This window comes from Miniopterus schreibersii (genome assembly GCF_964146895.1).
Source record: "Miniopterus schreibersii genome assembly, chromosome: 16".
Lineage (NCBI taxonomy): Eukaryota > Metazoa > Chordata > Mammalia > Chiroptera > Miniopteridae > Miniopterus > Miniopterus schreibersii.
Window position 1 is genome coordinate 3,880,080 of NC_138116.1, and position 271,638 is coordinate 4,151,717.

The window sequence follows — 271,638 nt, forward strand, 5'->3', positions numbered from 1 at the left end:
TAGCCATGGAGATGGAGCGAGATGAAAAATATTTTTGGTGTAGAACCAAGATGTGCTGATGAATTAACTGAAGCATTGGAGCAAGGATTTAACACTTCTGGCTCCAGTAACAGGATGGTGGTGATGCCACTTACTGAGATGGGGACAGAAGGAGTCTAAGGGACAACCAGTTTGCAGGGCTGAGTTCCAGAGGGATCTGGTCAGGACCCCAAGCTCACCAAGTTCCTCTCCCCATTTATTCATTTCTTCATTCTGCAGCTCTGTGTAAGTAAGTGTAACTATAGGAGCCAGGGCTGCCTCCAGGGAGTGTTGGAAGCCCCAAAAGAAAAGCAGGAGCAACGGGCTGAGGGCCAGGGCCTTGGCAGTGATGATGCTAGCAGGCCCCTCCTCTTGCCCAGCCAATGAAAAGTAGCCCCTAACCTGAAGATTCACCTCCACCCTAAGGATGTTTTCACCGATGACTTAGCCCCATGTTTGAAAACACCCAGCTCTTCGGTCATCTCTCAGCCTCTCTTTACCACACTGGCCACAACCTCAGCATTGGCTCTACCCAAATACCCTCCTTCCCTGTAGCCCCCCTCCCTGTGCCCCAGCCCCAGGAGCGCTGCCTGATAGGGACGAGCATGTTACCAAGGCTGGACTCTCACTGCTGCCCAAGCATTAGGCAGGGTGATTCAGGCTGGACTCCCCTAGGTCCCCTGAGGCTGTGGTGGGGTGGGGGTGGGCTGAAGCTGGGCAACCACCTCAGCCAGGTTGGTGGAGCCTCCCTGACCATTTCCACCTCCTCAGGGGATGGAGGATGGAGGCCCAGGTGGCTCACAGAGCTGTGGACACTGAGGGATGGGGTTCCCGCTGCATACCGGGCCCTTTGCCCGATTCATCGGAACTCAGGCTCCTTGCCCAGTGGGATCATTCTTGGTGCCTTCAGGGCAGACTTAGTATTTTCCTTCCTCCCTCCCTCCCTCCCTCCCTCCCTCCCTCCCTCCCTCCCTCCCTCCCTCCCTCCCTCCCTCCTTCCTTCCTTCCTTCCTTCTTAATCTTCAACCAAGGATATTTTTTTTAGTGGGAGGGATGGAGGGGGCAGAGAGAGAGAGAGAGAGAGAAACGTTGATGTGAGAGCGATGCATGGGCTGGTTGCCTCCCACATCACCCCTACAGGGGCTGGAGATCGAACCTGCAACCCTTGGGTGCGAGGCCTGATGCTCTAACCATAGAGCCACACCCGCCAGACTTAGTACTTTCTAAACAACTGCACGAGGAGGAAAGTCAGATCTGCCTTTGAAGAAGGAGAGTCCTCTGCCTCCCTGAGCCAGCAGCCAAGGAGCCCTGGGACCCGGTTCAGGCCCTCTCCCCTAAGCAGAGAACGAGCCGCGCCCCGGCTGGGACCTGTCAGCGCCCTGACCCTGGGAGCCCCGCGCCTGGCCTCACCTGTGCCAGGCTGACCCGTCTCCCCGCGCCCCGAGTCAGGAGCGCCAGGACGCCGCGTTGACGGGCTCAGCGACCCGCAGCCTTGGGCTTCGGGACTCCCCTGCGGTGGGTTTCACACTCCGGGGACCAGGAGCACCCCCCAGTCCCTACCCGAGGAGCTCCGGATCCTAGAGGGGGGACCAGAGCGCAGAAACGCACCCAGGGGGAGCTCGAAGCCCGACGCAACGCTGCGAACGCCCTCCCCGGCGGTGGGCTGGGGACTCGGACGGGACAGCCGCGGGCACACTGCCCACCCCCAGCCCAGCCGTGCCCAGCCCACCGGAAATGACGGCGCCCGCGGTGCTGACGTTAGAGGGTCTCGGTCCCTCCCAGTCGCGCGAGTCGCGCTGGGGGAGGGCCAGGGTGCCCGGCCGGAGCCTCTGGACCCTCGCCCCCCCCCCCCACTGCTAATCTTGGGTTGAGGTCAAGGGATCGGGCGGCACAGGACACCTTCCTCGGTGCCCTTCCCCTGCAGGCCCAGCTGCCGCCCAGCCTGTCCTCAGACATCCCAGCGCTGGGCACCGCTGCACTGAATGCTCTTGCCCCATGGGTCCTGTCCACCAGTCTGAGGTCAGTGCCTGGCGGGGTAAGGCACTTAAACATTTGAATGGGTGAGGTCATCTGGTGTCCCTCCCTTCCCCCAACAGGCCATCTGAGCCTGTCCCAGACACGATTCTCACAGTTCCTGTGGTCAGGAAGTGCTTCCATATGTCTACCTCAAATCCTGCGGTTAAACCCTCCAGGCCTGCCATTTAGGATGCGTATGCTGAGTGTCCTCCCGCGGCCTCACCCTACTCCTCCAGTACCAGCTCACAGGGTTGCTGGGAGGCTCCGGCGAGTTAACACAGGCCCAGTGCTTAGGGCAGGGCCTGGGCCATGCCGGCATCAGTCTGTTTGCCTCGAGGGTCATTATTATTATAACTATTTTTACCTGGAGGATCTATTCCTCTCTCATCACTACCTCTCTTCTGGCAAGGCTCCTGGGATGGCCTGTCCAGGGACCTTGCATTCCCAGTAGAGAGTGGGGGCCCGGGGTGGGGGGCAGGTGAGGCTTTCGGTTAAGGCCAGAGCCGTGGGCCTAAGAGACCTGTGGGGAAGCTCCGGGCACTGCCGGCTGCCTGGGCTCCCACGGTGCCTTGCATGCCCACTGCACGCCCGGATCCATCTGTCAGACGAGAGCTCCTTAAGGGCAGGCGCATGGCAGGTGCCCAATGAATGGAGAAATGAGCGCCCCAAAACCAGCGGCACAATCATGCCCCTCGGCCCTTCCTCATGCAGCTCAGATCCACCTGCCCTACCTGAAACGCTCCTAAAAGCACTAAAAAACGAATCTGAGAAACAGTTGGTGAATGTATCATTCCTACCGACTGAAGTGGACAACCAAAGGGGCTCCATCTTCCACGGTCGCCCAGGAGTCATCTCCACCCCCTTATCCAATAGGTCGTTTCCGTGCGGGAGGCCAGTGCGAGGCGCCGGGGTTGCAGGGGGCAGGACAGGCCCAGGCTCTGCTCACACGAAGCTTGCATTTCACGAGGAGAGAAGTGTTTAAAACGGTGGTAAAGTTTTAGGAAACACCAGGGGCTGAAACAACAACAGCTGGGGATGGGAAAACTGTCAGGAAAAGAGGCTTTAAAGATAAGACCCCAGGATGAGAAGGGGACAGGCACACGGAGAGTGGGAGGAGCATGTCCCAGGCAGAAGGAACAACCTGTGCAGAGATTCTGGGCAGACAGCTGGGGGGGGGGGTGTGAGGAAATGTGGGAGGACCAGTGTGTCGAGCCCGGGGCTCCAGGGGAGGGGAGCAGCTGGGCAAGGCCGTGGAGGGCAGGGAGGGCGCCGTGCAGCCTGAAGAAATTGTTCCTAAAAAAGGACTGAGGTGTTTTTAATGGGGAGTGTCGTGAGCTGCATTTTACAACTGCTCGGCTGTCCTGCAGGGAAGAGATTAGAGGGGGCAGGAGGCATGGAGGCTGCTGTAGATGGGAGATGATGGGGTCCCTGGCTAGGGGGACAGTGGAGATGATACATGTTTGGGGAATAACATCAAGACGTGGTGATGACTTGGACTTGGGGTGACAAGAAGAGAGGTGTTCTAAGCCAGAACACCTGGGAGGTGCGATTTACTGAGATGAGAACACTTACAGACAAAGGTCGGGAGAGAGGATGGGACTTAGGGGGCAAAATGTGGAGAAGAGAATCACCCACAATGTGGCAGTTTATTTTTTTTAATAAACATATCCTGAGGATATGTTTATTGATTTTAGAGAGGGAGGAAAGGAGAGAGAGAGAGGGAAAAATATCAGTGTGAGAAACATAGGCACCCAGATGGGGGTGTCAAACCCACAGCCTGGGTATGTGCCCTGACCAGGAACTGAACACAGGATGATGCCCAACCAACTAAGCCACACTGGCCAGGGCTCAGACACTTTTCTTTTTTGCACCCTTTGGGACACTCCCTCTCAGAGCCCAGGGCCTGGCTATGAGAGGCCCAGGCCATGCAGGAATCCCATGTAGATGATTCCAGATTCAGCCCCAGCTGAGCCCAGCCTTTAAGTCTTCCCAAGATGCCACATGCCAGGTATGTGAGTGGAGAAGCTTCCAGATGATTCCAGCACCCAGCTGTGCCGAGTTAACCCCGCCCCTAGCCATGCTAGTCTTCCCAGCTGAGACCCTAGACATTGTGGAGCAGACACAAGCCCCCTCAGCTGGGTCCTGCCTGAATTACTGACCACTGAATTTATAATACATGTTGTTTTACACCAAGATTGGTGAGGAGGCAGCAAGAGTCCCTAAAACATGCGTCAAATTGACAATCAAGGTTCCACATGGCCAACATCACCTGCATCTTTAGTCACCATACACCTGTGACCACCCAGGTCCAACCCTCATCTCTCACCTCCCAGCTGCATTCCCTGTGTTTGGGTCACTGTCTTTCCTGCAGCAGCCAGAATGACTTTGCTAAGACATAATGACATTATCCTCCTGCTTCCAAGGCTCCTGTTGCTCATAGAATGAGGTAAAAGCTCCTTAACAGGATACATCAGCCCTTTATGCTCTGGTCCTGGCCTGCCTCTCAAGCTTTATCTCCTGTCACTCTCTCTACTTCACCCTACCTACGTGTTTCCATTCTCTGGTTGTCCCAGGCTCTCTACCCATCTGAGCCTTCCTTCTGCTCTCTCTACCTGCCTGGATGTGGGACATGTTCCATTTGCCCTTTCCAATCTCTTTCCATTGTCTTCACCTGCTCCATGCCCGGGAGGCTCAAGCTTTTGAGGGCCACATCTGTGGGTCCTTTGCTCTCTTGCTGTCTGAGGGTCCACCGATGCAAAGCACCAGCAGGAAATGGAGGGGAGAGGAGTGAAGGTGGGGTATCTATCCAACAGCGCCACCCTTCCAGACCCTGGGAGGCCACTGCTCCTGTGGGCCCTCTCCTACAGCTGGGCTTCCTTTAGGCTTAAGGATGGCCCAGGCTCCCCACTGCTTCTAGCCCTTACTAAGTGTCAATATTTGGTATGTCAGGCTTTTTTATAACCCATCCTAATAGGCATATAATGGTTATCATATTGTGGTTTCAATTTGCATTTCTCCAATGACTTAGATTCAGAGTTTTAATGCTACTCTGGGCTGGACTGGAGTTGGGTGGTTTGTAGAGTGGACTTGTGTGTTTTTTTTTTGGTGTTTTTTTAAATGTCAAATAAAGGTACCATTCATTCATTCATTATCTCAGAGCGATCAGAAAAGCCATGGAGCCTACTCAGGATTTCATCCAGGGCAGGGAAAACACACCTCTGGAGCAAGGACTGGCCTATTCTGTCCAGTCTGCTCACTCAGCGACATATGGACACCCTGTCCCTCTCTTTCTTGCCTCCACACCTGTCCTACTCTGCCTTTGTGCCACCCCTTTGCTGCCTAGGTAGTGCATCCCTCATTTTTCACCTGTGGGATTTCTATCTAAGCTAAATGTCACCTCCTGTTGAAGCATCTAGGATTTCCAGAAGCTTCCAGACATAGCATGCAAGATGATGTTGTGGAAAAAGTGCAACAACCTCTTTTGGGGTGAGTTGGATTTGCTTTTTTTTTGGCTTTGTTCCTTACAAGTTGTGAGACTTTCGGCAAGTGACTTAAATTTTTTTTTGAGCCTCAGTTTTCCCAAGTGTACAGTGCAGATGATACGTACCTCAGAGGTAGGGTTCTGTTGTCAGCGATATTGTCATCACATTATTATTATTGTTTATTATTATTATTATTACGACTGCTGTGCCTCTATCAAAGGCTCACTGGCTGAATCATGGCTAATTCTTTTCTTGACTCTCTGCCTAGATAATTGCTCGTAAAGGATAGGCCCTGTGTGTGCTCGGGTCCCTGACACAGTGTTGCTAAATACCAGTCCCTCGACACATTTGTTGAAATGGATGGACTTAAAAGGGTTTTCAGGGAAGGCAGGTGGCCAGGAAGGAGTTGTGGGACCCACAGGGACCCCAGCTCTGATCAGGGCCCCGGGAGCTGCTTTCCTGGAGCCGGGGAAGGGAGTCAGTCTCCCTTCCACAGAGCGCAAGGCTGAGCTGGGGGCTGCCTGGACCCCTGGGTTTGACAGGTCAGAAAAAAAGGAACCAAGAGAGGAGATGCTAAAAAAAAAAGAAAAGAAAGGGGAGGACAGGGATTGACAAGGAAGAAGCTCAGTGGAGAGGAGAGCGGGCTGAGAAAGTGTGGGCCCAGAGATGGCGCGGGGACCAGTGCTGAGGATGGGCGGGGGGCTGGGAGGATTGCGCGCCCTGGGGCTGGGTGGAGATGGGGGGTGGAGCGGGGACCGGGCTCGGACGCGGGAGGAAGGGCGCGGAGGCAGCGGGTCCAGCTGAGGAGAACGCGGGGCCTGCGGCTGCTCGGCTGCTTAGGGTCGGAGGGTAGACGCCCGGGGCCCGGAGTGGACACCGCTGCGCCGGGCAGGTGTTGGGGGCGGGGCGACGGGGGCGGAGCCTGCCGGGGGCGGGGCCAAGCGGGGGCGGGGCCGACGCCGGGCGGGGAGGCGGGCGGGGCGCAGCGCTCCTCCCGGCTCTGCGAGAGCGGCGCGGGCCGCGGAGCTGGAGCCGGCGCTGGATCCCGAGCCGGGGCTGGGGCGGGAGTCGGGGTCGGGGTCTGGGCCGGGGCCGGGGCCGGGCCGGAGCGGGCTCCAGCGACATGGGGGCGGCCGACTCCAAGCTGAATTTCCGAAAGGCGGTGATCCAGCTCACCACCAAGACGCAGGTGCGCCGGGGGCCCCGGCCTCCCCTCCCACCTGCCGGGCTGGGGGCTGGGCAGGGCCGCGGGGAGGGGTGCTGTGAGGACTGGGCTTGCCCCGAGACGGGGGAACCAGCGGGGCCGGCGGGTGATACAGAGGCCAGGGCCGGAGCCGAACCCCTTGGCCTGTGCCCCGAGGCTCCATCCCCTAGCCCTACCCCTCCACCCCCAGCCTTCCTCCCGGGAACGTCCCTCTCCCCGCAGCCGCGGCTGCTACCTTAGGCTGACGTGTGCCTGCTCCCCGAGCCGGCGTCGCAGCTGTCGGTCCCCCGCGCGTCCCCCGCCCCCTCCGCTCCTCCAGCCCAGCATCTTTAGCCTCTCCCCGCCTCCACCCACCCATCCACCTCCCTGCTCCCCTCCCTGCCCCTCGGTGCCCGCGGGTCCCTGACACACAGGCCGGGCTGACTCAATGCAAACAAAGCCGGGCCGGCGTCCGCCCTGGTCGGGGAAACAGCTGGTGCGCGGCGGCAGCAGCCTGGCTGGGCCCAGGTCGATGCCCAGGGCAGGGAAGGCCCAGCAACCTGGCAAGGGGACTTGTTCCCAGGCCCGTGGAGTCCGGTTTCCCAGCTGGGATCACTCCTGAACGGGGGCTCCTCCTCTGAGGCCCAGCTGTGGGGATGGCTGTGTTTGCCGTACCCGCTCTTCCCTGGGTGAGGGCTGATGAACCTCCAGATTGCCCTTGACCTGCCGGTGTCGGGCCTGGGGGCGTCTTGCAGCCTAGTCCATGCATGCACACTCCCCCGGGGCCACAGGTGGCACAGAAGCCACCTCCTTGCCTCCCAGAAAATGGGTCCTGGCCCCAGCAAGGCAGCTTCCTTGCTCACCCCGTCTCACCCTTGAATTCGGCCATTCTGGCCACAGGTGCCGGCCCTGACTCCCCAGATCCCTCACTTTCAAGAGAGTCAGGACCTGCTGCCATTGGGACTTTCCTCTTACCCCCAATCCCACCCCCACCCCGCTGCTCCCCAGGGCTCTCTCTTGCTCTTGGCAGTTAGAATGGGATGGAGGGAACCATTTCCCCACAGCCAGCTGGTCACAGCTCCAGAGGCCAGACCACTGGTCCCACCCTCTCTCGTTGCCATGAGAGAAAGGTCAGGTGCTGGCAAATGCCCAGGGCCTCTGGAGAGTCCAGCTCCGCTGAGAGGTGTTTGATAGAAACCAGACCTTTCTCCTTGCCACTTTCCCCATGGCTCCTGGTTAGTTCTGGCCCTTGGCTCTCTAGGGATGGTGCTTCTAGGCCTGTGGGTGGAAGATGGGCCAGCCCCTCAGTGTGGGGCCACAGAGAGAAGAGGGAAGGAGGCTCCTGTGTTTACCTACCTGCCAAGGGAAACACCCTGTTGGAGAAATGAACTATGGGCTGTTGGCTCAGCTGCCAGAGTCCTTTGCTGGGCTAGCAGGACTAGCTCAGCCAGGTTCTAAGGGATCTGAGTGGACTGCTCCAGCCCCTTCCCCAAAATATAGTGATGGAGCTGACTGAGGCATTGCTGTCCCATTTCCCAGCTGAGGATAATGCCTTGGCTTGGGACAGGACCAAAGCCAGAGACCAGCCCCGGTCTCCCTCATGGGGAGCTTTGGGGACCTGTAGGTGGGAAGTGGCCTGGGCCACCTGGAGGGAGAGACCGTCCCTGAAAACTCAGGTCCTGTTTAGTGACCTAGCTTGGGCAGCTTGGGAGTGAGGACCAGATCCCAGATGATCATTTTAGACCTTGCCACTCCATGTCTCTAAGGAGATTCAGGCCAGTTGTCCACAGGGTACCCTACAGCCCTGGGACCTCAGAGGCTGTGCTGTGGACACAGTTTTGCTCTGGGCAGCGGACAAGCCGGCCCAGCGCCTTTTCCCAGGGCCTGAGCCCAAGCCACCACTGCTGGGCCTTCCTGCACTGCATCCTGTTTTCTTCCTGCCCTGGGCTAGGCCTGACCCTGGTCCTGAGGGCCAGTGGCTTTGGCTGTGTTCCCTGAGACTTTCCCAGGTGGGTGGAGCCCTGGAGGGGGACATTCCTGGACCTGGACCATCTCCTAGATCCTGCCTGTTCGGAGGTTCTCTGCTGTTGGGCAGATGAGATCTGATGTGCGTGTGAATGCCATGGTGACACAGTCCTCCAGGCAGGTCACCCTTAGCAGGCTGGAGCACTGTTGGTCCTTCCCTCCCCCCAGAGGGGTTTCAAAAGATACAGCTGGTCCCTCAGGCGGTGGGAGCTCTGCCCTGGCAGAGCTCAGGTAAGAACAGTTTGTTTCCCACCAAGGTAGCTCAGTCCTTGGCCACCCACATTGGGGTGTGATACACCTGGGCCCCAGTGAGTGTCAGAGAGCTGTCCTGGCTGAGGGCTCAAGGTGCCAGCAATCCCCAGCCCCAGGGCCCCTACTTTGGCCTCTGTTCCTCTCCCCCAGCTAACTCGCTCTACCAGTTCTGGGACTGAGGAGGCCCTGGTGCCAGGTTTGTCCAGAGGGCCAAGGCCACACATTGCCCTGGGGTGTGGCTTGGGCAGTGGGCCTGGTTACACCTGGACCTCAGTGAGGCCTGCAACCCCAGCCCTGACTTCGGACAGCCCCACTGGCCCGCAGCCCTGCTTATTGACTGGGCTGAAGGGATCTCTAGGAGTAGTTACAGCCTTTAGCTGAACAAATATTGCCTGAGCATCTGCCATATGCCTCAACTGCAAGGTCAGGGAGGGAGGGCTGGTGGACTAAAGGGGCCTCAGACCCATGGAGTCAGGGACTGTGGTGAGCGACAGCAGGGAGGGAGCAGGGTTCCAAGGTGGGAGGAGGCTTGGGGGAATGGAAATGAACACATGCCCCTTGTCTTCTTCCTGGGGGAGGGGTCTGGTCCCTGGGCGCTTGAGAAAGTCTCCAGGTGGGGAGGCCCCACCAGAGAGGTGGAAGGTCACACAGTCCCTCAGGGACTGGATTAGGCTTTGGGTGCTGAACTCAATGCCCAGCCGACCCCTGACCATCTGTGCCATGTGTCCCCAGCCTGCCTGTGCTGGCCAGGGCTCATGGTAGCTGAAGGATGTCCTTCACCTGGGAAGGCTCCTGGGTACCAGAAGGGATGGAGTAGGGGCCATGGCTTCCCTCTTGGGGGCTTCCTTGGCTACATGTTGGGCAAACTGTGGGCCCTTTGGCAAGGGATTGTGCAACTCTGGACCCTGGGTCCCCCACAGCCCGTGGAAGCCACTGATGACGCCTTTTGGGACCAGTTCTGGGCGGACACGGCCACCTCAGTGCAGGATGTCTTTGCGCTGGTGCCCGCGGCGGAGATCCGGGCCGTGCGGGAGGAGTCACCCTCCAACCTGGCCACTCTGTGCTACAAGGTGAGGGGTGCCTGGTCCCTCACTGCCACTCCCAGCTGAGCCATTTACCACCCTTGTGGGGAAACTGAAGCTGGCCCAGCCCTGGTCCGAGAGGGTGGGCACCCAGCACATCCCGCCACACAGGGCTGGCTGGGCTCTGGGTGCTGGGGAGGTGATCATGGCACCCACCATCTGTGAGGGCTTCCTCCGGGCTAGACCTTGCTGAGCACTTCCCATGGGTCAACTCAGTTAGCTTTCCATGGGCTGCTACGATTAGTGTTGCCATTTTACAGACAAGGAAACTGAGGCTCAGGTGGGTGGTCACTTAGCAAGATCTCCACCGGTGAGTGGTGGACGGGACATGGGCTGGCTGACCCTGTCTGGAGGAGTGGCCCTGTGGGTAGGGCCTCCACTTGTGGCCCCAATGCCTCTCCCCCTCTGGAGCCTGGGGTGCCCACCCTGAGCCACGTGCCAGGCCCCACTCCCCGCCCTTCCAGCGTGCCCCTCTGCCTGTCCCATAGGCTGTGGAGAAGCTGGTGCAGGGAGCCGAGAGCGGCTGCCACTCGGAGAAGGAGAAGCAGATTGTTCTGAACTGCAGCCGGCTTCTCACCCGCGTGCTGCCCTACATCTTTGAGGACCCGGACTGGAGGGGCTTCTTCTGGTCCACAGTGCCCGGGGCAGGGCGAGGAGGGGTTCGTGGGCTTGATCGGGTGGGGCTGGGTGCTCAGCAAGAACCTGGTCCAGGGCAAGAACCAAGTTCAGGGACGGCCACGTTCCCACAGACCTCTCCCGGGCTTTGGGAAGTGCAGGGAAGGGGGAGTGGGTGTTAACTCCTCCCTGAGCCCTGGTTCCTCTCCTATAGGGGTTCTCTGCCCCTGCAGCTGGGCAGAGATGGGCACAGAGCAGCTGGGCCCTCTCCCTCAGTCTCCCACCTGTCCCCACCCTGGGTTTATCTCCAGGCACCTGGCCAGGGGGCGGCCCAGTGGTTCCCTGCAGGATGGAGACTCCAGAGTTTAGGGGACACGTGTGGCCTGGCCCCTCCCAGTCAGTGGGAGGTTTCCTCACTGCTCCCAGTCCACTCCAGGTTCTTTCCCAGTGGGCCCAGACCCCAGCCTTCTCCCCCCAAGTCCCAGGGCCACCTCTCTGTGGCCAGCTACCACTGAGGTGGCCCCTGGGTGCTGTGTCCTGAGCAGGGAGAGGACGATGACGAGAATGCCAGGCCCCTGGCGGAGTCCCTGCTCCTGGCCATTGCTGACTTGCTCTTCTGCCCAGATTTTACTGTCCAGAGCCACCGGAGGAGCACTGTGGTGAGAGCCCCCACCCCCGCCCCGGGCTGGGGAGGGCTCTAGTTCTGGGTTTGGCTGATTGAAGTTGTCTCGTGCGGGATGTTTTGGCTGCTCAGGGAAAGCTGGGCTGCCTGGCATGCATGGTCCCAGGGAGGGGGTGGTGGCTGGCACAGCTGGAGTGGAGCCACCTGGTGCCTGGCCATGCCCCCTGCATCCGGGAGGCTGAGCACAGGCTCCCATTGTCCTCGCCTGGGCGGTGGGTAGGGTGTGGGGCTGGGCATAGGAGGCCTGACCCTTTCACTTCCCGTGGGCCCATGGACTTGACCTTGAGTGCTTTCTGCCTCCCACCTCCACACCCCTCCACACACCCAATTCCATTCCCCTCCCTCACTATCTCTCTCTCCCTGTCTCACTCTGGACTGAGCAAGTAAAAGAACCAGACTGAAGAAAAGTGAGCTTTCAAGAGGCTGAGAACATTCGTTTCTCCCCTGTGCATTAGCACCTGGCAGCTTTGAGAATCTGTCTTTGGGATAACATGAGGCTCTCTGTCCCAGGGACAGTAGGGGACTTAGGCTGGCCACCCGCAGCCTGATCTCTCCCTGACCTTGTCCCCAGGACTTGGCGGAGGACATGCACTCCCTGGACAGTTGTGAATACATCTGGGAGGCTGGTGTGGGCTTCGCTCATTCCCCCCAACCCAACTATATCCACGACATGAACCGGTGAGCTTCTTGGACCCAGAGCTCGCGGCATGCTGGACCCCAGGCCTGGCCCCTGCACAGCCAGGGAGGGAACCATCCGTGGGGCCTTACAAAGAGATGCTGCCCAACATCATGACCCACCAGCCTCACAGGGATAAAACGGGGCCATTTCTTTTCATGGACCGGAGCCGGGGCTGGGCAGGGTGGGCCCGCCCTCCCAGAGAACTGGGATCCTCAGGCACTGAACTCCCTCCCCAAGGACGGAGCTGCTGAAGCTGCTGCTGACGTGCTTCTCAGAGGCCATGTACCTGCCCCCAGCTCCGGACAGTGGCAGCACCAACCCGTGGGTGCAGTTCTTTTGTTCCACGGAGAACAGGTGAGGGGCCCTGGCCTTTCTTTCCCTCTTCCCCTTGTTCCAGGCAGCAGAGCCCTGGAGCTGAGGCCACCTCCAGCTCTAGGATAGGAGTCTTCTTGGATGAGAGGTGCTGCCGTCTGGTGGTCATGACCTATAACTTAATAGCCGCACCTTGTTGCCAGAGCCGTCCAGTGTCCCATTGGGGGGCCCTTGGTACTGGTGCCTGGATCCTCCATCTAGTAGAAATATAATGTGAAACATACATGCAGTTTAAACACTTCCAGGAGTGACATTAAAAAGTAAAAGTGAAACAGGTGAAATTAATTTTAATAATATGCTTGATTTAACCCAACATATCCAAAATATTAGCATTTAACATGTAATCAATATACAAAATTACTGAGATGTTTTGCATTCTCTTTTCATGCTAAGTTTTCAGAATCAGGTGTATGGTTTACGCTTACAGCACATCTCAGTTTGTACCAGCCACATTTTAAGCTCTCGGGAGCTACACCTGGCTTGTATGGGGCAGTGCAGTTTAGACAGCGGATGAGGAGGGGGCACAATGAATACCCTGAAGGGTGGGGAAGCCCGGCTCGCATGGGGGCGCTCATGAGCCATGGGGGCCCATATGAGTGCAAGGAGGTGTCACATGGCGGGATCGAGGCACTTCAGCTGGGCAGCTCCCGCTGTGCCCAGGCTGTGCTGGAGGCACAGGAGTTAGTGTCCCAGAGCCCTGGTTCACCTGCTTACTTCCAGACTCGATGCCCACATGATATGCCTCATTTTTCAGGTTTTCCTGGCCTCCTGCCCAACCTTCCCCACGCCCCTGCCCGGAAGGGAACCCAGGTGACTCCCGCCACCAGCCACAGTCCAGAGCTGGCCAGTTTTCTTTCTCACCAGCCTTATCAGGCAAACGGCCATGTCGTGCCACTCTTTTGACCTCTCTGGGTCTCAGTTTCCTCATCTGTAAGATGAGGAGCTTGAACCCTGACATCTTACAAATCTCTGAATGGAGTCATTCTGTGGCCTGGGAACTGGGTGACTGAGCATGTGTTCTGCTTCTTGTGGGGAAGCCTCCCTCCCTGTGGGCCACCAGCCCCTTCTCAGGAGCCCAGGGAGGGTACCTGTCCCGCAAAACCGGGGCGGGGGGCACATCATTAAACCTTTGCCCGAGTCTGTAGATGGTGCAGCACCAAGACTGAACCCCGATGGAAACTGGCCTTTGGGTGGTTATTGCGTCGACATAGGCCCATCGGTTGTGCGATAGTGGGGGGGCCGTGCCCATGTGGGGCGGGGTATGTGGCATATCTCTGTACCTTCTTCAGTTTTGCTGTGAACCTCTAAAATATAAAGTGTTTTTTAAAAAAATAGAAGAATAGGCTTCACCCCTGGTGGGAGGAATCTAAGGCGTGTGGACAGGACTTCCTACCGAGACCCCTCCTGACAGGCCACCCCTCTTGGTGATAAATTCTTCCTGCCCTCGGCCCCGCCCGGTGTGGGTCCCGGAGGCAGACCAGGCCGCGGAGGTGCCCTTCTACTCAGGAAGGGACAAGCCCCTGGTTCTGCTGTCCGGCCTCCAGCCCAGGCTGGCACTGAAACTCGTGCTGAATGAGCGGGTGGCTGGCTGGGGGCACGGAGGGCCGGGCCTGGCGGGGTCCCTGCAGTCGCCCCTTCTCTCCCGCAGACACGCCCTGCCCCTCTTCACCTCCCTGCTCAACACCGTGTGTGCCTATGACCCTGTGGGCTATGGGATCCCCTACAACCACCTGCTCTTCTCCGACTACCGGGAACCCCTGGTGGAGGAGGCTGCCCAGGTGCTGATCGTCACCTTGGACCATGACAGCGCCACCAGTGCCAACCCCACCGTGGATGGCACCACCACAGGCACCGCCATGGACGATGTTGATGTAAGGATGGGAGGGAGAGGGCAGGGCCTCTGGCCAGGTGGCACCCCCTCTGGCAGAGCTGGGTAAGGGATACCCAGTGGGTACCTCATGGTGAGCCTGGGGGTCAAGGGGCACAGCTGCCAACACCTAGGCCTGGGGTAGGGGCATAGGGTGGGGGCTCCTCCTCACTCCGGCTCCACCCTTGGCAGCCTCCAGGGCCCGAGAACCTGTTTGTGAACTATCTGTCCCGAATCCACCGTGAGGAGGTGAGTTTAGCACTGCTCTTGCTCAGGGGGGTTCTCAGTGCCCATCCCACAGTAGCTATGGCCTTGCAGGGGGTGAGGGGATGCAGGTGAGACAGGAGTGGGAGAGTTCTGACCCTAACATAAAGGAACCACAGTCCCCATGGACTCAGGCCACCCCAGTAAAATAGAGTAGGTCTGTGAGGGTTTCAAAATGCAGAAAAGGGGTGATGGCTTCAACTGGGTGAGGGTAGCTGGGAAGGCTTCCAGGAGGAGGTGGCTCTGATGTCAAATTTCTCAAAGGTCGAGGGAGGGGATGTAGTGGACCTAAAGGCCAGGCAGACCCAAGTTCATGTGTCTTGTGACCTTGGGGGCTCGGTTATGTGATCCCAAAGCTCTAACTTCTGCAGCTGTAACATGGGGACAGCAGCTATTCACTTGCCTTGTTGTGAGGATTAATTGAGAGCACAGCCCAATGTGTAGTAGGTGCTCAGTGAGTGGCCCTTCTTGGCGGAAGGGGCCTTCCAGGCCAGCCTTGGACTCATCTTCCTGAGGGGCTCACCCCAAGACAGCTATTGATGATGTCAGAATCTGGGCCTCTCAGGCTCTCAGGGTGGAGTCAGGTTTGGGGAAGTGAGGAGGCATTTGTAGGGAGCTGGACTGGACAGGCCCCTGCTCTCCCTCCCAGGACTTCCAGTTTATCCTCAAGGGCATAGCCCGGCTGCTGTCCAACCCCCTGCTCCAGACCTACCTGCCCAACTCCACCAAGAAGATCCAGTTCCACCAGGAGCTGCTGGTCCTCTTCTGGAAGCTCTGTGACTTCAACAAGGTGGGCCAGCTGCAGGGCACAGCCTGGCGGGCAGTGGTCCGCCCTTGTGAGGAGTGGCCACTCAGCCTAGGCCAGGGATGGGGACAGTGTCTGGGGAGACTCCCAGGAAGGGGAAAGGGTGGGGCGGAGCTGCCCCCCTGACCCTGCCCGCCTGTTCCCTCCCCCTCCCCCAGAAATTCCTCTTCTTTGTGCTAAAGAGCAGCGATGTGCTGGACATCCTGGTCCCCATCCTCTACTTCCTCAACGATGCCCGCGCAGATCAGTGTAAGGAGGGGTGGGCTCAGGATGGGCGGGGTCCCTGAGAGGGGTGGTCCCGCCGGTCTCTCCGTCTCCCAGGAGCTCAGGCCTGGTGCCCTGAGGGGGGCTTTTTCCAGTTCCCCCAGGATGGGCCCCTGCCCATTGGCTCCCTTCCTCCCCTCCCCACCCTGGGTGGTGACGCCCCCCCATGCCACCTGTCGCAGCTCGGGTGGGCCTGATGCACATTGGTGTCTTCATCTTGCTGCTTCTGAGTGGGGAGCGGAACTTCGGGGTGCGGCTGAACAAGCCCTACTCAGTGCGCGTGCCCATGGACATTCCGGTCTTCACGGGTACCCATGCTGACCTGCTCATTGTGGTAAGGGGACACCTGGGTGCATGGGGTGATGTCCTCTTGGCTGAGTTTGGAGGCAGAGGGGACCCCATGGCTGCCCCTCTGCTCCCCCCGGCAGGTGTTCCACAAGATCATCACCAGTGGGCACCAGCGGCTGCAGCCCCTCTTCGACTGCCTGCTCACCATCGTGGTGAACGGTAGGGCCCAGAGCACGCCTTCGCCCTGCTCACCGACAGGTGGCGCTAGGCCACAGGCGAACCTTCCAGCGGCTCCCTGGTTCAAGCCCACCTTGTCCCGTAGAAATATAAGGGCAGCCACCTATATACTGGTCAGTTTTCTAGTAGCCACATTAAAAAAGAAAGAAAGAGGTGACAATAATTTTTTTTAAAAAAATATATCTTTATTGATTTCAGAGAGAGGAAAGGAGACGGAGAGAGAGAGATAGAAACATCAATGATGAGAGAGTCATTGACTGGCGGCAGCCTGCAATCCGGGCATGTGCCCTGACCGGGAATCGAACCCTGATCGCCTGGATCCTAGGTCGACGCTTTAACCACTGAGCCACGCCTGGCCGGGCAACAATAATTTTATAGTATATTTTATTTAACCCACTATCCAGGGTACCATCATCTCAAAAAATTATTGGCTTGGACCAGCTCAGTCCTGGGTGCAGTGATGTGGCCCACCCACCATGGAGGGCTGCAGACAGCTGCCTGGGAGGGGAGGGGGCTCAGGTTGGCTGGAGAGCTGGGCCCAGCAAGGTGGTAGTGGTGGGCTGGGGCACGATGACTCTAATGTGGCCACCTTTTGGAGACCGTGGTCCTGGGTGGGAGGGACTGATTTTCCTGTGGTCTGGTTTCGACTCCAGGAGGAGGGGTGGTGCAGGGCCTCTAGCTCCACTGGAGTTCAGGGACCTTCCCTTAATTGTTCACCCCCTGGCTCTATTGCTCAAACCTGAACCAAGCACCAGCTAAGTGTGGCCGGCTCGGAGAATGCATTTGTGAACCAGACAGCCGCTGTCCCTGCCCCAGCTTGGTGAGGCAGAGGGACATGAGACAAAGAAGCACGCAGGGCGATCAATATGTGCCTTTGAGATGTGTGCAGCACTTCGTCTCTGATCCCCCCTCACAGGCTGTGTAAAAGCTGTGTGCCTAATTATGTGGAGAATGTCAAGTGGCTATTCTAGCAAGACCTAAAGCTCATGAGTTTGTATTCCTGCCCAATAGTATTATAACTGGGGAACTCTGGGCAAGTTTCATACCTCTCCGAGCTTCAGTGTCCTCATCTGTAAAATGGGGATGGTTTCGTCTGTGTCTCACCCCCCTCTCAGAGGTGGGGAGGAGTGGGGAGATGGTGTGCGTGAGTGGTTTTGTAAACAGTACAGCTGTCCACTTGGTGGAGGGACAAGTGTGGGGCCTAAACTGCTCCCTGGGGCTCTGCAGAAGTCATGGCCAGGGTGGCCTTGGCCTCTCGGGGTGCGCTCTCCCTGGCTTTTCAGGGACTTCGCAGGCAGGGGGTGGGGAGGGCTTGGGAGCAGGAGCATCTCGTCCTGCTCAGGCCCAGGACGTGCAGGGATGGCTGATGGGGGCCCAGGAGTAAGCTGAGCCCTCCCCTTCAGTGTCCCCCTACCTCAAGAGCCTGTCCATGGTGGCTGCCAACAAGCTGCTGCACCTGCTGGAGGCCTTCTCCACCACCTGGTTCCTCTTCTCTGCTGCTCAGAACCACCACCTGGTCTTCTTCCTCCTTGAGGTCTTCAACAACATCATCCAGTACCAGTTTGACGGTGAGGCACCGTCCAAGCCCCGGGCCTGGCCTCGGGGGCGAGGAGACCTTGTTAACTCTGTGGCTCTTGACACATAACCTCACTGGGCCTCAGTTTCCCATCTGTGGGATGGTCATAGTGATAGTACGAAGAGGCCCTATCTCAGAGGGTGTTGGGAGGATTATGTAAAATAACTTACAAAAACAGTTAGCACAGGGCCTGGTGACTTAAATATGAGCAGTTATTATTATTTCCAAAATAAGTAAAATTTGCAGGGAAAAGCATTTTGGAGACGGGCACAGGGGGAGCTCAGCCCAGAAGCTCTTTTCCAAAAAGGTCCATCTTGGTGTAGCCACAGTTGGCACACACCACTGGGTGCTAGGGCCACTGGGTGCTGGCCTTGCCCAGGCTCCTTCTCTTGGGCGTGTCTCCTCCCCCTGGGTCGACACCCTCCCGTCCTCCAAATTCCCTGTCCCAGGAAGCCCCCAGGTGGAGCGGGAGGCAAGGGGCCTCCCTGAAGCGAGACACTCCCTCCCCACAGGCAACTCCAACCTGGTCTATGCCATCATCCGGAAGCGCAGCGTCTTCCACCAGCTGGCCAACCTGCCCACCGACCCGCCCGCCATCCACAAGGCCCTGCAGCGGCGCCGAAAGGCCCCAGAGCCCTTGTCCCGCACCAGCTCACAGGAGGGCGCCTCCATGGAGGGCTCCCGCCCCGCCGCCCCCGCCGAGCCCGGCACCCTCAAGACCAGCCTGGCGGCCACCCCAGGTCTGGCTCTGGCAGGTGGCAGAGGGTGTGGAGACCGGTATGGTTGGGGGGTGGACAGGGTCTTTGGGGTGTGTCACCCCATCTCTGGCAACAGAAACAGCTTGAGTTGGGATGGCAACTGGGGTGGGGGCAGAGACACTGGAGTACAGAGGGGAAGCTTATTGGGGCTCTGGGCCTCAAGCCTGGGTGTGGGCTCTGGGAGGGGTGGGCACAGGGGTGGGGGCATTGGGCCATCAGGCAGAGGGTCTCTAAAGTGGGTGGAGGAAAGAGGGAGCCTCGAGGGAGCGGCCCAGTGGAGATGCTGTCTAGGAGGGGCACTGGGCAGGTGTCCTCACGCCCCTCTGGGCCCCCCAGGCATTGACAAGCTGACGGAGAAGTCTCAGGTGTCAGAGGATGGCACCTTGCGATCCGTGGAGCCCACACGCCAACAGAGCTCCGCAGACGGCAGTCCAGCTGAGGAGGTGGGCGACAGGGCTCCTGGAGTTGGGTGAGGCTGGGCGCTCCCTTTCTCCCTTGGCCAGCCAAGGCACTTTGGGGCCGCTTGCAGCAGAGGGCAGGCGCCTGGCTGGCTCTCTGGGGAGGGGGCTTTCACCGATTCCTCCCTTTTTTATTGATCATGGGGTTGAGCCCTTGACCTTCAGCCTCTCATCCATCAGCCTTATCTGAGGCTGGGCTGGCCTTTACCCTAAACCTGTCACTGAGCTGGGCAGGGCCGGGCAGGGCCTGGGGCGCAGGGCAAAGGGTGCCAGGCTGAGCTGTCCCCTCAGTTGGGAGTGAGCCCCCCATGCACACAGGCCAGTGGAGAGACCTCATTGCCCTCATGGGTTCTGGACTGTGGGATGGGCTGGAAGAGGGGCTACTTCTCTGCCCTCTGCCCCAACCCTGTACCTGTGCCTTCCACCCCTTACCCCCATTCCCTTCTCGGGACCAGGAGCCCAGCCAGGCCTGGTGGGAGCAGCAGCGACTGTCCAGTGCATCGGCCAGTGGGCAGTGGAGCCCGACATCGGAGTGGGTGAGGGTTTGGGCAGGTGGCACCCACGTGGGGGCTGGGTCAGGAGCTCCTGGGACTGGGAACAGCTCAGTAAAGGCTCGATGGGAATGTGTCCAAGTCCAAGGACTGGCCTGGGAACCAGACTGAGGATCAGTCCTCCCGGCTGGGTGGCCTTGGTCTCCCTCTGACTCAGTTGCTTCCTCTGTAGCGGGTGGAGCTTCAGTTGCCCACAGCACGAACTTTCTCAATAAATCACCCTTTTCGCTTCCTTCCCTGAATCACTTGCCCATCCCTTGTGTGTTTCCTGAGGTCACCACTACTAATGGCACTTGCATGGGGTGATGAACATACCCACCTGATCATGCTGTTGTGAGGCTCCAAGGGGACAGTGTCTGGCATGTTGTATGTGCTCAGTGCGAGGCCACAGCTCTTACCATGAGAAGTAGCCACCGTTCATGGGTGCTTCCCCGTGCCAGGCCCTTGCTGTTTGCCTTGGGAAGCCTGTAGTTCTGGGTCAGGGGTCAGGCCTGTCCCATAGCCTCTGGCGGCTGCTTCCCCAGCCCGAGGAATCCTGGTGCCCCCCCAGGTCCTCTCCTGGAAGTCGAAGCTGCCGCTGCAGACCATCATGAGGCTGCTGCAGGTGCTGGTGCCCCAGGTGGAGAAGATCTGCATTGACAAGTGAGGCTGTGGTGGGTCACAGCGGGGGTGGGGGCGGGAGGGATAGGTGGGCTTTGAGGAGGGGCCAGTTCAGGCCTGGATGGGGTGTGCCTGGGGCACAGACCTCGGGGGTCCAGGGTGAGCCCCGTGCTCCCCTTGGCCTTCAAGGTGGGCTTTCTACACGAGCATGTTGCAGACCCCCTCACCCTCCCCGGCAGGGGCCTGACGGACGAGTCGGAGATCCTGCGGTTCTTGCAGCATGGCACCCTGGTGGGGCTGCTGCCCGTGCCCCACCCCATCCTCATTCGGAAGTACCAGGCCAACTCGGGCACGGCCATGTGGTTCCGCACCTACATGTGGGGTGTCATCTATCTGAGGTGGGCCACGTGGGGGCGGGGCAGCTACCGGCCTGGGTGGGTCTGGTGTCCGCCTGAGAGCCTGCCCAGTGGGGCTCAGCGGGGGGCTCGGCACCGGGTCCCACCATCCTAGTGGGGTTAATGTCAAGGCAGTCAACCAGGGTGGCCCTGTCTGGTTGTGGGCACCCACAGTCGGGGTGGGACATCGGGGTGGGACGTCAGGGTGGGAGGGGTTTGGGCTGTATCTCTGCGAGGCCTCCCAGGACCCAGGACAACCTACTCCCTCCGCAGGAATGTGGACCCGCCCGTCTGGTATGACACCGACGTGAAGCTGTTTGAGATCCAGCGGGTGTGAGGATGGAAGCCTACAGGGACAGGGGCCGGGGAGGGTGGGGCCCTGGGCCCCCTCAACCATCCCCCCTGCCCCGACCCACCGACCGTTCTGAGCTTTAACTCACTCTGATCAGGGCTGGGGGCTAGCACAGTGACCGAGTCCTAGGTGGCAGGCCCCAGAGGCCCCTTGTGGCTGGGATGCTGGGGATCAGCTCTGACCTTCCCCGAACTCCCCTCCTCGCCCTGGAGCACCCCGTCTCTGCGGCTGTAGGCCCCAGCCGGAGCCCCACCTCCCTTTTTCCCCCTTCAAGACCTGTTTCTATGCTGACCCTCAGTGCCTGCCCAGCTCCTGCGCTGCTCACCCCAGAGGCCATCAGGGCACTGGGCCCTAATGGGTTGCCCAAAAGGGAGCTGAGGGCTGTCTTTTGAGGGACCTGGGCAGGGTGAGGGGCCTGGCCAAGTTTCCTAACCTGAAACCACCTGGTCCAGGCCTGGCTCACTGTCAGGGCCTGTGGGAGGAGGGCGGGTGGCCAGGCTGCTTGAGGAGGGGGCTGGGGACTGGCCGGCTGCAAAAGCCAGATTGGGGTCCCATGCATTTCAGGGTTTTGGAGTAGGGTGTGGAGGGTGTCCTGCTATATTCTTCCAGGGCGGTGGATGCAGCGTGACTCCCTCTAATATCCAGAAGTGGGGCAAAAGGAATGAGGAGGGGTAGCTGTTCAGTCCTCCTGCCCCCACCCACTGCCTGGAGGACTGGGGGGCAGGGTGCCACCGTCTGCCCTCCCCTCCGTCCTCTGGGCTCTGGCCTCTGGCCTCTGGCTCTCCCTCACCCCACCTGTGTCAGTACAATCTTTGCTCTGTACAATCGGCCTCTCCACAATAAACACCCCTCTCCACACCCCGGCTCTTCGTACTTGGAGGGGAGGGTCCAGCTGTGGCCCTTGTCACCAGGGGAGCTGGGGATTCTGCCTCCCAGAGTCAGTCCCCAGAGGGCCTTAGTGCCGGCTGGGAACCTGTGTTTATCATTTTCTTGGGGGTGGGGATGGGGATAGAGAATTGGACCTCTGGGCTGTGGCCGCCCAGAGAAAGAACCTACACAGGAGAGGTGAGGGGCCTACCTCTCAGCTGTCTGTTTCACCCCCAGGGGCCCTGCTGGCCCGGGCAGCCACTGAGAGTACTGGGGGTTCCTGGGGCCTAGGCCTGTGCTTTCCAGTGTCCAGCGTCATGGGGAGGGGCCCAGAGGCATGTGAGAGCTGCCCGCAGGCCTGGGGCTGCCCTCCCCCGGCCTCACCCAGCCTCACCCTGGGCCTGGCCTGGTGTTTGCACTGGGCTCTGGGAGATGGATGGCCTGTCATATCTGCCCTTTCTGCCTGATGGCTGAGGATCCAGCAGGCCTAGGGACCCAGCAGCCAAAGGCCACAGCCCCTGTGCTGAGCCAGCTTGGGAAAGTCACCTGCGGCTCTCTGTCGGAGAGAGGGTGTGCTGATGAGGGGTGGGGGGACTTGAGAGCCCTGGCCCCTCTCTTTCCCCCTCCCATGGATCAGACAAGAACTGGTTTCGACCTCTCCTGGCCCAGAAACAAGACTGTCTCAGCCCACAGCCCTGCCCAGAAGGACAGTCCCTTCCCACCATACCCAAGTGGCAGTTCTGTCCCTGGGAACAAATGCCATGAAGCCCAAATGTAATCAATCAAACAAACAGAGTTTATGGCAGTGGGAGAGAGCTGTTGAACCCTGCCTGGCAGCTAATTAATGAGCTCATTAGGCTGTGTGGGGAAAGCAGGGCAGGGCTGCCTGCCGAGCTGTCTGCTTCCAGGGTGCCCTGGGCCTGGCTTGGACCATGGGCCCTTCTTCAGGCAGGAGGCAGACCCCAGAGATCTGGCTGGGGTGTCCCTCTCCAAGCTCCCCAGACTCAGTCATTTAGGGCTGGCCCTGCCAGAGTAGCTGTGGGGCTTCCTGGGTATATCCTGGGCTGTACTAATGTGGGGGTGAGCTGGGGCAGGCACATGCCCAGTGATCCACTCCCCCCTCCCCACCCCCCTTAGTGAGGCTCTGGGGAAGGGGAGGCTTTGGGGAACCCAGGCTGCCCTAAGCACCCCTGGAATGGGGCGTCTGCTCAGAGGCACTGGGCTACACTTTCCCAGCCTTGGCACTTTGGGGCTCTGTCAGGGGTGGGTTCCTTGGGCAGCCTCAGGCCCCCAAGTAGACCTCCACCAGCCCCCCCACAGAGTGCATGCGGTAGAAGACGCCCAGAGGCAGGCCGAAGTTGACGATGGTGAACCATGTCTGGTAGCCATAGAAATCCTTCTCCAGTCCATTCTCAAACTCGGGGTGGATGCCAAACGCAGGCATCATCCACAGCTGGGGAGGAAAGGCGGGTGCTGAGTGGTGCAGGGGCGCTCCCAGGCACTCAGCGCAGGGGAGGCAGGTTCCTGAAGCTACAGCTCCTCCACTCATCCCTCACCCTCGGGCCTGCAGAGCCAGCCCTTCGGGCCCACATCCCTCTCAGCCAGACCACAGCACCTCCTCGGCTTGCCAGCCTGAACTCGGATGGGTCGTGAGACCCCAGTTGCCACCACCCACGGTGCAGTCTGCTCTGTCAAGCTGGGCGCCTTGGGCTCTGCCCCTCCACCCCGGGCCCGCCTCTGTCCAAACTCGACCTGTTTCTCGAGGCCCAGATCAAACTCTCATGAAGCCTTCCTTGGCCACTCAGGCCCACACTCCCTTCCCTGAGGTCCTACTGCGCTCTAGGGCCGAGTCATTGCTTGTTCTCTGCCTGGACCTGGGCTTTGGGCACCTGCGGTGTGTTCCCAGCAGTCATTAGCAACATGAGCGCAAGCAACCCCGAGCTGTCCAGAGCCGCCGCTTAGGCTGTGGGACTGCGGCAGGTCGAATGGCCTGAGCCTAGTTCCCTCATGGGTGAACTGGGGACGGCGGTAATGCTGCTGTGTGGAGTCGCTGAGGACTCACCAGGTGCAGAGCCATCGCCTGGAGCTGAGGACCTGGGGCTGAGCAACCATGGTCCACGCCTCCCGCCAGGAGATCTTTAAGAAACCAGGCACTTTTTGATCCCTTCCTTTGACTGAATTCAGTGGGAAACTAATTGTTTGATAATTCCTTAGTTATTCCCTCAGTGTCTCCCCAGCTAGACGGGAAGCTCCCTGAGGGTAGAGCCCTTACACGTTTGGTTATGGAGTGCATTTGGCTACGGGATTGGCACACTCATTCACGCCAGGTACCCTGCTCTCAAAGGTCATAGAGCTGGCTGGAAAGAGGCGTGTGTCCTCGACAATCGAAGGGACAAGCCGATCGCCCTTGGTCAGGCAGTGTGCAGTGGGTGCACCTCGAACCATGCCTTCCCCAGCGCGGTTCCCGCGGCCCGCCCGCCCCCGGGCCACTCACGGTGATGTTGCAGAGTATGAGGAAGAGCGCGATCTCCCGGAGCGCCTGCCGCTTCCAGTTGAGGCGGCTGTAGGAGTGGATGTAGGCGAGCGAGGCGCGCCGCAGGCCCTGGCCCAGCTCCCGCAGGGAGCCGCTGCGGCGCGGCTCCGCCTCCCCCCTGCCGTCGGGGCCTGCGGGCGCTGCCTCCCAGACGGGGCGCCGGTGCAGGCCCTCGATGATGAAGAGGTTCTGGGCGATGTGCTGCAGGATGAGCAGGACGGAGTAGGCCAGGATCAGGTGGTTGAGCAGCTCTCCCGAGCGCATGGCCACGATGGCCACGATGGAGAAGTAGGCGATGCCCGTCTGGCCCAGCGCCGCCCCCATGAGCAGCACCACGTCCATGCTGCGCGTGGGGTTCTTGAGCGTGTCCAGCTCGCGCTGCTCCAGCCCGTGGACGGCCATGCCCGCCAGGCAGGCCAGGCTCATGGCGGGCAGCAGGGCCGCGTAGAAGGCGTAGTAGAGGAGGAAGTACTGGCGCCCGATGGCAGGGCCGCTCGCCTCAATCTGGAAGATCACGAAGACGCACACGCCCGCCACCAGCGCCAGCAGGCCCAGCAGCAGCCCGAAGATGGACCCGTGCAGGCGGAAGGGCCGCAAGCCCGGGTGGGCGCTGGCGTGGGGGGCCGGGCGGCGGCCCACGTTCTTCCACAGGACGAAGAGCACCGTGGAGCAGAGGAGGCAGTACTCGGTGCCGAAGGGGTAGAGCATCAGGTAGCCCTTCTGGAAGACCTCGCACACCTCGGCGTTGAGGCACAGGCAGGTGTTGGTGCCGTTGCCTGGAAGAGGGGAGGGAGGAAGGGGACGAGGCCTTGCTCTGGAGAAACCAGCCGCACAGGTCAGTCCCATTCGCCCCCTGGAGTATGCCGGAGGCCAAAGGCACCCAGCCACCCATTTCACAGGTATGGAAACCGAGGCCCAGAGAGCGAAATCAGAAATCACAGGATGGTCATTCCTTTACAGAGGGATCCCAGACTTCAGGTGTCAAGCTTAGGTAAAACATTTAATGCATGATGTCTTTGGTGCCAAAGGTCACCACTACAGATCACTTGTTGGGCACAATCGGAAACCCGTAGCGTCATAATGGGAGGATCTGACTGCTACACCTGCACCCTCGGCAGCACGCACTGTGGGGTGATCGGGCATCTAGCCTCACCATGAGGTGCCCTGCAAGGCGCCCAGCCTCACTTGGGGGAACCTGGTGCCAAAAGCGCTTAGTCTGAATCTAATAAATACTTGGCCCAAACCTCCAGTTTCTAGGAAAAGCAGGCAGAACAGGTCTAATGCTACCCCTAGGAAGCAACTCGACAAATCTCAGTGTCATTAGGGAAAAAGAAGCTGCACAACCAACTGCGCTGCGTATTTGAACAGACCACCGTGAAAGACATTGCATGGGCTGGTCAGAAAAGTTCATGTAATTTGACGTAGCGGGTAGGAACGATGTTAAGGAACTCTGTTAGAAATTGTAATAGCCTTGTTGTCGAGCAGCGAAATATGCTTATTTCAAAGAGGTGCACACTAAAATGTTTGAGATAAAATGCCATGGTCTCAGTAATGTAAGTAATTCAACAAAAAAATAAATATAGCGAAATGCTCATCCTCATCGCGTGATGGATAGGTCTTGCTCTGCTACCCACCTCTGTGTTTGAATTTATTAATAATTTAGCAATCTATGTTGCTACTTGCAAAAAGTTCCCTTTGCACAGCCCCTCTGAGCAACGCATGCAGGGTGTAGAGACCGAGCGCAGTGCGCAGGCGTGCAGGGACTGACGTGGTGGGTGTAACATGCGTGAGTGCGCTGGGAAGGCCTCGCTGTACACAGGCCAGGATGGTGATGCCACCCGGGGGGGGGGGTGCTGTGTACACACAGGTGTGGCTGAATCCCACAGACGGCCATGTACCTGTGCAGGTATGGGACACAAGGGGCAGATTGTACAGGTGGGGATTAGGCACCTGCAACAATGTGGGGAATTCTTTTTCCCCAGAAATCTCCCATCCCTCCTGGTATGTCCAGGCACCCACAGTTGTATTAGGAAGACATTCCTTTTTAGTTGGTTGCAAGTAAAATGCAAATACTAGGGGTGGGGTGCGTAGCTGAACTTATCAGTGAGTGGCTCAGCCAGGATTAGTGGCTAGCTTTCTGACAGCTAGATGGATGCCTGGAGCAGGGTGGCAGGGTGCGGGCACCTGATGGGGCAGGCACAGAACGGGGACAGGATGGGTGCTCTTGGCAAACGTCTGTTTTCTGTTTAGTCATGATCCAGCCTCTGGAGTTTGCTCGCAACTCTATAGACTCACTGAGCCTCACCCGATCGAGGGAGTGTGTGTGCATGTTCAGAGGTGGGGGCATGGTCTCTTCTGTACCTGAGAACTTTTCCAAGAGGGCATTGAGCTCCGCCTCGATCTCATGGTGCATGGAGTCATTGGTGACAGCCAAAACCCACATCAGCAGGTTTGTGGCCAGGGTCAGCATCAAGCCACACCTGGAAGAGATGCCACACTCTGCCCACACACCCTGGCTGGCTCCTCGGGTGCCCAGCCCTCCCCATCACTGCATTTTGGGTCACCACTCTCTCCTAAAGCCAGGTCCCATCTGGCATTAGGACTTCAGGAGAGGCAGCCTTAGGGGCCACCTGGGAACATTTCCAGACTCACCTGCAGCCCCAGGGCCACCGTGTCCAGGGAAGCTATTAGGGGCAGGCACTAGCTGGGGATGGGGAGGCCCAGGAGTTGTTGGAGGGAGGAAGGCACTCCCATCTTACCTAGTGAAGTTGGTCTGGACCTGGATACAGTCCTTACAGTGTTTCCAGAGCACCCAGGTCTAAAAGAGACAGGGCCTTGAGCCTGGAGGTTGGGGGAGGTGGGGGTGGGACCAGGGGGTGTGCGCCCAGGCTGCTAGTGTGTATTTTCAATGAAGACACAGTGAGGAAACCTGGGTTGGAATCCTGGCTCCACCGCTTCCTTGCTGTGTGTTTTCGGGCCAATGGCAAGGTGTCTCTGAGCTTCAGTCGCCTCAGTCTCCTCACCTCTAAAAGGGAACTAAGCCTACCTCCCAGGGGCATGCCAACTTGCTGGGAAAATATGAGAGGTGATGGGAACGAAACCCCGTGCCTGGTGCAGAACAGGAAGTCAGGAGGGAGCTGGGGATTCATGGCGAGGGTGGCATCGTGATTTAGGCACATACGAGTAGGTGCAGGGGATGTATCTGCAGGTGTCTGTGCACCAGTGACGCGGCTCTTCAGTGCAGTACATGCAGGTGTGCGTGGAGGGGGTACACGCAGGCAGGCATGCGTGGGGGGCTGTGGTGTGTGTGCACATACTCTGGGCCACGTAGGTATTTGCCTATGAGGCTGTTTCCAGGCATAGGCTGGGGTGCGCACGCGGCTTGGATAGGGAGGCTGTGCCTGGTGGCCCAGGGACGCGAGAGGCCTGTTACCTGGACGCCGATGAAGATGATGTCTATGGAGGGGAAGATGACCTCTAGCTTCGACTTGCAGTGGGTGTGCATCACGTCGTAGCCCACGCGGAAGATGTTGAGGCCTACAGTGCAGCCGCCAAAGAGCAGCAGGGAGCCTGGCCGGGCCAGGAGGCCGTTGGCACCTTCCTGGAATGGGCCTTCCCTCCCCACCCTCTCCGTCTACCCAGCGCCCCGATACTCACCCCGCACCCAGATGGGTCCCGCGTGAGGGTCTTGGTGAAGCACGGCGTGCAGCTGGCGTGCGGTGCCCACCGCGTAGTAGAGGAGCCAGAGGAGGGCGAGGGCCTTCAGCACGGCCAGCAGGATCCACACGTCACCCAGCGTGATGGCCACGTTGTTGAAGATCATGCTGCAGATGAAGGCGCCTCCCAGGAACACCACGTTGAGGGCCAGGAGCCCTGAGAAGAGCTGCGCCGCCTTCTGGGCCTGCCTGTCCCGCCGCAGCAACAGCGAGAGGTGCCGCACCAGCCAGGACTTCTGGTGGGGGGAGGCAGGGGCCTGTGCCTCCTCGGCCCCCATGTCCGCTAGGTTCTCCTTGGCCGGGGCCGCTCCAGTCTCCTGTGCTGCTGCGGAGGCCGCCGGTGGAGCCTCAGCAGGGGCTGGAGAGGGAGAGAGGGTCCTGGTTGGCCCGCAGGCTGCCCTGGTTTCAATTCCATCCCTGCCCCTAACCACTGTGTGACCTAGGGCAAATGAAGCAACTTCTCTGGTCAGAACAATGGAAATAACAGCAGCTGCCCATCTACCTTACAGTACCCTGGAGGTTCAACATGCCCGGGGGATATGGAAACCCTTCATACTCCACATTAACACAGATTATTTCCACTGGGCTGAGGACCCACCCCCCTTCCCAACTCAGTGCCCGATCCTGAGATGGAGTAACGTCTGTCTAGGGAGCCAGGGGCACCCGCATGGTGCCTGGCCACTGGGCAGCTTCCGGGGCTGTGACGTTTTGCCATCAGATGGCAGCTCGTGCTCTGCTGACTTTTGGGAGGAAGTTAACTCCTAGTAAAGAGCAAGCGGGTGTCCGCTCTTGTTTCGACTCTGGGTAGGTCCTGGCTGACCTGGAGTGTTGTGAGAGGGCTCCTGAGGCCGAGTGTGGGCCTGGTGGGAGAGACGCTGCCCTGGGAAATAATGCTCTAGTTCATACAGGCGAGTGTGACATTACTCCAGAAAGGCCTAGAGAATTCCCACCAGACTGACAGCAGGAGTTTCCCCTGGGGAATGGAAGAGCGGCAGCGGTTTCATGTTCTAGGTTTAAAAACACATTCCTTATGCCATTAAAGTGAATTTTAAAGGCTTCGGGGAAAACTTCTGGGGGTGATTTGCAATGTCTGCCGTGAGCATGGGGCAGGCTGGGATCGGCAAGAACGCCTCGCCCTTGACTTTGACAGGACTGACTTCTGACTTCCATCCGTACCACCTCCCCCCAACTCCGCAAATGCCCAGAGCAACATGGACAACATCGTCCTTGACCGTCTCTCTCCCTGAATGTCTCCTGCGACGTCCTCCTTGTCCCCGAGCTTTCACTCAAACCGGCCCCTTTGTCACCCATCTCTTGGACTCAGATCTAGGTCACCCCTTACCTGCAGCTCGGGGCCTTGGCCTGGAGTCCAGCGCACGGCCCCTGGGCACCTCTGGGTACTCGTCCCCTGTGGACTGAGCTGCGCTAGAGGGGGGGTTGCCCCGCTGGTGCCTGGCGCAGCCCTGACGGGAACCGAAAGGCTCCCTCACTGCTCCCTGCCGCCCCAGGTGCTCTCCCTTGGTCCTGCGGCTGTCCTTACATCCCTGCTGCTCTGGACTCAGGGTTCTAAGTGCTCGCTGTCCCCGTTCTCCAGGCCGCAGGGGGCCTGCTTCCCAAGTTCACTATCTCATTGAGTGGCATCTTCACCCCCACGTATTTTAGCAGAGAAATGGGCATCCTCCTTGCCTCTCCCCTCACCAGTGCTCTTCTCAGGGGCCAAGCCTGTCCATTCCAGCCCACAAATTGCTCTTAGATCTTTCTTTCTTTTTTAAAAAAATCCTCACCTGAAGATATTGTTTCCATTGCTTTTGAAAGAGAGTGGGGGGGGGGTAGAGAGAGAGAGAGAAACATTGATGTGAGAGACACATTAATTGGCTGCCTCTTGCACAACCCCCGACTGGGGCCAGGGACCGAGCCTGCAACCGAGGCCTATACCCTTGGCCAGTCCACAGGCTGATGCTCTAACAACTGACCCAAACTGTCCAGGGCCCTTAGATCTTCCTTGACCTCAACCACTAGCCCAGGGCCCCCTCCTCTCTCTCCTGGACTGGCCTTCCCGCCCACTATGCCTCTCCCCTACTGTAAGCCCTGCAAAAGCACCTAATTGCCCTCAGTAGAAAGTCCAAACGGCCTAGCATGCCCTCGCCAGGTGAAACAAGGCGGCACGCGTGCCGTATGAGCTTGTACGCACAGAGTGCTCAGGGCAGGGCAGCTGCTGCCACTTCCTGGTCTGGCCTCGACTTAGGTCTCCAGGACCGTGTTCAGACTCCCATGCCATCCTGCTACAGCTCCCACAATGCCCCTGCCTTTGCTCGCCTCCCGGTCAGCCCACACCCCACCCTTTGCTCATAGTGCCCAGCCCTTGCTTTTTAGCTGACTGCCCTGCCTCCTGTAAGCAGCCTCCCAAAACTGGATTAGGTGCCCACTCTTGGTGCCCCCATGGAGCCCCATGCTTCTTCCTGAAGCATCGCCTCTCACACTCTATTTTAACTGGCTGTGCTTCGCTCTGTCTGTCCCTTCGAACTCTGGTCAAATATCAAACTTGGTTCTCTTTTAAAGATTCTACGGGGTTCCCCCCCCTTCCTAGTCCTTCCAGTCATCCTCACTCCACGTCTGCCCTCTCCCTGTCCAGCCCCCTCCTTACACTCCAAGCACCTGTCCCCCCCCCATTCTTCCAGGCCCAACCAGAGGGCTCCCAGTTTCTCATGTGGTCCCCTGCCTCTCACCATCACTCCTGAAGCCCGCTGTGCTTTCTGCCTCCCCCACTTCCCTCCACCGTGGCTCTCGCCCGGCCTCACCACCCGCCTTCAGGGCCTCTCCTGGGAAACCTTCTCTCTCTGCCCAAGCCTCTGTGGAGGGCGGGGTGCACTGCCTGCTGAGGTGCTGTGGGTGTGGCTGGCTCCCCTCAGGCCAGGAGCTCCTCCAGGGCAGAGACCAGGTCCTGCTTAAGTTGGACACCCCCAAACTTGGCACAGCATGACGCTCACCAGTGTTTGCTGACTACTCAGGCATTTTCTGGGGAACTTTCAGCACTAGAGCCATGGACAGAGACCCTTCCCATCAAACCTTCTCCAACTTGGCCCGGTGGGAGACTTTTCAGACGATCTTTATCTTTCCTCTCGAGTTTCCCTGCCCAGGTTGAGCAAGCCTGACGCTCATGGGGACACACCTCCCTGCTCCTTTCTCCCAACCCTGGCTGCTCCATCTGGCCCTTCCCAGAATCGCCCCCTTCTTTCCAAGGCCTAATGATTAAGAGCCCAGATTCTGACACCTACTACCTGTGTGATCTTGGAGGAGCTACTTAGCCTCTCTGTGCCTCACTTTTCCCATCTGTAAAGCAGATACACAACTATGGAATATACCTGGTATAGGGTAAATATTCAGTAACGATTTCTTGAACAAATGAAGGAATTATGCATAATGCCTATGTCACAGGGGTTTTAATCAAAATTGAGTGATTTAATTTATGTAAATGAGTTCAGATCAGTGTCTGGCACAAAGAAAGCTCTCAATGTTAGCGATCTGAGCTTTTCTTCCAGTTCTTTCGAAGTCCTGGCGAGGCTGGGAGGGTCGGGATTACTGGTGAATTTCGGCGGCGGCTTTTGCTTGGACTGCAAGCCTAGAGGGGACCCTGGAGGAGAAGGTTCCGGGTCCTCTCCCTCCAGGGTGCCCAACTCACGGCCCCGCCCTCCCCCCGCGGGGTTCAACCCTCCAGCAGCCGCTAGAGGGAGCCCTAAAAGCGGCGGATTCGGTCCGCCCGGGGAGAGGGTGACCTGTGGGCACTTAGGGGTCGTGGGAAGAGGGCTCCGGCGCCCGGAACTGCCAAGGAAGAGCCCGCCACCCCCTGGCACGCCCTTCGGCGCGACGCCAGTCCAAGGGAGGGCCCGCGCAACTGGTTTGTGGGTCACGGTTAGAGGCAGGTGATGAAAACCGGGAGCCGCGGAGCCGTCGGGGCGAGGGCGCCGGGCCAGGAGCGCAGCGCCGGCTCCGGAGGGGGCCGTTGAGCGCGGGCCGGGAGTTTCGGGATTTCTTCCCGACCCAGTCGGGGGTGGGGGACTGCGGGGCTGGGGCAGCCGCTACACGTATGCCCCAGCCCAGGCGCCCCAGCCCGGCACCCCTTTTTTTTCCTGGCCGTCCTTCGGGTCTTTCTCTTCTTACTGGCCTCCGCCCCCTTTTGGCTGTGCGCCCCCGTCCGCGGAAAGGAGGTGGGGAGCCGAGCGGGGCTGGGGCGGGGGCCGGCGTTCGGGTCGCCGGTGGTTGGCCTCCCCGCAGTCATCCCGCCCTCCCGCCTCAATCCCTGCAGCCCCTAGTTCCCGAGCCCCGGGGCGGGGCGAGGGGGAGCATTAGGGTTGAGCGTCAGGGTGCGCTCGCCCCGAACGCCCCGCGCGAGGTCCGAGGGCGCTCCCCAAAGCCCTAAGGCGCCGCCGCGGAGCCTTACCTGAGGCCCGGGCGGGCATCGCGGCCGGCTGGCCACCGACTGCGGGCGCGGGATCGTACGTCCAGGTGAGGCGCCCGGACCGATGCCCCCGACGGCCCCCCCCAGCGGGACTGCGCAGCCGCTGCTCTGGCTCCGCTGCCCATCGATTTTTCTATTGACTTTGGGGATGTCATTAATCCTTCGTTAATTACCCCGCCGGGGGCCAGGGCCCCGACGGAGCAGCCAATAGCGAGGCGGCAGGCCGGGGGGCGGGGCCGGAGGCGGGGCCGGCGCGGGGCTGGGCGTCCCCGGACCCTCCCGGGCGGGGCGGGGTGCGACGAACCTAGGCCGCAGCAGTGGACTTGCTAGGGGTGGGGGTGGGGTGGGGGGGTGGTGGGTGGGGTGGGTGGGGGGGTGAGGGGGGTAGGGGGGTGAGGGGGGTGGGGGGGTGAGGGGGGTGGGGGGTGAGGGGGGGTGGGGGGTGAGGGGGGGTGGGGGGATGGGGTGGGGGGTGAGGGTGGGGGGTGGGGTGTGAGGGTGGGGGGGTGGGGGGATGGGGGGTGGGGGGTGGGGTGGGGGGGTGAGGGTGGGGGGTGGGGGGGTTCAGGCCACACTCTCCTCCGGCTTCCCAGCAGGGAATGGGTCGCCTTGTCCCGTGCGCCCACCCAGCACCAGGCAGCTACCTTGTCACCCGCCTGTTCCAGCGCCCTCTGTCTCCCTAAGTCAGGGGTGAACTTGGGGGGGGGCAGAGACCCCGGTCAGACAGAACTAGGGTGCGGAGTTGCCCCTCTGGCCCCCTCAGCTTCTCCTGTGGCTTCTGCTCCGCCGGCAGGCAGTTCCCTCTGAAGTCTCCCGGGCCCCAGTCCGCTGCCCCCACGCCCTCCTCCCACCCGGCCCGCCCCGATCCCCACTCTTGCCTGCCCCCCTTCACCTGACTCAGCTGGCCACCAGTTCTTCCCTCTTTTAGCTGTTGGGCCTCTTTCTCAATCTCTCTCCCTGCCCAGCCCATCTCTCTCCCTGTCCTAGAGGAGTCGCAGGGACCCCCAGGGAGTGGGGCTGCTGGGGCAGAGGCGGCCCAGGGGGTGAAGGTATGTACCCCAACTCCTCTCAAACTAGGACAGCCCTGTTTATGTCTGTGTTATACATTTGGGTTCCTGAGGTATTTTATTTATGGGGGAAAGACATTCTGCTGTTGGAAAATTATTTTTGCTGTTGGCCCTCCAGCTGTGTGGCTTGGGCAAGTCACGTCACCCCTCTGGGCCTCAGATTCGTTCTTTGTAAAATGGTGCTTGGACTAGGTCGCTACTTCCTAACCTTTCCCATGTCGTGGAACAAATAAAAAATGTGTGTCACTTGAGGATAAAGGGGAGTGGAAGGTGGCAGCCCTGTTCTCTGCCCAGCAGCCCAGGCACTAGTCTGTAGCTGGTTTGTAACTCAGACTTGGTTCACCCACTGAAAAGCTTAAGGCCTGAAGATCTCTAGGGACCCTTCCAGCTCTGATCCCCAAGAGCCTCTGCTGTGGCTGAGACAAGAAGCGGGGGACAGGGGGCAAATAGCAGATTTATTGGTTCCCAGGTCCAGGCAGCAGCACTGGCCAAGCCACAGGGCTGGGATTAGGGGTGGAGCTGGAGCCACTGACAATTCCAGATCTTACCTGGTTCTAGAAATACTTCAGGGAGAGATCTCCCTGCCCGGTAGCCCCATGCACCAGGGTCATGCTGGGGTGGATGGGCATGTCCTGATTGCAATTTAAAAACATCCTGAAAAAATAACTTCTGTGAAAATTCCACTCTGGGGCCAGTGGGGAATGGGTGGTAACGTGGCACAGTGACTGCCAGCCGGGGGCTCATTTCCAAGGGTCTCTGGGTGGGTGCATGAGCTGAGCTCCCCCTCCATGTGTCTGTCAGGGGCTTCAGGACAGCACGTAGACCTCCAGCAGGCTAGAGACAGCATGCATGCGGTAGAAGATGCAGAAAGGCAGGCAGATGTTGACGATGGCTGCCCAGAGGGAGTAGCCATAGAAGCCCACCTCCACCTTGTTGCTGAAGTGAGGGCGGCCCCCGAAGGCAGGCATAATCCACAGCTGTGGGGGAGAGGGTGTGTCAGGACCTGGCTTGGACTGGTTCACATCGGTCAGCTTTGCTGGGGGTCCCTGCCCTCTAGTTTGGTGGACAGCAAAGGCTGGGTGTTGCTTCATGGGCACCTCCCAAGTCTCGGGCAGGGACTGGCACTCACTAAGGAGTTCAGGAAATGTGCCCCATTCCGCCTGTCCACCCCACAGGGTTCCCGCTGTGATCACACCTCCCACCCTCGGTTGTGGGATAGAAAGAGGGAGAAGAGGTTTCAATAGACCACACGAGAATTTGATAGACATTTAGAAATGGCTAAATCAGGAGCCCTCTCCTGGAGAGCTGTGTGGCAAAGCAGACAGGCCCAGGGCAGGGGCGTCAGGATCCAGCCAGAAGGTTCTGGTGTGGGGTATGAGGCAAAGAACAAATGCTTCTAGGCTAACCCCGCCCTCCCCATCCCCAGTTAACTGCGTCCTTGGGCATATCACAACTCCTCTCTCAACCTGTCCCTGTCCTAGAAAGTGAAGGAGTTGGAGGTGATGCTCTGGGAGTCAGATACCTGGAGCAAAACTAGCCAACCCAAAGGCGGCGCCCAGCCTGTGGGCGGGGCCGGGGCTGGGGGCCAGCTCAGGATATGATTCTGCTGGTAGGCCAGAGATGGCTGATCACTCCTTTTCTTTTTTTGGGGGTGGGGGGTGGGCGAAAGCTTCCTGTAGTATGGGCAATATTTGTAGTTGTGACTCCACTAAGAATGCACTTCAGTTAGTATGAACTGTTGGTGTATTTCAAGTAGACGACACTGGGGTGGAATTCTCTCTGGAGATGTTTTATATTGATATACCCACATTAAGGCTGCTTCTATATTACGAGTAGTTTTTTTTCTGATGGAAGTTATAGCTAAAAGGACTATTTTCATATTGAGTGAAATTTCTCTAGAGGTGTATTCTCTCTGGGATGATCTCACATGGCTACATGTTTCAGTACCAGAGATTTCCCCGGGGGGTTATACCTACACGGTTGGGTGGAGGCTACATTAGGACTGTTCCTCTGTTGGGGTGCACATTTGTCTGCTGCTATACAGAGGACTTTCCCTTAGTTGCTGAATCACTGGGGAGGGGCTGGTTGTTGTGGGCGCCCCCCTTCCCGGTCAGCCCTCCGCTGGGCTCTGCTAACAGACCGCTCACACTTGCCCCGGCCTCCACTGCTTCCTGACGCTGCTCCAGTTATTCTAAGAAGCAAGCTGGTCACAAGTTCCCAGGAGCAGTCACACCTCTCACATGAGGGTAAGGGCCCCACCCTCCACCCTCCACGTCATTCCTCAGCTCCCTCTCATCTCTGCCCAGCCCCCCTGTGGGCATTCCCTCGACCCCGCCAGCTGCGGCTGCTGCCTGGATGTCAGAGCACCAGGACCTCATTCTCTGTGTGCCCTGGGATGCTGCTTGCCAGGGCTGCACCTCACCCTCTCTGCACCTACTCCTTTCCTAGACAGACGTAAGACTCTCGAATAGGCTCGGGGCAAGACAGAGAAGGCCAAGTACATAAACCTGGAAGAACCTCCTTCCTGGCTTTCTCCCCCCCCCCAGCCCTCCCCCATCTCCCCCAGGTACTCACCATAATGTTGCAGAGCAGGAGAAACAGAGAAATGTCCTTCAGGCACCGGCGCCTCCAGTGGGCCCTGGGGGCCAAGATGATGGCCACGGCTTCCTGTGGGCCCACCAGGCTGGGGCCAACCAACCTGGGAGTGGGCGGACAGGTGGGCAAGGAGTGGAGGGCGCCTGGATTAGCAAAGGTAAGGCAGGGCTCCTTAGGAAGGGCACTGAGCGGCTGAGCCTCGGGCGGGCCCCGGTGGAGGCTCTCAATGATGAACACGTTCTGGAAGGTATGCTGGGCAATCATGAGCACAGCATGGGTCAGGTTGAGCCCCCCCACTATGTCCCTGGGTGTGCTCACCACCACGGCCACGATCGAGTAATAAGAGATGGCGTACTGGCCCAGGGCGGCACCCATCAACAGGGCCACGTCCAGGGTGCGCGCGGGGTTCTTATGCTGGTCCATGGCCCGGCGGTCAAAACGGTAGATGACCGAGCCGCTCAGGCTGACCAAGGTCATGAGCCCCAGGCAGATGATTTTGAAGCTGTAGTAGGTGACCAGGGCCTGCTGGGCGTGGCCCCTGGCCCCGCTCACTTGCACTTCATAGATGATGAAGATGGCCAGCCCCACCACGAAGAACATCAGGCCCAGGACGGGGCCAACAAAGAATGTCTCCCGGAAGAGGCGGACCGGGGAAGGGGCGTGGCCGTGGCCCAAGTCTCCGGAGGAGGCCAGCAGCCTGCCCACGTTCTTCCACATGACGTACAGCATGGTGCAAGCGAAGAGGCTGTACTCGATGTTGAAAGGGTACAGGTAGAAGTAGCCCTGCTGGAAGGCCTTGCAGATGGCCGTGCTGCAGGGGCAGTCTCCCCCCGCCACCGGGCCGTCCAGGCGCTCCGCTGTGGAGAGAGGGGCACAGAGCTGTACTGCCCCCCTCCCCTGGGAGGTGCCCCAGACTGGGACCTTCGTAAGGGCAGGATCTCTGTCTGCCCCATTCACCACTGCATCCCAAAAGCCCACGCCGGGCTTGGCATGTTCATTCGTGCCACAGGTTTTTATTGAACATGCACTGTGTGCCAGAGATTGCAGGACACATCTGTAAACAATAGCCAGGGCTCGATAAAAAAAAAATCCGAGCTGAAAAGCTGCCCACTTCACTCCATTCCATTCCTTCAGGAAAACACTGCCAATGTGTCCCCACCAGTAATGACCCGGCTCCCCGAAATCGGCGAGGTTCTGGTCCTGACAGAAGTTCCAGCTCCCTCTAAGCTCTCCCCAGCGTCTGACCCAGCCCAGAAAGTGAGCTGCTGGGCCTGGGTCTGGACGGTGACCCCCCCCCTCCCCGTCACCTCGGTTGTCTCACACGAAAAGAAACCCGCTCTTGCACCCAGACCGTGCTTTGTAGGATGCCTTGGGCCTTGGCAAACATCTCTTTTGATCCCCAGAACTATCCCAGCTGGTTTTGTAGATGGAGAAACTGAGGCTCACGGAGGTAAAGTGACTTGTGATGGCAAAACTAACGCAAATGACCTGCCTCTGAAGCCTGGGGCGGGCGCCTCTCCAGCGTGCCTCTGCCCCGCGGCCCTAGCACAGGCCATTGGCCACCTCCCAGGCTGGCTCTAGCCATGCTCAGGAGCCCTCTGTGTGTAAAAGGTGGCGCTTTGTCAGTCCTGCTGGGTTGGGGTCTGCCGGGGGCTGGGCCCGTGCTTTCCCTTCCTGGACTCTCCCATATTGGGTGTGTGTGTCTGTCTTCAGGCCAAGTCCAGATGGATTTAGTCATGTAGTCTGGCCCTGGCTAGTGGGGGGCCCTAGAAAAGTCCAGAGAAGTAGGACCAGGGGGACTGTGGACCCCCTTCTTCTTCGGTATAGCATTTTGGCTAAAAGCAAAGATGGATCTGGACACTAGTCCAATTTCAAGCTCTGTGACCTTGGGCAAGCTGCATAACCTTGCTATGCCTTAGTTTCTTCATCTGTAGAATGGGAATATTAATATTACCCACCTCACAGGGAAGTTGTGACGTTAAGTAACATAGAGTGTTTAAGACACTTAGCACTGTGCTTGCCATGTAGGGCTCAGAAGATGGTCACTATTATCATTGTGATTACTGTCCTAGCTTCTGCTCACCAGGCCCTCCATCTGACCCCATGCTCCCACCATCCAGCCACTCTGCCTCCCTCTGCTTCGATCACCCTTGCCCTTTCTTCTTGGAGCCCAAGCCCCTTCTTTAGTGGAATGGAGACTTGGACAGCGGGGCCAAGGCTGGGTTCTCCAGGATGTGAAGGTGCCCCGATACTCCCTGTCATGTGTCATCTACACCCAGACGTTAGAGCCTGGAGCAGGAGGAGGGTCTCCTGGGAGGGCACGGAGATGGATTCTACAAGTGAACAAAGCCCCCAGCCCAAGGCCCGGGAGTCACTGGGCGGGGGTCACCTGGAGTGGTCACTCACGGTCAGAAGCAATGCGGGAGTAGCTGGTGTTCCTGTGGGAGCGGGCCTGGTGCACGGATTCATCCACCACGGCTGCCATCCAGATGGCCAGGTTGGTGCTGAGTGTGAACATGAGGCCACACCTGTTTGGAGAGGGACAGCAATAAGGCCAGTGAGACTCTTTGGCTCATCTTGGGTCCCTGGCAAGGCAGAGAGAGGGTTGGGGAGCTACAGTGGGAGAGAAACGAAAGCAGCCAGGCCGCTGTGCGAACAGGAAGCTGAGTTTGAAAGAAACAACCTGGTGGGGATGCGGGGATGCCTGGGGATATCCAGGGGCTCCGGCACCGCTGCTCCCTCTCCGGGGATAAAGGACATATAGTGCGATACCCAGCCCATCCCATGGAGGCGCATGCAGGTGCACATCCACGCACGTGTGTGCATGAGCAAGTGCGGGCACACACACACGCACACGTCGCTACACAGGCTGATGGAAATCAGGCTGGCAGAGCAAGGGGGCTTTGGCTGGAGCCCCACCTAAGGGGCAGAAAGAGCACCCACGCCCCAGGCACTCACCGGGTCAGATCCAGGTGGATGTGAACACAGTCTTTAGCAGACACCCAGAGAAAGTAAGTCTGTGTAGAGAGAGTGGCGAGGTCATGTACTCCGCACAGCAAATACAGCAGAGCTCCAGTGCCCATGTCCGCGCCCAGCGTTAAGTTCTCTCTCCCTCGAAACCCTCGTAGGAAATTACTAAGTTTATTTTAGCTCTACGAGATGAGGCCAGGGACAGTTCATGTGGAACAGTGTTCTGTTCTTTGACAATCTGTAAAGTGTCACCTGTAAAACTTTCTGGTCCTGGTGTTTGTTTTTTGCAGGGTGGAGGTCTGGGAGAGTCGAGTGTCTGGCTATTTATTCCTGGGGGCAAGGCCAGCCTCGGGCTAGGTCTTGTCCAAGGTAGAAAAAATCCCTGGTGACTTCTCACTCGTCCCGGCAGCATCCCTGTCCCACAGTCACCCTTTGCTGCCCTGCAAGGCCTCGCTCAGCCGGCTGCCAACAAACCCTTGCTGTGCGGGAGTGTCTGTGTTTTCCTTTTACCCGAGGATTCTTCAAACTCATAAAACGTAAGAGACCAAAACTATACAGATCCCCAAGTCATGAATGTGTTGAATTGCGGAAAACTGGCCACAGGAATGTTTCAGCGGGGGCATACAGGTGGCATACAAGACTGGGGTCTGTCTTGGTCCCATGTAAGACTAGTCCTGCCTCAGCTCAGTAGGAAGGTCTTTCAAAGTGTTGTATATGCAATAAATAAAATATATGTATTTGAACTTATTTGAAAAACCCCAGGTATAACACACCCTATTTCCTGAACAAATACACAGTATAAGGGCCATGGCTGAGGCTAAACTGGCCATGCCCACAGCAGGACCCTGGACCAAGACTGAAGCCCTCTACGGGCACCCAGGGAGGGCAGGCCAGGTTCTAAGAGACAGGGTGGCTGCCACAAGTCACACCTCTTAGGAGTTAACTAGCGGCGCTGCTCAGGTTGAAATGAAATCACAGGTCCCCTAAGCAGGCAATCACACTTGGATATTACTTCATTACCAAGTGCTTCCGTTTGCGTGGACTCATGATCTCCTGTACAGTCCTGTCCCCACGTCATCTGATTGTTCAGGGTGCAATAAGAGTGGAGCCCAGATCTCCTGCCCCCATTCCCGGTGTTGGTTCCCTTGCACCACGTGGATTCAAGGACACTCCTCCCACCCACCCACCTGGACCATGACAAACACAGCCTGGGTGAGAGGATACAGAATCTTGATGGCCGACTGGCATTCAAAGAAACTGGAGTAGTAGCCCGTCTTGAAGATATCCATGACCAGAGAGCAGACCCCAAACAGCACCAGCCCGCCTGGGAATGGGAGGGGAGGGTCAGAGAGGCGGGAGAGGCTTATGGACCTGAGGCTAGGCGGCTGGACGAAGGGTTGGTTGGGTGGTTGGGCAGATGGATGGAGGGTGGGGCGCGCGGGCTGGACAGGTGGATGGATGGAGGGGTGGACGGGTGTAGGGGTGAATGGATGGCTTGAAAGATGGATGGGTGGGTGGAGGGGGGAGCCTATGATTGAGTGTGCGGACGGAGGTCCCACTGGCCCCCCTCCCCCCGCACCTCGGAGCCAGATGGGGCCGGCGTGCGGGTCGCGGAAGGGAACGGCGCGGGCGCAGCGCGCGGTGCCCAGCAGGTAAAAGAGAATCCAGAGCGCGGATAGCAGCATCATGGCGGTGAGCAGGGCGAACACGTCGGTGTCGTACACCTCCACCTTGTTGAAGGCGCCGCCGCTCACGAGCGTGCAGGCCAGCAGCAGCACGTTCATGGCCAGCAGCACCGACAGCAGGCGGCCCCCCTTCTTCCACACCTCGGGGGGCCCCGCCGGCGCCGCGGGCGGGCTCTCCTTGGGGCCGGCGGCCAGCTCCTCGGACATGGCAGGGGCGACCGGGGAGGCTGGAGGCGTCACTGCGGGGGGGGGGGCGAACAGGACCCGGGTCGGTCCTTCATCTTATCCCTAGATTTGGGGGCCGGGGAATTGCTAACCCGGGGAGGGGAGGGGAGGGGGGCTGCGGGGGATGGAGGAAGCGCTGGCAACGGGGAAGAGAAAGGCTGAGACGGGACGCAGCCCCGTCGGACCCCGTCCGAGGTCCCCAGCTCCCCAGATCCGAGGGCCCCTGGCCCCGCGCACCCACCTGGCTGGGCCGGGAGCCCGCGCTGCGCTGGGGGTCAGAGGGCGGCGAGCGTCTCCTCGCTCCCACGCCGGGCGCGACGGGCGCTTTATACCGCGGAGGGCAGGGTGATTTACAGCCGAGGGAGCTCAGCTCCGGAAACCTCTCAGTCCCGCTCACATGACCCATCTTTCCTCCGAGCTGAATTTAGGGAAGGGCGAGAGGGAGCCAGATAAGGCGAGATTTATATTCACCTGTTAGGAGGCGCCCCCTCTCCCGCCGCCCCGTCCCCTCCGCGGGGCCCCGCACTGCCGCACCCAGAGGGCACCCCGCCCACGGCGCCCACCGCGCCCTGGCACCCCGCGGTCTCGGCTGCCAGAAGCCCCGAGAGCTTATGCTCAGTAGATGCCCCAAGGACCCGCAGGCACCGCAAGGCCCTCGGTGCGCCCTATACCTTGGTGCTCGTCTGTTGCTGCCCCAAGATCTGGCCCCTCGCGCCCCTTTCCCCGCCACCCTCTCCGTGGTCGAAGTTCCCTCCCGCTCGGTCCCTCCCGCTTCTGCTGCGCTGGAGGCCGAGCGGTCCCGCCCCGACGCCAGGGTCCCGGGCTGCGCGCGGAGTCCCGCCCGGCCGTCTAGCGCCCCCTGCTGGAGAGCGCCCGCCGAGCCCGCGGAGCGGGGCCGCACTGGGCCGCAGGGTTCTACTCGCCCACTGTCCGGCGGTTGGTGCTAAGAACCCCCCTAGGCCCACTGCCCTGGGGCTCAGGACCGCCCTCGGGCACCCCTCCCCAGCCCTCGGTCCGTTCCTTTGACGGGTGGAGACATCGGGAGCCGCGCACCGGGGCTCTAGTTGAGGACAGACCTCGGACAGTCCCCAGACTGGTCCTCACGGGGCAGGGCGCTGGGGTCGGCATTTTTTGGAGCGAGGGCAGGGCCTCGTCCGGTCACCCCTGTGCTCCCGGCAGCAGGGTGTTTAGGACCCAGGGGCAGCCCGGGGGCGGCTCCCCGGGCGGCTGGAGATCCTCCCCCCTCCCGCGGGTGCGCGGCTCAGATGTCGGAGTAGCGGCGGCTCTGGCGCTCCGCACCCACCATCTGCGGCAGCGGGGGCTGGCGGCCCCAGCCCCTGCCCGGCCCCCTCCCCCAGCCCCATGCCTCAGTCCTAACCCCCCAAACCTCCCCCGCGGGGGGCCTTTCCCTGTGCCCCTGGCCCGCCCCGTCCAAGTCGGGAGCCATGAACGACCAGTACCACCGGGCGGCCCGGGACGGCTACCTGGAGCTCCTCAAGGAGGCCACGCGGAAGGAGCTGAACGCCCCCGACGAGGATGGCATGACCCCCACCCTCTGGGCTGCTTACCATGGCAACCTGGAGTCGCTGCGCCTCATCGTGAGCCGGGGGTGAGTATCCAGCCCCAGCCCCGCAGGGGAGGGGGAAGGGATCGCGGCGCTCTCCCGCCCCCGGAGACCCTCCCCCAGATTCCAGACCCTCTCCCCTGAGCCACTCCCTGCCCTGGCGGCGGGCCCTAAGGTGGGAACTCGGGCCCGGCCGTCCTGGGAGGGAGGGGGCGCAAGCTGCGGGGTGTGACACTTGTGACCTGGATATGGGGCTAGCAGAGGAGGACTGGGATTTGGGGGCTCATGATTGTGGGAGGAGCTGCAGAGAGAAGGGGAGGTGGGAGGGTGGGAGAGGTCTCCTGCGTGGGTGGCACCTTGAAGCAAGGGTGAGAGGCACAGTGGGAACGGAGAGAAGGTGCAGAAGCCTCAGAGGGGTCAGAGCCCGGCTAGGAAAGGAGGGGCTCCTCACTGCCCACCCCCAGGCTGGGATCCAAAGGGCTCTCCCAGCATTGCCCCCCACCCCCCAGGCTGGGGCTCACACTCTCTCTCCCTGCTCATTGCTGGGATCTATGGGCATTGTCTACAGTGCCAAATGTCACTGGGTTCAGCAACCCCACAACTCCCTCTGTGCCCCTCCCCCACCAAAGGCTCCCTCACCCCCCCCTTTGGAGTTGTCTAGGGGGAGGGGTGGGCATAGAACCCAGGTGTCATAGCCAGGGATAGAGGTAGCATTTGAGGAATGCAGGGTCCAGGGACACTGAAGGGGGCTCCTGGGTCTGAATGACATTGTGGACAACTCCCCTGCCCCCAGCAGATTTATAAAGAGAAGTCAGGTTGACCTGGACACCAGGGCAGCCTGGACAGAGAAAAAGAGAAGAGATGCCTCAGGAGGGTCAACGTTGTACACCTCAGGCCCTGGGCAATCCTGGTGGAGGGCCAGGGGCCCAGCTGGCCCTGGTGCCAGGTCCTGGCCTGTGGCCTGTGGTGGGTGGGGAAACCCCCCTTGCCCTCCCTTGGTAGCTGTTCCTGGGGCCCAGCAGGTGGGGGCAGCCCTAAGACCAGGCAGCTGAACCATGTTCCAAGAGGCCAAGACTGGCCCCTCTCCACACCAAGAGGGCACACAGTGATTCTGCCCTCCTGTCCCCTCCCTCAGAGAGAGACTCAACCTCCCTAACCCCCCCAACTCCCGCAGAGGGCAAGGGTTGGCGTTCAGGTGTGGACACCAGATGCCAAGCAGCCCCTCCCACATTGCCCTCCAGGACTTGGCAACTTGTAGGGGAAGTGAGGAGGGGGTTGTTCAGGGAGCGGTAATGACAAAGGGGTGATTCTTTCTCTGTCCCTGAGGGGTGGCCTTGTGGCCTCATTAGCATGAGGCAGAGACTCTGAGCTAGGCCCCCCCGAGGGAGGGGAGAGCTTGGAGGACCCCAGTGGGGAACCTGCCCTAGGAGAACACAGCCTGATGTGGAGGGGGCTGTGTGGGTCCCCTGGACAGGTCCAAGCCAGCCTGCCTCACAGGGCTCCTAAAGATGGGGCAGCAGGGGCGGAGAGGGTGGCTGGGCCCAGGCTGCAAACTTCCCTCCTCCTCCCCTCTAGTCCTGGCTGCCCCCACGCTCCCCTTCTGGCCCAGGCCAAGACCCGACACCTGCTCTCACACTCGGGCTTGCCAGGCCTGGCCCTGCTCCCTGCAGACATGGCCGTGCCCGCGGCCACGCAGGCACACACCCTCCCGCACTCACCCAGGGCTCAGGCCCAGCACCCCCCCCCCCTGGGCCTCCTTTACGTCACTCCTGCACATGCGGCCGCGCTGGCCGCCACGCCTGCCTAGAGACCCAGACTCGCCCTGGCCCACCACCTCTCTGGGCCAGCTCCCCACCGGGCCCCATGAATAATTCACCCCTTTCTCTCTGGGCATCAATTATTTATGCCCTGAGATTCCCAGCCCTCGGTCCTCTTGGGGAAGGCCCCGCCCTGTCCCCGCCTTCTCTGTCGCCCCACCCCCTGCGCACCTGGGGCCATTCTAAGTACGTCTAGTGGCTCAGGGCTGCGTGTCTCCTGGAGTCAGAGCAGAGATCTCAGGCCCTCGGGTCCCCCTGGCGAGTCTGCGGGGAGCCACCCGCAGCCACCGCGGACTGCCTGCCTGAGCTGCGACGGCTCATCGGGTCTCTCCACGCGTTCTCCCCGCAGGGGCGACCCGGACAAGTGTGACATCTGGGGCAACACGCCCCTGCACCTGGCAGCTTCCAATGGCCACCTGCACTGCCTCTCCTTCCTGGTGTCCTTCGGGGCCAACATCTGGTGCCTGGACAACGACTACCACACCCCGCTGGACATGGCCGCCATGAAGGGCCACATGGAGTGCGTGCGCTACCTGGACTCCATCGCGGCCAAGCAGAGCGGCCTCAACCCCAAGCTGGTGGGCAAGCTGAAGGACAAGGCGTTCCGCGAGGCGGAGCGGCGCATCCGCGAGTGCGCCAAGATGCAGCGCAGGCACCACGAGCGCATGGAGCGGCGCTACCGGCGCGAGCTGGCCGAGCGCTCCGACACGCTCAGCTTCTCCAGCCTCACGTCCAGCACCCTGAGCCGCCGGCTGCAGCACCTGGCGCTGGGCAGCCAGCTGCCCTACTCGCAGGCCACCCTGCACGGCACCAACCGGGGCAAGACCAAGATCCAGCGCAAGCTGGAGCGGCGCAAGCAGGGCGGCGAGGGCACCTTCAAGATCTCGGAGGACGGCCGCAAGAGCGTGCGCTCGCTCTCGGGCCTGCAGCTGGGCAGCGACGTGATGTTCGTGCGCCAGGGCACCTACGCCAACCCCAAGGAGTGGGGTCGCTCCCCGCTCCGGGACATGTTCCTCTCCGACGAGGACAGCGTCTCCCGTGCCACACTGGCGGCCGAGCCTGCCCACTCGGAGGTCAGCACCGACTCCGGCCACGACTCTCTGTTTACCCGCCCGGGCCTGGGCACCATGGTGTTCCGCAGGAACTACCTGAGCAGCGGGCTGCATGGGCTGGGCCGGGAAGACGCGGCGCCGGAGGGCGCGGGCACGCCCCGGGGCCGGCTGCAGAGCTCCCCCAGCCTGGACGATGACAGCCTGGGCAGTGCCAACAGCCTGCAGGACCGCAGCTGCGCCGAGGAGCTGCCCTGGGACGAGCTGGACCTGGGCCTCGATGAGGACCTGGAGCCCGAGACAAGCCCTCTGGAGACCTTCCTGGCCTCCCTGCACATGGAGGACTTCGCCCCGCTCCTGCGGCAGGAGAAGATCGACCTGGAAGCATTGACGCTGTGCTCGGACCTCGACCTCCGCAGCATCAGCGTCCCCCTGGGGTCCCGCAAGAAGATCCTGGGCGCCGTGCGCAGGCGGAGGCAGGCGCTGGAGCGCCCACCCGCGCTGGAGGACACCGAGCTGTGAGTGCCTCGGCCCTGGGGGGTGGGGGGAAGCGGGCTGCGCCGGGAGGGGTCTGCCTTTCCGGGGAGTGAGGGATTATAACCACATTTCCTAAGAACCGAAGTCGCCATCAGTGACAAGAGGCCCCACTTATTTTCCTTACCCTCAGTTGGGAAAAGGAAGCTGCCACTCTGGTGAAGACACAAGGCTTTCTTATCAGAGCGAGAGTACAGTGCACCTCGATTTTGGATACACCGAAGTGTGGGGACGTGGGTGTCTTACTCTGGATGAGACACAGTGGTCACAGTGGTCACAGCTGGGATTTTTGTTTTTTGGTTTTTTTTTTGTTAATCCTCACTGGAGGATATATTTTTCCGTTGATTTTTAGAGAGAGTGGAAGGGAGGGAGGGAGAGAAAGCGGGAGAGAGAAACACCGAAGCGAGACACACTGACTGAGCCGCCACAGGTGCCCCAGGATGTACCTGGGCAGGTGCAGGCCCTTAACCGGGAATCACACCCGAGGCCCGGCAGTGCGCGGTCCCACCCTAACCGCTGGGCCTCGCGCACCAGGGCCAGCCAGGATGCTTTGAGCCCTCCCGACTCCCAGCTGCTGCAGACGCCCTTGCGCACGTGCTTTCACTTAATCGTCTCCAACTCCCAACTGCAGGGCCGCATCGATCACCCCCATTCTCCAGGCGAGCAAGTGGAGGCTCAGAGGGTTAGAGTAGCTCACCCCACGAGCCTGCTGCTGCTCAGTGCCGAGCTGGGCTTGACCCCTTGACTATGCGACTCTGAAGCCTGGGGACTAGTGACTCCCACGAAGGGCCAAGCTGTCACGCACTTTCCAAAAGCCATGGTGGGGAGCTCGGGGCTGCTGGCACACTGGCAGTGCTGTGGCCCATCGCTGCCCCACCCCTCCCTCATGGCGTTCCACAAGCCCTTTTGGTATCTGTGGCCCTTACCCTACATGTCTGGGCAGAGGTGGATGTGGGGAGGCATCTGGTTTAGAGTTTGGGGTATGGGGTGGGCACCCCTAGGCAAGGGTCCCCATTCCTGACCATCAGCCTGCCCAGAGATGGTAAGTTGTCAAAACGGCTAGTCTTGGTTTAGAATGTCTCAAAGGCTCTTATCTGAGGCCTATTTCTGTCTCTTTCTCTACAGATAACGGGGGGACTTCTCTCCCCAGACCAAAATGAATTGCAAGTTGCCACAACCCACAGTGGGGCCACGAAGTCCTCACAGCTGCCAGCCCTGCAGCCCCCGGGGCCCCTCCCCAGGGGCAAGGACCATGTGGGTCGTCTCCCTTGAAATCCTGCCCACACTCTGAAGCTGAGCGTGTGGCCTGGAGGTGCCCAGAAGGGTCCTGGAGCCCTTGAGCCACCCCCACTTGAGTGGCCCTAAAGGACATGTGGATTTGCAGGAGGCCCCAGGGACTAGATGACGTACGTGCCCGTTAGAGCGGTAGGAGTGGGTGGGTGAGGGGTGGGCACAGCCTGTCCCTGGCTGCTGTCTCCCCCATCCCTCCTCTGAGGATCCTGTTGCCCAGGCTGGACACTTGCTCGAGTCCTACATTTTTGTGAAGGGAAGAGTTTGGGCTCCCTCCCCTCCCCCAACCCCCAGAGAAGAGGTCCTGGCTGGACTCTTCAGCCAAATGCCCTGACTTCTGCCCCCACCCTGCTCCGGCACAGCCAGTCCCCTTCTCCTCCACTGGCCACGCTGGGGAGCTGGAGTGCCAGGCTGGAGTGTGGGGGTGACTGGTGCCCTTCCCAGCTCACCCTGAGGCGGAGCCCAGCCTGACTCTGCCTCCCTCCCTGTCCTCCACCTTCCTCCCCTTGGTTGTGTAGCCTGGCCCCCCAGGGACCCCAGAGGGTCAGGGCAGTAGGCGCAAGGTGCTAGAGTAACCGGCTGCAGTATTATGGCCCCCAGGCCTGAGACGGTGGAGGGAGACTGGGCGAGGCAGGGTGTCCAGCCGGGCGTGGGCAGTCCTGTCGTGTGGACACTGGAGCAGCCTGGGGGTGCGGATGACCTAAGCTGCTGATTTCCTCCAGGTCCCTGGGGCTCTGTGTGCCTGTGTTGGGGGTTGGTTGGTGGATTTCCCTCAAGGTCTGGAAGTGGCTGGGAGGCTGCATGTTCTACATGAATAGCAGGTGGGCGAGGGCTCAGCGGGTGCCCTGCTCTGTGATGGTGGTGAGATCAGGAGAAGGGCCAGCCCCAGAGGGTCCTGAGACAGGTGTCCTCCGAGCTCTTCAGCCAGACCAAGATCACAGATGTGGGAGAGCCACGCAGGAGCCCACACAATGTGTGCACATACACCCCCCCCATGCAATGGACCCCATCCCTGACCTTCAGCTTCTGCTGGGAGCACTGCCACAGCCCCCCCCCCACTCCTTTCTGGGGCCCCCTGGCTGGGGCAGGGAAAGAACCCCAAAGAATGCCACAGGCCTCCCTTTGGGTGTCTGTGCCTGTGTGTGGGCCCCGTCCACACATGCCCAGAGCTGGGGCGCGATGGAAGTGGTCCATGGCCCCGGCCCACACGGAGGGCTTGGCTGCCTGCCACTGCCACCCTGAGCCCACCTCAGTCTTCCTCCCTGTTCTCTGGGCCTGAGCCTGGGGCCACCCCCAAGTGCCGACTCGACTTCCTCGGAGCCCCAGGTTCTGCCCTTCTCTCCTGCTCCTGGTTGTGCACTGCCTCAGCCCCTCCCTGCTCTCCCTGTGCTGGGGTGGGTGGGCTCTGTGACTCCCACCCCTGTGCACAGCACCCCTCCTGCAGGCTCATTATAACTTTTGTAGAGTATGTTTCGCATCATTGTCGCGCCTGTGTCTTGTCCTTTAATCACCCGGGGGTGGGAGAGGGGTGGGGTGAAGAGAGCAAGGGGGTGGGGTGTGAGAGAGGGAGAGGGTCTTTTTGTGCCTTTGAGGACTTGATCCTGTTCCTTGGAGGGGGTCTTGGGATGGATGGTTGGGCATGTCTGTAGGGCCTCCCATTATCCCTGGGCCTTTACCTCTCTCTGGGCCCAGAATTTGGAGCTGATGGAGAGGGAAGGCTCAGAAAACTGGGACAGGACAGCCCCCAGCAGCTGAGTGAGAAGGATGGCCCAGGCTCCAGCCCTGTTCCCAGGGCCGGCGGATGCTGAGGGTAGGACAATGCTTTCTCCCTTCTCCCCGGGGTCTGCCTGGGCTTCTCCAGACACGGGCAGAAGCCGTATCCCGGCAGGCTCCATCCATCACCCGGCCCCATGAACCCTGATCTCGAGGGCCCTGGCGGTTTGTTTCATTTCTCAAGGGTGCTGGGCCAAGTGCTTCTGCCAAGGGGAGTTCAAGACAGGCCCCTCCCTCCAACATCAATCGGAAAGGTTCACTGGACATCAGCACCGGAAAGTTGCCTAGCAACCATCTAGGGGTTCTAGGCCACCTCCCTCCCACTTTACAGATGAAGAAACTGAGGCCCACCAAAGGGAAGGTCCAGACCCAGAACCCAGGCCTCCTTTCCTCGCCCTGGGGCTGCCAAGGGGGCCAAGATCTGAGATTCTGCTCCCATGCCCCGCGGGGTTCGTCCGCGCAGCGACCCCTACTGGCCATTTTGGTCACTGCACCTACCTCGGGAAAGAGGCCAGTCCTGGCGCCGCAGGTCCAGGGAAGGACATGGGGTTGAGTTCCCGCAACGACGAGAGCGAGCGGGCAGAGCTTCGGCTCCGAGGCCGCGACTAACCCGAAGCAGCGGGACGGGGTCTCCAGAGGTCACTGTGGCCGAGGGTGGAAGCCTGGGGCGCGGGAGCTGGTGCGGCTCCAGGAAGCCTGAGGGGCCTTTAAACACACAGCGAAGGGGACAATTTTACAAGGTAGAGACTCAACTTTCTCCACTCCCCTAAAAACTTGGATCGAGTTAGGGAAATTCTTTCTAAAAGGTTAGAATAACCAGTGATTCTTAGCCTTTGGGGATTAGTATCTGGTAATAATATGGGCACTTTCCCTGGAAAAATGCACACTCAGTGCAGTTTCAATTTCAGGCAGCTCATGGAGCCCCAAGAGGTCCAGGGACCCCAGGCTAAGAAGCCTTGGTTACAATGCTGTGAAGTATCATAGGTGGGATTACTGATACGATGGAGATGAGGGTGGTGGGATGAATCAGAAGCAGGCAGGGCCTCCCGGTAGCTGGCACAAGCTTCCCATTTTACAGATGAGGTTAACTGAGGCCAGAGGGCAAGGGACTGGATGAAGGTCACAGACCAGCCAAGCAGGCAAAGTAGTCCCAGGTTTCCTGATGCCTTCCATGGTGCCAGCTGCCTCCTGTCCCCATGTTAGCCAGTCCTGGACAGTTGTAACTCTCCTGTTCTCCTAGCGCATGCCTGTGTCACCTCCTCTGAGATAAGTCTGGGTTGTAGGGGAGGTGGCAGGACTCAGGAGACAGCCAGATCTGGGCAGCAAAACCATCCCCGCCCCTTTCTAGCTGTACTGCCTTGGATAAGTTACCCCGCCTCTCCAAGTCTGTTTTCTCAGCAGTAAACTAGGTGTTATAATTTATTGTAATAACAGTGTTCATTGCATAGGTCATTAGGAGGGTGAAATGATAATACAGGCAAAGCACTCAACACACTGCCCACTGTTTAGTGCACATCAGTTAATAATGCTCATGCTTATTGGTGGCCCGAGGCAGACCCACTGCATCTGTGGGCCCAGCCACCCGTCGGTGAGCCCTAGGCAGTCCCAGGGAGCAGTCTCCTGAGACTGAGCCGCATGTGAGAGTGAGCCCGACCCCACTAAACACACTAGCTCCTGGAGGGGGCACTGGAGGCATCCTCATCTGACCAGCAGGGGGCGTTGACAACCAGCCTGCCCTGGTGGACAGGAATCTGGAGATGGGGAGGGCTCGTGGGCATCAGCCAGGCCTGGGCATCCCTGAGCCCGTGGTAGACAGAACTCACACGCTGGGTTGTCCCCAGGCTCCTCTTTCCATGCTCACCACACCTTCTGCACAGCCTGGTCATACTTCAGAGCAGAAGTGGGAGAAGTCACCATGGCCCTGAACCCCAACCCTCCACACACGCTCACACACGGAAAACAGGGGCAAAGAGGAGAGGGAAATAGAGGGAGTGAGCAGGTTCAGGCTCTTTTCTTGCTGGAAACAGAAACCACTTTTTATTATCACTATTGATACTGAGGTATGTGAGATTTAAGCCACATCAATATTCAAAATAAAGATAAGTACAGCTGTACACGAACTGGCATCAGTGAGTGACAACCACACCTGCCACGAGCACGCGCCCTGTGTGGCCCATTGATATCCACACTGCAGAAATTATCTTACTACTCTCCCAGAGAGCTGTTAGGGCAAGTAGTGTCACCTTCGTCCACTCTGAATCACCCTCTCAGAAAACTGAGGCTCAGAGAGGCCAAGTGACTTACCTATAGTCACACAGCAAGGACTGGAACCTGGGTGTGTCTGAGTCCGGAGCCTCGCTCTAGACAGGGTTCTGGGCTTCCATACTGTGCAAGGGTCACCGCGCTCACTCCCCGCCAGGCCCAACACACACCCTCAAGGCTAATCCTATCCAGGGTCACTTGCACACGCTGGACTGTGGTGCTGACCTGGCTCAGAGGGAACAGCCAGGTGACCCTTGGGAACCTCACCCGTCGGGAGTCGGGATTACTAACAGCTCCAGCCTCGGGTTTTCAAGGACCTAACTTGCTGTGTACTTTGGAAAGGTGGCCTGGGCCTCAGTTTCCCTTCCTGTAAGATGTGGTCAGACTGACAGCCCTCAGAGCCTCAGCAGTGTCACCATCAGCACAAGGCTGGCCCCCTCTTCCTCACCCCCTCCCTCCCTGACCTGCCTCTGGGCGTCACCAACCTGACTTGGTCCTTGCAGGAGGGCTGGTAGCCTGGGGAGCCGGGATGGAGGCTGCAGGCAGCTGGGGCAGGCTGGGGGTCCAGTCCTCGGAGATGGGGCTGACGCTGAGACACCCCGTCGATGTGGGCCTGCCCTGCTGGAGCCAGGGGAGCTTGGGGTGCCAGTCCCACTCTCAGGTGATCAAGATCTGAGCCAGAGGCCAGGCTGCTTCTCCCCCAGCTCACTTGGCCACACCCCTGTGAATAACGCCACTTGCCTCATGGAGCCAGGCCTCACCGGGCTTTGATGACTTGGTGGGTGGCACGAATGGGTGGAAGACAAGAAAGGTTAGAGACCCCGCCACCTAGGCTTAGAGCACAGAAATGGTTATGTTGCTGGAGGAGGTACCTTTATAAATTCACTTTGTGCCCCCCAGCCTCTCAGGTCTCCAAATCCATCCATGACTCTCAAGACCCCCCTCCAGGCCCTGGCGCCAGCGCAGGGCTCCTTCCCACCCCTACCTCAACCACAACAATAATTAACCCCAGTGAACCCCAGCAAATAAAGATCTGAATCACAGAAGGGAGGAGTCATTGTTGCCCCAGGACGGGGAACTCCGGAGGTCCCAGGAAGGCCAAACCTAGCATCGTCTAACACCCCACTCCCCGCATCATTGTTGCCTGAGTAGGTCCATGGGTACCCAGCCCACTGGGGCCTGGGAGGAGGGCTCACCTTTCTCGGGTTTGGGCCAGAGTCTTCTCCACCATCCAATTAAAAACAATATTTTAATCTCTTTTTTCCATTCTCTTGAGCCTGTTTCCTAATCTTTGTATGAATCCATCTCTTTATTTACTTAACAAAAGTTTACTGAGCAGCTACTATGTACCACACCCCAGGGAAGCAGAGTGGTCCAAGGAATAGGAAGGAACTGTCTCTGCCAATCCCCACCCCCTTCTCCTTTGGACAGCCTGTTCTGACTGGCACTCATCTGTCCCTCGGCGGGTAAATACTGAGCAACGACTGGGTACAAGCCACTGTGCTGGGTGTGATGTGTGTGTGAGTTTGTGTTGAAGGCAGGCAGGTTGGAAGTTACGGAGGAGGCTCGGGGAAACATAAAGAGGTTTGTGCAGGGTCAGTGCCTTCGGGAAGCTCACAGTGCAGCTGGCTATGGGGCCGAGACAGCTATGTGGTCATTTATACTTCCCCCTCTTCTGGGGCACACAGGAAGGCCACAATTCCAAGTCACCCCGCGGTAGCTGGGGCCAGATGCCTGTGTTCTGGCCAACGGGGGTGAGGGTGCAAGTAACATGCACCACTCCCAGACCTGGAGCTAAAGCTACCTTTCCATGTTGTCTCTTCCATTCCCATGGCAATCATGGTGGCCTGTGTTGGAGGTGGAGGCATCACAAGATGGAAGGAGCCTGAATCCCCAAGTCACCACTTGGAGGAGGGCCGTATGATCCATATTGGATTGTGATGTGAGCAAGAAATATATCTGTATTGTGTTTAGCCACTGACTGAGACGTTTGGGGTTGTTTGTTACAATAGCTAGTGTTACTTACCCTGACTAATACAGGCAGATGACACAGACACGGGGAGCACACTGAATCTTGTTGTTACATCACAGTGTGCAGGAGGGACCATTGCTGGGCAGTGCATGACAACTGCTGTCTAATGCCAGCTGGTAGATGAGGTCAGAGGAAAGGCAAGACACAGGAGGTGCTGGCATATAGTAGGTGCTCAATAAAATTGATTGAATAAGTGTAATGCATGAAAAACTGCTGTGAGAAGCCAAACAGGGAGCCAGGATGGGTGCAGGCCTGCCTGGCCAACCACCCAGAGCCTTTCATCCCAGGACTCAGTCTCAGAATTCATTCTCACCTTTGTGAGCAGGATCCTGGGAGCAGGGAAGGGGAGCACCAGGGGCTGGATGGATGTCAGGATGCGCTGACAGAGAGGAATGGGGAAGAGACTGATAAACCAGGTGTCCTGCCACCCCACATGTTCCGCTGCCAATTTCATGGCCAAGGGAACCCAGATGCCAGCCCCACTCTGCTCTCCTACACTTCCCTGCACTGGGTCGATGGGCGACATCTACCTTCTGATTTATACCACAAAACACTGTTTCCAACTTAAAGCAAATGTTTTAATTAAAATTTCACACACAGAAAAACGCACATATTACAGTGTAGCAGGGTGCGTTTTTACAAACTGAACACACTCGAGGGTCAGTAACACCCAGATCAAAGCCAAAGCATTTCCATCCTTCCAGAAAGTTTCCTTGTGGCCCTTTGCAACGAGTGTGCGCCCCCCCCCCGCCCCCTCAAGCAGCTGCTGGCTGATCTCCGCCACTCTGTCAGTCCTGCCTGCTCTTGAACTTTCTGTAAGGGGACTCGCAGCAAGTCCCGTTTGTGTCTGGCCCCTTCCCCAGCACGTGGCCGGTGAGATGGCAGTTCACCTCCACTGTCACCTGCATGGCTGCCAGCTGCTCCTCTTATTCCGCAGGTTGCACGGCTGTAGCCGTTTGTCTGTCCGCTCTCCTGTTGGTGGACACTGAGGCGGCTTCCACTTTGGCTGCGGGGAAGGACGCTGCTATGGTCACTCAGGCACGTGTCCCAGGCGGAGGCCTCCTCAGCGCTGCTGGGCGAACACTGGGCCGAGGGGCCGGGTTATGGGCAGGTGGATATTTACCCTCCCCCGAAAGGCCGGGCTGTTTCCCAAAGGGGCTGCGCCACTTGTCCCCCCATCGGCAGTGAGGGCTCAGCTGCTCCACGACCCACTGCCCGCGCATATAGTAGGTGCTCAATAAAATTGGTTGAATAAGTGTAATGCATGAAAAACTGCTGTGAGAAGCCAAGCAGGGAGCCCGAGCCATTCCGGCGGCTGAGGGCGGGCTCGCCGGGGTTATAATTGGCATTTCCCCGAAGGCCAGTGATGTTGGCATCCTTCCACGTGCGTATTGGCTGTGTGTGCATTTCCTCTGGTGAACCGTCTGTTCAAGTCTTCCTTAGTTTGTTACTCCCCCATCTCCCATCCCAAAGTCCCCACCCCCCTCAGCATCCTCTCCTCCGAGGGGACCCAAGCAGTCCTCAAACTGGCCTCCTGCACCTCCGGTGGGCTGATACCGTCCTTGAGCGCTGTGGGGAAATCACACAACCCAGCAAGTATGTGAAAGGCAATGGCCGCTTTAAGCAGCCAGACGCGTCGGTGGTGAGCGCTGGCCTGTTAGGTTGTAAGCCTAAAAGAAATCTTGCCCTTGTATAAAGAACTGGAGGGACAAGCTCATAAGAGTTCACGAAGGAAAACGCCAAGGAAGACGGAAGGAATCTGTCATTAGTGCTCCTGACAGGCCTCTGTCCGTCCCTGTCCCCGTCCCAAAGGGCTCCTGCCCTCACCATAGGAGACTTCATTTTTGGAGGGACTTCCATGTGAGACCAGGGGAAAGTAAAACAGAAGAGAGAAAAGGCGAAATCGGAGAGGGGGGTTTGCAGGGAGCCAAGTGGCCTGTGCCTCTAGAGCAGTGCTGGGGGGGGGGCTGGGCTGGCGGGAAGGGGCCAGGACCCAAGTCTTGGGGGCTGTCTGCCGTGGCCTCGTTCCTGGGTTCAGGCCTGGGCACCCCTGGGTGAGGGAGGGACCCCACCCGGAATGGTGAAGCCTGGATGTGTTTTCTCTGCAGCTGTCCCTCTCACCCCCCAAACCACCGGGCTAGAGGGCTCCCCTCCACGGGACACGCGTCTGCCAAGTGCTGCCGAGAAAAACACTCAGGCTGTGGGATAAAATTGCTGCAACCGGAGCAGGGCGAGGGGACCGGAGTTGCTTGAGGTCAGGCGGTCAGAGTCCCAGCGCGCCCCCGCCGCGCCCGCCGCGCCCCGCGCCAGCGCTCCTCCCACCCTCGCGCATCTACCGGTTCCTCCTGCGGCGGTTCTGGTTCTGGTCCGGGTCCAGAGGCGCCCGGCGCCCAGCGCGAACCACAGCACGCGGGGCGGGTGCCGGGCGCGTGACTCCGCCCCGCGCGCCGCGCCCCCGCCCGTGCTCCGCGCCGCGCGCGCCCCGCGGACACTCGGTGTCTCCCGGCGGCCGGGCCCATGGAAACGGCGCAGGGCGCGCCGCGGGCGGGCGGCGGGGCTGAGGCCCTGCTGGGCGAGCTGGAGGCGCGGGTCCAGGCCGTGGTGCGGGCGAGCTCGTGGTGGGAGCGCCACGGGGCGGACGGCGCTGTCCTCGCGCTCAGCCTGCTCGCCGTGCTGCCGGGTGAGGGCCCCGGGGACGGGGACAGGGGACAGGGGACAGGGGCCGGGGTGGGAGCGGGCACAGGGTAGGGAAAGAAGAGGGCTGGGGGGCGCAGTTGGGGAGACGCCGAGTGCCGGGGACCCCAGGATGCAGAGCCACACCCCAAATCTGAAAGTTTGTTTGGGGTGCCCTGCCCTGTGTCCCCAGAGGACCTGGGTGCTGGAGGAGAGAGGGCAGAGGAGGGGAGAGCGGAGAGGGGTCACGGAGAGGCTGGTGGTCGGGGGGAGGGGAGGATGTTCTGTGGGGGGAACACCAGGGGTGGGGGGAGGGGGCGTTTCCCTGGACCTCGCCTGGTCTGGACCCCCCGGGGTGCCCAGGCCCATCCCTGCTCTGGCTGGGGCCCAGAATCAAGACTCCTGGAATCTCCTTGAGGAGTCAATGGGGCTCTGTTTTGTCCCCAAGTCCTGTAGAGAGAGCCAACCCATCCCCCTCAGGCCATAGTGGGACTTTGGTCTGGGCTTCCACCAGTGGGGACCTGGGGTGCTTGGGCCCAGATCTCCAAAAGCTGAGAAAGACCCTGCCCTCTCCCCCTGGCAGGGTTCCTGTGCCTGAGTTCTGAGAACGTCCTGGTCTTTGTCCTGGGCATCACCATCCTGGGTGTGAGCCACTCCACGCTCACTGTGAAAGGCAGCCACCTGGCCACTCATGGTGCTCTCACCGAGTCCAAACGCTGGAGCAAGATCTGGGCACATTTCTTTGTGGAGGTGAGCCTGGGAGTGGAGGCCGCTGCCGGCACTGGGCGGGCAACCTCGTGGTTCCGTGCCAGCGTGCAGATGTGGACAGCAGCGTGTGCCCACGTGGGCAGCGGCTGCAGCTGTTGGGATGTGGACCCAGAGTGTGTGGCGGGCACTACAGTGTGTGCGTCTGTGTGTGCCCTTGAGGGTGGTGGCACCTGTGGGCAGAGAACCGCATGAGGGATGCATGAGTATCTACCTATGGCAGTGGACTTGGCCTCGGCGCCCGTTTCTCCTGAGGGTGCCCTGTCACCTCTCTGCAACACTGGCCCACATGGTGACAGTGTCCTCCTCGCAGTGTCCCACCTCTGGGACACGTGCCCCCTGATGCCTGGCGATGGCTGAGCCATCCTGAGAAGTCCCCTCCTTGCTCCCCCAAGTCTGCTCCAGGAAGGACCCTCCTCTCTCCTTACCCTGTGCCCCTCCTCCCCCCCTCCCCACCCGGCCTTAGCCTTCCCCCCACAGGTAAGGCCAGGGAGGCAAAGGTTGCTGGCCAGGCTGCCCTTCTCTCTGGACTGGTCTCAGGCCCTCTGGTTTCTTTTCAGAACTTGCTCCCTCTGTTCCCTCCTCGCTCCTTTCCAGGTGGACCTGCACCTGGCCTGCCGGGCAGAGGACAGTGTAGGGCACAGCCTTTGGCGCCCCACTCCTCAGTGGGGTTCCCATCCCCACTGGCCACCTGACCTTGGGCATGTTATGGAATTCAGCATCTGAGTGTCAGCTTGCTCATCTAATAAACAGAAATAGCCTCATTACCCCCCTCGTGAAGCCAGCGTGAGGAGGACTCACTGGGATCTTGACTTAGGGCCTGGACCTGGCTCCTCCATGCTCCCCAAATGTTAGCTTTGCTTTTGTTCCCTGCAGGGGACATGAATCAGTGGTGAGGAAAGGACCAGCAGTGTTGGCTGCTTGTTTGGTGGTGGTGTTTGTTTTTAACTGGAAGGTTGATGCGGTTACACAAAGCAGACAGAACTGTGTGTGTGCGTGAACGTTCAGGGGGCTGTTGGCTGTGGCTCTGGCTGCCCAGGACCTTCTTGGACCTTGACTCTCCTCTTCTCCCATGTCCCGCTGTCCCCTCTTTTTGTTGGGTATCTGTGCTCTTCCCACGCCCTGGCCCTCAGAAGACCCCGTCACTATAGACCAGTCTAATCCTTGGGTGTTAGCCGAGCATCGCTGGCTTTCCTGGGGCACCCAGCTTTCGCCGGGCTTGTCTCAGGGTCTGCTGGCTCCAGTAGGGGTGGACAGGACCTCACCCTCTCTGACCCCTTGGATCTGGGGGGAGGGGCAAGCAGGATGGAGGGGGCGGTGACACTTCGGGCTGTTGTCGTTTCTCTGCTGAAATATCCCAAACCATACACACCTCCCCACACCAGCATGAGCCTCCCTCTGAAGTTCCACTTCTGTCTACACGAGAATGTTCCAGGCCTCCTAGCGTACCTCTGACCCTCTCTCCAGCCCACTGATAACCCTGGCCTCCCCTGCAAGAGTGCCCGCCCCTCCCTGTCCTCGCTGATATTCTTGGGGACTGCCAGTGAAGGGCCACAGGAAGGGGGGACAAGGTGGGTGGGCAGGGTCACGTGGCTTAAGTACTGAAGCTTGGGAAGGATCAGCTCCTGAAATCAGAGGGCCTTAGGGGACTCTCCTGCGTGTCACTCACCATCCTCCTCAGAGTAGGTGAGGACAGGCTGTACAGGTTACTAAGCTCTATTGTGTCTCAACTTCCTGAGTCACAGCTGGTCCAAAGGGAGCGCAGGCCAGCTCTACCCCGGGAGAGAGTGTCACCCGGGGGAATGCCCCCACCTTCATCCAAGTCCTTTGTGGTGGTGGAAACAGGGCCAAGAACCCCCAGCCTGGCCATAATGCTCGAATGTTCTCTTCCCAAAAGTTCAGTGTGGCCTTGATGCTCAGGGCTGTCTCTCTCTCTGACCTTCTGTCTACATTTCTCCACCCGAGCTCCCAGGTGTGTTAGACTGCGTAGGCTCAGCTATGACTTTTTTTTTTTTAATTAATTTAGAGAGCAAACTCAGATCTGCAGTCCAAAATATATTTTTGTTAAAAAAACCCACAACTTTTATTTTTGAAATAATTACAGATTCACAGGATGTTGCAAAAATAGTATAGAGAGGTCGGTGAACCCTTTACCCCGTTCTCCCCAATAATTACATTTATGTAAGTGCTGGTCAGTAGGAAAACCGGGAAACTGACATTAGTGCAGTTGTGGGCCTGAGTTGTTCTCTGTGTTCTAAGCCGTTTCATCACGGGCAGGTTCCCCAAATACTTTCAAGCAGCCCCTAACCCCCCACTCCCAGCTTTGGTGTGGCTTCCTCGGGGATGAGCCCGACTCTGGGAAGGGGGTCTCGTGGTGGCTCCTACTCTTGTGGGTCTGTAAAGCCTGGCTCCTGGTGGCGGGACCCGGGTGGGCTTGCACGGCTGAGGCGTGTGCATGTGTGTGCGTTACTGGCATCTAGTGGGCCTGCCCCTGAGCAAGGCCAAGGCCAGGCAGTGGGCTATGAAGGACTGTATTGAGTCCAATGATCCCTTGAGGGAGGGGCTTGTAGAGAAAAGCGGGGCTGTTTCGAGGGCGGCAGGGGCTGCCTGGAAGATTGGGTGGCAAGCTTTGGGGGCCGAGCAGTGCACTCAGCATTAGTGAGCTTCTGCTCCCTGCCAAGCCCTCCGCTGGGTGCTGGGGACACAACCTGAAGGACACGCTTCCAGTTCCCCAGGGGCTCGGAATCCAGGGGGGGAACAGACACACAAATGGCCTCAAAATAAGAAAAATCCCGATTGTACCAGCTGACACTTAGTGGCTGCTTCCTGTGTACTTTACACCAATTACCTCGTTTAATAGCCACGCCTCCTCATGTGGTCTAAGCTGTTATTACCTGTTACTCACTTTGAGATGAGGAAACACTGGTCAGGGGGGAGTTTAAGTCACTTGCCCGAGGCTGCTCAGCTGGCATGTGGTGGGGCTGGCAGCCGGGCAGGCAGAACCTGATGGCGCCATCAACCAGGTGGTGTGAGGCCATGGGCACAGAGAGGTGGGAGCGGGGCAGGGACACTGGCAATGTCCGCAGACATTTTTGGCTCTCACGACTGACGTGTGTGTATGTGTGTGTGACTGGCATCTAGTGGGTAGAGACCAGGGATACTGCTGAACACCCTACAATGCACAGGACAGGTCCCCAGAACATAGAATGACTCAGCCCAAATGTCCAGAGTGCCGCAGCTGCCCTGGCCTGTGTGGCTCAGTGCCAGCCGGTTCAATTCCCCATCAGGGTACATGCCCAGGTTGTGGGTTGAGTGTTCAATCCCTGATAGGGGGCGTGCAGGAGGCAGCTGATCAGTGTTCCACTCTCACATCGATGTTTCTCTCTCTCCCCCTCTCTTTCCCTCTAAAAATCAATTAAAAAAAAAAAAAGTGTGGAGGCTGAGAAGCCCTGGGGAGAGTGTCTGAAGCAGATGCTTCCAGGACAGGGTTGGCCCAGAGCAGGAAGGTGGTTTTGGATGCAACAGATGTCAAAGGCACAGACATGGGAAACAGCACAGTGCACGAGGGACCCACAGAAATATGGGGTCACTAGAATCTAATGGGGACCCTGGAGAAAGGGAGGCATGTGTGCCAAGAAGAGGAGCTAAGAGATTACTGGGGACACAGCCTGAAAGGGTAGAGAATGTTCTTGGAGCTGCTGATGGGCTCAGCGCTGACCACATTCAGCCCGCTTGCTCCCATCAGGACGGGGTGCAGGGGTCCTCTGGCTTCGGCCCTCACCACTGTCCTTCCCTTGTCCAAAGGGGGAGGAAGAAGACCGGTTACTGCACACTCTCAAATTCTGAATTATGTAAACACATTACCTATTCAAAAAATAAATTAGACAACTACCTTTGGCCAGCGGCGCAGGTCCGAGGGCACATTAGCGGACAAATTAGCTGCTGACATCCCTGAATTCTCACAGAGCCTGCGCTGTGCCTGAGGACTCCCATCAGGAACTTGTACTCTCACTGTGGGGGCAGCAAATCAAATAGAGACGCCCAGGTAAACTTGAACTGCAGATAAACGACAAGAGCAGGCAGGCAGTGTTGGGGGTGTGTGGCTACAAAAACTGACTGGTTCTTTATCTGACATTCAGATGTATCTGGCCGTCCTATACTTTGTCTGACGAGCCTGTCGCCACAGCCCGTGGAGCCCCAGAGGCCCCCCAACAATGAAGCCAGCATGACGGGGCTGCCCAGCCGCTGGGCATCAGTGAGAGGAGCTGGGGGGAGGAATGGGAGCTGGGCGCACTCCAGCCTGGGGTCCGTCCTGCCTGAGGGAGGCTGCCCTGGGGATGACCCCAGCCCCTTTTTCTCATCCTGTCCATGCCTGCTGCCCCCCTACCGAGTGGCCCCACCATGCCCCTGGCCCTGAGCTGGAAGCCTGGCCTTGTCCTCCCCCCCCCCCCCAGTTCTTGCCTTTCTCCTGTACTCTGCCTGGTGCCTGCCCTTCCCGCCCTCACGCCCCAGCCGCCCCAGCCCGACGGCCTCTGGCCCGGCAACTGCCTCATCCTGTTCCTCCCCTTCCAGCCTAGCAGAGCGACCTATTTGACACCCATCTTCGGTTGGGTCATAATTTTATCGTGATGTTTTTTAATCCTGCAAAGTATTGTTTGTTTAAGAAATGAAAGGAAAATGCTAGAGGACTGTGCAGAGATGGAGAGCCTCCCTTACCCCCAGGGCAGTTGGGCGGAAGACGGAGGCCGCCCGCCTGAGCTGTGCGTTCTGATTTAGGTAAACACATTACCCATTCAAAGAAGAAATTAGACTATGGCCTTTGGCCAGTGGCAGAGATTTGAGGACACTTTAGTGGACAAACAACTGAATGAATGAATGAATGAATGAATGAATGAACGAACGAACGAACGAATGAATCCGAGATTTGGGGCCCCCGTATTTAGCTGAGAGAAGATGTTAAGAGGCACTACACCGACGCCCGCCCTTCGCATAGTGTGGCCACTTGAGCACAGAGGGTGGTGATCATCAAGAAGCAGCACCAACCTTGAGGCTTCCAGAAGTTTCTCTGGGTCTGGATGTGGAGTCCTCTTGGGCGAGACCTTTAAATAACGCTTCACAGCGGGCCGGTCCATTCTCCAGCTACCTCCGCAGCACGAGGCCATGTCCCACTGCCCTCCGATCGATGGGTGCGGGCGCGCCTGGACACGCTGTAACCTGTGTGCGCCTCCCCTTCTCGCCTAAATCCACTCCTTCCCCCTCTTCTCCTGAAAGAACATCTAGACGGGGGTGAGAATCCGGTGTTCTAGAAACAGCCTCAAATCTGTTCTCATTCACATAAAAAGGCAAGTCGTACACAGACTCAGTGTGTCCTGAGTCACAGATCACACGCCACATACCCAATAGGCAGCCTGTCTCCCTGCGTCCCTGGGTCTGGACCCATGGCTGAGAGCCTGACTGGGAGCCTCTGCCGGCCCCTGCGGGCCTGGCTCAGGCTGCAGGTGGCTCCTGGCATTGCTGTCCAGAGTGGTCAGCTCCGGGTCTGGGAGGAGAGGCAGAGCTTGCACCAGGAGGAAAATCAACTTTGTCACGAAGCAGACAGCTAATATTTCTGTTTTTAAAGAGCTCTCACCTCTAACCCCCTCCCTCTGGCAACCGTTAGTTTGTTCTCAGTATTTTGGAGTCTGTTTGGCTTTGTTTTTTCATGTTCTTTAGATTCCACATGTAATGAGATCATGCAGTATTTGCCCTTCTGTCGGACATACTTCACTTAGCATAATGCCCTCTAGGTCCATCCATGTTCTTGCAGCAGGCAAGATTTCATTCCTTTTCATGGCTGAGTCCTGCTCCATTGTATGTATGCACCCTTCTTTACCCACTCACCTACTGACGGGCACTCAGGTTGCTTCCAGATCTTGGCTATTGTAAATAATGCTGCAGTGAACATAGGGGTGCTTATATTTTTTCAGATTAGTGGAATCGCTGGGTCATATGGCGGCTCTATTTGTAATATTCTGAGGCACCTCCATACTGCTTTCCACAGTGGCTGCACCAGTCTGCACTCCCACCAAGAGTGCACGAGGGCTCCTTTTTCTCCACAGCCTCGCCAGCACTTGTTATTTGTTGATTTATTGACAATCCAGCTGACATTTCTTGAAGTAAGAAGCAAAGTGGAGAGGACTGACCCTTAGAGCAGAAGGGCATGGAAGGAGCAGTGAAAAACAGTTGCTTCTTCCACATGGGCCAGAACCGTGAGGCTCAAAACAGACCCTGGCTGCAGAGCCCTTGTGCCCGAGCCAGATTTCTGCCACCAACTTGAACCAACCAAGGGGCCCCAATGCTGTGCCCTCTTGAGCGGGCAGGTCCTCGGGGATGGCAAGCTTGGAAGAGATGTTGCTTTAAACCACAGGTTACCTGCCCACCCTCCTGAGCCTCCCCCAGGTTCCATCCCTCTGTAGAGGTTACAAAAACAGACAGCAAATCCCGCCCCCGGGGGTTACATCATCCAAGAGCAAAGCAGCTGGGCTTGTTTTCCCGGACTCCACAGCAACGCTGCCCCTGAATTAGCATTTACTTTCTGCCCCCTGCCTTCCCAGGACCCTGTACAGCACTGGCTTGTGACACCTTTTGTAAAACTGCAGTTGTGACATCATTACCTGTGCTCCTCAGTGTCCTTTAGATAGAGCTTCTGGCTACATTTCTGCTTCACTTCATCCCAAAGGAGAAGTCTCTGCACAGAGCGTTAAGACAGTGTCCTTTGGTGTCTCCTGGTTTTGCCTCTGCTGCCTGGTCCCAGAGCCTGGGTCCTGCTCTGTGGCGGCCAGTGGCTGGTCTCAGGGGCCTTATGGCTGGTCTTGGATGAGAGCTGGGTTCCAATCCGCCCCTGCTGCCTACATAGCTGAGTGACCTGGGTGGTCACGTGGCCTCTGTCAGTTTCCGTGTGTTTACAGTGGGTGATAACACCACCCAGGCCCGGGCTGGAAGGTTAACGAGTCACCCACGCAAAGTGCCGAATGCAAAGTACTCACCCAGGGGTCTCCTGCTCTTGAAGAGGCTCACGGATTGGCACTGGGAAACCCTTCATGTTCTGCCGGAAACAGGCAGCACCATCTCCAGTGCAATTAGCAGCATCTTGTGTGTGGCCTGGATCAAATATTGGAGGAGGCTGCTATCTGCGTGTTCATTTGCATATATCTGCATAAGAAACACCTTAGCCCCTCTTTTGCATCCAGAAAGACTATGTTTGGAGTCAGAGGGCTGCTGCTCTTGACCAGCTTTGGAGAAACCCACAAATGCCATAGAAGAGCCACCCCTAGGGAGAAGTTAGCTCTTGGCGGCACCCTCCCCAGTTGCCACCCTCCTGGACAGTTTAGGACATGGCCCCCCTTCTCCTCCAGACCCCACCCACTCCCCTCCCCTCCTTGCAGTAGGCTCAGGATGCAAAGTACGGCAGTGAAGGTACAGATGTTTCCAAGATAAACACAAACAAAACAATTGCAATCCGATGCCCGGAACGTGACTTGTCCAATCCTCTCGGGCTTGCAGGCTTGCCTGGATGGTCAGGGGCAGAGTGGCAATCCGAGGGGCTGGCCTTATGCTCCCTGACACTTTGCAGTGCCACACCAAGTGGACACAGTTGGTTTGACTGGCTGCCACTCTGTGGTCACAGATACCTGAGAGTTGATGGTCAAGGTTGATTAGCTAGGGGTGTAAGTGAGGCAGGAAGGCCCTGGAGGGTGGGGTGTTCCCGAGGCGCCCAAAGGCCCTGCTTTGCTTGGCTGCACTGCCATGGGCCCTGGTGCCCTTTCCGGCTCCCTCCTCTAGGTGTGCACGGCCTTCCCTGCCGAGGAGGCCAAGTATGGACATGTCAAAATGCACCATGGCTACACCAACGTGCTGGGCCTGGGGGACTCGAGCACGTGGAGGCTGCCTTACCTCAACGCCTATGTCTACATGTTCCTCGCTCCTCTCTCGATCCCCATCATCACCCCACTGGTGGCTGTCGGTGAGTATGTGGCCGAGGTCCGAGTCCGCTGCGGAGACCCAGCCTTCCCTTCTCTGCCTTCCTCCTCCCCTCGGGCAGGCTGCCTGTGAGGAGGGGAGCTCCGAGTTATGGCTGGACAGAAACTTTCCGAGACAGCCAGGCAGGGTGGAAAGAGCCTCAGACCCGGGCCAAGTCTGGCTTAGCCACTACTGGCTGGTGACCTCAGGCAGGTAACTTAACCTCTCTGAGCCTCAGGTTCTTACCCGCTCCTCAAGGGTGGTGTGAAAGCACAGTGAGGTCAGAGATGGAAAAACGCTGCATATTAGAATTTTTAATATCATGGGAGCAATGTCCTCTGTTGGAAGGAGCAGGGCTGGGGGCAGGCAGACCTGGATCCAGGCCCCAGGCCACCAGTGACTATCAGAGTGACCTTGGCCAAGTTGCTTGATGTTCCATCTCATCCGTAACGTGGGTGAGTCTACTTCCAGGGCTGTGTGTGGCTGACCTAGGTCACCTAGTTAGCACCAGTGGGCCCCCAGGGAGCCAGCTGGGACCTGAGCCCTGCCCGCCCCCTCACTGTTTCTCCCCTTCTGGCAGAGAGGCTGAGAAAGGCGAAGCTCGGGGCAGCTCTGCGGGCGCTGGGCCTGATCTCCCTGGGCCTTTATTCTCACTACTGGCTGCTCCGGAACGTGTCTGGCTTCCAGAGCCCGGGCTCGGCCCTGGTCTGCATGCTCAGCACCAGATCCCTGCTGGCCCACCCCTATCTCCATGTTAACATCTTCCAGGTGAGCGCCCCCGCCCAGGGCGCTGCGGGGCTGCGGCGGGAGCGTCCCGCCACCTCCTGCCCAGCCCTCTGCTCCTCTCTGCGGGTCGGGAGGAGAGCTGTGGGCTTGGGTAAGGAATCTGCTTCTCCTCAATGCCGGCTGCCACTCATGTGGGGACCGAAGATTTGTTAAGAGCGGTCTGTGCCCTGGGGCACTTGGTTAAGCCCCGTGGGGACACAAGTGATTAGCCCCCAGCCCCTGCCCTCGGGGGGCTTACTGTGACGACCCCAAGGCCCCAGCATAGCCACGAGGCAGCGGACGGAGGAGCTGGAGATGGAGGTCTCCCTGGGAGGGAGGGGCTCAGCGCACTGTCCCAGGCCATTTCCACAGGGACAAACACCTCCCTGCTCCCTGAACCAGTGAAGACCCTGGGTTAGAGCATCCTGCCCATCACCATCTCTGCACTGACCACGCTGCCATGAAGACTTTAATCCATAGTGTGTCCTGTCTGCCTGACTTGCTAGAATGGGAGCTCCTGTTCCCTTCCTGTCCCTTAGACTTAGGACAATGCCTGGCAGAGGAGGCATTTACTTTTATTTTTTAAAAATCCTCACCCAACTGGGTATCGAACCTACAACCTGGGTATGTGCCCTGACCACGAATCGAACCCTGCAACCTTCCTGGTGCACGGACAATGCTCCAAAAGACAGAGCCACCGGACCAGGACCAGAGAAGGCATTTATACAAACCCGTCAAGTGAAAAAATACTTGCAGGTGCAAACTTGACCTTGAATGATGAACAGGATTTTGATTGGTGAAAGCGGCACAGAGGTCCAGACATAGTGACATGAGAGCAAACAGGTGGTCGAGAGCTGTAGAGGACCACAGGATCTGAGGGGTACCCAGGCCAAGCCCCTCACTGTAGAGTCGGGGCAAGAGGCCCAGAGATGGAAGAGACTGAGCTCAGGGCACAGCCTCCTCGCGCCTCTACCAGGTCCCGCCGGAGCGGGAGTGGGGGGCAGAAGGCCCCACTGATCCCTGAGTGCTAGGTGAGGACACTGGGGCAGGGTGGGGAGGTACGGGGACGGCCCAGGCCATGACCCGCGTTGTATGTCACAGCACATCGGGCTGCCCATGTTCTCCCGGGACAAGAAGCCCCGACGGATTCACATGATGAGCCTGGGTGTGCTCAACCTGCCCCGCCTGCCCGTGCTGGACTGGGCGTTCGGCCACTCCATCATCAGCTGCCACGTGGAGCACCACCTGTTCCCCAAGCTCTCCGACAACATGTGCCTCAAGGTAGATGAGGGTCGAGCTGGAGGGGCTGGCACAAAGGGACTGTTTGAGAGCAGGGGGTGGGTAACCTTCAGCGTTTGCCTGCAGAGAGTCCCCCACCTGGCCCGGTCAGAGGTCCCCAGGAAGGGCAGTCCACTGTGTAAGCAGCAGTGTGGGCTTCTGGTCAGAGACACATGGGTTTCTTACTAGCAGTGGGACTTAACAAGCTCCCTGGCTGTCCCTGAACCTCAGTGTTCTCATCTGTTCCGGGCAGATGAAGAGTGAGCAGTGCTTACGCTCACAGGCCTTGAGCATGAAGTGGAGAAATGGATCTGAGATGTTGGGCACACAGTAGGTGCTGCTAAAAGGGAGCCATGGTTGGCGGCCACCATAGCAAGGAGGATGGGGGATGCTGTGGAGAAGTATGTCCCTCTTTCTCCTGTCTTCTAGGAGGGGGAGAGGCAGGGATTCTCCAACTCCCCCCCCCCCCCCAAGCATTATGGAGCAAAGCAGAAACTGGGGGCTGGGAAGAGAAGGGCCCCAATGGGGATGGGCCTGCCGCAGTCCAGTCTGGGCTCAGTGGCCCCTCCTCCCACCCACCTTCTGGCAGGTGAAGCCCGTGGTATCCCAGTTCCTCCGGGAGAAGCAGCTGCCTTACAACCAGGACACCTACCTCGCTCGCTTCCGGCTGTTTCTCAGTCGCTACGAGGAGTTCATGGTGCAGACCCCTCCCATCACTGAGCTGGTGGGGCTGCAATGAGGGGTGGGCGGGCACAGTACCCTGCTCCCCTTCCCAGGCCCAACCCTGGCTCTTCCTTTTTTGCTTGCCATTCCTGGGGCCAGGAGGGCGCAGGCCCTTCCCCAGAGGGCGTGGCTGGGCTACTGGTGGCGGACCTAGAGTGTGGAGGCCCTGGGTGGGCAGGGAGGCAGGGAGCTCGTGCTGGGGGACCTGGGGGGTCACCTGCCCCGCTTGCTTTGCTGAGTTTTGAGGGGTGTCTGGAGGAAAGGAATAAAGGTGGCTGGGTATTCTGGCCAACTTCATCTCAGGACTAAACTGCTGGATCCCTCCCCACTCCGCCTGAGCCTGGGTAGGACTAAGGGAGGGTGACCGGGTGAGGAGAGGCCTGTGCAGGGGGCAGGCTAGGAGGGGGCATGGAGAGAGCAGGGTCAGCCTTCAGCTAGGGCCTCCCTGGCACTGGGAGAGTCACATACTTAGTTGGCCACTGCTTCTTCCTGTGCCCTTGGAGCCTCTGTCTCCTAAGGAGCTCTCTCCCCAGGGATCACAGGGGAAGTCACTTTTGGCAGAACTTCCTAGTTTCCCAGCCAGAGAAGCCTGTGCAAGACACTGGCTCAGCAGCTCCCAAGAGCCGCAGCATCAGCGAGATCAAAGTGTGTTTTATAAAGAACATTCCAGGTTCTGGAAGTAGGGGAGAAAGTATAAATAGCTTTGAGCATGATCTTGGCCAGCTCTGGAAAAAGGCTGCTTTGTTCCATGATACTTGGAAGGAGGGGATCTGGAAGAATGACCAAGTGAGAGAGAAAAATTCCTGAGAAGGTAACAGGCTGATGGGGGTGATGGGCACAGGGCCTGGAGGACAGGTGGCTTTAGAGAGGAAACGGAGAAGGAGGGTGGGTGCAAATACAAGAGCTGGAAGCCAAGGGCTGGGCTGGGCTGTGAACACATCACATCGTCCGCAGCCTGGGAGGGAGGCGGGAATGTAAGGGAACTCGTGACGCCAGAGGGAGAGGCTGGGGATACCACTGAGAGTCAGCCTACAGTGGGCAGACTTGGGAGGGTTGGGAGCTGCCCTGGCTGGAGGCTGGAAGAGGGGGTGCAAAGAAGGCCCAGCTGGAGGCTGAGGAGGGCCAGAGAAGGAGGCCAGAGCAGTCAGTTTAAAACAGAGTTTCTCACCTTGGCACTAGACATTTTGGCAGGATAATTCTCTGTTGATGGGGCTGTCCCGTGCATTGTAGGGTGTTTAGCAGCATCCCTAGCTTCTACCCACTATATGCCAGGAATCCAAGTTGTGACAATCAGAACAGTCTAAAGACACTGATGAATGTCCCTTGGGTAGGGGGGTGGTGGTGACAAAATCATCCCAGGCTGAAAACATGAACAGCATGTTCTGAGTGCATAATGGCCTTGCTTTTCAGGGAAGTCCCTGGGTGGGCGAAAGGCACGCTGCCGCTGAGTCGAGGCTCAATGTCAGCAAGTGGTATTGGGTGAGGGCTCAGATGGCAGGAGAAAGGCATTCTCTAAGCTTGGTCCTGTTGCGAGAGCCCATCTCTAGTGTGGCCTTAGATGGCTCTGCCGGGTAGCTGCCATTTGGCTCTCCCCGTCCTTTCCCCACTCCTCTCCACCCTGCCGTTCTCTGCTGAAGGCCACAGCTCCTGCTACAACTCTACCTCTGAAACAGCCCCTTCCTTCGCCCCTTCAGGGCCTGGGTGGTAGTGGCTTCCAGCTGTTGGTAGCCCAGGGGTGCTTCACCTGTCCCTTAATGCTGCTCACACCTCTGTAGAAAGTTCCTTCATTAAACTCTCTGCGATCAGCACTGTCAAGAGCGCCATCTGTTTCCTGCTGACAGGCTGACTGATCAGCAGTGTTGGATCCAAGCAGCCCGCTTGGAACGAGGCAGGCTTGGCAGCCTCCCGAGCCTACTGCTTTGCTATACTTTACTGCTGCTCTTTTGAAGTACATCAGTAGCTCAGAAATGGCCTTAAGGTCCAGGAGTATGACTAATCAAACTGCCAAATCTCCACGTGAAAAATCCAATGTCAGAAAAGGCCCCATTGCATAGTCCTGGCTAATGATTAAAACCATCCTAATCCATAACCAGTGACTCATTGTTATCGATCTGGGCCTGAGTGGGGACTGGGCAGCGGCTGGAGGCCCTGGTACCAGACTTGGCTGCACCACAGGCTCCTGGGAACAAGCTGCTTGATCATCCTGAGACTTGATTTTCTGCTATTCTGAGAATGTGGACTGGGATGCATGGGGCTTGGAGGGGAGGGGAGGTGACAGGAGGGAATGAGGCCCTTCTAGGGCTCTGCAGTGACCTAAGATCTAATCTACACAGGCATATCTGAGGCAATAATATTGATGATAATGATGACAGCTACCATCTATTCAAAACTTATGGCACATTTCTTTCCCCATTCCATTTAATTTTAATCTTTATATGCACGTGGGACTGTTTTCCATCATGCTACATGTTGTGAAGATAAACCTTGGAGGGATTAAGTTTCTCAATGTCAGATGAGAATGGTAAATGGTAGAAGAAGGATTTGAACCCAGTGTGTCCGACTCCAGAACCCCTGCTCTTAACCAGCAAACATAGTGCCTCTGGGAGAGGAGCCCTCTAGGGCTTTCTGTCTTATCTGATCCTAAGTCTCCTTCTCTTCCTCCCATGGGAAAGGATAATAAATGATATGATTAATTATCATAAGACAAACTCTTTATGAACATCCTTTATGTGCCAGGCACTGTGAGAAGCTCTGGGGAGAGAAGAGTGAATGAGACTGGGCCCCAGCCTCTGGAGCTTACAGTCTAGTGCAGGAGTTAACAGAGTTTTTCTGGAAAGGGCCAGGTACTAAATATTTTGGGCTTTGTGTACCACGTGGTTTCTGTCACAAATACTCAAAGCATTTTGTGCCATCAAAGAGCGAAATAGCTATAGACATATGTACAGAAATGAGTATGACTGTGTTCCAATAATTTTTTTAAATTTGTGTAATTTCACATCACAAAATATTCTTTACATTAAAAAATACACACGTAAGAGTGTAAAAACCATTAGTTTGTGTATAGTACAAAAACAGGTATTGGGTAGGATTTGCTCTGCAAGCCACAGTTTACCCATTCCTGGTTTAGTGGGACAGGCACAAAATGCAGGGACTTACTAGAAATTGGAACATTAGGAGGGAGGGGAAGTGATGAGAAGGGGCACAAGGGGCTCCTGGAGTGCTGGCCATGTTCTACTTCTTGATCTGGGTGGTGGTTACATGATTACATCTTGTGATAATTCATCAAACAGTACACTTCTGATTTGTGCACTTTCTGTTACACTTCAATTAAAAGCCATAAGGCAATGTAATAACAATTGGGTAGAGTGTTAAGAGGACAAGAAGGGGCCCTAAACCAGTCTGGGAGAGGATGGGTCAGGAAAGGCTTCTCCAGGGAAGCATTTGACAAGAGGGTCTGTGAGAGAAAAGGAAGCTGAAGCTGGCATGAGGCTTCCTGGGTCAGCTATGATCACAGATCCTGTCATTTACAAATCTACTTTGTTCATCGTGGGGCTTTTTTGGTTTGCATTAATTTTGCTCTTTGAAAGTGCTGCATTAAACTATTATGTTGATCACTGAGGTTTTTGGTGCTTTCTTAAATTCTGCACTGAGGCCAGTGCCTCCCTCACCTCAGGGACAAGATCTGGCTCTGTCCATAGCACCTGGGGCAAATCGCTTCTTCCATTTCCTCACCTGCGTAAAGGAAAGGGGTGAGTCACGCAGGACAAAATCTGTGTGGAAGAAAAAAGGGGTTCCACAGAAAGTAACCTCACAGGGCGATCTGATCGTAAATTCCTGAATGGGCAGGTCGTGGTGGGCAGTCACGTCCCAGGCCTATAACTTCTTCAGTAGGTTTTTAAGCCAGTCCTGCCCATTGTTCCCGTGCATCTAGGTTAACACGTTTTTGATATACCATATGCAACACCTCTCCAGGCTGTCATCGCCCTCAAGAGAGCACACAATCTAGTTAGCGATCCCGCAGCCCAAGCTCTGCCTTGCTTTCTGCCATCTTCATATAATCGTCCTTATGTGCCCTCTTTAATCAGTTTTGTCTCAAATAAATTTTCATAAAAACTCTCTACAGGTGTGGACATTTCTCATGTGGGCATCTTGCTGGGGGTCCTACCTGTAGAGCATCCTGGTCAGTGAAAAGAGCCGCTGAGCTCCAGGCGGGCCCCTTTTTCCCCCCGACTTCCGGGTTTGCTTGAACTCACTGCTGATTGGCTAGCAGGAAACCAAGCAACCGGGGACTACCTATCAAAAGGGAAAGGCGCTTTGCGTCATCAACCAGCGACGCGAGGCTGAGTAAACTCCTCTCTAATTGGTTACCTCCTTCCGGCGGGACTGAAACAGCGATGGGGATTTGCTCTCCTTTAACTCTAAACTTCAGATAATTGGAGGGAGGGTGAAGATTGGGGAGAAATTTATTAAGACACGCAGGGACCGGAAGTCGTGGGGGCGGGCCTTCAGCGGAAGCGGGCGGATCCAAGGGCGGGCTTCTCTTTTGGGGGCGGGATTCTTTCCGGCGCGGGGGTGGACCCGCAAGGCTGTGCTTTCCCAGAGCGTGGGGGCGGGATTTGGGGCGCCTGTGGGCGGGGTCAGGGCGGGGCCAGGACGGAGCCCGGGCCCGGCGCCGAGCGGGGCGGTCCTTGGTATCAGTTCTGCCGCCTGGAGCCTCGTCCCGGCCATGGCTCCACGCTGCTGGCGCTGGTGGCACTGGTCGGCATGGCCTCGGATCCGGCCGCCTCCCTCCGGGAGCACCCCGAGTAGGAGCTGCGCACCCCTGGGGCTGGATGGGAGCGCGGGGAGGCCTGCGAACCCTAAGTGGAGGGGTGGGAGCCCAGCTGGGGCAGAGCTGGAGAGGGACGAGGCAGGAGACTGGGGGGGTCCACTCCCGCGGGCAGTGTACGGAGGCAGACGGGGGCCCGTGGGGTGAGGCTCCCTAGGGTGAGAGGAGGGTCAACTAAGGTGAGAAGGGGAGACCATGGTGTCCACGGGCGAGAGAAGGGGTGAATGAGGGTGATACGCTGGTCTGTAGGGCTAGAGAGAAGTCTGAGGCGAAACAAGGGTCTGTAGGAATGAGACGGGTCTATTGGGGCGCTGTAGGGTTCTGTGGAAGAGAAGGGTGAGAGAGGTAAATGGGAACCTTGTGGGAAGATCCACGGGGTCCGATAGAAGGATGCGATATTCTGGCTGGGAGGGTAGGGGACCCCATAAGGAAAAGGAAGTTCTGTGCAGGGCAACTTCAGGGGTGGGTGGTGGGGATTGTTGAGTAGGTCATCTTATGCGACCCGACATAGGAAGTCCATGTGTGAAATGTGGGGTTCTGAATGAAGACATGGCCTTATTCCGATGAAACAAGGAACTGTAAATGCCAAAGCTTTGACAAAAAGGAGGGTGAAGCTCATGTTTGACACTGAAGTTGGTTGTTCTGACCTCCTCCCCCACCTCCACCCCTAGGCTCCCGCCAGCAGTTCTCCACACAGGAGCAGACCCCCCAGATCTGTGTGGTGGGCAGTGGCCCAGCTGGCTTCTATACTGCCCAACACCTGCTAAAGGTAAGCCGTGTCCTCCTGGTTCCCTCACCCACGATTCACTTGCTGCTCCAATCCTGAGGGCAGGCCCCACTCTTTTGGGCTTAAAAGTACTCTGGATCCCTGATGGGGAGTGGGCTCCCAGCCCATCTAGACGGGACACTTTCTGCACACGTTGTCACCTGTATCTGGGGCTCCCCATTCTAGGTCCTCAGCTATGAGAGAAGTGTGTCCGCCTCATGGGCGATGGTCAGTGGTCCTTGGCCGGTGGTGGGCTCTGCCTCCTTGGCCAAGCCCTGCAGGGAGCTTATGCAGACCTGCAAGGTGACTATCCTGTGCCTCTTCTTCCCTTCTTTCTTCCATCTCCACTCAGTCCCCAACATCCTGCATCTTGAGGGTCTGCCCCCTCCTTTCAGGGTTTTCTGTAACTTTACCCACCTCCCTGTGCTCTCCTCACCAGTGGCTCCAGGCCTCCCCATGCTATGCTGTTCTTTCAGCCTGCTCTCCACCCCCATCCCCTCCCCCAGAGGCCAGGGTCTCAAGGCTTAAAGTATTGGCCTTGGTGGGCAGGGCCCCAAGGTTATTAATTACTCTTGGGACTTTGCCAGACCTTGGACTTTGGTGGGAGGGCGGGAAAACCATGGTGGGGGAGGGGAGAAGGGAGACCTAGGCTAACTAAGACATGGGACAATGGCCTGGCTTTGGAGGGACTTGGAGTGAAGCTACAGGAGAAATGATGAACATATTAATTATACACACACATTTGCAGATGCTTAAAAGGTAAGGTGACAGCTGGCCCAGTTTGCCCAGGACACGGGGCTTTCAATGTTAAAAATGGAAGGGTTTGGGGAGACTGAGATGAGTTGGTCACCCTTCTGAAAAGTGACCTAAGCATGCCTGCCAAACAACACAGGTTAAAGCTAATTCCAGTGATATGACCAGCATAAGCCGAGTTAGCTGGGGTTAGTCAGAAAGTGTTTCTTGGAGAAGGTACATTGAATCTGTATTAAAGGAGGCCACAGGCTCTGGAGAAGGCCTCCCAGGTGCGGGGAGTCATCCCAGGCAAGCTGCCATGTAGTCGGCCAAGCCTGGGCTCTGGGACAGAGACCAGGGGTCTCACAGGGGCTGGGGAGGCCCTGGAGGGCATTGTGTAAGGGACACTGTGTTCACTGAACCTGAGATTGGGCCTTCTGGCAGGATTTTCAGTGCTTCAAATGTGAGTAAAAGCTCTGACCTGCACTCAGTGGGGAAACACTTGCATGTGCTTTCCCTGTGGGGTGCTGGGGGATAGACACGGGCCAGTTCCAAACTGGTCCTTGCCCACTGGGAGCTCCAAGCTCCTGGTTGTGTTCCAGCGGCAGCAACATGCGCAGCACACCTGGGCAGTGGCACTTAGTGGAGTGTAGGGTCCCATATTGGAAGAACCTTAGAGAAAGTTTCTGTTAGAAGGGGGACAGATTTAATTTAAACAGAAGAAGGGGGACAGAGGGAAAGGGGCTTGAAAAAGAATAGCTGGAGGGATAGGAGGGAACTTCAAGGTTGGGGAGGAGAGGGCTCCCTGGGAGACAAGGTCGGCTGTTCAAGATAACATGTCCATCGGATTTAGCTTTATAGAGGTGGCCTTGGAGAGAGCACTGTGACCTAGAGGGAAGGACCCACAGCCCGGAGGAATGGAAGATAAAGTCAGATTGTGTAAGGTGTTGTCCACCAGGCTCAGCAGTTTGGACTTTGCCCTGCGGCAGTGGGCAGCCAGGGAGGGCTCATGAGCGAGGCAGTGACTTGCAACAACAGTAATAGTATTAACAGTAACGATAACTTTGGGTTGACGGCACACTCACCATCGTCAAACCCTGGCCTAGGTGCTTCAGGCCTTGCTTATTTAATGTTGAGCATCACGCCAGAAGGGATGTTCTGTTGTACAGAGAAGTTAGAGAGCCAAAGAGTGGTGGGGTCCCCGTGGCTGTCGACTCCAAAGCCAGAGCTATACCTGGGTACCACATTAGTGGGGTGTGAAGGCGGTGGGTCAGGCACCACCTGTAGCAGGCACGGATGGGGAGTCAGGAAACACGGGTGGGTGGTGGGTGGCCTGGACTTGAGTGCAAGCTATGGAGTGGAGGGAAAGGGGGATTTGGGCAAAGGCGAGGAGGTGAGCAGGAGCCTTTGTCAGGATGAGGGCAACTGGAGGGCAGGAGCTCATTTGGCCTGAGTCCCACTGAATCAGAGCATTACAGTAGGAGCCAGGATGGGGGTACGAGGCAGGGTGTGTGTCACTGGGCACTGCTTGACTCCGAACCTGCTTATGGCCCAGAGTCTCTCACCGTCCTGACCTCCAGGATGCTTCCCAACAGCCCTGACAGAGGGGTGGGGTTATCTGTCCCTGTTTACAGAGAAAGAAGCAGATCCTGGACTTAGCAGTCATGTGGCTGGTTGGCACCTGACCCCAACCCTGTGCCTTCCCCACAGCCCCTCTAGGTGCCCTGGAGCCAGTGTGTGAGTGAGGTTGTGTTTTCTAAGACTAAGAGTAGGGCTACTTTTATCTCCCTTTGCCCCCACATGCCCCAGCTTTGCTCTCAGCTCCATGTCCAGCTTGGTCCCCTTTCCAATAGGATGATCTTAAGCTAAGGCAGGCGTGAATTTCAGAGGGTGATTCTCAGGTAATCAGCCTGGCCTGGCATTTCTAGAAGTGTCGAGGGGTCTAAGGCAGGCTGTGTGGAGCATCTCACCCAAGGAGATAAAGACACTCCCCTGGTCCCCCTCCAGTGGAGGGAAAGCTAAAGCCCCTTCCTGTCGGCCGAGTCCTCCCGTCTCCACTGGCTGGCAGTCCTCGAGGCCTGCCCTCTGCTGCCCCATTCCTCTTGTCTAGCTCTCTAGGCAGGTGGGGAGTCAGGGGGTCTTTTCTCCTTGCAGTGGGTTGAGACCTCCTTGTGTCCTCTGCCCACTGGGCTGGGTTCCCTGCTCTGTCTGGGAAGGGGAGGACCCACAGGGGCCCAGTCCCTCCGTAGGCCCCACCACCTGCCACCCTCTCCCCCAGCACCACGCCCAGGCCCACGTGGACATCTACGAGAAGCAGCTTATGCCCTTCGGCTTGGTGCGCTTTGGCGTGGCGCCCGACCACCCCGAGGTGAAGGTGGGTCTCTCTGGGCATGGAGGGGAGGTTTGGAGACTTTGGTCAAGGTGAGGAGGGGAGGGAAGCTCCGCTGGCCGCATGGAACGACCCCAGACCCTGTAGATGCCACCTAGATTCCATTCTGGGGACGTTGTGGGGTGAGGGTGGCACAAGCATGGTCCCTGGAGCTGCTGCATCCTCTAACCCCTCCCACCCTGGGGCCCGGCAGAATGTCATCCACACCTTTACCCAGACGGCCTGCTCTGACCGCTGTGCCTTCCACGGCAATGTGGTTGTGGGCAGGGATGTGACCGTGCCGGAGCTGCGGGAGGCCTACCATGCTGTGGTGCTGGTGAGCGCAGGTGGGTGGGGGGCGGTGGATGGGGCAGGGCAGCAGCCGGAGGTGGAGGCTGAGGGGTGGAAGGCGTAGGGGTGAGGCCCAAACCCCTGGGCGTGGGCCAGGCTGGAAGCCGAGGAGGAGGAGCGGGGAGGCACGGGGAGGCTGGTGTGGCTGTCTGGCCCCATAGGTGGCGTTGAGGACTCCTGGTCTTTCCTCAGAGCTACGGAGCAGAGGACCATCGGGCTCTGGACATTCCCGGTGAGGAGCTGCCTGGTGTGTTCTCAGCCCGGGCCTTTGTGGGCTGGTACAATGGGCTTCCCGAGAACCAGGAGGTGAGTTTGGGGAGCACTCCTGCTGCTTCTTCCTCCCACCTCTCAGCCAGTGCTGGGGCAGCTCTTAGATGCCAGAGATGGGGGAAGAAGGAGCCATCGTGCAGCACTGGAAGGCTCCCAGTGAGATGAGATGTGAGCCAGCAGGCTGATGGCTGTGGAAGGCCTCTGGGGAGGGAGGCGTAGGGTTTGGGGGTGGCTGAGTGGAGGCTCAGATGGGATGGAGTTCCCCAGTGTGGGGGAGCCCGAGAGCTATGGATTGGTAGCCTGACTGGAGCCAAGGCTGGAGATACCCTATCCAGACCTCTCCCCTCCAGCTGGCGCCAGACCTGAGCTGTGACACGGCCGTGATTCTGGGGCAGGGGAATGTGGCTCTGGACGTGGCCCGGATCCTGCTGACCCCACCTGAGCACCTGGAGGTGAGTGGGTATGCCAGGGGCAGCGGAGGGAGAGCGGATGTCACACTGAGGGGAGGGTGCCCCTGCTGCAGGGTCCAGGATTCATCCCTCAAAACTGAGCTCAGTGCCTCTCCTTCCCCTTGGTATCAGGCAGAGGCCTTCTGAAAGGCAGCCTGCGAGCTTCATCTCATACAGTTTCTCCTTTACTTTCAGCACTCTAGTTACAAGGGCCTTTACTATTCAGTGTGCCACAGGACCTTTGCACATATCACTCCCCCTGCTAGGAACACTCTCAACTCACGTCCTGCCGGTTAATCTTTTAGTTCTTAGCTCAGTTGTCCTTTCCTTCTGGAAGCCTTATACCTTTCTCTCATAGACTTGTCTCCTGTTTTGAGGCATGTTATGACCACTTTAATTTTACATTTGTCGATGAGTATTTGATAAGTATCTCTCTCCCCACCAGATCAGAAGCTCTGTGAGGGCTGGCACCATGTCTCTTTTGTGCACCATAACCCCCCGCCCCTTGCATGGTGCCCTGCACATGGTAAACTTGAGTGAAAGAGCACGGGCCTGGTTTGCTACTAGTTTGAGCCGTTTGCAGAATTGGCGGCAGTGCTGCCTATGGCCACCAGATGGGGCAGAGGTGTACTTTCTAGCTGTCAGCCCTCTCAGCTCAGGGTAGGGACATGACCAAATGGAGAGGCTTACGGTTGGATGACTTTAAGTCCTCCTTTTGTGCCAGAAAACAGACATCACAGAGGCTTCTTTGGGGGCACTGAGGAAGAGTCGGGTGAAAACTGTGTGGATCGTGGGCCGACGTGGACCCCAGCAAGTGGCCTTTACCATTAAGGTGCTGGGGCCAGAGGGAGAGGGGCCGTGGTCCTAAGAAGACGGTCTTCCCCTGGGAGGTGGGGCAGGGGAGAGCCCCTTGGAATGCTGCTTCCTGGGGTCAAAGAGGAGCCAGACAGGCCCAGTGCCTTCCATGGTGGTGGGTGGTGGTGGTATGTCCTAGCTGGCCTGGGCTCTGGGGTGTGCTCAGCAGTGGACAGTGCTCTGGGCCTGACCTCCTCCCCAACTCCTCAACCCCCCAACCCCCCTTCCCCAAGGAGCTGCGGGAGATGATTCAGTTACCAGGAACCCGGCCCATTTTGGATCCTGCGGATTTCTTGGGCCTCCAGGACAGAATCAAAGGTGAGGGGCCCTGGCCTGGCCCCCTAGCTCACTAGGGAGGGGATGGTCTAGGTCAGAGAGGGCTTGGGGGAGGGCAGTTGGGGAGAGGACTGTACCCCAGGGACAGCCCTGAGATGTTTTGTGCTGCTGACAGAGATGCCACGCCCGCGGAAGCGGCTGACAGAACTGTTGCTTCGAACAGCCACGGAGAAGCCAGCAGGGGAGGAGGCCGCCCGCCAGGCAGTGGCCCCCCGAGCCTGGGGTCTCCGTTTTTTCCGAAGCCCCCAGCAGGTGCTGCCCTCAGCAGACGGGCTGCGAGCAGCAGGCATCCGCCTGGCAGTCACCAGACTGGAGGTGAGTCTCCTGTTACCCAAAGACACCCTTGTTCTCAAGTCTCCTCACCTCAGCTGGGTGTTGCCCACACTCTCCCCAACAGGGTGTTGGTGAGACCGCCAGGGCAGTGCCCACTGGAGACACGGAGGACCTCCCTTGTGGGCTGGTGCTGAGCAGCGTTGGGTATAAGAGCCGCCCCATTGACCCTAGTGTGCCCTTTGACCCCAAACTTGGGGTCATCCCCAACACGGAGGGCCGGGTTGTGGATGTACCAGGTGAGAGGGTGCAAGAATGCTAGGTACCAAACTCTGGTGGGGGACAGGGAAGCTGATGTCTCCTGGGGCCATTCACATTCATTCATTCATCCAGTGACATGCACTGGAAAACTGCTCTGAGCCCGGCCCTGGGGATGTGGGTCCTAGAACCCAGCTCCACCTTCCTCCTGGCCCTAGAGGAAATGCCCAGTCTAGCTGAGATGCCCACCTGTGTATGGCTATTAAATTGTTCAGTTTACTGAGGGAGGCCTGTTCTGGGCTAGGCCTTGTACTCAGTGCTGGGTTTGAAGACTAAAGAGCAGTTCCTGTCCTCAGGGGGCTTCCAGTCTGATTAAATATCCACACACCTGACTATTCTTTCAGTAAATGTTTACGAAGCGCCTACTGAAACTGGAGGTGGGCAAGACCCAGTTCTTGCCTTCTGGGAGCTTGTGGTGTACAGGGAAACTGAAGGGTACGGGGAGATAGTAAAGTAAAACCAGGCGGAGCAGGATCCAGGGAGGTGGGCCAGTGGCCACAGGGGCCCAGCTGCTGGGGCTGCTGGGAGGACTTGGGATGTCCTGACGTCTGTGCACATGGGCATATACTGGAGGCGCAGGCTTACCAGGTGAGTGTCCAGCTGCTTGCCCTTCCTTTACACCTTGGCTATCGCCTCCTAGGCCTCTACTGCAGTGGCTGGGTGAAGCAGGGGCCCATAGGCGTCATCGCCACCACCATGACCGACAGCTTCTGCACCAGCCAGACCTTGCTGCAGGACCTGAAGGCCGGGCTGCTGCCGTCTGGCTCCAGGCCCGGCTATGTGGCCATCAAGGCCCTGCTCAGCAGCCGAGGTCTGGGCCCCGTGTGAACTCCTGGGGGGTGGGGTAGGTGGCCCCTGGCCTTTACCTTGGGAGCTCGTGCTCTGGGCTGGGCTGGAGGAGGTGGGGCAGTGACTCATGTTCCCTCTGCCTCAGGGGTCCGGCCCATCTCCTTCTCGGATTGGGAGAAGCTGGATGCCGAGGAGGTGTCCCGGGGCCAGGGTGTTGGGAAGCCCAGGGAGAAGCTGCTGGATCCTCAGGAGATGCTGCGGCTGCTGGGGCGTTGAGTCCAGATCCCTGCCAGGCAAGGAGGGCAGAGTGCTGTACAGAGGAGAGGGGCCGGGATCAGTCTGAATGGGACTCTGCACCACAGCTGCATCCCCTGCCCACTCTGGCGTGGGGCCTTGGCTGCCTCTTCCAGGGACCAATGAGCACTCCCTCCTGCCAGAAGGTCACCCTTGCCAGTGTGGGTTTAACTCTCAGCAAGGAGATAACCTCAGTTAGGGACTGGTGCAGGTGCAGGTGCAGGCTGACCTTCCTCCCTCCCACCTCTCCTCCTGTACTGTGAAGGGTCACCAGGTCCAGAATATGCTGAAAATAAAACAGCTGCAACGGAGGGCCAATGGTTGATGTGCCTGTGATTTCTTCTGGGGCCTGGGGTCACCTTCCAGCAGCAGCTCCCCTCCAGCCCCCAGGTGGCGCTGCAGAGCCAGCTCCCTGCTCAGGGGCCCGGGGCTGGAGGTGGGTTTGGTCGCCAGGCCTGGCAGGAACCCTCCCTTCCTCTCCTGGCCCTGCTGCTGCGGCCTGCCTGCCTTCCGCCCACACTGCAGGCACCTGGGACCTGGGCCTGCCTGCTCTGCTGGCCTCACTGCCTGGTTAGCCACCGGTACAACCAAAACAAGAAAAAGCAAAAAGGGGGAGTGAGGGGACTGGGCAGCAGCTTGCCCCAGTCCCTCCCTGGGGCCCCCACACTTTCCAATGCCTTGCCTCCGTATCAGGTTTCAGCCCGATCAACAAGCCAACAGGACCAAAATCTCCGTAGTGGTTTGCAGTTTACTAAGCATGTTCACCATATAAATGCCAGTCCCCAAGATGCTGGCCTCACTTTGTAGACTGAGGGGTCCTCGAAATTAACTGGTCCAAGGTCACACAGCTAGTGGGCTGCGGGCTCGAACCCAGGGCTCTGGGCTGGTGTTTTCTCCGAGGCTACCTTGGCCCCAGTGTCAGTCTGGGGACACAGTCCTCAAGAGGGGCGAAGGGCCCCAGGCGATGGTGTTCCCGCGGCTAGGAGGGGATGGAGGCGGGTGCGTGCGGCGGGCGGGCCAGGGCGGGGCGGAGGCGCCAGCCCCGGTGGGGCGGGCGGAGCCGGCAGCGGTGAGCGCTCCGCCACAGCGGCTGGCGAGCCCCGGGAGCCGGAGGTGCGGTGCGCAGCCCTGCCCGGGACGGGGTCTGGCGGGAGGGGCGCGGAGGCGGGGCGGGCCCAGCCCAGCCCGCCAGGCCGCACCGGGCGCCAGCCCCGCGCCCCTGGGCTCCGGCGCCCGCCGGGCTCTGACAGCGCGCGCCAGCTCGCGGAGCCCGGGCGCCGGGACGTGCACCGCGCGAGAGGCAGCCCGCACAGCTCCGGGCGCGGGCGCGGCGCCCCTTCCCCGGTGAGTGGCAGGAGGCAAATCGGGGGCGCAAACTTCGCCAACTTGGGGCTGATCTCGGGGGCCGCGCGGGCAAGGACGGCGGAAACAGACGAGGGACACACGAGGAGAGTTGGGCCGGCGCAGGGAGCCAGAGAAGGGGGCAGCCAGGGGACCGGGACCCTCGGGGCCAGGCCTGGGGTGTGGACCCCCGGGCGGGAGGAGAGGAAGAGAGGCGGAGGTGACAGGCGGACGTGAGGGAAGGACGCGGGCGAGGCGCCCAAGACGTTGGTCTCCCGGGTCGCCCAGCCCTCCAGCTCCTTCGCCTGGCGCTGCGACAGCGCGGGGGAGGGGCCGGTGCGGGGACGCGGGAGTCTGGGCTGCGGAAGTCCCCAACTGTTGCTGCTGGAGGCCGCTGGGGCAGGGAACGGAGCCCTGAGCAGGGGACAGCTGCTGGGTTCAGCCAGAGCGAAGGGAGCTGGAGCGGGTACGGAGCAGGGAGAACGTGGGGCCGCGGGTGACTCCGGGAGCCCGACTCCTGCAGGTCGGCTGAGCACCTACAGCGTCTGCCGTCAGTCCCCCTCCCCTTCACCCACAGTGAGTGCCCCAGCCCCCCTCCAACTCTCCTAGGTGGGCGTGAGCTCTCTCTTCTGACCCCAGGGAATCAGCTTGGGCTTCGCCAGGCGGTGAGGTCTTTCTAAATGCTGACCCTGAGCCCAGCGGACCCAGACTCCGAAGGCGAGAAAGGAAGGTTGGACGGAGAGGCCCTGGGAGCCCCGTGGTGCTGGGCCTTGGCTATGGCACCAGCAGGTTGCTCTGGTCTCCCAGGGGCTTCCACTCTGATCCCCGACGGCAGGGAAGGGAAGCCCGAGCCTGCTGCAGAAGGCGGGTCACGTCTAGCTAGGCCTAGGTGGGCAGGGCCAGGGACGTGCGAAGGCAAAGGTTTCTAGCAGTCAGAAGGTCCCCAAGGTGCGTGTTGCCCCCCCTCCCCCACCCATCCAAAGGTCCTGCTAGGTGAGCAAAGCGGAACTCCCGCCGGGCCCTGTACTCACGGCGGTGGTCCACCCGGTCCCGAGACCTGCTGGCGCGATGGGACCTCAGGCTCGGTCCCCCAGCCCTCTGATGGTGGCACCACCTTGGCTGTGTCTCCAAGGTGGGGCCACAGGGAAATTGAGGGAAGGAACTTATTGTGGGTTGGCCTGTTCTGTCTCGGAGCCCGTCCAGTTTCCGGCTGCGCCGGTCGGCTTCGAGTCTGTTTCTAAACTCCGTGCAAGGAATTTGAATAGGAACTTGCAGGGAAGGGAGACGGGCAGGCTGGACGCTGGACCCAGGGGCGCACTCCAGGTGCTGGGGCAGCCCCGCCGGCCAGGCGAGCTCCATCCCCTACCCCACTGGTGGGGCTCCCGCCACCACTCAGCTTGGGGGCCTAGGAACCCGGGACGCCCGCGGGGGGCAGCAGCTAGGTGGGGGGCACGGAGCGCGCGGTGCCCAGTTTGGCCGCCAGGAGGCGTGGCGCGGATCTTCGCGCGCGGAGTCACCGCCGCTGCATTGCGAGTGTCCTTGAGCGCGAGTGGCGGCGGCTCTGGCCGCCGAAGCCCCCTCCTCCCGCGGGGGGAGCCTGATGCCACGTTCCCTGTGAATTATTTATCACCGGCCTAAAAATACCCCGAACTTCACAGCCCGAGTGTAAGAGATTCCTGCCCGAGGGAGGGGGTGGGGCGCCCCCGGGGGGCCGTGCGGAGGCCGCTGGGAAGCGGGGAGCGGGTCTCGGAGGAGGAAGACCTCGGTGCCCCATCCAGGGGTGGCGAGACGGAGGGACTGTCTTTTACCCCGACGCCGGCCTTCGGGCGTCGGCTCGGCAAAAGGGAGGGAGGGAAACCCGACGGCAAAGCGGGGGCCGCCCAGGGGAAGGGCAGTGGGTCCGCCAGCAGCTGCGGTCCCTCCGCTTCGGGAAGCAGCGCATCTGGTGGGCTCCTGACCTGGCGGAGGGGGGAGCCCTCAGTATCTGGTCCCGTGTTGGGGAGCCTGCCTGAGATTGGGGAGCTGGGGTGAAGGCGGGGGAAACACACGGAGGTGCCCGGCCGGTCAAGGTGATGCTGAGTGTCCCGGAGGACTGACCACTGTCTCCCTCCCCTGGGCCATTTGTGGGTCCATATGGCTGTGGAACATTAACTCAGTGCGTTCCTGAAAGTCATGGACCACAAGTGGGTGGGCAGCAGTCCCCTGCGGGCCGGGGGCATCATTCAGGGGGCACCTGCCTGCCTTGGAGCTCAGGGAGAGCCTGGGTCATGCTCTCCAAAAGAAAGAGAACAGGAGCTGCATGTATAATTTAAACTTTTCTAGTAGCCGCCTTATAAAAAGTAAAAAGAAATAGGCCAGCTTAATTTTAATAGTATATTTTAACTCAATGGATCTAACTTTTTTTCAACATGTAATCAACATAAAAAGATTAGCGAGGTGTTTTACTTTCCTTTTTCCTTACTAGTCTCCAGTGCCCGGTGTGATTTCACTTACAGCACAGCTCCCCGCGGACGAGCCGCATTTCCAGGGCCCGTCGTCCCAGGGGCGGTGGCTGCTGTACTGGGCAGGACAGATCTGAGCGCAGAGCCCCGAGGCAGGGCTGGGGGAGGCTGGGGCTCCCCAGGGGGCAGGCCGCCTGCAGGGCCTGGAGGCCTGGGCAGAGGTAAGCCCGGCAGCGAGTGTCCTTTGCGGGCGTAAACTGCTGTTGGTGGTGGCTGAGTGTGGTGTGGCATGGCACACTTAGGTCCCCATTCCAGGGCCACCATGTCCCAGACTGACAACCGTACACAGGGGAGATCTCGAGGGCACTAAAATGAGTAGAGTATCCCCTCCGAGCCCCGACCCTGACTTCTCTGACTGAGATGAAACCAGGCCCACCCTGGTCACCCTTTGGCTCTCCGCCCTGTTCACAGGTTCTGTTGGGGATGTGATGAAGGTGAAGAGGCCGCAAAGCTGTGGTTGACGGCCAGCTAGGAGGCAGAGCTATGTCAGTGGGCGCCACTCACCAAAGCAATGACGTTCACTTAGCGGGGAGACACGGCAGGCCCTGGGGTTAGGTTAAAGAGTCCCGCGCAGCAGCGATGGTCTGGGGAAGCGGCTCGTGTAAGATACTGACCCCGAGCCCCGCACAGGTCCGTGGGGTCACACTCCTGCTGTGGAAGAGCTGCTGCTAATTGAGGCCACGGGGGAAGGGGAAGGATGTCCAGTGCCCAGGAGGAGGGAGCTCCGTGCCAGGCAGGGCCACAAAGAGCAGGGCCCGTGGGTATGTTAGATTCAGTTTATAGTGGAGAATGGGGGTGCGGGGAAGTGTCACAAGGGCTGCCTCTCTTCACTTGGCTGAGGGGCTGTCACCTGATAACAGTGGGTAGCCCTCACGCTGCTGTGAAGTAGGTTCTGTGATTATTGGAGGCAATAAAATGTGGCTCAGAGAGGGTGAGCAACTTCCCCAAGATCACCCAGCTAGTAAGCAGCAGAACTGGGACGTGAACCTGGGTCTGTTCGACTCAAACCCATGCACTTGGACACCAGACTAGCGTTTTCAGTGTACCTTCCTCGGGCGGCACCCAGATGGACAAGTTCCCAAGGTCTGGCCTTTCTAGCCAACTGTGCTGTTCAGCAGCTGAAAGGAAGTAATGAGTATGCATCGTGGCTCATGTTCTTCCCAGCCCCTGCCCTTCTGGGCTGCCCTTGGGATGCTCAGCTAATCTCTCCGTCTCTTTCTCCTTGTCTGTCTGTGTCTGTCTGTCTCCCTCTCTCCGCCTCTTTTTGTGGAGGGAGGTTTTCCCTTCTTCCATCCTCTGGATGTGTCCCTTTGCCTCCGGCCTTCACCTCCTGTCTGTCTGTTCATCTTTTTTTCTCCATGCCTCTGTCTCCCTCCCTGTGCCTCTCCTGATCTCTCTGCAGGACCCTCCAGTGGACATGGGTGGGGCTCTGGGGCCAGCCCTGCTGCTCACCTCACTCCTTGGTGCCTGGGCAGGGCTGGGCCTCGGGCAGGGCGAACAGGCTGTGACGGTGGCCGTGGTGTTTGGCAGCTCGGGGCCACCACAGGCCCAGGCCCGGACCCGCCTCACCCCCCAGAGCTTCCTGGACCTGCCCTTGGAGATCCAGCCACTCACCGTGGGGGTCAACAACACCAACCCCAGCAGCCTCCTCACCCAGATCTGTGGGCTCCTGGGTGCGGCCCGGGTCCACGGCATCGTCTTTGAGGACAACGTGGGCACAGAGGCCGTGGCCCAGATCCTCGACTTCATCTCCTCCCAGACTCACGTGCCCATCCTCAGCATCAGTGGGGGCTCTGCTGTGGTCCTCACCCCCAAGGTTCTCATCCAAGCTCGTGTCCCCTCATTCCTTGGGCCTGGAACCAGGCTGGGGCTGGGGGAGTGGGGCCGAGTCGGGGCCAGGGAGAGACTTAGGTCTTGGGAAGTTGGAACAGGGTAGGACCCACAGGGAGGTGGTGACTGAGGGTGTGATACGGGTGAGGGAGGAAAAGGCTGTGAGAATGATGATCTAGGAGGTAAACATTCTTGCGGCTTTCACATTTGTGCCTGGGTGAGAGGTGGGCAGGTGGCAAGCCCACGTCTGGCTGGGGTGGCAGCCCTGTGCTGCCTTCTCTGTTTCTCTGGCCTCCCTTGGTCAGGCTCCAGGCCCTGGGGCGGAGGGCCAGGTGGGCATGGGATCCGATGTACTTAACCTGCGGGAGAGCACCAGGGGCCGTCACTGTCCGAGGCGTGGGGGAGGCATGTCCTCAAAGAGCTGATACCCGGTGGGGAGAAAGTTCTAACCACATTCACCTGCGCTCACCCCTGGAATAAGCATTCTGAAGGAAAAGCGCAGGCGCCTCCCCGTTCCCTCTCCTCTGTGTTATTGAAGCAAAGCCCAGACAGCCTATTACTCCTGCCTTAAAGATTTCTGTGTATATCTTTACCAGATAAGGGCTTTAAAAAACCCCACTATAAATGATCACATCTAAAAATAATAAAAATTCCTTAACATCATCAAATAGCCAGCCACTGTTCAAGTTTTCCCTGTTGTCTCACAGATGGCAGAGATGTTTATTTTTGTTTGTTTGCTTGAATCAGGAGCCAAATTAGGTTCCCACGTGGCAGTTGGTTGATAGACTTCTGAGTCTCAGTCTCTAGGCTCTTCCTCCCTCTATTTTTTCCTTGAAATTTGTTTGTTGAAGGAACTGGGTTACCTACCTGTTCTGTAGAGTTTTCCCAAATTTCCTTTTTTTATTTTAAAAAAGATTGGGACAGTCAGAATGTGGTGAAATCTTGGAGGGGCCGCAGGGGCCGCAGGGAGCGGGCAGTTAGAGGGGTGGCGGGCACCAGCCCAGGCTCCCGCTGGCAGTGCCCTGGGCCTTGGTGGTGGCGGAGGTGGCGGAGGAGGACCCTTCTCATCCCCAGGGCGCCAGTCCTTTCCCAGTGACCCGTGGGCCCCACATGAGCTCTCAGCGCGGTGGCTCTCCACCCTCACAATTCTTTAGAAAAACACTGCAGCCAGCGTCCCATCTCAGGTTCAGAGTCAGGCGGTCTGGAGCAGCGCTTCCCAAACTAGGGAGCTCGAGAATCACCTCGAGGAGCTGGGTGAAATACAGATTCCCGGGCGCCACCCTAGCGATTCTGATCCAGCGGGTGTGCGACGCGCCCCCGATTTTGCATTTCCAACGAGCCCCGAGGTGACGCAGACGCTGCGCTCCGGCGCTGACCGGGTGGGCGCCGGGCTTAATTGCCTTAAAACACCCGCCAGGGGCTCCAAGGGGCCGCAGGGGTGGGGCGCCGAGCCTGGGGCGGGAGGGAGGTTTCGCCCGTCGGGGGCAGCCGGGACCCAGCCCCTTCCGACGTCCAGGCGCCCGAAGGCGAAGGGAGGGGCCGGCGGCGGGGCGGGGCCGCGGGGCGGGGCCGCGCCCCCGCCCTCACAGGCCCCGCCCCGCAGGAGCCGGGCTCCGCCTTCCTGCAGCTGGGCGTGTCCCTGGAGCAGCAGCTGCAGGTGCTGTTCAAGGTGCTGGAGGAGTACGACTGGAGCGCGTTCGCCGTGATCACCAGCCTGCGCCCGGGCCACGCGCTCTTCCTCGAGGGCGTGCGCGCCGTCGCCGACGCCAGCCACCTGGGCTGGAGGCTGCTGGACGTGCTCACCCTGGAGCTGGGCCCCGGCGGGACGCGCGCGCACACCCGGCGCGCGCTGCGCCAGATCGATGCGCCGGTGCTAGTGGCCTACTGCTCGCGCGAGGAGGCCGAGGTGCTGTTCGAAGAGGCGGCGCAGGCCGGCCTGGTGGGGCCCGGGCACGTGTGGCTGGTGCCCAGCCTGGCGCTGGGCAGCACCGACGCGCCCCCGGCCGTCTTCCCGGTCGGCCTCATCAGCGTGGTCACCGAGAGCTGGCGGCTCAGCCTGCGCCAGAAGGTTCGCGACGGCGTGGCCATCCTGGCCCTGGGCGCCCATGGCTACCGGCGCCAGCACGGCGCCCTGCCTGCCGCGGCTGGGGACTGTCGCAGCCACCCCGGGCCTGTTAGCCCTGCCAGGGGGGCCTTCTACAGGTGGGCACCTGCCCAGGGCACGAGAACGGTGAGGGGTGCGCTTCGGGGGGACCTGGGGGGCAGTGAGCTTGGTCTCGCTGGACACATCTCCCGGTAGCTGTGTGCCTGGGGCCCAGTTACCTCACCTCTCTGGGCCTTAGTTTCTTATCTGAAAAAAAGATAGGGGTGTGAGGGTGCTGTGAGAATGGTGGCGGTCAGTAAGTGCACAGCAAATGTCCCTGTCGTCAGTGGTGGTGAGAGAAGATGGGGAGGTCCCGCTGTCTGGTCCTGAGCGGGGGCTGCAGGTGGGGCTAAGGGAAACCCTGGCTTCTCTCCCCACCTGCAGGCACCTACTGAACATCACCTGGGAGGGCCGAGACTTCTCCTTCAGCCCTGGTGGGTACCTGGTCCAGCCCACCATGGTTGTCATCTCCCTCAACCGGCACCGCCTCTGGGAGATGGTGAGAAGGGGGTGAGCCCAGGGGCCCTCCGTTTCCTCTCACTTTGTCCCCAGCCCCTCTTGTGCCCACAGCTGAGCAGAGGGTCCCTTCTGTCCCTTATCCAGCCCCTCAGCCTTCAGGTCTCAGCTGAAACATCTCCAGTGGGAAGCTTCCAGGTCCCCAGGTTGGGTGAGGCACCTCAGCTCTGGGCTCCCACCACACCCTGGCCTCCCTCCACTACAGAGCTTATCTACCGCACTTACACGTAGTCCTGCCCCTGGAGGAGTAACCCACAGCTGCGCCCGCCGGGCTGAAGCGCAAACAAATAGACGGGAGATGGTGCCTGAGTAGAGATGTGTGCAAAGCATTATGCGAGTAGAGAAGAGCGGCAGGAATTAGTTCTGCCTTCGAAGGAGGAAACTGGGGAAGGCATCACAGAAGTTGGGACATTTGGGCTGGGTTGTGGAAGGTTGAGTAGGAGCCCACCAGGAAGGGATACTGACCTGGTATAGACAGAGAAGCAGGAGGGTTTGGGGCATCTTTAAGTGATGTGTTTGGTGGTGTGGAGATGAAGAAGAAGAGTGGGGTGCTGGGGGTGCTGGGTTAAGGACTTTATACTAAGGTCGGGAAGGTGAGTGTGGTGAGACAGACTTGGGTGTGGGCTTCAGGAAGATGCTGTGGGCCTGCAGCAGTGTGGAGGCTGGACTGGAAAACGCAGGGACTGGAGCGGGGAGGAGGCTGCAGGGAGCCAGCCCTCTCTTTTGGTCCGTGCCCAGCCCCTTGCCCTGACTCTCTAATTCTCCAAATATCCCACTTGAGGCCCTGCTCTGTCCTGCCCCCAGCAGCCCTAGGTGCGGGAGGGAGACTCTTGGCCCCGTCAAGCCCCACCAGAGGCCTCACCTAGAGGGTGGGAGCAGTAGGGCTGGAGGTCCTGGGCTGAGCCTGGTCACCCTCTGCAGGTGGGGCGCTGGGACCATGGCGTCCTCCACATGAAGTACCCAGTGTGGCCTCGCTACAGCGCCTCCCTGCAGCCCGTGGTGGACAGCCGGCACCTGACAGTGGCCACGCTGGAGGAGCGGCCCTTTGTCATTGTGGAGAGCCCCGACCCTGGCACGGGCGGCTGTGTGCCCAACACTGTGCCCTGCCGCAGGCAGAGCAACCACACCTTCAGGTCCGTGAGAACACACGGGGGCCTGGTGTGTGTGTGTGTGTGGCTGGCTTGTGTGCGCCCTCTGCTGGGTATGGGGGCGGGGTCCACATGCCGGGCTGGGCAGAGCTGCTGGCTCTGATTCCTGGCTTTCTCTCGGTGGCAGCAGTGGCGACACAGCCCCCTACACCAAGCTCTGCTGTAAGGGCTTCTGCATCGACATCCTCAAGAAGCTGGCCAAGGCGGTCAGGTTCTCCTACGACCTGTACCTGGTGACCAACGGCAAGCATGGCAAGAGGGTGCGCGGCGTGTGGAACGGCATGATCGGGGAGGTAGGCCTGCCCCGGGCCCCCCCGAGCCCGCCAGCCCCCCAGCTGTTCCTAGGGCGTTTCCTCCTGTGCTGGGACCAGCGAGGGGGGGACCCTGCTCCTAGCTGGCAGGGGAGGCTGGGCTGTTACTGACGATGCCCCCTGGGGCGGTTGGCACTGGAAGCGGAGCTCTGAGGGCCCCAGGTGGGATGGGTGCTGAAGGGGGGCTGGGGGAGGCTGGGGAGAGTGCTGCAGGCTGTGGGAGCCCTCCATGGTCCCAGGTATACTACAAGCGGGCGGACATGGCCATCGGCTCCCTCACCATCAACGAGGAGCGCTCTGAGATCGTGGACTTCTCTGTGCCCTTCGTGGAGACGGGCATCAGCGTGATGGTGGCGCGCAGCAACGGCACCGTGTCTCCTTCAGCCTTCCTGGGTGCGGCTCGGGTGGGCGAGGGCGAGGATTCTCTGGGGCGGAGGGACCCGCACGTGGGTGTGTGGAGCTCGGGTGGGGACGAGGAGCACGGTGGGCCCTCCGAGGGCAAGCACAGTGGCCTTGGGTGCCTCCTAGCCTGGGTGTAGCGTAAGGCGGGGGGCTGAAGGGGAGTGGGAAATGGTGGCCCCAGAAAGGCAGGTGGCTTCAGGACGTGCCCAGTGGGCTGCGAAGCTCACTGGGGCGTTGGAGAAACCCCCCAGGGCGTGGGAAGTGGTGCTGGTTTCTGACTGGATTAGGCAATCAGCATTTGTAAGGCAGCCCCTGTGCCAGGCCCCACACCGGGTGCTGGGATACAGCTACAGTCCTGGCCTTCCCAGAGTGGCCCGTCCGGAGGTCAGCTGGGACTTGCAGTGTGGGGTTGACAGAGAGCCACGAGGACAGGTGAGCCTCTCGGGCAGGAGCAGAGGAGGGAATCCGGCTCTTCCCCTTCCTGCTGTGTGGCCTTGGGCAAGTCGCTGAACCTCTCTGAGCGGGGTTCCTCAGCCATGGGGAAGGCAACAAACTCCACTTCATAGATGGGCATCCCATCAAAGGAGCAGGTGCTTGTGGCAGCAGTGACCCTTACTCAGGGCGACTGATAGGATTTGTCAGAGACCTCAGGGCGGTCTCCCCAGCTCCTTGGGCCATGACGTCTGTGTCAGGATGAGGTGTGAGACTTGATCTCTGAGAACTGGATTCCAGGCAGAACCACCAGCTCATCTGTGTTGGGCCAGAGAGGGGAGTCCAGACAGGAGGGTGGGCAGCGGGCTGGCCTGAGGGAGGAGAGCAGGACGGAGAAGATCCTGGGGCTCACTGATGTGGGTTTGTGGGCTGAGGCTCGGTTGCAGGCAGGGGGATGCGAGAGGGCCGGGAAGAGCATGGGTGTAGACATTCTTTCTCTGAGCCAGGGGAGGTGTGAAGCCAAAGGGAGATGTCCTAGGGTGGGGTGAGGGGACCCTGTCCCAGGGCAGATGGGGGGGGATGCTGGTGAGCCTGACCTCCCTTGGGGGGGGTCTCTCCTGGGGCTCTGCTGCTCTGAGAGTCAGAGACCCTCTGCTCAGTCCACGGGGCTTGACCATGTGGACCCACTTGTCTGCACCCCATCCTCTGGGCTGTGGGTGGAGGGCAGTGCCCAGGCCGCTGAGCCACTGCCCTCTGCTCCCAGAGCCCTACAGCCCCTCGGTGTGGGTGATGATGTTCGTCATGTGCCTCACCGTGGTGGCTGTCACTGTCTTCATGTTCGAGTACTTCAGCCCGGTCAGCTACAACCAGAACCTCACCAGCGGCAAGAGTAAGCTCTCCCCTGGGCCTGGGATGGGGAGCAGGGCCTCAGTGTCCCAGAGGGGTGGGTGCAGGGCCACAGGGGCCCCTCGGAGGCAGACAGATGCTGGGGGTGGTCTCTGGCCTTCCTACAGCACACAGGGGCCAATCAGATATGTGAGAGAGACAAGGTGAGCTGTCTTGCCCTGGGGTGGGGATGGCCAGGAATGGGGTCCCCACCCAAGACAGAGTGGGGACAGGAGCTGTGGAGTCCGGTGGCCTGAGAGCTGAGCCCTCTGTGCTGTGTCTACCCTCTCACCCCCAGAGTCTGGTGGCCCATCCTTCACCATCGGCAAGTCTGTGTGGCTGCTGTGGGCACTGGTCTTCAACAACTCGGTGCCCATCGAGAACCCCCGGGGCACCACCAGCAAGATTATGGTCCTGGTCTGGGCCTTCTTTGCTGTCATTTTCCTCGCCAGCTACACTGCCAACTTGGCTGCCTTCATGATCCAGGAGCAGTACATCGACACTGTGTCGGGCCTCAGTGACAAGAAGGTTCAGGGGCCATGGCTGTAGAGGGCGGGAAGATGCCCAGGGCAGGGGCAGGCCTTGGGTGGGACACAGGACAGTTGGGGTCAGTGGAATTTGACCTGGAGGCTGGAGCTGGGGAGCCTCGGGTGGGGGGCAGGGGAGAGATGGCTCAGGTCCACTGATGGAGTGGCCTTGGGTAAGTCTCTCTTTGTCCTGGCCTCGGTTTCCCCATTTGTAACACTGGAGTGGCCTGGACAGAATCCAAGAGCATTTTGCTCTCACTATGCAAGTGCAGACTATGGGGATGGTGTCGAGGGATGGGGCCGGGGGGTGGGTGAAGTGGTGCCTGGAAGGCTCGGGTGAGGGTCATGGATGGCTGCTGCCCTCTGCCCACAGTTTCAGCGGCCTCAAGACCAGTACCCACCCTTCCGCTTCGGCACGGTGCCCAACGGCAGCACGGAGCGGAACATTCGCAGCAACTACCGAGACATGCACACCCACATGGTCAAGTTCAACCAGCGCTCTGTGGAGGACGCGCTCACCAGCCTCAAGATGGGGTGGGTCCTCAGCTCTGCACTCACCTTCTGTCTCTCCCCACACGTCCCTCCAGTGACCAGACTCAGCTCCGACCCTTCCTGAGAGGCCCATGTTGAGGACGGTGAGGCTGAGTGGGGAGGCCTTAGGGCAGAGTGAAGCTTGAAGCAAAAATGGATGGTCTCATGTGGTCCAGATGTGCAGCCGTGTTGACCAGGGTTCAGCCTTGCCCTAAGGTGGTGGTTGTGGCCTTTTTGGGCTGGGCAGAGAGGGTGAGTCCCCTCTGGCCTCTCTGAGGAAGAGGGTAGGTGGGGTCCCTGAGCTATGGGAGGGGCTCTTCTCTCCACCCTGGACCAAGGGAAGCAGAGGATGCTCTGATCATCCATCTGTCCTGTGTTGTGGCCCAGGCCCGTCAGGCCCAGGTTTGCTGTCCCCACCCTGTCTGATCCCTGGCCTGAGGGCTCCACCTGTCCCTAGGAAGCTGGACGCCTTCATCTACGATGCTGCTGTCCTCAACTACATGGCAGGCAAGGATGAAGGCTGCAAGCTGGTCACCATTGGCTCTGGCAAGGTCTTTGCCACCACCGGCTATGGCATCGCCATGCAGAAGGAGTCCCACTGGAAGCGAGCCATAGACCTGGCGCTCCTGCAGTTCCTGGGGGACGGTGGGTGCTGCTGCTGCTGGGGGCTGGGGTGGGCCCAGGGTGGGCCGAGGAGCCTGTGGCGAGGATGGCTGTTCAACGGCTGGTCAGCATCACCACCATTCTCTGAGTCCCCAAGGCCTGTGGACAGGGAGAGGGCTCTGGGGGTGAGAGATTAGAGCAGTGTGTGTGTGTGTGTGTGTGTGTGTCTGGGGGCGGTATTTGGAGGGATTGGATGGAGACCTGGGGAAGAAATGCGTTTGCCGGGAGGGAGTGGGACATAGGACTGGGGGGACCCTGGAGGGAAGGAAGATAGGAAGGAGCTCGGGCCACACAGTGGGGTTGGGGGTGGCTTAACTCCTTTCTTTTTCCATCTTGAGATGACCTGGATAGTGCCAAGGATCTGCCTAGTCCCAGAGCTGAAGCCCAGGCTTGCCTTGGCATCAGGGGCTCACAGTGTGAGGGGTCCAGCTGAGCCTGCCCCCAAAACCCAGAGAGAACTTTGAGTTTAGAGTTTGAACCCTATTAGATAAATAATGGTCTGATTTCCCATCAGTGCCGTAGAGGAGTGAGAGTGATAACCATGCAGGAGCTTGCGATCTCCTCGGGGGCCCAGGCCTTCGTGTGTGCCCGGCTCCAGGCCTGGCGTGTAGGGGATCAATGAGCGTTCGATGAATAAATGAATGATAACATTTACCCAGACATTGGGCTGTCACTAGGCACGAGGGGGTGGGTATGCCAAAGGCTGGCACTGCTCACCCGGCCCCTGCCCGGGGTTCTTTTCTTCCTGCTCGTTGACGCCCTCTGCTTCCAGTTCTGTCCCTGCCTGGCCGGGCTCCCTGTGTGGTCCCATAAGGGCTGGCACCCTGGCCCCACACCCCTCCTCGCTCAGACTTGGGTGAGCACTGGGCGGGCCCTTGCTGAGCTGGGTGTGCCCCCGCCCAGGGGAGACACAGAAGCTGGAGACCGTGTGGCTCTCGGGGATCTGCCACAACGAGAAGAACGAGGTGATGAGCAGCAAGCTGGACATCGACAACATGGCCGGCGTCTTCTACATGCTGCTCGTGGCCATGGGGCTGGCCCTGCTGGTCTTTGCCTGGGAGCACCTGGTCTACTGGAAGCTGCGCCACTCGGTGCCCAACACGTCCCGCCTGGACTTCCTGCTGGCCTTCAGCAGGGTGGGTACTCACCCCGCCCCAGACAGTGCCAGCTTTGGGGGCACCAGCCCATATAAGTCAGAGCTAGCCGTGGCCCCATTTACAGATGCAAACACTGAGGGCTCGCCTGCCGGCATCACACGCCCGAGAGCTCCAACGGGCAGGGCGGCGCTCGGGAGCCAGGCTCGCTCCTCTCGGAGTCCTCCCTGCCATTGACAACCTGGGTGGCTTTAGAAGGAGCTCACTTTTGGAGCCTCAGAGAGCTGGGTAAACTCCGCAGCACAGGGCCTGGCACGCACGAGGTGCGTCACAAATGTCAGCCGCTTCCTAGGACTTACAGGTGCCTGGGCTGGTGGCTCAGAGGGGGGCGTAGCCTCCTGGCAGGGAGCGCGCTCACAGCGTGTCTCCTACCCTCCCAGGGCATCTACAGCTGCTTCAGCGGGGTGCAGAGCCTGGCCAGCCCCGCGCGCCCGCCCAGCCCGGCCCTGTCGGCCAGCTCGGCCCAGGCCAGTGTGCTCAAGATGCTGCAGGCGGCGCGCGACATGGTGACCACGGCTGGCGTGAGTAGCTCCCTGGACCGCGCCACGCGCACCATTGAGAACTGGGGCAGCCGCCGCGCGCCCAGGCCTCCCGCCTGCCCCGGCCACCGGCCGCCTACCCCCCGACGGCCCCCGGACCCAAGCTCCAAGGGCTGGGGGCCACCAGGCGGCAGCCGCGCCGCGCTGGGGTGCAGAACCCCGCAGCTCCTGGGCCGCCCCCCGACGCCAGGGCCGCCCCTGCCCGACGTCTCCCGGGTGTCCAGCCTGCAGGCCTGGGAGGTGCGGTGGCCCCTGCGCCCCCGGCGCTGCGGGCGGCGCCTCTCGGCCTCTGAGCGGCGAGCGCTCCCGGAGCGCCCCCTGTCGCCCGAGCGTTGCCACTACAGCTCCTTCCCGCGAGCCGACCGGTCGGGGCGCCCCTTCCTCCCGCTCTTCCCGGAGCTCCCCGAGCCCCAGGACCGGGCCCTGCTCGGGCCGGAGCAGCTGGCCCGCAGGGAGGCGCTGCTGCACGCCGCCTGGGCGCGGGGCCCCCGCGCGCGCCACGCCTCCCTGCCCGGCTCGGCAGCCCAGGCCTTCGCCCCGCCCAGCTCGCGGTGCGCCGCGTGTGCCCGCGGGGCCTGCGGGCGCTTGGCGCAGTCGGTGTGGCTGCCCACCTACCCAGGGGCCTGTCCCGAGGGCGCGTGGGCCGGGCACCCCGCCTGGCCGCACCGACAGCACGCCTGCCTCTACGCCCATGCCCACCTGCCGCTCTGCTGGGGGGCTGTGTGCCCCCACCTGCCCCCCTGTGCCAGCCATGGCCCCTGGCTCGCCGGGGCCTGGGAGCCTCCAGGGCGCAGGGGCAGGACCCTGGGGCTGAGTACAGGCTACAGGGACAGCGGGGGGCCGGAGGCCGGCAGGGCGGCCTGTGGGGCGCAGGGCTTCCTGGCACCCTGCGCCTGGAGGCGGATAGACAGCTTGGAGTCAGAAGTGTGAGGTGTGGGCTGCTCTGCTTCGGGGGCAGCTGGACCCCCCACCTGGCACTGCCAGGGTTAGGGGCAGGCAGGCTCGGGCTTTTCGGACTTTTGCCGTGAAATCCTGGCTGTGGAGCCCCAGTGACAATGTCCTCCACCGTCAGTTCAGTGACCTCAGCGGCCTCGGGTCCTGGCGTGGGCTTGGTTCCTGCTGTCCTCCCATCATGTCAAAACCTTCCCCCAGGACCTGGGGTCACAGGGAGCAGTGGGGTCTCCCCGCCCTGCCCTGCCCTTAGCCAGTGCCGGGTCATGGCTGCTGGGGGCCTGGCGTGGGAGCAGGGAGGCTGGAACCCGGGGCTGGGGCAGGGCTGTTCCACCCCTCTGCTCCACTGGCTGGAGTTTCTTCTCAGAGCGTTGGGACATTAAACACAACTTTTACAACCCACTGGTCCTGGCTTCCTCATTCTGCCTCCTTTGGACAATAGGAGCACCCCGGGAGTATCCCAGGCCGGGTGCCTGCCTAGAGCAGGCTGGCAGCTCCCTTTGGGCGAGTACCTGGGAGGTGAGACCCAGAGAGGGCGCCAGGGGCAGAAGCCGCTTGGTATTCAGAGCCAGCACCCGCCCACCCTGGTGCCAGATGTGGCAAATGTGCTCAGCACGGGGGCTCTGGTGGTGATGGATGGAGTTTATCCTTCAGTCTCCTTTAAAAGAGAAGCTGGCACCAGGGGCTGTGGGTGTCCTTTCTTGCCAGGGGCCCGCCTGGGAGCCGGACAATGTCATGGTAGAAACGGTAGAGGGAGGTCTATTGTGGGGAGTCTGCTGGACTCTCCTTGGCCCTGGCAGGCCGTATCCTTTCCATGATGGCTGTGCAGGGCTCCGGACTACCTGCTGGTTCTGGAAGCCTGGCACAGGTGGCTTCCCAGGCTGGGGACAGCTCAGCCTCACTGGGGCTGGGACTCCCCTGGAAGGAGGTCAGAGAATCAGCCCACAGTCTCAGTCCTGCCCCCTCCCTCGGGGCTCCCAGCCCTACCTCCTTTCTCTGTCGCATGTCATCAGCCCTGGGCCTGATGGCTCTTGCTTACAATTCCCAATGTTTCCACATCTGTGATTCCATTTACCTCCCACAATGACTCTTTGAAGCAAGCAAGCAGCACTCACTCGGCCATTCATTCCACAAACACACACCATGAGCGTGATTGTGGCCATCGGGCCCTTTCTTAACTGCAGAGCATGTGAAGCCCGAGGCCTTGCTGTCCTCGACAAGTTCAAGTGCAGTGAGGCAGGGCAGAAATCAGCTCCCTGTAATAGGGAGGAGGCTGGGGAGGGCAGCTGGATGCCAACTCTGTGTGCAGCCCCTGCCCAGGGCCCTCCCCTACACAGCTCCTCACTGGTCCCCTCTTCAGGCTCCGGAGGCTCGACTGCTGGGACTGGGCCATGAATGAAAACTGGACGTCTTTAGTTGGGTCTTCAGAGCTGAAGGGGTACAGTGTGGGATATTGCTAATGCCCTCCCATTCTTGGCTAGAGAGCCTGATACGCCCAGAATGGGTGGCCTGGGCCGTTACTGTCCATTTCATCTTCTCTGCCCGATTTCGTGTTTCATGGACCCAGGGCCAGGACTGGGGGCTCTGCCTCGGGCGGCGCGGTGAGTGCCGGCTAGACCCGGGAAGGGAGCCTGAAGTTGGTCGCAGCCACGGGTGGTGAGAGGGTCCTTCCCGGGTCCGAGCGCAGCTCTGGGTGGAAGGCTGCCGCAGGTGGGGTTGGGAGGAGTCACGAGGTCCAGGCAGCTCTCTGCTGTGCCCAAGATCATTAATAACCAAGAACTGGAAAGATAATTAAAAGCCAAATGTGGAACTGAGCCTGCTGTTGGCTGGCTCCAAGGAGGTGCCAATCCTGCTCCCGAGGCCAGGCTCTTGGCTGCCTTGTTCCTTCTCTAGGAATGAATTCTGGGGACAAGTGAGCCTTATAGAAAGTAGGGACAGGAAGGACATTCCCTGCAGGTTCAGAGCTGGCTTGGCCTGGCTCCCCAGCCTCCTGCCCCTCCGAGGGGGGACCGAGGGGAAGGGATGGTGAAGCCTCGCAGAAGAGGGGGGAGCTGACAGAGGCCGTAGATATTCAATTATCATAAACAAGGGCCTGTGTAGCAAAGAGCAAGCAGAGTCTGCCCAGACAGACTCCCCAGTGCTAGCCTGTTCTGGTGGGACACAGGGAGAGGCCCTTGGTCACTTGTCTCAGGAATAGGACATTTTTACTATCTCGCCCTGTTTCTTCCTCCCGCTGCTGTTGCTGTTTCCTCGCCTGTCTTTTCTGAGCAGCTCATCTCCTTTCTCCTGGGAGCCAAGTGTGTGTGGGGAGGGGGCATCAAGCTTAGGAAAGAACGGGCACAATGTCCTTGTCAGGAGACCCGACTTCAGCCTGGCTCTTTGAAAGGGGACGGCTGTCCTTCAGTTTCCTGGGGGGGTTGGGGAACCAGAGACCACTCTCCCAAAGCCCTCTGGATCCTGAGAATTCATTTCCCATTTCTGAATTGTAGCGGGCAGCTGCTACCAGGAGGCACTTGACTAATTAGGAGGCTAAGAAACCAATTAGGTGCCTGGGGACGCAAACTGGGGGTCCTCAGTGAGTCTGGGGGCCTGTGGCTACCAGGGCAGTTATGGCTGGTATGTGACAAGGGAGGGGCATTCGACACAGAAAAGCTTTATTGAGTTGTGCTGGGCACTAAGCTCGGTCCTTTAGTTCCCAAAACCCACCAGCGGTACAGGTACTATTATCTGTTCCACACGACAGGCGGGCACGGAGGCTCACAGCCTGCGAGGTGCACACTCTCGGTCCCTAAGCGATGCCGCCAAGGTCCACTGGGAAAGTTCCCCGCACTGTGCCTGGCGCAAAGCAGGCACTCAGATGTTACTTCTCCCTCCCTGCAGTCCACAGCATGAGCCCCAGCCCCCCAGAAGGGATGGCAAAGCTCCCTCCTGCAGCCCTGGATCTTGATCTTGGAGGAGTTGGCTTTTCAGTGGCCATTAGCACAGGTGGGCCAGATATCAGTCCTGCTCAGGAATCCGGCCCCCGGACAGGCATGGTGCCAGCCTTCCGCTTGCCCATGGTCTCCCAGCCCTGGAGCCTGGCACTGCCTGGCTCTTGGGCTGGATTCCTCTGAGGTGGGGGCAGCCTGTCGTCCTCACCTCTGTGACTTTAGCCCCAGCCTGTTGCTGAGGCTGCTCCCAGCCCCTATGTGGCAAGAACTGTGTGGCCAAGGGCCCGGCAAGGTGCCCACCGCCCACCTTCCACGACTCAGCAGTGCCTCCCAGCCCGTCACCTGCCATCTGCCCCATCCATAAGCCCAAAGCCGCCTCTCTGGCCTCAGGGAGGAACAGGCAGCAGCTGGCGCGAGGCTCCAGGCTGCAGCGGGGGACAAGGCAGAGCGCGGGCTCCACCTCGACCTGGCCTGGCCTCGGGGCTGGCTGGGGCAGTCATGCTGGGTGAAGGCGGCCGAGTCTTCATGCTCCACGGCAACGCCTGTACCTGCGCCAGGCCGGGCTGGCAACCCCTTCTGCCTGCCCCCGCCACTCTATACAGTGGAAACCAGGACCCAAGTGCCCACTCACCAAGCGGATGTAAAAACAGACCAATGTGCTCAACGCACATGGTGGGACCTGTCCTCTCACCCCGGCCCCGAGCCCTGCGGCTCTCCGCAGTAGAGGGGGAGGTGACCCCATCCGGCCTCCAGCGGGACAGACAGCAGGTGAGTGTGGAGGACAGGAACCCGGACTGGTGATGGTTAGCGCCTGCCTGCCATCAGTGACATGGTCACCTTGGGCCAATTCCCTCCAGGAACCAGGCTGCCCGGCTCGGAGGGGAACTTAGCCACCAGACTCCACCGCTGTGGCTCCAGATTGTCACATAAATCAACCTGGGCTTTATGACGCTAATAAATTCACATTCAAAATTTGGTGTGGAGCTTGGGGAGGCAGGATGATTTAATTTGCTTTGTCCTTAAGCAAAAGGAAACATAATTGGAGAAGGGTAAGTACAGATGTTTTAATTGAGTTTTCAGCGAACAGTGGGGCAGCTCTAGGGAGGGCCTGAGCCACTGGGGGCTGGTCCACCTCAGGGCCCTCCCTGCTCAGGGTAGGGACTCCTGGAAAGAAGCCACCACAGCAGGTGCAGAAGGCGAATGGAAAATGATGACGCACGGGGCCAAGACGAGACTGAAGATGTGTGACCACATGTGAGAGAGCAGATCACGGGGTTCTCACAGGCTAGGGCTGCTGGGGCCAAAGGTGGGGGGTAGTGCTGCCCCTGGACTCCCCACGTTCCTGCTAGTCCCACATGTCCTTCTGCCCTCCTGACACCACCATAGCCCCAGGACACCCAGTGTCGCCACTCTGTCCAAGGTATGAAGCCGGTGCAATGCAGGGGGAGGCAGCAAGGTTCCCTAGTGAGGGCTGAGCAAGGCACTGAGATCGAAAGAGAAAGGGGCAGGGGCCTGAGAGCCCAGCGAGAGGCAGCTCCTGGCCCAGCAGCTCTGGGCTCCAGGACCGGTGGGTGCAGGCCTGGGGCTGGGGCAGCCGGGGAGGGTCAGAAAGGAACCCTGGGCCCCGCAGCAGAAGGCACATTGAAAACGCGGAGTTCATCAGTCACCTGTTTCCGGGGAAGGCACCCCGAGGTGCATGCATGACTGTGACTGGGAGGGGATCGCGGAAGAGCTGGCTCGGTGGATGGGAGCCCGACCCTCCTTCCGTGGGAACGGGGATCAGTGCTACATCTCATCCCATGGCGCCCAAGGGACGTGTAGTGTGTCAACACTGAGCACCCACAGCCTGGCTGGACAGGGAGACCCCTTTAGTGCTGGAGCAGGGACTGGGAGCAGGCCTGACGGCTCATGGGTAGGAAACACGGAGGCTGCTCCCTGCTCCATGCCCATGGCACTCCCACATCCTGAGTGGCAGGTGGGGGCAGCTCCCCTTTAGTGTCTTATACACTGCCCCCCGAACTGCAGGAGGCCCGAGAGCACAGCGGGGCAGTCAGAGAAAGAGGAGCCCCTTCAGGGCTTTAAACCATTGTACCAGCTGCTGCGCCCGTGGAAGGGCTGCTCCAAGTCATCGCAGCTCAGCAGCCAACAGGAGCTGGCGCCCACAGCAGCGCCCCACAGCCCTGGCCTGGGGCCCCTGGTGCGGATTAGCACCTTCTGTTCCTGTCATCAGGGCAGGCCAGGCCCTCCCCTAGGAGTGGCACCAAGTCCGGCGGGAAGGTGGGCCCTGCTCATCACTGGGGGGCCCAGCGGGGAGGGGATTGGGGCCTGGGGTCCATCCTGAGGCAGCTTCTAGGGGAGATCTCCCAGACGAGGATGCAGGAGGGGCTGGGAGGGCAGAGGAGATGTGGTGACTACTATAAACAGTGGCAGTGCAGGCGCTGCATCCCCACCGTGCAGGGAGAAGAGCCACCGGGTGGCGGGGTGGCGGGGCGTGTGCGTAAAGCAGGGGGGTCCATTCCGGGATCCAGTCCTGGAGTCTGGGAGAGCCCCATGCCTGGTGGGAGGAGGCCGCCCCAGGCTGAGGTGAGGTGTAGGCTCTTGGAAAGAAGCTGGGGTGGGGATGAGACGCCCAGCTGGAGGTGTGCAGGGTCCCCTGCATGAGCCCACGCCTCGCCTGCCCTATGGAGACTTGGGAGGCAACTAGGTCTCTGCAGGCAGAGGGGACGACGTGGGGCCAGGCCGGGGCCCCCAGCCCTCTTGTCAGCAGACACGCCTGCCATCAGAGCCTGGTCTCGCTGAGGACGATGTTGGCGGTGACGAAGAAGAAACAGGAGAATGCCCAGAGCAGCACAAAGCCCACCCAGAAGGTGTGGTGGAAAGGGGACCTGTGCTTGTTGACGGCCCCGGGGCCGAAGGCCAGCTGGCTGTCCTTGCGGCAGTGGTACACCAGGAAGGCGGGGATCACGTACTGGATGCCGGTGCCCGCGTAGGCCCCTGTGATGCCCACCAGGGACTCCAGGTCGTGGGTGCAGAAGGCCACCAGCACCGGGGGCAGCAGGGTGATGGTGGGGAACACCACGCGGTCCACCACCCAGGGGTACGTGCCGCCCTCCCGGTGGAAGAGCGTCTTCCAGTTGTTGCGCAGGGTCACGGCGATGATGGGGAAGTTGGTGCTGATGGTGAACACGGGGAAGAGGCCCAGGAAGAAGCGCACGGCGGCCACGCCCACGATGTCGCAGCTCGCGAAGTTGAGGGTGTACATGTCCAGGAGGCTGTCGCCGCGGAAGGAGAAGATGGCGGTGAAGGAGAGGAGGCCGTAGAAGGCCAGGATCAGCACGTAGTCCAGGAAGACCAGGCGCGTGAGGTGGCGCTTGGAGGAGACGGGAGTGATGAGCGACGGCAGGGAGTGCTGGCACATGAAGGAGTACACGCACACCCCGAACAGGTTCCGGACCCCCGAGAGGCTGGCCAGGGGCGGGTGCCCCTCCCCGTGCCCACGCCCGATGCGGACCAGGGCCAGCACGATCATGATGGCGAAGGCTGGAAAACGAGAGGGGTGTCAGGCGGCGGAGCAAACAGCCCCACCCAGGACAGTGTCTGGTCTGGGGGCGCCTGCGGGGGGTCAGAGCTCCAGGAGCAAGAGCTGTTCAAATCACCTGACTCTGAGGGCCACATTCTGGGGCAGGCCAGCAGTGGCTACTAAGCCTATGAATGTCCATGGGTGCCCTCTCCATGTCCCGTTCACCCCACACACCAGCAGATAAAGGGCTGTGTCTCCGGGTAGGAGGGCGGCTCTCGCTGTGTGCTCCTGGCCAGGCTCTGCCCAGCTCCCTTACCGGGGCTCTCTTGGGGCCCTGCCAGCTTCCTGGCCCGGAGCAGTCCCAGGTTAGGACTCCTGTTTGCTCTCTCTCCCTGGGTTTAGGAAATGTGTGTCTGGAAGCTGGGGAGAGCAGAGGAGTAAGGGGCATAGGACATTTGGGAGGAGTTGTCCTCAGATGGCCAGGGCACCTGAGGGGACATCTGAGTGGGCATGGGAGTGTGCCCGGCGGACACCAGGCAGGAAGGTGTCTTTGGTCACTCAAGGGAAGAAATGGCCCTGAAGGCTGCTGCTGGGGAGGTTTACAGCACGTGGCTCTGCTCTCCTGGGCAGTGACCCACAGGGTGGCCTGCCCCGCAGAGGGGCGGCACTGGCCGGGCCTAGGGGTCCCAGGACACCGAGAAATATTTTGATAAAGGCTCAAGCTAGAACAGAGCTCCTAGAACCCTGGAGGGGTCTGTGCCATTGATGGCCCCAGAGCCAGTGCCTCCTTTGCAGGTGCTAGAAGGGTACGAATGCAGCTATCGTGGAGGAAGGGGACGCATGTCCACTAGGGCTGCACGAATTCAGAGCCACAACGCCAAGAGCTCAGCGCGGAGCCCAGACTCCTCCTTGCTGTTCTCTGAGCCCCATGCGTGGCTCTGGATGTGACTCATGTGAGGCAGAACCAGAGAAACCCTCAGCTCTTCTTGCTCCCCCTAAGGCGCACAAGGCCAAACTGCCGCCATCACTGTCACCAGCGGGGCCTCTGAGTGTGTGCGCTCTCTGTACAGGGCTGAGCACAAGGAGAAATAATTTTGTGTGGGTTCTTGGGGGCTCGAGTGGCTCATCCTTCCCTGGCCATCACCCTCCCATCCGAGCACAGGCTGTGGGTCGAGGTGGGGGCCCATTTCATTTCCCAAGAAGACAGGACAAACTGGGTCTCTGGCGGGAGGTGCTCCCTTTGAGAGAAATGAGAAGCTCCCTGCACAGATGTGCTCCCCTCCGAGAGCATCCTGGCCCCTGCTCAGTCGTACCTCAGGCCAGCAAGACGCCCTGAGAGGCTGGTCTTGCCTGATGATAAGTCACAGGAAGGAGTCACTGGGTTTCTGCTGAGGGAGGGGATGTGAAGCCAGTCTGACCCCCCAAACCCCCCTGCTGGGCAGCCCCTGCGGTTTCCTGAGGGTTCCAGCTCCGCCCTCCTCCCCGCGGAAGCAGAGAAGGGTGTAGCAATAAGCAAGTGCCGGGGCTGAGGTTCTACCCTGGGGCTAAATTATGTATCCCAAAGGACTCGGCGCAGAGCCCCCCCTTCCCAGTGTGTCAGGGGAGGAGGTCGTTGCTAAAGGGCAGGCGTTTGAGTCTCTGAAGCAATCAAGTCTTAAGTGTGAAATCAAGAGTTCAGGTCTCTCCATTCTTCAACTTTCTGCACTGTGGCAGGTGGCACCTGGGAGGGAAGGGCCTCCATTTCTCATCCCTAAGCTGTCACAGCCTGCTCAGTCTGTCATCGCTGGGAGACGGAGCGGAGGGGCCGCTGGCTGCCGGCGGACTAATCTTCCCAGAGATTGGAAACATAACACTTGAGCACTGTCACCTCTCCTGAAAGCTGTCAACCGTTTCCTCTTGTTATGAATGGTCTACCCCACAGTCTGAAGCCCTGACCCCCAGTGTCACTGTACCTGCAGATGGCGCCTAGAAGGAGGTAAGAAAGGAGAGATGAGGTCGTAAGGGTGGCCCCGTTCCGATAGGACCTTATGAGAGAAGGGAGAGACGCCAGCCTGCTCTCACCCTGCACACACAGGAGAGGCCACGTGAGGACACAGCAAGGAGGTGGCTGTCAACAAGCCAGAAAAAGAGGCCTCACCAGAGACCAACCCTCACAATACCTTGATCTTGGGCTTCCAGCTTCCAGAACTGTGAGAAAATACACTTTTGTTGTTTAAGCTGCCAGCCTGTGGTGGTGTGTTATGGTAGCTTGAGCTAAGACAGCTCTTAAGCAGCTGCTGGATCAGGGAGAAAGCACGGAGGGGAGAGTGGGGGGACGAGGGAGTTGGTGCTAAGATAGCGGCACTTGAATTGCCCTGAACTGAACGTAAATTCCCACACGCTGGGCCTGCCATGAGTCACGCCACCTCTGCAGATGTGGCCGCCGGACTCTGTCCGAGGCTGAGGCTACCCTGGCCTTGTGAAGCCCAACTCTGCAGGGGCACGCCTGTAACCACCGTTGGTCAGACACCTCAACCCACCAGCTCCTGGGCCTTATCTTCCCCTTCCCCTGCCACTGTCCGGGCAGTTGGCCCACCGCCCTCCCAGGTGGAGCAGGAGTCTCCCCCGATGGCCAGGGGAGTGCTTGTCAGCCACATGCAGAGCAGAGGAGAAGTGCAGCCCAGAGAGAACGGCCTTCGCTTGGGGCCAGGCCGAGCCGTGAGGCCAAGCCTGCTGCTGAGGAAAGGGGTCACTTGTGACAGGCAGCTGAGTCTTCAGCAAACTTTAACTAAGTGTCCACTTTACCCCAAGAGCCTTAAGATAGAAACTCCGGGTTCCTCTCCTTTAAACCGACCCTGGGAATTGAAGAGGGGACTTTTAGAAAACCAAGAATAAAAGTAGAACCAAAATGAAACATATATCTAAAGGTTTTCCTGGATCCTCTCCACTGGCTGTGTGACCAGAGAGCTGGATGCTTAGCAGCCCAGGAGAGCCCTGGATGGTGGCCCAGAGGGAGGGTGGGCCCCGAGCACAGGGTTGGCGTGCTGCTCAGAGAGGCCGGTGGGCACTTTCATTTTGGGAGGGGGTCCTTCCCGGCCCTCTGAGGAGCACTAGTTGAGTGAGGCTGTGAAGGAATTCATGCACTGAGCTGGCACACTGAACCAACAGGCTGTGAACAGATGGCCCAGACACACACAAGACCCCTGGCTGTTGGTGGTGACAGATCACAGCGGTCCCACCAGGAGATGCTCTGCTGAGATCAATCCTGGATCTGCAGGGGAGTCAGCCAAGTGGCCACAGATAATTCCGGGGACAGGTGAAATCAGAGGGCCCTTATGTTCCCTCCCAGGTGATGGTGTCCTCCTGGGGACCTTCTGCCACTTGGACCACCACAGCTGAGTCCCACCTCTCCCCCCAGTTCCGACTAGAAGACAAATCTGGGACACTTGCCAGGGCAAGTGGGAAGAGCAGGGCCGAGAAACTTCCTGAAGCAGCTTGAGTTTATCCACAAACACTGCCGTCAGAGGACGCGCCTGGCCCAGTTTGAGTGGAGTGAGAGACGGGGACAGTGTATGTGGTAGCTGCTCTGAATATACAATCAGAGGGGAGGCAGCCCTGTGGGTCCTCAACAGCCCAGACGCAGACCGAAGAGGGTTGCTGTGCTCCAGAGCAGCGTTTATTAGAAAGAATCAGTTTTTTAATAATGCCAAGTGGGGCGCCCAGAGCTGAGCCAGCTGTTGGTGTCCCCAACTGGGAGGCGTCTGCTGGAGCCTACTGGGGGAAGTTGGTAATGGGAGTGAAGTAATGATACTCCCTGCCGGTTTCCCAGGTGGGAAGAGTCTACAGTCATCCTTTGAGCGGCTTAGGGCTTGAGCTCGGAAGCCACAGCTGCTGGGGCTGGGGGCACGAAGGACAGTGAGGGAGCTGGGAGCTAGAGGAAGCCCCCTGCATCTCTGTGCAGGGATGGGGTGGGGGCTGCTTCTCCTTTCTCTCGGGATCAAGCTTCCTCCAGGGCAGAGGGGGTGGAAGCTGGCGGGTGTGCGCCGGAAGCAGGGCGGCTTGGGCGGCGGGGCCTGCATGGAGCTGACCGGGCGCTGGGCACTGCGCTGGCAGCACTTCCCACAGGGTCCCGTTCTATCTTCACACTGCTCCATGAGGGGGTCCTGCCTTTGCTGCTGCCACACAAGGGACCTGGCTGGGGCAGACTTGGCCTGTGGGGCATATTTGGAGTGAACACTGTCCCACCCAAGGTAGCGAACAAAGGGAGGAGGTGCAGTGGGAGTGGCTGCAGGTGTGTGCTCAGGAGCCTGTGGCTGACCTAGAGCAGCCACCTGGGGTGAGCAGCCGGATGACAATCGGAAACCATCCCCTGCACAAATGAATTCAGGGGCACTTGCAGTCTAGGTCTCCCAAATGGACCAGCCTGGTCTGGGAGCAAAAGAAATGCATCAACCCTGGCACCTATCCTACGTGTCTCCTGACATTTTCCCAGACAAGTGGCTATTCAAAAGGCCACCCAACCCTCTCAGTCCCGCTGTGGCAGGGCGGGGGGCGTCTGGGGCTAATGCCTGGAGGACGGTGCAGAGAAAGCCAGGAGGAACCAGCCTCCAGGCTGCTCAGCTTGCCTTGAGCTCCAGGGGGCCTGCTCGGCAGGCTCCAGCAGTCCTCCCGCCTCATTTCAACAGATGGCAGAACAAATTACTAATTAAGCACAAGAAAGTTTCCGGCTCAGCACATCTATGATTTTCTGGTCCCTTCGGTGCTCATTTTCCCCTTTTGTCTTTCTAGAACCCAGGCCAGCTTATTACCACCCTGAGAGCGCTCCCCTCAGCTGTGGGATGGCCTGGGCCCTAGGATGGGAGAGGGAGGAGGCGGGGTGGGCTGGAGGGTCACAAGGACATGGCTGCACAGTTGCTTTGAAAAGGCAGCATGGAAAGGGAGTTCGCTGCAGACCGACAACTTGGTGCAGACTTGAGGGGACAAACAGGGCCTGGGTGCTCACGGCCTTTAGAGGGGTTCTAGAAACATCACCGGGGGTGAGCTTGGGCCAGAGGAGAGACCTCCTCCGAAGGCCTGCAAACGTCCAGTGGGTGGACCTCAGTCCCTCCCACAGCGGGACGGCCTAGTCTGGGGTGCTTGGTGTTCCCAGCTCCCTCCCGATGCAGCCCTGCTGTCTCCCACCAGATCCACAAGGAAAAATGCCCAGGTGGCTGCAGTGCCCCCGGCTAGGGACTGTACCCTACACTGGGCAACATTCTAGAGTCTATTCGACTGAATGAATTTCTCTCACTTGACAGGGCTTTGTGTCATGGAGGTTTACTTTCCAAGCCCCGAGGTCTGAGTGTGTACGGGAGGAAAATGACTGCGCCATCACCCACAGAGCCCTCTGGAGGACAGGCTGGCAGAGAGGCGACTGCTCTCTGCCTGCCATCTGATTATCTCAGATCAAAGGGAGAAAAGAGGCAAGTGACTTGCAGAGACAGCGATGTCCAGACAATGTCATCACCCAAACAGGAGTGTGGATGCCCTTCACGAGTTGGTCTCTACCTCTAGCCCTCCTGCAGCCAAACACCTCTCAAGGCCACTGCTGCCTGGCTGTGCCGCACTGTGGGGGGCTGCCTCGGAGGGTGCTGGGGCCTCAGGGGAGACCCAGAGGATTCCCACTGCATCCCTGAGGCCAATGGGCAGCCACCTTGCTGCTCTGTGGGAAGGGCTCTGGTTGGGAGAAAGAGACGCAGAATGGGGTTACCAGGGGCTGGGTGCCCAGTGCCATGGCAAAGAGCAGCTGAGTGTCTAAAGCAGGAGTGGGGAACCTTTTTTCTGCCAAGGGCCATTTGGATATTTGTATCATTCGAGGGCCATACAAAATTATCAACTTAAAAATTAGCTATGAAAAAAGGTCCTAGATCTATTGAATTTCCAGTCCTGTCTGTGGTTGCCTTGGAGGCCAGACCAGACCAAGTGGGGCAGCCTGGGGTCCTGCCAGCCTCCTCCGCACCCTCTCACAATCTTTCCCTTTTAATGAATGTTCTGCTCACCAGATGCAGGGGACTTCGTCACACTGAACAGGCACCGGGGTGCCACAGAAGACATTAACTGCCATTATCTGGGCGGCCAACCGCTCGTGGGTTGACATGGGAATCTATCACGCCGGCTAAAGCATGGGTGTCCCCTCCACCACTTCCCATCCTGCTCCTGCCCGCCTCACCCCAGAGGGAGAGGGACCGGGAACCTGAGTTTAACTAGCCCCTTCCCACGGCTAGTGCAGCAGGTCAAGGACAGGCAATCCCGAGCAGGGGCCAGATTTTTAGGACTTTGGGACCTGGTTGCTGGGACAACAGATTAAGCCAGGGAGATGAGGAGGGAGGTTTTCCTCCAAATACTGCTTTACTGTGAAAACTTCTGAAGGTCACTAGGGCTTTCAAATACTTCCTATAAGCAGCTTATAAGGGGAAGGGTGGACGGCCACTGGTTCTGATCCATGCTGATCCTGGACTTTTGGACACAATCCCTCCTGGCACCCAAGGAGGTTCCATTCCAACATCGTGCCCCTGGAGCTAGCGAGATCCTCATATTCTAAGCAAGTAAGTTCTCATTTTCTCCCAAGTGATCGTGTTAATTTAATCCAGGGCTTTGGAGCTTATGAATGAAATTTGAAAACAGCATCCTGTAGGTGAGAATAGGCTCAGACCCACTGAATGGGGTAGACAAGGAATCTTGCCCCATCCAGGTACCCAACAGGTGTCCTCCTGTTCCCTCCTCTTGCTGGATGACGGACAGGCTCATCAAGTGACAGAGGCCCCAAAGCTCACGCTCTAGACCATTCGGCCCTGCTCTCATTTCCTTGCAAGGATGGACCAAGAGTAGGAAGAAGTTATAGGCTGGAGGGTCTGGCTCAAGCCAGGGCAGAACTTCCCAGCACTGACAGATGCCCCCTCAGAGTGGCGGGACCCCTCAGAGCAGCACCGGAACCTTCCCCGGATGTGAGCTCTAGTCCACACACCCCTGCAGGGGTGGGGCTGGCCAAGTCCCTTCCAACCAAAGATGCCAGGGCTCTTGTGGGGCGGTGGCTCCCTATGCTGGAGTCTTGTAATCCTGAGTGGGGGGACCAGGGGACTGGAGGTGCCAGAACTGCTGGAAATCATTTGGATCAGAAGCTGTCTGAGTTTGTCACGATCTAGCTCTGAGAGATGGCTCCAATGAGGAGCAACGAGCACCCGAATCCTGATGAGGGCAGATGCCTGGGAAAGGACCTGGGGAAGGGAGTCCAGAAGGGGGGCCCCCCACCAGAATAGCAACAGCATTTTCTTTTAGATCAAAACAAATGTGTGATGGATCCCAGAACACACGCTAGCTGAGGGGGCGGTGGGCGGTGGGGAGCCCACAACCTCCTATCCTGGGTCCACCCTCCAGGTGGCTGGCAGGATGGGGTGATGGAATGAATAAGCTCCTACCACACACCTGATTTAAGGGGAGAGACACCCCTTTCCCCCTGGGAAAGTGGTACTACTTCTCCATGGGAGTCAGTCAGTTAGAGGGCACTGTGGTCAAGGTGTCTTTTCACGCCCTGGTAGCTGGGGATGCGATGGAGGTGCCATGGCCCACTGGTTTTATGGCACAGCTCTCATGCCCTGCAGGGAGCAGAACCCTGACCCAGGCCTCCAGGTGCCCAGCCGCCAGGCTCTGGCGTGTGAAAAGGCTGGTCCCAGAATCAGCTGTCCCAGGCCTTGCTCCAGCTCTGCCCACATGTGACCTTGATGTGACTTAACTTTTTAGGTACTAAATTTCCCCACCAGTAAAAAGGCAGGGAGAGCACCCACCTCCTCGTTACCCCGGGGAGCTCAGAGAAACCCTCACCACATTCTGGCTATGGCTGTGAGCCTGTGAGCTGGCCTGGCTGTCTCAGGGAGGGTTAAGGAAGGGACAAGGGGAGAAAGAGCAGAGGCTCGAGATGTTTCAGACTCACCGATCCATCTCATCAGCGAGGTCAGGATCTGCAGGTACTTGGTCTTCTGGACGTCAAAGAAGGTGAAGGGTCCCAGGAGGAGAGTGAAGACAGCCTAGGTGACAAAAACAGGAGTGAGAGGGGCACAGAGGCCGGGAGCACAGGGTATGAAGTGTGCGTGGGGAGCACACACCGTTCACGCAGCCTCTGCCCAGGGCCAGGGCTGGTCCTAACCCAGGTGTGCACTGGGACTGGCAGAGGCTCTCTAGGGTCAGACAGTGCCAGCGTGTTTCCAGTGTCCTGTGTGCACAGGAGCCCACAGCCGCTCCTCTGCCCTTCCTCACACTCACTGTCCTGAGGCTCCTGGAAAGGTGTCCAGGCAATTCCCAAACGATATCCTGGGGACACTGCCTGCTCACGGCTCTTCAGCAAACACCGACTAAGGATTCACAGCACTGAGCTGGGCACGAGCAGGGATTAGGTGTGAGACGGCAGGCAGATGAGGGTCCGAAGAAGCACCAGGCACTTACTGGGAAGAAAGGACCGGGGAGGAGGGAACACAGGGGTCCTGACGGCGCAGTGGAGGGGACACCATTCTGAAGGGTTGGGAGGAAAGGATCAATCAGGATGTCCTTGATCAGCAATGTCTGTAACTTACAGAGAAGGGCACGGACACAGGGAGAACCAGAGCCAGTGGCTTCCAGGCAGCTCCCTCAGAGAAGTAGCCCAGCCCAAGACGAGCAGGGGCCGCACCCAAGGAAAGTCTGGGAGTGGGGGGGAGTCCGGCCCAAGGAGGGGGGCGCTGCAGGCACCTGGGTTCTCCTTCTTTTTGGAGAACAGGGTAGAGTGAATATTTACTTTAAAAAAAAAAAAAAATTCAAAGCCTGTCTTAAAAAACTGGTCTGTGGGAAATCTGAATCCTCTTTGCAAAAGAAAATGGGGTAGACGTGGCACAGTAGAGGCCGGGGCTGGGAAGAGGGGGGAGGTTGGGATTTCCATGCCAAATTGGGTGCGCAGGGAGCAGAGGAATTAAAAGCCGCTGGTTGGCGTTACGATGATGGCACCATTTCCAATCTGCCACTCGGAAGCTGCACAGGCATCAGACCTTATTAACATTTACACTGTGCCATTTTATCACGTTAATGCTAATGACACTCGCCAGAGATGGCGCAGAAGGCTCCAAAACATGAATGTGGGGAGTGGGGCCCACCCTGGGGAGCCAGCCCCGGGCCTGTGATCTGGATGAATATATCACGGCTGCCTGGGCTGGCAGCCAGTCCCCCAGCTGGTGGCCCTGTGACAGGCAGGCAGGCGGGAGCCCCAGAGGAGAGGGGCTGGGCTGCCCCTCCCCCACCCTCATCGCAGGGCCAGCAGGATGTGGAGGGAGCTGTGACCTCTTATCCAAGTCCATTATCACTGTGAGACCGAATGACAGGAAAGACTAAAGTACCGGCTTATGGAGAAGGCTCTAATTAGCTGGGGTCACAAGGCCTGGCCGGGCTGGGAGACTTCTGGAAAGAGCTTTCTGCTGGGGGCCTAGACCCAGATCTGCTCTGTTCAGGAGACGGGGGAGGGGGGGCAGCCCACAGCGGCAGAGGAAGGTCTCCATCACGCCAGGAGTGACTGGGGAGGCAGAGGAAAGAGACTGTCTGGACAGCCCTCAGCGGTCCCCTCAGGCCCAGGGAGAGGGGCTGGGGACCCAGGAAGGGGCAGAGTCACCGCCCCCTCTCTGCCAGGCAAATCATTTAGGAAAATTACTGCTTCAGAGAGAATTTCCACTGACACATTTCCCTTCTGAGGGATGGGAGAGGGAGATGGCACATGGAAGGCCACATGTGAAGCCACCGGACTCCTGCTGTGCCCAAGGGCCAGGTGTTTCACCTCTGACCTGTGATGCCTCCCACTGGAAACGGGCACTCAGCTGCGGGTGCTGGGAATTTCCTGGGGGGTGACTTACACGGGAGGTCAGCTCCCGTCTGATGGCTCACCACTGGTCCTTAGAAAGTTTTGCTATGAAAACGGGGAGAGCAGAGCCAGCCCCAAGGCAGGCAGGAGATTCCGCCTCCGCAGGCTACACAGGCCCTTCCCTTCGGTCCTTTCTCAGGTGCCGACTCCATCTCATCCCCCTCCCTGGCCGATGTTTATCGAGATCCTATCTCCCAGGAGGCCCATTTCATAAACTCTGTTGGATGGGATCCAGCCCGCTAGAGCATCCTCTCCTTAAAGAGACCAAGTGTATGGACACATCTCGAGGAGAGTGAGAGCTGCACGTGAGGTGCCAGCGCAGTGATGGGGACCAGGGTTGAGAGGCACTCAAATGAGGGCCCGCCCCTGCCTGGCACTCTCCTGTCTGGTTCTAGGGATGGCAGGTCTATCCTCAGAGTGGGGACAGGTGTGAAGGGCTCTTTTGGAAGCCTTGTTTGCTCAACAGCTGTGACATCCATGGCTGGACAGCAGCTGGGATATGGTTTTGTTTTTTTTCTTTTAACGCTCAGGACCACAGACTGACCATGCTACTCGGGAGGGTGCAGGGCCACTTAGAGGAACCTCACAGACCGCCTGCTGCACAGCAGTCCCTGCAGGCGCCCGCTGGTTCACGCATCGGAGCACGCCCAGGCCGAGACACATGCCACAGGCTGGGGCGAATGCACGGAACAGGTGTCCCCTGCAAATTAGCTAGAGCCAGACTCGGCAACCACAGGGCGGGCATCCGGGCTGGGGAAGGACAGGGGATTCAAAGCAGCAGCCTGGGCTGCCATGCTGTGGGGTCTCTGGGAAGAAAGTGGGTGCAGGAGATGAAACGGCCACAGTGTCCCAATGGGCTAGCGCGGAGAGAGCATCGCCCCTCTGTTTTCCCTTCCCTTTTTCAAAAAGAAGAAATAAAAAGCCAAGAGACTGCCTGCCTATCCTCGTGGGTCTTCCTGTCTAGTCTACGTGACATTATAAATTAGCTGGCTCCTGAGCAATCATCTTCCAACCCCCAAATGCCATTGATCAGTTCAAACCCAGTCTCTGTTCAAGGACTCTCCTAACCCGACTCATTTCAGGACGCGGGGACACCAACTGCTGCAGCCAGACGCGTTTCTTAAAAAAAGAAAAAAGAGAGAACAATTCTCTGGGTTCTGATGAAATCTTCAAAACTGGTCACGGGGAATAAAGCCCGAGATAGGCCTGGGGGTGCGAATGGGGCTGCTGGGGCTGCTCTCTGCTGTGTCCCGTGTAGTTAGCACACCACCCACCTCCAGCTGCTCTGGCTCTAAACTTCCAACCACCTCAACTGCTTCCTCACTCTCTGTGCCGGTGCAGAGTAGCTAGCCTGCTGGCTTAGACCACGGGAATGTGTTTCTTGCAGTCCTGGATGGGAAACGGGGAGCACAGAGCAAGGGTTCCTAACCTGGGGTGGGGCTGGGGTGGGAACGCAGGATTTACAGAGGATGTAATATCTAAAGAGTAATCAGGCAGGCAAAGGGCTGGGGGGAGCTGAGGACTGTCCCCTGGGGACTCTGTCCCCCTTCCTTTGTCCCTGTTCTCTCCCTCCTGGGCCCAGAGCCAGCTGGTGCTGGTGTCGTCTCTCCACACTTAGCCCAGTCCATGCCTGCTCTTCTTGTTAACTCTCTCAAGGACTTGTCATTTCAGACAGGACAAAGTCCAGTGGCCCCACGATCTGGTTCCAGCCACCTTTCTCAACCTTGTTTCTGAAGACACCACCCCTCAGGACCGACAGTCCCTCAGCCCTGGGCTGGGTACACCCCGGACATGCTCAGCACCTCCTGCCCCTGGGCCTTTGCTCAGCAAGCTCGCCACTCATTTCTGCTGGACAAAGTCCTGCTGTCCATCGAGTCCTACTCAAGAGCCTGCTCCTTCACCCCGTTGTTGTCTCCTGATTCCCCTCTCTGGAATCAACCATGCCCCGCACCCCAGCACCACCGGGCCCCACTGGGGGACTGAGCAGAACTGTGCACATGCCTGGAGGGCAGGGCTGGCAGGGAGGAGCCACATTTTCTAGCCTCGGCCAGAAATGAGACTGAAGGACAGGAGAGTAAAGAGGCCCTAATCTAACTTGCAGTCCTTTGCCCACCGGACGCAGGAAGGACACCCACTGCTCAGAGTCAAGACTGGAGAGATGCTGGACACGACAGTGGCTCTGCTGAGACCCTGAAGCACAGGTGCTCAGGATCCCACAAGCCCCTGGAGTCTGGGACTGAAGCCTCATCTCTAACTCGAGCCACCGCTCCCCCCTTGCAGCCGGCCACCAGCCACAGAATGGGAGGGCCACACGCTGTGCTACTTAGGAGAATGGATCTTTAAGCCAGGAGCTCTCAGCTCAGGCCTGCTGAGCCGAGCTGTGTCTGCCACCTGCCTCCCTCCGTCTTCCTGAGTGTTAACCCTGCAGCCCACCGCACCCGGGAGAGGCTCCCACGCAGCCCAGTGTTGTTTCACACACAGTGAGCCCAGGACCGGCCGCTCTGTCTGCTTAACTTCACAGAATGGAGTGAGTCAACATCAGCACGAAGGCAGAGCAGCCCGGCGCCTCCCTCCCTGTCCCCATATTTCTCTGCAAGTTTTGCTGGTCAGAGAAACAAATGGAAATTTAAATTTGGAGCTAATCCCAGAGGCCACACACTCTGGACCCCGCCTTCTGCCCGAGGATCCGTCGCGTCAGCCTCGGCCTTGTCTCCCCAGCTGCAGCTCCTGCTGCCTAGCCCCCTGCCCAGGGTTGCAGGCCCCTCACTCGCAGTCCATCTCGCTCTCCTCAAAGAGGGGAGGAAGAGACAGAGGGCACACTGTTCTGGGACGAGAGGGGAGACAGAAGAGAATGACGTGCTAAAGTAACGGCCACCACAGGACGAATGTCCTAAGAATCTCTGTGCAGCTCCATGGGACAAAGGCTGATAGCCAATTACCTTCTGCAAAACATAACTGAGAGAATACGCTAGAAGACAGGTCAGCTGACTGTTGATTCAGCCAGGGGGGTGGGAGGGAGTCCTCCTGCCCTGTCCCGAGCTAGGAGCCAAAGGCAGCATCCTTGGGGACGAAAGCCCCATGGCCGGGAAGCCAGCAGTGGCCAGTAAGGCACAAAGGCAATGCTTCCGTGGCATCCCTCAAACCGAGGGCGGGGGCCTCGCTCCACGGCCAGGTCTCGGAGTCCCTGCTTATTTATTTAATTCTCTGTAAAAATAAGGGCTTTGGGGCTTGTTTGCGGCTCCCAGTGTCGTGAGATGGAGCTTTCAGGAGCCAAGAATTCAGGCTTCAGCTTTCTCTTTGTCCCACCTGTCAGTTCCTGGAGTTTCAACATAAAAGGCCAGCAGGTTCGCCTCGCGCCTTCTCGCCCTGCCTGGGGAACTCGGATTTCTCTGCTAACGGGGTGACAGAGCAACAGGTCTGGGAAGGTGGCATGGCGATGCACGCCTGACGGACCCTAAACACAGGCCCTGCAGGCCAACTGCCGCAGGCGGGGGCTCGGGGGCCAGTCCGGGTGCAGAGGGCAGCAATGCCCACCGCACAGCTGAGCTCTCTGGACTGACCCCGCAGGTTACTCTCAGTGGTGAAGGAAACAGACGCCCAGACTGCAGGACTGTCGCTGTCCTTGTCTGTCCTTGTGGGAAGCTGAGGGTTAAGGGTTAATTGGGGTTAATGGCAACTCAGCAGGAACTCATCCCTAGGTGGGAACTGAACTTTCCACCGTCCTTGAAGTGCAGGGAAGAAACTCAAGGATTCTATTTTTATTTCTCAAGTGGCCCTGAACACTTTGGTTTGGGAGTTTCTATTTTCCCAACTTGAGTGACATCTGGGGCTCCATACAAAAAAAGGAGGGGAGTACTGAGGCAGCAAGGACACTGGGGGGACCACAGGCTACAGGGCCCCGTGTACAGGGTGGGGGTCGTGTCCTGAGCTTGCCTGGCTGACTGTGAGGCCCCAGGGCATAGTGAACTCCTCACAGCACATTGTATGTGTGCAGAGGCGGTGGGTAAACACCAGCCCTGGTCCCTGACCCAGCAGCATCATGTGAGCACACCCATCTGTCTCCCAGTGTCCCGGGTGGGGGAGGGCGAAAGGACGGAAGCCACGCGAGGACCTCCAGCCAGAGAATGTCAACGCCGTTACGACTGGACTCCGCTGTCTCCACCCGTGTTCTGTAACGGTCCAAATGGTCTTTAGGGGGTTCAGGTTCTTGCCGACCGAGCTACTGTGAGAACAAGGACAGGGTCTGGGTCTGAAGGCTCATGGGCAGCACGTGCCATGCCCAGGGCGCCATCACGACAGCTGACCTGCTGAAAGCCGGGGAGGGGACACATCCCGCTACCCAGAGAAGGTCGTCTGGGCTCGCTGAAGCGTCGTCGGTGCTTTCACAGGCACTCTGACAGTGAGCTTTCACACCCCCACAGGGCAGGAGAGGGGCACTGACCCTCCGAAGGCCCCGCCCAGGGCTGGGTGACCCTGGGATGTGAGGTGCTATGGTGGGAGGGGGCTTCTGCCCAGAAGACACCAACCTGACCGCGATGGAGATGCTGCCAATCTCTCAGCTGCCTGCCCCTCAGGTATCGCTTACCTGGTGGAGAGTGAGCGATGACCAGACCAGGCTGGGGCGCCTCTCTGAGTGCCCTCACCCACTCTGAGCCATGACTCGTGTCTGCCCACCACCTTCGGGCACGCACTGCTGAGAGCACGTTATTGTGGCGTCTGGTCCCTGAATCCCACCTCCTCCCTCCCAAGCCCTCACCTAGAAGGTACCTGGGAGATGCTTCCTGAACAGACTGAATGACTGAAAGAGTCAGGTGATGCCGAAAGATAGAAACGGAGAGTGAAGGCCTAGATATTTTTAAAAGTGTGGACATCCTGAGCACAGAAGTTACTCTGTAAATCCAACTATTATCTCATGACATCCTTCAGCAGAAAACCAAGTCTGCTCGTGTCAAACAAGACAGCCCCATTCGGAGGGAGTGGGTGCGGAGACGTGTAATGTCATCCCACTGGCTCTCATGAAAAGGCGAGCCTGCTCGCTAGAAGGCAGTCTCCGGGAGAGGAGACACAGAGTCCCCCAGGAGAGGAGATGCTGAGTCCCTGGGAGAGGAGGTGCTGAGCCCCGAGCAAAGGCAATAATGAGCCGAAAGGTCTAGATTCCCGCAGTGAGTTCTAAAGCAGCCCCCGAGCTACAGAACAGAGGAAGAAACCAAACCCAGAACGCAAGCTGGCCCCAGGAGCCCGATTAACTGAGACGCGGGCGAAACCCGGAGGCAGCTTCTCAGCACAGATGCAGACGGGCCAGTGAGGTGACACCTCAGCGACCTCTGTGAAAACACCGTGAAAATGTTCCCGGGGAGCCTGGGAGGACGGCTGGGGAGAAACCACGGAAGGGAGGCTGCTCTCCTGCACCTGACGCTGCCCCCAAGGACCTGGTGGGCCAGGGCTCCCACCCCGCACACACAGACCGCTCCGCTTGTGGCTGGGGCGACAGCGAGAGGTGGACAGAGACGGGCAGCCCCTGAGTGGCAGCCGCGGTGCAGGTGGCGGGGATGAGAGCCCCTGGGCTGCCTGCCCAGCTCCGCAGCGAGGGAGCGCAGGCCGGCCAGGCCCCGGGAGCATCGCTCACCCGCTCTCGCGTTCGGACCTCAGCTCTGGGCTCGCCCTGACTGACAGGCCACCTCTGACTGTTTGACAGTTGGGAGCATCCCTAGGTCCCTTCCTCAAAACCTCTGCCTCTTTTTTTTCAAGGCGACTGGAAACAGAGCAGACCTTGGAAAGAACCCAAATAACTTCGTCTTCTGAGCCCCTTCTCTAGACACCCCCTGCCCTAGTTAGAGGAAAGAGAAAGTCTTAGTTAGGGACCTGAGGTTCGTAACCTATCTTTATGGGTCTTGCTCTGGGAGGCAAAAAAAATGAGCATGTCTCCTCCTAACCCACAGACGGTGATAAAGAAAGGTCAGGAAACTCATCAGGAGCTTCTATCACAGAGCCGCGTGATTTTTTACTGAGTGCTGGCTGCTGAACTCAGGTTTATAGGTGGTGGGACAAGGGGCTGCCTGGGAGGGAGTAAAAAGCCACCACTCACTGGGGGGCTCCCTCAGTCCAGAGGTGGGGGGCCTGGCCCCGCGCCAGCAGAAGACGGCTCTCGTGCTGGCGGAGGGAGCCCGTGTCTTTCCAGGATGCAGGCTGCTGTGGCTCCCAGGCAGCCACCCAGACCGTCACATCACACTCCCTTCCTGGCCCCCACCTTTGGAACCAGGACAGGTCTCAGACACCTGGACTAGGTATCATCCCCATACCATCTCGAAGCCCCCAGCCGGGAGATGGTGGGGGGTCACGTTCTGCAGGAATGCTGTTGGCGCGGAGGGCGAGCTCTGCCTCCAAACAGGCCTCTCTTATCCCCAGAGCCTTCGCCTGCTTCCTGACACCCCCAGGAGATTGGTCCACCACGCAGACGCAGCTGGGGCTCTGCCCCGGGGGCAGGGAAGAGGCTCAGAGAATGGGCATGAGAACCAACGCTGCTGAGCACCCACTGTGTGCCCAGGCGCATGGCATCTTCTACCTGAGATCTCTTCTCAATCCAGACACCCTATCAATTGATTACTGTCTCCATTTTGGAAAACCAAGGTTGAGGGGGAGTAACTTAGCCAGCATCTCGTAACTGCTAAGATGCAACTGAGATAAGAACTCGGGTTTCTGTAGCCAGGCCCCGTCCCTCTACCCCCCCACCCCCCGTCCACGCCCCTCGGGGGCTGGGCCGGTCCAATGGCGTCAGCCTGGCACCGCCGCTGTCCCCCTGGCCCTCTTATTGGACAAGATTGCATGTCTGTGTTGTCTATTTTTCAGCTGAAAGGCCAGATGGTACCCGATGGTGGGCAGAGTTCCAAGGATCTGATGCCAAAGCTGCAACCTTTGTGGATTGGGGGAAAAAGATAAATATTGTGGAAAACCCACACAGTCACTCACTTAATGATTATCAGCCACCAGGGTTTATAAAGGACGGCCTGGCTCCTCACAGTGAGAGAGAGAAATGGAGGCCACATGTCCAGGGGCAAAGACTGAGGCTTGATCTTGGGACAGAGGGGTGTGTATGTTTGTGGTTGTGGGAAATGGGGTGAAACAGGCAGGGGCTCTGCCTGGAGAAATAGACTTGACTTTGGAGCTGGCACCTGTTCTAATACTCACTGCTCACATTTTAGGCACCAGAGAGATGGCAGAGAGAGAGAGAGAGAGACAGACAGACAGACAGACAGACAGACGAGTGGTGAGCCCTCCCCTACCTCCTGGCACACGAACAGCTTCTGACTGCTCCTCTCTACCTCCTGCCCCCAAAGGCAGGGCGTCCCTAAGCCCCTGCTGAGGGGCAGCTTCTTTCCTGCAGTGAGGGGCAGAAGATGACCTGGGCCTCTAGGAAAGGAGAGGCTGCTGGACATGGAGTTTTTCTGGCTGGAGTGGTGAGCCCTGGCTGTGAGCAGGTCCGAGGGCTGACCGAGGAACTTGCCCACAGACCCAGGGGTGGTAAGGCCACCCGAGGGTGGTCTCATCCATTCAGACATTCCCGGAGCAAGTCCCTGTGTGAGGCCCCATGCTGGCTCGACCCAAAGGTGGATAAGGCAGAGCCCTGCCCCGGGAGCTCACAGTGGGGCGGAGCAGCTGACTACTATACAAGTCCCATGAGCGCCACAGCAGGGGGGAGGGAGGGGGGAGTGTGGCTGCAGGTGTTTCAGGGGAGGGGAGAGGAGTGTGGCTGCAGGTGTCTCAGGGGAGGGGAGAGGAGTGTGGCTGCGGGTGTGGGGGGGAGCATCTGAGCTCAGGACGATGCAAGGGAAAGGCAAGCTGTGAAAGAGCCCAGTGTCTTCGGAGGACAGTGGCCATCGAAGGTGGGGCAGTGGTGGGAGAGAAGGTTCCAGAAGGAGACTGGAGCAGACGACGGCCACATGAATTTAGACACTGCCTTATAGAGAGGAGTTTCTGAAGGGTTTTAAACAGGGAAATAAATGACAGTCAGATTTACTGGAGTCAGTAGGGCTGAAAGAATGAAATACCAGAAACAGAAGAGGCTCATGACCTTGGGGCAATCCTCACGCTGGGAGGGGCCAGCAAGGATGCCAGGGAGCAGGGCTGAGACAGCAGTGCCTCTCTGTGGACATGCACAGTGGGCACCAGGTCCCAGGGTTCTCCTGTGTGCCCTGGGTGGGATTTCTCTCTGTTCTGACAGGAGGCAGTTTGAAAGGGACTTCAGTCCTTTGAACTACAGGTCTGGGAGGTGGGGAGAGAGCACGCCTGTCCATCCGGCTGGGCTTCTATGAGGAGTGAACAGGCCGTACAGGTCCCTGCAGTGAGCCCCACGGGACCTGAGTGAGGAAGGTGCACGAATCCAGGGCAGGCTGCAATACACCCTCTACGGCAAAGGGAAACAGGTCTTGTAGGGGAGGCAGCGCTTTCCTCAAGGGTGGGGAGTTTGAAAGCTCAGAGAGAGCAGCCACCTTGCTTTGCTTGCCTTGGGCTGAGCAAGGAGAAGTGCAAAGATGAAAACCTCTCCGGGCTCCGAGGCTTGGTTTACTGGCTCTCACATTTAGCCACTGAAATCTCAGCATGGGGAATCAAACTAGCCGTGTCCTGGTCTATTTATGCAGAATGCCAGCCAAGGGAGAGCATGGGTACATGGATTACTTCCCCAGGGCTGTTCCGGGAGAGCGGGCCTGGGAGGAGGTGGGTGGCTGCCTTGCACACAGAGAAGCTGGAGGTATTCATCTTGCCTGTTCATACGACCCAGGGGTGGGGAGCTGCAGTTGGGGCAGGACTGGGTCTGCTGGTCCTTATAGGTCCTTAGAACAAGAGAACTTGAGAACAGGTAGGTTGGGGAGTGCTCTGTACACCATGGACTATCTCATGAATGAGGGGGGTGGGGAACCTCTGGGCCATCAATCCTGCCCCTCAGTCCCCTTGGAAAAAAGCACTCACCTCCCCCCTGTCCCCCAACCACCTGACTGTCAGAAATTTAGTTGCTCAGATACTCTCCGTGATGAGTGGTGTGTGCCCCATGGACCTCAAAGCCTGCAGGGCTGTCTGTCTGCATCTCTAGTTAGATCTGTAGGAATCTGATTGCTTTTGGTGCCCTGCCTGGGGCTGTGAGGAGGCAGAGCCATCGCCCTCTGTCACCTCAACTGCCTGGTGTTTGTGCGCCACTCGAGGAGAGGTGCCAGGTGATCACTGCAGATGCTCTCCACTCCTTCCCTTCCTCACTCAGCTCTACCACTTGTCTCTATGCAGGTAGAGCGGGGTGGCGGTGGGGGTGCTCTGAGTTGGAGCTGGGGGCAGGGAAGGAAGCAAGTCAGGTGCCCAGAACACGGGAGCCCTGCAGAGAGGAGCCACACAGGCCCAGCTGGCTCCACCCCTTTCCCCCACTGACGTGCAACCTCGAAATAGACCGAAACAGAGCGGGATTGGAACAGGCCTCTTTGCTGGCACTGAGTAACCTTGGAGGTAGGGGAGGAAGGGAGATAGCACGCCAGGCTGGCTGATTAACGAGCTGTGTCGAATTGGGTATAGGAAATCACACTAACAATCCTCAGCTTCCTCCCTAGTAGATGGTTGGAGTGAGGCTCCTCTATGGGACTGGAATACTGTGGGCTCCAAGAGGAAGCCCAGAGCACCATCCATAGGGACCCAGGAGGGACCTGTTGGCCCCAGGTAACAAAGCAGCTACTGGCAAAGGGATGCTGCTAGAGCCCCTTTTCTCTTGGGGACACTCAGAACCTGAAAGTGGTCTGATCGGAGCAGGAGTGACGCTGTTTTGTCTTCACCAAGCACCTGAAGCATCGACTCCAGTGTGTTACTAATAACTCCAGGCTGGAGACCTGAGGACACCTGGCCACTGTCTGTCCTGGGCAGGGGCAAGGCCCAGGAGGTCTCTGGCCGCTGCCTTCATAGATCCAGCTCGGGCAGCTGTTCTCTAAGGGAAACCAGAGCAAGCAAGACCATTTATGCCTGCTCGGGGACAGTTCACAGAATCCTCCTCAGAACTGGTCGAAAAAGCAGATTCCTAGCCTTGGAGTCTGCTACATTAGGCCTGGGGTTAGTCCCAGGAATTTCTGTTTTTAACAAGTACCTGAAGGTGTTCTCATGCCAGCTGGTCCTGGAACCAAACTTTGAGACAGCGGAGGCTCCTATTTCTGACCAGGGGGAAGGGAAAGAGCTGGGCAGTGCTCCTGAAGGCTGGCTACCTGTCTCTCAGGTGGACAACCACTTCCCTGCATTGGTGAGAAGGAAGGGGCTAGAACTGTTTGGATTCCCAGACTGTATGTGTGTGTGTGTGTGTCTTCTAGCCTGGTCAGCACACAACACCTGGCCCAGCAGTGTCTTCCCTGATCTTGCCAGGGTTTCCTGAAAACGTCTTAATCGTGCCTACAGGAGGTTCTTCCCATACTCAATATGCCCGCCGCGCTCTGTGCTGCTGGACTCACACTCGCCACACAGCATCTGCTTGGCAGCACCCCCTGCAGCACCGCCCTCTGCACTGAAGGCTTATTAAAATGGACCTTGGTCTACACCCAGCTAATCCACACGACATCCAGAGCTCATGCTAATTAATCAGCAATCAGTTATTAATACACACCCTAATTTCTCATCTCCGCCTCACGCCCATCATGCTCGTGCCCCGGGCCCCTTTCTGCCAGCCTCTGTAAGCCCTCTGGGGTTCTCCGGCGGCGCTGTCCCCTCAGGGCCGGCCCGCAGTCTGGAGAACGTACGCCCAGACACTTTATTCTCTGCATGGTCTGCAAGGCAGCGTGCTGGTTGGGAAGCCAGCACCACTGAGGGGCACGGTTATTACTTTAGAATTAGTGCTTTATTTAATTAAACAATTATTGCCAAGGCCCTGGGGCGCCATTCAGAAAGACACCAGGTTCTTACAGTAGACTCCCTATAATGAGAACAAGCGGCGTTCAGGGAACGGCACAGCCCCACGGGCTGCTGCAGGGAGTCAAGGACCCTGCTCTCATGGAATCCAAGCCTCAGAGACACGGAGCCAGAGGAGGAAAGGGGTTTGGCACAGCTCTCATTCTGGTTAGCACAGAACATCAAGGACATTCCAGGTGACTTAGAGCTACAGGGAGGCCGCTGGATTCTTTAGACTACAGTTTTTTCCTGCACTTTGGGGGAAATAAAGCAAAAAAAAAAAAAAAAAAAAAAAAGGAGGGGGCAGGGGATGTGAGATCAACAAGCAGGACATCTCCTTACAGAGTACAAAGTCATTTTTAGCTCCTGGCCCAGAAATGGCAGGTTTGGAGGCAGAGGGGCCGTGGAGCGTGGAGATGGCCTGGGCTGCAGCACTGTGGGAGTCTGCCTGGAGCAGCTTCTTGAGGGGAAAAGACTGAACACACACGGGTCAACAACCAGGAGCACCAGGCTTGCACCCCGATCGGGCCACTCCTAGGTAAGGAAGCGCAAGCCCCCAGCTCCAGGTCTGCTGGGATCAGTGTGGTGTGATAAAAACGGTCCTGAAAAAGCACAGTGCAGAAGGTCCCCAGCAGGGATGAACGCTCCCCATGGAGACCTATTTGGAAGCTTCCCAACCAAATTGGCCTGTGCACGAGCGTGGCCACAGGGAGGTACTTAAGCTCCACGGAACTGTCCCAGCCCTGGGCGTGTGTGTCCCCGGATGTACCTTTCTGGTGGGCTGCTCGAGATGCCTGTTTCTACCTGAACTGGACTCAGATTTCTGCACCTCTGCACGTGAACGTGTGGATACCTCCCCTACACAAGAGTTGGGCTTCTAAAGGTCCAATTTATAAAGGCTTCATTTTCACAGATTAACATTTTAAACACACTAGGGGAACCAAGTACTTAAGAGAAACCTGTGGTGAGTCCTTCTGTGAAGTAACGAATCATTTTGTAACCAATAATCACCCCCCTAGTTTGTTTTATGCGTTTGGATTTTCATATAATGGGGTTTATTAAGAGGCGGTGAGTATGCTCGGGGCGGTGGCAAGGTTGTGGCACACGAGGTAATTTCCCATCTTGATGTCCTCCTCTGGGTGCACTTGGGGATCAGACAAGTCAAACTGACATCTTCCCACATGCGCAGGAGTACAACTGGCTTGCTCCGGGCGAGTGGTATTTGCAAGATGTACTGAACTCGTTACGTTCCAGACAATGGAGATGGGCAGAGTCGGGATATTCTAACAGGGGCAGAGAGACACTTAAACGGCCACTGTGAGGACAGGGTCTGGCAGTTCACGGAGCTAGAACCATGGTCCCTTGACCCAGCAGGACCCCGGCTAACGCTAACGGGCAGCTTCTGAGGCCTGGGGGAGGGGTGGGGGACTGTATAGCAGAAACCACTCCCATGGGCTTGTGATCCAGGTTCCTATAACCCGGTGTCTTCACTGGGAGCATGAGAAGGGGGCTCAGGGGGTCAAGCATCGTCCTCTAAGCTGGTGTAGAAGTATTACATTAAGAACAAACCTCTCATGAGCTGGAGGAAGCTGGGGCCAAACACCCAAGGCGCTTGGGTGGGAGGTGGGGCTGGACGGTGGTTACTGGGGCTCAGGGAGCTGCGACCCAGGTCTCCTTGGAAAGGTGAGGCTGGTCCAGGCAATACTGGGTGTCAGCTGGGCAGACACTGGGGATGGACTGGAGGCTGTGCCCAGATAGCAGCAGCAGTGGGGGTGACGAGATAGTTGGGGCTCACAAGGTCCCTTGGCAAGAGTTCTCTAGACAAACCACAGCACTGGAGTGAGTGACAGAGTAATCTGAATTTCATTTAGAAAGGGCTGGGACTGGGGATGGAAAGCACACCAAACCACAAAAAACCATTCCCGGGATGAGACAGACAGCTCCACAGGAAGAAAAAAAAAGAAAGAAAAACACAGGCCTGTCCTTGATTATCGATTTTCTTGAAAAAGAAAGAGACCAGCTGATCCTGTAACGTCAGGCACTTCAATCTGAGCGCTGGGCGCCATTTAAGTTAGAGTTCACTCAACGTCAGAGGCCCGCTCCTGTCTGGGCAGTGGGCACACACATTTTGGGGTGTGGGGCAGAAATTTATTCTTCCTTGGGACCCAGGATCATGAATTAAAGCGGAGGTTCAGCACATGGTGGGGGGCTATACTCTGGGACAGGGGTCCTCCCAGAGGCTCACGCCCACACACGGAGCTGGAGGAGCTGGTGCAGACACTGCAGACACCGCAGGGTGACGCTCCGGGAGCTGGCCCGCGCGTGCCTGGGCCAGGAGAGCTGCTCGCTCACCACACCTGCAGGGGCCGCCCAGTGTCACCAGCATCTTCCCACGGGCAAGTGAGAAGCAAGACCACAGCGGCCTTTCTGGAGCCTCTATAACCGAATGAGGAAGAGCTGACAAGAAGCACGCTGTGGAAGGAGGAACTAAAAGGGAAAGAAAAATCTGGGCTTCCCTAGTAGTCCTGGCAGGTTCCCAAACAGTCACCATCCTCTGAAGGAGGTGCCCGGATGCCCCAGACCCTGTAAGCAACACCCTCCCAGCCCCAGGCAACCAGGAATCTCCTCTTGGCTTGTTTCACATGGGGAGCGAGGGAGGGGGGGTTGCCAGCCAGAGAAGGGCCCGTTTATTGAGCTTAGGATCCTGCTCTGTCTAGGCAGAGTCCCCCTGTCAGACCCTTCCAGGGACGGCTCACTGTCCTGCCAGGTCTGCTAGCCCTCGGGGGGAGGGGGGGCACCCTTCCTGGCCCACTGTGCTTCATTCCATCCCAGGTTCCTGACTCTGCATAAACACGGGGCAGCATTCACACGGTATCCTACTGGGGTTGTGCTCTGGGGGCATGTGGTGGTGCCCCTGGAGGTGTGCAGTCGTGTCCCTGAGAGTCCCCAACTCCTGTGAAGTCACTGCCATTGCTGAAACCTGCTCCACACAAACTTTCCCCCCCTCACTGGTCCTGGAGGCCTCCAGGTCACCTCCTACCCCGGAATTGGTAAGAATAAATATTCAAGTGATGGCAGCAGTGACCCACTTATTAGCAGATGTCACAGCCCCAGGGCACAGCAGCCGATGCTGAAAGAACAGAGAGGGAGGCCGTGGCAGGGGAGGGAAATGTCCTTGGGAAGACGCCTTCAATTCCAGCGCTACTTGAGTAGAAGGGAGAAGCTGCTTCACTATCTAGGAGCCAAGCGAGGGGCAGCAGGAAAGACAGAGAATTAATCAGGCAGGTGAGCTGGATGTGCAGACACGGATCACTGCACAGACACCCTCCTCTGGCAGAGGCACCCAACCCTCCGCAATCATCAAGGGCCAAGGGCTGAGAAACAGCACAACCCGCCGCCTCCAACCGGGCCTGGCAGCAGGGCTGCCCTGCTGCCCGAGCAAGTCTGCGTCACCAGGGCCAGAGGGTATGGCTGAGAGGCCAGAGAGCTGGGCTGCTGTCTCTGTCTCTGCTCTGTGACCCTGGGGGAAGTCATGGACTCCAAGCCTCAGTTTTCTCTGCTGTAAAATGGGATGATGTCATGGACCAAATCAGAAATGAGAAGGTAGCTGGTAACGTGCTACGCCAATGCAAGACAAACCACAGCGGGAAGGGCAGGTCACAGCGTGGCACACCACTGCCCGGGGTGCACTACTCCCTTCTCCACCCCCGAAAGGATGTGTTCCTCTCAAATGGCACTGCTTTACGGAAAAAACAGTCCATTTTAAAAACGGGACTGCACACTGTTTTAAGTGTTGCAAGTGGACAGCAGCAAGTGTTGCTCTACAACCTGGAATCAGAGAACACACCTCCTGGCAGAGAAAAAGCCAGGACTCTCAGGGAAGGCCCAGGAGGACCCTCCCAATGTTAGCTTGAGTCAGTTCTCAGACCATCTACTCTAGGAAGAGAGAGAGTCCAGCAGGCAGAACTCCCCCTGAGGACCCCAACACACACCCTGCTTCTCTAGGGCCATTTCCAGAGGGAGTCTGGGGAGAACCCCTCTGTCCGGCAGAAGGTGGCATGTCACCTACTGGACACCTGCAGGCTGCATCTCTCTCCCTGGTTGCCCATGCTCTGCAGGTGGATCTCATAGCTCCTGTGTTCTAAGCAGGATGGCAAGCCAGGATGACCTTGTCCTGTTCCAAGGCAGCCCACGAGGCCCCCTCTCCCCGCTCAATACCGCATTTGCGGCCGAGTCTCCAGCCAGGATGAGCTCCGTTCTGCCATCTGCGTTCCCGGCTCTGCTCGGCTGGGACCTTCTGGGCCGCTGGTGACCCGGCAGCACCTGTCCACCTATGAGCAGCGGATGCCGCTCCTGTGGACAGCCAGGAGCCTTCAGCACTTGGGGAGTCCCACTGTACCCCCAGGGCTTCCCTCTGACACTCCTCAAGCGGAGGCAGTGATGGGGCCCAGGCCCTGGGAAGGGACGTGAATGACAGGTTAGGAAGCACTGTGGGTAAGAGGAAGTCAAACAGAAACACTGGGCTGTGCCCCTGACTCTAGGGGACTGAGATGCATGTCCAGCTTCCCAGGCACTGGGGACAGTCCGAGTCTGGACCAGACTGATTTACATACAATCCTGTCACTTCACTAGTGGTCCCTGGCCCCTGCTCACTGTATAGGAAGGAATGAAATGCTAGATTCTGGCTTGGTTTCCTACCAAACCTGAGAGGCTCTACAGAATGAATCCTAAGATAGCCCAGCCCGGAGGCAAGGCTACAGGTTTGAAAGGGTTGGGGCATCCGACAGTTTCCTAGTTGATCCTTCTAAGGAGCAGAAGGGGTGGCTGGTGGGGTCCTGGGAATTTGGGGCCTGCTGGAAGCAGGTCCTGATGTCAATTCTCATGGGTCTTCATAGCAGGGTCCCTGTCACTGCTGGCTCCAGCTGCGGCCACTTGCTGGGACACCCTAAAGAGCACACGTGGCTCGCAGGACTGCCACCCCACAGCACCCTGTGATGTGGCCACTCGGAGGAAGGAGAGGGAGAAACTGACTCATATCAGCTGCACTGCAACCACAGGATGTGGGTGAAGGTCGCAGGGTGCCGGAGGGGAGGAGGAATTTTCTACTTGTTAAGGTCAAGGGCTTGGAGAGGGAACTGGGAGCTGCTGAGAGAGAAAGCTCCCTTCCTGTATGTGGTCCTGATGTGGTGCACAGGCCAGGCTTGGATCAAGTTAATATCCTCAATATTCTTATTCTGTGTGTGCATAGCGGCAGACTCTGAAATTTAAACCACAAAATGAAAGCCTGTACCTTTATCCCCCAGAACATACTGTCCCGGAATAGCAATGAGGAGGTGGCCATTAGGAGGCCCTTTCAAACATGCAGGCCCAGACGGGTGCACTGTCTACCCTAGACGACTGTGCCTGGGGTCAGGAGGGTGCTAAGATCTGCTCGCTGCCTTGCCCGGCATTGTGGTGACGTCTGTCTGGCAGCAAAATCAGAAAAAGCTGGTGGAGAGAGAAAGGAGCCTCTAGAAGGGAAGGACAGTCTTCTGAATGTGAAATCGGGGGGGGGGCAAGGGGAAAGGACAGCCCAGTCCCCTGTGATCTGAAGAAGCCACTTGGGAAGATGCCATCATCACGGGCAGCAGAGAGCCCAGGACCCAGGAAGGAAAGCCATACCTGCCAACCCCCTCTCCACTTGCTTAGCCCCTCTGACCTCACGGAAACGGATGAAGAGCACCCAGTATTTAGGGGCGAGAGACACTTCTGCAGAAGCCAGGGACCCTGGGAGCCACAGGCAAAGTTGTAAAGTAACTTTGGGGACAAAGGCAAGGCCCACATATGTTGAATTTCTCCAAACCAGGCAAAAGAACACGTTAGAACTGCAAACCTTCCGAGCAAACCAAAGCCCCCTGGCAGTGGGCTGGTGGTGGGGAGGGAGGTGGCAACAACCCAGAGAGAACAGGCTCTGTTTCTACTTGCCCTCCCCTTCCTGCTTCCGTAGCCTTTGTAGGCCTGGTGGCAATTAGCTTTATGAGCTATAAGTACAATATCTGGGAGGCGAAGGCAGTAATTAATGCCAGTCTGCTCTCCTGAAGGTTCCTTCTGTCCGGTCAGAGTTATTGAGATTCAGGGAGTGAGGCTTCCGTCATGTGCAAGGTTTACAGGAATAAGTAAAGGAACAATTTAATAAGACAGTACTAATGCTTCTAAATAATTTACCCGGCCAAAGGCAAAAGCCAATATTCCCAGTGCTCCGGATGCATTTCTTTTGCCACGGGAGGGGGAATGTGCCAGAGAGGGTCTGCATAAGCACCAGCAGCTACCCCGGGAAAGACCCACCGGGGGGGCGCTGCATGGTGCCTCTGCCCTGGATCTGCTCAGAGTCTGAGCTACCCCCTCGGACCCCATCTTCCAGCTCCTGCCTGTGCCGGTTACAGACCCAGATGGGCTGCTACACATACTGATGATTTTGCTAATTTTATCAATCATGGTCTGCTGAAATGCTAAGAGGCTAACAGGCCTGGGCTTTCCTGGCTGTCCTGCCCAGTTACTCTGCCCACCCCCAAGGCAGGGAAGGGGGCCAGGAGATCAATTCGATACCAAATTGATATCGGGCCTGCAGAGGGGGGAGCTCAGACGCAATTCTATGAAAATATCAATTCCTAGCCAGAGCTGAATGTGTGAGAGAAGAAACACAGACCACCCGACGGGTCCAGAACTGCAGAGAGGAAAACATCTCTCATGGTTGGGTCACAGGGTTCCTTCTGTAGGTCTACGGAGTGGGGCTGGGAAGGCAAGACAACCACTCAGCAGCCCTGGGGGTTAACAAATTCAGACCCAAATGACACCGCTGGCAGGGCCCTCGGAAACCTTTGCCAGGATAGGCATAATTAAGTTAAGAGGCCAACTCCCTGAACCGCTCAGCTCTCTCCCGGCCCTGCCACCCTCCTCCAAATCAGCTAAGTGGCCACGTGTCAAACTGTGTGTCACCTCGCACACCTGAAATTGTGTCAGTCTGAGGAGGACCAAGGGGAAGCAGAATATTAATAGATTGTGCAAAGGGGAAAGAGAAACATTTCTGAGTCCCGCCCGCAAAGCAGGCAGAGATAAATAACTGTCTGGTTTTGTATCTCATTACTTCTTCCCGCCGCCCCCGCCCAGGGCACAAAGCAATCAAGTAGCCTGGAGATTCATCATCTTCCCTAGTCGGTGGGGAACAGGGAAGACAGGGAGTGAGCTGGGCGCATCCCTCCCTAGCTGGAGAGCCGGTCTACAGTTGGGGGTGCCTGAGGAAGGCTCAGTCCTGCCTGCCCGCTGGGAAACCTGGCGTCTATCCTGAAGCTGCCGGGCTGGCCAGGAGTGAGGTCAAAACACGGCGTGTCTCCAAAACATCAGCCCTGGCGTTCTGACAGAGCTTTGCTAAGACTGCCCCTCAAATCCTGAGCTAGGTTTGTAAGTTCACTCTGGAGCTGGCGATCTGAAAGCCAACTCCAGGCCACATATGACGGAGGCCTGGTGGCCAGGACACTCTGGGGCCAGAGTCTTGGTGACATGATCCATTTTCTGCACAGGACCAAGGCCCCAGTAATTAGCTGGAGTGTGGTGCCACATAGACCCTTCTCTGGCAAGGGTCTGCCAGAGACTAGAGGCAGTTCACACACCCCAGGCCGGGTGGGGCCTCGGAGCAGAGGCCAGGCCACTCACCAAGTAGATGCGATAGGCGTCCACGCGGCGCAGGGGCCCCCAGCACAGGTCTGTGTCGTTGTACTTGGTGTCAGCCTCCACACCACAGGAGTCATTGCCAGTGGCGCTGCTGATAAAGAGAACAGTGGCTCAGAGGGGTCTCCCTGCTTGGCTGCAAGCACACAGAATGTAACGTTATTATTAGCAACCACCGAGCCCCCACACCCCCACAGCTGCTTTCGGCCCAACCATCTGACTTTCCATGAACCGCGTATTCCTGTCTTCTAAGGGGCCCCTGGGGGGACTCCCAGTCACCTTCCCAATGGGGCGGGGCAGGGGACATCGGTGTGGGGGGGGTCTCTGGAGGACAGAACGCACAGCTGGTCGGGGCCGTGCTGAGGGATTCGCTTGGTGTTGTGTGTTTCTACCCTGAAAACCCCGCCCTGACCGCCTGAGGAAGCCCCTGTGGCTGCATGCGGGTGGGGGGCGAGGGGGGCACCTACCAGGACACCTGCATGAGGGAGAAGGGCACGGCGGCAGCGTAGATGGCCAGGTCCCCGTACAGGTAAACGATGATGCAGAAATAGAACAAGTTGACCCCCACTGAAAGGAGCAAAGTCACCGGTCAGGGAGCCATGGGGAGGCGCCTGTAGTCTTCGAGAGCTCAGTTTCCACCCCTCCCATTCTTCAGTTCTCCAGGCTGCTACTGTCCCCAACAGGAATGAGAAAATGACCCACATCCTCTTTCTTGTTCTGGCTACACTGTAATGCTGGCAGGAGACACACCTGCTCATGACTTTCACCCGGGAGGGGCTAAGTGAGGCTCAGAGAGCTTTCAAATCCATACAGGTGCCAGGTGAGTGTGAGGCATGGGCTGGCTGAGGAGGGGCCAGAAGCACCTTTAGGCTCGTGCTAGGGTGCCTGGGGAAGGGGGGGACAGAGAAGGGGAGAGGAAAAGGGGGAGAAGGAGAAGAGATGTGTGAGTCAGGGGCTGGGCCAGGGCCCCCTTCACAGCTAAACACAGGCTCTAAGACAAAAGGCCGCTCCTGAGAGCAAAGAGAAGGTAACAGGAGAAGGCCCAGCCTCTGAAGCTGAAAATCAAGAGGGTAAAAGCTCTTGATTTCCAAAGACCAATCGCCAAACCCCGTGGGGCAGGGGTGGCCTGGGTGCTGGGAGAGGGTGCATTAGGAGCGGTGTTCCAGGCAGGCTCACTTGCCTTCTTACGAAGCATCTGCAAGGGAGGATGCTGGCTTTGGCAGGGGCACCTGGGAGCTCTCTCTGTAGAGGGCCTTGGCCCCTCTCCTGACAGGAGGGGCCTGGATTAGGAGCTGCGAGGGTAGGCTCAGGTCCTGATTCCACTGGTCTCACTTCCCGACCCACCAGACCACCTCCAATCCTGCTCAGTGAGGACTCCACCTGTGCTAAGTGCCCGATGGGACTCCAGCTATAAAGACTCTGAAAAAGGTCTGGGCCCAGCAGCCTCAGGGTCACAGCCCCAACAGCCAGTCTCAAACGCCCGTTCAGATTGATGGCTCATTTAGATGTTACTCTTAAGCTGCAGGCTTTGCTGGAAACAGAAATAAAAATGAAGTGACAGCTCCCTTCTACTGCTGGTAGCTTGGAAAAGCCTCCAGGGCCCCCAGGGGGAAGCCGGGACATGTTTCTCCTGGGCTATGTGAGGTTGGCTTTGCTCCTAGGAGTCTGGGGGGAAAAGACCAGGAAAAAACAGTTCTTGAAAGAACCCAGGAGGGCCTCAGACAGCCTCACTGTCCAAACTCAGCGGTCCCTGGGGCATGCCTGCCACTCACACCCGGGCTCCAAGCACAGACTGTGCCCCAGCTTGTCTTTCTGCTCTGACACCGATGCTCTCTGCAGGGAGGACAGTCCCTCCCCACTCCCAACCTGTCCTCCCCCTGCCCACGGGATCCGGGTCAGCTCTGTTTATAAACTGCCACTGGCCCTCCCTGATCAATAAATTTCATTACTAGTCACAAAATGGGAAGATCAATGAATTTCCTGAGAGGACAGCAATGACGAGGCCTGGCATTTCTAATTACAAGAAATGAGTCTGTACTCCAAGGAGGAGTGGCAGCTCTTCTAAAGGGAAAGGTGACAATCTGTAAATTAGAGCAGAGCAGTGGTTTTCAACTGGGGGCAATTTTGTCCTGCAATCCCTACTGGGGACATCTGACAATGTCTAAGGACATTTCTGGTTGTCGTAGCTGAGAGGTGCTGCTGGCATCTAGTGTGTAGAGGGCAAAAATGCTAGTCAGCAACCAACAGTGCACAGGACAGGCCCCTCGACAAAGAATGATCCAGCCTAAATGGGAACAGTGCTGAGTCTGAGAAACCCTGGGGCAGACAGGAAGAAGGCCACCTCTAAGGGGGTGGCTGCTCTCACACACACTTTAGGTAAACTAGGAGCCTAGTGCAGGGGGGAGGGAAGGTAAAATCAAACCACAAGTTCCTAGAGTTCTTAAAGAAATCAGGGCAGACTACAAAACATGAAACTTAGAAAGGAGGTTTAAAAGGTGTATATCTGGCCCAGCTGGTGTGGCTCAGTTGGCTGAGCATTGTTCCATGCACCAGGAGGTCGCAGGTTTGAGTCCAGTCAGGGCACATGCCCAGGTTTTGGGCTAGAACCCTGGCAGGGGGTGTGCAGGAGGCAGCTGAAAGATGTTTCTCTCTCATGGGTTTTTTTCTCTTTTTCTCTCTTCCTCTCTCTAAAATCAATAAAACATATATATATATTTTTGTAAAAGGTATATGTCTTCCCTCCAGTGTGCATTTTATTTCAAAAGCTTAAATTTGGAAGGAGACTGCATAGGCTTCTTGGGGAAAAGGTTAACACTCTCTCATCTTAGTTTAATGAGATGGGAGGAGGTAGAAATGAAACTTATCAAGACAGAAGTGGACAGACATGACCAATCTGGTTTTTATGAACTCTGGAATCCCTCTATGAGGCTGGTACGGGAGATAGGAGCACACACTCAGGCAGCCTTTGGCTGCTGATGACAATCTTTTGGACCAGACAGTCCAATCACAGCACCAGTGATCAACAGAATGCTCAATGTCCTGAAAAGCAGCCAAGAAGCTCCCAGTTTCTATAATCCCCACCCCCACCCCCACCCCTGGCTCTAAGTTAGTACAGCCACGTTCAAAACAGAAAAGAACCTGTGGAGATGCCCCCCTCTGCAAACAGGGGCTCTGAAAATTTTCCAGGGTAACTGCAAAGGCAGGGATTTAGATGTGTTTGACTCTAAGAAGGAAAAACAGGTTGGGCATTAAAAAACTAAACTCTTAAATAGCTCAGCTTCCCAAAGAACAAGAGTTGCCATGGAGGTATAAGATGTTTCGATGAAAGACCCAACAGCCCAGCACCTGAACTCGGTTGGATCCTTTCCGCTTGTGGTCAAGCCCCAGAAGGCGCAGGTAGAGCGAGTGGGGAGAGCTCCTAACTAGACCAGATTCCCACAGAAGCCCTGTGCGTGGGCTCCTGGCGCCCTCTGCTGGCCACCAGGCAGAGACAGATGGAAACACAAGCAGCACAGCCTACTGCTCTGTTGTCCTACACAGAAGAGTCCAGAAGAAAAGAGAGACAAGTCAGAAGCAATCAAGCAAGACGCACAAAATGACCAGCTGGCCGGCCTCCTTGGGTTTCCTTCCTTGGACAGCTGCCTAGGACTATGTTCAGCAGGAGATAAGTAGCCGCTTCTCTATTCCTAATGCCAACGAACGAGGGGGAACCCAAGAAAACCACCTGAAGCTGTCCAGGCCTCGGCAAGCCGGCTCCCCAGATGCGCTGGGAGCAGGTCGGCGATCCACTCCTCCCGATCGCCTGCCCCTATCCTGTCATCAAGGCGGGATCCTCATTCCAAGGGCCCTGGTCAGTAGGAAGCACTAGCTCTCCCCATGCCCTCGTCCTGAAAAGAACTGATACCTTTATTGAAGAACATGGAAGCCATCTGTCCCATTTCCACCCGGTTGGTGATTTCAAAAAGGTTTGGAGACCCACGTCTCTCTGTGGAGCCAAAGGACAAAGAAGAGGGAAGAGGTTGGTTTACTTGGCTTCCAGAGGGGGTTGCTGAGCTCACGGAATTCTCCAGAATGAAATCCCCAAGAGTTTCAAACTCTTGAGAAAACGTTTCCTAATGCTTCCTGTTCGAAACATCTAAAAACAATCTCTAGACAGGGACTGCAGGGACGCTGGCTGTGGGGTGAGAAGGGAAGCCGGGACACTTAGGCTGGGCTCGGCCAGAGCAGGGTCAGGACTGTCAGGCATGCTCAGGTGCAAGTGCATGTGTGTGTGTGATGAGATGGGAGGAAGGAGAGAGCTTAGAGAGTCTACATTTACTTGAGCTCCAGGAGCTTCCAGGACGCACTGGGCACTGGCCCAGGTGTTCAATTATTTCCATAACAGCAGGAGAGGTGGGGAGCTGGGCTGCTGAGGTTAAGTAACCTGCCCAAGCTGCAAGCGTTAGTAAGTGCCGAGCCGGCAGGGGGAAGCCTGGGCCTGGGGCTCCAAAGCCCTGCCCTTCTTACTCTACCATGACGAGAAGGGCCCAGAGTCTCCGCAGAGAGGCCCCCAGCCCTCTCCATGGGGAAAGAAACCCAGTGGGCCACAGGGAGGCGCAGGCTGGCCAGGACCCCAAGACTTACGCACAGACAGGATGGGCCGCTTCTCTGCTCGCTCGTAGTTGTCCTGGAGGAGACTGTCACTGTCGGAGGCTGTGGAGGAGTTGTCATCGTCTTCCTCCTAGGAGGGGTGGGACAGGGAGGAGGGGACAAGCAAGGAAAAAGGAGTATGTTACTACAGAGAGCCCCGCGACGGCGGCGAACCTGTTTTGTCTGTGATTTCTTCCTAGAAGGTATCTGACTGGGAAGCTCTCAACATGTCCACATGTCCCATTAGAAGGCACAGACACTCAGACATCAGGCCCAAGGCCGCAGCACAGTCCTAGGTGCAGAAGTTCAGGATGACTGGGCCAGCTCCAGGTGGGGAGGAGGGACCCAGGCGCGAATTTAAAAGAGCAGAGGCTGCAGCTGCTCTGTGCACTTAGGGGGCCGTGAAGCTTCTGCTCTGGGACAGGGCCCCTGCTAGCGCTGTGGACACGGGTCCCCCGCACGTTGGGAGGGAGAGACCTGGCCGCTGCGGGCTGCCCTGCGGGACAGGAGTGGACGGAGGGCCTGCCCAGAGACACGGGCGCCTGTGCACCTGACGGCTCTCCATGCCCTTCCAGCGGAGCTGAGCGTTGGCCGCTGCCATGGCCTCCACGACGAAGGTGGTCGTCACAAAGCTGCAGGGGAAGGAAGGCCACGTGTCATTGCCGAGGCAGGCAGGGGAGTGGAGGAGGTACAAAGAAAAAGGAAAAGCCATTTCTAGACCTGACTGGACCAGCAAGCCCGCAGCGCTGTCCCTCCTGGGAGCTGTTTCCTAGGGTCTCTCACGAAGGGTCTGACCCGATCGCAAGTGTGTGCACACAGGATGCTTCGCGTGCTCACCTCATGCCCCCGTCTCAATGCATTTAGAAGGTATTCTGGATGCACAGGAGAGAGGCGACGCTGAGCCATGCAGTACTGCGCACCGAAAAGGGGCCCGTTGGGGGCAGAGGTGGCAGGACAGACCCCACCTGCTCTAAGTCCGGAAGAGGAGGCTGATTCCCAAGGGGCCGCCGAGGCTCCGGGAAGGGCGCAGGCAGCATTCACTCTCCTTGCTGGGACACCGACCGCGGTCCAGTCCCAGTGACACACACTAATGACGGGGGACAGGCATGGATAATTGAAAAGGAACACTTGGCCCCAGAACCTGTCCCCCGCCCCCCTTTCTCTTTGGCAGTATTTTTACTTTTCTAATAACCTGGCTAGTATTAAAATAAGCTTGCATTTTTATAGCCCGAATCAAAAGGGAGGTCGGGAGGTGGCACCAGACATTTGCTGAGAAGTCAGACTACAGTGACAAATCACCTTTTCTCTTCCTCATAAACTAGAGAGACCGAGAGGACAGCTGGAACGCACGGATGCTTCTGTCAGCTGAAGGCGGCAGGGAGGGCTGCCTCCTGCCACAGACCTGAGGGAGGGCTCTGTCCCCACTGCCACAGCCCGGGCTCTGCCCCGAGACCTGACCCCGGGCCCTCTGAGTGCCCAGTGCCGCCGCCTGCCCTAGGTGGACTGCTCAGCCCAGCAGTCAGGTGCGACAGGAGTTAAATCTGTATCTGCTCCATGGGGGGGGCGGGGGGGAGCCATATCTGAAACTCGCATTTCGGTCTCCCCAGCACCTCCCAGGACGGCTTCTCATTACCTTGCCTAAGTGACCATTTTAAGGGCTTTAGATTGTGCCTTCTTTTTTGGAAGTAAAACTAAAATCAATCTTAATTAAGGCATAAAGAGGCTTCTCCTGGCTGCACAGAGCCAACTCATTGATCATGTTCAAATATAAATGGGGTGAGCAAGGCGGGGGCATGGCGGCCCCTACCTGGGGCCTCCAGTAATCACTCCCCATTCTCGTGGCTGCCAGTGCTGAAGGTCCTTTAAAGGGGACAGCAGAGTCACACAAGGACGAGGACTTTTAGGAATCTTGGCTCACAGTACATAATTATAAGCCAACAGGACCCTAAGGCTGGCCCTCGAACCACCCAAAAGAAAATGCATGAATGACCTGAAAAACACGGGTATTCTCCTACCCCACCGAGCCTCTTCAAGGTCTTAGTTTTCTTCAGCTACTGAGATGTTTCATTCTTCCACTCCCTTCTCCTTCCTACCTGCTTAAATGCTGCCCTCCATGAGCCCTGAGCACCCACCTAAAACTGCGATCACCCCGCTTTCCCAATGCCTTCGCCCTGCTACACTGTGTGGGGTTTTGTTCCATTAGTATTATATCATCTAACTGACTCTGCGATTTCCTTATTTATTACCTTACCACTTACTGTATGAATCCCCACTGAAGAAAGGAGAGTCCAGGGCAGGGCTCTCTGTTATTCAATGGGGTACCCCAGCACCTAAGAACACTGCCAGGCGCCACCTCTCTGGGGGTGTTTCCAGGTGTTCCCTCCCACCTGTTTTTTGTAGCTGGTGGATTCCTACCTGGTTGAGGGGGCTGGAAATGCTTAGTCCTAAATCCCCTACTAGTCTAGGGCACTGGCTAACTGGGAGACCTGCCTGTGGAAGACCTGGGAAGAGCCTCCAGTGGATCCCACACCTGGCTCCAGGAAGGCTGGGGGAGCGCTGGCCTCCTGTGTGCTGCCAGGTGCAAAGCAGGGGAGAGCAAGCCCTGATTACGTGTGCACTATGTTTATCACTTATTCCGTGAGCTATCTTCAGCAAATTCTAAATTCCAAACTGATCTCCCCTGTCACCTGCAACAGCTGTCAGAGTCATTTTCTGTGGCTAGGTGGTGTTTTCTAAAAAATGTACATGAGGGGAGGTACACCAGCCGGGGAAGAAACATGAAGACCACATGAGACAGTCCAAAGCCTAACCGCACGTCTCGCTTTTCAGCCGATCAGGGCTGTGCAACGGCTCCGTCAGCATGAGACACTGGAGACCTTTGCATCCCTTCTCCTCTCCGCAGACCACCTTGTTCAGGGCTCACCACAGACATCTTCCTGCCCCCAAGCAAGGATGCTTCCTCACCTCCATAGGCTTCCTGGGCAGGCTGCCTCAGCTTCCCTCCGCCCCCAGCCCCTCACCTCATGAAGCCCAGGAACACCAGCAGGAACAGGCTGACAAGCCACCCAGCAGTGGCGAAGGCCTTGGGCATGGTGAGAGCGCCGGTGCCCACGATGAGGTTAAACATGTACACCAGTCCAACCTGGATTCAACAGAAGCGACAGTCAAGCCCCGACATTAATTCACCTCTTCCCACCTCGGCTCCCAAGCAGGACCCTGGGCAACAGCAAAACCGCGGCGGCCAGGAGGCCAGCCTTCCGACAGGGAGGCAGGGAAGGAGGGAGCATTCCATGCAGGTTCCCAGGGGGCCTGCTCTGCAACCAGATGTTGGGGGCAGACACTGACGCCTGGAACTGAAGTCCACATCCCATCCATCTTTTCAAATGTCTCCGAGGATCAGTTTATTCTCCATTTTTGCTGTTGTCATTCCCGCCTCTTGTCACTTCATATTATTCAAAGCTGTGTCATGGATGTTAGCCCTCTGCCCAACCAGACCGTGGGCTTCCTGAGGACACAGTGTCATAGTGGTCTTCCATCTTTCCTATCGCGGGCATGTGGCCAGTCCTCCTCTCCACCCATTCTTGCCACTGCCCTTTGAGATGCTGACATTCCTGCTGCTTCCTTCTCCATGTCTCCTCCCCAGACTAACCTCAGGGATTTAAAAAGTGGAGCTAGAGCCTGGCTGGCGGGGCTCAGCATCGACCTAGGATCCAGGAGGTCGCAGTTCAATTCCCAGCTGGGGCACATGCCTGGGTTGCGGGTTCGATCCCCAGTAGGAGGCGTGCAGGAGGCAGCCAATCAATGTCTCTCTCATCATCAATGTTTCTATCTCTCTCCCTCTCCTTTTCTCTCTCTGAAATTAAAAAAAAAAAAAAAGTTGAGCAAAATTCACATGCCATGAGTGTCACCCTTTTTTTTTTTAATCCTCACGCAGGGATATTTTTTTCCATTGCTTTCTCAGAGAGAATGGAAGGGAGAGAGAGGGAAAGAAAAATCGATGTGAGAGAGACACACCGAGTGGTCGCCTCCTGCTCGGGCCTAGACCAGGGCTGAGGCTGCAACAGAGGTACGTGCCCTTGGCTGGAATCGAACCAGGGAGCCTTCAGTCCACGGGCCGACGCTCCAATCAACTGAACCAAACCGGCCAGGGTGAAGTTCACCCTTTTAAAGTGGTTTTTAATATATTTATGAGGTTGTGCAACCAGCACCACTATCTAATTCCACCTCTCACCCCAAAAAGCAGTTCTGCACCCACCTGTAGCTGCTCCCCATTCCTCCTAGCCCCCGGCAACCACCCCTGGGGATGTAAAGTACAGCAGATGGAATACAGTCAGTAATATTGTATGGTGCCAGGTGGGCACTGGAATTATCAGGGGGGACACTTTAGAGTATATGATTGTCTAACCATGATGCTGTACACCTGAAACTAATACAAAATAATACTGAATGTAAACTCCAATTAAAAATAATTTTTTTAAATAACGAAAACTAAAAAAAATTAGAAAAACACAAATTGGAGCCTATTCTTCCAGCCTCGTCCAGATTTGTAAGGAAAAAAACGGAGACAGGGAGCACCCACTACCATTTTGGGGTCCCTGGCAGGTAGGAAGGAGGGGTAGGGCAGTGGTTTAGGGACAGGCTTCCGGGCAGGTGCTGACTGAACACCAGAGTTCTGGACAAACGGGAGGACACCCTCTAGAGAGGAAAGAGCTCTGCCCACTGTCCACTCACACTTGGTGCAAGGCACCAAGCCCTCTGAGCCTCCTGCCCAGCCCCTCGATTCCCACCCAGCATCCGGGGCCCATTCAAATGCTGCCTTCACCACAGAGCCCTTCCCAGTCTCCCACATTTGTCTCACTCCCCAGTTCTGAGCCCTGGAGCAAGGACGCTTATGCCCTAGCTTGGGTTCCCATGTTGGTGTATTTGTCTGTTCCCCATCACCAAGTGTGAGGCTCACTGTGACCCATGTCTCATTTCTCCCTGTGCTCCTCGGGCCGGGCACACAGACCCAAGACAGAAATCTGTGGCGGGGCTGCCTGGACCTCGCTCCAGTTCCCAGACCCACGTCTGGCAGTCTTTACGGGTTTTAAACATCATTATCTCAATCTGATCTTACAGACAGATCCCAGAAGGATTAAAACAAGCCTGGCTCCTCTTCCTATAGCACCTGATTGGACCGCAACACTACTGTGACGTGACACCCCCGCCAGGAGTCCTGGTCCTGGGTAGTCTTGAAAGAATCAACATGAGGGTGACAGCTGGGGGAGAAACAGGACACACAGCTCACCCTGACTATCTCAACGGGAAGTTCCCAGAGCTGGCTTTTCACAAGTACCTCTGAGTATCTCTGACAAACTAATTTCTTCTTTTGTGGGCTGATTTCAGTCACTGTGAGGCTGGTATATCCGAGTGCCGGAATGAGTCCTGTACCCTCGTTCTGCTCATGAGCTCAATTCTGCTCATTCACTTGTTTATCCAGCAACTTCCAAGAGCCTTCCCTGGGTCTGGCTCGGGATGTGACACTGAGCAAGACAGACATGGCCCTGGACCTCATGCGGGGGGGAGAGGCAACAGGAAAACAATGATGACCGCTTCACACAAGGAAAGCAGCGGGGCGCTGTGACAGAGAATAACGGACACTCAGGAAGGACTTGTGGTGACATTTAAGCCGGGACCTGAAGGATGAGATGCAGCTGCCCAGGCAAAGAGCCAGGGAAGGAACCTCCAGGTAAAGGCCTGGGGTGGGAAGCGAGGTGCGGCGAGGAGCCGACGCGGGTGTGGCTGAAGCACAGCCAGCGGGCAGAGGAACTGCGTGGGGCCCTGGTGCGTGGGGCGCGGAGCTGAATGTTTCACAGGGTTCTGAGCAGGACACTAACAGACCAGCCCCTGTTGATGGCCTCACACTTGGTCTCCCTGAAGCTTTGTTCTCTGTGTATCGCTTTTATAAGAAGCAACCCTTGCCCTGGCAGGGGCGGCTCAGTTGGCTGGAGCGTCACCCCCTACGCCAAAAGGTGGGGGGCTCGGTTCCCGGTCAGGGCACATACTCAGGTTGTGACTTCCATCCTCAGTCGGGGAAGGTGTGGGAGGCAACCTATTGATGTGTCTCTCTCACAGTGATGTTTCTCCCCCCTGCCCAGCACTCTCTCTAAAAATCAATGGAAAAAATATCCTTGGGTGGGGGTTAAAAAAAAAAAGAACTTTCACCTTCCTGGCAAGAGTCAAATCCTCCTTACCCTCAGGAATGGTGACAGTAAGGACCAGTTGCTAGGAGCAGGCTATGAGGCAGGAAGCAAATCGGAGCTGAGCCACAGGTCAGGTGGAAGGCAGGTGTGGAGGGGGAGGAGGAAGGGGGACAGTTGTGTGGGGACAGCCTCCTGAGAAGGGTGGCCGAAAGCTGAGGAACAGAGCCCCACAGCCGCCTCGGTTCAGGCCAGCCCGAGCTTCCTCCCATCCCTGGCTTGCTCTGCGCTGCGCCGCAGGCGGCACAGGACCTGCTCCCCTCTGCTCCAGAGCTCGGGGCAGCGGTCCAGCTGCCTCGCCCCCTGCCCGGTGGCGTGCATGCAGCAGGGTCACGGGTGTCAACAGCTTCCCCAGTGACCGTTGTCAAAGGAAACAGAAGGCAGCAGAGATGCAGAAGCAACGAGTAGTCCTTGCGGTTGTGAGACAAGCGCCCTTTCCTTCGAAAGCAACAGCGACGGTGTTTGGCAAGACCGGCTGGCAGAAGGAAGCCCTGTGCAGGTTGCAATCCGTTTTATCCTGTTTTGATCACAGTCCATTCAGCCCTGAGCCATTCCCGGTGCCCGTAAGTGGGGAAACCAACATGCCTGTTTTGAGATCACACATGGGAGGGCACACGAGCCTGAATCATGTTCCCGTGTCCAGAACTATCCTTGAGAGGGCTGCCTGCCTGTTACATATTTTATGCAAAATAACGCAAGCTAAAACAAACATTCCAACACCCAGGAAGGGAAAAGCACTCCTAACAGGGCACACAGAGGTAGGGAGAGGTTCAATGCTGGGAATGACCAAGTATGGCACACCGGTGAGCTGTGTAAGTGCCCAATACCTCAGTCTCGGTCTCCCAAAGCAGCCCAAGTGGGTTCTGCCCACACTGTGCTGAACAGGGGAATTCAAGGCAGCATCCACTGTAAAGCCAGTTCCACGGCCTATCTGGGCTCAGAGGATCATGAACCTTACACCCTCCTGTCAGGTTTGTTATCCACTGAGCCTGATCTTGCTCTCACAGGGGACGAAGAACTACTCTCCCAGGATGGCGGGCTTAAGGAAAGTTCAGGAAGAAGAAATGTTCTCTCTTTGTACCCTGGCTACTAACTCCTGGTCAGTGGCCACCTCACCCTCAACACCACCCATCTTTCCCTACTTATACACACAGCTGTTTATGAGACATGCCCAGAGTAGGCCCTCAAAAAACCCCAAACACAGAGGAAAGAGAGCAGAAAATTTTTTAAAAAAAAGCAGAACCCACTGAGGCTTTTAGGGTTCGCTGCCCAATTTCCTGTGGGCACACGCTGACGTGTGAAATGATTACATGCTGAACAACTGGAGACACAAGAAAAGTGGGCATATCGAAATTTTCTCCTTCCCCAAACTCAGTCACAGAAATGACTCAATGCTAAGCTTTCAGATGTTCTGAGAAGCAGCAGGAACCCTGGTGACTTCTATGGACAGTGTGGACATTTCCCTGCTGATATCACGAGGAGGCTGTGTGCTGTTACACAATTCCCCAGGTGAGAGGGACGGAGTCAGTTCATTCCAAGGTTCAAGAAAGGCTCCCCCTGGTATGTCACTGAGGTGAAGGAGGCTCCTTCCTTTGGTGCCACACACAGATGGCACATGCCCGGCAGGAAGACTCGGCTGTGAGGGCTTTTTCCAGCTGTCCTCAGAGGTGCTTTCTTATCCATCACATCACAGCTCTGGAGGCTGGGAAGCTAGCGAAACAGAGCAGGGACCCCAGGCTAGGAAGGTAGGTGCAAAGCAGGGCAGCTGTTTAAGACAGGTAAGTTCTAGAAAGACGACTCTTGCTACTTAAGACAGTGCTGCTTTCCCTGGGACACCTGGTAGCAATGCGAGTCAATCATTTGATGATTCCCATCCTCCAGCTACTTATCCGGGCAGGAGGACCCCATGATGTAAACATGACAATCTCATATTACACAAAGAAGACACACTGAGTTCGTGTGCATGTGTGTGGGGGAGGGCACAACAGCACCCCAAGACAGGGAGAAATCAATCCTTCTAGTTGTTCTAATTACAGACTCCACCAAACTGCAACTGGAAGTGTCTGCGTGCTCTCTCTGCCTCTTATGCGACCCAAGACTATAAAAGTTGTGCAACTTAAAATTCAGCTAAAAGCCCAAGTGGTTTCAAACTGCTGAGATGAGCAAAACCTGGAGTCAACAGCTGTCAGTCGCTGTCCATTTGGAGGGCAGGCAGCACAGTGAGCAGGCGGCAGCAGCCCGCAGGCAAACATCACAAAGAGTTGGCAAGTCAATTTTGTTTTCCTGACCACTGTCTGATCCACATCTAAACAGTGAACAAACCTGAGTCTCATAACACATTCTGAGCCAGGACAGCAGCGGCACAGCTGCTGATGAATCAAGGTCCCCCACCCCGGCTCTCCCCAGGGTCTGGGCCAGCGCAGCAGCAGTGTACAGTCCACAGGGAGCAGAGCGCTTCTCTAGAAGCCAGGAGCACGGGTGAGGGCAAAACAGGTTCTAAAAGTAAGACTCACGTAGGGAGAATAGAGCTCCCCGGTCTCTGTGATTTCACCAGCCATTTCCAAAGGTGGGGAAGGGGCCGCTGGCGGAGCTTTCTTCCTCGTGGGGGCGGCGGCTGCTGCGGCTCCCTAAGGCAAAAGAGCAGACTTCAGCTTTCTGATGGGCCTAGATGGAGGTGGCGGCAGGTCTGCAGATCCCCCTCCCCCTGGGCTTTTATCACAGACACTTACGGTCTCAACATATGTCACAAGCCAGCCGGGAGGACAGGGTCTCCCGGGATGACTCCCACCCGGCCGGTTTCTTTTTCCTCGCTGTGCAGGGCATGAGCGCATTCAATACGGCTCAGACCCCAGGTGATATAAGGGGCCTTCGAAGCCACTGTCTCACCCACCACAAGCCTTCCCTTTACGCTCCCCGGGGTGACAATCCCCATTTGATGCAGGAACAGCGAGCTCACTACCGCACAGGGCAGCGCAAGCAACTGTCCGCCTCCTCCGCCCAGTGCAAGGGGCGGGGGCTTTCCTAGGTCGCCCTCCAACCCAACTTCTTGTCCCAAAGCCTCTCCTTTTTAATGAGGCCCCCACTTCCTGGCCCCCTAACCCGCTTTCTGCTCTGCCTTAGGACTCCCCACCCTCAAGCTTCCCCTTCTTCTCAAGAGCCCCCGCCCCGAGCCTTTCCCCGATTTCTTCCTCCCTCCTGGAGGAGCCTGGAATCTGGCACCGCCGCAGCCCACCCCGGCGCACCCCACCCTCGCGCGCCCCCTCACCTGCGGCGTAGCGCGCTCGGGGACGCCGCGGCCGCCGCCTCCAGCCCCTCGGGTGCAGCCGGCGCCAGCAGTCCCGCACCGGCGGCCGCAGCACGCATGCGCCCGCGCCCGGAGCCCACCTAGCCGGTGCGCGCCTAGGGCGGAGTGCCGCGCGCTGATTGGGCGCCTCGTGGAGGCGGGACCGGGATTGGGCCCCCGCGGCTGCCGTCTGCGTGGCGGAAGTGGGCGGGGTGCGCGCTTCCGCGCATGCGGGGTGGGGAAGCCGGGCCGGCCGAGAGGGGGCTGAAGCCTTGGGCTAGGGGACGCTTTCGTAGGGAGCGAAGTGCGTGTGGACTTGGGCGTCCCGAGCCCCCGGTGTTTCGGGGGCGGGTAGAGGAGAGGAGCCTGTAGCTCCGCGCCGAGGGGAGGGGGCTGAGAACTGAAGCTCGCCTACCGTGAAGTGGCCCGGTTCACCCGGCTCGGGGAGTGGGCGGCAGGGAGGGCCAGAGCCCGGTAGGTTGGTTGGAAACAGGTTGAAGGGCCCGGCTGGAAATTGATCCTGGGGCGGAGTCTCAGGACTGGGCAAGTGATGGGAGCTTTGGGGGTCAGTCTTCGCGCTTAGGTTCGAGGCCTGGAAGTTCTGGGAGGTGGGGCGGGAGGAACAGGCAGAAATGGCAGCTCAGGCTTGGCCTTGTAAGGTGCGAGTCAAGGATTGTTTAACGATCTCTAACCAGCCCGGCTCCCTCTCTCGCTAGGGATGTGGAGCCCCTGTTCTCTGAAGTGTTTCCGAAGAGAGGCTCTTCTGACACCTCAGCCCCAGGACACATTTAGGGAGTTGAGAGCCTGGGCTCCCACCCTACGTGGGAGGAGACTCAGGGTCAGGAAGCCTGCCCTCCCCACCCGCGGGCAGCTACCATGAGGTTAAATCAGAACATCTTGCTGCTGGGGAAGAAGGTGGTGCTGGTACCCTACACCGCAGAGCATGTGCCCAGGTAACTGTTCCACCTGACATAGGTGCAAGGCAGCTCCCCAGGGAGCAGTGAGGAGGGCCAGCCTTCCTTAGCCCAAATTTCAGAGGCTCTTTCCTCTGAGGAGAAGCATTGATGTGAGAGGTAGTTACAGGAAAACGTGAACAGTGAAGCAGAGGACTCTGACTTCCCTGGAGGTCACCCATCCCCAGAGTTCCTTTTCACCCTCTCAGCTTCTTTTCGCCTTTCTGCAGGGAATTATTTTATGTAAACTAAATGTGTGTAAGAAAAAGAAAAAAAAGAAATTATCTTCTCACCTGATTGTAAATTGGTGACATTCCTTTGGTGCCAGTGAATATTCTCTTCTTGGAGACTATGTTAGCTTGTCAGAAAACTGAGCTGATGGGTTGGTCTGATGTCTCCTGTTTGAAAGGCTAGGGCTGGGATAGTTGGCAATGTCTGGTAGACTGGGATGGTGGTGGTGTAGGGATGTATTCTCCACTTGTAGTTTTCTTTTTTTTGGGGTTCCTTGTGCCCAGCCTTTGTGGAGATCTGTCCAGCCTTCTCTGCTGAGTTCAGCTTGCCATACACTTCCCCTCAGGAATTCGAGGAATGTTTCGCTTCAGACCACTCCCCCACACTGACCCCAGAGACCAGATGGGAAGCTGGTCAGATAGAGCCGACCCCTCCTGCTTGCTCTCTTGTAGGACCAGCCTGCCTCTAGGTCTCATGCCTGCGGCCCTCTGCCTTAGGAGCAATTATAACCCTTCCTTTGGGTCTTCTGTAAGCCCTAAGTTAGCCCTGTGGGGTTCTCCTTCCTGCCATCCTTTTCTTCCTCTCATAGTGTCAGACCCATGCTTCTGAATCAGTCCTGCCTGCTGAAGGCCACCCCTCTGCCCCTGCAGGTACCATGAGTGGATGAAATCAGAGGAGCTGCAGCGTTTGACAGCCTCCGAGCCACTGACCCTGGAGCAGGAGTATGAGATGCAGTGCAGCTGGCGGGAAGATAGGGACAGTGAGAAGCAGGGACCCTGGGCGGGGCTGGTAGTGGGCGGGCTGACTCCAGAGGCAGTCTCCAGGGCCCCTCCCATTCTCATTCCCAGCCCTGGCCCTTCTGGGGCATAGAAACCTTGTGAAAAGCACTTGGGGAAAAGCCTGGAAGGTGCCTGAAGCCCTCATGCTCTGATGCCCACTGAAGCTGGTCCCTGTGGCTGATGCTTCTGTCCTCCCCACTCACTGTGCCAGGCTTGGAGGGATTTAAAGGAAGTATTTTGGGCTGTGGTTATAATTGAGGCCCTGCCCCTCACATCCTTTGCTGCAAGCCCAGTGTGATCACTGCTCTTCTTTGGGTCCCCCGCTGTCTGAAAATACACTTGCTGTTTGGAGAAAGCCATCATTTTCTGCAAGAGGCAGATTTAGGGCTTTTTAATCAGCTCAAGGAAGCTCTGGCCCCCCTTTCTCCCACCAGACTTGGAGACAGTGGTATTTCTCTGGCTTGGTAGGGAGACCGTCCCCACTGCCCTTCTTTGGAGAGTCTCAGTGAGAACCCTGTCACCTCTCTCCTTAGAGTGTACCTTCATCGTGCTGGATGCAGAGAAATGGCAGGCCCAGCCAGGCTCTACCGAAGAGAGCTGCATGGCAGGAGATGTGAACCTCTTCCTCACAGATCTGGGGGACCCCTCCTTGGGGGAGATTGAGGTCATGATTGCAGGTTCGTTCCCTCCCTTCTGGGCCTCAGATCTGCTGAACTTAAGGCAGCCAAGGTTGCATAGGGACCTCAGCTCAATGGGAGTCCCTGGCATTGGCGAGCCCAGCACCTGGCTGGGCAGGACTGCCACTTGACACCCTGTGGTCCACTTTGTTCCTGTCTTATGCTTAGGTGTGAACTCAACCTTTGGATTTATGGTCTTCAGACTTCACTCTGCCCCATTTTGGGGGTGGCCTGGGGAACCTCCAAATATAGTTGGTCTTCCCTGGAGCATCATCTTCCCATGCTGTGGGAGGAGCCCCTCCAGTTCCTGTGTCCTTCTTGGTCCTTACTCTTCTCCTAAGAGGCTATGCAACTCCTCATAAGGCAGCACACTGAGGTTAAGGGGTCAGTTTAGGGGTTAGGTTGCTGGGTATCTCCAAGCTATGAGACCTTGGACAAGTCACTTACCTTCCGTGTGTCTCTTTCTCCTCATCTGCAGAATGGTAATATTTATGGACTTCATAGAAGTGTGAGGGTTAAATGAGATCATATCTGTTAAGTGCCTACTCTGGAGCCTGGCACATGGTGTCTGTGATTGTTGTTTTCTCCTAGAGCCCAGCTGCAGGGGCAGGGGCTTTGGCACTGAGGCTGTTCTCATGATGATGTCTTATGGTAAGGAAGTCGGAGCAGACAGTGTGGGGAGAAGTGCCCAGGCCCCAGGTGAGGGCTAGTGCATGTTGGGAGTGAGTCTTCTTCAAGTCTGAAGGCTCAGGGTCAGGGAGGGGGGCAGGTGACAGGTGGTGCGGAGGGTGCTGGAGGGACCTTCATCCTGCAGCTTGTCCCTCTCTCTGATCCCCTCTGGGAGGAGTGACCAAGCTAGGTCTGACCAAGTTTGAGGCCAAAATCGGGCAAGGAAATGAGCCGAGCATCCGGATGTTCCAGAAACTTCACTTTGAGCAGGTAAGGATAAGGCTGGCGGAAAGGTGAGCCTGGGTCTGGGCAGTGGGGCCTGCTGGTGTTAGAACTTGTGGCAGTAACTTAGCCAGCCCTGATCTCTCTGGCTGACCTAGGTGGCTGTGAGCAGCGTCTTCCAGGAGGTGACACTCAGACTGACAATGAGTGAGCTGGAGCGGCAGTGGCTTCTGGAGCAGACCAGTCACATGGAAGAGAAGCCCTATAGGGATGGATCGTAGGAGCCCCACTGACAGAGCCCTGCAACTGGAAGTGAATGGACCGGGCCTTTGTGGCAGTGCTCCCGACTCCTCTCCAGGCTGGGAATCTCCTTTCGGGGCCCTCAGACTCTGGGCAGGACTTGCCTTGGCCCCTCTCAAACTGGCAGTGTAGCTGAGCGACTCCAGGGCATCCCTCCTCCTGGCCAAACCTGGACTGACTCTCGGAACCTGGAGTGGACAGCATGAATCCACAGGGGGAGGCAGGGTGGATGTAGCGCTGGAGAGGAAGGGGGCCTGGCGGACAGGCTGGCCCTCCCTTTCTCTGAAAGGCCAGAGGTGCCACTCTGTGGCTGAGGCCCGGGCTGAGTAAAGCACACTGCACAGCCAGTTCTCCGTTTCCTCACTGGGCCGTGTGGAGGTGAGCTGCCAGGAGGCCACCTGCAGCGTCTAAACCGTCCAGCATGGGAGGGACGGGGGAGCTCAGTCCTCTGTCATCCTGTGGAAGCAGGTCTGGGAACGAGTGAGGTTGGCCCTGCTAGGACAGACAGGCAACTTGAAAGCGGGTGAAAATCCTTGCTCCTTTCTTGTTGGAGGCAGCTTTGAGTAAGTTAGTTCGGGATACAGCCTCTCGTGGCTGGAGAGCACCCCTCTGCTGAAAGCTCTGGGCCTCCTGAAGGCACCTGAGTCCTGCCCTCCACGCTTTACCCCTCCATCTCTGGGAGGAGCTGCCCCTGTCAAGGCCACAAGGGGGCGCTTGAGGCACAGGTTTGGGATGGCATGGCTGCCTGGCAGCCAGTGCTTAACAGAGCTGGGCCAGGTCTTCCCACCTCAGAGCAAGGGGGACACCCATTTACTTCTAACTGTCCTCATGCCTTGTCGGTCTGGAGTGGCTGACACGAAAGCCAGTCATGTTTCAAAACACAGTTGTGGAAGAGACTCTTGAGGGCACCTAGGGCATTTTCAAGGGTAAAAAACAGTCCCAAGCATGTTGAAGCGGCTTGCCTGAGCCTTAGCGCTTTTGATGGCAGAGCCAGCACCCAGTCCTCTTGATCCTGGAAAAACTAGAATCGAAAACATGCCTGAATCCAAGACAGAAACTTGGTTTGCTGTGACCACCTTTATACCGCACCCCTAGCCCTACATCACTGGTTCCCTCTGAGCCACTGTCCCACCTGTCTTCAGTTTAATCAGAGTCAAAGGTGGCTAGGGTTCCCCACCCAGTAGGTGACCTAGTGGGGCAGCCCTCAGGCCTGCTCACCTGTGGGGTTTCCATCTGGGGTCAAAGCACAGAGGCAAGAGTGGGGTGAGGACAGGCCAGGCCCAGCTGAGCAAGGCCTGGGGCCATTGGTGCTATAAGGGTTTTGGACATAAACCCAAACAAGAGGCCAAGATGGTCAGATAGTGACTGGCTCTTCTCTCCACAGGCCCCCTCCCTGGTTCATCATCTCCCTTCTTGTTCAGTCCCAGGAACCGGCTTCTGAGGCTTCCTGGTTGGGTGGAGAGTAGCCTGGGGCCAACCTCCTTTCCTTCCCTCTCAGCACCTGCCCTGGAACCTTCTGGCCCAGCAGCCTCAGCTCTCTCAGGCCACCTGGCAGACTTCCAGGATGTGGCTGCAAGTGCCAGAGGTAGAAAAGGACCTGGATCTCTTGGGAACAGGGCATTTTGCCCTTGGCAAGTCCCCTGCACCCACCTGCCACATAGCATGTCCTGGGGCCTGGGAGGGCTGGGTTTGTTTTCCCCTAGACCTGGACAACTGCCCTCCAATCAGGTCCATGGCCAGATAAGAGTGTATTTGGCGCCAGCTCAGGCCACGCCTAGGAATCCTGCACCCCACTGGCTGAGGGCGGAAGGATGAAAGCCAAGTCTTCACGTTCCCAATCAGGCTCCCGCAGTTTCACGCTTTCAAGCTCCTGGACTCTGAGCCCTCAGCAGGTGCCCTGGGCTCCTATTTCCCTGGATTAACGTCTGGAAAGGGCCCCAGTCCTATTGTGCCTGTGCAAGAGGACCACCAGGGGAAGCACCAGGAAGCTGGCTGGGTAGGGCCCCCAGGACAGTTAGAGACAGGCCTGGGGCCTTTGGTTAAAGTTACCCACCTCCCACTCCCAGGCTTGGGGCCCTAGGGAGCCCTGGGCCATCCTCTCCCTCCAGCTGTGCCCTACCCTCTCAGCCAGAGGCCACCCTGAGAACACAGGTTTGCCATTTCTCAAAGCCATGAGGACAGAGCTCTAAAAGAAGACACAGAGGCTGAGGCAGTTTGGAGAAACCAGTTGAATTTCTGATGGAGTTTCCTTACAACGGTGGTGCCTGGCCCAGGGCTGGCAGGGCCAACACTTCCCCCACCTGCCAGGGTTTCTGCGGTGGGAGTAGAAACAACAAAAATTTAAGGCTGAGGCAGCTGCTATGTCCTGGAGGCGGCAACCTGGAAAATCATGTTAATCAGGAGACAAAAATCCCTCTACTCTGCGATACTGCGCTCAAAAAAATCAACCGAACAAAGCTGCCCAACCCGCAGCTCTTGGGATGCTGTGGCTGCTGCAACCCCAGTCCTTGACCAACCCTAGGCCCAGTCATCACTTGGGGTGATGAGCTCTCGCCTGGTCCCCGGATCCTTGCTAGGTGCAGGTCCCAGTGATGTCCCAGGTGAGGGGCAAGGGGACACCAGGGAGGCTGTGCACTCAGGAAGAGGTGGACAGTCTGCTTTCTGATTGGGGTAGGACAGAAAAACATTCACTTTCCCTGAGATGAGGGAAGAACACGGTTCTCAAGAAGAATCAGATTTGCCAAGGGGAGATGCTGGTGCTGATTTGTTTGTCATTCAGGGGTCAGTGGGGAGGAGGGGGAGAGAGGGAGGTGGGGGAGAAGGCCTAGCCCCTCCAGCTTCCTCGATGGCTGGGGGAGGTGCTCAGAGGTTGCTGAAGAGTTCGTTTTTCTTGCTCCAGTCCATCTGCGGGGCCCGTTTGTTGCTGCGCTTCTGGTGGGCCCTCTCTTTGGCCACGGCCAGGGAGATGTTGAAGTCCGGAATGGGGTCGGAAGAGGAGGAGGAGGAGGGGGCTGCGGAGTCCTGTTTCTTGGGGCTGTCTTGGGAATTCAGCTGCGAAGAGGAGGGGAAGGTAAAGAGCGGGAGTCAGTGTCTGCGAGGCGAGAAGGCTCCCTTGGGGCAGAGCCCAGGGAAGCCAGGTCAGAACAGAACGTGGCTCAACATGTGTTCTGAATCAGGCTGGTGTGCCAGGCATGTGTGTGGCCTGGGAATGGGGTGCCAGTAACCCAGCGCCACCCCTGGCCCACCCACCGGCCTACCTCCTCGCTGGTATCGCTGGAGGTGGACCGCGCCAGGGCTGGCCTGGGGTTCTCGGAGGCCACCTTGACCAGGGCTTCACGACTGTTCTCCTGTTGGAGGGAGGACAGGGGTGGGTTGGTGGGGATGGGTCAGGGAAGTCGTGAGCAGGAAAGGGAGATTGCAGGGAAGACAGGTGCCTTGTCTGAGAACTCCCACTTGAGCCCTTGCCACCCACCGACAGAGCCTGCCTGGGGCCCTCAGGGGACTTGCATTGTTACATTCTTCCAAGGATCAGGGGAGCCTGGTCCCAGGCTGGGACGGACCATGAGGGATTAGCTGAACTGCCCACTCCCCCATCCTCCCAATGAGCCTTCAGGACTGACCTACCTTTTGGGCCAGTGACAAAGGAGAGGTCCCTGGGGCATGGGGATACTGGGGGCCTTGACCTGGCACAGGAGACCGCTGTGGTGCTCCCTGAATCTCCCATGGTCCACCTGACTATTTACTTGGACTTGACCCAGGAATCTTGAAACTGTGACCCCAAAGCAGCCAAGAAGGGCTTCAGAGGATTAAGGTGGATGTGGTTCTGCACCCACAGGTGGAGTGAGAGGTTCAGGTGGTCCAGGGCCACCCCCTGCTGTGTCCCCCCCAGCAGGAGGCCCAGGGGCAGGGGAGACTGAGCAGACCCTGCAGAGCTTCGCCCTGTGGTCAGTCTATCCCAGAGCCAAGGCCTTAGCCTGGCGCTCAGCCCCTGCCTGGGTTCCTCTGGCCTCGGCTGGCACCGTGCCCTGCCATCTCTTCCCCAGCCTCTACTGCCTTCCCTTCCCTCCTGCCTGGAAGGGAGGAGGGGTGGAGGGGCAGAGAGGCTTTGTCTTCCAACCCGGACTGGAAGTAGCTGGGCAGCGTGTGGCCAGACACTGCAGCTCTGTTCTTGGGGGGAGAATGGCCTCTTCTGTGCAGTGGCAGTTGGAGGCGGGGCTTGGCACCCAGGATGGCGGGTTGCAGAGGAGCATGCCAGGCCTCTTCCCCGGACAGCCTGGCTCCCAAGAGGGGGCCGAGGGGACACTGGCAGGTACAGAGCGTGGAATTCTGGAGGGAGTAGCTTGGAAACTGGAGTTTCAACCTGAGCCAGGTGGTCGTCCTCCCAACCATGCCACCTTCCACCCTTCCCTGCAGCCCCCAGGCTGGGAGCAGTTAGGGGTCTGCTTTTACCTTCTGGATCTCCCCATTGGTAAAGGGCTCAGGCAAGGGACCTGGTGGAAGAAAAAAGCAGAGGTGAGTCCAGGAGCTCTGGGGAACTGGGACGGGGAGAGCATGGAGGAGGGAAGAGGTGTGGGGCTGGGAAGCTGTCCTGTTCCCTGGGTCAGTATTTAAAAGTCCCTTGACTGCAACCCATTGTAAATGCGGCTGACATTCTGACGACCAGGCACACACAGACTGCGTGAGTATAAAGAGTTTCACAAAACAACCTGCCCTTACCACAACCCCCAGACCCAATCCTCCCTGCATCACAACGCTCTCTGGTATTTTCTACTCGCTTTCATTAAAAAGCATACGCTGGTTCCTGCCTGCTACATTCATCTTACGAGCCACTGATGGCCAATGAGCTGTGTGAGAAAAGCACTGTCCCAGGTGAGGCTGAAATTCCCCGCTGGCTGCCTCAGAACCACCAGGGAGGCTGTCAGGAATGCAGATTCCTGGGCCTGGGCACCAGGGCCTCTGATCCAATGGGGCTGAGGTGGCCCAGGAACCAGTATGTTCCAAGAGCTTCCTAGGTGATGGTGGTGCCACCAGAATGAGAACCACACCCAGGCTGTGGTTAGGACCTGCCTCGGCTGAAAGGGAAAATAATCCCAACTCCTCCTGGCCACTGTGGAGATGAGGACAGGAGGGCTCAGCCAGTGTCCCAGCCAATGGGAAACCTGCTGGTGGCGGCAGGGTCAGGGGTCACCCTCACTGGGCTCACTCAGGCCAGAGGCCCCACGTGACTGCAAGGGAGGCTGTCCCACCGCTGGGGACTGGTCAGCCTGGGTAGGTTTCTTCTGAACTTTGCTTTAACATCAACATACATCGTTCCCCCCACCCTGGACCAGGGGCCGGGCAGTCAGGTGTACCTGACTCTCACCTTTTCCTCCCTTTCAACACCCTCCGCCTTCCCACGGTGGCTCGGCAGGGGACTGCTAGGACATAGGGACACTCACTCTCCCACTGCCCCCAAGCCAGCTGAATGGGTAGAAGACACCATCCTGGAGAAACCAGGAGGGACAGTGGGGAGGAGACCTGTCCCTGGGCCTCTTCCAGTGCAGGTCCTCTGGGGAGGGGCTGCAGTCACCCTAGTTCTCAGGGCCCCTCCCACCCAGACAGGGACAGAGAGGGAGGAAGGTGAGGGCTGGTGGTGAGGGGAGGAGGCTGCTGGAGGAGGCAGGGGGAGGCATCTGAGGAGCCGAGTGGAATCCAGGCCTCTGCTGATTCTTCCTCATGTCATGTTCCCAAGAGCAAGGCTAGGGCTTCTCTGGGCCTCAGTTTCCCCCTCACTGAGGAAGGGGATTATCTGTGTTATCTGGTTTCCATGAACTTGGGAGACAAGGGTAAGGCGGCATCCCAGCTCCCATGCTGAGTTTACCAGGGACTTCCAACTAACCCATTCCCCCCCTTCCAGCAACGCCCAGCAAGCTAGATTGGGCTAGATAGGGATGGGGTCTCCCCATTAGGCCCCTCCAACTAGGAATCTAAGCCTATGTTAGGACCTTTTTGTGGACCCCCCCCCCAAAGCAGGACCAAAGAGGTTCCTTCTCTGCCCCTGATCCCCCCCCGCCAGCTCCCCCTGCCATCTGCCCAGGGAGAAAGCCCAGACCAGGGAGCAGAGTGATGCTTAACTCCTCCCTGCCCTGCTGTAGCAGCCCTGCCCCCTGTTTAGCTTGGGCTTGGGCAAGAGGAGGTACCAGGCTTGGCAGGGTGATGGTGGGGGATGGGGAGGACAGGGGCCCAGGGACCAAGGGGGGACCCACTGCTTTCTACAGCCAGCAAGCCTGGGTTTCCAAGACAACCTGAGAAGGGAAGGGGAGCACTGGGCCCCTGTCATTGGACTCTGATCTGACCAAGCAAAGGCTGGAGGCCTCCCAGAGTTAACCCTTTCCTTGCATCAGCCCTGCCCTGAGAATGTGCTGGGGTGGCAGAGCTAGGCCTCCCTCTGGTGCTACAGCTTTGGCCCAGGAATCAGCAGCTCTGCCCCATCTCACCATCCCTTGGGCCAGCTTACCTCTTACATATGCCATCCTCAGAAACCTAACGCTGATCCCTGCTTCCTGTCCTGACACTAGCTAGGGCTTACTCTCTCCCAACCCACCCCCCTGGCCTCCCTTGAAGGAGATGGAGGGAGCATCGAAGCAGGAAGCTGTCCCCCTCACCTGGGACACAGTCCAGGTCTAGAACTCTGGCCAACATCCCCGGACTTGGGGGCCTCCAGCCACCCCACCCAGCTCACCGTTCAGGTGCTCGTGCGATGGGATCACTTTGCATTTCTTGAAGAATTCATCAGTCTCCTTGTCCACCACCAGCAGCTTGGTCTCGTCGCCACCAGCCTTGATGGCAGATACCACATCCCCATGCTGTTTGCCCTCCATGCAGACCCCGTTCACCTGTGGGTGGGGGTGTGGTTACCAGCACAGGTCTCGGTTCTGGGGGGCAGGGCGAGGAGGTACCAGTGGTCCTCTTTGTCCTTGGCCATTCAGCAATCTAGGGACACTGACTCCACCTTGTCTGTAGAGTTCTGAATGAGCCAAGTGGTCCTCCGTCTTCCCACTTTATAGTCAGACAAGAGGCAGGACACATGGGAAAAACCAAAGAAAATATCCAGACCAGACTATGCAAACACAGCTGGGACAGACGGGACGGGAAAGGTCTGGAGACCTGGTAAAGATCTGGAGGCCCAGCTTCTCTACGGACTTGTTGTCCGACTTCCCTCTCTGGGCCTTGGCTTGCTCACATGTAAAATGAGAAGTCTTGCCCGGCCGGGCGTGGCTCAGCAGTTGAGCATCGACCTAGGATCCAGGAGATCCCGGTTCAAATCCCGGTCAGGGCACATGCCGGGTTGCGGGCTCGATCCCCAGTCGGGGATGTGCAGGAGGCAGCTGAGCAATGACCTCTCTCATCATTGATGTTTCTCTCTCTCTCTTTCCCTTCCTTTCTCTGAAATCAATAAAGATATATTAAAAAAAAAAAGAGAGAGAAGTCTTGAGAGAGCTGATCTTCCAGCTCAAAGGTTCTAAGACTGAAATTCTGGGACTGCCCAAGGCATTTGGTTTCCGTTTCCCCTCCGCCTAATAGCCTCAGTGGGGAGAAGGGTTTCATCCCTCTGCTCCACCCCTGTGCCTGACATGGAGGACGCAGGTGGCAGGAGCCTCTAGGGATGGCCTGGATGTCTACCCAGATCGAGGGTGAATCATGAACTACCAAGTGTGTCTGCTCAGTGAGGAAGAGCCCAGGGGAGGTGGGAGTGGAGAGGGAGTCAGTTCCTTTGCCTACCCACCTGCCCACCCACCATCCCTCCCTCCCTCCAGCCCCAGCTGTGTGCATGTGGGGAGGTGTCAGGAAGGAGGGACCTGGGGAGAAGGTGAGAGGCATTACCTCCACGATACGGTCCTGGGCCTGGAGCCCCGAGGCCTCGGCAGGCGAGTCTGGGTCCACTGACCGGATGAACTGGCCTGGCTTGGACTTGTCGCTATGCAGGTTGAAGCCATAGCCGTTGGGACCCCTCTTCATGGCACAGAGCCGAGGCCGAAGCTCACGCTGTGGGGACAATGCAGGGTCCATGTCATTCCACAGTGTCCTTGGTCCCACTCTCCCTGCCCTGTGCCTGACTCCAGCTCCCATAAGATCCGGTAACAGGCAAATCTGCTGAGATCCTACCCAGCAACCAAGAGAATGCTGGCTGGGGAGGCAGAGGACCTGCATGGAGATCCTGCCTTGCAGGGACCTGCCTGGGTTACCCTGGGCAACAAGGCCGCTCTCCAAGCCTCAGTTTCCTCTTCTGGCAAATGAGAAGTGGGGACAGTTAGCTCAAGTCCCTCCCCTGTGACATTCTAAGGTTGTGTTATTTTGATTGAGCCATTGGTAAGAAAGACAAGGTAGCAGTCTGGCCCTCCTGGGGGGTGACAGGTGGCACACCTGCCAGCCTGGCTGGGTGCCTGAGACATGGGATGGGGAACCCTAGCCTCTGTACAGAAAACTGTTTCAGTGGAGTATCTGAGTGCTCATGAGAAATCTGCCCGAGCCCTTTCCATAGGCCACCCTGTCCAGGCCATGGCCATAGCCACCCTGGGCTCCCTTCAGCACACCCTGCTTTCAGGGCCCCTTCCCTGTTCAGGCTCCTGTCTGCAGCAGAGAGGGGCCAGTGTTTACTGAAAGCTGGTCACCTGTTTACAGTAAAGCCTTTCCTCACCCAGGCTCCCATCTCTCCCCGACCAAGTCAAGTGGCCTATCCAAAGGGAGCCGGGGGGCCAATGACCACAGACCAGGGAGAGGCACAGCTGGGGTCCTGGACAGGACAAGAACCCCACTGGCAGAACCAAGACTGGTCTAGCCAAGAATAACAGAACCTCAGAGATCCTGCTGGTCCCAAGGTGCACTCAGACACTCAGCTGGAACAATCTCACCACCCTGGGTCCACCTTAAGCAGCTGAGCTTAGCGGCTGCAGCCCTGGGACACAAGTGCACGACGGAGGGAATCCGGGTGTCAGTGGGCAGGAAACCAAAGCCAGAGCACCCGACTGACTTGGGGTCCTTCTCCCCCTCCTCCCAAGCCTGGGGAAGGACCACAGCAGCCAGCCGATGAGCTCTGGGTCACCCCTGGACACCAGGCCATGAGCAAGGGCTAGAGTCAAGGTCCTGGCCCAGATTCCAGCTTCCTCACTGTGTAACCTGGGCAGTAATTTCCTTTTCAGAGCCTCAGGTTCCTCCCTGAGACCACTCTTAAGCGCCACCTGTCTCCCAGGGTTGCTGTGAGGCAGCGAGGTAATTAACATACAAGGGGACACTTGACAAGTGTGAAATCCCTGTGCACTCGCAGACTTTCCCACTGTTGTGAATGGTAGCAAATAGTCAAATGAAAGTGAGATTCTGGGGCTTTGGGTGGGGTGCCAGGTTACACTGAAACCCCAGTCCCCAGCTGGGAGTGGAGGAGGCAAGGAGGGTTTACAGCCACCTGTCCTGTCCCAACCTGCCAGCCCCAGGAGGCAGGCTGAGTCCCCACCTCCACTCTCACGGGGGTGGGGGTGGGGGTGGTGAACGTGGCAGGAGAGGGTGACTGCCTTCCTTTCAATGCTGGGGTGGATCTTTCCGTGCTTCAGGATGTTGACGGGGAGTGTGGAGCGGCCAAGACAGGAAGGACGATTGACAGGTGGGCCTGCGGGTACCCTAATCTGGGCCAGACGCCCCGGGGCCCCCCTTCTCCCAAGTTCTCCTCCTCCGGTTCCTCCCAGCAGGGCCCACACCAGCTCGCCCAGCTGATGCCTGCGTATCCGGCCAGCACAACCCTCTGGGATCTTGTTCCGGGTGTAAGACAGGCTCTTCTCCCCTCAAGCTAATCCCTCCGCAAAGCTGCCAGCCGGTCCTCCCCCGGGCCAGGTGAGCAGAACAGGTCTGACCAGCTGCCACCACCTGGGCAGGCTCAGCTTTCTGCCCCAGCCAGGCTCAGCTCCACAGTGGCCCAGAGAACGTGGGGAAGGAGGGGGCAGCTCCGATGTCTCCGCCTCCCCTCACTCCAAACAGCCTTCCATAGCAACCTGGATGGGGCTGGTGACCCCCATCTTCAAGATGGGGAAACTGAGGCTCGAGATGTCGTGACCACAGCCTGCCTGATATCATGCCCACTGCCTGCCTGATGTCACTCGGCTTTACAGCAGAGCCAGAATGCCAACCCTGTCTGACTTGGAACCTGTGTTCCTTCCACCATCGGTGGGCTGGCACTTAAAGAACAAATCCACACTGGGAGGAGGCCCCCTTGGAGCTGAGGCCTCAGCAGGCGTCACAAACACTGAACTAGCTCTCCCTAAGGTGCCTGCAGCCTCTGCTGGGAGGGGCTTGGGTACTGATGAAACCACAGCCTTCCTTCCGGATGCTCAAAAGATCTCTTGCAGCCAGAGCTAAGCCTGAGCTTGGGACAGGCAACGATAGGGACAGTGAGCAGGCCTGTTCTGGGCTGTGGCTGGACCTGGGCAGGGGAGCAGCTTGGGTGCTCTCTGGCTGGCAAAGCCGCACTACCAGCCCCAAGTGTCTGTGCTGCGGGCTCTCCTACTGAACCTCAGTTTCACCCCAGCACCCCTTGCCTGGTGACCTGTCCTTAAAGCTAGAGGGCCAGCACCAAACCACGAGATGGAAGAAATAGAGGATCTAGGGGCTCAGGGCCCTGCTGCTTCCTTCCCCTGCGCTGGGACGTGCTCATTGCCCTCTGGGGGTGGCTAGTCGGGGGTACAGGAACCCCAGGTAGTTTTCTGAAGTATTCAGACACCTAAAGAGCCCCATTTTGCATCCTCCTTCGCAAGCCCCCACAGGCTCCTTCCCTTTGGCGGGAAGGGGTGAGGGCCTCGCATTCTTCCAGGGAGACCAGCCCTGTTTCTCTCCGCCCCTCCCCCAGCTGTCTCCGGGAGGTGTCACCGCCAGCTGCTGAGTCAGCCCAGCCCGTTCTGGGTGGAGGCTGGTGCTGACAGCAGGAGTCCCTGGGGGCCGCTTCCCTGGGGTCTGTGGGGCCGGCCCAGCACTGAGAAAAGAAGACAGGGAGGGGTCAGGTACCAGAAGCTGGGACACCACTGCTCCTGGGCCTGCATCCAGAACTGGGGCAGAGCCTGGGGAAGTGGGTAAATGGCAAGTTCAGGCCATCATGGGCCTGCTGGTGGCCCAAGGAGGTCAGGAGGAGCCTCGTGCCAGCGTTTGAGGGGTTTAGAGCTGGGGTAAGGGGTCGCTACAAGGGGAGCATGGCCCCAGGGTGCTCAGAGCCTCAGGCAGGACTCCCAGTGGGGAGGAAGCGCAGAGTAAAGTCGGGGTCTGCTCAGCGAGGAGCCTGGTGGGGAATGGGAAGCAAGAGGCGGAGCGAGAGGCAGTGCTGGCCCACGGGCAAAGCAAATGGCAACGCAATCGGGCTGGAGTGGCGGGGGCTGGATGAGTCTGAGTTGCTCACTTCCAGAAAACACCAGACCCACTTTCTGGAAAAGACCCTGCCAGGAGAGCTGCCTCCAGGCTCCTGGGGCCTTCTCCCCACTCTCAGGTTCTCTGGCTGTTCCAAATCCTATTCCAGGCCTGCCGAGGCTGCCCTCCTCCAGCCCCTCCTCTCCCCCAGGGAGCCCAGCCCCACCCCAAGTGGCCGCCCAGTCACCTCCACCCACGCAGCCCAGGGAGCGGACAGCGGGCACGGAATTCAATAGGCACCACCAGCAGCCACCTGGAAAGCTGGGGAAAGTCGATACCCTAATCCCAGTGACTGTCTCTGGGGATCAGGCCCAGGGCCGCTCCCTGCTCCTGCTCCGGGAGGATGGCTGGGGGGCCAACGCCCCACTGGGCCTGGCCCCTCCCTGGCCGGTGCCATGGTGAGGAGCCTTATAGAAAAGGGCCAGGCTGCTTCCAGCAAGGGGCGGGCAGGAGGAGCAGGGAGACTACCAGGTGGCTGAGACAATGGCAGTGACCCTCACCTCCCCAGACTGCCCAGCCCCAGCCCAGCCCCAGCCCAGGGCTCTTGTTTATACACCCTGCAGCCTCACACAAAGGAATTAGCCCCAACCACAGGGTGGGTGAGGAGATGGGGTGGGGGAAGGGGGGGCCTGGCTATTCTTGTGTGTGTGGGGGGGGGGGTAGAAGGTGTGCTGGGGCTAAGGAACCAGGCTGCCCTGGGAGGAAGCTCAGTCCATTCCAGGGCACTCTGGAGACATAAGCTTGTGTCTGGTGCCAGCTCTTCAAGGAAGCCAGGATGGAGAGAGTTGGCCCTGCCTGGGGTGACGTGTGACTGGGGAAATGGGGCCATTGTCCTTAAGGCAGGCTGGGAAGTGACCAGGAGCTCAGGCCACTGGCGAGTGTCCACAGCTCTAGACTGAAGGGACCCTCTCCTCACCTGAGGGGAGGTATGGAAGGCTTGGCTGCCACTGACCTGCCCTCCCGCCCCGATGTAGCTCCATTTCACCCACAGGACTGCCCCGCCTGTGCAGGCTAAGGAATGTCAGACACCTCCATTTGTAAAAAGGGAGCTGATCCTCACCCTTGATCCTGAATGTCCTGTTTCTCAGTGGAGAGACACTCTCCGGAGCCCAGTAGGGTGGGATCCAGGAGGCAGACTTGAGCTGAAGTGGGGGCTACTTCTCCAATACCCCCAAGTAGGGGCCCTGAGCCAGATCCCCCTTCCAGCTCTTTTCTCCTAGTGCTATCCAGAGACCCACCTGAGGGAGTTTGGCTCAGGTCTCCCCAGGGCTGGGCAAGGCTGGGATGGAGCAGACTGGTACGTGGGCTGCTGCCTACCTGGAGACATTCCAGGCTGGCCACCCCATGCCTGCCTGCCCAGCAGGCGCTCCACCATCAGCCCTCCTGATCCCTCACCCTCCTCCCAGAAGTCACTGGATTTAACTCCTATGGGCTGTCCCAAGAAGCTACTTGTAAGAACCTTCAGGGAGCTTGTGAAATTGGAGCTCTACTGAAATAACAAATAGCAGGTACTGTTTACTGAGCACTTACTATGTGCCAAACACCACACTAGGGCTTTATGTGCATTTTCTCATTAAATTCCAATTATAACCCTGCAAGGAAGGTGTTATTGCCCTCATTTCACAGATGAAGACGCTCAGGTTCAAAAAGAGAACATGTAAATTGCTTCAGTACACATAGCTATAGGAGGAGGCAGGCTCTGAACTCAGATCTAGACCAATGCTATCCAATAGATACATAATGCCAGTCATGTAGGTGTCGAAGGAAAAAACCCACAGGCCCAATATGGCATCACTCATGCTAATAACTCATGATACCACACCTAGACTTAATACCTGATCTAATTGCAGTTTCAACCTCTCCAAGAAATATAATCTTAATCCATCAGTCTGGAATTTTCCAGGCAAGCCCCAGTACAGTAATCTGTCACATGGGCCCTCTCCCCACTGAAGAAGCAGCAATCTGCAGGATAAAAACCCTTCCCCCCAAAAAGACGGCAGGCCTCAAAATAATCCTTTCTTTTCTTTTGTCAATAGTTCCTTTGCCCCATCCTTCCTCTTATAAAGTCCTTCCATTTTGTTCAGTCCCTCTCGGTGAGCCTTCTAGTTTCTGGATGAACTGCTGTTTTCGTGAGCTGCTTTTTAAAAATTTATTGGGGTGACATTGGTTAATAAAATTATGTAAGTTTCAGGTGTATAATTCTATAATACATCATCTGTATATTGTATTGTGTGTTCACCACCCCATGAATCACTTAATAAAGCCAATTTGACCTTCAAATTTACTTAGTTGAAGTTTATATTTTAACATAGGTAATTAAAAATTTTCTATTAGCCACATTAAAAAGTAAATAGAAACAAGAGAAATCAACTGAAGTATGTTTTAACACAATACATCCAAAACATTATCATTTCACCATTTAATCCATTTAAAAGGTTATTAATGGGCTATTTTACATCATTTTATTTGTACTAAGTCTTCAAAATCTGGTTGGCATTTTACACTTACAGCACATTTCAAGTACTAAGAGTCACATGTAGCCAGTGGCTGTGGCAATGGCCTGCTTGGATCCTGGAGGTCTCACTCTCAATCACTTGGCTGTCAGTCCCAAACACTCTTCTATATCCCCACCTATGACCTTACAGCAGGGCACAAGGAGAGATAGGAGCTCAGTCACACAGGAGAGAGCAGCACTTGGGACCTGGAACTCAGGGAATCTGTATTACTTGCCCTTTGCTAGGGCAGGAATCTATACATTGCCTAGGAGTCTTGGGACATGGTTGGTTGTCCTATCCCTAAGGATGGGGAAAGGAAGGCCAAGGCCAACAGTCTAGCTTAGCCTCCTGGGAAGCCCTTTGTACTTCAGGATAGGTCAGAGATAGCAAGGGTGGATTCTTAGGACCTGAGGGTGAAGGTAGAGACTTAGTCACCACACTCCCTGCCCAGCCCATCACAGGAGAAGGGCAGGATGGGGCCAGAAGCCTGTCCCTTCTAGGTGGAGATGTTCTATTAGGTGCTTGAAGGACACTGTTGGGGACAGGAGCTCCTGGGAGTCCTGGCACAAAGGGCTCAATTACCTGGACCCTTATAGGGAGATGGTTCAAGTAGCCTGAATTTATACCACTGTGATGGGCACAGACACCCAGCTGGAGAGTCAGGCCCCCAAAGCACAACTCAAATGTGTGGCCCAATGGATATGCAGGCAGACACTGGAGTCCGAGCAAGCTGGGTTCCAAGACACACCCCTGAAAGTAAGAACCAGTGCTATACTAGGGGAGAAAGAGCCCCCAAAACATGGCTTAGGAGGAGGAACCAACGCACGAAAGATCACGTACCCTGTCCATTTCAAATCCAAACATCCTGCAGCTCAAACCCTGGCTGTCCTCCCAGAAATGGGGAAAAGGGTGCTAGGCTGCCAGATAACTGTGTCCACCCACCCACCTTGTTACTCGGGGTGCCTGCACCACCTTTGCCTCTGGAATCAGGGTTAGGTCCAGTGGGAACCCACCCCAAGCTGGCACTTATACCCCCACACCCCACCCTTGAATTCTCACAGCAACCCTGGGTGCTGGGGTCCCATTTCAGAGAGGTAGAAGCTGAGGCTTGCAGGGAACTATGGACAATTAGGGGCCCAGAGCCAGTGGCTCACAGAGCTGACCCCAAAACACAGACTTTTGGCTTTCTAATTTTCAAATGGAAGCTGCTAGTAGGCAAGAAAAAGGAGTGGGTAGGTTCTTTCTGGAATTCTGATCTCTGGGTGTATTTGAGGCGTCAACAGGCCCAGGTGTGCTCGACTGAGATGACTTAGGACAAAGGTCCCTGGTGGCTGTTATGCATCCATTCACTAATTCAAAAAATTTGATTGAGCCCCTCCCTACTGTGCCAGGCACAGTGCCGGGGATATAAACACACATAAGCCAAGGTGTTGCCCTGGGGACTCACCAAGCAGTGATAGATCATAAACAGGAGTCCAATCCTGTGGTTTAGAGCAATAAAAGATGTAAGCAATAAAAGATGTAAGCACAGGAGGAGGTGAGGACAGGATCCTTGGGAAGCAAGTGGCTCTGGAGAGTGCGCCCCACAGAGAAGGAGGCTGAAGGGGACCAGGTGTGAAGGTTCAAAGGCCAAGGAGCACTGTGTGCTAGAGGGGAATTTGGACCCTTGGTGTGGTGGACATGAGGGGAGGTGGGGAGCGAAGGCTGCCAGATTATGAAGGGCTGTGGGATATGATTATTCAATCAGAGTGACACCCCCGGCTGGGCACATACTGAGTGCCAGGTGTGGCCACAGCTGCACTTGCCTAAGGAGGGAGACACCTCCAGGGCTAGCTGCCCTATGGATGGGACAACAATCGCTGTGAAATATTTATTAATTCAAATGCCAACAACCAACGTTTACTGAGTACTTGGTGCCAGGCGCTGAGTTTAACAGACATCCTTGAATAACCCCGACAACCCTTCGAGGTAGCTGCTATCGCCCCCAACTTACATAAGAGGAAACAGGCTTAGAGAGGCTGAGAGGTGGCCCAGCTAGTGCAGCTGAGCTGGCTTAGGCCTGCCCGGCCACCACTGTGAGTCCATGTGCCAGGCGCCAGGGTCAAGGGTTTAGGTCCCATCCTGTGACTGCAAGGTTGTGAGCAGGGGTGCTGCCGCCCCTCTCTCCAATGGGTGGAGGTGGGGAAAGCCACCGACAAAGGTGGCAGAGCTGCAAGTTCCCCTCCACCTCCTTCTACACCAGACTACAGGAGCCCCTCACCCCTGCCTGTATCAATCCTGACGCAGGCTGCTCTTCCCAGATGTCACCTGCCGCCCACTCCCTGCATGGCACTTTTCCAAGTAACACCTCTTTCACTTATGAGAACTAACAGAAATACCCTAACGAATGACCCCACTGAGAGGCCTCTCAGGAAAATAATTTATGTTTATTGACATTTTTTTGCAATGACAGGGTGTGTCACCTTCAAGTCCACCATACCAGATTTCAAGGGAATTTCCTACCAGAAGGATTTAACAGTGCTGACCACCTGCGCATAAGGCTAAAGGCAGTGGCTACACAGAGCTCAGATTCAAATGCCTGGGCACAAAGGAGCTCAATTCAGCATCCCATAGGGGCTCAAATAGTTTCCATTATTTGTAAAATTCCAGAGGACAGGTATCACTGTAATCCAAGGCCCCCCATTTTACAGATGGGAGAACCAAGGCTCAGAGAAGTTCTGGTTTACTTTTTGACCTGAAACCCCAAGAGGCCTGGTGACAGTGTCCCTAGGACTAGGGGGCTGGGTTCTCCTCCCTTCTCCTGGCCTAGTGCAGTACACACAAATGCAGGTGTCCCACCACCACCTGGGGCAATCTGATTCTGTGCTCGCCAGAGAGCAGGAAGCCACGGGCTGCTGCCTTTCAGATGGCACCGGGGAGGAGGGGAGGCATGTGCTAGGTCCTCCCCCTCCCCCGGGCCCTCCCACACCCAACAGCAAAACCAAAAGGGTAATGGGAGGAGCTTGACCTGATGGAACTTTGTGTGTGGGGGCTGAGGGGGTGGCGGGTTACTTGTGCCAGTGCCAAAGTCCAAAAAAAAAGGAATGGCAAATCAATGCACAGTGCAAAGTTCAAATTGGATGTCTGCCTGGGACCAGAGGTTATGGGTTCCAACTCCCTGGTTCTCACCCCTGCCCCACCCTTGCCAATGCTGGCAAGAAGTGGGGGCCTGGTGGCCCTGGCATTCCTGGCAACCAACTCCAACTCCGCCGGACAAGGCTCCTAGTGACCTCACTTCCTCTACTTCCACTGAATCAGTTGGTCCTCTCCGGGTCCACCTTCTACCTTTAGGCTGAACTGTGCCCTTTCTCTGTCCAGAGGAGGCTCCTGCTGGCACCGGACACCTGTGCCACATGCTGCCACCAGGTGGAGAGTTAGTGCAAGCCATATGGGCCCGAGGAAGCCCACGCCCTGCCCCCCATACTCTGCACCCTGAGGCCTCCCCTTTTACTCTCTGGGGACGGAGGGCTCAGCACAGTCTACCGCCAAACCGTCCTGGCAGCACCCGATCCTGCCTGATCTCGGAAGCTAAGCAGGGTCGGGCCTGGTTAATACTTGGATGGGAGAAGGCTCAGCACAACTCCAGCTCTGCCACTGCTCATCCTGCAGCTGACCCACGCTGGGATCGTTTTGGGAAACATTAAACATGGGTAAAAAGGCAACCAGCCTTCTTGCTGTCCAGGAGCTGGAGGGAGGCAGACGTTGCCTGGGCAAGACCACCTACCCGAAGCCGCTCTGCTGGCCCCTGCCCGGCCACTCCCTTCCCTCTCTCCCCCCCCCAGCCTTATTTCTCCCTCTAGATCCTCCCTCCGGCGCCCAGATACCAGCTCGCGCTTACTCCTCACATTCCTGAGACTCATAAATCCTGGGAGGCAGAGCCGCCGCCGCCGGCCCGCAGAGACCTCTGCACCTCCTCCCCGCGCTCCGCCCCCACATCGCCCTCGGACGGCGGGGCTTCCTCTCTTCCTTAGAAGTCACGGCGGACTCCACGAGGATGAAGTCCAGCCGGCCGAAGTTAATGATACACACACCGGCGGGCCGGAGGGGGTGCGAGGACCGCCCCGCCGCGACCCCTCCCCGCCCAGCGCCGGGGCTCCGCACGCAAACGGGGGGTTATGCCTCCGGTTCTTTGAAGTCGGGGCCGCGTTCGCTTCATCCCGGCTTCAGTTACCGCCCACGGGGGCCGTGGAGGAAGCGGGCCCCTCTGGGGAGGCTGGGAGTCGGCGGCCGGGATTAGAGGTTTCCCCAAAACACGGGAGCGGACCCCACCAACAGAACCGAGGAAGAGCGGACTGGGCTCCCTTGAGCCGCCCTCCCTCACTCCCACTTCCAATGGCCAAGGGACAAGTGGCAAAAAAGCTCGGAGTCCCAGCCCAGTGTGGAGAAGGGGCGGGGGTCGTGGGAAGCAGCCCCCAGCCCGCAACCGCCAGCGCGCCCGGGCGGCGGGCGGAAGCAGTTCCCCCCCAGAGGATCGAGTTGCAGAGACGGGGCGGGCGCGGGGCCGGCCGCTGGGTCTCTCCCCATCTCCCCTCACCCTCGTTCCGGACGCGCCGCGCGGCCCGGCCCCCACTTACCCGCTCGGGGTGGCTCTTCTCGGACTCGCGGGGCTCCGGCGCGGCGGCCTGCGGCTCCCTGTCGCCGCCAGCCCCCTCGGCCTCGGCGGCGGCCGGCGGCTCGGCCTGCCCCGGCCCTTCCTGGGCGCGGAGCAGCTCCTCCCGGATCGGGACGCCCAGCTTCTGCAGCCGCTCGTCCGTTTCGGGGTCGACCACCAGCAGACGCACGGCGTTGAGCGCGGCGCGGATGCGGCTCACGACCTGCTGGTGGGTCTCCTTCTCCACGTTCTCGCCGTTCACCTCCACCAGCCGGTCCCCGGCCAGCAGCCCCGCCCTCTCGGCCGGCGAGCCGGGCTCCACCAGCCGGATGAACTGGCCCACCTTGCCCTTCTCCCCGTGCAGGTGGAAGCCGTAGCCGTTCGGACCCTTCTCCAGGCAGCAGAGCCGGGGCAGGGGCGCCCCGGCCGCCGCGTCGGCGTTCATCTCGCCTTGCGACGGCTCAGCGGCGCGACGCGGGGTCCTGTCGGGAGCCGGCGACGGGACGACCCAGCCCTTTCCCTGCAGCCCGGGAAGCTGGAGGGAGCGCCGCAAGAAACCTCCGCGCGGGCGGAACGAGCAGGTGGTCCGCGAAAGGCAGCCGCGTACGGCGAGGAGCTCAAGTACGAGCGCACGGACCAATCCCCGCCCCGCGCGGCGTCTGAGCCTTCCAGAACCCGCCCCGCCCCTTTTCCCTCAGGGGGCGGGGCCGCGCCGAGGGTGTGGAGCACTCCGGACCAATCAGAGGCCACAGGCAGGGGGCGCTCTGGCCGGGTGAACGACGCTGGCCAATGAGAGCGCGCAGGGGCGGGACCGTGCGCTCCGCGCGGCGCGGGGCGGCGGGAGAAGAAAGAGGGCTCAGGAAGTGGAAGTGTTTGTTACCAAGTCGCAGGGCTCGAGGCGGGGGGCGGGGCGAGTTCCCGGTACTGGGCCGAAGGGCCCGGCGGGCTCCGTCCTGACTTCCCCCACCCGAGTGCGGCGGGTTTGGGGAGAGCCAGTCCGTGGGTAGGGGACCCTAACGTTTTAACAGCCTTGAGCCAAAACCTTGTGTGCAGCTTCGATTCGGGGGTGGGCGGGGGGCGGGAGGGGGAGGGGAGCGGAGAGCGACTGTTGCCGGGGCAACCGACCCGCCTCCGGGGCTGCGAGGTCCCGGCGGTTTTACAAAAAAGACTCATCGGAGTTGTTTGAATAACGAAGCCCTCCGTTGGTGGAGTCACTTCGCGCTGTCCCGGGACCTCCGTGTTACAGGGGCGCGTGCTCTGGTCCTCACCGGGGCAGCGTGAGGACTCAGCAGGAGACTCCACGGGGCTGCCCGCGGAAGGGGGGTCACCTGGGGCCATGGCAGGGGCATTGGCGTCAGCGTTTGACCAAAGAATTGGGGTGGGGACGGGCCGACTAGAGTCAGGTAACCAATCTCAGTTCCGTCTGCGGGGAAAGGAGCCCTGGCTTTCTTCAATAAAAGAAACAATGATTAGGGCCGTAAGAGAAGCCGCCTTTCAGCTCCTTACAGATGAGCCGCTGGTCTCAGAGGCTGGGCAGCCCGTTAACGGGTAAGGTGACTAGTTGGGGACACTGAAACATGAAGATCAAATGATTTTGGCAGTTAATGACAGTTAACTCGCAGAAGTACCAACACTCCCTTCAACATGATCCCCTCTCCCATGCGCATCTCAGAGAAGCCGTGGACAGGATGTACTTTCCAAAATACTGCAATTTAATTCTGAAAAAACAAATGCTAGAGGCCCAGAGCAGCCCGTGTGACTGGATCCCCTGTGACCTGCCTTGGGCAAGGTCAGGCTCCTCCCCGCTTGGCCTGGGAGAGGCCTGGAGAGTTGCCTTATCAGGGCCCAAGTCGGAGCTGCTGACTCTGCTCAGACAGCAAGATTTCTGCCTTGAAAGAAAATGCAGTAGCCTCAGAAATGTGCAGTGCATACCTTTCTCACCCCCTCTCCACTGCCCCTGGCCTGGAGAGCTGGAGTAAAGGTGCCCCTAGGCAGTGACATGTATGCATGTCTCCTGTCCCCTTCCAGTTGCTGGGGGGGGGGGTCAGGGCTTTGGGAGATGCGACCCTGGCCCCACATAAACTCCTTGCTGCCCCTTTCCCCACGCCAGTCTTACCCACATGACCTTGTTTTGCACACATCTTGGTTAACCCAGAAATGGATGAACCTCTCATTCCCTAACCTGTCTCAGTAGGAGGGGAGATGAGGTGCCTTTGGCCCTGGGGTCTCTTTGAGAAGAAAAGGTCATGGGGCAGTCACAGGAGAGGCAGCACTTGGATTTAGGGGGTAGATGTGGAGTGAGGTTTGCTCAGGTTTGCTTCCCACCTATTCCAAGAGTTAGGGGTTTCTCTTTATCTGGCTCTTTGCCCAGTAGGAACACTACAGCTGCTTGAAGAAGTAGCCTGTGGACTGCATACCCGCCAAAGGGTTGGGACAGGAGTAGAGCCTTTTCCTCACTGTGACCTTAGGTGTCTAGGGGCATAGGCAGACAGGAAGGTAAGGCCAGGGATTCAGGGAGATCCAGAGAATAGAAACCAAATGTTTCCAAGTGCCCCATTGTGCTTGTGGGCTGGAGGAAAAGGGGTACACCTCCTGGAGGGGGGGGCTGGTAAGGCTAGAGGTAGCCAAACAGATCCAATCTCTGCTATTCTTCTCCCCCTTCCCAGGGGGGAGCTGGGCCCCTGCCCAATCGCCACATTTCTTATCTTCCCTGATTAGAGATAAGCTTTGGTTTAGCTCCCAGCACAAGGGCCCATCTTATAGGGAAGCTTGTTCCCTGGGGAGCTGGAGGAAATGAAGGCTGAGGTCTGCTTAGCCCCTCTCCAGCTGAAATGAGGGTGGGACCAGGGTCACTGCCTGCCCTCACGCCCCAGAAGTACATGTTCCTTGGTAGTGAGCTGGAGCAATACTGCCTTCATCGTGGCTAGGAGGGAGGCCCAGCCTCTGAGTCCTAGTATACACTAGAAGGCAAAGGACCACCAGCTCCCTACCTTGGTTTTCTGGTGCCCCTTTTGTGTGTGTGTGTGTTAAATTATGTATCACTAAAATGAAATATAAATATTTTACCCTCCCTAGGGATGCAGGGAAGGTACAGGAACTAGGGTAGGGGTGGAGGGTACAGCCCCCAGTTGGGAAAGGGCTGTGCACTGGGCCCCCAACTCTCTCCCCATTGGCTCAGCTGCTCAGAATCAACCAGATCTGGGGGAGAAGGCTGCATACTGTGGGCCTCTGGAGCCTTCTCTGAGCCCCTCGGGATTCACAAGAAGGAGCAACAGCTGGGACGCTTCTTCTGGGACTCCACGTAGTCTCGGATCTGGAAGCTGGGTTCGTCAGCCTGCTGCCTGGCTCTGTATTTCAGCTCCCTTGAGGAAGAAACAATGGGCTGGGCAGGGAGCGAGGTGCAGAGCATCCTCCCCTCTCCCATGGCCTGGGCAAATGGACCTCAGAAGGCACTGAGGGCTGGGCCAGAGGTCAGGCCCTACTGGGTTCCCAGATGGTGCCACCCTGCCCTGCATGGTTCCTTTCCCTGCTCAGCTCTCACTTGGCAATGGCCAGAAAGGCTAACTCCACGTTCATGCCCGTCTTGGCGCTGGTCTCCATGAAGGGAACTCCGTACTCCTGCCAGGGAAAGAGTGTCCTCAGAGCCAGCCTCTGGTTGCCACCACCCATCACCCTGCCCACAGGCAGTCACTTACCCTGGCTAGCGTCTCTCCGTCCTCCGAACGTATCACTCTCTCACTGCTCACATCTGCCTGTCAAGCCCAGGAGGGTCACTGGGGAAGGAAGCCTTCTCCCCAGCTGGCCCCTCTCCTGCCCCCAGCTGGCCCATCTTTTGCCCCAGGAGTAGGCATTGCCCGCCCTCTGCTGGTGGCCTGTGGGACTGCGGGAGGTATGATTGGCGTGGGGCCAGGGTTTCCACCTGGTTCAGGCTGAGTTCCCCAGCTCCCGGACTTGGCACCTCACTCCCACTTGGGGAGGTGGGTACCTCTGCTTGGCAAGCGCGTGGTGACCTAGCCTCAGAGGGGTCACAGTAGTTGGGGCCAACCTTTTCTGGTCTTAGGTCTGCATCTGTGACCCTTGTCACTATGATCTAATAGGGGCTGAGCAGCTGGGAACCTTGAATCTCACAAGTAGCAGCTTGAGCTTTCTCCACAGGGGACCATCTCCAAAGCTTAATGAGGACAGATGGGATGGGCTGAGCTGTCACCTACGTCTGACCCCTGAGCTGGAGACTGGAAAGGGTCCTTTGCTGGCAGCATGTCCAGCTAACACTCCTGGGCAGCGATAAGGCTGGGCGTAGGTAATGCTGTGGCAGCGGGAGCCACTCACCTTGTTGCCTAGTAGCATGATCACCACATCCCTCTGGGCATACTCATGAATCTCGGTGAGCCAGGCCTGTGGGAGAGGGTGAGCTGAGCTGGGTTTAGGCTGAGCACCAGCCATTCTCCCCCTCCCCTTTGCCCTTCTTCTGCCCTGTTTGGTTATCCTGGGCTACTCACTGCCCCCCCCCCCCAAACATGATGCCCTGTGCACCCTCTCATCTGCATCCTTGTTCTGGCTCTCCAGTCCTGGGTGGCCCCAAACCTCACTTGGTGTGACCCCTAGTTCTATAGAGATGGCAGAGGCTTTGTCTCACAAATCAGTCAGAAGTCACCAGCAATTTCCTGTTGGGGAGTCTAAGACCACATATAAGGGCTCAGTGATCAAAAATACTGTGATTGATTAGTGATGTCTGCCACGAGCATGGGGTTGGAGATGGTAGTATGAGTGCCCTGAATTTCCACCCTCTTTTTAAATTTTTTTATTTTAGAGGGAGCAAGGGAGAGAGAAACATCAATGTGAGAGAAATAGCAATCAGTTGCCTCCTGTATACACCCCGACCTGGGATTGAACCCGCAACCTAGGTATGTGCCTTGACCAGGAATCAAACCCATGACCTTCCAGTGCATGGGATGACATTCAACCAACTGAGCCAAGGCTCCATCCTCTTTATAAGCTGCTTCATGTCTATATGTCTTGGTCTCCAGTTTGCTTGCCCACCCCTCGACGTCAGGGAGCATATGACACCTTCACAGTGCTACGCACGGGGTCAGTGCTTGTATTTGTTGAAATAGCGTCTATTTTCTTCAACAGTTTGGTTGTGAGGATGGAGCCACTCTGTCTGCCTGAGTCACCTTCTTGCAACTTGGGCTGGATGTACAGGTAGACTTTCTGCTCGGGCTCTCGCCTTGGCCTCTGTGGGTAATTGTCCAGGGCGGAGCTGGGTACTTTCTGAACTTTTGTCATGAAACGCACTCATGAATCACCATCAGGGCTAAGCATTGTCTGGCCTCTGCTCCCATGTGCCCATCAAACACCCAGAGGGAGCTTATTACCCCTGAGTCACAGCTCAGGTATGTTGCGAAAGCAGCAGTGTTCCCTGCTCCACTCCCTTCCCGCGGAGCAGGAAGCAGCCCTGAGCGCCACGGGCCCTCCTTGGTGGCTATGGTGGTGGACAGAGCGACCTACCCGAATGTTTTCGAAGGAAGACTTGTTGGTGATGTCATACAGCAGGAGCAAGGCTGCAAGGAGGGAGAGAGAGCACACGGGGACTTGGGGCGGATGTCCCAGGTGGGCTGGGGAGGAGTTGGCATGCACAAGGGACTTACCTTGGGCATCTCGGTAATAAGCATGGGTGACACTGCGGAACCGCTCCTGCCCTGCGGTGTCCCAGATCTAGGAAGGGACGGAGAAGTGGTCAGAAGGAGGCAGGCATGGGGCTGTGGTGGGCAGAGGAACCCGTGTTGTGGTGTGAGGATGTGTGGGAAGGTGGGATCTCTCCTCCTCTAGCTTCTCATGGGCTTCAGAAGCCCTGCCCATGTCCTGCGTGGGGACAGTTATTGAGTCCTCAAGCTTATTCAGTGCTGTGGCCTCTTCCCCAGCCCCAGCCCAGGGGTTGGGGGTGTCCAGGGTCCCTGAGCAGATGAGACCCAGGAGACGGGAGGAGAGTGCCAGCCTACGCTATCTGGAGGCACTTTGAGCTGGCTTTGCTAGGAGAGAGGGTGCCTGGGAGCTGCTTTTTCTGCAGACATCAAACAAACAGAAGCCAGTGGATTCTTCTTGCCGCCCCACAGGAAATTACCCCAGGCTGAGTGCTGGGCCACGGGCCTCCTGTGGTTTGGGTGCAGAGCAAGGGCAGGCCCCTCCCCCCTGCACCCTCCCCTCCCCCCTGCACAAAGCCTCCGCTCTCACCTGTAACTTCACCCGCACCCCATCCACAGTCACCACCTTGTTCTGAAAGAGAAAAGGGCAGAGGGACGGGTGGCCAGAGGACAGGGGAGTCTTGGCTCCTGCACTCTGCTGACATCCTACTGAGGAGCAAACATCCTATCCTGGTGGTTCCCCAGGACTAGAGGGGGCATGGTGAGCCTCAGAGGTGTCTCCAGGCAGATCACCCCATCAGGTCAGTGGGACCCTGTCCCCAAATACTTCCACTGAGGAGCCCTCTCTTCTGGGAACTCTGCTCTTCCCACAAGAGCAGGGTGAGGGGAGCCTGAGAACCTGCCTGGCTCCCCCCAGGGCTCAGCAGGCAGCACAGGGCTGGGAATTAGGGATCCTGCCCCTTCCCCACTTCTGTCTGACTCTCCAGGAGCTTGGTCCTATCCTGCAACCAAGCTCTTAGAGATGAGATGCCTGCCAGCATCCTGGGTCCCTCTTCCAGCTGCCCACTAACTCTCCTAAGTGGAGCTTCATTCCCCTCCCACTGGGAGGGGGGCACCTAACCTCTGATAGACCCCCTGCCTGGGTTAGACCCTTACTCCCCCAGACCCTTGGGTGTGCAGTGCTCAGAGGGCTCAGCATCCCGATGCAGATTTTTCAAGAGGGACCCTCAAGGTGAGAGGAGGGACCCTGGCCAGCTGCTCCTTCCCCATCTGGCCTGCCCAGCTCTCCAACCTGGTGCAGGGCTGTGCTTCCTGGACTGCCAGGAAAGGCTGGTGGGGTTCTGAGGCCTTGCCCAAGGGACCCAGGCGAGGGGGCACTGAGCAAGAGGGCTGAGGGCCAGGAAGCTCAGCTCACACCACAGCATGTGTCTGCCCTGCTGGAGGCCCAACTTTAAGACTCAGTCTCTTGATTTTCATATCCTGTAGCGGGCAAGGCACCCAACAGGCCCAGACTCCTCAAACCTGTCCACCTCAGTGGTCCCCAGGGAATAGCCCTGGTGCCCTCCCGGCAGTGAGTCACAGCTATCCTGCAGAGCCCAAACTGGCAAGGGCAGGGCCGTGCCCCTGCGCCTGAGCCGCAGCCCCTGGCTCACTGCTGGGAGGCAGAGCCTGCAGCCACCTCACCCTGAAGTCTATGCCGACGGTGGCTATGAAGGTCCCGGACAGGAAGGCCCCGTCTTTGAATTGGATCAGGAAACAGGTTTTCCCGACGCCTGAGTCTCCCAGAAGCATCACCTAGGAGATGGGGGCAGAGGCAGTCAATGGGGGAGTTGGGGCCCATTTCTGGGCTCCCAGGGAGAGAGGCCCTGGAAGAGGGGCAGAGCGAGGGGAAGACGCTGCCAGCGCCGGGCACCTGCTTCTGGAAAGCCTGCTGCCACCTTCCCTCCGTGCTCTCCCCTCAGGCTCTCCCTCTGGCCTGTCCTCACCCAGTTTCCTGGAAGCTTGAGTAGAGACCTCAGAACCAACAGGCCCCTAGATGTGTTCAGCGGCCCAAGACATTGTCTCAGACATATCTGCTCCTGCCACATCACGCGGATCCCCTCCACTGCGTGCCCCAGCTGTGCGTGTGTGCGCGCATGGGGGCGGCGAAGTGGGCAAGACAGAAGGGAAAAAGGAAGTGTTAATACTTGGACAGGATTCCCACCCAAGGGAGGTGTCAGGATCTGATGAGGCACCACCATTTGCAAAGGCATATTCTAAAGTGACTATCGTCTGGGTTATTACTATTATTTTTTTGGTCACATTTATTTGCAAGTTTTGGATGATGTTATATGCTTATAAAAAGGCTGCATAAGTTAGGGAAGGTCCAACTTTATGCTGAGGCTGGGAGATGTTTAGTCTGAAGCTCTTTCAGCAGAAGCCTCCCAAGTGGGACAAGTGTCCGCAGACCGGCCTCATGGGTCACTGCAGGGCAGGGAGGGATGAAGGTGTGTCCCACCCCTTTATTGCTTGGCCAGCCTCTGCTCATCTCCTCTGGGGACCATGAGGGTGGGGGAGGCTCCTGGGTCCCAGGCCCTAAAAAGGAGGGAAGGAGGGTGAGCCCCTGTATACTTTACAGATCGTAGCTGCCTGGAGCAAACGATGCCAGCCACCTATGAAGCTGGGCAGCTCCACTAAACACAAACAGCTGCACAGCTGTGCCCCCCTCTAGGCAAACAGCTCAGCTGGCTTGTCCAGCCAGGAGGTCAGGTGGTCCCCACCAGCCCGGGGCTGGCCCTCAGCGGCTTCCCTCCCACTTGCTGAAGGCCCAGGGGCCCATTTCCTGCCCAGAGCCCACACAGGACGCCTATCTCAACGGCTTTGGGCGGGTGACTTGCCGAGTGGCTTCCCCTGAAACCATGGGGGTGGAGGCCCCAGGCTCGGAGCTAGAGTGAGGCCCCCCCCCCCCCCCCCCCCGTGGGGAGGAAACTGAGGCACAGAAAGAGGCAGGTCTCTCTCAAGGCCATGCAGCATGAGACAGGACAGCCGCCCCCCTCGTCTAGCAGCAAGCCTAGAGGAAGAGTGGAAGCTCCGGGTTCCCTCAGCTTCTCTTTCAGAGTCCCTGGTACCTGCCTGCTCTGAGGGCACCGGAGGAGGGCAGACAGACCCATGTCCACTGCCACCCTCAGTGCTTCTGTAGAGGGTCACCCTGTGGAGGGACTGAGCCCCCGAGAGCTGACTTACACTCTCCCAGGTGGGGACTTGGGACTAAGCACAGAAATCTTTCTCAGGTTCTAAAAATTCCCCGGTGGGCCTGCCGTTTGGAAGGAGGTGCGGGGCAGAAGTGCACAGGGAAGAGGAAGGACTGGGGGGCAGCTGGGGACCTAGAGAGTTTCAGCCTCTGGAACTGGGTGTCAAGTCTCAGCTGAGCGCTTCGCTGGGAAGGGGGCATTAACCGCAGGAAAGCTGCTCCCCTAGGGGTGTCCAGGCATCCCAGTTTCCTAGCACCCGGATGCCTGCGTCCAAGAGGGTTGAGTAACCCTCACCGAGAAGCACGGGGGTCCTGGGGACTCGTATTAGCCGGAGTGCGGCGGAAGAAAATTGGGTTGGGGAGTCACTTCCAGCTTCCTCTCCCAGGCCCCCAGCGCCAGCCCAGATGCCTAGAGGTTGGGATGGGCCGAGGGGCTGTGTCTCCACCTCCCTCTCTAGTCTGGGCCGCCCGGCCGCCAGGGGGAAGGGCTGAGTCCAACGCAGGCGCAGCCGGAAAAGCGCAGGGCTGGGGATCGGGATCCCCAGGGGCTCAGGGCAAAGGGCGTGGGGAGGGGTGGCCCTGGGAACTGGCACAGGAGTCCCCAGGGCTGGACGCAGCGCCCACCCACCTTGAGCGTAAGATCATAGCTCGGACTGCAGGGCGGGGAGAGCTCGGGGGCCTCGCTGTCCGGGGTGCCAGGGGTGCCAGCGGCGCCAGGCGTGCCCGCCATGTCCCTGGACGAGAGATGAGCTGGGACCCGGGGCGCGCGAGGGACAGAGCGGGGACAGCTCCGCCTTAGCTCCACCCACTCCTTCCATCCTTCACCGCCCCCGCCTGGACCCCAACAGGCTCCTCCCTCTGTCCTGCCCTCCCATCGACAGCTTAGGGTGCGGGCTGTCCCCCCAGGACGCGCAGGACAGCAGGGTCAGCGCCCCGAGGGGCAGGCGGGCCCCTTAAGCAACATCGACCTGGCCTCCTGCTCTGATGTCACGGGCCAAATCCATCCCTAAGACTGGTTCCCCAAAGTCGCCAGCCGTCGGGGTTAAGTTCCCACGAGTAGCGGTCCCTGGAGAGCCCGCCCGTTGCGGAAGGTCCGGCCTCGGAGGGACCCGCGCCCCGGCGCCTGGGTTTCCGCTGTGCTGCGCAGCGCGGCCAGCAGGCGGCGCCCCAGCCTAGCCGGCGGGCGGGAACAGGTGGCCGGGGGTGGGGGTGGGGTGGGGGTGGGGTGGGGGTGGGGTGGGGGTGGGGTGGAGTCCGGGCGCCTGGGACGCCCCGTCCTGCGCCACGGGGTTGGAGGGAAGGTGTACATTTGGGAGAAAGCGCCCAGGCAGTGTCACTTTTATTAATGCGGCCCCGCACGAGCTCCTGTGAATATAATTTTCTTTACCGACCGACAGTCACCCTGCAGCACGTGGCCCCTGGATGGCGCGTGCAGGAGCTTTGACCCTGCAGACCGCCTCTCATGTCTCCCTGACCCGTCGGGCTGCGTCCAGAACGGCCCACCCTGGGAAAGCCTCCCGCGCCCCCACTAATCCAGGCGCCCCCCAAGGCAAGGCCGGCCTTGTTACACCTGGCCCTCCGCCCTCAGCAACTAGCAGGCCTTAGATGTTTGGCATCAAGTGAACTCATGAAGTGGGGAATCCTTTTGAGCCCAGTCTCCAGGACATCCCGGGAAGGTCCAGCCCCAGGAGAGAGGGAGAGCCCGGCCTCCCTGTCTCAGGCTGCTTCAGGCTCTCAACTTATCCACACGCTTTCTTGCTTCTCACGGGCGAGGTGCCTCACTGTTCCCACCAGGCTAGTGGCCAAATTTGGAGGTCTCCTGGGCATCTGTGGAGTGTGAATGAGTTTGTGCACCCATGCCCACGTCCATGCCCACCCCACACTCCGCCCTCTGAGTCTGACCGGTGGAGGGGCGAGGAGACTGGAGTGTGACTAGGAGGGCACCCTGTGCCCTGTGTGCTGAGGGGCATGGATGGGCTGATGGTGGGGGATGCCCGGTGCCAGGCATCCTGGTTTGCTTCATGGGAGGCCCCAGGGGCTGTCCGGACAGCTTCCCCCTCCTGGGACTCAGCCCTGCACTCAGAGCCCAGCTGCTCCCAGTGGCCGGAGAGCCGGGGCACTGGTGTTTCAGGTTGGACTCCTGGCTCCACACCGTGGCAGGCTCTCATTTCAGCTCCACTTTGAAGCCCTGTCTGCCATAGGCTTTCCCTTCCTCTCTGTGACCCACTGGGCAAGCTCAGTTTCTGGGGTTTCCCTCTTCTTTTTCCACAAGCTTGACTCTCCTGTGTCACAGCCCCGTGTGGCCTTACAGGCTGTGCTCTGCTCTGTCCCAGAGGCTGGCCTCCCAGACACCCAGGGGCCCCAAGAAATGACATTTGAGAAGCAAGAAAGTGTGTGGATAAGTTGAGAGCCTGAAGCAGCCTGAGACAGGGGAGGCCGGGCTCTCCCTCTCTCCTCGGGCTGGACCTTCCAGGGATGTCCTGGAGACTTGGCTCCGCTGGTCACAGCTCCTGCCCGCCAGCCCACTCCACACAGCCCTCTTTGTCCCCAGGTCTGTGATGGTTCCCTTCTCTCACCTCTTTTAGGCTGGGTTGGGGGATGGAAGCCCTGAAAGGACCCCTAAACACTGCACCGTCCCTCCTGGTTTCCCAACACCCTGCCTACACCTTGGTAAATAGTCTTTTTATTAAACTTCCTTGAATGATCCAATGTGAGTGCCCACCCATTTCTTGCTGGGACCCTGACAGAGGTCAATCAGGGTCCCAGAGGCTGGGAGTGCTTACTGTGAATCCGATGCCCACAGTGGCCGAGAAGGAGCCGGGGATGAACTTGCCCTGGTCGAACTGAACCAGCAGAGACGTCTTTCCCACACCGCTGTCGCCCACCAGGATGGTCTGAAAGGGAGCAACGGAGAGGCGTGAGGGCCTGCAGGTGAGTTAGGTCTCCGTGGTGATGTGGCTGGGACAGTGGGTATACATGCGTGCGCGCACACACACACAACCCCACACGCAGACCCATTCACACAGATGCACACGGATGCACACATACACATTCACACAGATGCACACATACGCATTCACACAGATGCACACAGATGCACACATACACATTCACACAGATGCACACGGATGCACACATACACATTCACACAGATGCACACAGATGCACACATACACATTCACACAGATGCACACATACACATTCACACAGATGCACACAGATGCACACATACACATTCACACAGATGCACACGGATGCACACATACACATTCACACAGATGCACACATACACATTCACACAGATGCACACAGATGCACACATACACATTCACACAGATGCACACAGGTGCACACATACACATTCACACAGATGCACACGGATGCACACATACACATTCACACAGATGCACACATACACATTCACACAGATGCACACAGATGCACACATACACATTCACACAGATGCACACAGATGCACACATACACATTCACACAGATGCACACGGATGCACACATACACATTCACACAGATGCACACAGATGCACACATACACACATTCACACAGATGCACATGGATGCACACATACACACATTCACACAGATGCACACACAGAAGGGTACACACGCATACACGCCAAACTCTTGATCTTCTGTTGAAGTCCCTGAAGAAGGCACGAAAGCAGAGAGGAAATCTTGTTTCACCCCACAGCAATAAGCGTCTGAGGTGACCAGGGGAAGGTGCCTCTCAGACGTCTAACCTCAGGGGCGTAGCTGACGGAGGCCCCGTGCTGGCTCTGCGCCCCGCCATGGGCATGTTTGCTCCAAGGCCACTCTTCACACAGGCAGTCCCAGCCAAGGGCGGAGCGCGGCAGGGCCCCGGAGGTGTGCCTTGATCCTGGGGCACACAGGACTCCCCTCAAGGCTGGTCTCAGCTGGAGGACCTCCTCACGGTTTTGCAGAACCTCCCAGAGGCTGCATGGAGGTCTTGGACACCACCTGCAGCCTTCCCGGCCTCGCTCCCGGCTCCTCCCTGCTGTCCGCCCTCACACGGTCCCTGCACATGTAGTTCCCTTTCCACATCTGCTTCTTGGGAGACCTGGACTAGCACGGCGGCCTCCTGTGTGGGGCAGTCTAAAACAACAGCGTTTCGCCCAGCCGGGCGTGGCTCAGCGGTTGAGCACCGACCTAGGATCCAGGCGGTCTGGGTTCGATTCCCGGTCAGGGCACAGGCCCGGGTTGCGGGCTCGATCCCCAGTCAGGGGCGTGCAGGAGGCAGCTGATCAATGACTCTCTCATCATTGATGTTTCTATCTCTATCTCTCTCCCTTCCTCTCTCTGAAATCAATAAAGATATATTTAAAAATAAAAAAAATAAAAAAATAAAATAAAACAACAGCATTTCGAATAAAAGAGATCAGGGTGTCTGGCTGTGCCTTGGAAAGAGCTTGCGCTTGGCCCCGAGCAAGGCCCTGGAGAGAGCAACATTTCTAAGAGAAGCAGAGCCCGGCCCGCGGACTGAAGGGTCCCAGGCTTGAGTCTGGCCAAGGGCACGGACCTCGGTTGCAGGCTCGATCCCCGGCCCCAGTCCCAGTGCCCGAGGCAACCAATCGAAGTTTCTCTCTCTCTCTCCCCCCCTCCACTCTCTCTGAAAAGCAATGGAAAAAATCTCCTCAGGTGAGGTTTAAAATAAATAAATAAATAAAAACAGAGAGAAGCAGAGTTTGGGAAAAGAGGGGAAGGCCACCGTACCCGGAGGGAGAAGTGGGTGTTCAGGTGCCGTTTAATGAATAAGTAATAATAGGATCAAGGCAGTGTTTCACATACTCCCCACTGTAAATCTACTTTTGCCCACCCTGTACGTGCACCCAAGTGGGGGGGGAGGGAGAGAAACATCGATGTGAGAGAGACACATGGATTGGTTGCCTCCCACACACGCCCTGACCCGGGCTGGGGAGCGAGCCTGCAACTGAGGTACATGCCCTTGGCCAGAATTGAACCCGGGACCCTTCAGTCCGAGGCCGACGCTCTAACTACTGAGCCAAACCGGCCCGGGCACAAGAGCTACTTTTCAAAGACAGGCATCCAAGGTTGTTGGAAAGGCCGAGGAGTCGCCAACTTAGATCGACTTAAAAAAATGTGGAGACATAAAGAACCAAAAATGTGAAAGCCTAAAGCCTGCCAGGAGGACATCCTTGGGTCAGACCAGGGCCCCAGCACTATCTGTCTCTGACAGTGACATCGAATTGGTAGCAGGGCAGACATGGGTTTGTCCATGATGTTGACTTTGGACGTGCCCCACCTGCACTTCCCGAACCAAATGCTCTCCAGCTTTTACTGTATCTTCTCCTGGCTTCAAGGGCTTCATTTGTTTGTCATGTGGCTTTACTCATTTACCTCTCAAATCCAGCTTCTTCAGGCTTGCAGAAGTGCTTCCCAGAGGGAATATTCTGGACCGTGAGGGGCCAGTCTACCCATGTCCAGCTCGTTTGTTCATTGACTAAAGGATAGAAAAGACTCCAATTCTTTTCCCTTTTATTCTTTGCCTTCCCAGGGTGAGGAGTTCCCATCACTTTCTTCTTTCAACATATGAAAACAGTTCCATCTTCGTGGGACCTTTTCTGGGTCAATGGGGATAGGGTCCAGGGCAACAGGGTTCAGCATTTCAGATCCAGCAGACTCCTGCCTTGTGCCAGGGGCAGGGTGATGCTCTCAAATTGACCTTTTTAGAAACAGCAACCCTGTGGAGATGATCGTATCAGGAATCCGTTGATGACTTTTAAGAACTTTTTTCTGGGCCGAAATGGAGAGCTCAGAGCCGATCAACGTACAAACGCTATTGAATTCTTTCTCTCTAAATCCAGGACCTCCCTTAGACCTGGCCCCTCCTCTGTGTGTGGCCCTCTCCATGGAATAAATAGCACTTAGGGCCATAAGCTGCGTCCCTGCTGTAGATTCCACTTTGCCCCAGGCTCACCATTAGTGCTGCATTCACTGTCTGAGGAGTGGCCACAGTGGCACTTTGCAGGGGTCGAACATTAAATCAGACTTTGGTGAGGCCTCTGATTCCTGGGCCTCCGGGGTTCAGAGGGAACATTTAGGAAATCTAGCTGAATGGGGTGGTCACCACGGCCCCTACAGTGGCTCTGTGCAAGCTTCTTAACCAAACAGGAAATTCAGGTGCCATAAAGAAAGGGATCGATTGCTCTGACAGCATAGAAATAGAAACGTCTGGTTGACAGAAGATTCCAGAAGCAAAATCAAATGGGAAATGATGGAGGAAAAATATTTGCAAGACACATGCAGACAAAGGGTTAATGTCCCTAGTAACATAAAGAGTGCTCAGAAGAAAATCTCAATCGAAAAATGAACAGGGTATGAATTAGTGTGCGTGCATGTGCGTGTGTGTGCGCGCGTGTGTGTGGTTAGCTTTGCGCCAGCTTGGCCCGGATTTGTACCAGTTGTGCAGGGAAACGCTCGCCTGGGTGCTATAGGTGTGGCTAGCGTCTATAGCTGGTTGTCTTGTATACGTCCTCAATAATTTGGGCGGGCTTCATCTAATTCTCTGAAAGACCTTAAGAGCAAAACTGCAGTTTCTCTGGGAACAGGTTCTGCCTCGTGGCTGCAGCCTCGGCTCCCGCCTGAGAATTCCCAGCCTGCGGCCTGGCCTGCGGAGTTTGGGCTTGGCAGCCCCTGCAGTGGAACGAGCCAATTCCTTGAACTGCATCTATGGATCTACCTCTCTCTCTGTCTCCCTGCCTCCTCCTGGCTCTGTTTCTCTGGAGACCCCTGACCAATACGGTGTAACTTTGAATGGTTTGATAACAGTTTGCAAATGGTCAATACTGGCTGAGAGTTGGGAAGCGGGCACTCGTGCACACTCCGCGGGGGGGAGGACACATGGGGCAACCTTTGTGCAGGGCAACGGACAATATCATCAGAGCTACAAATGCAAATTCCTTTGACCCAGCAATCCCTTGCAAACGTGCACTGAGATACGCGTACCAGGACGCTTGTCACAGGATTTGTGACAGCAAATAATCCAGCATTTGGGACTGGCTGAATGAACTTTAGAGTGTCCCTACGATGCAATATGGTGAAACTGGTTAACGAGTGAGGTAGACCTGTATGTGCTATTTGGGAAAAACTGTATCATTAAGTACAAGAAGGGACAGAAGGGTATGTTTGTATGACAACTCCCGTGTTCTCCATTCGGGTGTACGTGCTGGTTATGTATATACCTTTTTCAGGGAGGCGACAGAGGCTGACAGTGGCTACCTTTGAGGTCCTGGGGGTGCTGGGGTAGGGAATGGAAAGAAGACTTTGCTTTTCATTCCCTCTATTTCTTTAAACCATTGCTTGCCTTATCTTTTTTCAAAAAGAGTCTTGAGGGGAAGCAGAGTTTGCCACCGCAAAATATGCCTTTTGGGACATTGATTATTTTAAGCGGGTTATTTTTAAGAAACAAAAGACTCAGAAAGAAACCTTGACTTTTCCCCTAACTGCCTAAAAGAGTTTAGACAGAGGATGTGCTCCAGGAAGGGAGCCGTTATCACAGGTAACTACAGGCCAATGCATCCCGTGGGACAGGCGGGAACCCAGGGGCCAGGACATCAGGGCCTCTTTGTGCCCCATTGTGAAAGACGGCCCAGCAAACATTTGTTTACCCAACATTTGCCTTTCTATCTCCCCGTGAATTACCTTCCTGACCTTTGAAATCCCAAGCCAGCCTCCCTTCCACCCACTTCTCCTTAGTTCCAGATGACATATAAGCCTTAACTGCCCTATCTGTCCAGGGGTCTCAGAACCTTACGGAAGCCCCGTATGTACATATGTAATGCATTTGGTCATTTCCTCCTGCTAACCTGCCTCATGTTAATTCAGTTATCAGTCCAGCCAGAAGAATTTAAAAGGGTAGGAGGAAAATTAGTTTCCTTCTCCACAGTGTTTACTCAGGGTGTTTCAGAGAGGGTATTATCGGCTACCATTTTCTTTTTTACTTTTCTGTAATAAGAAGCCCTAATAAATCTAATAAACCAGTTGATGAAGTAAATTCACACATGAGTGACCTGTTATTTTGCCTGGAATAGAATTGCTTTTGTACAGAAAAGAATAAAAGCTTAGTAATCAATATACATACATGTATTTAAGAGCGCTTATCTCTGTGTGGGATTGGGGGTGATCTGAGACGCATTTTTTGTGCTCTCTGTATTTCATTACTCTTCTGTAAGGAACGCGCATTTGTAATCATGGGATGTCTGCATATTGTTGGGGAGACACTGTGTTTGGACAACTCAGATGAAAACAAGAGAAATGCCAGTGTTTAGCTTAACTGTTGCTGAACAAATGCTTGATTTTATTTTTCCAAATAAATCTAGCCCACTAATCATTGCTTTAGAAAAAAAAAAGAAAAAAAAAAAAGGTCAAGCTCCCTGGGCAGAGGGAGCCTGGCTTGCAGCTATTCCAATTTGTCAGTTCCAGCAAGGATTAGACACCTTAGATACCTGAGGGGCAGGTGGTGACGGTGACAGACCCTCTGTTCTGAAAAATCGAAGAGCCCTGTCACCTTCTCACCCCTGCAAAGGGTTAACTCACTGTTTGAGGACCGGTGCTTTTCCTGCAAATAAGCTTTGCCTCTGCCTGAATTTCTGCAGGAGAGCCTGGGTGAGGCTCAGTTAGTTTCCCATTCTGTAGACTGCAGGCCAGAGGGGCATTGCCCCTGGGGAACGTTCAAGGTCGGTGCTACCAGTTACTGGCTTTATTAAATCAGTTCCCAGTTCTTAGTAGCATTGGGGGAATGAATGTGCCTTAGAAACGGCCATGGAGTGGACACCCGATGACAAGCAGCTCAGGGATGTACTCTTTGATGTCAGGCTCCTTCTTCGCTGTGGGCACTGACCAGGATCGTGGCCTGCGGCTCCTCTCTGCGCCTCTGCAGCGGGAGGCGGGAGGGCCTAAGTGTGCCACACCTGCCGTGGAGTCCTGGCTCTCCCGTTACCAGCCGTGCGACCTTAGACCAATTACTTGCTCTCTGAGCCTTGATTTTTTTTTTTTAATTTGAAAAGTGGCATTAACATCACCTTACCTCTAGATTGGTAGTGAGTGTTCAATGTGATAACTACATAAAATATGAAGCATAGCACATAGTGGGTAGACAAGATGTAGTTGGGACCCAGGTGAACCAAAAGGGTACAGGAAGGGTTGCTGAGAACAATTCTGGTTTATGACTGGTTCTTAGGTGCTAGACATGGTTTCTTAGCAGAGCTTAAAGGGCCAGAATGACAGTGCAGTAAAAATAGTTCATTTTTCATCTATTTATTGAGCATCTACTATGTGCCCAGTGTGGTTTTAGCCACTAGGGATACAGCCCTCATGGACCTGTGATCCAGAGAGGGAGAGATGCAACTAACCCAACCCTTTCAATACAAGAACTCCCTCTCCTATGAACAGATTGGGTTATGATAACAGATTATCTGTAGTTTGCAAGTCTACATGACCAAGAGGAATTTGGGGTTTCAGCCCCTGTATGCATTTCCACCGGAAAAAAAAAAAATCTTGATGGTATTTGTTTATAGGACATCTTTTCCCAAAGTAGACAGTGCTGTTGGCAATGAAAAACTGTTGAGCAGTGAGTGACATGAACTCATATAACACATTAGTGACTCTACTTGATTTCTGAAATAACTGTGCATTTCTTCAGGAAGAGATAAAAGATGTGAAAAGTGATTATCTCACAGTGGTGAGATCAGAGGCAATTAAATATATATATATTTTTAACCTTATCTGTGTTTCACAATTTATTTTCCTAAAATGAGCACGTATTGCTTTTGTAATTAGACCAATGTCTTGTTTTGAATCACAGGCCACAGATAGTTCTACTGGTCCAAGTGATACTTTTGTAATTAGCTAGTTATTAATAATAGGAAAGGAACAAATGGGAGGCCAGACTTTATAGGCATGTCATTTGGGTAGCTTCACCAGGAAGCTGCAACTTTACACTCCCCAGGGAACCACCTGCCCATTCTCTGAAGAATCACTGGGGGAAGGTGTCCAACAAAAGGGAAGTAGACATATTGACAGTGAAGTTGGGGTGAGTAGGGAAGGTTCTTGCCTATTAGTCAAGCCTGGGGAACCATGGATTAGCCAGAATGGGTGGGGCCAATGCAAGCCCAAGAAAATTTGGGAATACATAATCCCCTAAAAGAAGGAGTTGGCTCTCTTGTGACTATTGGCTCTTGTTGTTCTTGGCTTCCTTACATTCGCCCAAATGGGCCACGACCATGAAGACCCCACATGCAATGGACTGATGGACTGCAGCGGGGAACACAAGCTAAGCTAGCCTGATGCTGTATTGGACTGTGCAGACATGGACAGGAAACTCTGGACACTGGCTGTGATTCTAGCCCTGCTGAAAGCAAAGTGGGACTTCTTCCTTGGCAGGACAAAGGGAAATGAGACCTTGGAAACTCAGGGAATTAGTTCCACATAAATAAAAATCACTCACTGTCCAGTACAAATCTCAGAAAATTCTTTTTCTTGAGATATCCAAAAAATCCACTCCCACGAACAACAGGTAGAGACAAGGACCTCTCCTCATGGGTAACACAAGGTCTTTTCTGATCTGAACCACGTCAGAGAGAGGGGTGTTGGTTGGGGTCAACCTTGAGGAGCTTTGAGGGAAAGTAAGAGGGGCAGAGAGCAGCTGGGTGGGCAGAAGCCAGGGGCAGCTAAGGCTGTACCGAGTGGAGGGTGAGGCAGCTGCTGGAGGGCCGGTCTAGGTTTTGTGGGGTCTCCTCTAAATTTTCTGTTGCCACAATAACGCTGCAATGAACTATCCCAAACACAGTGTCACAGAGCGAGTTGGTGGGTCAGCAACAATCTGAGCGGTGCTTCTGGTCTCAGGTGGGCTCCCTTGAGTGTTGGGGGTTGGCTGTTGGCTGGGCAGCCTGGCTCTGCTCTGTGTCTCCGTCTACCCCCTGGCTAGCCGGCGTGTTCTCACGGCAGAAGCTCCGAACGAGAGCAAGAGGAAACGCAGGAGGCCTCTGCAGGCTGAGGATTGGAACTGGTGCCCCGTTACTTCTGCTGGGCTCTCTTTGGAAAGTAGGCCACAGGTCTGGTCCAGGCTCAAGGATGGGGCGGGGCTGGGGGGGTGGGGAGGGGACAGACCCTGCCCCTTCAGTGAGAACAACTGAGGCGTCAAAGGGTAGAGGGTGGGACCATCTATCACAGGCTTGAAGCTTATACACTGTTGAGGCCCCTTCCAGGAGAAAGGACCTAAAGGAATACAGAATTTGACACAGGGCCTTGAAAGGAGCCTGATGAAGTGAGGGGTGCTGACCTTCCAGCCCCATCAGCCTCATGGCAAACCGTCTTCTTCCTCACTTTCACGAGAAGTGAGAAGCTTGAAGCCCACTGAGCAGAGCTGAGAAGGGGAGCCACCGTCACGCATAGACACGCACACACACACACAGGTGCTTTACTGCAGGAGGAATCGCAGGCGACCCGCTCCAGCCCTTCTTTCGCAGTGGGAACCTGCAAGCCTGGGGAGGTGACTGACTCACGGGGAAGGGCCGGCTCTGGCCACATCCTGGAAAATCTCCGGCTGGTCAGCTGCTGTGTTTTCCTGTGCAAATGACCTTCCTGCTCTCCTTTAGGGTGCGAGGGCCTTAGGTCAAGTGGCTCCTCGAGATGCCACAGGGTGTGTGTGACACATAAATGACGCTCCAACCCACTGAGCCACCCGGCCAGGGCACGGTGAGCTGGTTTCTTCAGTAAGGAGCCCTTGGCTTTACCGACAAGTATATGGAAGATTCAGGCTGGGGTTGGCATCCAAGGGCTCTCACCCGGAGGGCTGGGCGACAGCAGTGAGGGTTTCCGGTTTGTTCTCAGGACACAGGCCCCTCCTGCCCCTTGGACAGCAGATGCCCTTTCTTTGCAGTCTGGGTTTTGATAACCCCTCAGCCTGACCTTCACTCCCACCTCTGGTCTAGTCTCTCCTCCTGCTTTCTGACTGTCCCCAAGTCCTCCTCAACGCGACTGAACTGGCCTGGGCTCCTGAGAGCCTGGCGCCACCTGAGACCCCCGGCTTAGGGTGTTCTGTCCACCGCCTCGGCCTCGGGTGGAGCAGCCCCCATCGAGAGGACCGGGCAGACCCCGCCTGGCTGGGGCCTGTGTCTGCAGTTTCAGGAAGACTGCAAGTTCTCTTTTCAGAGAAACCGCCCTGCTCTGGGCAGGGGTGTTACTTCAAGCCTCATTCACAATCACCAGGACTGTTTGCCCATCGCACCGCCTTCCTCTTTTCGTGTTGTTTGCCGCTGGGAAGCGGCTGGAGGAGGAAGTGTGCCGGTGACCGTGAGGGAAGGCAGGGGCTGGAAGATGAGGCCACCCAGTCTGTAGCGCGCTCCCGCCGACGCTCCCGGGCCACGGGCATGGAAACGCACCTGCTGCTGCTCTTCCCCCTCCTCCTCCTGGGCTCAGGTGAGTGGGGCCCGGGTCTGGACTCCCGGGGCAGGCTTACGGGAAGGAGGAGGTGGCCGGCAGCGGAGGAGAGGCCCCGAAGGTGTCCTGCTGAGAAGCAGACGGCCCTTCTCAGCAGTCCCTCCAGACCCTGAGCCGGCCGCTCATCCACGCTGGGCGCTCATCACCAGCGTGTCAGCGCCCACAGTTGCCAGCGCGGACATACACAGCATTCCCTGGCCCGTGTGGCGCAGTGGTTAGAGCATCGGCCTGTGCTCACAGGTTTGATTTCTGGTCAAGGGCACATAGCTGGGCTGCAGGTTCAATCCCCAGCCCTAGTTGGGGCCTGTGTGAGAGGCAACCAATCGATGCGTCTCTCTCACATCGATGTTTCTCTCTCTCTCTCCCCCTCTCCCTTTCGCTCTCTCTGAAAAGCAATGGGAAAAATATCCTCAGGTGAGGATTACAATAAATAAATAAATAAATAAATAAACAAACAGTAAATAAATAAAATCCCAGTATATGCTACTGTATGCTCATAAAATAGATAACTTCCTGGGAAAAACAAAACAATTGGATTGATGAACAATAAAAAAACTCAAATAGATCAATATTTGTGAAAAATAATTTTAAGGAATGAAAGAATCTGCCCCAATAATTTGTCAGATAGTTTTGTAGACAACCTTTCAGGATCCTATAGAAACAAAAATTTCTTTGCTCTATGTATGTCCTGATCTCAGAGCCTAAAAGAGATGGAGATCTGCCAGGTAAACTTAGTGAAACTAGTGCATCTCTAGTTTCAAACCTTGGCAAACACAAAGAAAATTATGACAAGAGGTTCCCTTCTGAGCAGAGATCAGGAGCTGAGCGCCGACGCCAGGTCAGCAGGCAGATGGGTCTGAGTGGCTTGTTTCATACTTGCTGCTGTTTTTCTAATTAAGCCAGTGTTTTAAAATTGAGAGGTTCCACACAAAATCCAGATTTCTGCTATTCCAGGAAAATGAAAAGACCTGAAACAGGCCCTCTGCCTGCAAGAGGACAATGGGCTCATGTGAAATGGGGGCCACCTCTTTGCAAGGGTCACCTGCTCTCCAGATTGCCCAGGGCCTCACTCCTTCCCAGGGTCTGTCACTGTGGCCTAGTGACAGATGTAATTTTTCATTGTGCTTTAAATGCTTTGCTTACACCAAAGAAACATTTTTTTCTGTATCCCAAATCTTTCAAAGGTGACAGAAACCCCTCCCAGAAGAACATCCATGATAAGAAAATGCTTCACTCTCTAATACCCGGCTTCCTGCAAATGGATAATAGTCAGGAGAGTGTGGATTGGCATAAGGACAGACAAATGGATCAATGGGTCAGAATGGAAAATCCGTAAATAACTCACATATTTACTTTTTGACAAAGAAATCAAAGCAATTCAATGGAGAGAATGGGCCCCGCGTGATGCGGATTCCTAGCTGGCGGCACTGCTTCGGTCAGTTCCAAAGGCCTCCAGCCGGGCGGCCTCCTGTGGAACCGCCGCGGCCACGAGGAGCAGCCGCTGCACGGCCGGGAGGCGGGGGCTGCAGCTGCCCCCCCCCCAGGCCACCGCGGGTCGGGGGCAACCTGACTCCTGCTGAAGTGAGGCCTCTGCTATCTCCTCCCCATGAGGCCAGTTTCACACAGAGGTGGTGCAAAAGGACATTGCTGGAGATACAAAGATCTGTGGGCCACAGGGACAGGGAGGGAGGGAATTATAGGAAATAATTATTGCTCAGAGTCAACGTTGGTTTCTTCGAGATCTGCAGTTGTGCTCTTAGGTGATCTTCGAGGTGGCTCTGATCCAGTGGAACTTGAGGGACCAAATGTCTGTGTCGCGGAAGGCGTATTCCTTCCTTGACTCTGTTCCACTCATCAGGCCCCTGGACTTCTTGGAGCTGCTCACAGTGCAGGAGGCTGCAGCCCTGGTCTCGAGGGAGGGGCACGGGGGGGGGAGTGACAGGTACATGGATTTGTGTTTTCCAGGCTCATCAGATGTCATCATGGGTCCAGGAGAAGTGAGAGGTCTGGAGCAGGGCTCACTGACCGTGCAGTGTCACTATGTCACAGGGTGGGAGACCCATGTGAAGTGGTGGTGTCAGGGGGCTGATTGGAAGAGATGCAGGACACTTGTTAAAACCAATGGATCAGAGCAGGAGGTGAAGAAGGACCATGTGTCCATCAGGGACAATCAGAGAAACCGCACAATCACCGTGACCATGACGGAGCTCAGGCAAGAGGACACAGACATCTACTGGTGTGGGATTGAGAGAGTCGGAACTGACCCTGGGGTCCAAGTTAGAGTCACCATTGACACAGGTAAGAGTATGTGCATGTGTGGCTGTCTCTTCAGGGCCTGCTCTGTCCTGGTGCCTGAGGTCCCTCTCCAGTGACTGAACTCACTCAGTGAACTGTCACAGAGGGTGGTTGAGTCCTGAGGTCTCATGGAACCCCGACTGCTCACTGGGGTTGGGAGGGGCAGGGCTTCTCTCAGATGCTCCCAGGACCTCCTCCAGGATGGGATCGAGCCTTTCTGGGCACATTTATTTTCTCTCACAGCTCAGTGCCTGAGTCTATTGCCCACAGAGATGACAGTGATGGCCCCAGTTTCAGCCCCTGGGTCCCTCTTCCATGGGACCCAGAGACCCCAATGCCTGCCAATGCTTTCCTGGGACCTCTGGTGCCCAGGTGTCCCTGCTCTTCAGGGAGTTTGGGGCCGGGGCTCACAGCAGCTGTTCCCACCCCTTGCCCCATATCCGATCTCAGGGGAAAGAGGCCCAGCAGAGCCAGGTGCTGTGGTTAACGCCCGAGGTCTGGAAAGGCTTCCACTGCCAGAGCTGCATTCGGGTGCAGGAGATCCCACCATGAGCCATTTATGCATCTGGGCTCAGAGACGTTCTCTTCCTAAGACCTTCTAGAATAGAGACACTCCTGGGAGTATCTTGGTTTGGGCAAATTTATCTGCTGGGCTCTGCTTCTGTGACCCTCAGACAGCCAGCACCAGCTCACAGGGCACCTATGGCGGGGGGGCGGGGGACTCAAGAGAGTCCCCGGCACGCCTGGAACCTGGGAGGCCCGTTATAGCTGCAAAGGGCAGCACGTTCCTTGTCTCATGGAATCGTAACGATGCTCCTGGGAAGGAACTATCCCAGTCTCTCCTGAGCATAGAAACGGAATAGCTTGTCCAAAGTAAAGGCTCTTCCTGAACATCAGGATTTTGTTCAGGGCTGGTCCTGACCTTAGAAGTCATAGATCTTGGGTATATTAGTTACCTGGCATGTCCCCATTCTGCTCTTGTCCTTGCTGGATAAATAAGACGGGGGAGGCGTTGGCAGAGGCCCTGTCATAAACAGCGGGAGTATTTAAGGTTTAGCTGAACCCCAGCTGCCCTTGACCTGAGGCAATGCTGGGCCCCCTCACCCTTCCAGGGCCTGCTTGGTGTCCTCCCTGGACATCTGCCCAGACTCACCTGCCTCTGAGGCTCCTGGAGGCTCCTAGAGGCCAAGGAGATAGGAGTGGTGCCGCCATAGGCCCCTTCCCATGGCTCTGCCCCAGGCTCCTCAGGCCAGGGCAGCCCACACTCCTCCCAGGCTCAGAGCCATGTGCAGGCTGCGGGGAGGTTAGCAGGCAGAGTGGAATATAACCTGTTCTGTATGCCAAGCAACAACTACAGCGTTGACCACCACTCCTGCCATCACCACCAACATGTTCACAGTGCCAGTCACTTTGGAAAGTGCTACAGGCTCTCTGCCTGTGACCGACCACGACTCTGACACCAGGTAAGTCAGCTTCGATGCTGCTGTTCCCTGTGGCCCACTTGTCCCAAACTTCTCCAACGTGGGGACTGTTTGTAGTCCTGCGTCCCAGCCAGGATGCCAGGGGCCCTTCCCGTTTGCTCTCAGGCCCAACGTTGTTCTTGGTGACCCCCATGCCCGATCCTGTTCCTGGAGCTCAGTGCAGTTTGGACGTTTTTGGTTCATTCACGCATCCATCCCACTTTTACTGACTCCAGTTCTACTTGGCCACACTGTGCTGAGCTCCGGTCACAAGGACATGGACCATTCCCCGCGGAACTCAGGTGGGAGGCGGGCGAGCCGGCAGTCAGGGCAGAGGGCATGGCCAGGGTGTGTGGGCTCGGGGTCCAAATCCTGGGAGAACAGGAAGGGCCTGGGGAAGCCCTGTTTCCCGAGTTACTGTCATGGCAACAGCAGCATTGCTGATCGTGCCTCGTGTCCCTAGAGCACCTGGCAGCTCTGTCTGTTATTCTGTTCATGCTTTGACCCTGCCGACGACCACCTCCTGAGGAGGAACAGGCAGATATGCAGGTTCCCCTCCTCAGTCTTTCCACCCCAGGGACCCCTTTGTCCCCTCTCCCATTTGACCTCTATTTTGAGAGTTTCTTTCTGCCGAACTGCTTTTAATAAGTAATAGCAAGGACTTTCCTCATTTTCTGAGTCAAAGCCAGATCTAAGTACCAATTAGGCCTTTTGCTCAGCACTATGGATGACTCAGTCATTTATTCAACAAATAACTATTGAGCACCCCTCATGTCTATCACTGATTTAGGGAACACAGGGGGATATGAGGGTGACCAAAACAATCAGGCTGTCTCCCTTCCAGGCACTTACAATCGAGAGATAATTAATGTACCAAATAGAGTTAATTAATTAATTAATTGATGGATTTATTTTACGAATTTCTGCAAGTAGTGATGAGCGAGAGATAATTCTTGTATTAATCAGCTCGGGCTGCCATCAGAAAGTACCACCAGCTGGATGGCTCGAACAACAGACATTTATTTTCTGAAAGTTCTGAAGGCTAGAATCTGAACCAGTGCATCGACAGGGTTGGTTTCTTCTAAGGCCTCTGTCCTGGGCTTGTAGGCGGCTGTCTTCTCCGTGTCTTCCCCTGGTTTCCCCTTTGAGTGTCTGTGTCCCTAATCTCTTCTTTTATAAGGACCCCGGTCCTTTCCCTCCCAGTAGAGTGAGCAAGGGTAGAAATGAGGAAAGAGAGCTTGGGGAGCAGTGGAGGCCAATGTCAGCCTTGGCCATTTTCTTGGAATAAAATGGGGCTGTTGTGAGATTTTGAGCACAGGAGGGAGGTGCTCAAACTTTGGTTCAAAGGATTCCCCTGGCTGCTGTGTTGGTGATGAACTGAAGGACCATGTATTAGTTTCCTGTGGCTGCCATACCAAAATAGCCCAGAATGGGTGGCTTAAAACAACAGAAGTTCATTCTCTCACAGCCCAGGAGGTCCCGAACCTGAACTCAAGGTGCACAGAGGTAGAATCTGTCCCATGCTTCTTGGCTGGTGGTGGCTGCAATCCTTGGTGTTCCTTGGCCGGTTGCTGAATCACTCCAGTCTCTGCCCCTGTCGTCACACAGTCTTCTCTCTGACTGTGTCCATGTGCCCAAATTTCCCTTTTATAAGGACACTAGTAATTGGATTAGGCCCACCCTAATCCAGTATGATGTCATTGTGATTACATCTGCAAAGATCTTATTTCCAAATAGATCATCTTCACAGGTTCTGAGTGACATGAATCATGGGGTGGGGGCTATTCAACCATGACAGAGGACAAGTGTAGAAACAGAGACACCTTTTTGGTGTCTGTTGTCAAACAACTTCTGTTAGGCTTCTGGACCCACTGAAATGACCTTGTGAAACCCTCCTCTCCTCTCCTCTTTCTTTTTTTTTTTAAATATATCTTTATTGATTTTAGAGAGAGGAAGGGAGAGGGAGAGAGAGAGAGAAACATCAATGATGAGAGAGTTGTTGATTGGCTGCCTCCTGCATGCCCCCGACTGGGGATCGAGCCCGCAACCCGGGCATGTGCCCTGACTGGGAACCTCAATCTCCTGGATCCTAGGTCGATGCTCAACTGCTGAGCCACGCCGGGCTGGGCTCCTCTCCTTTCTTTAAAAATAACCTTTTTGTTGTTGTTGTTAATGCTCACCCAAGGATATTTTTTCCGTTGCTCTTTTAGAGAGAGTGGAAGGGAGAGAGGGAAAGAGGGAGAGAGAGAGAGAGAGAGAGAGAAACATTGATGTAAGAGGACACATGGATTGGTTGCCTCCCTCTTGAGCCCAGACAGGGGGAGGGGAGCAAACTTGCAACCCAGGTATGTGCCCTCGACCGGGCATTGAGCCTGAGACCCTTTGGTGCGCTGGCTGACTCTCTAACCACCGACCCACACCGGTCAGGGCTAAAATAACATTTTGTGAGGGCACCCAGGAGCGGGGCTTCCCAGGCTGGAAAGCACAAGTCAAAAGGTGTGTGGCCCTCCCTGCTACCAGGTGGCTGGGATCAGGCCCAAAGGCAGGAGGTGGCCACGGTGCATAGGTGTCTTCTGTCGTTTCCAGTGATGGCTTCATGAATCTCAGCATCCTCCTGCCCCTCCTTTTTGCTCTGTTGCTGCTTCTCTTGGTGGCAGCCTCACTGCTGGCTTGGAGAATGGTGAAGCGGCAGAAGAAAGGTGAGAGGCCCTGGCTGAGGCTGTGCTGGGGCTGGCTGGGTGGAAGTGCGTGTGGCCGATGGAACGGTCACCTAGGAGCCATCTGTCCGAGGGATTACCCACGTGGTTTGGAAGCTATGTTGTCCCAAAGGCCAGTGGAAGCTGAGCTTCGGAGGCATTGGCATTTCACTGTGTGCCCTGCACACCCTTCCTTGCTCTCTTCTTGTCTCCGACCTGACACTTCCTCTATTTCCTGGCTTGACTCTTGGTGGCAGAAGCAGCAATGACCTTAGGCCCATTTCGGGTGTGCAGAACCTCCATGAAATTCACATGGTTGCCGAGGAGGTATTGAGCTGATGTGAGGGTAGGGAGGAGCACACACACACAGCTAATACATGCGCACACGCACAGATCACACACATGCGAATGTGCACACACATATGGTCACATATGCACACATGTACACACGCACACATTACACACATGCAGGCACACGCAACACAGTGAGCGTGCACACAGCTAATACATGTGCACATGCACAGATCACACACGAGAATGTGCACACACGTGTGTTCACATATGCACACATGTACACATGCAACGTTACACACATGCAGGCACACGCGACACAGTGCGCGCGCACACAGCTAATACACGTGCACATGCACAGAGCACACAAAGGCACACACGCGTGCCTGTGCGCGCGCCACGCGCAGTCCGCTGGGTCCCACTGGAAGCCGGGGCGATGCCGCCTTTGTTCCTCCCGCCGGCGCCTCTCAGGCTGCCCTGCTCCGTGTGAATTTGCTCTTCAGGGAAGAGCGCCCTCGCTCGCGAGCCAGCATCAGCCAACACAGGATCTGGCCTCAGCGGAACCCTTTCCCTGGCGGGCTCCGCTTCCACATCCTCACCCCCCGCACCCCCCAGGACCCGTGGGCCCTGCCTGGCTCCCTGGGGCCTGGCCAGCCCTCCTCCGCCCGCGGCCTGGGGGGGCCTGGCTCTGTTCATCGCGTTTCCTCACTTACATCGTAGGTACTGTCTGTGCTCCCCGGTAACTAGATTTTCAAAACTAACCACCTGGGGAAGAACCTCTTGTTTCTTTGTTGCCTGTAAAGCTAGGGGGCGAGGGGAGGGCCAGGGGCAGAGCCAGCCAACACCTGAAAGCCGTCCCCGGGCGCCGACCCAGCTTGAGCACCGCATCCGGAGGGCAGCTGGCGCAATCCTCTGTCGCCGCAGACGACTTTCCCTGGTGGGCACTCGTGTGCCAGGCACAGCCGGGCGCCGGACATGCGAGGAAGGGCAGGCTCAGCCACCCAGCAGCCCACAGCCCTCCTGAAGTGCACCAGAGTCCGTGGGACAAAGGCGATGAGGCTGACACGGAGCAAGTGCAATGAGAGCTGGGAGGGAGGGACCGGGCGCCGGGAAGGTGCGTGTGAAGGACGGGTCAGGTAGGGCAGAGGTGGCACAGGCACACTGCCCGTCCAGCTGTTTCCCTGGGATGGCAGTGAGGGAAACGATTCCAGGGAAGCTGACGGCTGGCTGGGCCCCCCGTTCGGGTGATGCCACAGTTCTGTGACATGGGGAACAGACGGGCTGAGGTCCTCGTATTTTTCAAGCCGAGAAATGGAAGCTCAGAGAGGTGAATGCCCCGTGTCACAGACTGTGTCATCTGAAGAGTCGGAGTTAGAGGCAGGTCTCCTGTCTGGGCCTCACTCATCTCTTTCCTTTCATATTTCTCCCCCCAGACCTGGGGACCCTGCGAGTCTCAGGGCGGGCTCTCTAATTCTGATTGTTTTTGTCTTTTAGCTGCTGGAATATCACCAGAGCAGGTAAGAGAGTCTTTGAGGTCAGACCAGAGATACCAGACTTTTCCTCTCTGTTCTCATTTTCCATCTCCCAGGGGCCCCGAGGTCTGAATGTATCAGACAGACCATGTGCTCACGTGTCCATATCGTCCCAGCTGCAGGGCCTGGGAGGACAGAGGGGGTGCTGGACACAGCCAGGAGGGGGGAGAGCAGGGAGGGGGCAGGCGCGGGAGTCTGGGGGTTGTGGGGGGGGGCTGGCAGAGGGGGAACCAGGGCAGCAGAGAGGCTGGCATCCTTCTGCAGAAGAGGAACCTGGGCTTCCTCTCCTAGGTGTCCCAGCTCTCCGAGAATGATGTCTGTTATGCCAACCTGACCCTGCAGAAGACTGGAGCCTCCTCTGGCTCCTCCAGGGAGAAGCCCCCCTCAAAGTTTCCCTCCTCTGCCCAGGAAGACCAGGTAGAAGTGGAATACATCACCATGGTGTGTACTTGGTGGGGCTACTGTGGGCTTCAGAGACATTGTCCCCTCTTTGAGGATGGGCTTTCTCCTGCCCGCATGGGCACAGAGGAGGGTGGGCACCTGGCAAAATTGCAGCCATTGAAAGACTTGCCCACTGACCGCCCCCCCCCCCCACCCCATCCCAGGCTCTTAGCCTTTGGAATTGTCTCCATATCAGGTCTCAACAATGGGGACCCAGAGCCTGGTCAACCTTGTGTTGGCATCTGGTCTGGTATCTCTAGTCTGCAGAGAGTGCTGGCCTGGCATGGAGTTGAGGGACAGTGTCTTCAGCTGCGGCTGCAGCTAAGGGTGGCTGGCAGGGTGGGGGAAGGCAGAGCTGGAGGGCCTGGGAGTAGGCTTCAGAGTCCCTGGGGGGCATGTCCCCCAGCCTCAGGGAGGCCTCCTCCCCTTCCCCCAACCAGCCTCCCTGACCCGTGTGCATCTTTGTTACAGGATCCCTTTCCAAAGGAGGACATTTCCTATGCAGCCCTGACTTTGGACACCTTGGGTCAGGACTCAATCTACATGAACACGGGCGACCTCGTCACCAACCTTCCCAGCAGGAGCCAGGAGGAGCTCACGCAATACAGCACCATCAGGAAGCCTTAGCCTGCGCTAAGGACCCCTGTCCGACCCCACCCGAGGCCTATCACCTCGTTCCTGCCTCCCAGTCCTCTCGGCACCCCCAGCTCTGAACTGGGCTCCAAGCCTGGTCTCAGGGGGCTTCAGGGAGACAGAAAGGGGTCCCTTCACATCCCTTCCTCTCCCACACAGCTCAGGAAGAGGCTGGGGATATGCTCTGCGGCGGCCCAGGGAGGGATAAGTACGACCATGACAATAATAGTCATGAACCTCTATTTACTGCCACCGCACGTGGTGGGCTGAGTAGCGGCCCCGGTGCTGTGGGCTCATCTCCAGGGCCCCCGAGCGTTAGCTTACATGGCAGAAGGGGCTGCGCAGGTGTAATTAAATTAAGGATTTTGAGACTGAGATTATTGTAGATTATCCTGGCAGGCCCTAAATATAATCACAAGGATCCTTATAATAGGGAGGCAAGAAGGTCACAAGAGAAAGCACTGTGACGGCGAATACGGAGGTCAGAGTGACGAGACCAGGAGCCAAGGGATGCCGCAGCCTCGAGAAGCTGGAAACGTCAAGGAAAGGATCCGTCCAGGGAACCAGCCTCACAGATACCTTGACTTCAGCCCAGTGAAATGGATTTTCAATTCTGGCCTCCAGAATTGTAGGAGAATAAATTTACATTGTTTTCCTGAAGCCACTAAATTTGTGGTAATTGACACGGCAGCAACAGGAAACGAATACCCTCTTGTGGCAGGTGCTCGTCTCTAAAGGCTCTGCCCCCAATAGCTAATTCCATCCGCACAACAGCCCTACCAGGCACCCTCATCACTGCCCCACTTTGCAGACGAGGGGTCGAGGTCCAGAGAGGTTCAGGGACTTACCGGGGTTTTTTGCTAGCAAGTGGGTGAGTTGGAATTTGAACTCGGGCATTTTGCCTCTGGAGTCTGGAGTCTGGGCCACCCCCCTGCACCGTGGGTCTAAGGAGGATTATGTGTGTGTGCGTGCGTGTGTGCACACCCACTCACACAGCCGTTCACACAGGGATAGTTAGTGAATATTTTACAAACTCCACTCTCGCCACCCTTCTCCTAGAGTCCTGGCAGCCCTCCCTCCAGAAACGTCCTGAATCCTGGCCAGGCCCTCTGTCTCCATGGTTACCAGCCTCATTCAAGCTACCATCCAGTCCCCTGCCTGGAGCCCCTCTTTCCTTCTGTGCCCCTGAGTCCATTCTCCTCCCAGCAGCCAGAGTGACCTTTTAAAAGCACAAACCTGCTCACACCCTGCTTCTCACCTCTGGACAGTGGATATGGGCTGGAAATGGAAGTTTCTGGCTGCCTGGCTGAGCTGAGGAAAAGTAAACCAGCTCAGAAAGACAGATCCACTCTGGTCGCTTTTAGTCATTTTATTCAAGCTTTAAACAGGTGTCTACCAGATATATCGCTGGATACACTGTTTTTATGCAGAAGTTCAGTCATCTGGATTGGTGGCTGTCTCTTCGTGCCCTCAGAGACCAGCCCCTGGCGTTTGTGAAAGCTGCCCGATCCAGTCTGCAGCCGGACAGAGCAGACGGCTGGCCTGCGGCCCTCCTGGGGGCATCGCGGTTCTCTAGGTGGGTCTGATTGCAGGGACCTACCACGAAGCCAGCAGTTCCTGTCTGTTGAAGCCTGAGCTAGAGTTTAGAGCATGGTAGGGGAAGTGGTCAGGGCCAGGGGAAGGAAAACAAACATATGCAAGAGGTTTGAAAGGAAATTGTTTCATAAGGTTTATAAGTTGGTATCTCGGTGTTGTCTCAGCCATATCCTGCTGGCCCATAAATACTTTGCTAAGGTGCTGGGCTAGCACCTTTAGTGCGAGGGAGAGAGCGAGCTCAGGCGTGGTGCTTCTGGCCTGAGTGACGGTGGCACTCACAATTTTGCTGTATGGTTTCTAGGAAAGCACATTTCTGGTAAGGCAAACTCCAGGCTGTTCAACCACACGGCTCTGGTAGAGTGCCTCATTCCTTACAGCCTGTCTGAAGTTGCTTGGGTTTCCCTCCTCTGGCTTTTGAATGATTAATATTTAAAGATTCTACTTTATCAAAGTTGTAGGGTTCAGACAGTCCTCTTTTGAGAATTATGTGCATATTGCTGGCTTTCAGAAGACTGAGCCTTTCCGAGAGTCGGTTGACGGAGATGGATATACTGGGCTGGGAGCCTTCAGAATATATGATTAAGGTAAATGTTGGATTGAAGGGAGCCTAAAGACTACCTTTGCTTGACACTTTGAAACCAGCAGCCGCTTAGCTTTGGAAGGGCCAGGCCTCTGGACTCAGTTGATTTCACGTATCAATACTTTACGTCGGGAGGGACTGATACAGTGGTCAGCCTTTTATTTTACCCAGTAGGTGCAGCCTTAGCCAATGTGATTGGAACTGATTGTTGGTCAGTTCATTGAGAGAGAGGGTTAAATCAGAAAGTCATAGAAGAGATATTCTTTCTCTAAATGCTTTCGCTTGACTCAAAATATCTAACTGTGCAGCAGTTTGCTAGTATTTTGATGCAGACTTGTCATTTCTTTGCCTGAGGGCCTGTGGACAGAAGGGGCCGGTGCCTGTTCTGCACAAACAGCACACATGCCATGAGGGGCTGGAGCCCCGTTGCAGTTTCTCTAACATGGAGCAAGACGCTCCAGACCCCTGTGAAGCAATCTGATTGCAAAACCCTTCTTTAGTCTTATGTTTTCTACTCAGATTATTTCACAGTTCTCTCTCTCATTCCTAATTTGACAGCATTTTAAAAAAATGACGTGATTTATCGAGTCTTTCCCAAGTATTTGATTTAGTTTTTATAAAAATAACAGTTCCCGTTTTGTTTACAGTCTCTTTCATTGGTTAGTATCCTTTCTGTTTATATTCTTCATTGATTGGTTTATGGAGGCGTGAATCAAATCACGCAGCTATAATTAATGTGTATGACAGGCCTGGGCAAGTTTAGACCCAAACACAGTTGGCTCTTGTTAAACGTGCACCTCCACGGGCGAGAACAGAAGAACCTACCCGTTGGCCACAGGGATAAAGTCAGTATGTTTCACCAAGAGACTAAAGGGTGTTGGTTGATCTAGTAATTTGGTTAAGGGAGGGATTGGTTAAGAAAGTTTCTCCTAAACCATCTGTTATGACCATAATTTCATAAAAGAAAGGACATTTGAAGACCTCAAGTCAGAACAATAGTGTGTTTCCCAAGAAGAGAGAGTTGGTATCTTTATGCCAATGTGGGTTTATGTGGTCTGTACATAATCTTCTACTAGTGGATAGATACTTTGTCCAGGGCTGGCACTCACATATGGACTGAGGGTTGGTAGCCATTGGTCTTGTTTACACTGTTCTCTGGACATAGATTCCCTCTACTACCTCAGCTGTTGTAGTCTAGCATCCCCTTAATGGCCTCTAGTGATCGCACGTGTCTGGACACTGACTTAGGTTGTCAGTCATGAGGGCCCGGTGCCCCAACACAAGCTGAGCAAAGGGCCCTTTCAGTTCCTCAGATTCCCCCGCCCAGCCCAAGCCCTTCCCCAAAGTGATCTCAGACTCACAAGTGCCTGTCGCCAGGGGGTGGGGTTCTTGCATCAAGGAAGGGTGACTGACCCATTGGTTTTGCTGAAGGAAACTCTGAGGATGGGTTCAGAGTTAAGGAATGGGTAAGACTCTGTTCCTAAGGGTCAGAAATAGAGAAGAGACCTTCTGAAGCCTCGTGCGGTAGGCAATCTACTATTATCAGAGGGGAGTCTCCTCTTGTGTTCACTACAGGTCCCAGAGTGAAAGTTCCATGCCGGGGAGTTTCCGAAGCCTCCCACATCCCCCGTGTCACTTTCCTACCTTCTGTGCCACCAATCTAGATGGCCCCAATCCTATCATTTATTAGCTTATTCATTTTTCATTATAAGTTATAAAATATTTGATGCATACTACATGTTTATATAATGTATACATACGTTATAAAGGGTAGTGGAACAAACACACCCAAGTACAGGCCACCCTGCTGAAGAAATGAAACATTACCAACACCACTGAAGCCACACAGCTCTCTATTTGCCTTTTTTTTTTCCTAAGGAGGAACATGCCTGCATAGGGTAGCTCTAGCGGTCCATTGCAGCCCTTGTCACCTTCATGTTAATCAGTAAAGACATTGGATGAGCTGGTCTGCATTCTGTGGCATCTGTACTAAATTGGCAAGTCTATGCCGCTCTTCTTAATTTAATATTTTTCTCCCCCCCCCCCCCAAGTCCCCCAACGCCCAATTGTGCCTTTGTGCTATTTAAGGATCCGGTGATTGGTTTGTCACTTGAAAGCACTGGCGGGAGTTGCAAAGCTCAGATGATGTGCTTATTTCAAAGTTCACACCGCCTTTGCAAGATTAATAATAAGCCACAAAAGCAGAAGGACTAAAACCCGAGACCCCGTGACCTCCCGTGGAAACCTTTCCACCAGCACATGACAAGTGAAAGCAGAACTGAGAGAGAAAATATTTCATCTTAAAATACAATGAGACAGGAGAACAGATGTGCGAGCAGGTGAAGGTAACGTGAAGGAAGCTCGGCCCGAGGCAGCTCCTGACGTAAATCTGGGCGTGCTTCCCTGGGGCTGGGATCCTGCAGTTGGGTTCTGATGGAGGCAAATCCCCAGGGGATGATGTTGCTCAGCTCCCCTGCTCCTAAGACCCAATTAGCAGTGATTCATTGCATCAGCCTCCATTCCAGGGGCATCCGAGCAGCGCTGGAGGCAGAGTCTTGCATCTGTATGGGGAATGAGTGTCTCCCACTGGCATTGACTCTGGTGTTTGTCCTGGGCCAGGCTGAGATTGTCGCCGGGCTATGCTAGAATTCCGTGACGTCTTTGTACAAAAATTATTAAGACTCTCAAAATGGTGACATCAGAGTATTAAACCAATCACGGGCCCTTCTAGATGTGGGGCCCTGTGTGACTGCCAGGTCCCACACCCAGGAGCCAGCCTTGTTGGGCAGGCACCCCCCTCACTCCTCTCTGCCTTCCTGTGGCCATGGTTGCTTAGCCCTTATGCCCGACAGAAAAAACCAGGCACCGTCACCAACTCACCCTGGTCCCAAAATGAGGAAGAAGAGCTTCCCCTAATTCCAGCTTGAGCCTAACCTCCCGTGTTCTTGTTACTTGTCTCCACATTGACCTTCCTCCTGGGCGATTGAAAGCTGGGTCACCTATTTCCTGTACAGGAAAGCCTGCTCTCACCCAAAGGGCCTCAGGGCCCCAATAGGCCAATCATTTTGTAGGGTGACATCAGCTTGTGGCCTAAGTCTGGTTATTCAGTCTTTTTTTTTTAAATCCTCACCCAAGGATATTTTTTTCCGTTGCTTTTCAGAGGGATGGAAGGGGCAGGGAGCGAGAGAGAGAAACACCGACGTGAGAGAGACACGTCGATTGGTTGCCTCCTGCACACGCCCAGACCAGGCTGGCGTCGCGCCTACAACCCAAGTACACGCCCTCGACCAGAATTGAACCCGAGACCCTCCAGTCCACGGGGCTGATGCTCTAACCACTGAGCCAAACCAGCCAGGGCTCTCCCTCCCCCCCCCGGATTTCATGCCTCAAAAACAATCCCGAGGAGAAACAGGATGGCAGCGTAGGTCACAGCTGCTCGCACCGCCTCCGCAACCACATCAGAATCACAACTAAAATACAGAACCACCGTCACTCAGAGCCTCCTGAGATCCGCTGAACAGAAGCCCTAAAACCTGGGACCTGAAGCAGCACCGAGACTGGCAGGAGGGGGAGCCGCGGGCGGGGCGGGGCTGAATCACAGAGACCCGGCCGCGGGCCCACACCCGGTGCCGCGGGTAAACCCGGGAGGGAATCTCGGCGGTGGGGTTTCCCGGAGGAGGGAGGGGTCCCAGCCCCACAGCAGGCCCCCAGCCCAGGGCTCCAGGGCCGGAAAGAGGGGTCCCCACATCTTCGGACGCGCTCCCGCTGAGCCCAGCGCCGGGCAGCAGCCTGAAGGGACCCGGGACACTCGGGGAGGAACTAACCTGCCTGAGATCCGGGCGAGAGCTGGAGGGCGGCTTCCTCCCAGGCAGAAGGGCTGGCAGAGGCCATGGCTCCTGTGGCGAGTCCTCCCCGCACACAGTCCTCCCCGCACACAGCCGGCAGGCAGGCGCCATGTTTGAATCGCCAGCACCTGACTCACCGTTGGCCCCGCCCCGTGATTCCCGGAGGCCCCGCCCCTCCCCACCTGCAGCTCATCCAGGCCATTTCCAGGGGCTTTTCTGTGCAAGTGGCCTCTCGAGCCCCGCTTAGGACTTTCCTAAAATCTCTCAAACAAGCAGCAGCTGGCCTCACTGTGCCCCATACATCTTGATAAGTTGCCCCAGGCCTGGCACTAGTGGCAGCCTGCACTGGCTCATAGCTTGGCCTCTCCTGGACACCTCCAAGCCCAGCACAAGTAGCAGCCAACTATGGTTTGCTGTGTAACTCATGCTGCAGGGCCCTGGGCAAAGCACTAGCAGAGGCTGACTTTCCACCTCCCGGGAGGCCCCAGAGACAGTGCACCTGGTGGTCAGACTTGACCACGCTGGATTATAACCCTACCACATCCACGAGTAACACACTCAAGGGGCACACTTGGTGACCACCAAAGCTCCACTGAAGTAAATCCTGCTCCATAGGGGTGTCTCCACACAGCAGCTCTTTGGCTGTAGTTGCAGCTGGTCCTCACAGCCGATTGGCCGGGGGGTCAATTCCCCGAAGTGACGCCAACAGCAAACAAGGCTCAACTACAACAGGACAGGGCACACAGCCCACAAAGGGGAGAACCTAGAAGGCCCAGCTCAGGTGACTGGGCCTATGTTATCTGGGCCCAGTACCAATTTGAAATGAAGGCTACACAAACTGAAATGAAGAATAATTTACAGGGAATCAACAGTAGAGTAGAGGACCCTGAGAACCAAATCAGCAATATGGAACATGAGGAAACAAAAAACACCCAACCAGAAGAGCAAAAAGAAAAAAGAATCCAGAAATATGAAGATAGTATAAAGAGCCTCTGGGGCTTCAAGAGGCCCAACATTCATATTATTGGGGTGCCAAAAGGGGAAGAAAGAGGCCAAGAAATTGAAAACCTATTTGAAAAAATAATTACAGAAAACTTCCCCTACCTGGGGAAAGAAATAGACTTACAAGTCCAGGAAGCACAGAGGGTCCCAAACAAGAGGAACCCAAAGAGGCCCACAGCAAGACACATTATAATTAAAATGCCATAGGTTAAAGACAAAGAGAGAATCTTAAAAGAAGCAAGAGAAAAGCAGTTAGTTACCTACAAGGGAGCACCCATACGACTGTCAGCTGATTTCTCAACAGAAACCTTGCAGGTCAGAAGGGAGTGGCAAGAAATATTCAAAGTGATGAAAAACGTGGAACTACAACCAAGATTGCTCTACCCAGCAAAGCTATCATTTAGAACTGAAGGTGAGATAAAGAGCTTCACAGACAAGGAAAAGCTAAAGGAGTTCATCACCACCAGACCAGCACTACAGGAAAAATTGAAGGGTCTTCTTTAAGAAGAAGCTAATTAACAAAATAATCTGATGAACTAAATAGATCCAGAGACATTGATGCATGCAACAGACGATCATATTTCAGAGGAAAGAGGGAAGGGGTGGTGGAGGGTGGGAAGAGATTAACCAAAGAAGTTATATGCATATATGCATAACCCATGGACACAGTCAATAACAGGGTGAAGGCCTGGGGAGGGGGTGGGAGCGAAGTGCGAAGTGGAGGGGATCAATTGGGGGGAAAAAATGGGACACCTGTAATACTCTCAGCAATAAAGATAAATTAAAAAAACAAAAAAACCAAAAACAATCCCCTGGTTATAATGTGGCACCTAGGGCAATGCGTTCATCTTGTGACTTTAATTAACATGAGCCTGCCTGGAGCGATGGATCCACTCTTGAGTGAGTGAGCAAATCTGGGCCTCTGATCCTACAGAGCTGGGGCCACATACTGGGTAAAGTAATAACAACCTGTGGCTCCCTTGGCAAAGCCCTCTGTCTTCTTCTGACTCTACTTTGCATCTCCAGCTTGCTGGGGTTTGAATCGGGGCTCTACCTCTTATTAGCTGGGTGGCCTTAGGCAAATTTCTCAACGGCTCTGTGCCTCAGTCTACTCATCTGTAAAATGAGATTAAGACAGGGTTGTTTAGGATTGAATGGTGTAAAGTGCTCAGAATAGTCCCTGGCACGTTAGTGCCGTATAAGGGTCTGCCAGTATTATTTACTTCCCACAGTACCTACATGCTGTGACCTTGAGTGAGTAACTTTGTTTTTTTTCCAATCTGGCCATTTTATAATATGGAATTAATAACATCTACTGGGGAAAGCGTGGTAAGTATAAAGTGTCATAGAGCACATTAAAGTTTTACAAACTCTAAATTTTTCCGCAAACAAACCATGTGCTTGTTGTCACCGTTTATTATTAGCGATCCTTAGTCTCCCTGGGTAGAGATGATTTTAATGCCTCTCAGTCTGTAGCCTAAAGAAACCTGAGAAGAGGACCTGGAGGAGGGGGCGGTACCTGGATAAAGACGAAGGTTTGTCTTTCTCGGCCTTATTTCACTTAGCACAATACCCTAACAACTACATTGTACACCTGAAACTAATGATATTATATCCCAACTATACTTAAATTTTAAAAAGACGGAGGTTTTTGACTACCCCCACTGGGGGAGGAGCTTCCTGAGGACCCGGAGGGGCCTCGGCCTCATCTGGGCTGAGTCTGCGCCAGCAGCTTCATTCCCTCCCAGAGAGCAAGGGCTTCTCCCCGTTTGTTGGGAGGGGCTGAGAGGGGCAGGGTGCTGTCAGTCCCGACGGTCCCCTGGGGTTAGTGCTCTGACACGGGGCAGATCTGCTTTTTACTCAGCTGGAGTTGCCGGAGAGGGGTGTGGCTGTGAAATTCAAATGCAGAGGGAGAAGGGAATGGGTTGCTCTGCCTTTAAAAGGCCCATAACAACAAAAGGTAAGGGGGGGACAAAACCGGCCACCACTGGCCCTGCCTATGCCTATGGCCCTGCTCGTGAGAGGAGGGCGCGCGCGCGTGTGTGTGTGTGTGTGTGTGTGTGTGTGTGTGTGTGTGGCAGCCAGGGGTAGAGGAGTAGAAAGCAAGAGAAAATGTGAGTTTAAACAGGGCTTGGTTCAAGACACCTAAAAGCATACCAGTGGCATTTGCAGGAGCAGAAACTGTTAAATAACATCCCCACTGAGGATGGGCAAATGCTGTCCCCACTGAGCAGAAATGCAAATAAGAGGGAGGGAGCAAACTTGGGCCTCAAGGTCAGGGAAACAGGAATCCCCAGGTTGGGGAATTCTTGAGCTCTACTTATTTCAACAATTGCATTCTTATTTTCGCGGGGAGGATGGTCCAGGGCTGCTCCCCTGGCTGGTGCAGGGCATGGCCCGAGTGCTCTGCCAGTTAGCAGAGGAGCTGCTCTCTCGGTTCTTGCAGGGAGCCTCCAGGGACAGCTTCTCTTGCCTGAGAAGGGGAGGTTGGCAACAAGGAGCAGGCCCGGATAAATTTAGAGCCACTTCTAAGTCTGTTCAACAATTCCCCAGCCTGGTGCTCACCTCGGGCTGTTTACTTCCAGTAAAGCTGGGTTTCCTGCCCTGAAAATGAAGGAAGCCAGAGCCCTTCCCCAGGACAGCTTGTAAGAGGAAACATCAGCACTTCAACAGTAGTGAGCTTCAACAGTCTCACGAAAGGTCCCAGGGACTGTAAATTAGAGGGGACAGTGCTCGGAAAGGGAAGCCTGGAGAGTCTGGAAAACGGCTTGGGAGGCTGGTATGAGTCACCATCGTTTACCGCTGAGAGGGTCCGGGAGGGCGGGCCAGCGCCGCTCCGCACGCCAGCCGCGGGCCCGGGCTCCGGGCAGGCCCACGAGTCCTCAGGGGCCGGTGATGGAACCTCCTGGAACCTCCGCTTCATCCGTTCATCCGCCGCCCCCAGGCTCCTGAGCCCAGAAACACTCTGCAGGGAGCGAGCACTCACTTTTCTGGGCTTTCTTTTTGTTCCTGAGCTGAGGATGGAAACCTGGCAAGAAGTGGAGCTGCTGCTCTCATTTTGGTTATATGCATTTTTCTCTAAAAGACAAACCACTTTATTGCGGTATGAGAGACTCGCTTTGAAGTAAAAATCTTTTCACCTACGGGGTTTGGATTTTCTTGCGGATTTTTTTTGACCACAAATTTGTGTTCCATTAGCATCGCTTAATTGAAAACAAACAACGAAAGTGCCTGAATGGTAAAGAATGGTAGAAGGCCGCAGAACAGAGGGTGTAGCCCTTTTGGGTTGATTTGCGTCCCCTGTACAATTTTCTGGTGGGGAGGAAAATACTGTTGAATCCAGAGCCTTCTCTTGGCTCAGTGGGTGACAGCCCCGTGGCTGAGGGGACTGGCTGCTGTGTGTGACTCTCTCCTAGATATTAACCTTTAACCAGCGGTCATGAGAGAGAAAGGGTCCGGCCTTAAGCTGAGGTCAGACCGACCATTTCTTTCCCGATTATTTCATTGTATCCTCTCGCACCTTCCTTAGGGCACTCCTGAGGCTACCCGGTATTATAAGAATTTGTGGGTGTGTCCTTTGGGCCCCGAGATGATGAAGGTGGGAGCCTTTTTTTTTTTTTGGTGTGTGTGTCCTTTATAATGCTCAGCATAGTTTCTTGCACTTTGGAAGTGCTCGGTACGCGTTTGCTGAAGGGCCGGATGAGGCACGTGGACCCGCGAGGGAGGCAGAAATCCCACGATGAGGGAAGCAAAGGACAAGCGCAAGAGGGGGGGGACAAGTAGAGATGCCCCGCTTGCCTTTCCCGCTCACGAGAAGACGTGTTAGAGCAGAGGCAGAGGGGATGGAAACCCTTGCGGGACAGGGACCTTTGGGGCTCATCTCCTCAGTCATTCCATTTTTTCCAACAGGAGCCAAGCCCTGATGAATGATGGACAGCCCACATCTCCCTGCCCCCCGGGTGGTGGTGTCTCTGAGATGCTGCAGAGGTGACTGATTTTAACTCAGCAATTGTTTGCCCCTCTTGGAACAGGATTGGCATGTGGGTGTTCATCAGAGCGCCGGTGATAGTGAGGTTGAGCTCTTGAGCTGAAGCCCCTTTGTCCTGGCTCACTAGTATCTGGGGTCAGAGTGACCATTTATTCCTAGGTTAAAAACTGCCCCCTGTCTGTGCTTCATGTTCCCAGAGCCCAGTCAGGCCCTGGCACAGCAAGAGCCCAACCCTTGGGTTGTTTCTGAGACTCTAACTCACATCATTGCCCCTGATGGCTCTCAAGACTATACAGGTAGCAAGAGAGGGCTGGGGCATCTCCGAAGAAGAGAGCAGCAAAGTTGTTTGTCTGTTTTAAATTATTTAGTTGCATAAAATATTCAGATTTGTGAGCACAACAGCAACTCTATTTAAAAACTCTGGGCATGTGATGGGTGAACTCAGTGTTTCCAAGCAGTTCCCAGCTTTCAGCCCACACTCCAGGAATATTCTAGGAGTAACTCTGGCTTATTTGAGTCGGTTTCCAACTCTCGGGACTAGCTAAAGTGCAAGTGCCATCCAAGGCTGCTGATATTTCGTATATGTTTTTCATATAAATGAATTTTAACGAGAGGTTTCATTGCATCCCACACCTCACCTCCCGTATTTCCCAGAAAATAAAATTCAACTTGTGAAATTAGGGTTGGGATGTTCCCACAGAAGTCATGATTTTCCTATAATTGGGTGTGTGAACTTAATCTTATGGGGCCGTGCCTGTGAAATGTGTGCGTGCGTGTGTGTATGAGCATATGTTTCTGTTTATGGAGCTGCTGCTCTTTCTCATAAAGCTTCATCATTTTAAAATATGTTTTTATTAATTTCAGAGAAAGGAAGGAAGAGGGAGAAAGAGATAGAAACATCAATGAGAGAGAGAGAAGCATCAATCGGCTGCCTCCTGCACGCCCCCTACTGGGGATCGGACCTGTAACCGGGCATATGTCCTGACCCAGAATTGAACTGGTGACCGCTTGGTTCATGAGTCAATGTTCAACCGCTGAGCCACACCGGCTGGGCAAAAACTTCATCATTTTAGGTGAGACCCAATGTGATACGTATTGAAACTGCTCCGGAGCCTGGGGCGTGTGCCCTAATACCAACCATGGGAACGCATCCTATACACCAGAGAAACCAACCAACCAATAATATTATATTATCTAACGTCTTCACTCAAGCAACAATCAGCCAGGCATTATTATGCCTATCTGTAGATAAATAAAGTCTGTACGATTCCAAACCCAGGGTTTCTTTCCACCTTATATAATTTCTCTTCTGGCAAGTTTCTAGGACTGTCTGGCATAAAATCTGGCTGCTCTGTCAAAACATGAAATGATTCTTCCTTCCCCCGATGGTAACGTCTGGGGAGGAAGAAGGGGAGTATGTGGAAGGGGGCATGTGGGGGCGGTTCTGGGAAGCTGGCGAGGCCCCATCTCTTTATCTTGGTAGTGGTTGCACAGAGGTGCTCCCCTTGTGACAGTCCCTCAGGGTGTACATGTATGATTTGAGCTTTTCTTGTGTCTGCTACATGTCCATTAAAATTTATTTAAAAGTGCTTCCTCCTAGCAACTAATGTTGGAGGGGAGCCTGCATCCCAGGGCCAGTGTGTTCAAATGAATCAGTAGGAATTCCTTGGACTCTACTATAGAGCAAGCTTGAAAAATAAGACAAATATGTTGATACCCTGCCCATTTACAGACAGATTTTAAGTGGATCACAATAAAAAGTCATGCACAACAATGAAATAAGATTAGGAGGCGGTAACCAGCATTATAATGGAAAGGAAAACTTTCTGCACACATGTGTCACTCTGTTGGACGCCACCAAAGGTTTAGAGCCAGGTTCTGCTTTCGAGATGCTCACAACCAAGCTGGAAAGGCCGGGCATTTATTAGCAGTAGGTAGACGCTTGTCTTCAAGTATAGTGGAGCTTGTAGGAACAGAATCTTTCCCAGTTTATTGATCAATAAACCCAGAGGAAGTGAAAGTTCTCATGGGCTACATCCTACATTTCATGTGTAACTGAGGTGAGAAAACCACACACTTTCTCAATAACTGGAAAACTTTGACCTCCAAATCTTAATCTTTCAAAAGGAATATTTCTACCCTTATAAGATGGTTTAGATTTGGACCCATATATCTAGTCACCAGGATGCTTTGGTAATTGATTTGTAATTATGTTCCTTTGCTTGTATACACTTTCTATCAAGGCTAGACCCACAACCTCAAAAACCACAGAGTTGATAATAGTTTATTTCAAACTGTAAATTATTTAAAACTAAAGTTTTAAAACTGTCAGACTGGGGCAGTTCTTATAAAGTCTCCTCTTCTATATTCCAGGGGTTCAGGGACCTGGAGGGAGAAGTCACATGGGCTGTTCAGATCTACAGACCTGCTTCCTCCAATAGCTGATTTTCCTTTACTTGTGTCAGAAATAGCCAGCGTGACACAGGGCTGCACATCTGAAACTTTAATGAGCATATTTATTTCCTAGGGATCTTGTTAAATTACAGATTCAGATGCAGCAGGTCTGGGGTGGAGACTGAGATTTTGCCCATCTAACAAGCTCCTAGGTAGTGTCAATGCTGTGGTCTGTGGGCCACACTTGTATAGAGAAAAGAACATTAGACATGGAGTCATAACTCCTGGCTTTTAGAACCAACTCTGCCATTTTCTACCTTGTTTTCTTGGACAAGTCACCTCGCCTCTCTGGACTCCAGTTTCCTCAAATGTGAACTGTTGCAAGGGAAGAGGGTGAATCGTATTATTTCAAAGCTTGGATTCATGGAATTTTCAGAAGGATATATTGATTTAAAAAATCTCCAGGGCCCCACTGGTGTGGCTCAGCAGTTGAGCATTGACCTAAGATCCAGGAGATCCCAGTTAGATTCCCGGTCAGGGCACATGCCCGGGTTGCAGGCTCGATCCCCAGCTGGGGGCGTGCAGGAGGCAGCTGATCAGTGACTCATTATTGATGTTTCTCTCTCTCTCTCCCTCTCCCTTCCTCTCTCTGAAGTCAATAAAGACATATTTTAAAAGAACAACTCCAAGTATAGGACAATGCACAGCTCTCAGGGATCTAGCAAATAAGCTGATATTAGCAAAGTAGAAAATACAAGGGCTGAATAAAGAGGCAGAGAAAGGGGTGAGGAGCCATAGTGACTTCTTACGGCAAATATGAGGTTCTGATTGTTTCAAAGCAGTAGATTTTGGATTTAAAAGTGCTGCCTGGAGCGAGGCCGCCGCTTTCCGCACCTGCACTTCTGAGGCCTGAGTTGCATAAGAAACGGGAGTGAGGGAGCGGCGGGTGAATGGGGACTTCGGAAAAGCCGGCGCTTTCAGGAGGCTGTGAGCGGGTCAAGGCTGGAGGGCAGGCTTCTGGAGTCACGAGGAAGTCTGCTTTAAAAACAACAGCGTTTTTTCTTTCTTTCTTTTTTTTTTTTTTTTCCTGCTGTAGATCATTTCTGTGTCTAAATTTAGCCAAGTTGGCCAGCAGTTCAGGGCTCTGACCAGGCTATTGGCCCTAACAGGGCTGGGGCTTGGGTGGGAGGACAGACAGCCTCCCACGAGGGTTACGCAGGAGTTCAGCTGGATGAGAGGCAGGTGGGAGCGGATGAGACAAGGTCACGGGTGATTTAGATGAACGAACGGAGCTCCTGACCATGGGAGCCTCTGGCGGCCGCCCCTCCCCCGGAGCGCACGCATTCTGTTTTGAGCAGTAAACAGGATCAACCGGAAAGGGTCCCCCAGGCTCACAGAGAGGGGCGACGGTCTTTTTAAGTCCCAAAGGCAAGTCAGGGGGACCGAGAGAAGCCCTGGTGAGGGCGCCCTCTCCCAGCGTTGGGAGGGGGGCGCGGGGGACCGGGTGGGAGGCTTACCTTGTGCAGGACGTGCTCGTCGAAATCAGGGCGAGCTCCACCCTGGTAGGAGTCGAATCTCTGCAGGTCCATGCCCGGCCCGCGCCCGCCTCTGCCGCTCTCCCGGCTTCTGCGTCAGAGCCCCGGGGATCGCGGTCCCGGCCCCGCTGGGCGCGGCGGGGCCGCAGCGCGTTCAGCACCGGACAGCTCCCGCGGCGGCGCTTCAGCACCAGGGACAGCGCCCCGCGCCCCGGACCCGAGTTCCGAGGCCCGCTCTGCGCCCCGCGCGCTGCCTCGTGACTCCGGGAGGCCGGGAGGGACGCGCGCTGTCGGTGGAGCCCGTGGCCCGCGCGCGCCGCGCTCAGCTGTGGGTCTCCGGGGCTCGGCCACCGGCTGCGCTCTCCGGGCGCTGCGGTCCGGGAGCTCACGGCTCCTGATTCTCAGCTGAAAGAGTGTCCGGGTCACGCCCCGCAGCTCAGCCCTCCTCCCGCTCCTCCCGCCTTTGCAGACACGAAGTCCTGCGGCGCTGGCAACGTTTCTCTTTTTCTCCCTGGACGGTTCCCTCCAGTATGCAGGAGACAAATAGCAGCTTGAAGCCTGAGATTGATAGATGGTGGGCTTTCGGGTGTCCCTGAAGTCTCTGAAATATTTTGCAAAATTCTGCTTAACTGCATTTTCCTAGGGAGAGGGTCCAGGGCTTAAATTACACTCTTGGGATGCACAGGACCCCCCAAAAGTTAAGAACAACTGGCTTGGGAGAGGCAGAATGATGTTGGTTAAGAGGACAGGCTACAGAGTTCAAATCTTGCCTCTGAAAATGATTAGCTGTGTAACCTTGGGCAAGTTACTTAACCTCCCCCAAGTGTCCACAAAATGGGGATAATAATAGTACCTACCTCCTGGTGATGTTTTGGGGACTCAATGAGTTAATTCACGTAAAAAGCCTAGAACAGTGTCTGACATGGATTAGAAACTAAAAAAACCTGTTAGTTGTTGTGCTCTCTGGGCAAGGGGGTGGGGAGCTCTGGCTACATCCCCTAAACACCAGGAGGGTCCTGCTGCTGGGACCACTGATTTGCAGAGTTGCATCACACCTGGACTAGAAAAGCATAGGGCTGATCACGGAGACTGTGGCTTCTGAGGTCGTCCTCACATGGTGACATTTGGAGTCAATATTAATAGGGAGAGAAAGGGCCAGGCCTGGATTTTAAAGGGTGCATTTCCCTCCTGGGTTCAATTCTTTTTTGGCTAAAATCGTCATGCTCTGAAAGTCCTTACTCATCTGTAAAATAGGAGGAGCAGTGTGTCCCTATCTCACTGGTTTTTTGTGGAGAGTAAACGAGAGAGTTACATGAAAACATTTCTTTTCTAGACTAGCTCATAGACTACTGTGCCATAGGACTTCATTGTCCTGCTCCAGTCTGACTTACTTTTTTCTGAGCCTCTGCGTGGCTGTAACCCTGTCCTTTACTTTCAGTTTTACTTCTCTGTGGGTTTGGTATTTCCATGGCTCGTGCCTTCCTCTTTCTTGTTTCACTCCTTCATGAACTTTGTTTATTTTTCTTGGTTTACTTCTCATGAGTAAATGTTTGAGGAAGTTACTTGAGAAGGTACTCACATAGCTTCCTAAGAAAGGGGCACAGGAGGTGAACTTCCTGGCTCCTTGCGTATCTGAAAACGGATTTGTTCTTGTCTTGCTCGGTTTCAGCTGGGTTTGCGGTTGCAGGTGGGGACGCCTCCCCCCAGCCTGGAGGCGTCACCGCGGCACCTCTGCCACACTAGCAGGAGCCATGCCGCTTGGCTCGCCCAGGCCCAGGTGCTGCTGACCGGAAGGCTGTTGCCGGATTAAGTCCTCGGCCTTGGGAATGGCCTGCTCGATTATTTATTTTTCTTTGGCAGTTTTAGGATGTTATCTTGATCCACGGTTTTCTGAACTTTCACATGAAGTTATTTGATTGTAGAGCTTTTTGCATCTATTGTGCTGGGTACTCGGTAGGACTTTTTAGTTTGAAGATGCGTGTCTCCTTTCTTCCCCGGAAAATTCTCTTGATTTAACTCTTGCTATTTATTCTGTTTTTCTCTTTCTTGTTGCAGATTTTTAAAAATTGCCTAGGGGTTCTTGTCTGCCTTCACATTTAAGAATGAGGCGTTAGAAAGGCTGGCTGAGATCTCCGTGTATGGGCAGGACTGTAGCAGGTGAAACCTATGGGTGAGTGGTCAGGGAGTTTGCTGGTAATCTGAAGAAATCCTAGAGAGAGTAATCTGAACTTTATTCTGGGAGTATCAACACCTATGTAATTCCTTTAGGTGTCCTTAGACCTCACTCTTAAAAATTAACATTTACTGAGCATATACTATGTGCCAGATTACCGTGCTAAATGTTTTATACATGATCTCATTAATCTGACCAATGATCCTATGAGGTAGTTATTACTGTGTCCATTTTACAGAAGTGGAAACTGAGGCTTCAAGTGTTTAAAAAAGCTTACATAGCTAGTTGGGATTTGAACCCAGGAATATTTGACTTCAGATTTCACTCTTAACCAATATACTATTTTTATTCTGAAATTTTGTGTTGAACCTCATGTGGGAATTAAGTGGCAGTTTCATTTTGGGTCCCTAAGGAAGTTATCTATAGATCATAGCACCAACTGCGAAACAAGAGAACTGCTAAGGCAATGGATTTAAAGGAAGTAACCAGAATAAACTCTGAAGATTTGATGCTGCAAAAAGTCGTGAGTTGGGGAGATGGGATGGCCTTTCTGGCGTTAAAGACCCAGCAACATCTCTCCTCTAGTGAAGGGCTTGGCAAGGCTCCCCTGGCCAGGCTCTGGGCTCCTGGCGGGGGTGAGAAGTACACAGTAGGGAAGGAGCAGCCTGTCCATGCAGCCACCTGTCACCCCCACCCCCACCCCACCGCTTGGATGGAGGCGGATGTTGAGTCATTGACCTGGAAGGAGCAACGTTCTGGCACTTTCCTTGGGACTTTGGAGAAGATCATTCATTCGTTCATTCATTTTCATTCACTCTCACTCATTCTTACCCAGGCACTGTGCTAGGCGCTGGAGAGAAATAGATAAAAGAGCCACGGCCGCCACCTCTGAAGAGCTGACTGTCTACTAGGTGTGACTAACGTGGAAATGCCACACCTTGTGACAAGGGCCTTGATGGGACGGGAGGGAGCCAGTATAGCGAGGTGGTTAAAAGGCACCATCGCATCAGACAGGAGCCCGAGCTCTGCCATTTTTATCCGTGTGACTTGGTCTGGATTTAACTTTGAGAACCTTCGCTTTCCTGTTTCATGGGGCTGTTGCGAGGGTTAAATAAGCTAAGCCTGGGCGTGTGCACCCCAATGCCGGGCGTGCACTGCGTGCTCAATCCGGGGAGCTGTTGTTAACGGTGTGGACAGTGTGCTGCGAGTCCCTACCGGCGGCCAAGTCGCTCTGCCTGGGGGTGAGGAGGAAGGTGGGGGTCAGGGAGGGCTTCGCGCAGGAAGGGGCCTCCCAGCGCCGGCTCTTCCTTCCTGAGAAAGGCCCTCAAATGGTGTGTGCCCCTGTACCAGCACCCCAAGGAGTCACGTTTTTGACAGTTGACAAACAGCCTCCGACAAGGGAGATTCTCACTAATACCAGCCTTCTGTTGCCCTGTCTTAGTGTCTTTATTGGGTGCTTTCTGGGGGACACAAGGGTGGACAGGGCGCAAATGGGCCTTGCTGAGGAGCGCCGCGCCAGGCTCCCTTGCCCGTGCTACCTGTTGAAGCCAGCCCAGCCCCGTGGGGTCCTCGGGGAGGCCGCTCTTTCCTCCGCACAGCTGATCCGGGCCGTGGAGCTGATCCCCGAATTCCCGCAGGCGCCAGGCAGAGCTGAGACTCAGTTCCCGGCCTTGCGGCCTGAAGCTTATATGCTTTTCACATCCTGCAGCTGCCTCGCTTGCGTAGGACCATCAGCCAGGGAAAGGTTGATGAGCCCGGCCGGCGTGGCTCAGCGGCTGAGCATCGACCCAGCATCCAGGGGATCGCGGTTCGATTCCCGGTCAGGGCACATGCCCGGGTTTCGGGCTCGGTCCCCAGTCGGCTGCGTGCAGGAGGCAGCCGATCCATGACTCTCTCATCATTGATGTTTCTCTCTCTCTCTCCCTCTCCCTTCCTCTCTTTGAAATCAGTAAAGACATATTAAAAAAAAAAAAAAGTTGATGAAATGGTTCAGGAAGGACTGTGGAGATTTATTCGGTGTGTTTAGCTCCATAGCTGGAAGAACTCCCTGGATGCAGGACTTTCTCAGCTCTCCGTTCCAAGTTTTCCTGTCAGTCACGGTCTGGGGGATGAGACGCTGAGGGGTGTCCCTCTCCAGGGGATAGAAGTGCCTGGTGGTATCACACAGCTATCTGCTCAACACCTGCCTTCCTGGTGTATACGTGTCAATGCCACACAGCACGGGGCAATGCGCCCCTGCTTCTCTTACCTGGAGCCAGGGGCAGTGAGTGTGACAGCCCCCCAGGGCTCGGACTCCATGAACCTGGGGCACTTCTGATGGTCATCAGTATTGGTCTGTCTCCTGGGTCACACCCAGGCCAGCAGCTGCTGACCAGGGACCAACTGAGCATCCGGGCTGGCTCCTCTACTGAGCTCAAAGCTCTTTGAGGCTCACTGACTCCTCCTTGTGGACATTTGTCCCCAGTAGGGTCTCAGAAGCTGGCAGCTGTGCTATTGGGGAACCGCCAAGTTCAGCAGTCCCAGGGAGATGGGCTTCTTTGCCAGCCAAGTTTATCTGCTCTTCTCTCAGCCACCTTTCCTGCTCTGTGTTCTTTCTTGTGTTGCTTAGCCCCCTTTCCACATACGATATATTCTTTTAGGAAGAGAAGAGAGCTATCATTTACATCTTACTATGATTTTAAGCACACAGATCATCTTTTGGGAAGGCTTTTGTTCTTTAGGCTTTATACTTGACTGTGAGTATTAAAAAATTATTTTACCATAGTCAGCAACAGGCGTGTGCACATGCGTGTGTGTATGTATCTCTGTGTGAGCGGCATCATATTTTCAAGAGCCTCTTTTTGCTGAAATCACATCCCCTTGGCCATGACCCTCTCTCAGCAGGCCCTTTTATCCAGCCAGCCACCTGCTTGCAGGAATCGGTGGATTTCATTTCAGGTATTTTCCAGAAGAGGCAGAAGGTACTCTGGACTCCCTCATGATATCTTTGTGTTTTTTTCCTCAAGGCACACAACTGAGCAGCAAAACTGGGACTTGGAGAATTAAATTTCTCATCCCAAGCACTGATAATGCAGGGATGTCTAATCATTTATTCATCTATTAACCTAATTCTTCTTTAAATGGAACCTCAGGCTGCACAGAATTGGGATAATCAAAATAATTGAATTCTGACTCACTCATCATTTGTGCATGAATGGTTCACTTTCATTCATTAATTCATCCATCCATTAAAATATAATGAGCACCTGTAGATCCAAAGCAAAAGCTATCACCTTGGCAAAAATAGAAGAGCAGCTATTGTGTCTCTCTCCATACTATCTTGAAGAAGAAAATATACTATTTCTCAGTAGAATGCAAATGTGGAAAAGACTGCTAATCAATGCCCAAATATCTGTTTTTTGTTTTACAGTAACAGAAGTTTTAGCTGGGGGTGTGGCTGGGAAGTTAAAGACCCCAATTACCAGCCTCCCTTGCAGCTAGGTAAGGTTCTCCCTTGCAGAACCTACCTAAGTTCTGGCCAAGGGGATGTGTGAACAGAAGCCATGCCTACAACTTCTGAATCATGCCCTTAAGAAGAAAGGAGCAATCCCTCCCCTTCCCTTCTTCATTTTCTCTTACTGGAGTGTGAAGGGGGTGGTGGAAGCTGGAGCAGCCATCTTCGGTCTTGAGACGGAAGCCAGGCGCTGAGGATTGTAGAGCTACAGGCTACAAGGAACCTGAGGCCTGTGGAGCTGCCACATCAGCCTTGGACTGCTCAGCCTTGGATGCTAGAGCAAAGATAAATGCATTTCTGCCTTGTCATCATGGTTTTTAATGCAATAGCTGAATGGGTGTTCTAAATAATATAATTGCTATGTGTGTAAAGAGTAAACACTCTACCAGGTGGTCAAAACAGCAAAAGAGTGGGGAAGGGTGGGAGCAAAATACTGGTCTGGATATATAAATATAGAGGGAGCGAACAGGGTGAGCAGGAGAAGTGCCTGGGGACAGTCGCTCGGAGGGTCAGTCGTGCCTTAAATTTTGTGCTCTAGGTGCCTCTCTTGTAGCCTTGATCCCGGGAAGGGAAGGAGATGGGCGATAGAGGGGTAGAACTCAAGGAGAAGGGGGATGGTGGTGCCGCAGAATGAGAGGAGAGCGCGGGGGCGGGGTTGGGTGGAGAGGAATTATAGGCGAAAGGGAGGGAGGGAAGGGTGACCTTCGTGTTCAAGGTTCAACGCGGAAAGTTTTTAATTAAGAGAGTATTTCTTTACACCTTGTATTTTAGAATTGGAAACAGATGGAAGGTCTAAAAATCAGGCACAGGCGGAGAGAGTGACACAGGACAGGGATGTGTGAGTCAGGTGAGTGTCAGCAGCTCAGCACCCCACAGCCGTGTCTAAAGGAAGCTCTTAGGCCCGGCGGGGGTGCACACGGGTGCGCGTTTTATTATTCACCGTTTACTTAGGGGTTGTATATGCTTTTTCTATAAAATATTTAACACCATTCTTTTCAGACACAATCTCTTGTTTGAATGAATTTAATTCGGAAGCTGTCTTAATGGAGGCAGGGGTTGCCTGAGGACCTGCCTAACATATAATCTACAGAGGCTGCTCTGTGCCCTTGAGGGGACTGTGTCGGCTCCTGTTGGCTAGAATGTTCTATGTCTGTTAGGTCCTCTGCTCCAGAAATCAAGTCCACCGCTCACTGGTTGATTTTCTGTCTGGATGACCTATCCATTGCTAAAAGTGGGGCATTGTAGCTCTCTACTCTTACTGTATTGGTGTCTCTCCCTTTACACCTCATAAATTTTGTTTCTTGGTTTAAGTGTAACACGAATTCACTATAGAAATTTTGCAAGATCCAGAAGATTGAAAAATAAAAATCACCACAAACTCTTTACCTTACTGCTAATGTTCTGGTAACAATACTTGTTTTTATTCGGAATGTATATTTTACTACTGAAATGGGTATCTTCTTATACAAATTGTCCCCTTTTTTCCTCATGACCATTTTCCGTGGACCAGCTAATTTCTTAGTATCCTTTTACCTCCAAGAAAATGATCCTCAAATACATTTGTTTTTTTTGAAGTGAGAGTTGTTTTTCCAAAAAGAAGCCAAGGCAGGAGTCCATGGCTGGGGGAGATCTTTCTTGTCGGGCTTCTACCCGAAACATAAACTAAATTGAGAGGCCACTAAGGCACATCCTGTTGTGTCTGGCGCGGGGCAGGCTGTGGAGAGCAGATGTTGATTGATGACTGCGTCTCGGGAGGCTGAAAGCATCCCTGGGGAGGAGAGAGACAACGAAAGCCAGTGCTTTTGTGACAAATGAAACTGCCCCAGAAGCCTTCCCTACAGCCCGAGCCAGCCGAGCTCGGGATCCAGGGTGGACCTCGACTCTTATCAGGAGTGCCTGCTTCCTGCGCTTTGTCATTGCGTCTTTATTTCATTATTTTTTATCCGGAGCATAGGCGCTGTTCTGGGTGTTTTGAGGAAGGCGACAAAGGAGCCAACGTGCCTATTGCTCTCAAGGAGTTAACCATCTAGTGGCCGAGCTTCCTGCCGGAGTCCCGAAGGCAACTCCTTTAAGGCCCTTTGATAATCTGACCTGCCCCTTTCCTAGTCTCCTCCCTGCCCCAGGCATGGAGGTCCTGCCTCAGTGTTCTGGTCACTACGGAAGGAAAACAGGTTTCTCCAGCTGTGTTGGCGCAGCTGGGCACTCCCCCACCACTCCCCCCTCCGCAAGGGAGGCTGCCCCTGGCTAGGTCAGCCCTACTCTGTGCCACCGGAGGGGGGAGGGGGGCGGCTGAGTTCCACTTACCCTCTCCAGGGGTCCACACTCACGCATGTATTTCTCCAGTGGAGGCCTGGGACCCCTTCTTGAGAAGCCTGGACTTGTACAAAGGCTGCCTCCTTGGAGGGTGTCTGCCCAAGTCAGTACCGTCCAGGACCTCAGCTGCTGCTGTCGCCGAGTAGGGCTGGGGCCGGTTCACTGCACCCGCTGTCCTGCAGGCCATACCGAGGCCTGTCTGCCTGTTACCCCGAGCACGGGTGGGGGGGCCTCCTCCTGGGTCCCCTGGAGTACGGTGCTGATTCCGCCACTCCCACAGAGGCACTGCTGTTCACGGACGGACGCTGGTTTTGAATTGGTGAAAGGCAGGGATAAAAAGGAAGGGTGCCTGTGCCGTCCATGGGGCTACAGCTCGTTTCTTTATAGCAGTGAATAATATTCCTATGGTATATAATGCACCTTAGATTTAGGGGAGCAAGGGACTCATTAACTTGCAACCTCCTGACCAATGACCACGGGGAGCCTCCAGCTGCTTCCGTGGCTGCATCTCCCCATTGTTTACACCCCTCGGTTCTCGGGAAGACACACCCTCATGCCCATATGGGCTTCCCCCGAAACTGCTGCGCAATGTGTGACCCGAAACTGCTGCGCAATGTGTGACCCGAAACTGCGGGCGGGTTCGGGAGGGACTGTGCGCCGCGGGGCCGTTTCGAGGGGGGCCGCCTGCGCAGTTCTCGTGACTCCCTGTCAGAAGCTTGCGTTTGTCGTCCCCGCACTGACTAGTGGACCGTGCATGTGGGCAGAAGCGGCACGTGTGGAAGCTCCTCATGTTTGACTGTGAGCTTTGGCGGGCGTTCTTCTACGGGGTTCACAAAGCGGAAAAGCGGCATCTGCAGGGGGTGCTGGAGCCCGGGCCCCGGAGGGATCCAGGACCACCGTGGCTCAGGTGCTTTCCCTGGGACAGCCTGTGGGCATGAGCCTTTGCCTTGAGTTTAGATTTGGGCCACCTCAGGCGTGTGAGGAGCTCCAGGACTCCACGAGAAACCAGAGTACGGGAATGTGCCAGCCACATGGCAGCGTCCTGGCCTCGTCTTCTGCCGGGGACCTCTGGGGACACGAGAAGCCGTGGGGGGGGGGGGCAGAGGCCGGCGCCCTCTTTCCGAGTTGTCCAGGGATGGCCCGGTGGAAGCAGAGGTGGAGGAAGACCCAGTAGCAACACTGTCCAGTACAAGCCTCCACAAGGCGGGTCCAGGCCGGGTTTGCGCCACTGGGGCTGGAGGGGCGGGGCCAAGTGACCCTTGTGCCCCTGACACAGAAGGTGTCCTGAGTGCGAGACAGGGATGTGGGGCCCAAGGAGCTGAAGAAGGAAAAGGAATAGAAGGGACTCCTCATTCTAATATTCACGTTTCCTCTGTTATCTTCCCCTCCGGCAGTAAAGATGTCCGGTGACATCCTCCTGCGGGACCCGAAGGCCAACTTTCCCATCTGCCTCCCTCGCCGTTGCTGGCCGCTCCCTTTGCAAAACTTCCCCGTATCACATCCCCTGGTTCTCTTGTCGCCCTGGACTTAATTTCTTGGTTTTCTTCAGTGACCCCTCCGCCTCGGCCAACCCCTCCAACGCCAAGGTCCTCCAACACCCCTGCCCTCTTGGTCCGCAGTGGCGGGCCCTCGGGCGCCTGCGGCTCTGACCTGCGCTTAGGCTGGAGACGTCTTGGGGGCACCGCCTCTCCAGGCCCCTGTGCCCGCTCGCCAACCCGTGGGGCTGCTCCACCTCCCTCGGGCTTCCACCCCAGCAGCTTCTCCCGGCTCCCCCGAAGCTCCTCCAACCCCCCTGCGCCCGAGCGAGCGTCTCGCTTCCTCCCCCGCCTGCTTCTCCCGGGTTCCCTGACTCTGGTGGTCGTGTCCCCAACTTCAAAACTAGACATTCTGGATTATTTTTGGCTCCTTAGCCTTCACCTCCAAGGGATCTCAGACCTTGCCAATTTTGCTTTTATTTAGCAGCTCTCACATTTTTCCGGTTTTGTCATTTTTCACAGCCACTCTCATGATTTGGATTTTTATTCTCAGACTCTTCTTTCCAGTTCATCCCGCGTGGCCCTGCAGGAGAAGCCTCTTTCCAAACCTCAAATGTAAAAACAACAACAACGATAACAAAAAACATTTTAAAGTTGAACTGGTTTTGTTTTCCACTGTTATTGTCTTTATACTGCATCTTCCTCAAATGCAAATTCTTTGGGTTGATTTCTTGGTTGGGTGGGGCGCTATAAGTCATGCTTTTTTTTAAAAAGACAGTACACACGGACGGTGTACATTTGGAGTCCTTGTATTTTCAAAATGTGTCTCTTTCTCTATGAGGTATAACATTCTTGGGCATTGATTTCTCTCTCAAAATCCCACAGACATTACTCCATTGCATATACATGTATATTTAATTGCATGTAGGATATAAGGTGCACACATATATGCATCTAGTTGTAAAATATATCATACTGAGAGAAGGCTGCATCTAACACACGTGTATAGTTTGCAGAATACTTTCAAAGCGCTGTTTATATAACTACCAATGAGGTCAAGACACAGGACGTTGCCAGTGCCCATGCGTCAGTGCCCATTTTGTACCATATTTCATCAGATGTGCGGGAAGATCATATGGTTTGGCAGAGAGTTCTCAAAGACAGTGAAGTTTAAGGCCATGGATCGCGACCTCTGGGGAAAGACGGCGAAAGTCGAAGCCAGTGACAGGGATCGTCGCTGGGTTACGTTTTCGGGAAGCTGGGCCTTAGAGAAGAATACGCTTCCCATATGTGAGCGGACTGGAGGGAGCCTCCTGTGGGCAGGGACGAGGTGGTTACTGCCCTGGGGACACCGAGCTACGCTTTTGTGCCACAGAGGAGAGTAAAGAGCCAGGCTTCTGAGCATGCAACTTCCAGGGAATACTTTCACTGGGAGGTGGGCATGGGGGCGGGGAGCTGGAGGATCTGGGGAGGCGGAACAGGACCCCACACAGGGGCCCCGAGACTCATCTTCCCCCCTCTTAAGGACGGGAGCGAGTGACCTCTGAGAGCCAGGACCCCCTCGAGGCACAGGAAAAATACTCCCAGAAGGCTGGGGTCCCTCCAGAATCCAGCACTATCCACCACCCCTATCAGCTTCTTGATTGAGACCACAATAGTCAAGGGTGTTTACCCTTGAAAGACTCATTAAACTGTAAGCTTAGCATGTTTAGACTTTGTCATTTTTGAGGTATAACTACACCTCGATAATTACTTTTTTAAAATATAAAAAATAGCATTTAAAAGACTATCTTATAAAGTCCCCATGCTTTTTTTGTTCATTCCTAGCCATCAATTAAAGTTTGCATCTACACATGGGGGGTCCTAGTTGCCACCTCTCTGGGGGGATAGAATATCTTCTGGCCTCTCCCCCTCCCCCCTCCCCTGGCTCTCAGGCCCGTTCTGTGAGCTCTGTCTGGCCCTTCACGCCCTCTAGAACGTGTGGAAACAGCACAGCAAACGATGTCGTCTCAAAGAGCACAGGACATGCATCGATTTAATAGGAAACGTACAGGCAGACATAGCGGTGTGAGCCGGGCCACGGTCCAGGCCGGTCCTGGGTTGTCTACGTTCAGGCGACTCTCCAGGAGGAACCGATGCAGCAGAAGGTGGAATCGGCGGAGCTCTGCACACCTGCCTGGGGTGGCAGCAGCGATGGTGGGGGTGCCTTTGCCCTTGTAGACACGTTCTGAGCTTTTTGGTTTAATTCCGGTTTTTCACTTGTTGGTTGGTCTGGACTCTTGACTCCATCATTAGCTGGAGCCCTAGACAGTGTTGTGGTCCGTGGCCGTGGGCAGAGTCACAAGGAAAGGAGGCATCGGGGGGATCCACACAGGTAAGGCTGCAGGTGCTCTGAGGGCTGGGTGTTCAAGGGGAACCGTCCCTTGTCCTTTCTCTGCTCCTGCGGCGGAGACCAGGCTCCGGAGCCGTGCCAAGCAGGGACGGAGCCGACTGTGTTCCCGAGGCCAGGACGAGGGAGCCCACACCGCAGCAGGGGCCCTCATCTCCCTGGGACCGCGGCCGCTCCCCATTCCCTGATAAGAGATCAGGAGGTTCTGCTAGTCCCACGCGAGGGTGTCGATGGCATGGGAGCTGCGGTTCTCCTGCTCACACTGACTTCAGTCCCCCCCGTAGTCCCCCCGACGCCTGTTCAGACACATCGCAGCGCACAGCAGGCTCCCGAGCAGGGGCACCTTTATGAAAGTCAGGAGCACCAAGTGCATGTTGCAGAGCAGGAACCTGTACAGGGAACACGGACACAGGACTGAGCCTCTTCTGGAGCAGCCCCCATTCTTCTCCCTCACCCCCCCCACCCCGCAGCCCAGCCCAGCCTGACAGGCACGCCTGGGTCCCTGGCCTGGCCGGGAAGGCCCCTGTGAGGGGCTCGGTCATGCTGCCCAAAGGCAAAGCCTTCAGGGGCCTCCCTGCTGGCTGGGCCTGGGGTCCAGCGCCCTTTGTCTGTCTCCCTCCTGCCTTTTGGCTGATGTCCCACAATTCACTGTCAGCTCACCTGCCGTCTAGCCGAGCTTTAGGGTTTGCTCTTCCCTGTCTTTTTTCTCTCTCCCATTCCCTCCACCTTGCATCTCCCTTTGTAAATTCTGCCCATCTTTCAAGCTCGGATCTTTGCAGGAGGGGACGATCCCCCATCACTGTAAACCTGGCTCTCTGCTGGGTTCTCCTGGGAGGGGCCTCTCTGGGCTCCGGCCCCGTCGGAGGGCACACGTGAGATGCACTTTAGCATAAATCATCGAACGTCCCGCACAGCGGACACTCGGTCCTGTTAGACTGTTGGGCCCCAGGCTCCTATCAGGGTATAAGAATCTGACCCCCTCCCCCAGTGCCTCGTCCCCTCCGCTAGGACCCACGCCCCACAGGCCACCGCTGTTCTGTCCCTCAGCCTGCCTGGAGCAGGGCGTCACCGCGACGACACTAACGGTTTCCTTGAGGGAGAGACACGCTGCATCGCACGTCCTAAAGGTACACACTGTGCTTTCTTCACGAGCCCTGCTCCCGGCGTGGCCCGTCCCCTGCCCCCCAAGCTTTCTCTTGTGCTTCTGCAGCCTCGACAGAAGCCCTGCGTTCTTCACCCTCAACTCCACAGAACCGCCGCTCTCCCAACAGCCGCCAGGGGGACAGAGCCTGTTCGTGAGGCGGTGCCCCCAAGAGCCTCGCCTCCCTCAGGCTTGTCACTGAGCAAACTGGCCAGCAGGGGCCAGGCCCCAGGAACAGGAACCTAGAGGAAGGAAGGGCGCTGGGCCGAGCAGGGAAGGGAGCCGATGGAGGGGATTCTGAGAGGCCGGGCCCAGGGAGAGAGCAGACCTTGACCCTGGACTTCACGGGAGCCACCAGGCTGTGACGGGAGGAATCGGGGGCGGGGGTGCTTGCTCTTCGATGGAAGAACTTATTGACTGTCCTCTGGGAGCCTCTGAAGGGAGTGGACTTCAGGGTGATGCCCTCAGCTTCCCACTGCTTCCTCTCATCTCTGCAGCCCTTGGGGAGAGAAGGGCTGGAGCCCTGAGCCGTGTATCGGCCGGTGACTGTGGTGAGCAGGACAATGATCCCCCAAGATGCCCTAACCCCCAGAGCCTCTGAATATGTCATGTTGCATGGCAAGGGGGAGTTCAGGCTGCAGATGGACTTAAAATCGCTAACCAGCTGAATGCGAGACGGGGAGGCCAGCCTGGGTTCCCCGGGCGGATGCCAGGCAATCACCAGGGTCTTTATAAGTGAGAGATGCGCTCAGGAGAGTGAGTGTTAGAGTAATGCAACGTGCGCAGCGCTCAGCCGGTTACGGCTGGCTTTGGAGATGGAAGGGGCCAGGAGCCAAGGAAAGTGGGTGGTCTCCAAAAGCTGGAAAAGTCAGGGGAACAATTCTTCCCTAGACTCTCCAGCCCTGTCAACACCTTGATGTTAGCCCCACGAGACTCATTTCAGACTTCCGGTCTCCGGGGCTCTAAGATAATAACATTTTTGTTGTTTTAAGCCACCAGGTTAGCAGTAATTTGTTACAGCAGCCACAAGAAACTAATGCAGCGTTCTCTCCTTCTAGCGCACTTGAGGCTGAACCCTGCTACCCTTTCCTTTGCTTCCTGGGGGGGTGGGGGGCCAGAGGGAGCCGGAGTCTGCAGCCCAGCTGAGAACACTGTTTAGGCCCCACTCGGGGAGCGGGGAGCTCAGTAAGCGCGCGGGAGGGAAAAAGGAGGAGCGGAGGCACAGCGCAGGCTCTGCTCTCTCCCTCGCACAGGAAACAGCCGAGCGGCGACATGGGTGTCCCTGACGCGGCCTCCCTGGGGGAGCAGGCAGAGGGCAGCAGTGGGAAAGGTCTGCAGGGGCCCAGCTCTGCTCACCTGGTGAGGGACCTGGTCAGGGCCATGCTGCTGTTGCTGCTCGGGGTACGAGGAGGCGAGGGAGCCAGACTGGCTGGCGCAGGTGTTGTCACAGGTACAGTCGGGTGTGTTGACGTAAGTTCGGCCACATCGGTTGTCACAGGTACAGCTGGGTGTGTTGACGTAAGTTCGGCCACATCGGTTGTCACAGGTACAGCTGGGTGTGTTGACGTAAGTTCGGCCACATCGGTTGTCACAGGTACAGCTGGATATGTTGACATAAGTTCGGCCACATCAGTTGTCTCAAGTACAGCAGCGTGTGTTGTCACAGGTACAGCTGGGTGTGTTAACATAAGTTTAGCCATGTATATTGACACATTTGAGTTGTTTTTGGTGACATAGGTACAGCCAGGTTGGCTGTCTGTGTGTATGTTTAGTGGGAACGGAGCGGGGGTAGTTTCCCTAATTCCCAAAGTGGAGACAGGACCGAGGGCTCTGGAGTCAGAGCTGTGGGGTGGGAGCCACAACCCAACTCTCTTTCCAGGTCTCTGACTCCAGGGAGGCTCAGAGGCAGCCAGGGGAGGCCCGTGGGAGGCCCCGGCACCACGGTGAATCCTTTCCTTCCGCCACTCATGAGTTCAGAGTCCCTTGCCCCCTCCTTTGTTCTTAATATGTTTTTTTAAAATTGATTTCAGAGCAAGAAGAAGGGAGAGGGAGGGAGAGAGAGAAAGAAAGAGAGAGAGAGAAACATCAGTTGGTTGCCTCCCATATGCACCCCCACTGGGGATCAAACTCGAAACCTGGGTATGTGCCCTGATCGGGAATCGAACTGGCAACCTTTCGGTGCATGGGACAATGCCCAGCCAGTTGAGCTACATTGACCAGAGCTCCTTTGCTCTTATGAAGCCAGAGGAGGGAGAGGAGGGGCGGGGCAGGGAGAGGGCCACTTGTCCTGTAGCTGAGACAGTCAAGATAATGGCTTTCTAGCATCCCGCCCCTCCCTGCACAGCTCACAAGGCCCCTGGTCGGGTTGGGTTGCTCTGAGGGTAGACACAGGGCTGCTCTGAGGACAGAAGCAGTGCCCCAAAACTTGGGAAAGAGGAACTGCCTTTTGGGGCAAGCCTGTCCAAGTTGAGTCTGGGCTTCTCTGCGCCCCCTGATGACAATAGATGGAGCCGTGCAGACATGCTGGGGCTGCCTTTCAGTCTCCCCAGAGTCTTGGTGGACCCCCCGCCCTCGCACATGCTCACACACGGGCGCCCACATGGATGCACAGGCTCAGGCTCAGGCACAGGCTCAGGCTCAGGCACAGGCTCAGGCACAGGCTCAGGCTCAGGCTCAGGCTCAGGCACAGGCTCAGGCTCAGGCACAGGCTCAGGCACAGGCTCAGGCTCAGGCACAGGCTCAGGCTCAGGCTCAGGCTCAGGCACAGGCTCAGGCTCAGGCTCAGGCTCAGGCTCAGGCTCAGGCTCAGGCACAGGCTCAGGCTCAGGCTCAGGCACAGGCTCAGGCTCAGGCTCAGGCTCAGGCACAGGCACACAGGTAGTCTCCAGCCTCCTCCACCTCTGCCGGGCAGGCCGGGAAGCCGCGCGTTCTCCATGCTCAGCACCAGGCCTCCAGGTGCAGGAGGGGCCGTTCCTACCTGGGCCAACGAACACGTGGACTTGGTGCCCCAGGTCGGTGCCGGATTTCTCGATCCCACACCAATAGGTGTCTTGGTCGCTCCACCAGAGGTCCTCCATGGTCACGGTGAACCTGTTCCTCCAGTGATCGTCCTGGATGAACACTCGGCCTCTCTGAACCTTTTGCTCTGAGCCGGTGGTTTTCACGAGGATTTTGCAGGAACTCCAGGCCTCTCCACGACACCACCACTTTTTGTAGGTTTCCCAACCCTGATCATAGCGACACTGAATCGTCACCAGACCTCCTCTTGGGCCGCTCACTGACCACGGACCAGAGATGGAAAAACAGCCTGCCAAACAGAAACCCAGCATGCAGCCCCTTCCTGGAGCCCGGACTGGCAGCTCCCTGCAGCTCCCTGGGGCCAGGAGCCTCCGCCCTCTGGCCCAGGGTTCTCAAATCCCCATCTCTCTTGCAGAGGTCCCCTTTGGGATCTGAACTGCCCAATACAGAGGCCTCTGCTCACTCCCCAGGCCCTGCCTTGGAAATTCCCATCCCTAACACCTCCTTCCCTCCAGCCCATAGTCCTCGGGTTTATTTCTGAATCCTAGAGCTGAGAGGTAGGCATCTCGGCCGCCTCCGTCCCCCATGCCCTGACACTGCACCCACACACCTAAAGCCCTCGCCCTCTGACTACACATGCAATAAAGTCGCAGGAACTACACACACACTTGTGCGCACACGCTCACAGCTCACAGCTCACAGCTCACAGCTCACAGCTCACAGCTCAGTCACACACACTTTCCCCCTAAAATCCATGCTCTTTGTGTCTCACACCTTTGCACAAGCTGTTCTCTTATCTGGAATGCTCTCTTCCTCTGCTTGAAGGAATCAAACCCTTCCACCCATCCCTCAAGGCTCAACTTAAGATCACCTCTTCCAAGGCTCTCAGATTCTGCAGCCAACACAGCCCCCCCCCCCCCCCCCATGCCGCTAGCGGCTTTGCCCTGTCCCGGTTACTGCACTGACCACAGTGACAACGGTCTGCCCTTCGGCTCATCCGGAGCAGAAACTCAGGCAGGCAGATGTGTGGGCTGGAGCGACAGCCCAGACAGCCTGTCTCCTCTGGCTTCCCTGCCTGTCCCCTCCCTGTACTGTTTTCCTGAAGGCTCCTCAGCTCCAAGGCTTTGAGGCAACCCAGACCCCTGAGCCCCCCTTGACTGAGTGCGTCTGAGCTGGAGCCTGAGAGTCTCTGCTCCTGAAAAGTCCCCAAGAAGGATTAGCTCGTGGGTTTGTCCCTCTGTCTACGCAGCACAGCCAGGCTGAGCAACACTGTCCTCCAAGGGGGGGACTGCAGTTTGCTGTGGTTTTTTGGTTGTTTCCCAGCACCTAACAGAGAGCCTGAGGGACAGCAGCACCTTGATTTCCATTTAATGAAAAGGTGTCTGGGTGATGAATGGGCCCTGCCATTTGCCCCGACGTTTTCCCACCCCCATGACAGACCCCCTCTGTGTCCCCCCCCCAGCCTCAGTCATTCCACTTCCTAAAGCCCCAGCCCCACTCACCCGAGACCATGAGAAGGAGCAGAGGTGGGAGCAGCCACATGGTCCTGCCTGCCCAGGTCCTCTCCCAGGTGACATCAAATGCCAGTGCCCTCCAGGGACTTGAACAGAGCCCAGACTCAAACTGCCTTCGATGTGTCTAAATCATTATATATTTTCTTTTTCCTCTACTTCCTTTAACTTTTTTGTCTTCAGTTAGTTCCTCATTTCATAAATTAGGATAAAAGAGGCGTCATTATTTGTGAATGTATAACTGATGTGCCTTCAGTGATCTGGGGGAAGCGAAGCATCCGGGCCTGGCCAGGGTTCCACTCGCGAGTGTGCGTGCGAGGAGCTGAGAAGGGGTCTGCCCGCAAAGTGGGCAGGACTTGCAGTGGGGCCCGCAGAGGAGAGCTCAGAGCTCAGGTCCCAGGGAGCGAGGGACTCGGGCTAGATCTGTGCTTTGGGAAGGAAGCAGTGCTCAGGGCTCACACCCAGCCTGAAAGGAGGTACAGCCCCACCCGCAGCCCCCCCCAGCAGCCCCCCACGGGAAGCTCAGACCTCTTCCTGCCCTGGGCCACCACCCCTCCCTGAGCCTGACCCCCTGCCCCTCCCCAGGACAGCTTCCTCCGGGGCCCTGAGTCACTGCAAGCAGAGACCACCATGGGGATGTTGCTATAAGGAAGGAGAAGTGGCGTTTTCCCTTCAGCCTCATTTTGTCCCTGATGATTTCTTGCCACATCTTTGCATATTTCACTGGCCGTGCGCTCCTGGCAAACTCTGTGAGACACTGCTTATGCTAATGAGCCCCCAGTGACTTTCCTCCCCTCTCCCCTCTCCCTCCAGAAGTTCCCTCCCTCCTCTCTCACCCGCTCCCTCTCCCTCTCCTTGCTCTTGCCTCCTGTTCCTCACCCCATCTCCTGGAGTCTGTCCTAGAATCTCTCGTGTCCAGGGAGTGTCCCTCCCCGGCTCTCTAACATCACCTCTAAGCACAGGACAGTCACAAACACGCACCTCCTGCCACGCCCCTCTCCCGGATCGGTTCTCGGCTCTCACCAATAATGCCTCAGACATGCTCAAAAGGACATTCTCTGTCATCTTTAGTCCTCAGTTCAATCTGTCACAACACCTAACCCAGGGCCACTCCTCCAGTCCACCCCTGTGTGACCAGCCTTCCTAAGATGCTGCCCATTGGGTGTCCTTCCTGCCACCTGTCACCCAGTGAGGGCCTTGCTGGGTGGGCCTTGGAGGCAGAGTGCAGGGGGTGTTGGGCCCCTTGTGGGGAGCACCTGTGTTTGTGTTTAAGTCTGAGGGTGGAGCGTCTCCGGTGGTGGGGGGTGGTCAGGTGAGCCCAGGTTCCTGCAGCCAAGACCTCAAGCAGAGGCGCTCCCTTTCTGAGGTACAACTGGAATAAAATAGATCGCATACATTTAAAGTGCCCAGCTTGAAACATTTTTCTTCTGTAAAAAATTATTTTTTCATATAGTGAAATTCTTCCTGTTGTGGAGTTTTAACACAAGCATCGTTTCATGGCACCACCACCAGAAACATACCAAACAACTCGGTCACCTTCCCCGAAAGGCCTGACTGTAGGCCGGTCTCGGTGTGGCGGGCAGTCCGGCTGTGAGCTTAGCGCTGCTGCGCCCCGGGTGCGGCTCCAAAGCTGGGTCAGCTTCCAGGGCCCTGGCAGTGCTGCCGGGACCTAACCCGTGAGCGCCGCCCAGTGGCCACTCTGTGACCTGGGCGGTGGTCTCCCCGCAAAGTTTTCAGTCTTGAGTATTTAGGGTCTGGTCAGGCCTTTGTTTTAAAGTCTATTTTGCCTGGTGTAAGTATCGCTGCCCCAGCTTTATTTTTCATTTCCATTCTCATGAAATGTCTTTTTCCATCCCTTTACTGTCAGTCTGTGTGTTTTGATATAAAGTGGGTCTCTCAGACACAGCGTATGCAAGAATCTTGTTTTCTAATCCATGCAGCCACCCTATGTCTTTTGATTGGGGCGTTTAGTTCATTTGCATTTAAAGTAGTTGTTGATAGTTACGCATTTATTGCCATTTTATTATTCATGTTTAAAAACATTAAAAAAAAATCTTCTTAAAGAAGACTCTTTAGCGTTTCTTGTAGTACTGGCTTGGTGGCAATGAATTCTTCTAGCTTTTTCTTGCCTGGGAAGCTCTTTGTCTGTCCTCTGTTTTTAAACGATAGCCTTGCTGGGTAGAGCAGTCTTGGCTGCGGGTCCTCGCCTTTCCTCCCTTCTGATCTCCCCAACACCCAGCTTTCTGAGCCCTCTGCTCCCCTTCCTGGCCCTTGGGCAGGAAAGCTGGGTCTTCCCTCTCCCCAGCTGCTGCCTACGTCCTGTAACTGGTCAGCATCCAGGCCGAAGCAGAGGCAGGACATAGAGAAATGCAGCGGTTCCCGCGGTCCGAGGGGACCTGCTCCCCAGTTCCAGGTGGAATTGTAGCTCCTGTACTGGGGCTGCTGGGGGACGGGTGGGAGGGAAAGAAAAAAAACACACCCCAAGAAAACTCCGGGAACCCTCTCCTACTTTCCCCCCTCCAGTTTCCCTTTTCCGCTCGCCCTGATCTGCCCGGTCCCTGCTGGGTGTGCAGTTTCAGGATGTGGCCGGGGTGTCCCTGCCCAGGCGCGATAGAAGGAAACAAACCAGAGAACTCGGAGCCCAACGGTCCTACCCCTCTGGGTCCCTTCCCGAGGCTTCCCGCCACCGTTCACTTCCCGCCGGGGCTTCGGCTGCAGCGGCGGGAGAGACGCGCGGGGGGCGCTGGCCCGCTCGCCGGGATCAGGAGGCTGCGGCGCCCAAGGCGCCCACGGGGCGCTGCCACCAGGCTCCGGACGCCGGGGCGGGAACAGCACGCTAGGGCCGAGCCCCGGGCGCAGCAGCATTTCAAGAACTAAGGAAATGTCCACGTAATGTCTTGCAAAGGGTTCCTTGGTAAAACTTTAAAACTTTTTTCTTGGAGTGTAAAATACATAAAGTCCGCACACTTAAAGCGCACAGTTCGATAACTTGGTACAAACCAAACCCACTCACGCAGCCGGCAGCTGGATGAAGCATCGCCACCTCCCAGAAGCCCTCCCTGTTTGCTTCCTGCCACGACCCGAGCCGCAGAGTCCCGGTGTCCCAACTTCCTTCCCGTTGCTGCTTAGAGTCCCCACCTCCTGTCTGGCATTTTGTCAGAGCTGCGACTTTATGTAAACGAACCACGGGGCTTGTACTCCTTTCTGCCCCGCTTCCTTGGCTGACAGCTGTGTTCCCGAGATTCATCACCATTGTTACAAAGTAGCTGCATGTGTCCCTGTTTATTCTAATTATGATGTACTGTCCCTGTGTGTGTGGGTTGGAGGGAGGGTGGTCCCATCATCTCTGCCTTTAACTCACCATGACAACGGGCCGGTGAAAACTTAACCAAGGAGCAGCCACGGCACAGACTCTGGGCCAACCTCGCGTGTTGTGTGACTAATTACCTGGCAAATGTGTCCTTTTTGATACCCGCCAGGAAGGCGGGACAGAGCTTTGCGCCCCCTGAGCCAGGGCCACTGCGGACCTGGGCGTCCAGGACCGGTCACTTTCCTCTTTCCCGCCTGGGCGTGGCCGTCAGGAGCCGGGTCATCCCCACGTGGCCCGGAGCGGGTGGGTCGGCGCTGACGATGGACCAGGAGGAGACCAGGGCTGGGCGGCCCGGGACACTGGGAGACCAACGTGACCCAGATTCAGGGACCTGCGGCCTCAGGAGGTCAGACTCCGGTCTGGCAAGTTCCGGTCATAACCTTCAAGGCAAAGAGCGAGAAAAATACGTTGCATTTTGCAACTCTTGCTTCCAACTGACCTGCTTGAAAGAACTCAGGGGGGCTTTGCCCGGCTCTGTGCGGCTCAGTGGTTAGAGCATCGGCCCTCTCACTGAAGGGTCGCGGGTTCGATTCCTGGTCAAGGCCACATACCTGGGTTGCAAGTTCGATCCCAGGCCCCCGGTCAGGGCTTGTGCAGGAGGCAGCCAATCCATGTGTCTCTCTTGCATCGATGTTTCTCTCTCTCTCTCTCTCTCTCCCCCTCCCTGCCTCCCTCCCTCCCTTCTACTCTCTCTAAAAATCAAAGGAGAAAATATCCTCTGCTGAGGATTAACAACAGCAACAGCAAAAAGAACTCAGGGGGGCTTTGAACTCGGAGGCGGCCGGTGTGGGCGAGCAGTGGGACCCCAACGGGGGAGGCGGCTGGGGCCGTGTTCAAGGAGCAGTTCCCCAAACTCATGCCTCCTGGCGCATCCCCCAAATGTCTGCAGGCGGTTTTAGCCGGAGAACAAAAAGCCAGAGTCCGGTTAACTTAATAAAATTGGAAACCACGGTGGTCAGAGAGGGTGCTGGGGCCCAGCTTTGAGCCTGTTTGCTCCGGAGTTTCGAGGACCCCCCTCGGATGCCCACCTCCCAAAGGCAGAAAAAAGATCACAAATATAGAAAAATATATTTTTTTAAAAGGAAGAGACAGAATTGATTCTGAGAGGGACAGGAGACAGGTGAAGGGGAGGGGAGAGGGGAGGAAAGTCACGGGGGCTCATTAGCATAAGCAGTGTCCCACAGAGTTTGCCAGGAGCCCAAGGCCAGTGAAATATGCAAAGATGTGGCAAGAAATCATCTGGGACAAAATGAGGCTGAAGGGAAAACGCCACTTCTCCTTCTTTATAATGTCCCCATGGTGGTCTCTGCTTGGAGTGACTCAGGACCCGGGAGGAAGCTGTCCTGAGGGAGGGGCGGAGGGTCAGGCTCAGGGAGGGGTGGTGGCCCAGGGCGGGAAGAGGTCTGAGCTTCCGGGGGGGGGGGGGGGCTGCTGGGGGGGCTGCGGGGGGGGCTGTACCTCCTTTCAGGCTGGGTGTGAGCCCTGAGCACTGCTTCCTTCCCAAAGCACAGATCTAGCCCGAGTCCCTCGCTCCCTGGGACCCGAGCTCTGAGCTCTCCTCTGTGGGCCCCACTGCAAGTCCTGCCCACTTTGCTGGCAGCCCCCTTCTCAGCTCCTCCAACGCACACTTGCAAGTGCAACCCTGCCAGGCCTGGGCGTTTAGCTTTCCCCATGTCACCCTAAGCATGTCAGCTGTACACTTGTAAATGACGACACTGTCTGACTCCTACTTAATGAAATGAGGAAGTAACTGAAGACCAAAAAAATAAGGGAAATAGATGAGAGAGACCAAACACAATGATACAGACACATCAAAGGCAGTTTGAGTCTGGGCTCTGTTCAAGTCCCTGGAGGGCACTGGCATTTGATGTCACCTGGGAGAGGACCTGGGCAGGCAGGACCATGTGGCTGCTCTCACAGCTGCTCCTTTCCCTGGCCTCAGGTGAGTGGGGCTGGGGTTTTAGGAAGTGCAATGACAGGCTGGGGTGTACACCGAGGGGGGGGGGTCTGTCATGAGGGTGGGGACACGTCAGGGCAAATGGCAGGGCCCATTCATCACCCAGACACCTTTTCATTAAATGGAAATCAAGGTGCTCCTGTCTCACAGGCTCTCTGTTAGGTGCTGGGAAACAACCAAAAAACCACAGCAAACTGAAGTCCCCCCCTTGTAGGACAGTGTTTCTCAGCCTGGCTGTGCTGCGTAGACAGAGGGACAAACCCATGAGCTAATCCTTCTTGGGGACTTTTCAGGAGCAGAGACTCTCAGGCTCCAGCTCAGACGCACTCAGTCAAGGGGGGCTCAGGGGTCTGGGTTGCCTCAAAGCCTTGGCAGCTGGTGTGGACTTGTAGCTGGAGCTGAGAAGCCTTTGGTGAAGTGCTTAGCACAGGGAGGGGACAGGGAGCGAAGCCAGGGTCGGCAGGCTGTCTGGACTGTCGCTCCAGCCCACGCATCTCCCTGCCTGAGTTTCTGCTCCGGATGAGCCGAGGGGCAGACCGTTGTCCAGCGTGGTCAGTGCAGTAACGGGGATGTGCGGAGTGGTGTCCCGGGGGGGAGACCAGGTGTCTAATTCTGGGCTGAATGTCAAGTCCTTGCGGACAGCTGGTGCTTGATGCTCAGGAGGATGGGAAAAAGATTCCATGGAAAATGCCGCGCAGGCTGGTGTTGTCCTGTGTAGGAGGCTGGTTTGAAGAGAGGAGCTAAGGCTTGTCGCTTTTCTCATTTTTTTAACTCTTGCTGGAATCATTTCCATTAGGTTTAAGAAAAACCTTACAAGACACAAGAAGTCGTAGCCTAAGTGCTTTTATCGCACAAGATCACTTGTACTAGGAGGTCTGGGAGTGGAATTTATGAGGACTCACTGGAGAGGATGGGCCCCGCGGGATGCGGATTCCTAGCTGGCGGCACTGCTTCGGTCAGTTCCAAAGGCCTCCAGTCGGGCGGCCTCCTGTGGAACCGCCGCGGCCACGAGGAGCAGCCGCTGCACGGCCGGGAGGCGGGGGCTGCAGCTGCCCCCCCCCCAGGCCACCGCGGGTCGGGGGCAACCCGACTCCTGCTGAAGTGAGGCCTCTGCTATCTCCTCCCCATGAGGCCACTTTCACACAGAGGTGGTGCAAAAGGACATTGCTGGAGATACAAAGATCTGTGGGCCACAGGGACAGGGAGGGAGGGAATTATAGGAAATAATTATTGCTCAGAGTCAACGTTGGTTTCTTCGAGATCTGCAGTTGTGCTCTTAGGTGATCTTCGAGGTGGCTCTGATCCAGTGGAACTTGAGGGACCAAATGTCTGTGTCGCGGAAGGCGTATTCCTTCCTTGACTCTGTTCCACTCATCAGGCCCCTGGACTTCTTGGAGCTGCTCACAGTGCAGGAGGCTTCAGCCCTGGTCTCGAGGGAGGGGCACGGGGGGGGAGTGACAGGTACATGGATTTGTGTTTTCCAGGCTCATCAGATGTCATCATGGGTCCAGGAGAAGTGAGAGGTCTGGAGCAGGGCTCACTGACCGTGCAGTGTCACTATGTCACAGGGTGGGAGACCCATGTGAAGTGGTGGTGTCAGGGGGCTGATTGGAAGAGATGCAGGACACTTGTTAAAACCAATGGATCAGAGCAGGAGGTGAAGAAGGACCGTGTGTCCATCAGGGACAATCAGAGAAACCGCATGATCACCGTGACCATGACGGAGCTCAGGCAAGAGGACACAGGCATCTACTGGTGTGGGATTGAGAGAGTCGGATCTGACCCTGGGGTCCAAGTTAGAGTCACCATTGACACAGGTAAGAGTATGTGCATGTGTGGCTGTCTCTTCAGGGCCTGCTCTGTCCTGGTGCCTGAGGTCCCTCTCCAGTGACTGAACTCACTCAGTGAACTGTCACAGAGGGTGGTTGAGTCCCGAGGTCTCATGGAACCCCGACTGCTCACTGGGGTTGGGAGGGGCAGGGCTTCTCTCAGATGCTCCCAGGACCTCCTCCAGGATGGGATCGAGCCTTTCTGGGCACATTTATTTTCTCTCACAGCTCAGTGCCTGAGTCTATTGCCCACAGAGATGACAGTGATGGCCCCAGTTTCAGCCCCTGGGTCCCTCTTCCATGGGACCCAGAGACCCCAATGCCTGCCAATGCTTTCCTGGGACCTCTGGTGCCCAGGTGTCCCTGCTCTTCAGGGAGTTTGGGGCCGGGGCTCACAGCAGCTGTTCCCACCCCTTGCCCCATATCCGATCTCAGGGGAAAGAGGCCCAGCAGAGCCAGGTGCTGTGGTTAACGCCCGAGGTCTGGAAAGGCTTCCACTGCCAGAGCTGCATTCGGGTGCAGGAGATCCCACCATGAGCCATTTATGCATCTGGGCTCAGAGACGTTCTCTTCCTAAGACCTTCTAGAATAGAGACACTCCTGGGAGTATCTTGGTTTGGGCAAATTTATCTGCTGGGCTCTGCTTCTGTGACCCTCAGGCAGCCAGCACCAGCTCACAGGGCACCTATGGCGGGGGGGCGGGGGACTCAAGAGAGTCCCCGGCACGCCTGGAACCTGGGAGGCCCGTTATAGCTGCACAGGGCAGCACGTTCCTTGTCTCATGGAATCGTAACGATGCTCCTGGGAAGGAACTATCCCAGTCTCTCCTGAGCATAGAAACGGAATAGCTTGTCCAAAGTTAAGGCTCTTCCTGAACATCAGGATTTTGTTCAGGGCTGGTCCTGACCTTAGAAGTCATAGATCTTGGGTATATTAGTTACCTGGCATGTCCCCATTCTGCTCTTGTCCTTGCTGGATAAATAAGACGGGGGAGGCGTTGGCAGAGGCCCTGTCATAAACAGCGGGAGTATTTAAGGTTTAGCTGAACCCCCTGCTGCCCTTGACCTGAGGCAATGCTGGGCCCCCTCACCCTTCCAGGGCCTGCTTGGTGTCCTCCCTGGACATCTGCCCAGACTCACCTGCCTCTGAGGCTCCTGGAGGCTCCTAGAGGCCAAGGAGATAGGAGTGGTGCCGCCATAGGCCCCTTCCCATGGCTCTGCCCCAGGCTCCTCAGGCCAGGGCAGCCCACACTCCTCCCAGGCTCAGAGCCATGTGCAGGCTGCGGGGAGGTTAGCAGGCAGAGTGGAATATAACCTGTTCTGTATGCCAAGCAACAAGGACAGCGTTGGCCATCACCACCTTCACCACCACCATGTTCACAGTGCCAGTCACCTTGGAAAGCGCTACAGAGTCCCCAGCTGTGACCAGCCACGACTCTGACACCAGGTAAGTCAGCTTCGATGCTGCTGTTCCCTGTGGCCCACTTGTCCCAAACTTTCTCACACAGACATGGAGCATTCCCCTCGAAACTCAGAGTGTGGGAGATAGACAAGCAGGCAGTTAGGGCAGAGGACATGGCCAGGGTGTGTGGGCTCTGGGGTCATGGTCTAAATTCCAGGAGAACATGAGGGGCCTGGGGAAGTCCTGTTTTCATAGTTATTGTTATGGCAACAACAGTGATACCTATAGAGCACTTGGCAGCTCTGCCTGTTATTCTGTTCATGCTTTGACCCTGCCGACGACCACCTCTTGAGGAGGAACAGGCAGATATGCAGGTTCCCATCCTCAGTCTTTCTACCCCAGGGACCCCTTTGTCCCCTCTCCCCTTGCCTTCTGTTTTAAGAGCTTCTTTTTACTGAACTGCTTTTATTTATTTATCTATTTATTTAGATATGTTTTTATTGATTTTAAAGAGAGAGGAAGGGGTGGGGGGAGAGAGAGAGAGAAACATCGATGAGAGGGAGTGACGTTGATCGACTGCCTCCTGCATGTCCCCCACCAGGAATCAAGCTCACAACCAAGGTATATGCCCTGACCAGGAATTGAACTGGCAACCTTTTGGTGCATGGCAACCAACTGAGCCACACCAGTCAGGGCCTAACTGCTTTTAATAAGTAATAGCAAGGAGTTTTAAATTCAAAAATCAAAGCCAGATGTAAGTACCAACTAGGGTCTTTGCTCAGTACTATGGATGACTCAGTCATTTATTCAAGAAATAACTATTGAGCACCCCTCATGTCTATCACTGATTTAGGGAACACAGGGGGATACCAGGGTGACCAAAACAATCAAGCTGTCTCCCTTCCAGGCACTTACAATCGAGAGATAATTAATGTACCATATAGAGTTAACTAATTGATTGATGCGTTTGTTTTACAGTTTCTGTGAATAGAGAAAATCCTTGTATTAGCTCAGGCTGCCTTAACAATGTACCACTGGCTAAAACGACAGACGTTTATTTCTGGACAAGTCCGAAGGCCAGAATCTGAATCCGTTAGTTTCTTTTGAGGCCTCTGTCCTGGGCTTGTAGGCGGCTGCCTTCTCCGTGTCTTCCCCTGGTTTCCCCTTTGAGTGTCTGTGTCCCTAATCTCTTCTTTTATAAGGACCCCGGTCCTTTCCCTCCCAGTAGAGCGAGCAAGGGTAGAAATGAGGAAAGAGAGCTTGGGGGTGGGTGGAGGCCATTGTCAGCCTGGACTCCCTGGCTTGTCCTCACATAGGTCATTGGAACCCACAGCCTGGGCACAGGGAGAGCTGGGAAGAGGGGTCCTGGGAGACTGCTCACTTCTGTCACCGTGTCCCTCCCACAGGTCCGAGCTCAGCAGCGTCCACTTCCTGCTCCTGGTCTTCCTGGAGGTGCCCCTGCTCCTGAGCATGCTCGGTGCCGTCCTGTGGGTGAACAGGCCTCAGAGGAGCTCTGGGCAGGAGCACAGCCAGCCCCAGTCTGAGAACAAGTAGCCATGCCCATGTTCACTGATGTCTTATCTGAAAGAAAGAACCTCAAATGGAAGAAAACGACATTTTTATTATGAAATGACCGTGGTAAGCAGGGACTGGTTCTAGGGGCAGCATGACCTTAGGAAACGGGACCCTAATCCTTGGAACCACAACTGTGAGACCCGGGCCTCCTGGACTCGCTCTGCTGTCTCCCTTCTCCGCACAACCCCGTCCTTCCTTTGTCCTGAGGCCACAATGCAGCAGGAAATACAAATAGAAGTGCAGAAGAAAAGGCTTTCTCCTGGGGCCCTGTCCTTGGGGGTCATTTCTGACTCAAGCCTGTGAGCCACCTGCCACAGTCATGGATTGATTTCTGCATCCCATGGGGGTCAGGGCTCCCGCCAATACTGGGTTTCACAATTCTTGACCCATGAATAGAAAAAGTGACCCATGCGTTGATGACGTGCCAACCATGGGTGGAGCCCTGAATGCACAAGTGAGCGGGAGGCTCTGGAATCCTGGCCCTGCTGCATTTTTGTCACTTGTCCAGAAGGAAGCTCTTGTGCCAGCTCCATCCCTCGCCTCTTAGACATGCACATCTGATGTTGAAATTGGCGTCACATCCTCTCATTGTCTCCATAACCCTTCCTGTTAATATACATAAATGTTCTTACTTCTTTTGAGAGTGTTCAGTGTGGCTGCCACTCTGGTTTTGGCGTCGCAGGGAGATAAACAGGTATCGGGGGGCCTGTGGCGTGATCCATCAGTCAGGCTCTGGAGCTGGAACGCTGGAGCTGGACCTAGCAGCTGTGAACCAGGGCAGGCTGGGGAGGGATGAGCCTGGAGGTGGCTCCTTAGCCTTGTAAGAGCCGGGACTGGGATTGCTCCCATCAGGATGGAAGCCTTTCCTGCTTGTTAATTGTGGAGGAGGGAGGAGGGCACCAGGGAGCTGCTTCAGAAAGACAAAACGATTCTTCCCCCCCAGTCCCTCCCTGGACTTGAATTTCTGGCAGCTTCCAGACCAAAAGGGAAGGCCACTGGAGCAAAGGGACAGCCAACCAGGGGAGGAGAAACAGCATGAGCCCGGGCCAGGAGGGACAGTGTAGGACATGGTGGGGGAGGCCTCGTCCATACGGGACCCTGCTCACCCCGCTGGGGCCCTGACGCTCATGCCAGGCTGCCCTCACTCAGGCACCCCCTGCACTTTGCTTGGGCCCTGAGCCTCCTGATGAACATCTTACTTTTCAACAGCACATTTAAGCCACCGATTGACTCTGTGCCTTGCACCATGAGGACTTGGCCACCTTACCCTTTGCCCCCGCTCTTCCCAGTGCTACATTGTTAGTAGAGTCCCTTCTGCATGGGTGATGTTTATATTCCTGTCTGTAAATATTTCCCATGGTAGTTTAGTCTTTTTACTATTTTAAAATATGTTCCCTGTTCACCATAGCTTCTTCTTTTTTTATTACTTGATTTATTTCTTTGTTGGCAAAATGTCATCCTGATGTTGTTTCTCTATTTTCCAAGGGCTCGTGGGTGCTGTACGTCGTAAGTTCTTGCGTGCACAAGAGTGTCCGTTGCCAAAAACAACAATCCTGGGTAGAAAATTCCCTGAATAGCCTCTTTTCTGGGAACATGTAGATTTTCCTCCATGTCTCCTGGGATGCGGTGCTGTGGTGACGCCTGAGACCAGCCTCTTCCCTTCATAGATGCCACTTGGTCCTTCTGACTTGGTGTCTTTTCTGATGTGAGCCCAGTGGATTCTCTCTTTACCCTGGAAGTTCTGTAACTTCAGAATATTCCAGCTCTGGGTTATTGGGGCCATACCCCGAACCCCCACTTGCTTCCCACCAGGACACTGTGTGGCTTTCAACTACAGACTGACGGATTTCTTTATTTCAGGACCATTTTAAGTTAAATTCAATCATTTTTACTTTTGGTTTAGTATTATCTTCTTAGGGAACAGCCAGCACATTTGTGGAGTGTCCTTTGTCTGTGTCCTGTCCTATGTCTGCCTCTCCATATATATATATATAACATCTTTATTGATTCAAAGAGAGGAAGGGAGAGGGAGAGAGAAAGAGAAACACCAATGATGAGAGAGTCATTGACCCGCTGCCCCCTGCACGCCCCCAACGGGATGGAGCCCTCAACCCGGGCATGTGCCCTGGCCCAGAATCGAACCGCGATCTCCAGGATCCTAAGTCAATGCTCAGCAGCTGAGCCACGCCTGGCCGGGCCAGATATTTTTATATTGTGTGAATTTAAACTTCACTGTTTGGCCCTGGCAGGTGTCGTCCCGTGCACCAAAAGGCCGGTTCAATTCCTGGTCAGGGCACATGCCTGGGTTGTGGGTTTGATCCGTGGTTGGGGCATATGCAAGAGGTAGCCAAGCGATGTTTCACTCTCATGTCAATGTTTCTCTCTGCCCCCCTTCCTTTCTCTCTCAAAATCAGTAAAAAACCCCATAGAATATGGATATGAATTTTGGCAGCTTTTTGTGTTCTGAAACCCTAAGGTTTAAATGAGGGGAATGTCCAGCATAAGTAAATAGCAGCTAGTGGACTGAAAAATCCTCTGCTTCTAGCAAAGGCCCTTCTCCCCAGCTCTGCCCGCAACCTGGCATCACTCAGTACATTGCACAGGAAATGGCCCCTAATGGGAGGGGCAAGTGTGCACATGCACGCGTGCACACGTGCACACACGCACGCGCACACACACAGAACCACAGCAAATAGGAAGCCTCCTCATGCAGCAAAAAATGAACAAGTGAGAAATTTACTTACTGAGGCGCCCAACTAACAGAAGCTGTTAGGCGGCAGGATCCCCGAATTGCAGCGCCTCCTGCGTTCGTGAACCTGGGCTCTTGGGTAAGGCACTTCACATCGGGGCCCGCCTCTGAGTCCTCCATGGCTGCTACATGGGATGCGGACATTTCTAACCAGGTCTCTGAGTTACTTCTCAATAGACTGAAATATTTCTACCCCTGAGACTCTTCGCTTCTCATTCAACCACATGGGCTAAAGGTGCAGCTTGAGGGTGGTTTGTCAAGTTCTCCTCGATGCCAGAGCAATGAGACTGGTCAGGAGCACAAGACAAAACCACTTAAGGTTCTGGGGTCTGATGAGGGCAGACAAGATCTGAGGTTCAGAAAAGCAAAGCCCCCCCATGTGGGCCCAGAGACAGGGTTGGCGTCCTGGGGACACAGCCCCGTGCATACTGGGCCCTGCAGAAGGACTTTGTGCTTGGTGTAATGCTCCTTGTTGCCAATTGAAATTTGTAATATTCTGGAACAAGGGCATTCCCATTTGCACTGGGCCTGTAAGCAGCTGGTCTCGTCCAGACGAGGCCCAGTCATGCCCGTACAGTAGGGGATGCTCATGTCGGCCACGTGCTCACGTCGGCCACAGGACATTAGCTCTTCATAAAGGGCAGAGCTTGCTTGGAAAATGTGGGTGGAGATGGACCCAGACAGCTGGGCTCGGCTATGATTTAGAGAAGGGCAGTGGTCCTGCTGGCTGTGGCTGAGGAACGGGAGGGGCACCCTTGTGAGGGGAGAGAAACAGGAACTGCAAATTCAGATTCTCAGTACTGTGTTTCGCTGACCACGTGATGCCGCAGACCCTCAGCTTCCCACATTTTCTGATCAGCTCTGAGAACAGAAAAAAGCAGAAGCTGGAGCAAGAAGCAGAGGCGGGCTGAGAAAAGCAGGGGAGGGGAAGAGGTAAGCAGGCCCTCGGTGAGGAGCCTCCAGCCCCAGGCCCCTGCAGCCGGGGAGGTCGCCCGGGGAGACGGGGCCATGTGGCTGCCGTCGGCTCTGCTGCTTCTCTGTGTCCCAGGTGAGCGGGGCTGAGCCCAGACGCAGGAAATCTGCTCTGGCAGGTCCGGGTGAGAAAAGGGTGGCGGCGGGAAGGGGAAGAAGCAAAGCCTAAGAGAAAGGGGATGGGGCATGTGCGTAAAACCCTGGCGTACCCTGTCCCTCACTGGGGTAGGGTGAGACTTAAATGGAAATGCGTCCCACACCGCGAGCACATACGAAGGCCGGCGTAAATCCAGCCATCTTATCACAATACCGTCGTTACTGAGATCAGGGATGCTCCAGAGAGCGGGGGGAGGGGGCCAGGGGACTAGCACTACCGGGCTAATCGCTGTGTTCCCTGGTCCCCCCTTGGTCTAATCCTACCGCAATCCTTATTAAGACAAGAGACTGAGCCTCAGAGAGGTGCGGATAACTTACTCTAGACCAGTTCATGAAAGACCGCCAAGATCCAAACGGAAATGCTTTTACTTCCAAGGTCATTGAGCTTTTTATAATACGATGTCAATTAGTCAATGACCACTAAGCCTCCTCGTGAAGAGCCGTTTATGCGTCTGAGGCATTGGCCCATCCTCGGGGGTCCGGGCTGTTCCGCGGGGTTCTGCACGCTGGGCTCCCCAGGGTGGCCAGTCCTGGTTTGAGAGTTCCCATAGGTGATGTGATGGTGATGGTTTGAGGCCCTGGTGAGCAGGGAGCTTATTCTGGTGGTGGTGGCGGGGGGCTAGAAGCCTGGCTCTGGGTCAGCCTGGAGGAATATCAGAGGAGGTGGCTCTGGGTGTGACTCAGAGTGCCCCTCACAGTGCTTTTCCATCCAGACCCGAAGAAACAGCCTCAAGGGTGAGACTTAAACAAATGGAAGGGTAGACTAAGTCAGAGTGCACCCCGAAAGCACCACATCCGCTTCAGAAACGCGGAGAACAGCGCCCCCCGAGGCAGAGCTCAGAACAGCAGCAAATGCACTGAGGGCTCCGAGCCCCTGCAGCTGGTGCCCCGCAAGCCCGAAACCTGGGCTTGGAAGTCCTCGGGTTGGGGCATTCTGTTTTCGTGAGCAAGGTTCCTCGACCTCAGCACTGCTGGCACCGAGACTGGATTATTCTGTGTGGGGGCGCTGTCCTGTGCACTGTAGGATGTTTATTTAGCAGAGTCCCTGGCCTCTACCCACTAGATGCCAGTAGCACCCGCCCCCACACACAGTGTGACAGCCAAGAATGTCTTTCAACATGGGGAAGATCGCCCCTGGTTGAGAACCACTGCTTCAGGGAATATTGGTGGGAGGGTCGGCAGCGTTTTGAGGCAGAATACATAGGTCAGTGGGCCACTTGAACTTGCTTGCTGGGAAATAAAGCGAGAAAATGCAAGATAATTAAAATAAAGGAGCAAACATTTTGGATTTTCATTTCATTTTAGAATGAAATGTAGCAAAAGTCTCACAATCTGTGGGTGACAGTATATTGCCTGGATACCTGGAGGGAGGGAGGAAGGGAGGGAGGGGGGAGAGAGGAAGGAGGGAAGTATGGATGGATGTGTGGCTGGTGACCAAACGGACAGGCAGACAGGCAGATGGGCGATAGGCAGATACATTATATGCACAATTCTTTTTCGGAAGTTTGGTATTTCGCCAAAGCCGCTCCCAATAGCCTTTTGCCCTGGATTTACCCCCTTCCTGTCCAGAGAAGAGCCTACAACAGCTGTTCCTTGGAGTAAGAGGACTCCTCAGGTGTCTAGGGCTAGTGTGACTCTCCAAGCAGGAAGCAGAGATTTAGGGGGACTGGGTCCTAATCATTTGGAACAGGAGCCTCCAGGGAGCCTGGAGAAGAAAGGGCAATGCCAACGTCTTACAGGTGGCAGAGGACCTGAAGATGAGGCCCAGGGCGTGACAAGGCTGGTGGGGGCTGCAGAGGAGTAGGGGAGGGAAGGAACGGCTGGTGGGTCGTCAGTGTGGAGCGAGGAGTCCCGAAAGATATTAAGCGGCGGCAAGTGTCGCTGCAGGGTTCCGTCCCGGGGGGGGGGCAAATCGAAGTATGAACGTCCTCGAATCAAGGTAAACAAGAGCCTCTTCTTAAACGGCCTCTTTATAGCTGGAGCTCTCCCCTCCTGTGCAAGCAGGGGTTACGGCCTGCGGTCCGCAGGTGAGGGCTGCGGACAGCCGCAGAGCCAGAAGCTGAAGGCTTCTTCTTAGTTCCTGGCACTGGCCTTTAGCTAACTTTTCCTGCTTCCCGCTCTCGTTTTCTGTTTTCTAGTCCATCCGTCCATCCATCCCTTTATTCATATCATGCTTAGTGGCTTTATTCAGCTCTTAGTAACGGATGGGGACAGATGTCTTCTCTCAGGACTGACCCTTCTGGGAACCCAGCTTGCCTGGGGCCTCCGAAGTCTTCCTCCCCCCCTCACGTTGAGAGTTGGCTGAATACACCCAGGCTGGCATGGCCTCTGGAGTCTCAGACGCCCACAACAGGTGTCCCCCTAGATCCCCTCGCGTCAGCAAGCCTGTCCCTCGCCGGTTCCTGACCCCTCCCTCTGGCCTGAGGGTGACTTCCAGAAGACCTGACACCTAAGGCCCCTCTGGCCCAGGCCCTTCAGGACTGCGTGTGTCTTCCAGGCTCCTTGTCTCTGAGCGGCCAGTACAGTGACAGGCACGGCGGGCGGATCCCCGAGCCTGCAGTGAGAGTACAAGGAGGTTTATAAGACATATAACAAATATTGGTGCCTACAACCGTGCCTGCTGCTTTTCTTCGAGACTGTGGAGCCCAGCGCCTCCATGGGAGAGGTGAGGAGAGGCCGAGTGTCCATCACGGGCCATCCTGGAAACCTCACCTTCACAGTGACGCTGGAGAACGTCACTGCAAACGATGCAGGGAAATACAGGTGTGGGATTTCCACGCCACTGCAGGAAGACGGGCTTTCTGGCTTCTTGCCTGAACCCTTTTTCCAGGTTCAAGTGCTTGTCTCCCCAGGTAAGACCCTCCTTCCTTTGGTACCAGAGAGGAAGGAATCTGAGCTAATCTCTGCAGAGCAGCCCTGGAAATTTCAACTCAGGAGACTCAGGACCAAGTGCGTTGTGGGAGGGCCCTGTGTCATCAGATCCATGCTACCTTCAGGCCTTCACAGGGTTGCATGTGTATGTATGGGGTGGGGATCTACTCCAAAGGGACCCCCTTCGCACTTTCCCTTGGCTTGAGCTCTCGGGATTGAGACCTCTCAACAAGCCCAGGGCCCAGGGGTCACCCAGGGTCAGGAGAGGAACCTTGAGATGGTCTAAGATCAGGGATGGCCCAGACTGCCAACCCCATCCCTCTGACTGGTGATCCCTGTTCCAGAAAGCCAGGACCAGCCCCAGCTCTTCCCTTGGCCTCCCTAGCACCCACCTTTTGGGCCTTTCCTTAGCCTCTGATCCATGTGTTGGCCCCGGGGAAAACCCATTTTCTGGAGGCCCTGGCCACTGGGCTCTGGGTCAACAGGGTTTGTTTGTGGGCATGGGGAAGGCCCAAGAGGGAGCTCTCAACCCTTTGTCTGGCCTCTGGCTGGCTGGCATCCTCTCTGACTCCCCAGCCTCCCCCTGCTTCTGCTCCTTTCCCCTGACACTGCTGACGAGTCAGGAGAGGACCCAGTAAAACCCTGGGCCTGACAAGGCGGAAGAGATAAGATGGGGCACCTCTAATATATTTTTCTGTTCAAATTGTTTCTTGATCTTTTAATAAGCCTTTCTCTCTCTCTCTCTCTCTCTCTCTCTCTCTCTCTCTCTCTCTCCCCCTCTCTCTCTCTCCCTCTCTCCCTCTCTCTCTCTCCCTCCCTCCCTCTCTCTCTCTCTCCCTCTCTCCCTCTCTCTCTCTCTCTTTCTCTCCCTCTCTCCCTCTCTCTCTCTCCCTCTCTCTCCCTCTCTCTCCCTCTCTCTCTCTCTCTCTCTCTCTCTCTCTCTCTCTCTCTCTCTCATAAGCCTGGATCTTCCCTTATCCGTCTAAGGTTGTGTGTTTTCTCTGCCACCTGCATTGTCTCAGCTTCCTCAGAGGTTTCTTCCCCTTTGTGCTGGTTTCTCTCTTTTGCGTTGGAAGCTTTCCTCCGAAGGCTGAGTCTATGTGCACTTAAGGGTGCAGCCCTGAGAAACTGGCTGTGAGCTCAGTGGTGAAGGAGGGGCTTGTGGGCGCTAGAGAAGGAGCCTCACCTTTAGGTGGCTACACAGAGATTCAGCTCTTTTCCTCTGGGTCCCAGAGTGTCTGAGTCCGGACGTTCTTCCCCTGAGCTGGCCGCTGACCCTGTGGGGATTCTCCGGTCCTCTGCCTGAGGGAGCACAGAGGAGGCCTCCAATGTCAGAGGAGCTGGGTGGGCTGAGGAGGCTGAAGGTCCCACTTTCCAGAGTACAGATTCCACCTCTTCGAGGCTGGTAGCATTTTCCAGCCATCAGCTATGTGAGGTGTCCCTGCTTTCACACTTCCCTGAATCAACCTCTATAGTCTTCTGCCAGGAGTGTGTGTGTGTGTGGGGGGGTGATATGTGGGTGCACTGGCTAGAGGGTGGAACCTGAAGTCTAATTCCTGCTCTGACCTTCAAGCACTCCTGTTTTCAGTGAGATAAGGAACACCTTAACGGCAGGAGGTGATGTATCTCTTGTCCTGGTTTATAGTGTCCACCTAGAGTATACTGGGGTGGGGTTGGGTGGGGATACTCCTCTACCATGGTCAGGCCTAGGCCTGACTATGGGGAGATGATAGTCTCAGATCTGTCAGCCCTTCCCCTGAGTCCCCTCTGCTTTGTGGAGTTAGGACCATTCAGGTGAGAGGTACCTAGGTGGGAGGGCCACGGGCAGGGCCCTGGGCCCTGTTCCTCACCCTTAACCTCCACCGCAGCCTCCAGCAGCGAGAGCTCTGCAAGGACACCTGGATCTCCCAACCAAGACCCGGGGTAAGGTGCATGTGTCCCAGTGTCTTCTACCATCTGCACGGCTTCTTCTCTGCGGCAGGGCCCCTAGCCACAGGTTTCCTCAGTGAGTCACTCACTCAACAAATATTTAATTTACTTCTTATGTGCCAGGAACTGATGCAAATGCTGGGGCTATGACAGTGAACAGGCAAGGCTGTGCTCTCGAGGAAGTTTCTTTCAAATGGGTAGATTTAGACAATGGATAAGTAGATAGGTAGGTAGGTAGGCAGGCAGACAGACAGACAGACAGACAGATAGATGATAGAGAAAATGTCATTGATGATAATTACTATGGAGGAAAATTAAGCAGGTCGGTATTAAAGGGCAGGGTGATAGGGCGTGTGTTGGAGGGAAGGTGATGGAGCATGATGAAGGCTATTGAGATGCTCAATGAAACAAGTAAAGAAACTGTCTTCATTTGGGTTTCCTCACAATCAGATCCTGAGACAACATTTTGGTGTAGTTAGTTCACAAAGAGGTGACCCCAGGAAGTGCAGTGAGGGAGTGGGAGGCAGGGAAGGCCCATGAAGTGTCCATTGGTGAAAGAGTGCCCACTGTAGCGAGTGGGTTCAACTGCCTGAGCACCCTGGAGAGGCTGTATAGGACATTCCTCAGCACTGTCCCACCGAGCTGTGAGAAAGCGAGGGTGGTGGTCCACACACACCTGTCCTCGTGGTGGCGGAAGATGGCAGGTTGGCTATTTTTGTAGAGTGATGAGTGAAGGCCTCTCAACTAGTGACATTTAAGCAGAGACCTAAAGGAAGTGGAAGAGTCAACCAAGCAAGGATCTGGAGAAGGACTGTTCCAGGCAGAAGGTCACTCCTGGGGCCTGGATTCTCTGGCACTCTGGCCTGCTCTGCCCAGCAAGCTGTGGGCACTCCGACAGCTAGAGAGAATCCTCAGGCAGAGAGGGGCAGGGCCTTGAGGTGAGAAACCATGGGCGGGTCCAAGACTGTCCACAGCTACCTGAAGCCCAAGTGGGCAGAGAGAGGATACGGGGCAGGGTACCAACAGGGTTTGCTACGTTTGTGAGGAGCTGGAATGGGCAGTGTATTGGAACCCGGGGGGGGGGGTGGCACCAAGAGCTGCGCTTGGAGAGGTCACTCCTTGGGGTAGAGGTTGTTGGGTGGTTTAAGCAGGATGTCTGCTCCCATGACTGTGTTTAAGGAACAGCCACGACTTCCATTGGAGTGTGGATGGTTATAAGGGAACATTCATCCTTAAAGTCGGTCCCAGCAAGAGTGGGCTCCTGAGGGTGTTGATGGCTGAGGGCGTTCCTGGGAGCCAGGGCCTGCTGGGATCCCGCATCCGTCTCCGCTTCGTTTCTCACCCCACGTCCTCACACATCTGCTGTGTCCTGACGCTCGAAGTCCATCCTTGAGCTAAATGAAGGACAGGAGTCTGTGGTCCTCAGCGTGGGGCTGCCTGGACCTGGCACCACCCGGGTTCAACGCTGACATTGAGTTTTGAGGCCACATGGACCTGAGCTCAGAGGAAGGTCGGGGAGAGGTGAGACCTGAGCCTCTTGTTGAGGACAAACTCATTTCGGGTCACTGTGTCCCTCTCACAGGTCCCTACTTGGCAGTGTCCACTTCCTGATCCTCATATTCCTGAAGGTGCCACTCTTTCTGAGCATGCTCAGTGCTGTCCTCTGGGTGCACAGGCCTCCGCGGGCGATTTGTGAGGAAACACGGTCTGGCTAAGACAACCCGCCGCTGTCCTTGCCCATCGATGTCCCGTCCAGAGACACAGCCACTCAGACTAGAGAAGACAGAACCTCGACCCCGAACCTTACATCCCTTTCCAACTTATTGCCAGAGGCTTTAAAAAATCTTTTAATGAAAACCATCACCTACACAAAAGTGTGCATAGAATGTACATGGACAGTGTGGAAGGACTAAAAATAAACATCTGTGCACCCACCATTCAGCCTAAGAAGTCAGACATCGCTGAGACGTTTAAAGCCCCCACATACTCCTCCCTGATCTCAGGTCCCTCCTCCTGCTCCCGGGGTCAACTGCTCCCTTCACTTTTTGGGGGCCAATCATTTCTTTGCTTTTCTTCAGAGCTCTGATCAGGGCACTGCTGTTTCTGAATCTTGCACACAAACATCCTACTGCTTCAAGCTCGCTCGTTCATGAAAAACTGGACTTTCCCCCCCATCAGCGGATTAAAGGGCGCTCCCCCCAAGGCCATAAGTGTGACAGCTGAGGACGCAGCACCGGACAGGCCGTGACTGTGTGGCTGGAGCCACCGTCATGGCTGGGTAACGTCACATTCACCACAGTGTAAGGTGGTGGGGACTTTCGGCTGGACTTCAGCATGGCAGAGAGTTAGGAGGCATGTTAAAGGGCGGGTAGTTCTCTGTGGCGCATGCTATGTTCCTGCTCTGGGGCCCTAGGGCTCGGAAGTACGTTCCTCCTACTGGGGCTGCCAGAGATGCTGCACAGCATCCTTGTCTTCCCCAGAAACAACCAGGACACATGGCCCACATGACAAGGCCACTTCTACCCCAGCCTGGATCTGCTGGAGAGGTCTCTCATGCTCTGGACCCCACGTGAACCTGGCAGCTTTTTGGGTCGCCCAGTGAGTCTGAGCAGCACTCGAGCATGGGACATGCCGGCCCCCAAATTCACAGAGGCCCACTGAGCAGAGGGCTTTTTCTTAGAGGTTTGAGACTCAAGACAAAAGAACTCATTCCAGACCCTGGACTCCTAAACGCTGAGCCTGAGGGAGACGCCTGAAATTCTGCAGGGTTTCTCTTTACCTCTTGTGCAGATGTGTCTTATCGGCGCATCTGGAGAACTTGCTCCTCCGGCCCCTGCAGCCATCAGCAGAGTGAGCCAGTGCCCCTCCCACTGCGGGGACAGAAAGAAGAATCCCCATAATCCGGGGCTGACTCTGAATGTGTCCTGTTCTCTTCCTGAGTCAACTGAACTACTTCTGACCTTCTTTCTCTATGGGGATCGAAAAGTGTTAGGACCACAGGGCAATATAATCCTTAACTGCCATTTGTGAGCTTCCAGCCACAAGAGAGCAAAGACCAGGAAGACTTGATGGGCACCCAGGATCAGGCCATATAAGGAATTAAAACTGTCCTAAAACACCTGATCACACCTCCACGTGCCATCCACATTGCACCTGCATTCCTAGCCCACCGACCCACCCAGCCCCAAGACCCACTGACCAGAGCTTCCTGCCAGTGATTACATATAAGGATGAGACCCCGGCTCCTGGGGGCTGCCATCATCGACCCAATATCCTCTTGGCTCGGTGCTGTGTAGCCTTCCCTTTGGATATCCCATCCCCCATTCCCTTTCCTTAAATAAATTCAATTTTTCTTTACCCACCATCTGAGATGGCTATTTAGCTGCCCAAGAAGCCATCACGTTAACCTTTCGAAAAGAATGCATTTGCCACCTAGAGCAGCGCACCCAGCACCGGAGGCTGTTCTCATAAAGGCAGCACCTCAGGAACAACAGTTGCGATTGGGCTGGCAATCGGTCACGTTTAAGGTGGTCCGCTGTGACAGGACAGGACACCGTGAGTTGGTGAGGAATCGGATCAGTGAATTAAGTAGGTGTTTTCAAACATGGGAATGGCTGTCATGAAAGAAGCTGACACTCATCAGTCCCTCCACACGGGGCCACACGAGGAAGCCCCAGAAGCCCCAGGAGGCAGGAGGCAGAGGGAGAGAGAGGAACAGAGGGCGGAGCCTTTCTTGTGTTTTTTGGGGGAAGGAAAGGGTGAAACAAGGTAAACAAACCGAGCAGGTTTCCGCCTGAATAGTGTGCATAATTTTGGCGGGCTCTGGGCCGTAGGAGTTGTCCCTAGTTATTAGATGCGGTGCCCTGGGGTGATTTTGGGCAGGGGGATGAGGTCCGAGGCTGCAGGAGCCAGATAAGAATAGTCAAGTGGGAGCAGGGTTTGGGATATCAAAGGCAGGCTTGCAGGCAAGTCTTTTACTGCCTTGGGGAATCAGCTAACTTGGGAGGGGCAGTCCCTCCCTGGGCTCACCGTGCCCCAAGAAGCTAAAGCATCATAAAATATAAAATTAAAAAACCCCACGTGACTAATGGAGACTAATAGTGCAGTAATAATTAGTAGTAATTTGTAGTAATAATGAAGAGACACTAATTAGCAGGGATATGAGGGAGCTCAGCACTCCTGCACCCTTAGATCCCAGAGTGGGGCCACTGATCCCGTCCATTCACTCAAAACACGGCTTTGCTTACAGCTCACTGTCTCGATGGGAGCAGCACAGTTTCAGGACTTTTCTGCCATTGTAGCTTCCTCTTCATAGGCTTTTGGGCCAATGGGAGGGTTCTGTCAGCCCTTAGGAACATCTCTCAGGATTATGCACACACAGATCTAGGATGTGGCCACAGGGTAAGTCCGCAGAGATGGACTTATTAGATGTGCAGTTCACCTTGTTGGGACCCTTCTCCCGTGCCCAAGCCCCATGTCAGTCAGAAGGCCTGCTGGGGAGGGAGCTCTGGCCCAGACCCTTACCGCGGAGAGCCGGAGCAGGGGGGCAGGCAGAAGGGGGAGCCCACAGTCCTGTCTGTGCCTTCTCAGTTCTGTACCCATGTTCAGCATTGCCCCCGCTGCAGGATCAGGAAGCAAAGCCCGAGGAGTCCTAGCTAGATGGTAGCACTCAAAGCTTTCCACTCAGCCAGGCCGTGGAAAGCATGGGTCTCCCCTCTTGCATGCCCCAGTGCCCCCGGGTCTCTGCATCGAGCATTCCTAGGCCCCCTCCTTGGGTGATACAGCTTTAGAGGATTGCCTTATTTCTGTTTCTGTGATTTTTACTTTTGCAAAGAAGTCCAAACCTGAGCTCAAATCTATCTCGCTCGAGACCAAAGATCTTTTTTCCAAAGTGCTGGGGCCTCTTCTCGAGGTCTAGCCACTGTCTGGAGGGAGCTGGAGGGGTCAGTGACTTAGCCTAACACTCAAAGACAGAAGCATTTCTATTAGCCTCATGGGCAAGAACGAAGGTAACAACCCGGCATGCTTGGGACAGTTCTTAAAGTCACCAACAGAAGGCGCTGTAGCCATTTGCAGAGCTTGACTGCGGTTGTCGTCATGGATTTAGAAATTTCTTCCCCAACAGGATTACGTCTCAGCTGCTGGGTCCCTCCCCGCCGATTCCAGTATCCTGACCCCGGCCCCGCAAGCACTAGAACTAAACCCATTGTCTCCCGTTGGCTGAGTCCACTCCCCCAGCCCCATTCTGCCCATCAGCCGGGGCTGTCTGAGTGGGGACCACCTTGTCCCCTCTGGAACCAAACAGCTGTGGACTCAGACATTCAGGAGGCCAGGGGCCAGAGCTCAAGGTACAAGCAGGGGTCTGCAGCCCAGTGGGCAGTTCAGACTGGAGTAGATTGAGGCCCTGAAGGCTGAGTCCAGGGGAGGGGATAGAGCCAGTCAGGAGAGTAAGGACTGACGGGGAGTGAGAATCCCATGTGGCAGGATTTGGGTTGCAACAACTCTGGGGTTATTGCCTTTGATTGTGAGAGTATAGAAGAGGAACAGATCTGAGGAGGGAGTGTTCAGGGCAAGTGGATAGGCCTGGGTTGTGCATGACAAGGTTGGGAAACCAACATAAATGTTAAAATGGGCCCCGCCTCCCTACGGTTTCCAGGGTAAATTGGCCCTCACGCCACCATGTCATGAGAACAAGCCTGTCTGAGTCAGGACAGACCTGCGCCGCCACCTCCTAGGAAGGACCATGCCCATCTCTGTACCCTGAAGAGGCCCCTGGTTATCGCTGTGAACCCCTAAGGGACACCAGCAGCCAGAGCCTTTGGGCAGACAGCCCTCTCTGTGCCACTGGATGGAGAGGAAGGGCTCAGTGTCAGCTTCACGGGGTCCCCAGCTTTCCATCCGGCCTCTTCACACCTCCTCGCTCTCCTTGACCATTCTCAGGCCTCCGTCCTGAATCTCGCAGGGGTTGGCTTTCGGAAGAAAGCGTAGGGTGAACGCTCAGAGGGCTGGTGACGGCTGCTCCACACCAGTGTCGCAGAACAGGGAAACGCACAGGGGGGCGCAGCCTTGGATGTGACCCCAGGACCAGGAAGGGAGTGTTGAAGGCATCTGAGGTCGCAGTGCCAACCTGTGTGGGAGGAAGAGCTGGGGGCCCCACGGGATCAGAGCGGCCCGTGGGTGCCTGGAGCTACAGGTCTGTGGTCATAGTGCCTCTGAGGTCACCACCAAGGCCAGAGAAGGTGGAGAGGCCTGGTTTTCATCCCAGAACTATCAACCTTTGTTGTTGTTAATTCTCACCTGAGGATATATATTTTTTCTCATTGCTTTTCAGCGAGAGTTGAAGGGTGGGAGGGGAGGAGAGAGAGGAACATGGATGTGAGAGAGACACAGCGACTGGTTGCCTCCCGCATGCCCCTGACCAGGAGCAGGGAACAACCCCGAAACCCAGGTACGTGCCCTTGACTGGGAATTGAACCTGCGACCGTTCTGTGCTCAGGCCAACGCTCTAACCACTGAACCACACAGACCAGGGCAGGACTGTCTCTCTTGACGACAAGGAAGTGACATATCTCAGAGGAAATGTCCCAGTTTAGCTGTGCTGTGCGGAGATGGGTGTGGCCGTGAGAGGAGCTCTGAGAAGGGGGCAGCATCCTGTCCAGTCGCTGGCATTGAGAGAAGCCAAGGGCACCGGGATCCAGGGGCCTGCAGTAGCCTGAGCAGCTTCTAACCCTGAACTTCCTGCACCCTGACCAGCTCCAGCATTGGACTCAAAACTGGGCTGGGCAAGGAAGCAGAGAGGCCCAGCAAAGCAGGACTATGGAGGTCCAACCCTCCGTGAGGACGCTTGACGTTGTCTACACACAGGGCCTGGTGCCGCTGGCGGTGGGGTCTCCGCCGGAGAGATGGCTCCAAGGGGAGGGGCCCCGTGGCTGCCGTCAGCTCTGCTCTTTCTCCAGGTCCCAGGTGAGTGGCGCAGGCTGGGCGGGGAGCTGGGCCCTGAGTGGGGAAAGGAAGGAGCGGGGCGGTGGAGGGTGAGGCGCAGCCCAGAGGAGGAAGGAGGCGCAGGGAGGGAGGCAGAGGAGCTTCGGTAGCAGCCAGCACAGCCTCAGCTGCAGCCACAGGGCCCAGTGCACAGAGCAGGCGAGTCTCTCCGCAGTGCCAGCCGGGGCAACACTGGTGAGGGAGGGCCTGTGATTAACCGTCAGAAGCAGGGATGTGGTCTTCCAGGCTGTCTGTCGCTGAGCTGCCCCAGCCGCGTGACGGGCACCGTCGGGGGATCCCTGAGCGTGCAGTGTCAGTACGAGGCGGAGTTCACCGAACATAAGAAATACTGGTGCAAAGGCCTATGTCCGACACTGCTGAAGAAGATTGTGGAGACCACAAAGTCAGAGAGAGAAGCGAGGAGCGGCCGTGTGTCCATCAGGGACGATCCAGCAAACCTCACCTTCACCGTGACCTTGGAGAACCTCGAAAAGGGTGATGAAGGCACATACTGGTGTGGGATCGATAGAACATGGCGAGAAATAGGTTGGGACCCCACCTTCAAGGTTCTGGTGTCTGTGATCCCAGGTGAGCCGCACGCACCCTCCCCTTGTCCCAGCTCCAGGCTGCCTGATCTGTACCTGGTCACCCCACTGGTCGGTCAGGACAGACGTGGAATGAAGAGCTGCGTGAGGTGGGGCTCAGTGATTAGGACACAGTGTGTGTGTGTTGTGTTGTCTGGGCATGCACACACACACTCACACACACGCACACACACACGCACACACACTCACACACACTCACACACACACACACACTCACACACAGTCACACACAGTCACACACACTCACACACACTCACACACACACGCTCACACACGCACACACACTCACACACACTCACACACACACTCACACACACAACACACACACTCACACACACTCACACACACACTCACACACACAACACACACACTCACACACACTCACACACACTCACATACACACACTCACACACACACTCACACACACTCACATACACACACACTCACATACACACACACTCACACACACTCACATACACACACACACACAACACACACTCACACACACTCACACACACTCACAACACACACTCACATACACACACTCACACACACTCACATACACACACTCACACACACACAACACACACACACACTCACACACACTCACACACACTCACACACACTCACACACACTCACATACACACACTCACACACACTCACACACACTCACACACACACTCACACACACTCACACACACTCACACACACTCACACACACACACACACTCACACACACAAGCAAAGGCACAGTCTGTTCCAGACCCTCTGTCACTGTCTCAAGCCTGGATGGTTCCTGAGGAACCAGCCTCACAGCCATGGTCCTGGGGGTCTGCAGCATTCAGCAGCCATGAGAGGGGCCCAGTAGGAGCCCTAGGTCCCTGTGTGGAGCTCCTGTGATGTTTTGGGAACCACCCTGTCCCTTCAGGCTGACCCTCTCCCTCCCCCTCTTTCTCAGATGCCTTGTACCCACAGGAGGGAACCCTGAGAAACCCCTGAAAATACCTCCCTCGGACAAAGGGGGGGCAAGGTGACCAAGTGGGCTCTCAGGTGTTAGGGCCCCAAACTTTCTTCCATGTCCTCCAAACAATTCTTCTCTAGCAGAGCACCTGTCTAAGCTCATAGGTTTCCCCCTGTGCTCTTGCTCTGAGGTTGCCTCTGGCTCCCCTTACTTCCTCCTTGTAGGTCTAGTTTCTCACCCTCACATGAGAGGTTTCCTCACATGCCCTTTGTGTGCTCCTATTTGAGAGAGGAACGGAGCCCTGGCTAGTTTGGCTCAGTGGTGAGAGCGTCGGCCCAGGGACTGAAGGGTCCCAGGTTTGATTCCAGCCAAGGGCACAGACCTCGGTTGCAGGCTCGGCCCCTGCCCCAGGCAGCACTCGAGTGGGACGCAACCAACCCCTGTGTCTCTCTCACATCGATGTCTCTCTCTCTCTCTCTCTCTCCCATTCACTCCCTCTGAAAAGCAATGGAAAAAATTCCCCAAGTGAGGATTAAAAAGCAAAAGAGTGAGGAACCGAAAATCCACGGAAACCTCTGGCTGTGAGGGAAGGGGTTGTCCACGTGCCTTGAGGACAGGCCACATCCTGAGGGGTCCCCCTGGTGTGTGTCTTTCTAGATCTTTCTGCTAATTTCCTTCCCCAGGCAGGACTGTCCAGTGGCTGCCCGGGGCCATGGGCCTGGCTGACAGTTTGGGGACTGAGTGCACATTCACCGCTATAACAAAGCACCACGGGCTGACTGGTAGCTTCTGAGCAGCAGAAGCTCTTGCTCACGGCTCCTGAGGCTGGAAGCCCGAGGTCAGGAGGCCAGCACGTGGCTGAGGGCCACCTCGGGGCTGCAGGCCTCTGTGGCATCCTCCCATGCTGGAGTGGCCTCTCCTATCAGGGCACTAATCCCATTGACCAGGGCTCCACCCTCATGACCTGATCACCTCCTAATACCGTCCCACTGGACATCAGGCTTCCAACAAAAGAATTTTGGGGACACAAACCTTCAGACCATGGCACGCCCTAAGGGACTGTGGGGTCCCGTCATTCAAGGCAGACTCTGCTGCATGTCTGTTTCCTGTGAGTCCCACTCGACCTGTCAGCCCCTGGCTACCCGTCACTAGTTAATTGCTACAGAGTAAAGGTCACCCAGTCCCTGCAGGGCAAACGAACAAGACAGTGTGGCTGTGGCCGGGCTGTGACCTGGCGCCCAGCGCTCTGCCCACAGACCCTCTGACCCTCTGCTGAGCATCCGAACGTGCCCACCAGGCCACAGAGTTCCTGCAGAGGGGCCCGGGGAGGGGCCCAGGGGCAGGTCTGGCCTGGCTGTGGCCACAGCACATCTGTCCAGGTGGCCTGAGTGGCCTTGACTTTGAGTCAGAGCCACACAGCTGACAGAGTGGGAGACCCAGGGAGGGGACACAGGGCCTGACTTGTGCTTCTTCCTTAGGCCCCACCCTGAAGGTCTTCACAAGCACCCAGAGCTCTCCCTCTGTCCTGCCAGTGACCACCAGGCCCAATATGACCAGGAGGGAGACCCCCGATCCCAGCCAACACCCTCGGTAAGGGGCCCGCATCCCAGGATTTGACGCCTGGTGGATCTCCCCTAGATGGCGGGGCAGGGGGCGGTTTAGGGGAGGGGGGTTATAGTTCCTCTCCTGGCCGCTCTTTTATTCATCGAGCTCACACCTAATTATGAGGCTCCTACTAGGTGCCAGGCACCCTTCTCAGCTTTGGGGTGCTGCATAAACCACCCAGACAGCATCCTGCTCTCAGAGAAGTTGTGTTCTAAGGGGTGGATTCAACAATGAACGAATATGCCAGTAAATATGCCAGTTCATGGCGAATTCTGGGAGGGGACAGGTGCTGGGGAGGGCTTTGTGGAGGGAGGGAGTAGGTTTGCTATTTAACGCATGATTATCAGGGAGGCCTCCCTGGTTAGAGGCCATGTGATGGAGACATGCAGGGTTTGGGGAGCCAGGCACTCAGTGCCTGCAGAAATAGGACTCCAGGCAGAGGGAAGAGGGGGGGCAAAGTCTGCAAAGGAGCCCTCAGGACCCAGCCTAGGCCGGGGCAAGCAGCAGAAGCCCTGGGGTTGGTGGCCTCCCCCAAGCCCTGGCCACAGCGTCATCCTGTTGAAGAGCCCGGGCCTCTGAGGGAGGTGGGAGCTGGGTGGGGCCATTCCTTCTCGCCATCAGTGGCCACTAACTAACTGTAAGTACTAACATGTTGGAGACCCTGGCCAGGCACCAGTTACCCGCTGTGAAGAAACTAGAACAGCCTCTACCCTTCTGGTTTGTGCAGGCTGCAGGAGAGCAGATACCCAACCAATAGCCACATTATTGATTCCAGTATCTCTGCTGGGGTGACCTGCAACTGTGGCGGGCTTAGGGCAAACCCTTCTCCTGGCCTGGGGCCCACCTCAGTCCCTGTGCCTCACCTTATCCTAGTGGCAGCCCTTCTCTGTGTCCCCCGTTCCAATTCTTAAGGGCAGTTGTTACCCAGAGAGGCAGGGAAGTGGTCCTTCAAGTGGGGCTGCCCCACCCACGGTTGTGGCCTCAGGACCCGGGCTGAGTGACAAGGGGAAAGTGGAGGGCCCAGGGCCTTCCCCTGAAGATGTGGCTTACTGTGTGTCACTGTGTCCCCCGCAGGTCCCTGCTCGGCAGTGTCCACTTCCTGGCCCTGGTCTTCCTGAAGCTGCCCCTGCTCCTGAGCATGCTCGGTGCTGTCCTGTGGGTGAACAGGCCTCAGGGCTCCGCCCCACAGAGAACCCCTAACACCTGCTCCCGCCGATGACCCGCCCTCGGGGGCGTGGGAATGACCCCTGACTAATAAACCCTGTGTCACTGGCCATGAGTCCGTCAGAATAGTCTGTGAACTCATTAGAAAGCTTTTCTTGCAATGTATCAGACACACACACACAGATATACCTAATAAATGCCTATTCATTAAGCCGGGGGTACCCACCTAGCAGCTTAAAGTAATAAACGTCATTAGCACGTCTGCGGCCCGAAGCTTCCCCTCGGAGGGAACCGGCTCTGAATTGCACACGCACCATCTCGTTTTCTTCGTGGCTTTTGCCATATATGTTCATACGTATTTCCAGAGTACATGCATATATTTTTAACAGTAAAGTTGTTACTTTATTTTATTTTTATTTTTTCCAGCTTTATGTAGATATAATTGGCATACAGCACTGTGTAATTTTTAAGGGCACAATGTTTCTATTCGATACGCTTATTTATTTTAAGTGCAAAATGATCAGCACTGTAGCGATAGCTAGTATCTCCATCACGTCACAAAAATGCCATTTTTTGCGTGTGTGGTGAAAACATTTAAGATCTATTCTCTTGCAAGTTTCTAGTATATAATATAGTATTAGCAGCTATACTCACAGGCTATCCATTAGGTCCCCAGAATTTATAAGTGGAAAGTTGCGCCCTTTGACTAGCATCTCTCCATTTCTCCTACCCGCCACCGTAACCGCAGCTCCACCCCGTTTGAGTTCATCTTTTTTAGATTCCACAGAGAAGTGGCGTCATACGCTGTTTTCCTTTCTCAGCCTGACTTCTCTCACTCAGCGCCCTCAAGACTCCTCGGCGGTGCACTGCCGGCGAGGCCCCCTCCCTGCTTAGGGCCCAGTCACGTTCCGCTCCGGGTACGCGCCCCGTCTTCTCTGTCGCCCCGTCTGTTGCTGGGCGCTCAGTGTCTTTCTGGACCTCGGCTGCTCCTAGGAGCAGGACGGCTGGATCGGATGACACTTCTCTTTTTCGCGTTTTTGGGGAACCTCTCTACTGTTTGTTTTTCATCATGATTGCACCACTTTGCTCCCCACCAACAGTGCACAAGGGTTCCCTTTTCTCCACATTCTCTCCAACGCTTGTTGTATCTTGTTGGGGGTTTTTGTTGTTGGGTTTTTGTGTGTGTGTGTTTGTTTTGGTGACAGCCATTCTAATGAGTGTGAGGTGGTGTCTCCTTGTGGTTTTGGTTCGCATTTCCCTGCTGATCAGTGATGCTGAGCACCTTTCCAGGGACCTGCTGGCTATCTGTATGTCTTCTTTGGAAAAATGTTTGGTTCCTCTGCCCTTTTTTTTTTTTTTTAACATATCTTTATTGATTTCAGAGAGAGGAAAGGAGGGGGAGAGGGAGAGAGAGAAATATCAATGATGAGAGAGTCATTGATCGGCTGCCGAGCCCGCAACCCGGGCCTGTGCCCTGACCCGGAATCGAACCCCTATCTCCTGGATCCTAGGTCGATGCTCAACTGTTGAACCATGCCCAGCTGGTTTTGTCTATTCCTCATATAGTGTCTGAAGTTTTGCCCAGGGCACGAAGAATAACATAGGGTGCCAACCACTGCCCCAGGGTTCTGTTCTCAGGACTGCCAAGTGTTTTCTCTTTTAGTTCTCACGACAGCTTTCTCTTGCCCCCATGCGCTAGCAGAGAACCCCCCTCTCTACGAGATCACTGGTCGGCTCGCACACTTCTGGGCAAGTTCAGGGGATGAGCCCCGGGCGCACAGGACTGGTTCTGCTGGCCGCTCGGTGGCTTCCACCAGGTGCGTCCTGGGTCCTGGGCGACCGCAGCCAGCAGGAGCTGCAGCTTCCGTGACTGGTTTGGGTAAAGCCACGGCTGCCCGATACCAGCACCTCCACGAGCCTCTCTTGCCCTCTTCCTCCCGGCCCCAGGCCCCCGACAGGCCCTGCTGCTGCCACCTCCTGCAGGGCGCGGCCTCAGATGTGCCGGCGCTATTTGCAGGCCTGGGCTGAATGTGGGCACAGCCTCGCTGTGTGGTCACGCCGGAACAGAAGGTAACAGACGCAGTTTGCTGTGTCCTCACGGCACACTGGATTTCAAGTGATCATTTTAAAGTGCGGCCCCATTGCTCCCTATGGGTACGTGGAGGCAAGCTCCGATCATAGCAGCTTTTATGAACCCAGCTTACAGATACAGAAACTGAGGCTCAGAAAGTTGAAGTAAGTTGTCCGCAGTCACATGGCTTGCAGGCGGTGCTTGGGGGGTTAGGGCGCAGGTCTGATGACTCCACAGCCTGCACTCCTGCGCTTGGCTGCTCCACCTGGGCAAGCGCATCTCCGGGTGTGCCAGCCCCCCCCCCCAGGGCGGCCCCTGCTGCTGGGCAGCCGCTTCTGGAGCTGGCATGCAGACTCTTGTACTCCTTGCACCCAAGGCCCGATAGGCCAGGTGCCCCCTCCTTGAACCTTCTGCAGACATTCCTCCCGGGTCCTCGCTTCCTCTTTCGTACCTAGCGGGGACCCGAGTGCCCTCTGACACAGACTTACTAAGAAACGATATTTTCGCTGAATAACTAAAAGCAGGAAACACTCGCTCTATAAAAGGAAGTGTAGGAGTTGGAGAAAGTCAAAGGCGGTCTGGACGAGCAGAAGGTACAAGCCGGGCGCAGGCGGGGCTGGGCAGCTGGCGTCTGGGCGCGCTCCAGGGCGCGGGTCCGAGGGCGAGGCGCTGTGGAGCAGGACCATGAGGCTGCCGTCAGCTCTGCTCCTTCTCAGCCTCCCAGGTGAGTGCGGCGGGGCCTGGGGGCTCGGAGCTGCAGGGGCTGGGCAGGGCAGAGAGCCGCTGCCCGGGGTGCAAGGCGCGGGGGTGTCGTGTCTGGGAAAACGAGAGGTGGCTTTGTTAATTCATTTAGCAAAAGCGCAAGGGAGGTCGACTTCATGCCAGGCGTGCACCAGGCCCTGCGGACCTGCAGGAAAAAGAGAGATAGAGCTGGTCGTTAAAGAGAGCGCCCCGGAGGGCTCAGCGGGTGAGACATACACATGGACAGCACCGGTGACAGGGCACAAGAAGACACGGGTGGAGGTGTGCTCAGGGGACGGAGCTTGCACTGCCAGGGACACCAAGTGACACAGACGCTCGCACAGCCACACACATACTCACACACAGTCTCCTTCATACCTCTCCCCCCACACCAGGGCTTCTCCCCAGACGAAGGCCGAGGCCCACCACGGTCCATCGGTGGCTTGGGGAGGGGACAGTGCCGTAGGGACAACACAGGGAGTCCCTCTTCCTCCCTCCAACTCTGCCAGTGAACTTGGAAAGGGGGTGACGTTGGTCAAGGATGAGAGAAAAGCCGCCCACCAAGGTTTCTCCTATAGACCGCCGTCAGCCGCTGTGGGGTTACCTCTGCGATAAAGGGGGGAAAGTGGAGGGGTGGAGTCAGCGCGGCCCGGCTGCCGCCAGGACGGTGTCTCACCGGCTGGACCCCGCGGCAGCCCGGAGAGGAAGGGGGGCGCTGGCACGGGGTGGGCGCTCCTGCCAGTGAGGGAAGTGATGGGGACGGCCAGGGCGGGACCTGAGCCCCAGAGGCTTCAGCGCCCGGGCCGGGTGGCCGCACAGCGGCAGCTGGGACTCCTCGGCCCACCCCGCGCTCCCTGGGCGGCTCTGCTCTGAGCTCTCCCTGTGGCTGCTTTTGCCTCGTTTTAGGTGTCACTTGTCACCTGCTCTCAGCCCAGACACGGAGCTCAACCATTTCTCAATTTGGGGACAAGAGTATTCACACAAGGATTTTGCACATGGAGCAAAGTCTCCCGAAGGATTGACACGGGAGGAAGTTTACATCTCAGATTCACAAAAATGAAAAGCTGCCATTCGAGCAGCCTGATGCTTTTAAAACACGTCAGCCCCATTCCCCAGAGTTCGGCTCCTCGCGACCGCTGTCCTGTGCTTTCCGCCCCTGCTCCTCCGAACAAACTCGAGAATTCACATAGGCCCAGTTAATTGTTTCCTCCGTTATAATCTGCGTTCATAAAAACTCCCCACATGTTTTTTAAAATGAGCCGAGTCCCGGGCTGGCATAGATGAAGCTCCTGTTTCGAAGCAGCAACATCTCTTTTTCTGCTGTTTGGATTAAACCTCTGTTTTCTACTCTATTTTTCTTTGAAGAAAGAAAATGACCCTATCTGTTGACTCTTGCATTTTTTTTAAAATTAAAATTTATTGATTGGTTGATTGATTTGAGAGAGAGAGGGAAACGTCAATGTGTTGCTCCACTTACTGACGCATCACTGGTTGGTTCTTGTATGTGCCCTGCCCGGGGATCGAACCCACAGCCTTGACGCATCGAGATGATGCTCTAACCAACTGAGCCACCTGTCCAGGGCTTGCATTTGGTTTTAATGTACATCAATTGTTGTCTCCTAATTGATTCCTTTTTTATTTTTTTCAAAATTATCTTTATGGTTTTATTAGTCCATGATATTGCAAACATTTTAACATGATAGAAATGTGTGATTTAGAAAGTAAAATTTCCCTCCACAAAAAAAAAAACAACCACCTCAGCCCTAACCACTGTTAAAGTTTAGAACATATATCTTCAGGTGTTTTTCCTACTCATGGGCTATGGGAAAAAACCCACAGAAATGGAATCGTACACCCTCTGTTAAGCAAGCTTTTTTGACCTGGTAATAAAATATCTGACACGTCTTTCCCAGTATTATCTGTGATTTGTCCTTTCCTTTCTATGTGTTGTCCAAGGGTTTGAAGGTTATAGTTCTTCTTAGATTCAAAAAGATTCTGTCCAAGACCTTTTAAAAAACAATCATAAACTTACCTACCAGGATCCAGTCACAGTGCAAGACTCGGGAGACAGAGCAAACCAAACGGGGGGGGGGGCCCTGTTCTTTGGGACAGAGCCTCCCAGCAGGGGGGACAGACAGGGACTGCTGAGGGCAATAAGTGCCACGAGGCGCTGGGGTTCCTCTAAAGGGCCGCGGGAGCAATGGGAGGAGGCGGACCTGGTTGGGAAGGGGAGCGAGGCTTTGCAGAGGAGGCTGGGCCTTGAAGGGGTGGCCGAGGGTGACCAGGACACGGGAGGGGTTAGAGAGGAGGTTTCCAGGGGCAAGAAGGACATGAGCAATGACACAGCCGCCTGGGAGGTCCCAGCGGAATCAGGGAAAGTGAAAAGCGGGTGCGGGTCATAGGGTAGAGGGGGAGGCAAGAGGCGGCAGGGAGCGGCGCTGGGCGGGGAACTGGGGTCCAGGCTGCAAAAAGAGGAATGGCAAATGCAAGCATTTTCAGTCTTTCTGAGATCGTGGGGTGTGGCTGCAGGAGCGGTCCTGAAAGATTAAATAAACTTTTTTAATTTTAATTAAAAAAAAATGTTAAAAATAATTTTATTTTTCAGTTATAGTTGACATACAATATTATGTTAGTTTCAGGTGTGCAACATAGACATTTATGTAACTTATGAAGTGATCACCCCAATAAGTCTAGTACCCACCTGACACCACACACAGTTATTACAATATTAGGTACTATGTTCCCCGTGCTGTACTTTACATCCGCTGTATATACGTACCACCCCTTTTTTATTCATTTGTCTATTGATGGACACTTAGGTTGCTTCCTGAAAGATTTTTAAGCGCTCATGGCAATTACAGACGAGGCCAGGTAGGGACGACGTCAGGATGTAGCTCTAGCAGCCACACGCAGAGGAGATGGGAGGAGGGGAGGAGTGGGGGAACCTCTCCAGGTGCTGCTACCTCCATTCATGACCAGATGAGCACCTGGGTGCCCCACCCTGGGGTGCGCTGGAGCTGCTCACACCGGTGCACAAGGACCGGTTCCGAACCCTTCCCAGCTCTGTGTCCAGCGACAGCACACCGGTCACCTGAAATCAGCCACCACGGAAACTGGAAGTGCTACAAACCAGAGGTTTCCCCCCAGGGGGCTGGTTGTTAAATATTTACCCACACACCACTGGTGACGCTAGGATGTAAGGAGAGAGGGGCGTAGTCAGAGATCGGGTGAGAGCAGCACTGAGAGAACAGTGAGGAAAGTGCCAGAAAATCAGTGTCACGCGTTGTGAGTATATCCAGGGAGATGAAGACCAAAGAGGCCAGAGGGTTGTCCCTCGGGGGGCGAGGGGGGAAGCTGGATGGAGGAGGTAGATATGAGGGGCCAGCTAAGGGGTGGCCAGAAAGGCTGGGCATCAGCCTGGAGCCATCTGAGCCCAGGGTCCCCCCAGGTCAGGCCTGGCTCAGGGGTAGGATCTGCATCCTGGGATTCTGTTTTTCAGGCTATTTCTCGATCCAAGCCCCAAAGTTCGTGAGAGGCCGGGAGCTGGGCTCGCTGACCGTGGAGTGTCGCTATGAGCACAGATGGCAGACCCACAGGAAGTGGTGGTGTCGAGGAGCAGACTGGGATAGTTGCCAGATCCTCATTCAAACCACATCATCGCAGCAAAAAGTGCAGGGGGACCGGCTGTCCATCAGGGACAACCAGAGAGACGGCGTGATCATAGTGACCATGAAGGACCTCAGGCGAGATGACGAAGACACCTACTGGTGTGGGATTAACAGGATTGGGACCGACCGCGGGGTGCCCATCAGCGTGATCGTTGAGCCAGGTAAGGGCTTCCTCGTCTCTGCGGTGAGGCCCTGGTGCTCAGAACTGAGAGAGCGAGGGCTCCTGCTCCCCTCCTTCCACGGGCAGAAGGAAAAGGGCTGAGTCCGAGAACCAGCATGTGGGCGAGAGTGAGAGACAGACAGACAGATGGGGAGGGAAGTGAGAGACACGAAGGCAGAGTGGCCCACGGACTGTTAGGTCTGCAACCCGAGAAAGTCAGGGGCTGCTACTGGGTGGAGTCCAGAGAGGACCAACCAAGCAAAACCTGCCCAGGGCTGCCCAGTAGGGGAAGCCAAGATCTCCGGGGACACAAAAGAGATGATTAAGACATGCGAGCGGGGACCAGGACAGTAGGAAGTGCGCCCCATGCGGAGCTTTAGGGAGAAAGGCGTTGAGGGGTCTTGGGTACCAGCCTGGAAGGTGACTGTGGCCTCCAGAGGAGCCGTTTGGACTGCAGTGACCCGGAGCTCAGCCAGGAGCTACCCGGCGTGACCAAAGGTGGGGACCTGCAGAACAGAGCTAGGACTCAGATACAAGACGCTCCGTGAACTCTCTGTCCCAGGCTAGTCTCAGGGATCCAAGGCCAAGCTGCTCGCCATGAGTTGTCTGAGTCTCTCATGAGGTTGTTTCACTCCTAATGGGCACTGTTCACTGTTGAACCGGAATGTGCCCCCTTATCCACCTGCCTTCCAGGGTGCTCCTTGCCCTCACCACCCCAAGAACTAGAAGCCCCATTTCCAGAGCCGCCGGTCCCCGAGCCTGCTCAGGCCAGGGGTTCCCCCGCACCAGCGGTCCCACTCAGGAGGAGGCAGAGAGGCTATGGGAAGACTGAGCTCGCCTGTTTAACTTTTATTTCTTCTTACCACGCCTGGAAATGATGGAAACGATCGACAGAGGGGGGAGAAGCCCAGGGGACTTCTCCAAAGAGGCGAAGCTTCCTGACCCAGGGGAAGGGGGGTCTCGTGGCGGGGGTGGCGGTGTGAGCCATGCACCAACCCCCGTCTGCGCCAGTGACCATTGGCCGACTTTGTCTGTGTCTAGGAAACCTGTTCTCTGGGAAGATTTCGAACAACTACATGGGGGTGTCCTCCGACTCCCTCATCCGGTGAGTGGTGTTGGTCCTTTCTCCTGCCCCTACCTGGGGCCTCTCCCATGGGGCGTCCGAGCCTGGGAACCCCTCTGCCCCTGTGTTGTCACACATCATAGCCAGCGTCAGGGCCCCAAGCTCCCGTCCCGTCTCACCCCTCACTCACCATGGCCCCATCCCAGCCCTCACCAGAAAACCGCTCTGCACCACGCTCCTCTATGAGCTTTTTCACCCCCTCAACAGAAAAAGCATCCGTGTCCTGGTGGGGGCCGAGGGGAGATAAGACACGAATCTCCATGACACAGGCACCAGGCCAACAGCGAGGACACAGTGAGGACACAGGCCACCAGCCTGTGCTGGGGGACAGCAGGCACTTCCACTGGGCTGAGGGGCATGCCAGGCAAAGGGGGGCCCTGGAGGGAAGCTGGGCCCGGTACCAAGCAAAACCAAAAAGCTGAGGTTACCTCTGAGGAGCCTCATGTCTGAGCCATTGAGGCGGTTCATGGGGGTCTTCAGGGTGGAGCCGCTGGGCCCAGGGTCACAGGCTTGGCTGGGCTGGCTGATGCCCCAGGGTCAGGGCACTGGGAGTGACAGGGCCTGGAGGGCCCGGGGCACTGACCACTCTGTCCCATGACAGGAACCACTACGTGCTCCTGGTGTTTGTGAAGGTGCCCATCTTACTCATCGTGGTCGGCGCTGTCCTCTGGCTGAAGGGGCACCTGAGGGTCCCCGAGGAGCCATGGGAACAGCCTGTCTATATGAACTTGTCCTCTGACCCGGCCAATGACACAGCTCTTAGGCAGACAGACGAGACACTTTCTGACCTGGACCACATTTCCAGGGGAGACACGGACCACAGGAGAGACACTTCCGAAACCTCTGGGTTCCCGGCTCTGCACAGCTCCCGGACACAGCGCAGACCCCTCCTGGAGCATCGTCTTTGCCTGGAGGGACAGCACCTGTCCCCACCTCAGATAGAAAACAGCGCACCCCATCCAACCAGGGCTCAGGGCTCAGGAGTTACAGGATGGAGCCCAAGTTCAGACTGTTGTGTCCTCCCTGCTGGAGGACTTGACACGGAGCTGAGGACTGCAACGCAGAGCTGGAGACCAAAGCGCAGAGCTGGGGACCGAATCACAGAAAGAGAGACAGCAGGAATGTGCGAGAAGGAAAGACAGAGACAGGGCCTGGGCCAGTCCCTGGTTCCTGTGGGTCCTGAGACCAGCTCGACAACCTCTAGGCCTGAGCTTCTGAAATATGTATAAGTTTTTAAAATGTTTTTTCTTTAGCTCATCAAGTTGGGTTTTGATGGCTCTTTCCATGAGCACACAGACTGATACACACACACACACACACACACACACACACACACACTCCGGGCGGGATCTGCCCCTTGGGTTCCAATGAGAACTGTCAAGCAGAGCTTGGCTAATACACGCACTGTCCGGGGTAGGGAGAAAGACAGACATTAAATAAACTGGAGCCGGAATAGTGCTTTCCAGCACGCGTGTCTCCGTCCAGGAGCCTGGCTCAGAGGCTGTAGACTAGGACGGTCCCCGTGGCGGAGTTCCGTGGGCGGAGGTGACCTGGGCGAGCAGGAGCGCATCGCCCGTTTCCGAGAAAAGCTGACTTACGCTTCCCGGCGGCTCCTCCTCGCCGGCCCTCACTTGGGTGCAGCTCTGTGACCACAGAGGAAGCTCACCCAGGGCAGGGAGAAGCTGGTTGGTGCGGGCGCGATGAGAGGGCCCCTTCCCAGGACCGGGGACGTGGGCTTCTTTCTTCTTGAGGTGGGATATGTGCTGAATGGTGTTTTCTAAATAAATGAGACTGAAGGAAATTAGTTTCCAGCTCTTGCCTCACCTGTTCTCTGAGGCCTCTCTCTCCCTGGCTCGCATATCTGCTCGGCCTTGAGCCTCGTGGCTGGGTCTGCTTTGTCCCTACTGTAAGTCAGAGAATCAAGTCTCCACCTAGAATTAGGGTCCAAATGCAGCCCTGGCAGCTCTCCTGGGCTCCCCCTAAACTCAGGCTGGGAAGGTTAACAGGGAAGGGGCCTGGGGCTCCTTCTGAGCACCACTCTCCCATCCCCTTTCTGTGGCCCTGCGCCATCTCCATCCCTGCTCCTCATCTGCTGGTCCCCTTTCCTCAAACCTTTTCTAGCTTAGGAACCTGACACCTGTGGCCAGGCCTCTGCCTACCTCCTACCACCCCCCAGCCAGGCTCATGAATCACCTTGTGTCAGCACAGCTCCATGACTGGGGCCAGCTCAGCATGGCCAGGACTGGAGGGGTCCTGAGCGTGGAAGTCAGCATTAGAACCCAACAGGTGAAGAGCTGTCCGGTGGAGAGCTCCAGGGGTGGCCTTTTGGGGAGTTAGGACTGAGGGTGCTGTTCCTGGTGGCGGTTGCACAACTTCGTGAATGTCCCTAGAACCACTGAGTTGTATACTTTAAGAGGGCAAATTTTATAATATGTCAATTCCGTCTTTTTAAAAATCACTTTTAAAAAGTGCAGTAGTGCCAAGGGTGAGAAACTGTCCTGAACAAAGAGCGTGATGCCAACCACAGACTCTTCGGTGACGGAACATGAAGGCGGCCCATGAGGGGGTTGGTCCGGCCGAGGAAACCAGGGTCCCGTGGCCCGCCCAAGGGGACAGGCCCATCCTGAACCCTCATGCTGCTCACGCATGGTCTCTCCTTGGGGTCACCCGGGTGACCTCATCGAATCACTGTGCTGGACCCAAAATGCCCTGGAAAGGAGAAAAGTGCGTGGGAGGGGGGGCAGGAAGAGTCCACCTCGGGGCCAGTGGGGGGCGGGGGCACACTTGCACCGCGTCTGACTGTAACACCGTGTAGCGGTACACGCCCCACTTTCAGGACGGCCATCCCGCCGTCCTTATGGGTGGCTCCGGGAGGAAGACAGGCAGGCGCAGCTCCACTCCGAGGTGAAGAAACGCAGCTCGAGGAAGGTGACATGTCTATTCAGAACCTGGTCCAGATCCCAGCTCTGTGCAAGTAGGGTGCACTTGGGTGCATCCCCTCGCCTCCCTGGGCCTCAGTTTTCCCACCTGTGAAATGGGTGATGCATGAGCTCCTCAGTCCCTTCCGGCCCTGACTTTCCCTGACTGAGTGCGGACAGGATGCCTGCTCCCTGACTCCTGGTCCAGCTGGTCCAGGCCTCTAATCCAGGACCAGCC

General features: G+C 56.6%; 17 protein-coding genes and 1 long non-coding RNA gene across 39 annotated transcripts; 11 read left to right on the forward strand and 7 right to left on the reverse strand.

Annotated features, from left to right (window-relative positions):
• The first annotated feature begins 1,985 nt into the window (after window positions 1-1,985).
• HID1 (HID1 domain containing) lies at window positions 1,986-21,680 on the forward strand. Of its 2 annotated transcripts, none has more exons than XM_081162708.1 (19): window positions 1,986-2,037; window positions 9,897-10,046; window positions 10,547-10,717; window positions 11,219-11,332; window positions 11,927-12,033; window positions 12,272-12,388; window positions 14,055-14,277; window positions 14,466-14,522; window positions 15,187-15,327; window positions 15,501-15,591; window positions 15,789-15,940; window positions 16,035-16,113; window positions 17,535-17,699; window positions 18,220-18,447; window positions 18,802-18,908; window positions 19,379-19,459; window positions 20,025-20,116; window positions 20,314-20,472; window positions 20,743-21,680. In XM_081162708.1, exons 1-19 carry the CDS (start codon window positions 2,014-2,016, stop codon window positions 20,804-20,806), a joined length of 2,322 nt encoding a protein of 773 aa, XP_081018834.1. In that variant the 5' UTR covers window positions 1,986-2,013; the 3' UTR covers window positions 20,807-21,680. The 2 variants fall into 2 exon arrangements, with proteins under 2 accessions (XP_081018834.1, XP_081018833.1); XM_081162707.1 differs by lacking the exon at window positions 1,986-2,037 and adding an exon at window positions 6,510-6,705.
• Window positions 21,681-22,970: 1,290 nt separating this feature from the next.
• On the reverse strand, window positions 22,971-32,439 carry OTOP3 (otopetrin 3; the record flags this gene model as incomplete). Its single annotated transcript, XM_081162073.1, has 7 exons — window positions 32,376-32,439; window positions 27,879-28,295; window positions 27,655-27,791; window positions 26,981-27,039; window positions 26,583-26,701; window positions 24,183-24,997; window positions 22,971-23,141 (listed from the first exon to the last, which is right to left on the reverse strand). Exons 1-7 carry the CDS (start codon window positions 32,392-32,394, stop codon window positions 22,971-22,973), a joined length of 1,737 nt encoding a protein of 578 aa, XP_081018199.1. The 5' UTR covers window positions 32,395-32,439.
• Window positions 32,440-34,266: 1,827 nt separating this feature from the next.
• On the reverse strand, window positions 34,267-40,917 carry OTOP2 (otopetrin 2; the record flags this gene model as incomplete). The annotated part of the gene is made up of 6 exons (XM_081161465.1): window positions 34,267-34,437; window positions 36,035-36,912; window positions 38,462-38,583; window positions 39,014-39,072; window positions 40,213-40,349; window positions 40,605-40,917. 6 exons carry the CDS (start codon window positions 40,915-40,917, stop codon window positions 34,267-34,269), a joined length of 1,680 nt encoding a protein of 559 aa, XP_081017591.1.
• Window positions 40,918-42,197: 1,280 nt separating this feature from the next.
• Window positions 42,198-48,655, forward strand: USH1G (USH1 protein network component sans; the record flags this gene model as incomplete). Of its 2 annotated transcripts, XM_081115710.1 has the most annotated exons (3): window positions 42,198-42,544; window positions 44,666-45,883; window positions 47,025-48,655. In XM_081115710.1, the coding sequence occupies 3 exons, from the start codon at window positions 42,381-42,383 to the stop codon at window positions 47,026-47,028; spliced, it is 1,386 nt and encodes a 461-aa protein (XP_080971836.1). The 2 variants fall into 2 exon arrangements, with proteins under 2 accessions (XP_080971836.1, XP_080971835.1); XM_081115709.1 differs by lacking the exon at window positions 47,025-48,655 and having other exon boundaries at window positions 42,381-42,544; window positions 44,666-45,887.
• A 7,091-nt stretch (window positions 48,656-55,746) lies between these two features.
• Window positions 55,747-71,069, forward strand: FADS6 (fatty acid desaturase 6). Its single transcript, XM_081115559.1, has 6 exons — window positions 55,747-55,936; window positions 56,513-56,679; window positions 64,516-64,696; window positions 65,273-65,460; window positions 66,559-66,738; window positions 67,325-71,069. The coding sequence occupies exons 1-6, from the start codon at window positions 55,774-55,776 to the stop codon at window positions 67,472-67,474; spliced, it is 1,029 nt and encodes a 342-aa protein (XP_080971685.1). The 5' UTR covers window positions 55,747-55,773; the 3' UTR covers window positions 67,475-71,069.
• LOC308546519 lies at window positions 61,461-71,679 on the reverse strand. 2 transcript variants are annotated; one of them, XR_013997348.1, is made up of 4 exons: window positions 71,624-71,679; window positions 64,627-64,779; window positions 63,720-63,834; window positions 61,461-61,970 (listed from the first exon to the last, which is right to left on the reverse strand). It is a non-coding gene; the product is annotated as an uncharacterized lncRNA (long non-coding RNA). The 2 variants fall into 2 exon arrangements; XR_013997349.1 differs by lacking the exon at window positions 71,624-71,679 and adding an exon at window positions 71,127-71,193.
• A 408-nt stretch (window positions 71,680-72,087) lies between these two features.
• On the forward strand, window positions 72,088-80,407 carry FDXR (ferredoxin reductase). Its single transcript, XM_081115850.1, has 12 exons — window positions 72,088-72,263; window positions 72,958-73,055; window positions 76,063-76,158; window positions 76,367-76,489; window positions 76,696-76,809; window positions 77,124-77,225; window positions 77,947-78,054; window positions 78,311-78,395; window positions 78,529-78,728; window positions 78,811-78,982; window positions 79,642-79,812; window positions 79,936-80,407. The coding sequence occupies exons 1-12, from the start codon at window positions 72,185-72,187 to the stop codon at window positions 80,064-80,066; spliced, it is 1,479 nt and encodes a 492-aa protein (XP_080971976.1). The 5' UTR covers window positions 72,088-72,184; the 3' UTR covers window positions 80,067-80,407.
• Window positions 80,408-85,343: 4,936 nt separating this feature from the next.
• Window positions 85,344-95,937, forward strand: GRIN2C (glutamate ionotropic receptor NMDA type subunit 2C; the record flags this gene model as incomplete). Its single annotated transcript, XM_081162367.1, has 12 exons — window positions 85,344-85,742; window positions 87,360-87,958; window positions 88,284-88,398; window positions 89,337-89,548; window positions 89,691-89,856; window positions 90,114-90,267; window positions 91,472-91,597; window positions 91,892-92,121; window positions 92,494-92,654; window positions 93,109-93,296; window positions 94,218-94,450; window positions 94,849-95,937. The coding sequence occupies 12 exons, from the start codon at window positions 85,344-85,346 to the stop codon at window positions 95,935-95,937; spliced, it is 3,672 nt and encodes a 1,223-aa protein (XP_081018493.1).
• A 3,932-nt stretch (window positions 95,938-99,869) lies between these two features.
• Window positions 99,870-145,187, reverse strand: TMEM104 (transmembrane protein 104). 2 transcript variants are annotated; one of them, XM_081161279.1, is made up of 10 exons: window positions 145,034-145,187; window positions 144,282-144,395; window positions 138,550-138,671; window positions 136,080-136,161; window positions 135,524-135,620; window positions 134,805-134,885; window positions 131,368-131,467; window positions 130,886-130,994; window positions 110,354-110,447; window positions 99,870-102,428 (listed from the first exon to the last, which is right to left on the reverse strand). In XM_081161279.1, exons 2-10 carry the CDS (start codon window positions 144,324-144,326, stop codon window positions 101,668-101,670), a joined length of 1,491 nt encoding a protein of 496 aa, XP_081017405.1. In that variant the 5' UTR covers window positions 144,327-144,395; window positions 145,034-145,187; the 3' UTR covers window positions 99,870-101,667. The 2 variants fall into 2 exon arrangements, with proteins under 2 accessions (XP_081017405.1, XP_081017406.1); XM_081161280.1 differs by having other exon boundaries at window positions 130,886-130,991; window positions 145,034-145,137.
• Window positions 145,188-145,256: 69 nt separating this feature from the next.
• On the forward strand, window positions 145,257-149,229 carry NAT9 (N-acetyltransferase 9). Of its 6 annotated transcripts, none has more exons than XR_013997382.1 (7): window positions 145,257-145,525; window positions 145,768-146,004; window positions 146,886-146,995; window positions 147,548-147,691; window positions 148,283-148,390; window positions 148,506-148,630; window positions 148,741-149,229. XR_013997382.1 is itself a non-coding variant. In XM_081116017.1 (7 exons), the coding sequence occupies exons 2-7, from the start codon at window positions 145,928-145,930 to the stop codon at window positions 148,861-148,863; spliced, it is 657 nt and encodes a 218-aa protein (XP_080972143.1). In that variant the 5' UTR covers window positions 145,257-145,525; window positions 145,768-145,927; the 3' UTR covers window positions 148,864-149,229. The 6 variants fall into 6 exon arrangements, 4 of the variants coding, with proteins under 4 accessions (XP_080972143.1, XP_080972145.1, XP_080972146.1 ...); XM_081116017.1 differs by having other exon boundaries at window positions 148,536-148,630; XM_081116019.1 differs by having other exon boundaries at window positions 148,283-148,342; window positions 148,536-148,630.
• Window positions 149,230-151,092: 1,863 nt separating this feature from the next.
• Window positions 151,093-168,080, reverse strand: NHERF1 (NHERF family PDZ scaffold protein 1). The gene is made up of 6 exons (XM_081162106.1): window positions 167,409-168,080; window positions 156,746-156,907; window positions 155,604-155,757; window positions 153,332-153,372; window positions 152,140-152,229; window positions 151,093-151,933 (listed from the first exon to the last, which is right to left on the reverse strand). Exons 1-6 carry the CDS (start codon window positions 167,868-167,870, stop codon window positions 151,745-151,747), a joined length of 1,098 nt encoding a protein of 365 aa, XP_081018232.1. The 5' UTR covers window positions 167,871-168,080; the 3' UTR covers window positions 151,093-151,744.
• Window positions 168,081-169,116: 1,036 nt separating this feature from the next.
• On the reverse strand, window positions 169,117-213,493 carry RAB37 (RAB37, member RAS oncogene family). 3 transcript variants are annotated; one of them, XM_081115571.1, is made up of 10 exons: window positions 213,063-213,493; window positions 179,080-179,190; window positions 174,751-174,861; window positions 173,657-173,698; window positions 173,074-173,140; window positions 172,934-172,986; window positions 171,755-171,820; window positions 171,121-171,177; window positions 170,967-171,043; window positions 169,117-170,787 (listed from the first exon to the last, which is right to left on the reverse strand). In XM_081115571.1, exons 1-10 carry the CDS (start codon window positions 213,132-213,134, stop codon window positions 170,682-170,684), a joined length of 762 nt encoding a protein of 253 aa, XP_080971697.1. In that variant the 5' UTR covers window positions 213,135-213,493; the 3' UTR covers window positions 169,117-170,681. The 3 variants fall into 3 exon arrangements, with proteins under 3 accessions (XP_080971697.1, XP_080971698.1, XP_080971699.1); XM_081115572.1 differs by lacking the exon at window positions 213,063-213,493 and adding an exon at window positions 176,925-177,030 and having other exon boundaries at window positions 179,080-179,111; XM_081115573.1 differs by lacking the exon at window positions 174,751-174,861 and having other exon boundaries at window positions 169,118-170,787; window positions 213,063-213,483.
• On the forward strand, window positions 188,604-198,803 carry CD300LF (CD300 molecule like family member f). 4 transcript variants are annotated; one of them, XM_081115568.1, is made up of 7 exons: window positions 188,604-188,771; window positions 190,758-191,090; window positions 192,487-192,550; window positions 195,134-195,246; window positions 197,029-197,051; window positions 197,358-197,483; window positions 197,979-198,803. In XM_081115568.1, exons 1-7 carry the CDS (start codon window positions 188,723-188,725, stop codon window positions 198,132-198,134), a joined length of 864 nt encoding a protein of 287 aa, XP_080971694.1. In that variant the 5' UTR covers window positions 188,604-188,722; the 3' UTR covers window positions 198,135-198,803. The 4 variants fall into 4 exon arrangements, with proteins under 4 accessions (XP_080971694.1, XP_080971693.1, XP_080971691.1 ...); XM_081115567.1 differs by having other exon boundaries at window positions 188,631-188,771; window positions 197,358-197,507; XM_081115565.1 differs by having other exon boundaries at window positions 188,642-188,771; window positions 192,433-192,550; window positions 197,358-197,507.
• Window positions 213,494-224,539: 11,046 nt separating the features above from the next.
• On the reverse strand, window positions 224,540-231,966 carry LOC308546522 (CMRF35-like molecule 7). 2 transcript variants are annotated; one of them, XM_081115570.1, is made up of 4 exons: window positions 231,850-231,966; window positions 229,042-229,371; window positions 227,421-227,736; window positions 224,540-225,312 (listed from the first exon to the last, which is right to left on the reverse strand). In XM_081115570.1, exons 2-4 carry the CDS (start codon window positions 229,139-229,141, stop codon window positions 225,192-225,194), a joined length of 537 nt encoding a protein of 178 aa, XP_080971696.1. In that variant the 5' UTR covers window positions 229,142-229,371; window positions 231,850-231,966; the 3' UTR covers window positions 224,540-225,191. The 2 variants fall into 2 exon arrangements, with proteins under 2 accessions (XP_080971696.1, XP_080971695.1); XM_081115569.1 differs by lacking the exon at window positions 231,850-231,966 and adding an exon at window positions 230,585-231,016.
• Window positions 231,967-235,726: 3,760 nt separating this feature from the next.
• Window positions 235,727-241,370, forward strand: LOC308546525 (CMRF35-like molecule 5). 2 transcript variants are annotated; one of them, XM_081115581.1, is made up of 4 exons: window positions 235,727-235,905; window positions 237,405-237,737; window positions 239,132-239,195; window positions 240,557-241,368. In XM_081115581.1, the coding sequence occupies exons 1-4, from the start codon at window positions 235,761-235,763 to the stop codon at window positions 240,702-240,704; spliced, it is 690 nt and encodes a 229-aa protein (XP_080971707.1). In that variant the 5' UTR covers window positions 235,727-235,760; the 3' UTR covers window positions 240,705-241,368. The 2 variants fall into 2 exon arrangements, with proteins under 2 accessions (XP_080971707.1, XP_080971706.1); XM_081115580.1 differs by having other exon boundaries at window positions 235,756-235,905; window positions 239,081-239,195; window positions 240,557-241,370.
• Window positions 241,371-244,337: 2,967 nt separating this feature from the next.
• Window positions 244,338-261,121, forward strand: CD300C (CD300c molecule). Of its 6 annotated transcripts, none has more exons than XM_081115577.1 (5): window positions 244,338-244,522; window positions 256,156-256,365; window positions 256,630-256,971; window positions 259,429-259,540; window positions 260,630-260,928. In XM_081115577.1, exons 2-5 carry the CDS (start codon window positions 256,305-256,307, stop codon window positions 260,772-260,774), a joined length of 660 nt encoding a protein of 219 aa, XP_080971703.1. In that variant the 5' UTR covers window positions 244,338-244,522; window positions 256,156-256,304; the 3' UTR covers window positions 260,775-260,928. The 6 variants fall into 6 exon arrangements, with proteins under 6 accessions (XP_080971703.1, XP_080971701.1, XP_080971705.1 ...); XM_081115575.1 differs by having other exon boundaries at window positions 244,346-244,522; window positions 256,267-256,365; window positions 260,630-261,121; XM_081115579.1 differs by having other exon boundaries at window positions 244,357-244,522; window positions 256,267-256,365; window positions 256,630-256,878; window positions 260,630-260,833.
• Window positions 246,924-251,117, forward strand: CD300H (CD300H molecule; the record flags this gene model as incomplete). Its single annotated transcript, XM_081161171.1, is given in 4 exon segments — window positions 246,924-247,028; window positions 247,187-247,445; window positions 247,448-247,454; window positions 250,985-251,117. Coding segments are annotated over 4 exon segments (504 nt in total).
• A 2,244-nt stretch (window positions 261,122-263,365) lies between the features above and the next one.
• Window positions 263,366-270,292, forward strand: LOC308546520 (CMRF35-like molecule 7). Its single transcript, XM_081115564.1, has 4 exons — window positions 263,366-263,514; window positions 267,031-267,360; window positions 268,401-268,464; window positions 269,084-270,292. The coding sequence occupies exons 1-4, from the start codon at window positions 263,475-263,477 to the stop codon at window positions 269,709-269,711; spliced, it is 1,062 nt and encodes a 353-aa protein (XP_080971690.1). The 5' UTR covers window positions 263,366-263,474; the 3' UTR covers window positions 269,712-270,292.
• The last annotated feature ends 1,346 nt before the right edge of the window (window positions 270,293-271,638 follow it).

Coding starts and splice junctions, on each gene's coding strand:
- CD300LF (XM_081115565.1), top strand. CDS start 188,723: ATGGAAACGCACCTGCTGCTGCTCTTCCCCCTCCTCCTCCTGGGCTCA. Junction 188,772..190,757: donor CCTCCTCCTCCTGGGCTCAG/GTGAGTGGGGCC, acceptor TGTGTTTTCCAG/GCTCATCAGATGTCATCATG. Junction 191,091..192,432: donor TAGAGTCACCATTGACACAG/GTAAGAGTATGT, acceptor CTGTATGCCAAG/CAACAACTACAGCGTTGACC.
- TMEM104 (XM_081161279.1), bottom strand. CDS start 144,326: ATGGCTGGTGAAATCACAGAGACCGGGGAGCTCTATTCTCCCTAC. Junction 135,621..136,079: donor AGGGCATGGAGAGCCGTCAG/GTGCACAGGCGC, acceptor CACCCCTCCTAG/GAGGAAGACGATGACAACTC. Junction 134,886..135,523: donor GCGGCCCATCCTGTCTGTGC/GTAAGTCTTGGG, acceptor TTGGCTCCACAG/AGAGACGTGGGTCTCCAAAC.
- LOC308546522 (XM_081115569.1), bottom strand. CDS start 230,624: ATGTGGCTGCTCCCACCTCTGCTCCTTCTCATGGTCTCGG. Junction 229,372..230,584: donor GCTCCTTCTCATGGTCTCGG/GTGAGTGGGGCT, acceptor TCTGTTTGGCAG/GCTGTTTTTCCATCTCTGGT. Junction 227,737..229,041: donor CCACGTGTTCGTTGGCCCAG/GTAGGAACGGCC, acceptor TAACACACCCAG/CTGTACCTGTGACAACACAC.
- NAT9 (XM_081116017.1), top strand. CDS start 145,928: ATGAGGTTAAATCAGAACATCTTGCTGCTGGGGAAGAAGGTGGTGCTG. Junction 147,692..148,282: donor GATTGAGGTCATGATTGCAG/GTTCGTTCCCTC, acceptor GTTTTCTCCTAG/AGCCCAGCTGCAGGGGCAGG. Junction 148,391..148,535: donor GAGAAGTGCCCAGGCCCCAG/GTGAGGGCTAGT, acceptor CCCCTCTGGGAG/GAGTGACCAAGCTAGGTCTG.
- RAB37 (XM_081115571.1), bottom strand. CDS start 213,134: ATGGACCTGCAGAGATTCGACTCCTACCAGGGTGGAGCTCGCCCTGAT. Junction 179,191..213,062: donor ACGAGCACGTCCTGCACAAG/GTAAGCCTCCCA, acceptor GCTCCCTTTCAG/ACCATCCTGGTGGGCGACAG. Junction 171,044..171,120: donor ACGGAGAGACGCTAGCCAGG/GTAAGTGACTGC, acceptor TTTCCCTGGCAG/GAGTACGGAGTTCCCTTCAT.
- CD300C (XM_081115574.1), top strand. CDS start 256,219: ATGGAGGTCCAACCCTCCGTGAGGACGCTTGACGTTGTCTACACACAG. Junction 256,972..259,428: donor TCTGGTGTCTGTGATCCCAG/GTGAGCCGCACG, acceptor CTTCTTCCTTAG/GCCCCACCCTGAAGGTCTTC. Junction 259,541..260,629: donor GATCCCAGCCAACACCCTCG/GTAAGGGGCCCG, acceptor TGTCCCCCGCAG/GTCCCTGCTCGGCAGTGTCC.
- FADS6 (XM_081115559.1), top strand. CDS start 55,774: ATGGAAACGGCGCAGGGCGCGCCGCGGGCGGGCGGCGGGGCTGAGGCC. Junction 65,461..66,558: donor TCCATGTTAACATCTTCCAG/GTGAGCGCCCCC, acceptor TGTATGTCACAG/CACATCGGGCTGCCCATGTT. Junction 66,739..67,324: donor CCGACAACATGTGCCTCAAG/GTAGATGAGGGT, acceptor ACCTTCTGGCAG/GTGAAGCCCGTGGTATCCCA.
- FDXR (XM_081115850.1), top strand. CDS start 72,185: ATGGCTCCACGCTGCTGGCGCTGGTGGCACTGGTCGGCATGGCCTCGG. Junction 73,056..76,062: donor CTGCCCAACACCTGCTAAAG/GTAAGCCGTGTC, acceptor CCTCTCCCCCAG/CACCACGCCCAGGCCCACGT. Junction 76,490..76,695: donor CCTACCATGCTGTGGTGCTG/GTGAGCGCAGGT, acceptor GTCTTTCCTCAG/AGCTACGGAGCAGAGGACCA.
- HID1 (XM_081162707.1), top strand. CDS start 6,640: ATGGGGGCGGCCGACTCCAAGCTGAATTTCCGAAAGGCGGTGATCCAG. Junction 14,278..14,465: donor CCGCCATGGACGATGTTGAT/GTAAGGATGGGA, acceptor CACCCTTGGCAG/CCTCCAGGGCCCGAGAACCT. Junction 18,448..18,801: donor CAGCCTGGCGGCCACCCCAG/GTCTGGCTCTGG, acceptor TGGGCCCCCCAG/GCATTGACAAGCTGACGGAG.
- LOC308546525 (XM_081115580.1), top strand. CDS start 235,761: ATGATACAGACACATCAAAGGCAGTTTGAGTCTGGGCTCTGTTCAAGT. Junction 235,906..237,404: donor GCTCCTTTCCCTGGCCTCAG/GTGAGTGGGGCT, acceptor TGTGTTTTCCAG/GCTCATCAGATGTCATCATG. Junction 237,738..239,080: donor TAGAGTCACCATTGACACAG/GTAAGAGTATGT, acceptor CTGTATGCCAAG/CAACAAGGACAGCGTTGGCC.
- NHERF1 (XM_081162106.1), bottom strand. CDS start 167,870: ATGAACGCCGACGCGGCGGCCGGGGCGCCCCTGCCCCGGCTCTGCTGC. Junction 156,908..167,408: donor AGAAGAGCCACCCCGAGCGG/GTAAGTGGGGGC, acceptor TTGTCCCCACAG/CGTGAGCTTCGGCCTCGGCT. Junction 152,230..153,331: donor CCAATGGGGAGATCCAGAAG/GTAAAAGCAGAC, acceptor TCCCTCCAACAG/GAGAACAGTCGTGAAGCCCT.
- LOC308546520 (XM_081115564.1), top strand. CDS start 263,475: ATGAGGCTGCCGTCAGCTCTGCTCCTTCTCAGCCTCCCAG. Junction 263,515..267,030: donor GCTCCTTCTCAGCCTCCCAG/GTGAGTGCGGCG, acceptor TCTGTTTTTCAG/GCTATTTCTCGATCCAAGCC. Junction 268,465..269,083: donor TCCTCCGACTCCCTCATCCG/GTGAGTGGTGTT, acceptor GTCCCATGACAG/GAACCACTACGTGCTCCTGG.